A 213,097-nucleotide genomic window follows, 5' to 3' on the forward strand; every position below is an offset into this window, starting at 1 on the left:
TCTATCAACATTAGACAAACACACGCTTTGCTCCCTAAATTACTCTTCTTTACAAACCAAAAGCAACTTTCTTTCTCCCATTTCGTCAAACTAAAGGCAACTTTCCACTCTTGAATTATCAACCAACGGCGACGATAAAAGGCAACAATAAAAGTGAAATCCGATCATAATTTATTCGGATCCAACACTAATCGGCATCACATAGTGGTATGAGTTATTTTCTGAACTTGCTCGAGAGTTTCAGCGAACTGCCAATTGTAGGTGAATCTGGCGATAGACTGCCTGTCGCACGAAGCTTCACGCGACAGGCACCTGTCGCCCAAGGCTTGGTGCGACAGGCACCTGTCGCCCAAGGCTTGGTGCGACAGGCACTCGCACTAAGTTTTGGTGCGACAGGCAGCCTGTCGCCAGGTTCACCCACGACTTGCAATTCACTGAAACTCTCAAGTAAGTTCAGAAAATAACTCATACCACTATGTATTAATGAAAATAAATAAAATAGCTAACCTAAGTTTTGTTGAAGACTGTAGATGGTAGATCGGACGCCGATGAGGGATGAAGCCACCGCCGACGAGGGCTGATGTTACCGCTGATGATGGGAGTTTGTTTGATTTGGGAGAGATGGGTGAAAGAGAGTGTCGGGGGAGAGATGAGAGAGAGCGGTCTTTTGGTCTCAAAGGTTCTTTTATGGCTAATGTTGATAGAAATTTGTTTGGGGGGTTAAGATGGAAAAAGTCAAAATTTTTAATGGTATTGGTGTAAATTTTCCAAAAAAAGAAGAAAATTACATAAAAGTACAATATAATTTGTTCGTTCGTTACAAGGATCTATAATCTACTTGCTGTCATATCGGTTTACTGGGTCTAGTTATGGTGCAACTGTAGTACCATATTACAGTTGTACCCAACCATTTGATCCAATTATGATGACAACTGTGGGCTGAATCCAATGGCTGGATGCATGCATGCAGCTTTACCGGATTTTACTTGCAATTTATTAGTATTACAAAGAATATTTTCACCTAATATGGATTTGAGCTAAGCTATGATACTCTTCGGTCTTCTTTTTTTCTTTTTAATTCAATCTTCCCCATCATAGTAAATTTGTTATACCGACTGATATTGATTGTTAGCATAGATCAAATTGCGGCAAGTAGTTTTATTCTTCAAATATATAATTCAAAAGTTTTTGGATTCATGAACGAGTCTTGAGTCTTTAAAAAAAACATTGCTTCTAATACGTTTATTTATTGTTTATCACATACATACTAATATCATAATAATTGGTTGAAAATATACATGTGGTAAATAGTAAATAAAAAATGAGTAATACCCAATAGCACCCTAAGAATATTTTTACTATAGATACAGAAACGCAACACTTGTTGGTGGTAAATTAAAAGATAGGGTCATGCTATTCTAACTTAAATTAACATTTGATTTTACAAATTACTTAATGACTATCTAGGATGTATTTCTACTGAAAATAATAATAATAATAATAATCGATATGCTCATTGTGATTGGAATATAAAATGTAAACTAAATACCGTTGGCTCTTTTTATTTTGTGTAAAAAATATTGTGCACGTTTGTTTAACGAATATATTTGTTAATATATGTACACATTTTTTTTTTAAATTTTACAAATTACAATAACAAATTAAAAGTTGATGCCCAGAGGAAGGTACATTTTTTTCATGATGGATTAAAAGAATCCGAAGTAAAATAATAATAGAGAGAGTTGGGTTGGGGGGCATGAATCACTCAAATTATATGCAAAGGGCAATGATAACGAAAGGCTATGGCTCAAAATCTATGTCGGCCAAATCACGTTTGATGTTTCGGGTAATCAAATGTAATTAATATTTTGCATATGGGGTTGTCATGATATCTTTCATCACTTCATTAATTATTATAATAAGTAATAACTTGCATATCATATACGCCATCGACAGTACACGAAACCTTAATGTGAGTGTTATACAAGTCATTCCCCCCCCAAAAAAAAAAGGATATATTTTCTTTTTATTCCTTTAACTATTATTTCTTTTAGAAAAGAAATCATATGTGATGTAATCCAACGATAATTAAACTGATCATATCTTAAAATTTCAATATCCCACAGCCTCCCGAACCGAAGTTTACACATATGCATATGCGAAACTAGAATAAGACAACAGTCACCAAATAATTCCGGCATCAATGATCTGCCATCAGGCCGTATGATAATGAAGTAATTAAATAATAAGCAGACACATTCCTCCAAATTTAAACTTGTCTTGCATTTTCGGTACCAAGTAATCAGTTCTGAGAGATAGAATGGCTCTTTTAACTCGGTAACTACTAATCTTTATTTAAAGAAATTTTAGTTCCTCTTTAGTATTAAAGTATTTAGTAGACACTAACGGTTGTAATTTAAAAAATAAATTGATTTAATTTTATACTTGTATAATAATAAATCTATTTAAGATATATATGATAGTTTATATTGATGCTACATTATTTAATGTGTATCGTAACTCTTTATAACAGAATAAAGAGTGAACAAATCGGCGCTGTTGCAGTAAAAATTAATAACCCTGATCAATTAGGGATTCTAAAAATCTGACTAATGTAGTACACACTTGATTGCTAATTTGATACGTGCCCAGAATTCTAAATCTTTACAACATTGTACGAGTTAAAACTCTGATGAGCTCTAGATATAACACAAATTAATTCACTAAAACACACATAAAATTAGAAACATTAAACGCATCAAAACCGAGAGCTACCTAGAAGCATGAGAAGTCCAAGAAGAAGCAGTAAACAAGCTAGTACCCTTCCATCCGAGCATAAGAGTCCCATCTCCTGGAATAAGGCTGTAGCCATGAGCAGGAGGAAACATGTTCAAAATAAGCTGAGCTTGTGCCATTGAGTTGCCACTCATTGGTACCTGCGCAAAGCCATTACACCTTGCAAGCTCGCTTCTCCAATGCTTAAACTTATCTTCCCCACTTCTTGCCGGGCCGCCAATGGCCAATATGTTATTGATCTCCCTGTAAAGAAGGCAATGCTCGACGCGGTGCCGATTAGGATCATCACTAGGAAAATATGCACCCAGTGAATCAAACAAAGTTGAGTAGTAATGAAGAGATCCCACAAAACGGTCTAAGAAAGACCCACCATGTGAAATTTCTTGCTCAACTAATGTGACCACTCTTGGTGACAATTCTTCTAGTAGCCTCAAGGTTTTCCAATCAGGCCCCGTGGCATCATACAATGAATGTTGCAGCCAATGCACGGCCAGTGTCTCTCCACGCCGGAGTTGCAGCATTGAGGCATCAATGTCTCCGAATTTTTTAGCAATTGGGTGGAATTCAAAAGACAATCCAAGGCGTTTCGCGAAATTGAAAAGTTGTTTCCCTGTCTCCAACAAGACCTCCATTGAGGTTCCCATTCCGGTCATTCGAAGATGAGGAGGGCCTTCGTTGCGTGTAGCAAGGATGTGGAAGAGGGCTGGCCATTGGAGGCCTTGCATGATATCAAGGTCTATTATGTGAACCCTATCGCGGCGATGAAAGGCCTCAAGGATGGCTTGGTTTGATGTGAAGTGAGCAAATTTAATGAATGGAGAGACATTGTTGAAGACTTGAAAGGCACAATGGACACTCTTGTGGTTGGTCAAAGGAGAGCAAATGCCTAGCCATGAGTTGAGAACCCTACTAGCCATGGCCTTGGCGAAATAAGCTACGACTCTTTCAGCACAAGAAGGGCCATAAGGTGAAGCCATTTGTGTGAGCTCAAGTAACATTCTATGAGCCTCACCAAGATTATCAACCGAAATAGCGACGGCACACTCCAAAAGAAGGGTTATCAATCTTAATCCTTGCTCATCTAACTTGTTATGACTTTCACAATTAATGTTTGATTGGTTTACTCCAAGCTGCTGCTCGCTGCTCCATGAAAATGATTCTTCCCCATCATAACTTATTCTCATCATTTTTCTTGGCCTTAAGTCACCCAAAACTGATGGAATTATAGAATTGTCTTCGCACGGCCCGATTGTTGTATGATGGTGATCAGGTTGCAAGCCATGGTCAGCGTTATTAGTACTACTGTCTGGCATGTCATCAATAAGTTGCTTGGTGATATGTTCTACCCACTCAGAGAGCTCATTCCTCTCCAAGTTTACAGAACGGTTGTCGATGACAGCCAAGGGCGGGGGCGGCGGCTTTGTGAAGGAATTAGGGCAAGGATTTGGGAACCCAATAGAGGGATAGTCCCACTGTTCATAGTGTTGCATCATATCAAGAGCCCCATGAACAACTTCAAATCCTCCTCTCATCATGAAGAAGCAAGCAGGTTTAAGGTGTTTAATTAGAGAAGCGAGTAAAATTGGTGGTGAGAGGGTGTTAACGAGAGGATTAAGGTCATATTTAAAGATAGCAAATTAATTAAGGTGGCCAAAGAAAAGGTGTCAGCTGAGATAACAGAAAAACTCTTTTTTAAAACCCAAAAGCATGGCCGGCATAGCCTGACATACAGATGAAGTTAAGTTACTAAAAGCCAATCGAACACACGTAAGTTTGCTAGTGATTTTCTCATTATTAACTCAGATATATTTTGCATTTTAGGCATATAAAATTCATGAAAGATTGAAGCTCATAAGCGTCTAAGCATCAAGTATATATTGAAAATATAGAAATAGAAAAGATGGGGAAATAACAACTACCCCATATGAATTATGAAAATGATGTGGCCCCACATGTCTATGATAAAGTTGGCAACTGTTTATGAAATTTGCTACTTTCAAAATATAAAATTAGTGTTTCTTTGAAAAGAACCTGCAACTATCTGTTTAGAATGGATTATTAAGTGATTATTTAATTTTATAATTTTTTATTAAATTTTTATTGTTGTTTAATTTTTAAAATATGATATTTTGTCTCTACGGGTAAAATATTAAATTTTAGGTTTTTAAAAGTAGAAATTAAGAATTTTTTTTTAAATATTAAAATGTCTAAAAAATCAGTTATTTATTTGACAATCTTATTTTATTCTTTTCATAATATAATTTTAAAAACTTATATATTAAAGTAATTTTATATTGTTAATAAAAACTTTCATTGACAATCTAACAACTAAAATTTATTTAATAAAAGTTGTACTTACAAAAGCTCTATTTAAATAAAATTTATTTAAAAAATTGTACAAAATGCAGCCTAATTGAATAATCATCTTGGATCATCTAATGGTTTGATCAATTACTAACACATTGACGTAATCTAGGGTTTTTTTTTGAAATAGTGAGTTCCAGCTGCTTGGTTGCATTGCGCGTATAAGAGTAAGTCAAGATATACAAAAGTTGAGTCATTGGGCAGTCAGTTGTGGATTATTAATCTTTTATCTATTAATTACGTTTAATGAATTAACAATTTTATGTTGTAAATTAGTTGGCTAATTATGACATTTACGCACCGGGTCTGGTAAAGCTGGAAGCCTTATGAAGCCACTTGATGACTTGGTCACCTAGCTAGCTAGCTAGCAACGATGAGATACACAAATTGTCTTTTGGTTATGCAAATTATAACAAGTGGGTTTTGATTATCTGATGCAAGTTGCTGCTTTCGTTGATCGGACGGTGTTCATTCGTTAAGTTGCCTAATTTTTATCATCATCGAAACCGATCGATGATAAGGTTGGTGGAACCTGCAGACTGAAGGGTCAACACATTCAACGTTGACTGCGGGAGTCGTCGAGTCAGTCTTGGCCTGCATGATGGCTATATCCTCTGTTTTAGTAGACAATGAAAGCTTTGCTTGAAAACATTACACTCCAAAACGACGGCGAATTGGAATATTCTTCCGATGATTTAGTTTATTTCACCGATTGTTCTGATGGATCAGTTTCAGAACAGGGATGTGATGTTGGTTTAAAGATTGATTGGATTATTCCATGGAGCCGGTCCAAGACTCTTTAATTAAAGCAAGGATTTTGTATCTGATAATAATAGATATTTGCTTTGGCAGATGATGGTGACACTGCGGAGGCACAAAATGCCGACGGATGGCGCTTTTACAGAGCTTTTGGGCCCATTCTTATGACGGAGGCAAGTCAATCAGTCATGGCCCAATGTTATTTCTTGAATGATCTGTTGTTGGATTATGCTCTAGTATTTTAGCTGTCGAAAAAGATTCCAATTTCCTGCATCAGTCTTGTACTTCATTCCAGTTTGAATTTATAAATAAGATCCTAATTTAATTTATACAAAGCACATATATCAGGAATTTACTATGTTAAGCTTCTTCAATGTGTCTCACCAAAGTCTTCCGTTGTATTTTTTTTTGGTTATATTTCTCGAGTATTTTATTAAATTGCAAGTTTAAAGTAAGTAATGCAACGAAAAAGATAGCAATTTAACAGAGAACACTTTATGTAAGTGACGAAATACTTAAAAAATGCCACAAAAGCTTGGTGCGACAAATCAAGTATTAATGGACCCGAGGCACCATAATCTTGGAGTCGAAATAGATAGAACTTTCTGAATTCTGATAGAGAGAAAAAAAAAGTAGATAACAGCTTCTAATCAAACATATTGTTTTGCTATCGTTAATCAGACAGATGACAATAGTATACAAGGTATGAGCATTGTGTATATTTTTGTACAACTTTTTAACGAAAAAATTCAAATAAATTACATATAAGCGGTGAACGAATTAGCTCCTCTTCCTAATGTCTTTATTGTTATTGTTTTTCCTTTAATGATCTACTCATTTCGACAAGTGAGGGGGCAAAAAATGAAGAAAACAAAAAAAAAAAGCTTACACAATTCTTATCCACAGAGATGCTATTGCTAATTAGTGGCTTCAAAACCCAGCACTTTTCTTAGAGCCCAAGAGCTCGAGACTTCAATCAGATCTTCAATTTTGGCCAATCTAGCAACTTAAAAAATAGGGTTAATTGTGCGGCATCAAGAACAGTGTCCGGACACTGGAATGTCAGAAATCTAGTCGAGACTTGGGAGCCGGAGGGACTTGTCTATATGATATTCAAAAAGAGTTTCTGGCTCAAACGTATTCATTCTGCTCTTGAGAAACTTCTATCTAGTTGGTTAGGTGCAAGACTTGTAAAGCTTCCCTGAGAAGGTTGATCACTGGCGGGCGTATCTGATGACTCTGATGTCTCCGACTCACTCTCTGCACAAAGAAACTCAAGATTAGGAAAAAAAAAAAAAGATCAGCAATAGGTAAATGCCTGTGAGGTATACATGTGGATTGGGGTTGTAGGATGCCTTGTGGTAAAGATGTCAATACCCCATCTCACATCAACCTCAGAGGAGATCAAACTTAATTGGTGTTTGTACTTTGGAACAAAATGTGTAGTAAACTAAAAAATGTCTATGGATAGAACAAGAAATGACCACAATATACAATGAATGCTGCAAAAAGAATATAAATAGCCAAGAGGTAATATTACCAAAAAGTGTCTTCACAGAGGGCCTCTTAGGTTTATTGTTGGTTTTCTTCAACTCAGCTGCAAGGAGAGTGAGAAACAGAATTACTTGCAAAGACACGCTAAAAAAAAGGAAGAAGAAGAAAATGGAGAAAAAGAAGATGAACAGTTCACCATGACAATGGATTAAACTAATAGGATATGAACATATACAAGCTATCTGCAATTCTGTGGGTAAGATTCCTGTTCATCTATATCCTAAATAAAATATATGCAGATGAATGAATATAAAGCTGTCACCAACCTACATAACGTAGAAAAGTATTTATATTCACATATGAGAAAGAGCAATACCCATTCCAGGCACTTGATAATCATTGACAATTTCAAAGTTCTTGTAAGTATAGCCCACAAAATTTATGTCCTTTGAAGAGAGCATCTGCGTAATAGATGAACGGTGAGAAAAAAGTTCAGCAAAGGGATAACTTCTCGTAATCCTTGAATTTATCTTTCATGCATTATTGTCTATTAAAACATTCATATTCCACTAAAATGGCAAAAGCAAGAATTCACACTTTTGCAGGTCAAAGCATTGAAACGAAAGATGCTAATATACAAACAAATTAGTGAAAATTAACAAGCTGAATAATAAACCATGCTTACCTTCCTCCATGGCCCAGTCTTTGATGAGGTCTTAGTCTGGTTGTCAGACTGCATATCCCAAAGAAACACACAGAGTATAATTAGCAACAAACAAGTGGCTCCATAAAACCATGAAGAAATTAGCACAGTTGTACCTCTTCAAACTTCTCAAAATTTTGAGTATCCAATTCATCATTGACTTCAGGGATAAATGCAGCGTCCATTTGGTATATCCTAGCCCAATCAACACCATCAAACCATGGATGAACCTGAAAAATGGAAAGGCAAAGAGGTCATTTTTGGCAATTAGCTTATCCAAAAAATTTAAGGACTTAAATTTGGACACCCCAGACAACACCTTAATTTCATCTGCGCCTTTTGCTCCTAGTCTCTGGTTGACATTACACAAGAGTTTGCTAATGAGATCTTTTGCCTCTATAGATAATTTTGCTTCTTCAGGAAACTTCAAATGTGTTCTCCAGTTTACTATCTGTATAAAACAAAGTACAGAAGAATAAGAGTGTAATTCTGCAAATGAATCTCTCTTCCCCCTCCCCACTTTCTTTTTTTGGGTCAGCTGGTTGGGGACAGCATGAGGCTTTGCAGCTAACTTAACATCTAAAAATGACTATGGCACAAAACAAGTCAACGGTTTGGCTTAACAATAATTTAAGTTACATTGTGCATAAAATTGTTGGAACATCTATGGAGAAAGGAACAGTTCAAAGGACTTGATACTACAGATTGTAGGAAATGTGACTGAGATTAAATTAACTCTTTTTACGTACCTTCCTACATGTTGACATTGGATCATCCGAATAAAAAGGTGGATATCCAACAAGCATTTCATACATAATAGCACCAAGTGACCACCTATGAATTAAATAAATAACCAAAGTCAGGATGATACATATAGCTCCAAGATGGAACGAGCATCTATGAACATTATAATATTTCAATATCCACGACACTAACAGGTGCAAATATATTTAGATGGTGTCATCATACGGAACCAAAAAAGTAAAAGAGCTGATCAATGTGTTAAAATATCAAGAAAAAAAATTGGCGTGATGTGAGCAACCAGCAAAATCAGTTTCCAGTGGAAAGAGGATTTGTTTCAACTGTTATGCAGAAGAAACTAAGATTAATTTACTTCCATGAGTCAGGATATTCCAAATGCTCGTCAAAGAACCTGACATACTCACCAGTCACATTCCATGCCATAACCTTTCTTCAACAAAACCTCTGGAGCAATGTAATCGGGTGTACCAACAGTAGAATAAGCCTGCAAAGTCATGACCAGTCACAGACAAAATAAATCATAAGATGCCTTGGTCATTACAAACTCTGGCAAAAGCTCAACAATCAGTTTTGAAGTACGTGAAAAGATAATGGCTGTCTTTGAAAATAAAAACATGAAGTACATCCTTCAAATTGCCAAACAATGGACAATGTGCCCAGAAGAGACATTTTTTTCCAAATACAATGCTTGCTAGGCATAGTAGAAACAGATGAATAACTTCATATCATATCATTTGTTGGTTAACAACATGAACAGAATATGTTAATCTTTGGTCAACAAAAATCGCGACACAGGACAAAAATATCATAGTTTTGAAGAAGCAACATTGTATTTCCACCGCTCATAATCCCATCAGTGCCAAATGAGTTTCTCCAATCCCAAATCACAAGAAAAGTATGATGATGTGAACCCAAAAGTAACCCGGTAAAAAACCCACTCTGGTCCAACAAACATGATTTTTGGGGAGGATAGAGTAGAAATCATACCCTCCAACTAGTAATTTGGTCCTAAAACTTATATTTAGATTATAACAAAATGAGAGGTAAACATAGCATACGTAATGGCAGAGAACTTACAAGCATTCTTCTATTCTTCTGCCAATGTTGTAGTTGCTCTTGTTGTGTGCGTTTCGGTGCGGCAGGGCGTTCATTATTCTGTGAAGACCCATTGAGGTTGTTCCCAATTGTAAAATCCTGTTCTTGGAGAGTACTGCAATCTAATGGTTTACAGAGTCCAAAATCAGAGAGTCGTAAGTGCCCATATTTATCAAGCAGCAAGTTGTCGGGCTTGATATCTCTGCAACATTTAACATCCAAAAAGCTCAGTCCATCCATTCCAAAACAAGATTATTGATTTTTAAGTACCATGTACAATTAAACCGATATCAACCTCATATTCAAGCACAAACCTATGGATATAATGGTGTTTATGGATAGACTCAATAGCCAAAACTGTCTCTGCAACATAAAATCTGGCTTCATCTTCAGTCAAGGTATCCTTTCTCATAAGTAAAGTCATCATATCTCCACCAGGTAGATATTCCATGATTAGATAAAGAAACTCATCATCTTGAAAGGAACAGTAGAGTTTGACGATGCAATTGCTATCAACCTCAGCAAGAAGATTCCTTTCAGCTCTTACATGCTCAACCTAAAAAAATTAGGAAGTTGATTGACAATCAATACAGTGGAAACAACCTCAGTGAAACAAATTGGCAAGCTATATAAATGCATGCGTACCTGTCCTCTCCGAAGCATCTCAGATTTCTTAAGCTTTTTCATAGCATATACATGACCAGTTGTCTTTTCCCTACAAACTCTAACCTGCAGGATAGAACAAATGCTCAATGCAATACATAGGACAAACAACTTATTCAATAACACAAAGTAACCCGGAGATTATCATGACTAGATGGATATCTGTATACATCCACCAGAGACACGATATAGCAGACATGAAATGACAAATAATTTAGTGCGCAATGGCTGCAATATTTGAAACGTTGAGGTGATGCATTACATATCAAAATGTCCTAGTGCCCTGAGGCAATTAGGATATTTGCTTATGCTGTAACCACTCAAAGGGACTCTGAGAATAATCAAGTCATGCAAGAAGACAGGCCAATTGCTGTCAGGAACAAGTATAAGGCCGTTATAACTTGACAAGATCAATATATGAGCTACAAGCATAAGGCAGCTACAGGCAATGCTACATATGAGCTACAAGCATAAGGAAGCTACAGGCAATGCTAACATTGGTTGTGGTGAAAGTATTATTAAAATCAACAGCTATAAAGGGCACAAATTGCGGAAGCACCCACAGTGTGAAAACTACTGTGATATGTTAAAGATAGCAAAAAGTACACTAAAATCACTTGAAAATAAGATCATAAAATTTAACATGAACAAAAAATACCTCCCCAAATGCCCCCTTTCCAATCATTGTCAGCAATTCAAAATCATCAGCACCCATTTTATGCCTCTGAAGACGCATATATTCAGTTTCCTTCTTCTCCAAGAACTTAAGTAGGTTATTTTGATCTTCCTCAGATACATCAGCATCAGCCAACTTTTTTTCCAGTATATTTCGCCTATTCAAAATAAAAATTTGAAATTTCTCAGCCTAATATTTGAGGAAAAATGAAAAACTCTATGCATGAGAAAATACGGTTCAGCCCAATTGAAGGAAACAAACCCATTTGTCACTGAACAAAGGAAATTAGGAAAACACCGTCCAAACATATCATCTGGCTTTGAAAGCAAAAATGGTAAATTTCCTAGACAAGGACAAAGAGTTCAATGGCCAGAGACGTCTAATGGGGGGAAACAAAGATTCAATAAATAAACAAAAAAGTAAATTCAATAAAAAGCAGTTACCAATAACTCCCAGAACTTGATCAAACTACTTTAGCAAAAACAAACTCTACCAACTTAATCATTCCCAGTCAAAGTCAGCAATATTTTGACAGCAATTGCTAAAATTCTATATAATAGAAGAAACATTATTCCATCATACACAGAATTTCATAAGCAACTCATGTTCTTAAACATGTCATTTCCAAGACGAGAATCGAAACCCATAACACATTCACACAGACGTTCTTAATGATGGATATAGAATGACCAAATACTTAGGGATCATCTAAGGTCCAAACCAAACACTTTAAAATGTACAACCATCTAGAGGTAGCAACAAGAGAAGGTAAAGTCGAGGTCAAAAGTTAGTCAATCAAAGATCCCATCATCGTGATGAGAAGTAACCACCATACACCCACCTCTCCCTTCTCTCCTGAAGATTCTTCATTTGCTCCTTGTAATGATTTTCAATATACTGCTTAGCCGCCGCAACCTTCTGCTTGGTAACATTGGACAAAGCTTCTTCATCGGTTGACTCCTCGTTGCTTCCATTGCCACCAGCCTCCTTCTTCTTCCCCGAACCTCTCATCTTATCTCGCGGTTGCAGCTTCTGCAACCAACTCCTCGCCGAGTCCATATCCTCTCACTTTTAACTACTATAATAGCATCTCAAATTCAGAAACCGCTCAATTGCATACAGTCTGCGAATTAACAAATGCAACAAATTAAACGAATTAAACAAAAAATTCAGCACAAATTTGACCAAATTAGTGATAGATAGCAATACCTCGGCGATTGAAATAAAGCGAAATAAAAATTAGCTGAAAAAAAAAACTGAATATAAATTAAAACACCTAAAAGTCTTAGATAATGCGAAAGAACGTAGGCTGAGAAATCGGGTTACCGCGAAATTTGTGTCGTTGATGATGAGATCCACCAAAAACTGAAACAAATAATTTTTTTTTGTTTTTCAATTTTACTTATATTTTTATTATTTTGATTTCTTTGTTGTCCGCGTGATTCTCTCGTTTGTATCTGTGCATTGTCCCGGTGCAAGCCTTCCATTTTAAATAGGCTTTCCCCTTTGATCCCATTTTCTCTTTTTTCTTTCTTCTTTTTTCTTTTTTGGGGCGGGGGGCGGGTATTATTATTATTATTATTATTATTATAGTTATTAGTTAGTTTACAGTTTTCGAAGCGTTGGATCCCGCGAGAAACTGATCCACGAAGATTCGATGGGGGCGGCAGGCTCGTGTCCATGACCATGATGTGGAGTGTGCTGGGTGCGCAATGTGCCCCCACCGTATCGAATAAATTATTTATTTGTTTAATTCAAATTTTTAATTTTTTTTCCTGATCATAATAATTTATTCGTGCATATTGTACAAAATTAGATCATCATATATAATGTTAGTTAGATTACGGTTAAATTACAAGTCACATTTCGTTTCTAACAAAAATAATTATGTTTCGCCATCATTCCACCTCAAAATGATGGCTTTGCTTAAGATTATTGTCCACGAGCGTAATTTGTTTATATTTTTCCTCATTCTAAAATCTTAAATATAGGATCACTTTTTATTAAATTGCTTTGGATATAGGTTGTCATCTCCTATAAAATTCAATTGACACCAACTTGCTTGTAATTAAAGAGACTCACAAAATTATTAAAAAAAAAGCAAAATATTTTTTTTTAAAAATGACAAAAACCATCCTAAAAAAAATTAAATGTAATATTTGCTCACTTTAGATGAGTTTCTAATAAACTTAAATAGTTATTTTCTGATTTTTCACAAATTTCAACTAAAATGTTATTTTTTTTAATTTAATTGACAATCTATTATATTTAAGTCTAATAGAATCTTTTAAATCAATATGTGATGGCACAAATCTTAATACATGGGTCCATCATAGGATATGCAACACTATTTATAGAACCTTAATTAGTATTACATTTATAATGTATACTCTCACAAAAAATCATAATATGGCAAATACACATCAGCTTAATTGATGTGGCCATGACTTATAATGATTATGATATAGTGGGCTGGTTAATCTCTAAAAACAATAAACACGGATAAGTAGGGCCAACTCTAAAGTATTTTTTATGCAGTTTTTTTACATTCAATCGATTCAATATTCAAAATAAATAAATAAATAATTCATAATTCAATCAATTTTTAAGTTAATTAACAAGATAGTAAGAAAATTCAAAAAAGAAAAAGGTGGTTAAGATGATATTTCTTCGTACATTCTTTATAACTGTTATTTTAAGAAACTATTTTTTTTTAAACTTTGAAAGTGAGCTAATAAATGTAATAATTTTCTTTACAGAAAAAAGCACAAGAAATTTTATAATGTTCTTTTTTAATAGATAAACAATTTAATTTTTTTAAAAATTAATAATGAATTAACAATTAAACAGTCCAATTAATTGTACCTCTTTAACATTGAGGTTATCACATATAAAATTTGTATACGAATTCTTAATTATAGGATAATTATTGATTAAAGATAGGCCTGAAAAATAGACATTTTTATTATAAATAATTTAAAAAACCTATTAATTTAAGTATATAAAAAAAAATACCATTAAAGAATAAAATCTTCCTAGCACATGGGACTCGAACAATCACAAAGGAGACTTCTTTACATGTAGGTAGGCCTTAAGCATTAGCCTAATTTACCTATATTTAAAGCTACTCCTGGAATGAAAATACACGATGCCATGATGCATCCATCATCTCTTCGTCATCTTCCTCTCTCTCGCTTACCAAAAACAGAACCTAACAAAGGCAAGTGAGTTTTTTCTTGCAGCAAGAGCATTATGGGACCATCATTAGTTCCAGTGTTCCACTGAAGTTACATGCATCACTTTCTCTCATCTTCTTTTTCACTAAACAGTGCACTTCTAACTGGTAACTCTTAATCCTAACAGAATGCACATGTTGATAACCAAAAATCATTCTAAATTTCATGCAAAATACACTCTTTAGTAAAGATTTGAGTTGGGTCCACTAATTTGATCTATTTAGTGGGAAGCTAGAGGTCAACAGGATGAAATGGACAACATTCCAAAATCAAAAGCAGCACTCAGCTGAGAAAGTGCTTTGCTGCTTGTGGGGTGGTTGGTTGTGAAAAAGTTGGAGAAGCATAGCTATCAAGATGTGACCGCATTTAGTAGCTGAAGCGAGATTAGAATCAATCTGTCTTGAGCTCATCGGCGAGTTTGCTTCTGGAAGTCATCTCAGTGCCTTAATCCTTGTGTTTTGGTGTTGCTGCCAGAATCTCTTCTACTCCACAAACTTGGTGTTGAATAGTTTAAAAGTTTAGCTAAAGTATAGCGAGCTCCACCAAACTCACAGATAATTTGGCAATTTGCAATAAAATTTTCAAGATCAGATGTCGACCTTGCATAACAGATAAAACATGCCAACCTACAGATACTGGCATCTCAATCATTTTATTTTAAACAATGTAATTCTACGGGGATTTATAGGTAAAGGGTCTATACTTTAGGTTAATTACACTGCTTATGGTCAGAACCAACTCCTCAAAAACCTGCTTTATGCAAAATATTTCGCACCAACCAGCTGGTAGTTGGTGAAATCTTTGTGAGGTGCTTGAGATAACTAGATAGTGAATGTAGGTGACAGAAATGCAAACAGTTGAAGTAGGAAGATAATCACCAAGTGATTCTGAATCACAGAATTTGCAAAATTTTTCAAAACCAAAGTAAAATGGGGAAGCTAATTTAAAAAGAAATAAATTAAATCTTAAAATAACAATTGCTTCGCCAAATGAAAGGAAGTTTTCTCACCAGAGTGTATTAGAACAAAATTAAGAAAGGGAATTCTTGCAGAACAATATCATTATAATATTCATGATAATAAACAAATACATCTCCCATCCAACTGATGACATGGTACTGGAATACAACAAATTTGAGTAAGGCATATAGTCGAGCCTCACCATGGAGCACAACAAGCCCCAATAGCAATCATTTCTGCTTCATCATTTCGACAGGAAGCTACTGCATCAATGGTGACCGATCAGCTATATGAAGCATTTCTTAATTTTCTTGTACATGTTAGTTTGAATCTTCTGTCCTATTTGGAATTGCTGAATTGATGGAGATTAACGGTTGTATGCCATGTGTCTGGATGACATGAAAGGAGAGGAACCAAAGGGAGAGGTCTTTTGCACTTGTTTAGGAGGATCGACTGGCCTTTTCTTCTCAAGCTTGGTTTCAGAACGGAGCCAGGACTCAACAACAGAAAGTAGGTTAGTAGAGTTCCTCAACTCATCAAGTTCTGCTAACTTCTCAGCCCTCCTCAACTCACCATCTTGGATGTATGCCAGATGTGTAGCCCATGTTTCCAATCCGTCAAAAATATGGGTTGCATATACAATTGTAGCTCCTCTCTAAACAAAAACAAAATATATATCATGAACCTACTTTTTATTTTTTTTCTCCTCAAGTATTGATCTTGAGCTTTAGATTTCTGAGGAGAAATGAGATATTTGAGCATTGAAACCACAACAGCATGAAAAAATATAACAACAAAGTCACATGATCACAATGATTCCTCCGTAAATAACATTCTAAGCTGCAAACAACAGCTGTGCTTCCAGCAGCATATTACATATGTAAAATCTCCCCTATTAGAGTCCTTTTTATCAGAAGTGTTACCTGCTCACATTCATCCTTGAAAAAATCAAGTAAATCCATCCTGGCAACAACGTCTAGATCCACTGTAATCTCATCCAGCAAAAGCACCTGCAATTAAATCCAAGATAGTTTATGATTCTTGAGTAAGATGGTGCACTGAAATAGTAAATAGTTCAATAATATGTTAAAATTGAACAACCCAAAATGCCAAATGACTCAGCAATTAAGGCTGCAAAACAGTTGGGGTTGAATGGGCGGTCCAAAGATACAACTGGCAACTTTTCTAGGTTTTTATCTCAAGTAAATTCAGTTCATTGAGAGGTTCCAAAATTGAAGAATACAATAATGCAATTTAGCATCTATGGTCTATGACAGCGCTCACAAAGAATTTGCTTCTTCTGGCATATAGCAAGCTTCATTGTCCCAAATTTGTGCAAAACCTAACAGCATATACATTCTAATGCAATCCCATTGAATTCATACCTTAAAAGGATGAAGAAGACCCATACAGATTTGGACTCGACGCCGCTGTCCATCAGATACCTTATGCATTCGCCACTGCAGGTCAATATCAAGTAGCTCAATCAACCTCTCTCTTCTTACAGGATCAGAGCCTTCAACTACCATTAAAGGAAGAAAAGAATTAGAAACTAAAACATAATCAGAGAAAATCGCCAAAAAAAAAAAAAAATCCCAACCTCCAAATATCATATGCTCAGCAGAGAAGTCTCCCTGGAGTGGAATCTCCCCCTGAATATTCCCAAAATTACGGTTCACTTCAAAATGATTATAAACAAGTAACATTAATAGCATTGCAATATTTCAACTTTGGTGAACAATTAAAGGCAAATTAATAGAACTCACAGCAGAGCCAACAGTTTTACTCCAAGATCCTCCAAGATAAGATAGGTCACCACTACAAACAAGTTGAGTGTCATGAAACGACGATCGGTTCAGCACTTGCACGACGTCTCTTCCTCCCACCATATGCTTTCCCGCCAAAATCTTTAACAGCGTCGTTTTTCCTGCACACAACGACACAAGCAACTAATGTAAGGGGAATTTAGTTGAAACATTTTACATTAACCCCCCCCCCCCCCCAAAAAAAAGAGGATTTTGAAGTGGATTTACCAGATCCATTGGCGCCAACGAGAAGGCAACGAGATCCCGGCGAGATACCGAGGTTGAAATCGTAGAATAGAGGAGGCTTATCGTTCCCCTCGTAAGAAAATTGCATGCCGCATACTTTGACACTGTTCAATTTCTCATTCTCATTCATTCCGTCCGCCATTTTCCTTCCGTGAGCAAACGCAGTACATGGAACAGACGTAGTATTCACGGTTTTATATATACAACACACCAGTAGTATTTTGACACGTGTGTTTTACTTTGGCGAGTCTTGACTTTGCCACGTTGCTTTCTTCTATGTTCCGTGGTTGGTTTCTTGAAAAATAAGAAAAAACGATGTTGGATTCAGTCTTATTAAGTCAGCTACGTGGGCCGTGGGATTATTCTTGGGAAAGAAGCCGAAGCCATTCTCTCGGGCTCCGCCGCGAGGCAGTCTCTTTGATTCGATATCAATAGTGAGGCGATGCTTACCGTAGGATATAAACCGTAAGGCGCCAAGCTCATATTATAAAATACGCCCCGTCGTTGCGAATACGACCGTCGTTCAACGAATAAAGGCTGACTGAAACCTAGCGATGGTGCGAGCGGAACGATCAAATCCGTGAATCCGAGGTTGTTGAATTTTGATGGACAACTTATCTGTTACTGTAAATGCTCCTTCAGTGGATTAATTTGTTATACTTACACTTTATACTTTTTTTTTCTGAAATCGCCAAAACTCAATGCAATTAAGTTATTGTCGCGTTGTTCTGTAACTTCGAGTAACTCCGAAATTGGAGCGTATAATAATCATGCTGATTAGGAAATGAAGAAGGTGAAATAGTCATGAGCAAGATAGGGTTATGGGAAATTGAATTTAGCTGATATGCTAGTGATGTACGTAATAATTATGCTGGTAAAAGTGAATGTAATGTACGTTTTTGTTTTCGCAGGTGGCACTTCTATATGAACTGAGTGAGTGAGTGATTGATTGGTGCCATTTGATGGAGGAAGACGAGGATAGGCTTTTGCTGAGTAGTTTGGGTGTGACGTCTGCCAATCCTGAAGACATTGAACGGGATGTATTAGCTGCGGTATTAGCTTGGATTCTTTATCTTTCCAGATTTTGGTTTTTAGTTTCGGAATGACAGCGCCTTGGTTTGCTGGTTTTCTTCTTTGCTGATTGTTCATGAGATAGCATTGATGATCAGAATCTTGATCATATAGGTTATATAGATTTAGTTTAGTGTGTTGTTGGCATTGCTTACATTTTGTTGCACTGATAAGAAATGCCAAACAACTATGTGCATAATGAATCTTTACAAGTATAGATTGAGATAATTTGATCTTTTTATGACCGAATACTTGGTATTTTTCTTGGTTACTATGAATTTGGTATAATTCTATGATCTTAGAATTTTATAGTATTGGTAGCTTATCAAATATCACAATTTGACTCGTGCACTTGGCAGGCAGAAAATGTTGCTGGAAACAGTAATGAAACAGAAGAGAGCAATGAAGAGAAACCTCATGATAAGTCAGAAAGCATTGATCCATCCTCCACTAGCCAAGAGAAACTTTATAATAAATTAAGGGCTGTAGAATTTGAAATAGGTGCTGTTGCATCTACTGTTGATCATCTGAGGAGGGTTTCAACTAAAGAAGACAATGATATTGATGATGGTGACAGCACGGAACAAGATGGTGGAGAGGATGAGAAAAGTGCTGTTCAGGCTTCTCCTAATGATATGACCCTTCAGCATGCCCTAACAGCTGATCGGCTAAAAAGCCTTAAGAAAACTAAAGCTCAACTTGTGAAAGAACTTTCACATTTTCCGAAAGGAATAACTTCTAAGGGTATTGAGCACGATAAATTTATACAAGATCTGGTAAAGGAAGAACACAGACCCAAGAGAAAGTCTAAAGAAGCTCAGAAACCAGGCAAAGATCGTTCGAAACAACAGAAAACAGTTTCGGTTGATGATGATTTTGATTTTGATTCCGCATTAGATGCAGCATCTGCAGGTTTTGTAGAAACAGTGAGTCAAACATAGTTCTATCATTCTACGTATATGACTTACTCAATATGATCTTGGATTGGATATAAGAGATCAATATTTTGTTTATTTATATTTTAATATTTGTAGTTCATGGTTTTGTAATGTTGCATGTCGATCTGATAACTTTAATTTAAATCTCTTTAAATGTCTTAGAAAAGGGATGAGTTGGTTCGCAAAGGAATTTTAACTCCTTTTCACAAGCTTAAGGGCTTTGAGCGCTGCATACAACAACCAGGTCCGTCTAACAAGCAAAATGTACCGGATGAGCAAGAAGCCAGGAGTAACGATCCTTTTTCTGCCAGTGTTGACAGGGCTCTCCGCATGATGTCAGAGGCTGCACAAGCTCGCCCTTCAACAAAGCTTCTTGATCCTGAATCTTTGCCAAAGCTTGATGGACCTACTCGTCCTTTTCAGAGGCTAAAAACACCTTTCCGAATGCCTCAGTCCGAAGAAAGTGAGGTAGAAAAGAAAAAACGCTCAAAAAGGAAAAAGAAACGTCCTTTGCCTGATAAGAAGTGGAGAAAGCGCATTGCCCGCGAAGACACCCGTCTGGAAGAAAATGGTATATTCCATATTATACTTTTCTTAATTAGTTTCTTGACTTAGTGTGGCCAATCCTGAGTTTTGAAATGGCTTATGGTCATGGAGTATTTTTTTATATATGCAACCGAACATGGTTTTATGTTTCTTATTTTTATATAAAAGTTTGCAACCTTTTTGCTATTATTTTTGTAGAAGATTCAAGGGATAGCTTGGACATGTCCAGTTATGAGGAAGAGAAGCAAGAGGATGATGAAGATTCAGATAATAATGAACCTCCTTTTGTAACTCTTGAAGGCGGGCTCAAAATCCCAGAGTCCATTTTTAACAACCTTTTTGACTATCAAAAGGTGGGAGTCCAGTGGCTGTGGGAATTGCATTGCCAAAGAGCAGGTGGAATTATTGGAGATGAGATGGGTCTCGGTAAGACCATCCAGGTCTTATCTTTTCTTGGAGCATTGCATTTCAGTAATATGTACAAACCAAGCATTGTTGTCTGCCCAGTTACACTCTTGCGACAGTGGAAGAGGGAAGCAGAAAAATGGTATCCAAGCTTTCATGTGGAGTTATTACATGATTCTGCTCAGGATCTGGGATTTAGGAAGAAGCGAGCTAAATCTTCCGATACTGACAATGACGGTGAAGGTTCACATGACAGTGATTATGAGGGAAATCTGTCATCAAGAAACCCCAAAAAATGGGACCTCTTGATAAATCGAGTTTTGAGATCAGAATCTGGTTTGCTTATTACCACTTATGAGCAACTCCGCTTGCTAGGTGAAAAGTTGCTTGACGTTGAATGGGGTTATGCGGTTTTGGATGAAGGACACCGAATTCGAAATCCAAATGCTGAAATTTCTCTGGTTTGCAAACAGCTACAAACAGTTCACCGTATCATAATGACTGGTGCTCCAATTCAGAATAAGCTTTCTGAATTGTGGTCCTTATTTGATTTTGTTTTCCCTGGAAAATTGGGAGTTTTGCCTGTGTTTGAGGCAGAATTTGCTGTTCCAATAACTGTTGGTGGTTATGCTAATGCTTCACCATTACAAGTTTCTACTGCCTACAGGTGTATATTGTTATACTTCTGAATGTTTCTGGAAGGTCTTTCCTTTATATAAATTATCTGTGCCTGTAATCTGTTCAGTCTGATACTTCTGAGCAATAAATTTGATGTTGTGCAGGTGTGCTGTGGTCTTACGTGACTTGATCATGCCTTATCTCCTACGGCGTATGAAAGCAGATGTGAATGCTCAGCTTCCTAAGAAAACTGAGCATGTTCTCTTTTGCAGCCTCACCGAAGAGCAACGAGCCGTGTATAGAGCATTCCTTGCTAGCTCTGAGGTGGAACAGATATTGGATGGAAGTAGAAATTCTCTATATGGAATCGATGTGATGCGTAAAATATGCAACCACCCTGATCTGCTGGAGAGAGAACAGTCGTGTCAGATTCCAGACTATGGGAATCCTGAACGTAGTGAAAAGATGAAAGTTGTAGCCCAAGTGCTGAAAGTTTGGAAGGACCAGGGTCATCGTGTTCTTCTCTTTGCTCAGACTCAACAGATGCTTGATATTCTTGAGAGTTTCTTGATTGCCAGTGGTTATGAGTATAGGCGAATGGATGGTCTTACTCCTGTCAAGCAGAGAATGGCTTTAATAGATGAGTACAATAACTCGAGTGATGTGTTCATATTCATTCTAACAACAAAAGTTGGTGGTTTGGGGACAAACCTGACTGGTGCAAACAGGGTGATCATTTTTGACCCTGATTGGAACCCATCAACTGACGTGCAGGTATGTTAGTAATAAATTCTTCAGTTTATTCACATATCTGTGAAATATGCATTTTTATTTGTAAAATGTAAGCTTCCACACATCATCATGTATCTGTGATTTATTTTGTATTTTGTTAATAATTGCTAGAGCTTCTCCACTTACTCTATCATCTTTCTGCTTAGATGTACCATGTTTGTATCTGTTCGAAAAGTTTTTCAATTGCAATCACTTAGTTTTACTTTAAACCATCACATCTGAGGATTAAGCAAAAACTGTTTCTTAAAAAGGCTAGGGAGCGTGCTTGGCGTATTGGTCAAAAACAGGATGTAACTGTATATAGATTGATTACACGCGGAACTATTGAGGAGAAAGTGTACCACCGACAGATATACAAGCATTTTCTCACAAATAAGATATTGAAGAACCCACAGCAGAGAAGGTTTTTTAAAGCTCGTAATATGAAAGATCTTTTCACTCTCAATGATGATGGGAATGGTGGGTCTACTGAAACTTCTAATATTTTTAGTCAGTTGTCTGAAGATGTGAATGTTGTTGGGGATCAGAAAGATAAGGAGGACAAGCAGAAACATAAGAAAGCTGCTTCAGCAAACGCTGATGATGCTGTAGGTGACAAAGAAAACAACTTAGAGATTGGGTCCTCCCGGAGAAAAGGGAAAGAAAAAGTTGATAATATTGGTGACGAAGTAGATGAAGAAACAAATATTTTAAAGAGCCTCTTTGACGCCAATGGAATACATGTAAGTTTTCCTCTGTTTGCTTACATGATTGCCTTTGGTTGCGTAGGCTGTACACTCTTTTTCTCTGGAGGAGTTAATCTTCTTGCCTCTAACTCATTGATCAAAAGACTTACCCTGCTACTACTATAAATTTCAAACCAACGAACTTTTAATTTGATCCATGAAACCCTTTGTGCTATGAAGTTTTACTGATGACCCCTCTGTCTCATTGTCTTTAGAAAATATAACCAAAAGAGTCGCACATTTAGCTCATGAATATTGATTGAGTTATGAGGGCACTGTTTGTCTGAATTTTCCACTAGTTTTTCTCATATGCCAGTTAGCTGAGAGATGAGTTGACATGATCTGTGGAATGTAGGATATGCAAGTATTTTCATTACTTTCTCTAATTTAATGTCGTGAAAGGTTCCATAAGAAAATTTCAAATAGCACAAGGGGTGTGAACTTCATTTTTCTTCTTCTTCTTCTTCTTCTTCTTTTATAATGCAGGAGGTGCTATTGTATTTTCATATTTGCCATTAGTATTCAATAAGGACTAGACCCAGAAACCTCCATTGGGACTCTACTTAATCTACCTGTTTTCCTTGTTCTGTTTTTGATTTTCATTTACGGTCTTCAGAGTGCTATGAACCATGATGCAATTATGAATGCCCATGATGAAGAGAAGATGAGGTTGGAGGAGCAAGCCTCCCAAGTTGCACAACGGGCAGCAGAAGCATTGCGGCAATCCAGAATGCTTCGCAGTCGTGACGATATATCTGTTCCAACTTGGACTGGGAAATCTGGAACTGCTGGTGCCCCGTCATCTGTTCGGAAGAAATTTGGTTCAACTGTGGGTTCTCAACTGATTAAGCCCTTAGAAGGGTCATCCAGCAATAAAACAGGTGAATTCAATAGCTTTGGAGCTGGGGCATCAGCAGGAAAGGTGCTATCTTCTTCTGAATTACTGGCTAGAATTCGAGGAAACCAAGAGAATGCAGTTGGTGCTGGACTTGAACGTCAATTCGAGGTGGCTTCAAGTTCAGCTAATGTAGCAAGATTTGCAGATACTAGGACTTCACGGTCATCTAAAAATGCATCTGATGTGCAGCCTGAAATATTGATTCGTCAGATCTGTACGTTTATGCAACAAAGAGGTGGAAGCAGCAATTCAGCCTGCATAGTCGAGCATTTTAAAGACAGGGTACCTTCAAAGGATTTGCCTTTGTTTAAAAATTTGTTGAAAGAAATTGCTACGCTCCAGAAGGACCCAAGTGGTTCACGTTGGGTGTTAAAGCCCGAATTTGTACAACAGTGATTATCGCTCAGCTTCTTTTGGTGAAAAATGGTTTCATTCATTTGAGGTGCTCACTGATGTACATAATCTCATTTTGCTTGAACTTGAACCTTGCATGCTGCGGGGTAGGTTGAATTTTGTGTTTTAAGTTCCCTAACAATGTTGGTTCTTTTGTAGGCAAAGATAAAGTTAGCTCATTGTAGTTTCTAGAGTATAAGTTCCCTAACAATGTCGGTTCTTTTGTAGGCAAAGACAGTTGGCTTATTGTAATTTCGAGAGTTATTGATCCAGAAATTTTGTAGAGCATGATAGGAGCTCATTGTTTTGAGAATTGGTTGTGTTTGTATATATTTATTATTCTTTGGGGGCCGCATTGGTAGGCTGCTGCTGCGGTGATTTTTCAGTCCTCCCAAGAGGAAATTGAGATTATTACACAGATTTTCATTCCCTGTTTGCTTTTTCAGATTGATTGCCGACGTGTACATATATGAAGACGAAGCCAATTAGTGCTTATATTATCTTTTCTCCCGTTATAGACTTCGGGGAGAGTCTGCATGTCAATTTGCAAGAGTACGCACAGGCCGTCCGGAGGTAAGACAACAGATACATGCAAGTCGCCCAGGAACAAGACAGAAAAAGAAGAATAATCGATTTCTCTATTATGAAAGGTGGAAAACATAGAGAGTGCCAGTTGGAGAAAACTTTCACACCAATACAACATACTTTTTCCAAAATATGCAAGTATTTGATAATTCTCTTTTATGCTCTTTCTCAATTTTCCTTCACCGTCAATTTTCTTTTTCTTTACTAGAACAAAAACATCAAACAAGCATCTCATACAAACAAAAAAAATAGTCACACAACTAGAAAGCCGCCCATCCTGAAGCAGGCGTCTTACTAGATCCACTCGTGGCTGATGTAGGAAAATTCCTCTGCAGAAACCAACAATCACATTTGCAAAATTATTTATAGCAGAAATAGTAGTGCTTGACATCAAGAGCAGAGAGCATCATCATGTGTCAACAAATAAAATTCAGTATGCTGAACACTTAATTTGAGAATGAGAAAATGGAAAAAGAAAAAACATAAAAAAACAACTATGCATTGATTTTAGTAAGTTATGTTCAGGACAGGACAACAAGATCCAAGAGACAGCCATTCCTAACTGTCTTCAAAGTAACTTCTCACGAAAGTAGAAAATGCCCATGTCAACCAAAAAATGAAGTTCCAAGAGTGTTAAATTTTAATGTCAAATATAGAGACATGAGAGGGCAAGGTGTGTACAAGCTAAACAATTATAACATCGAATCATCATAAAACAACTACAGGTTACATCCAATGTCCAAATAAATAAAGCAATATCGCATATCATCGGTAAGAAAACAAGTCCACAAACTAGCAAAACCATAAATTCAAAGAGATCCTAGAGTGCACCAGCAATAACTAGATATACATCATAAGAAACTGTTGACAATCGGTTACACGCAATGTCTTTTATATGTTTGTATTTTCTTCCCCATTCCAGGCATCTTACTCTATAATAAGTGAACTCCAGAGTATATGATTGGATAGCAATTCCCTTAACGTTTAAATCTTACTTGATTAATAACAAATTAAAATCTAGGACCTGCATTACCATGAATAAACATACAAATTGTAGAAAAAAAGTAAAATAGAAATGCAGTATTTTAAATCAGTAACATACCTCAATTTGGGAAAGGTCTGAAGAAGGATCAGTAGTAGAATGCCTTGTGGTTTCCTTCGGTGCCCTGACACCATTATTATGACTAGCTGAGTTGATCCTAGCAGCAGCAGGATCATTAGGTGGCGGCGGAAGAGGTGCCCTTATTTTTCCCATTCCACTAGGTGGTGGGGCAAGCCCCACCGTTTTAGCCTTTGCCGAAACTGAAACCGCCCCAGACAGCCCTGCAGCTGAAAGCATGCCAGTTCCACTAGTCGGTTTGGGCTTCACATTGATCCGGATCGTTTCTCCTTCCTATTATTGGAAACACAATCAAGTCAATTCCATCCTGAATCAATACATAAATTTTATCTTCGACCCAAATTAATGACCGAAAATTAGATCAATCAAAACTCCAGGCAACGTGATCACAGAACTAAAATTACAAGTCCAAACACCATACCAAGTTGTAAGAGCCCACCACAAAGACACGATTTTTAAACAGCTAAATTAAAACAAGCATACTTCAAAGCCAAATTATCAACAATAAATAATAATAAATGATGACAAGTTTAACAAATTAAAGTATCAAGTATACCTTTAATCTATGATTAACTGCGGGATGTATATCGATATGACCATCGCTCTCACTCATCTCGCCACTCTCCTTCTCGAGTTCTCGTCTCACGTATTTCTCGTGATCCGACAAAGCGACGTTGAAATCAAACGCTTCATTTCTCTCATTAAAGCCTAATCCAATAAACGCGTGTTTTCCTGTACCGTCCTCGATCTTGAGCACGAAATATCGGGACGAGTCGAGGACGGTCTCCACAGAGTTCTCACGCTGGCCGGGTTGAACGAAACAAGCTGCGAAGAGCTCACCGGAGTTGGGATCCTCTAACCGGATCTCGCACCGGTCCTTACAGGATACGACCCGGAGGCGGCCCGTCCAGATCTTGTCGGACTGCAGCCATTCGCCGCATTTGTAGCCGCCAGAGGTTGTACGCGGGGGGATTTTGTAAACGCAGACTTCGCGGACGACAAGGAGCGTGTGCTCGAACGATTCTTCGTCGTCGAACGACATGGTCGTTTTGTTTGGGAAATGAAGAAGAAATGCGAGTGAATTTGAGGTGACTTAACTGAATTGAAGAACAATGACGAGAGAGGTGAAACGAAGGAATCAATTCAGAGGAGTGGCAGAGACGTGCCTTCAAAGACTATTGATGGGTCAACTTTCCAGAGTGTGACTTTTTGTCTGAATTTTTGGGCCTGGGTTCGGGTAATTTTCTTAGCCTAGCCCACAAAGCTCCTAATAATGTCACGTGCGCAGCTTGCGAGAGAAAAACCCCATTTTAGTATAAACCCTAGCTCTCGGGATTCTTCAGTAGAGTCTTCAGCCTTCAGCCGTTGAGAAAAGACGAAAGGTTCTTACTGCACTCTCTCTCTCATTACGATGATATTTATTACACGTTCTTCATGATCTTGAGATTTTTGCTTATGAACAGGCTTAGCGAGCGATTAAGATGTATCTTCAGTTCTACATTAACGATAATGGCGATAAAGTTTACACCACTAAGGTATGTGACACTAACTGCTCCCTTTACCGATACTTGTGGTTTTTGGAGTCACTCCGGTTGGTAGCTTGTAGTTGGTGAGGGGTGATGCTTGTGTTTTGTTTTGATTGGAGATGAATCTATTGAGTTTCCGATCAACTCATCATTTTTCACTAAGTGCTTAAGCTTGTCTGTTGATGTTGGGAATAAGGGGGGTAATCGAGTTTTTTAACGATCTACTATAATTTGGAATCCTGTATTATAGCCTGGTGCCACCAATTTCGATTTTTATGTTCTGTGGTTTTCTTGATATTCTCTTACATTGATGCCGAAGGCTTCGGTTTTTTGAACCTATGTCTAAGACTCCATATGGTATCGAGGTGTTGTGGTTTTGAGCTACAATTGCCATGTGTAGGTGTAGCTATCAAATAAAAGTTGATAAGTGTTCATTGGCTGTGGGTAAGAGTGTTTTTAGATATAACTATTATTGTTTAATAGGATGTCTGTTAGAATTATATTATTACTGAATACTTTTAGTTTACTTTAATGTGTGTGTGTGTGTGTGTGTGTAGAATATAGTGTATAAGTGAATATTTATTTCTGAAATTATAAGTATTATTATGGTACATATTGAGAACATTGTAAAAGTCCAAAAAGGTGTGAAATCACCTAAACAGAAAGATTGTTATTTGGCAAAAAGCAAAAGAGGATAAATGAGAATGGGTATAATTGTCTTCTAAAAAATCCATAGGGGTAGGAATAGGTATCTTATCATCTGCTATGAGAAAAAAAAAACAGTTGGGCTTTGGAATTCTAGCTGGTAAAGAGTTACCAAACACCTTGGCAGTTGGGCTCTGGCGACCCAATTGTTAAAACACGCTTCCAAATTGATTTGAAGGTTTGTTCGGTAATTCTGGTTGGTAGTTGGGTTTTGGCTGACCGACTGTCAAAGTGCTTCGGTAACATTTTGATAGTTGGTTCCAAATTCTCACAGATTTCTTTTCATAGTTGTTGATAGGATGCGTAAAATGTCCTTATTGCTTCTATTATTTTATTAAAAGTTCAATTATATCCTTTTCCTTTTCTAATCTAATCTAAACTTGATTTTTATTAAAAACAAGCCTGAAGTCATTACTTTTTTTGTTCTCATCAATGTGATGGCAACACTGATTACTGTGATGTCATAGTAGTAGCAAGATTCATGTGATTCTTGAAATGTTATTGAACAGGATATATTATTATAATCAAATTAGAGTTAATACAGAGTTGATTCGATTATAATTAATGTACACTGTTTCTTTATGTCATCAAGTTAATATATTACAAACAAGTGTTAGAATATAATTATTCGATTATATTGATTGTATAAAGGAGTGTTACTGCACGTTATTTTATAAACTATTGTATTTATGTAATTTGAATTCATTATTTAGAAATAATTCAAGTTATAATTGTATAAATAACTTTCAATTTGGTTTGACTGAAAAGAGATGTGCAAAACATCAATTATTTTTTAATTTTATTTTTTAATTATATTGGTTTGAAATTTAACTGGTGTAGGAAAAGAGTTAATTGACTAGTTAAATATAACAATAAAAATATTGATTTGATTTGTTATCTTATTCACCAAGCATTTGTCAATTTCTGCTCTATGGTGTTTACCAAACAGCAAACAGCCACAAACTTTCCATGGCAGTTATTAATTTCATTCCACAACATCTGTGGCTTTTGAGGCACAGTAGCACACTACCAAACAGACTTCAAGCTTGTGGGAAGCATCCTGTTTTGATACCATGCTGGGAACTATTTTGCGCAAACTGTGTAGTGTATTAAAAAGCTTTAATTCATGTTTCTGCAAACAGTTCTATCTATTAACCTTTAATTGTATTTTTGAATGCAGAAAGAGTCGCCAACGGGAATGCCTGCTCAATCTGCTCATCCAGGTGCTTTATCTTAAGCTATGCTATCTTTATATTTTAGCTTGGTCACATTAGATAGTGTGTGCATTTTTTTCTTTTTAATCATGCAACATGCATTTTTTTCTTTTTAATTATGCAACATGCATTTTTTTCTTTTTAATTATGCAACATGCATTTGTTTCTTTTTAATCATGCAACATTCTTGTTGTTGTATTGTAAAAACATCCCCAGTATTTTCGCTGCTGAAAACATCTTTCCAGACTCTTGAGAACACATTGCATTAAAATTATAGAGCTTTAAGTAAAACTGAGGATCTTACAAGATAGCCTTATCCTGCAATGAAAAGATTTTTCCTGTTTCAAAAACATCTTTGACACTTTCTTCTTTTGTATGCCTTTTGTTTTGGTTAGGTTATTAGTGCATTTGCAGTAGGGTCTCATGTTTTATGTCAACCATTGCATTCAATGAATTTGGGTATAATATTGGCTTGAACTTATTTTAAACTTCCAGATAGAGTTCATTCTAGTGAAAACATTATCTTCAGTGGGAAAAATCTCATTTTCCTCCGTAAAAATATTTGCGGAAGAGATGTGTGGTATTTGATGTCATAATCTGTTCCTCTTCTTTCATAACTGCAGCTCGCTTTTCTCCTGACGACAAATACTCAAGGCAAAGAGTCCTTCTGAAGAAGCGCTTCGGTCTTCTGCCAACACAGAAACCTCCTCCGAAGTACTGAAATGTTTTAAAGGCTTAGATTATTGGTGTATCATTTCAAGCTTCTTCCAAATTGGAGGTTCCAATCTTCTAATATTTATCATCCTAAGATTGTGTAATGTTACTAATGTAGAACGGACTGCTCTACACCAATGGTTGAAATATGTATGATTAAACTGGTACTCCATTGGGTTACCAGCAATCCTAATGTCTTCTAGGATATAAAGTAAAAAGTTTTCTTCGAAGATGGTAATGTGTTTTGATTGTCTTTTCTCTGTAATCTGATCTGTAGCTTGTTTGTGCTTGAGATTTGTGTCGTCGTAATGTCTCATCCGAGCATTTCTAGAATTGGTTGCTTCACCGTCACATAGCATAAAATTCTTCATTTATTGAATGCATTTTTTTATAAGCATTTAGTACTATGAGGTACTCCATTCACCCCCTGATAAAATTATTTCGGTAATGGGTGTTCGTATTTTATACTAATGATTTTGTGGTAGACAAGTTACAAAAAGTATCATAGTAACGCGATCAGGAAGTCAACTAGAGCCTCGAAATAGCCGTTGCTATTGGCCGACGTGATGACAGGAATTCAGAATTCATTTTTAATCAAATGAAATGAGATGGTGAATTGAGATTTGAGAGAGGCAAGAGAGCGCTTCATACTGACTTATATTTTACGTTTATTTTTAAATTATCATTATGCTCCTTTAGCTTTCTATTATCTACATTTCTTCCGTGAATAGTTTTGGATACTTGCTAACTAGATCCACAAAATTTAAATAAATGTTATCATATCTGCTTGAAAATAATAAAATAGATATCATGTGAAATTATTTTTGACACGTTCTGGTTGTAAAATCAAGGCAAAGTGTCTGAAGTCCATTTAGGTGGATCGATTTAACCTTTATAGAGAGAACAATCCAAAATTTCAAACTAAAGATTAAAAAAAAAAATTCATCATCAATTTCTCAATCTAAAAATTCATTTGCTTGGTTAAAAATCATTTATACATATAGATAATTTTTTTTTAATTCTCAGAAAAGATAATAATTTTTTTAACGAGGATCTAATTATTAAATAAATGCATTTGAAGAAAAATAGAACAATATTTAGTCGTCGATTGGATTCGCCCGTCGTGGCAACCAATGGTGGTTCGGTAATAAAGGCAAAAAGTAGATGGCAAATTGGTCCACACGGCACTCGCTCGTTCAGTTTTATAGCAGTTGAAAGACTTGCACTCCCCACCCACTCTTAAGTCCTCGTTCTCGCAGTCTTGCGACGCTGACCGACGATCCTCATCAACTGTCCAAGTACGATCTCAACCCCGACGTTTCTCAAGTGTTATTCTTCTGGATCTCAATATCAGCACTTCTAACGAGTCTTGACGGTAAATGCTATTACAGGAATGGCCAGGAGTCCATTACGATTTCTGGTGCTTATTTTGGCGATTTCGATCTGCGACGCCGCTGGGATCTTCCATCCGATTTCCGACTCTCACCGATCTGCTGCTCTAGACCTTTTCAAACCCGTGGACGGATCCTTCGCCAGGTTTCATTTCAATTAATAAACCGTATTATATAATTTGTTGTTCGTTTGAGATCATATCTCTGTATAAGTTTAAGATTTTTCGGATTGGTGTATTTGAGGAATGTCAGATTTCTAGTTTCCTTCTGCTTTTCAATTTTAGGTTGATTGTAGAATAGTTGAGTTAAAGTTCGTTCCTGTGATTAAGGGGCATTATGGTCATTTTATTATATGTTTAAGCATTTTTTCTATTTGGAATTTTTGCAAATTAGATAACAATTGTTTTATTGAATTTCATGCCTTCATTTTTAGATAGTTCTGGTATGTGAATTTGAACTTAATGCGAAGCAACTATTTGATGCGGGTCATCTATTGTTTGTGCCAGCTTAGAGGAGGCGTACGAGGCCCTAAGGACCTTTGAGGTACTTGGAATTGAGAAAACGGCTGAATTGAGCAAGGCTACTTGTAAGTCTGTATTGGGAACCCTCGAGTCATCCTCTTCGACTCCAAAGGATTTATTCTATGCCTTGGGAGTTAATGGCATATTGAAATGCAGTAGTAAGGAGGAAACCTTTGAGGTATTTTTCAGCTCGTCTATCACGGTTTGGATATTGCTTTTATGGTTAAACAGAATGTGAAAGTTGGCGAACGTGTTTTTATTCTATTTTAAGGGAATCATTTCAAGTCTCCAAGCTGTGGTTCGCGATGCCAATTCATTGCTTGACTTCTACTATTCAATTGGAAGTTTGAGACTTATCAAGGTAAAATTCATAATTTGATTTAGTTTAGAACTTGATTTTCATTATCATTTTTACTCGTCTATTTTTATTGTTTTATTTTTTTGTGTGCACGTGATGTATTTGGAATTTTCACATTTTTTCTTGGTTCAATGTTTGTAGGTAATTCTTATACTGTTGCAAATGTTAAAGGGACACTCAATGAAAGTTGTGTTTTGAAAATACATTGCCTTTTACTTTTCCCTCCTTTTGATACTCCTTGATTAATACCTTGGTGCAGGATCAAACCTCTAAAACTGATTTACACCTCAGTGATGCTGAAGGGACTTTCCGCTCTATCAAGGTTAGTTGCCACTTACCTGCCATTGTTTTGACACTGGGTCACTATGCTCAAGTCTAATTTTGGACTACCTCAAAATGAGAGCCAACTGATTAGACCTTATAAAGTTGGTGAGAGTTGACAAGGTGGAGGATGGTCAGCGGTGGATCCGACTCAAACTCCCATCTCTTTCTCCCTCAATCTCTGACTACAAGTTTCCAATCCCGCTTACCACACAATATTTTTCTTAATGTTTGGGGTGATGGTATAAACTGTTGGCAGGCTCTTAGCCAGAGTGATGGAAGGTGGCGTTATAGTTCGAACAATCCTGAGTCAAGTACCTTTGCTGCTGGTAATGATTTATAAAGATGTAGCTGACAATAGTCATTCTCTTTTATTGTTGAATGAATTGTGGACATTTAGTTTTGAATAGAATTGTTGTGCTGAAGTTAGGTCTTACCCACATGCTGCTTATCATATTTATCAATTTTTATTCTTAATTATATACAAAAAACGTCAATGCTCATTTCCATGCCATGATCTTTTCAGGAATTGCACTTGAAGCTCTCTCTGGGGTAGTTTCATTAGCATCTTCTGAGATTGATCAATTTATGGTAATTTGGAACTTTTGAAATGATATTGGACTTTTTTTTTATTAGTTCAAAATTTCCTTTGCTGCGACAATGTGTGTTTATGCTTGCCTTTATTTCTTTTCTGGTTTTCCTTTTTCATTAAGCATCTTCCGAGATCAATCAGTCTATGTTAATTGTGAACATGAGTCAATTAGTAATTATTTTGCATTTGCTTATGATCTGCAGATTGGTGCTGTGAAAAATGACATAGTGAAGCTTTTTGACAGTGTTGAGAAATATGGTGAGTGTAGCCTTTGCCTTCAATTTGATTAGAAAGTAAATGATTGTATTTGCTTTTAACTATTGTATACTTTTATATATTTTGAATTTCTAATAGGAGAAGTGTCCTACAAACCTTAGTTCCAAGATCTGTGAGGATCTTGGCACAAAATCAGAGTATCCACTTCCTTCTTTGGTTTTCTTTGATTATTGGAGAGGAACTATTTGTAAAGAGAGAAATGTTTACAAGATAATATGCGCAAAAACTGTTTGTAAAGAGAGCAACTTTAGCAGGATAATAAGGGCAAACATTGTATAAGTTACCAAATGCTGTGTTGGAAATAACTTGTATAGAAATAACTTCAGATGGAAATCTTTGGGAAACAGAGGAGAAATAATTGGGGTGGAGGATTTTGGTTTGGATCAAAGAATTAGCTTTGGAGGAAAGTTGTTTAAAGAATAGAATGTCCTTATCATGTTCCTATAGTATGATGATATGAAATTCCACATTTAGGTCTTTTTCCCCTTCTTTTCTTTCTGTATGCAGACTGTGCTGCCCTTCCCTGCATAGAGTATATGTGTTATTTAGTTTGACTACTAGAAACTGCCTACCAGAAATTTCTCAGCTCTCTTTCCAAAAATCATGATTTTCTTTGGTAGAAAATTTTGAATTCATTGTTGGATATTCCATTCTGTAGAAATCTTTTCTAATTTAATTTTTTATTGTAGATGATGGGACCTTTTACTTTGATGAGAAACTTGTTAATATGCGTGAACAGCAGGGTCCTCTTGCAACTACCTCTTCTGTTGTTAGAGGGCTGACAGCGTTTTCATCTGTGATTACTGAAAGTTTGAATGTAAGTATATGCTTATTGGTGCATGTCTTAGAAATGTTTGTTTTCGTTGGAGGGTGTTCTATTGCTTTCTTTGATGTTTGCAGCTTACAGGGGATAAAATATTGGGCATAGCAAAATTTTTCCTTGGCATTGGGATTCCTGGTGATACAAAAAACTTTTTCGACCAAGTTGACTCATTAGCCTGCTTGGAAAACAATAGGCAAGTTTTCTTGAGTGTTCTTTTTTTTGGAGTCATATTTGTCCAAGATATTTGAACTATGCTGAATGTATACTTTTGCTGGTGCAGAGTTTCCATTCCGCTAATCCTATCACTTCCATCTACAGTGATTTCGTTGACTAAAAAAGACTCCTTAAAGGTGTGATTTTCATCCTGTTGATCCTATCATTACCATTTTCTAGTCTTTTAGTTGCTTATAGTTTCTTGTTCTTTTCCTCAGTCATAAATTTCTTCATTCAGACATTATTTATTGTGAGTTGTGATAGTCTGCATGTTATTTTCAGTTTTGCGTAGCCATTAGATGTTCATAATGTTTTCATGTCTGTCATTTGCATCTTCGTGAGATGGCATAAGTTGCTGTGTCCCTATGTCTTAATGGATGCTTTCTTACAGACTTTTTTCATCTTTTAGTTTTTTATTTTCATTTTTTGGTTTGCTTCTGGTTTTTTGGGGGTTATTCAGTTTATTTTTACGCTTTGCAGGATACTTAAATTAATTTTGGTATTAACATATTGTGATATATGTTATCAGGTTAAGGTCAATACCGTCCTTGGCTCACATGCTCCTCCTCTAACAGTGACACTTGTGCGAGCATTTTCCTCTAGTGCAAGGGACAATTCCATAATTGAGAACCAGGTGCTGAAATGCCCTTGTTTAGGCTTTTTATTGGGTGAATTTCATTTTCATTGCCTATCATTTTCCCTTTTGGACTAGTTGATTCAGATGCCTAACTTCAAATTTTGGTCTTCCATGAATGTGTCATGTAGGAACTCAAATTTGACCCTCAGGATGCAGTTTATTTCTTGGATGATCTGCCAGCAAGTTTTGATGTGGGAGAGTACATTTTTGTTTTTAAGGTATTTATGTTTTGGTAAATTTTTCAGGATCAAAAAGTTACCTAACACTTTTTTCGTGTATAATTTGATGCCAAATATTTGAATTTCTGTAGATGTTGGTTCAAGATTCTGAGCAACAAACTGTTTATGCCACTGGAACTCTAACTCAAGTACCAATTTACGTGACGGGACTTATCAAAATCGAAAATGCTAAAATTGCAGTTCTTGATAGTGATCTTGGGAGTGTGGAAACACAAAAAAAGTATGTTGAAACATATCTCAGATGTTTGGTAATGATTTTGTATGTTGTGTTTATATCATTTACTGACTCATGTTAGACACTTGTAGTCATGACACTTAACTGTGTATATTTGAACATGACACTTCTGGCAGTCTTATTTATATCCTATTTTTCAATGAACTAAACCATGTAATTTGAATCATAATTTAGGCTAGATTTAGCTGGAGAAAGTACTGTGTCAGTATCAGCAAACCACCTGCAGAAGCTGCGTCTGTCATTTCAAATGTCCACCCCTCTTGGCAATGCTTTTAAGCCACATCAGGTATATTGTTGCTTCTATCTGCCTCTAGTAGTATTTCTTTACAATAGTTGGTTGGTTAATTCTGTTGATTTGCAGGCATTTCTCAGGCTGAGACATGAGACAAAGGTTGAGCACACCTTTGTAGTCGGGAGCTCTGGGAAAAAGTTTGAGATAACTCTAGTTAAGTATTTTTTTTTTAAGTAATTTTATCTCCATGTTTTTATAATGTAAATTTCAGTTAGCCATATTGATATTCACTCCTGATTTCAAGCTTTGTGCATTGGCAAAATTTGACAGCTACCCAGTTTTTTTCTTTTTCTAGAAAACTGTTTGTCTTTATGTTGACCACATTTAGTAATTTGTCTTGTAGGATTTTCTAGGACTTGTTGAGAAGTTCTTCTATCTCTCAGGTAGATATGACATTCAGCTAACTGTTGGTGATGCTGTCATGGTAAGCATGATCTTAATGCTTGTACATTCTTCTTTCTACGTAGTATTATCCGAGTAAAATAAGTTTTATCCCTTGACAGGAGAACTCTTTATTACGTGATATTGGCTATGTCGAATTAGATCTACCAGAACCTCCTGAGAATGCATCCCGTCCTCCTCCACAGCCTGTTGATCCTTACACAAGGTATGGGCCAAAAGCAGAGATAACCCACATTTTCAGAGCACCAGAAAAGCGTCCTCCTCAGGAGCTGTCTCTTGCTTTCTTGGTTCTCACTATTTTGCCACTTTTTGGATTCATAATTGGGGTGAGTCATGTGTAACTGTTTGTTTCTGTATTTTTATTGAACCAAAATCTTTCTGAATTCCAATTCTTTTTCTGGCCGTAGCTGATATATGTAACATCCTTTGATATTTTACAGCTATTACGATTAGGGGTGAACCTGAAGAACTTCCCTTCTTCAGCTGTACCTGCCACATTTGCTGTCATTTTCCATTTAGGAATTGCAGCAGTTCTGTTGCTCTATGTGCTTTTCTGGTTGAAGGTTAGTCTTAGTTATGTGCTTCAATGTTGTTAAACCATGGTTCAGATGGCTGCATTTTAGCATGAAATACAAATTTTAAACCATACACTCTATGTGATCCTTGTAACACGTAATGTTGCATGTCGAAAGTACTGTAACTTCTAGCCATATATTATTCTATGTCATGCTCATTTGTAACTATTTGGTGCTTTCTTCTTGCAGTTGGATCTGTTCACAACATTGAAGACACTCTGTTTCTTGGGCGTTTTCCTAATGGTTGTGGGACACAGGACCCTTTCCCACCTGGCGTCAGCATCAGCCAAATTGAAATCTGCCTAAATTTAATGAAAAGCTTTTTGCATAAGAGTGAATTCAGAAGAGAGGAAATTTCTGATTCATGAGAAACAAGACGGTTTGGTTCAATTTTTTTAGGATTCTAGTAAATTATATTAACCCGTTGACAATTTTAGACTTTTAGTGCACACAGCTCAAATGAAATGCCGGAAAGAAAGAGTTATTCAGTCATTTATCTTTCATGTCTGTTACAAAGCTTTCACTCTCAGAAGTGTATGGTGGCAACCAGAAGGTAGGTTGGATTTCTCTTTGTTCTTGGAGCACGCAGAGAATTGAATTGTCATTTCTGGGTTTCTTCTGCTCTGTTGGATCTGCTGTGGAATGAGGTTATGAATCCACCCTGATTCATTGATTTCTGGGCAAACTAATCGTTAGTAATGAAAGATAGAACATGGCAATGACAGTTTTAAAATATAGATTCATACAAGTAGTTATTAAATTGTTGGCACTGCATAAGAAAATTCTTCTTAAAGAGTGGCTGTTGATGTGAATAACATAAATTCTGTTATAGTTGTTTCTGTACATTGAATGAACTCAACGTACAGGGAAATGCATAGTGTTCAACATAATAAAATAAGAAATTGAAAGATTTACCTTAATGACAGAAAATTGAATTGATAAGGTTCAATTTCGTTTGACTCCTCGTGATTATTTATCAAAGAATAATTTTGGTTATTAAATGATTCGAAAATAAAAAATAATTTATGTACGACATTCAGTTGACATTTCATGAATTACAAGTTTAAAACTTATTATTTTGCATAAAGGTTTATCCCTTTTTTAGTTGAGGTGAATTCAACATTGTTCAAATTGATTGCAAAGTTAGTCATTCAGACCTTTCAATTTATAGGTGTGGGCAAATGCCCATTTTCCTCTTTATTTGGATAGAATAGACAAAGCTCCTTACTTATCTTTTGGTATTTCTCGGCTGATCAAAGTGATTCTCCAAAGTTTAATTGAAAAAAGTAACAACAAAAACCTTATTAATTATACAAATGCAAAGACAAAAAAATTGGGTAAAAAAGGGGGGGGGGGGGGGGGGGGAAGAAGCCCAAAGGTAAAAAAATACCAAAGATAAGAAATGGTACGTATTAAACAAGCAAAAGGTTGAAGTAAGTGTTAATTTACTCGAATATTGAGAAGTTTTATATTAGTAATCCAATCGATTATTAGAAAAACCATTATATTAAGAAAATAAAATTAAATATTATAAAAGATATGACAGCCAAAGAGTGGGATCTACATATACATACAACATAGATTAAGATTCTATTATGATTTGAATTTCTCCTACACAGAAAATGGAGGTGGATGACTTATAATTAATAAATAAAATAGTAAAAAAATTAAATTTTATTCATATATTATTAATAAAAAGTACATTAATGAATACCTATAAAAACATGGAAAATTTCAAAAGTAAGGAAGAGGATCTTAATTCAACACAAAAATTGTATAATTGAAGAAATAAAGATATTTTGAAAGTGCATACTAACTCTTGTAAAAAGAGAGAGAATGGCATAATAACATTACCTTTTGTGTATAAACAATTTCATAACAGCATGTATTTGTTTAATCCCAAAAAAAAAAAAGAATGGTGAGGATCATTTGGTCAGAAATAAACAAACAATAAACTAATCAAAGAATGCTAAAATTGCCAAAATTGAAATTTTATAAAATTGACCACAAAAATTTTATATTTTGCACAATTAACTCCTGGAGTTTATTTCTATCAACATTAGCCCAAAAAACTCATCAAGTAACGAAAATACCCCTATCATTCTCACCAAGCTTCCTCTATCTAATTGAATGACCTCTCTTAACCTCTCACCCAAGTCGACCACTCATCATTGGTGGCTTCCCACAATACATCGAAGTCCACCCTCGACGGCCAACATCGCCAAAATCACAGCCAAGATCTGAAATCAATGGTTAGTTCAAAAATCCTAAATTTTATTACATGTTCTATTGTGTGTTCTTGTTTTATATTGTTGTTATTGTGTTGTGTTAGTGATGGTAATGGATGATTGAAGTGTTTGTGATGTTGGTGGTGTTTGGGTGAGGTTGTTGGTGTGGGTGATGGGATGCCCATCTCACGAAATCGACCACAAACACACCCCCAAACCCAACAGATGCCTCTTAACACTTGGTTATACAAAAAATAAAGGATAAACAATCTAACAGACATTTCATCAAACACCTAATGTGCAATAGTTCTACAAAACCAAATTCCTTTCAATTAGCTTATAAAGGTCTTGGGCTCTAATTCAATTTGTTATAATCGTGTCGGATTGGTGTTGGATACGAGTTCGGGTGTATTTGGTCGAAATTCATTTTTCATGTCACCATCGTCGTATGTCGTTGCCATCGCCGTTGTCGATGATGATTCAAGAGAGAAAAGTTGCTTACGATTTGATGAAGAGGGAGAGGAGTTTGGGTTGAAATAAGGAGGGTAATTTGGGACAAAAAACTTATGTTTGGCTACTTATGATAGAAAAAAATTAGAAGGGTTAAATGTGAAAAAAAAAATTAGGTCAGTTTTATAAATTTCCCAAATTTTTGTAACTATTAGCAAGTGTCGCACCCCTAATTTATGGGCATGTGAAATAAGAAACTTTAACTTAATCAAATAGTGGTATAAGATTTTTAAGTTCGGCTGTAATAATTTGCTCACAGGGGCAACAGGTGTACTAATAGAAATAAATAAATCTCAACACTCCAAAAACATTTTGACATAATCCCTTCTAAAATATGGACATTATCAAATATTCCAAAATAATGTAAAAAAAAAAAAAAGGAGTTTTTTTTTTTTTTTTAACATAAACCATCTATAAAGTAAAATTAAGGTTCAAGGGTTTCTTTTCAATAAAAACAGCATAAGACAAAGCCCATATACTCCCCGCAGCCATAAGGAAATCGTGACGTTACTCTTTCAAGAACAAAATAAAAACTCAGCGACAAGTTAGCTAAATTTTAATGATGCCATAATCTCAACAAACATTCTCGTCCAATATTAATATTACCAGCAGCAGCAGGGAAAAACACTCCGCCTACTTTGGATCATCATTCTCAGTGGCCATTGCCCATGATTTCTTCCGGGGGACAGAAATCTGGCAAAGCCCAATCAACGCATTAATTATCAAAAGAAGCAGATAATCATGTAATTTAAAAGGCTAATAAAAAAGGCCCTGCATTAATTATTAAAAAAAGCAATTAAGCCATCAACACATGAACACTACGCATAACAGCTTATAAATACAAATAAATCAGACTCCCGAGCAAGAAAACAACCCTGCTTTATAATTTTTGAATATCAAAATTATTCAATTACGTATAACCACCAACCTTAATCCTGCACCAACAGCTTCTGACGACTTTTCTTCAACTCTACTTCCTGAGTCTCGTTGCAGAAGTCTGCCTTTATCATCTTAGGTCGTGTTTGGTACTGAGATTTAATAGTTATAATTTAATATTATAATACTAAAATGTTTAATAAACATTCGTTGTTATGATTTGAAAATTAAATTAATTTGATTCACTATTTGTATAATGAAAATTTTCAATATCTTTATTATTTTTATCAAAATTATTAATTAAAAACTATATTTGCTATACACTATTAACTTTTATTTCATAATTATAATTTTTTTTAATAGCAGCACTTCAAAACCATACAGAACTTAGTCCTGTCTAAAGGGAAATTTACAAAAAATAATCATAAAAATTTTAGATTTTCCAAACTTAACCCATCAAACTTTTTTCTGTCATAACTAGCCAAATATTAATTCTTTAGACCAAGTAGCTCTTATCACTTTCAACAAATTTACAAATAACGCAACTCTTACAAATTCCAAGCTATACTCAATACTCTTAACACTCTTAACATTCTCAACAAATCTCAACAATATTAGCATAACTGGATATATAAATTTATCAATTGGAGAGTATCTTCAAGGTCGGTGTATGTTCTTATACAATATGAATTTTGAATGTATTAAGTTTATTGAGATATAAAATCATCAATTGATGTGAGTTTTGTTGTAAATGTTGTTATTTTCTATTCATAAAGCAATGTGATTTATTAAAGAACTTAGATTTGAGTTGAAAAAAAAAAAAAAATCATTGAAAAATATAGAAATTTGAGGTAAAAACAGAACCCAAGTTATGTGCAACAGACTAGGCAATAGGCACTTGTCACATATAATTTAGTCTGTCACATAAAATTATAGTATGTGTGATGGTTACTTTCCGGATGTCATAACTTAGGCTACACATGTTCGCTTTGGGCACATGTTATACCGTTTCGAAGCTTGTGATGAGACTAATCAAATCTGTTTTTGTTACGCAATTTGACCCCATGGTCAAACAAAAAATTTGCCTGAATTTAAAACAATTAAAGAACAATTAAACCCATTAAGCTTGAAAAAATATTAAAAAAATAAATATGGGTACACACTGTAGAACATGATAAAGAGAATATGCAGCATATTTTATATACATGTGGTATATATTGTGATTATGTACAATAGGCAATTTTATGTACGACAGACAATTTTAATATTTGACAGATCTTATGGGATTCATAACTTGTTTAAAAAATATATAAACTTATTAATTAATTTATGGATTCTACTGTGAAACCCATTAGACCTGCTAAACAATAGATTTTTAGTAGACGGGAGTGTCATATCCAAATAAGCTTTTCTCCTTAATAAGAAGATCACCTACACTACACAGCCTTGGAATACTTTTATTCAGCCCCAAGATATATTGTTCTAACTTGATCAAATGAAAATATAAATAAAATAATAGCTTAGTCTAATCAAAATTTTCAACGTACCATCGCAGGGGCCGATCCAGCATGTGATCAGTGGGGGCTCAAGTCCCCACTGGCAAAAAAAAAATTGTAAAAATAAAAGAGAAAAATAGTTTTATTTTCTAATTATCCCTCATTAAATTTATTAAAATAGTAACTATAAATTATAAACCCCATAAAATTTAAACTTTAACTTTTAAGAATTATAAAAACTTATATTTTAATTAAAAATAATGATAGCCCTCCACCCAAAATATTTTCTATTCTCAAAAATAAGATTAATTCTTACATTTTCTATAATAATAGTAAAGAGAACGTTTTCAGTAATGAAACTCATGAATAATCATCTTTGGAATTGGATGAGATAAATGATAGTTTGGTTGTTTATATAGGAAATGATAAATTTAATAATATTGATGACAAGTCGATTGCATAATATTTTTAAAATATGAAATTTCGTAGAAAATAATTATAAATGTATTAACAAATATTTTATATATTCAAAATTTTAATTTTTTATATTTTACTATTATCTAATTTAACCCCCAGTAAATTATTCTTCTAGATCCGCCACTGTACCATCGTGCATGGCGGCTATGAGGCCTCTGTTATATGCTATCTTGAGAGTATTAGGTCTGAATCTTTGTGGTCAAAAGACTCCAATAAATAATTCACAACCCTTTGTTGCCAAGATTCCTGAAGCACAAATCTCATACTCTCCGTCTTCTTGCGTACACACATACTAACTTGTGCAACATATGCACGTAATATGACAAATTAATAAAAACAAGAAATCTTTTGATTGATTGCAGTGTCCCCCTTAGCTTTCAAACATACCACAAGTACAGCCAAAATCAGTCGGCAGAACGTTGTTAGACGAGCAGCCCCGAGAAGCCCATAATCTACTTGGAATGCGTCAAAACTCTTTCTTAATTTCTTCATAATTTCGAGAAATTGAGTCTAAAATCTAATTTCATTTATTGTTTTGAAAAATAAAAATCATTAAATTTCATTAGCACTTTTTTAGTTAAATCTGGATTAAATTACAACAGCAATTGGTCTACGCGCTTGTTAATATTTTAATTTTTATGTTGTATTTAAATTGCACGTAAAATTCGTCCCCCCCCCCCCCACCTCAACCCAAAAAAAAAAAAAAAAAAAAAACATAGCACACGTTAGACTGAGCCGAACCGAACCTTCCAACTAACTAACGACTACCGAGTTGTAACTGATTTAACTCAGAGCCGCCCTAAATCCGAGTTGCATGTAACTCGAAGCGAATCAAAATTAGATCTTTTATCAAAATATATTCTGAATTTCAATTCTGCTTCCGGGAAGATGAAAAACGACACCAATTCAGATTCATCAAAACCCAAGAAACGCAGACGAGACGAAGAAATTGAAGCTGAAAGCAGCAGCTCTGATCGTACGCTTTCGCTGGGTACTTTTTCTAAAATTTTCTCTTCATGCAATTAATCGTCTTAAAGTTACAATTTTTTATTGTTCAATTATTGTAAATTGCAGAGGAAAATCTTACCTTTAGTGACACGCTGGTAGCTCTACGCATAATGCGGGCTCAGTTTCCACACATTGACAAGGTTAGCTTTATCAAGTCATCACTGAGCCTCTCAACAACCTCAATTGAACTTGTCAAAGTTTTAAAAGGAAAATTTATTTGTTTATTTGGTTATTTTGTTAGGTCTCAATTCGGCCATTTATTTTACAATCACAACTATACAGTAGCGTAAATGACAGGACACAAGTGGATAGGGAATTGGAGGTACGGTTCCTTGAACACGAACTGCACATAATTCAGTTTCCTTTTGACTTTATATGATTTGGATCCTAAATTGATTTTGTTGGTTCAGTCTTTGAGAAGGGAGAGAGTACTGCGTGTTTTCAAGCTAAATACTGGACAGGACGATCACGCCATTATGTTTTTAGATGACTATCTAAACCAGGTTGGTTGATTTATTCATTGATATAGTTTTTGTTGCTGAATAATACTTTTTTTTTTATTCTTTGCTTTTTTTTTGGTGATGAATATATGATGATGAATTGTCTAGTTTAAAATTTTTAAGGAATTGGGTAAAACTTTGATGAATTTTCATCTGTTTAATATGCTCGTATAGATAGAGTGTGTTGTAAAAAGAATGGAAGAAAAGAAGCAAGTCAATCTGGAAGTTTTTGAGTGGTTTCAAACACATGTTCTCGATTCCAAGCTGGAACCTAGTGTTGGACACGAAGAGCTTGTGAGTGGTTCCGATGTAATTCTGCTGGTGTTGCTTGTTCACTTTTCTGATCTTTTGATAGTTTGTTTAGTATGTTACTAAACCCATAATCATCACTTGGATGCTATATATTGTCATATATAACTTCTTTTCTTTTTCTTTTTTTACTGTGTATTTTAATTCTCTTTTGATGTTATCTTTTCACTTTGATTATTTATATAGCTTTTAGAACGATTCTTACAATTTTTATTCTCTTTTCTGCAGTGTTCACTCTTATCAATTGGGGGGAAAGTGAAGGATGAGCACATCTCCCTTCTAATTAATGCTGGAATTCTTGTAAGCGAGTGAGATTTTGCTTCCAAGTGAGCGAAATTTTGTTCTATTTAAATTCTTATATTATTTTTCCAAATTTATTTGATGGCCTTCCATGTCCTTTGTCCCTCACAATGATGCTTACTTTATAGACTCGCCAACTGATTGACCCAGACATGTATTGGTTTGCAATCCCGAATATTGGGTCGGTACTGAAGGGCCTATCTCAGGTATGTAGAAGTATTTATCTCCTTTTGATATATAGTAAGATTTAGGTGTCTATCATTTATTTTCCTGTGATACTTGTATTTTACATGACAGGGGTATTGACCTGAGTATTAATTTGTTCTTCTCGAATACTGTGGAAAATTATATGTCTTTGGCAATCTGTTCTGATCCTATGAAGTGGGAACTTTTTGAGAATTCAAATAAAAGAACTTCTCATTTTATAACTCTCTTCCTAATATCTAGTTCTGATCAACTTATAATTTTCCCTATATTCAGGGAAGAAAGGAAATTATTTCGTTCCTGAACCGCAGGAAATACAAAGAGATGATGTTGGCCCTTTTGGAGAAGAAGCATCTTCGTTTCTCTCCTCTGGATATGAGATTTCACCTACGTGACCTGATTGGATCTGGTCACCTCAAAACCATCCACACACCTACCGGCTTAGTTGTTCAGATTTCAAAGGATTGAAATGTAGGAAGATGCATGTTCAAATTTGATTCTAGCACTCCTAGCATTGGATATCAATCATGACAAAAGGTAGAATAATTAACTTTTAATGCCTTACGTGAATGATCACTCAATTGAGTAGAATGTTTAACAGGGTTGACTACTGAAATAAAAAAATGATTGGTGACAATTTTGTGCATCAGCTTAAATGAAGGCAAGCAGATGTGAGTTTACTCTTTACCAGGCCATGTATTTGTCATTTATTCATTGTTTCTAAGTTATTTGCCAGACATGCTGTAACTTCTCCATGAGTAATTGAGTCAACTATGAGATCATACAATAAACTCATTTCAGCTACTTTTTCTTGCTGGTTTTCTGATACAGTCAACATTTTTACTCAGCTGTGCTAGTGCCACCAAAACTCTTGGTGGAAAGTATGTTTCCTTATACAGAGTTGCTTTAGGTTAGACATAGTTGAGCCATCACTTGCACTATAACCAGCATTTGTAGTCAGTCTCCATGTCCTTGTCAATATTGCTGCTAAGTTTTGGTGTTTGGTGGCGTGAAGTTGACAACTCTATAATTGGTTGATTATGCAGGCAAAGGAAAAAGAGTATTGTAATAGAAGTATATATTCACTTCTTAGAAAAACATGCTCAGTATACAGGGAATTAAATAAAATAACAGGAACATCCTAAAATTGTAAAACAATATCTATGTTTCACTGTGTTGATTGTGTCATTTTAATAATAGACTCGTGTTATACTATAATAATAGACTTGTGAATTTTCTTAAAAACTGTCTTCTGATTTTGAAGTGATGTGTAAGTTTGCATATGTTGAAACATATTGTTGCATTTTTTATATTTCCTCTGATTGTTTAACTAAATAATTTAATATACTTTATCCTTTATGTCTTGACATTTTATAAATATGCCAATTTGAACCTATTGTTGGTGTGTGGGTACCAGTTAGCTTAACTGGTAAAAGCTTTTGGGTGATACAACAGATCTGTGTTTCTTGCTAGCATCTGTAGGGAGGGGATTTAGTTTCCAACTGTGCTATGCTTTGAAAAAAGAATAAAAATTGTATGGTTGATGTTTTCCTTTGCAAATTTATATATGGATTGCTTTAAAAAAAAGAATATGGATTTTAATTCAACTATAAAAATGATATATGTTGATTTTTAGTAAACATCGCCTCCATTAAATTTGAGTGAGTTTCAACTAATGGTTTTAATTCAGGGAATCAAATATCTATAAAGCTAAGATATAAATTTTAAGATTTTTCTTTTAAAATACAAAAAAAGTAAACTTTCTTTTAAAAAAAAAAAAAGTAAACAATCAGAATCTTAGTAATGCAATACTTCTAAAACTGTTGCTTGCAAATTCATGAACGGGGATGGCTATTCTTTTTTATTTTTCTTAATCTTAAACTCATTTTTGGGGCTTCACTATTTTTTCCATTTACTTAAAACATAAACAACCTCTGTATTCCATATTTTACCACTCTTTTGTTATAATAAAAATATATGTATAATAATTCATAGAGTAAATATTCAAAAAGGTTAGTTAACTTTTAACTCTACCAGACAAGTTATATCCAGTGGTGTATAAAATTATTCTCTGTAAATATTAATTTAATACTTTTTTTTTATATTGATTGATTTCTGTTATTGCAATTATAGTCTCTTATTGAAAAGGAACAAAGGGATGGAAAGCAGATTTGATTAGTGACTGAAAATTCAAGTTTTGTGACCTAAACTCTTAATATAAAACTCTTATCCTATGCCTGAAATTTATATATTAGGAGCTTATTAAATTACGTTTTACGTAATTTACGCCACACACAACAACAGTAACACGTAAGTGGAACCCACATGTTTTGTGTACGTGGCGTAAGTTACGTTAACTTAACACTCGCCCGAATATTATTGTAGTAAACCAAGCGTAACACTGTATCATTGAAAATATAGATTATGAATATAACTCGTCATGTCATCTACATTACGTAGAAAACAAGTGAAAATAACAGTACTGCGATGACACGAGTCATTATACAGAGCAGCAAAAGGATGAAATAGAGTGGTATGATTTGTTGACAAGTGATTGTGTAGAAGATGTGGGAAGATATTCTGATCACGGTACCATATTGATATGATTCTCATATGACCATGCCGTCCCTACATCCATCCATATTCAATGGATGAACGTTTATCTTGTCTGCATAAGCAAAATCGAGGTTGTTCAACCATTGGAAGCACTGAGTTCTCATCATACTGACATTGAATTATGTGATGTGGTGGTCGCTGGTCAGTGCTCAGAGCGAAGATGATGTTTTAGAATCCAAGGTTACCCAATGAGATATTGATTTTGAGTTTGACAGGCTGAGAGATAGGAGCCGGATTCTTGTTGCCAACGTCAGATGATTTGGACAAGGCAAGTGTTCAATTATTATGCTTGAGGGACCATGTTGTCAGGGACTTACTTGAGATTAACTAAAGTAATTAACCCAAGTTAGTTGGATGTTAGTGTGGAAGCTGTGGAATTGTTATGGATTCTTCTTGCGTTTGGCTTGTAATTCAACGGGAAGCCATATCAACTGTGATACATACCAAAATGTTTGCCTGAACCACACATGAAAGGATCGCCGTGAATGCGCCTTGCTGGATTTTCTTAGTTCAATTTGATGAGAAACTACAGGAATCAAAGGGTATGTTGTCAAGATCTGTTAGGATAATGGGCTGTCAAGTGATTGACACAAGTCATAGAGGTTTATTTGTACGTAGTATGCTAATTATTTTACTTTTTGTTTGGACATTTCGTGCATTGCATGCCAAGGTGATGATAAGTACTTAAGTAGTGGTCCAAACTCATGACTAATTAAGCGTAGAACTTGAATTACGGCTTGTTCTGTTACTTATGGATGGATAGAACATAGAAAGAAGCCCAGAAAAATTGCTTGTTTTTGCTTCCAACGTGCACATTTAGATATCTTCTATCATGCATGCCAAGAAATTACTTTTGTTGCTCTTGTTACGAGGCGCCTAAACTCTTTTGGACATCCCTTGTTTGTACATAATCAAATCAATAAAATTAATACTCTTTTATATACAAATGATGATTTTATTGGTTAGTTGTACTAAATGATAGGCAGCTCATGGACACGGTGCAACTGTTGTTGAATATGAGTGTCTGCACACGAGAGTGAATTAAATTCAGAATATCCGAACTTGCATTCTGTCTCACTTTTAAGAGTAAGATGAAGCCCTTAAAAAGAAAAAAAAAAATAAATAGTAAGACGACCAAAACTTTTATCATGCGTGGACAGGGACGTGGCCGAAACATTGTTAATTTCAGTTGGAGCATACTCAATATATAATATAGATCATGAAGGCAGTGTCAACTGACCATATAATACAGACCATGAATGCAGTTTAAATTTTTGCACAGTTCAAATAATAATAGAAAATAAGCCCTTCATATTTAGTGGGCGAGGTTTCTCGTCCTTATCTTAAAATTTTATGTTTTTATAAAAAAAGAAATATGATACAATTTTAAGATATTCAAATAATAATATATGACATTACGACTGTATTATATTACTAATTATCGATAGATTTTTACCGATTAATGTTGTTCCTGTAACGTTTTATGTTTCGAAAACGATATATAAGTTCAAAATATTTAAATAACAATAGATGATATTACACCTATATTATATTATTAATTATTGATAGATTTTTAGTGATTACCGTTGTCCTTGCAAGGTTTTATGTTTTAGAAATGATAGATAATGATTTTATTATCAATACAATAATATTCAACACTTTCATGTTTTTAATTATTACCTTGTTTTTTTAAATTTTATTCTCAATACAATAATGATTTTATTATCAATACAATAAAAAAAAAAGATAACGAAGGAAAAAAAAACTTATTTATTTTTAGTTTTCATGTTTTTTATTATTGCCTTGTTTTGTTAAACTTTTTGTCTTTATTTAGATGTGTGTAATTCATAATTGTAGAATCAAAATAACTAATAAATTTAATTTTTTTATGAAGGTTAAATTTGAAACTCTTTAAAATTGTTTAGGCAATTTTAATAATTTTAATACTTTTAATACTAAGCTAGGTCACTATCATAAATTCAAAGCAATTATAGATTGATTTAAAATTACACTTCGAAAATTTTCAAATCCAGCTGGGGCACTGGGCCTATACTAGCTCCGCTAGTGTGGGCACACGTCTGGATTTTGTGAAACTATATTTAAAAAATGACTAGCTATAAAATAAAAAGCACTACTAAGGGCTCATTTGCGATTGTTTTTTAAAGGCTGAAAAATGATTTGAAAAAGGAAAAAGGATATTCAACCCCCCAATATTTAGGAAAATGGATAAAAAATTCCTCAACGTTTCAAAAAGGACTTATAACCCCCTTTTCGTTAACAAACACCCTTTGTTTTAACAGTAAATTTATTTGTCCCTTTCCATTAACAAACACCGTTTCTAATGATCAAATTTCGTTTTATTAGTAATAATCACATATGAAAGGTTTGATCATTAGAAAGGTATAATTTATAGCAAATAATTTGGGCAAAAATGTAATTGTATCTCAATTTTTAGTTTTAAAAAATTATTAATTGTGATATATCTCAAATTAATATATTAATTTATTTATTATAAGGGTATAATAGTAATTAAAAATTAAAAATAAATTTACTGTTAAAACAAACAGTGTTTGTTAACGGAAATGGGGTTATGAGTCTTTTTTGAAACGTTGAGGGGGTTTTGTCCCTTTTCCTAAACGTTGGGGGGTTGAATGTCCTTTTCCTTTTAAAAAATTAATAATTAATTTTGATATTTAGTAAAATTTTTAAAAATTATATTCAGTGAAATTACCCCATCTTATAGCAGTTTTCAAAAATTGTTATTTTGAAAAGTAAGAAAGGAGCAACTTTTGAAAATATGATTTTAAAAAGGGTAAAACTATTTGAATCCATCCAAATACTCTTAGCACCCGCTTTTTCGAAATCAAATTTATTACCATAACACTCATTTAGTATTTTACCAAAAAGGGCATGATAATATGGTTAAATAAAATATTTTAGTTACTTTCTACACAAATCTTCGACAAGAGCTGAGATGTTCATCCTTCCCTGACACTAATTTTTACAACATTAAATGTAATTTATCATCATAGAGAAGCAAAACCCACTTATCGAAAAGAATTTATCCACAAAACTAGAACTCAAACAAAAAAAAAAAATGCTTCCTAACAATGTTACTCCTTTGGAAACAAAAAGAGAAGAAAATTATTGTGCTTCGAGTATCTCCACCGCCCCCCCCCCCCCCCCCCCCTCCCCCCCCCCCCCCCCCACCAAAAAAAAAATCTTAGCCAACCCCCCAATGAGTAATGATTGCAATTCGAAGCTGTTTCTAATATTTTTATATTTTTGTTCATGGTGTTATAATTGAATAAAAAACAAGAGATATGAGGTGAAACTCTACTTGCAATTCTTATATTCTTTCTAGTTCCATGAATTGGTTTGATCATTGGAGAAAATAAATGTATTTAAGCTTTTACAATGCTTGATTAAATGTCAAATTGTTCTGTTACCAGTGCATCTACAGTCGAGTTCTTGTGAATTCAATTGAGAAAGAGAGGCCAGGAAGCGGGAGAAAGAGAAAGCATGTGCTTTCTTTCCATTTTGTTTTTTATTTATTAAGAAAATGCTATAACAAAAATTAATTTAAACAAGGGTATGTTTGACATCTAAAAGGGTTTGTAAAGTAAAATATTATTTTTTAAATTTCAATGATGAGTGGGTTTAGTAAATGGGTGGAACAATTAGTTTAATTGGTTCAAATAATCTCATCCTTTTGAAAACCAATCTCATACTTAATTCAATTTCATATATATGCTCACATATATTATATAAATTCAAAAATATCCTTTCTCAATTAAAAAAATATATTAAATTTAAATAGATTATTATTATTACCAATTATTTTGAGATAAAAAATTAAATTTACAAAAGAATAATTTATTTTAGTTATCAATTATTTTATGCACATAATAGAAATAATTATATACCCATATTTATAAATGTGTAAATAACTTTTTTGAAATATTATATCTATTTCAGATTTTCAGTCATTCTCATTCTTATAGCAATTTAACAATAAGATTTATCAAACACATATAACTATTTTTAAATCTCACGGTACTTCTAGAAATAAAGTTTACTAAATTTTTAATTGGTTCTTTTCACAGTTGATTATTTTTATAGTACAACTAACAACAATTATTTTTAAAGTTACAATATTACCAAACTAGCCCTAACTAGTTGAAATTCGTATTTGTAAAGTTTGTGTGTCTAGACCTAATAATGCCTAACTATATAAAAGCTTCACTCTGTTGTTTTCCCAGTGAACTATATAGTTCGATGATTTTTGTTCTTCTAATTGCATGGTCAATCTAAAGAATCTTTAATAACATGTAAATAAATATCAGCACCCAATATAGTTGTAAAAAGCATAGCTACAAACTCTTTTAACTATTTTGTACGAACTGAAGTTGCATCACATGAGTGGTTGAATGAAAACATCATTTGGCCCAAATGATTGATTTAATATTTTCATTCAACTAATTATATACTATATACTGCCACATAAGTTTGTACAGGATTATGCAAATACAACATTAGACATTTTGTAAAACACAATCCCGTTGTAAAATGATTAAAACAGTATAACAGTTATCGCTGTCGCTGGATTATAAATTTTGGCAGCTAACATTACTACTAACCAATCAAGTGGATAATATCATCGAGACGTCCGGATTGTGACCTAAACTTTTTTTAATAATGCAAAAGATCGTCAATATACTCCTGAATCCAATTATAGATCTCGAGCACGTCATTAGTTTAGGCATTTCGCATGAAATTAACACGCATCTAAATTAAATATGTGATATTTTTACAAAGATTTGGAGAATAAATATAATATACATATATACATATATACATGCGACTCTAATAGAACCACACGTGATTTGCGGCATGTTTCAATTTTATTACAAAATGAGATAAAATAAAAAATGTTATGAAGAACATTTTGCATCATCGACACTGTTATAATATTCTGTAACAGTTAATTTTTTAAAGTTTTGAATGTATCACAATCAATCGGTTTTAGAGCCACGTATATAAATACATATGTCACTGCTTTCCCGTGTAATCTGTTAATTAATCTCAATCATTATTTATTTAATTGCAAATATTATCATACAAGAAAAGTGTCTTATTTCTTTAATTAATTAATTAATTAATTATTCCAAAGAGTAGTGTCAAAGTGGATCGCGTAGTCTCTCGTGGAAGATATTGCCTTCGTTGTTAGTGACAATTTATAATATATATGCTTTTATTTTTCTTGTATGTTAAGGTGCTCTCTCATAGAAGCATGAACAAATCAGAAGCAGCTTTCGATTTGTTATAACATTTTTTTTTATTTGTTAATTAGGACAAAAGGATTAGCATAACAGATGGAGTTAGGCAGATGATAGTTGGCTAGGTTTCTGACGTTTTGAATGGAAAATACACACACATATATATATATTTAGGTGCCGATGTTCGCACTCTATAATGCATATTTACAAAAACAAAAGCTTTGTATATGTACACACAAAAAGCAAAGAGCATAAGCTCCACAAATGAAACCAAATATATTACCCCAACAATTCCGGTGTAGCCAAGCTGATAAGACCTTGCTCTTTTGCAGCAATTATACATAATTATGATTAAGGTATTGTAACTTTTAAGTTACAGCTGTTGTGGAAAAAAATATTGTAACTATGAAATAAAAGTTAATAATTTGTAGTAAATATAAATTTTAAATAATAATTTTGACAAGATTATTAAAAGATATAATAAATTTTCTATGATACAGGTGAAAAATCATATCAACATAACTTTTAAGTTACGGCAGCCGATGTTTACCAAACATTTTAATGACATAGCTCTACCCAATCTCAATCCCAAAGCCACACTATATCTCATAGGCGTGATTTTGTTGGTTCTTTGCTTGACTACCATAGTATAGTACTTGGCTAAAATATTACAAAAATAATATTATTAATTAAAGTATAAAAACTTTTATTAAAATGGAAATGCTCTATGACAATTTATCCGAAAATGAAATCTGTTGAGTATAATCATTAATTTATCAATATAAAATAGGTGGTATATATGCCACCTAATAGTAGAACAAGAGAGCTAGGGAAAATTTGAAGCATTTTTTTTTCCTCCCTTTTTTCGGTGAGCAAAATTAAACAAATAGCTTAATAATTTGTGATCCACATGTTAATAGTTCTCGTACATAATGTTATAAAGCACAAGCGTGAAGAATAATTTCCCTAATTAAATACGTAGCAAAGGCAATGTGGCGGCCTGGGGATTTGGTTGTACGCAGATTTAATGCTACCAACCTTATGAAGCAGGTGACAGAATCAAAGTTTGGAAGATAATAGTAATATTTGGTTTTGGATTAGGAGCATGTGGGACTTCCAGATACCTCAAATCAATATTCAAAATCAAGCCCTGCAGGTTTGAGAATAATCATCCCCCAATAGATTAATTACTAATTATTAATTTGATCATCAAAAAAATTGTAGGTCCATATATTCTCTAATAGGAATCTCAAGCTTGACATCTTAAAGAAGAGAAAAGACCCATGAATCGTGATTGATTGATACGCTTGTGTGTGTGGTGTATCATCTTCAGCTACATGATTGTCGAAAACATTTGTTATTTGTGTGAGTGTATAATTTATTTATGCACACACATCGAAGCAAAATCTAACACGTGTATTCTTTTTCCTCTTCCAACGTAAAATCCTATGGTATAATTGTCGACCAATAAATCATGGCGCATGTAGCAAGCTAGCTAGGGTGCCTATCTAAATTAAAGTTTGATTTTCTTATGAAATATCTGCAGCTTGAAAATTGAAACGCCCTCGATCGATCGTTTTAGCTTAAAGATCACGGATTCTGACAGCAACCTCGACTCTCCATTATTGGAAGGTTAAAACAGAAACGTGATCACTCTATCTATTACTATTGATTCTGCAACGTACTAGATTAATTAAGTTATATATATCACACCGTCAGTACAAATAATTACGTTAATTATGATTAGTTATAATGTAGCTTTCAACTGCATAAAATCATAATGTGTGGAGAGCAGTCTCATCTCCAATATGTAACTCTGATAATTTCTAAATAAATTTTGTGATCATGTGATCATCATGCGTGAATTGTATTTTTCTTCTTTGAGTGGTTGAATTTCTTGTAAATTTGCAGACACTGTGTTAATTTATTATCTTCTTTTTTCCTTTTTCTCTCTCGACATTTATTTACATACAAAGTGTGGTTTTGGTTTAGGTCACAGTACACGCTTGCGGCGCAAAAAGAAAATGAAAAGCTGGCAGTGTAATGCAAAGTCATCAAACTCATACAGCCCCGACACGCGATCTGGAATTAAAGCCTCTGCCATGTAGGCATGTAGCTGCTGCTTAATTCATGAAATAATAATAATAATAATAATAATAATAATAAGCGAGCCAGCTGTCAACACAAGAACCATGGCAACGTTTTTTGTTCAAATTATATACATGATTATGATTTATGAGTGTACAGGTACGTCAAATCCCCATCCCCCCCCCCCCCCCCCCCCCCAAAACACAAAAAAAAATGAAAAAAAAAAAATTCTCTAGTCTCCCTGTTTTCTTGAAAATAAACAAACGAAGAGAGTCCTCGCCGACGGCGATATAAAGCCATTGCCATTATTGCATGCATGGCGATGGCGGCAGCCGCAGCAGCGACGGCTTGAATTTAACCATGTTTATATTTTACTCTTGATGATACAACTGTGTAATTGCAAATTTTGCAATCACATCTTAAGCGGACACCAAAACGATGCTTATACTTGTAGATAACAATTTCCCACGTTTTCAAGCTATCAATAACCGAATCTTTTGATGTGGGTTACGTTTTCCAAACTGTTATTTACTTTTTAAAATTAATTGTCGTAATTTTGAAAATGACATAAAGTCGTATTATATTATATTGTGGCTGTGTCTGAGTAATGATATAGGCACCGAGTAGTCCCATTGAGGGTGCCATTTTATTCCATATTTCAGCTTCAAATGGACTGTTTGAAATTCCCTTTGATGCTGCAGTCGCCAACGATAATCTGATTAAATTAATTGTAGCCTACGTTAGCTTGCTAGCTTTGTTGACAAAGAGGTGTCTAGTGGTATTCGTATGGCTGGGTAGCTAATTAAAACCTTTGCCATTAGTCATTAGACTTAACTTTATTATTTAAGCTTCACATATCGGTTCCATAATTTATTCAATTGAATTCTACTCTCTTTTGATAAACTCAAATGAACCCACATCGCATAAGATTAGAATATCTTTTTAGCTCTATTCTTGAGATGAGGGGATCTATTTTTATTTCTGGTTATATTCTTATTTGTTTCATCCTTCACTAGGGTTTTAGATTAGGACTTCAATTGGTCATCATATTTCTAAAAACGACCAAAAATATATATCAGTGCCGTTTTCTAAAGGTGAAAAATAGAATTAACAGTAACTATCACAGATGCTCATGTTGGAAATCGCATAGCACATCAAATACTCTAAGCCCCAACCGTTCAGGATGATCATTTGGAAAATAATGGACGATTGAGTGTTTTCCTTGAACTGTAAAAGGATTTATCTTTCAGTATCTAAAACTAAAAGAACATGCCTTAAGGGATATACAATTTAGCCGACGAGCTGCGTTACTTTAATTTTATGAGTCATAATAATTTTATCTCAATACCACAATTTTCAAAAGTGTATAAAGCAATCGATGCACAGAACACTTTTTTTATTTTTCAAAAAAGGTGTTCGTGGAATCGAGCTGAAAAAAAAGCTGGCCAATAAATTTTATATATGGCAAAAGTTGCCCAATATCAATTCTCTAAAAAGTACTTTTTGGAGTAGATTAAAGAACTCTTTTGCCATTCGTCACACAAAGTAGTTTTTTTTTTTTTTCCCCTTGCTACAAATAGAGAAGCAAGTTTTAAAGAAAAACGAAAAAGGTAAGAAGCCCTGGAATCAGGAAGATGATGAAGAAACATTACTATCAATACGGCGTACAAATCTTAGGATAATCATTGAAATATTAATTTTATATGCACTCGTATACATAAATGCTAATCAATTAATTCTATGGGATATCGTATTAACTGTATGTAGGCCATAGAGAAATGATTTTGATAACACCAACACGATTAAGAACAAGTTACCAGATAAAATTAAAGAAAGACACGTGGGTTCAAAAGCATATATTTCAAGTTGAATTGGCAAGATTTTATTGGTAAAACAGTCACAATACAGTAACTTTGACAGGATGTAACCCTTTAGATATACAAAGCTGGCCCCATGAAAGAAATTTGTAGCTCCATCATTAGAAAATCAATGGAACCAGAAACAAGAATTAACATTATTGGCTTTTGGTTTCTAACAAATTAAATCACAATCAATAAATGTCCCATGCATAATGAAAGAGCCCATAACTTATGGGAGTGTATGAAGTGAAAAGTGCAATTTGAATGAAAGGATATTGATGATCATTTGATAATTGAAATCATCTATATGCTCCAAGTAAGTTACTTTCACAGTGGTTAAATTTGATTTTTTTTTTTTGGTTATTTTTGTCTGATATAAATTAAAATTAATAAGATTTTAATGAAAAGATAGACACATACAAGATGGATATTTTAGTCATTTTTAAAAATAAGAATAATATTAACTGGCCAGGACTCAAATCTTAAGGGCTAAAGAAGCTAACATTTACCTGAGAAATTATTAACCATTCAAAATAGGAACATAGAGCCGTCACTCTTTGTATATCATCATCACACACCTAACAAAAATTCCCAGCTTGGAAAAAATCCCTAATCTCAGAACTCAGATTCATTTGTGTTGGCTTTTCCTTGCTTGGGATAGATATAATTAGATCGTGTTTTTTTTTTTGCTTTTTGTTTTTAGAAATTAATTAGAATATATAGTCTTATACGTCATCTAGTCATGACGTGTAACTTTCTCTATGGCATCACATGTCTTCCGGCGCATTCCTCTCCCGTTAATTAAGGATTTCAAATTTTCGATAATTAATTCTTAATTATTAAAGAATAAATAACTCGACCCAGCGCCACGCAATAGTAATTTGACTTTACTGCAAGCTAATATATTAGGTTGCAGCATTTGCCTTGTTAAGTTTATCAAGCTTTTGAAGAAACCTCGACGACTCATCTTGACTTATGAGTTTATCATCCATCGCGACCCCTACCTGTAGCTTTCTCTCTTTCCATTTTTGAAGCAAATAATTCACATGCATGCAATGCAAGTTAGCCCTAACAATTCGTGACATATATCTTTCCAAATATTTTTTGTAAAATTTGTTTTTGAGAGAAAAAAAAAAAGATTAAGAGAGAATGATACTTTTGTTCCTTATGAAAATTGTTTTCACCATTAGGGTCTTGTATAAATTTTAAACAACTCAGTTTTATTGATATTGGTAAGTGCGACTCCTAAACCTAAATTTTACCCAGTATAAATTTGTACATACACTCATGTCAAACAATCAAATTGTATGTTAAAATATCTCTTTTACCTTTCAACCATGCGTTTTAATTTTTTGTTAATAATTTTAGCACCAAGGATGAATTTGTTTATTGAAACTTTATAATGAATCCAGATGGTTAAAAAAAAAATATTTGAGGAACATTAAAATTGTCATTCACCCAAAAATTAAAATTGCTGTTCACTATCCAAAAATATACTCTTCTATTAATATATAATTGATTTGCTATCACACAATTACACTTGAACTAATATTTTTGAGACATGATCACAACAAATCACCTACCATCGGAGGGCTGGATATGTGTATATTACATTTATTTATTTTGTATGGTGACGAAAATGACCTGAATTTGAAGAGACAAATTAGCATCTATTACTAGATATCTTGAACGAAATAAATTAAAGGGCAATTTTGATTGTTTACCGACACAGTAATATAAATTTGCTGGATCTTAAGGTTTTAGGGGTCGCATTCATACAGAAAAATTGAACTCTATTATTAATATTTCATTATAAAGTGTAGCTAGCAAATGGTGACCCCAGTCCAGTCATCATCTTCTCTACAGTATCCTAATTATTTTTGCTGAAAGATGATTCATGCATTATGTATAGTGACAAAAATAATTTTGTCCATATTTTCATTATTATTATTGCCTTTCAAACATTACACACTCAAAAACAAAAATCACCAAATTCATACAGATAAGTTCTCTATGTGCTTGATGGCTGTGATGTAGTTGATCATTTGTGGACCCCTTGATCAAAGACAATATCTTCGGCCCACCTTTTGCATCCATCCAAAGCTTTCTTCTGTGATCATGAATTGAACAGATAGGACTTGTTTTGAATTCATGATTAGCATACTCTATGCTATTTTCCAGCCATGTGGTTTTTGAATTTTTCTTTCTTTCTCTTTTTTTTTTCAGCTGTCCGTGTTTTCCCGGTTGTCTGGACAATATATGATGGTCCTCTGATGGAATAATCAGACCAATTAATTAATTAACCAAACCCACATAAGCAATTAATAAGATATATTGATGATTTATTAATTAATCATATTTATAGATATTCTATTTTATATGTTCTTTCCTAATAATTAGCCAAATAATTAGTGCTCTAAGATACGTATGTATCTCCAAGCTATAGGATTTTTGTTGTTTCTTTTTTCATTTCTTCTTTTTGGCAGGCCGTTTTGGGATCGTTGATAGAAGTGTTCGAAATATTTTCAAAAATATTTTAAATACAGAGCAATTATTTACTCAACAATGAATTGAACTGAACTGAACTGATTGAAACGACAAGATTCAATTGGTTCGGTTCAAATAAACACATCTGTTCAGGATTGGTTCGCGAGATATTCAATCTCAAATGAAAAAAAAAATGAAGAAAATCAAAATGGAGACGAGCGGAACTGGTTCAATTTGATTCGGTTCACTATAATAGTTCAAGTCAAAAACCTGTTTTGCCCACCCCTTTTATTGATTTTAAATAACATGTGAAATAAAAAAGAAAGAATAAGAAAATATTAGTAGTGGGCGGAGAAGAAATGCAATTGGAAAGGAAAATGATCAAGAAACTAGACTAAGACAAATTAAAATGATTGGTTAATATATGATTGCTTGATAAGATGAACAATTTGCTAAAATTTAATTAAAATTTGCAACGCGTATGCCACGTGTTGTCCAAACAGATTACTTTCGTAGTTACCCTTCACGGGATTCATAATCTTTTTGTAATTTCTTCGTAAAATTATACATATGGGATTTAAATAATAGAAATAAAAAGGGTTGTTTTGGAGGGTTTTGTCTAATAAATTGGTTTGGAATTTTGTCCATATATATGGTTGCATCAAAATATTGCAATACCCACAGACACATCCATCATCCATTCTCTTTGCAAACTCTTAATCTTAATAAGAAGATTTCTTGTAACTTTGGTTTTTCTTGAAACTTTCCCTACTATAACTAACTAATTACACAAGCATGGTCTTAGCTAGAATATTATAACAAACTCTAACCCTTTTTATATATAAATACACAAACCCTTTCAAGTCCACATACAAAGAAAAGAAATCATATACTCCTTTCTTTATAATTCCTTACATCATAAACATTCCATTCTCCTAGCTAGCTACCATAATACCCTTAACTAAATTTTGCTTCTCTTCCAACCTTGGACAAGAAAGTTTGCATACTCTCTATTTCTTTTTTTTTTTTATGTTCATTTTTAATTGATTATTAGAAACATATTCTTTTTAAGCATTAATATGGGGCTAAGAGATATTGGAGCTACACTGCCTCCTGGGTTCAGGTTTTATCCTAGTGATGAGGAGTTGGTTTGTCATTACCTCTACAAAAAGATTGCCAATGAAGAAGTTTTGAAGGGAACCTTAGTGGAAATTGACTTGCATACATGCGAGCCATGGCAGCTTCCCGGTATGTTTATCACCATGTTAGTGATCTTTCAGTAGAGTTATCACAAGCTTTTGATTGTGCAATCATTAATTTTAGCCATTTGTTTGATTCGCATGATAAAAGTTAAAACAAGTAGGGTAGTTTGTACTCACTTTTGTTGGTGGGTTTTTGGCATTGAAGACAACACAGATAATAAAACATGATGCAGTTTTGTACGAGGCAAGACAGACATGGTGTTTTTTTTTTTTTCTTCTTCTTCTTTCCCCCCGAAACATAGCAGGTGCAAGAGAAACTACAAAAACATGCATGTTTCCCATTTGTGCGAGAGAGAACAGAGATGATTCGTTTTCGTATTTATTAAGATAGTTAATTGTTGAATTGTTATCTCTTTTAATAGTAATGCAATTTACTTCAGTAAATATAACTTAATTGCTTCAAGAATTTTTAGATCATTTAATTTTTTTTTCCCCTCGTGATATCATTATGTCACCTATTTCAGTCATCTTCTGTACTTGCCTTCTTATTATTTGGATCCTTGGAAGAACCAACCAAAAAAAAAAAAATCATCTTTCATGCTTGTTCTCTCTGCATATCTCTTCTGTCTTCTTTCTTCTCTATTAGCTATTTCAGTCATCTTCTGTACTTGCCCTCTGATCATCGGAAGCCTTGGAAGGACAAACCCAAAAAAAAAAGAAAAAGAAAAAATCATCTTTCATCCTTGTTCTCTCTCTCTTTCTATCTCTATACCTCTTCTGTCTTCTTTCGTCGCTATCAGAGAGAGAGGGAAACAAACATGAAATTTCTTTGCAATTTTTTAATTGTAAACCCATCACATGCAACAAGACTTCAATTTTTCAATTTTTAACCAACATATTACAAGGCCGGCTCTCTCTATCTCTCTCTGTAAAGATTTTTTTTATCCTTTTGTTACTTGCAAAATGATGTTAAACTTCTTAGATAATTTTGATTTAATATTGTAAAATGACTAGCACGATAGGTTGGTTTTCTCTATAAGCATGTAAGTTCTCGGAGTCAAATTAATTAGACATTTTTAAATAAAAAGTTAAGATAAAAAGAGAATCTTGATATTTTTTTTTTAAAAAAATCACTTTTCTAAAAGCGAAAGGGTATACATTAATGGCTATTTTAACTATGAACGGTGATGGATGCTCATATTCTTTGTATTTACCATAACTGCAACTCACTATGACCATGGTAAGATACCAGTAACTCAGAAAACTCATTTTCATGCATAGTAAAAACTGTTGAATAGAGTATTCATAAGCAAGTTTTATCAATTATAATCAGTGAATTTTTTTTTATTTTTTTATTTTTCAACAACATAATAAATCTCTTTATCTCTCTTTTTCATGACCTCACATACAGACACACATACTCACTCACGCAAGCATGCTCGTTCTGAGCCGATAGACGATTCTTACTATTTCTGAGTTCATCACAAAAATAAAAATAAAAATAAAATAAAATATAGCAGCCACCCGTAACTGGTCCCCTATTTCAGTTAATGAACCGCTGAAAACGGAGCAAACATATTTTTTGGTTTTGACCTATGAAGCCATAACGCGTCATAGGAAAATTAAAATTAAGATTAAATTTGTTAACGGGAGGACTGAACGTTTAATATCTCTTGCGGTTCAAGTAACTTGTTGGGTCACTTCTATGTCATTAAAATATTTTTAATTAATTGATTGTTAATTAATAATAATAATAATAATAAGAGTCTTTCTCCAGAAGAATAAAACAGTCAAAACTATTCATATTATAGCGTCGCTTCAACAGTAGCTCTAAATTGAAAGCAGTATCGTTTTCACTACCCATTAGTGCACCTTATTAAACATTTTCAATTTCCTTGAATGTAAATAATTTTGATATGGATATTTGATCTTTCTTGAAAGGGATTTTTTATCTTATTGATTAATATAATTAACTTTACTAATAATAATATTATTATTTACCACATCACAGAGGTGGCAAAGCTCAATGCAAACGAGTGGTACTTCTTCAGCTTCCGTGACCGAAAGTATGCGACGGGGTTTCGGACGAATCGGGCAACAGTATCTGGATACTGGAAGGCAACGGGGAAAGATCGAACGGTGATTGATCCAACGACCAGAGAGCTCGTAGGGATGAGGAAGACGCTTGTGTTTTACAGGAACCGAGCTCCCAATGGGATCAAAACAGGTTGGATCATGCATGAATTTCGCTTGGAGACCCCACACATGCCTCCTAAGGTCCGTTTTCACATTTCCTCTTTCAACTATTGTTATGATTATATTAGAGAAACTCATAAAGAAAGTTAGATAGTGAATATTGTTCACATTGGCATTCAAAAGAAATTGCTAGGAAAATTCCAAACTGGCCCTGGCTCGTATAAATATTGTAACCCTTTATTCTGTGTGTTACCCGGAAGTTGTCGCATATTTGAGGCGTCACATCAGTTGTACAATATTCTGCTATAAGCAACATCCTCCCAAGTAATGATGAAACCGAGATTTTGATTAAGAAGGACCATATAGAGCGGAGAAACAAAAAAAAAACTGTTAACTTGATAGATCAAAATATAAAATTTATTGAAGAAAAATGAAAGAAGTCTCAATTAAGACCCTTACTTTCGATCAAAAGAACCTTTTTTCACCTAGGGTTAAGGTAAATTTAATCTTCAACATAGTTTCGCCTCTATTGCCATTCGTGTATTTAGGCTTAAAAAAATATTCGACGAGTTGGTAGTGACATTTCAATTAATAAAATTATATTTGTTATATTACCTGTGGTAGGTTATAGAAGCTTAGTTATAACCTTAAATGCGTAGCTCATACTAAAAATGAACTCTTAATGAAATTATCTCCTTGACAGCTGCATATTAATGAAATTATTTATATATATAGTATTGGTTTGATTTATTTACGGATATTTTGGTTACAGGAGGACTGGGTATTGTGTAGAGTTTTTCACAAGAGCAAGGGGGAGAACAGTGAGAACCTAAGCCCACAATTTATCTACGAGAGTGCAGCTAATAATAATGCTTCATCTTTTACACCATCAGCTGCATCTCCTCCAACTGCGGACTGTAGAATGATCAATATGCCATTTGGTTATCATCAGCAGCAGCACATCTCTTCATCAGCTCCTGGTTCCTATCGGAATCATAACAACCAAAGTAGTAATTCTATGCTTAACCTTCTTCAGTTCCCGACATCACAAGATCAAAAGAATAACAACAAGAACCAAAGCAACGACATTATTAGCTCCAAAAGTAATTATGATGATTATGGGTTCATATGGGAGATGGAGATGGATTTGCAAGAAAATTGCTGCAGCTTGGAAAATGATGATAATAATGGGGGCGTGGCTTCAAACTTGGAGGATGATATGAGATTTGAATTGGATAACAGCATGGTTTTCCTATGAAAAATATGCATATATAGTATTAGAAATTAAACATAGTTTAAGTTTATACGAAAGTACCCATTTGTTGATTGTGATTTATTATTTGTGCGCTGTTTGGCTTTGAGGGACAAGCTCTTCATGTTTCGTTTGATTGAATATATGTTAGAAGATTGTGTTTGTGTATATACATAAATACTTTGGTTTTTAATGTTCTTTTTTTTTTTTTTGGAGGGGGGGTGGGGATATAAACAAACATTATTATTCGACCAGCATATGTACAAATTAAATATGTACTATTAATGTCACCCTTATTGCTCTTTTATCTCTCTAAAAGTTACATGAGTTTCGTTTCATTAATTAATAAAAAAATAAAATGACTATACAGCCGCCACGACGGAAGCTTTGCTAGGTTTAGCGTGACGAAAAGTTGTATGATTCCATCCTATCTTTATTGTTTTTGCATGCCTCAATTATTAGCGACTCGAGTTTCATTTTTTCAAGTATACATACAACGTGGCTGCTTCTTTGATATAATTAAATTGCTCACGTAGAGTAGTGTTAAATCATAGACGTTACGATAGCGACAGTTTCACTGGCCTTTTGTTTAATTTCATTAAAGCATTCAAAAGTTTGTCAAATAATCAGTGACGTTACCAAATTCTAATTAAACAAAGGTAAGATTCCCCAACGACATTTATGAGCAGCTCTATCTAGCTAGAGATTCCTCGTGACAAATAGGGCAAATAGCGGTCCACAACCTCTTAATAGCTACACCAGATTCACACATGCACAACTTTTATGGATCGATAAAGGTAATAACATACGTTATCTATATAGGAAAGCTTATAGCCGTAATTCTTATTCAAAAATTAGTTTAGAGTTTGAGAATTATTGCATGTGTGCCTTAATATGGTGCAATAATGGAGCCACTTTATGAATGTTAATTAGAAGTTTATACTAACTTTTCATGTGAAAAAGATCCAACAAATGGAGTGATCTACTCGTGATTGAACTAAAAATATAACATTAAGATAACTATATCAAGTTATAAACTAAATTTAAGTATAAGTCATGGGTGGTTACGAGCCTGCAACCATACCAACACTAATGCGAGTCCCATCAAAACTCATAGTATTATTGAAAACATAAAAGATATATTAATATTATTCTAAAATTTCGTTGATTACAAAAATTGATCAACCCGATTTTTATGTTAATTGAAAATAAATCTCCATAATCTTGATTAGTGATAATAGAGATAATGATCACCTGATTAAAAATCCAACAAAGAAAGAAGCACACCCCAAAAACACCCAATTTTTTTTTTCTGTAAAATAATTTTTATTATTTTTTTCTAGCTATGATACTCCAAATTAACCTTTCATTAAAGTTTATTATTGGATTCAGAGTACAACATATAGATATGTCGTCAACCAACTATGGAAGTGTATCCTATAATTTTCAAGAGAACTTCTGATACAATATATATATATATATATATATATATATATATATATATATATATATATATATATATATATATATATATATATATATATATATATATATATATATATATATATATAATTTGTATTAAAGTTTTAGAATCCAGAAGGCATATGCCTCCATGGAAGGCCACAGTGTCACAGCTTTGAGCATGTCGTTTTCGGAGAAATCACTTCATTTATTCTTGTGAGCACAATTTAGCTATTCCATTTCATTATTTATTAGCTTTTTGCGCATTTTTTTTTTTCATATATACTATGTAATAAGGCTATGATTAAGATTCAAATTAATTTTATATTTTTCTAAGCAATCATTCATTTGAAATTGCTTAAGCCTTTCTTTGATGTGAATTCAATTAATGATTGAAATAATTGATCAATTTGTTCTATAGGATATTAAATGAGTGCTTGACTGGGATAAATCATTAAAATATTAATAAATAGACTTCTACGTCAAATGAATGAATGATATGATAATTGACTGAATCACTAAAAAAAATATGGACAATTGACTGAACCTGGTAAGTAATAACTATTTTTTTTTTTTTTTTGGGTTTTTGGGGGGCTGGTTTGGGAATCGACTTCATCAATTCCTTGGTAATCTAAACCAAAGATTGTCAATTATGACGACATCCGCAAGTGCTGAAACATATGATGATACACGATTATAAAGATTGGAAAACAGAGAAAGAGATAAGCATAAATCAATTAAAAATGTTTCTGTTAACAGGTGATAAGTCTCTGGAGAATAGAAGTTTGAATTAATTAAAAACAGAAACCGTGTGGCTAAGAAAACTTTGTAATGGTTCGAGTTGGGGTCCAATCCAAAAGTTTCCGACGATTTTGTTTATTGCTAATTTAAATTGTTGCTCTCAGGACCATTGAAATGGCACTTCAATAAGACATGAAACTTCCATAATCTGCGCTGTGTTGAGCGACTCTTTTTGTTTATTGTTTTTTTAATCAATAATACTATGTTTTATTTAGTTGGATACTTAATTTGTATTTTAATTAATATAATAAATTAAATGTCTTCATTTGATTGGCTAAAATTATAATTAATTAGTAAATTTTATTTTTCTAATTCAAATGGTGAAATTCTATTAGTAACATATTAATTGAAATACAATCTCATAATCTCAATAAGGGTCTGTTTGGAATTATTTTTAGGAAACTTAAAGTGATTTTCAAAAACTAAAAGTTAATTTTAGTTTTTGATAATTTTTTTTAAATCACTTTTGTAAAAATCGTCCCATCTTAGAGCATATTTGAAAAATAAGGAATGTTACATTTTATAATCTAACTTTAAAAATTATTTTTATACTTAATACAATTACATATATATCCTCATATATATTATAAAAATCTAAAACTATCCTTGTTAATTAAGAAATAAATTATTATTATTATTACCAATTATATTGATATAACAAAACAAAAAATAAAATTAATAATATAAAATATTTATTTTAGTTATCAATTATTATATATACACAATAAAAGATATTCTAACTCATGTTTATAAATGTCTAAATAAATTTTATTCAACATTATGTCTAATTCATTTATTTATATTCTTATTGTAATTTAATTGAAAGATTTACCAAATACATACGACTGCTTTTAAAACTCATAGCATTTTTAAAAATAAATATTACTAAACATTTAATTGATTCTCTTTCTAACTAATTATTTTTACAGCACAACTAACAATAATTATTTGAAAAGGTACATTATTACCAAACTAGCCCTAAGCATAACCCCACTTTTTTTTAAAATTGTGATTGATAAATATTGTATAAAAAATATATGCAATTTTTTTAAAATAAAAATAATATGTGATTAAATATTAATTATACAAAATTATAAATACACACATAACATAAATATTGGCCTAATATTTTGGATTTTCTTCTTATTAAAAAAATAAAATACTTTAACCGTATGGTAATGTTTTGTCGCATGAAATCTCCAGGGCTCACATTTCAGTGAATCTTGATGTGATTCTCTTTGGGGCATAAAATAAAATTTATTACGGAAACAATTTATTAATTATTAGTTGAAAAGTCCTTTTCACTTTTATGATTTAGGCGATACCTCATTTCATCTCTACTTTTAAATAATAGTCCAAAACATTCTTTCTTTAATCACCGTTAGTCTAATGTGATTTGTTAATAATTTCTTGAGAGTAAAATAGGATTTTCAATTAAAGTAATACAAACTATTTTAAAATAAAATTTTTACACAATTAAATGACACCAAAAGATATGCAAAATTCATTATTATTCACTATTATAATTTTTTTAATGGTGTCAACTGTCAACGATGATATAGTTTGATATAGCCACTAAATAATTTTAATAAGCAACAAACTATTAATTAACACAATGTCTTTAAATCATTTAAAGAATAGCTAAAAAATACTACTAAATTTTTTATGTACTTGCATTGTACTGAATATTTTCTAAATTTTCAATTCTATTTAAACCATTTCACCAGATTTGAGACTCTGTGTTGAACACACTTCCCATGCCACATGACTAGTACATTAGTCAACACAAAAGTTTCAATATAACATAGCAACATAAAAAAGTAATCTATGATGGGTGGATTATTATTGTATAATCTGCACTGCAATTTATTTCTACATCACAAAAGCTCATCTCCAATTACAGCTGCATCATCCATGCTTGCTGCCATAATAAACACAAGCATAACTCAATATTTATTTATTTATTTGTTTATTTTATAAGTGAATGTTTGTTGTCTAAATCATACTTTTCTATCATTAAATAAAAATTATTTTTAATTAAATTTTTTTTATCCACAATAAATTATTAATAAATAATATTAAATTAATAATAAATTAGGATCAGGCTACTATGTAATTGTGGTATCGTGTCACAGTTGCATCCAGCCGTTAGATGCACTTGAATTAATGAGGTCCACTGGCATTCTGAATGCAACTGTGACACGGTACCATAGTTACATCACAAGTTTCTCCAATAAATTAACAAAAAAATATTTTAAATTATTATTTAAAAAATATACATTAAATAAGTTATTGCATGAAATCCTGAAATCCCATTGGTGAGAAGCACGTTTTCCCGTTCGAAAAATTACGCACGGTGAGGAGTTCCCAATGACAGACAAAAGACTAGATTCTTGCTCGCATGGGCGTACAAGGGTATAATTGTAAATTCGTAAGCCGGTGGAGAGGCTTCGGAAACTGAAAAATAAAAAAAATAAAAACCGCAACTGAACTGAAGGAATTACTATTAGTTCAACAATAACTGCAAATCGCGCGACAAATCACATTCACAGCTCGAGGAGTTGATATCTGGGTTTTGCTTTGATAGCTTCTTATTTGCAAGATTTCCTTTTACAGGCATGCTTCTTTTTCCTATTTTAATTTGAATTTGATTATTTTTGGAATTCAGCTCTGCAACTGTTCAAGTTGATATTAGGATGAATGCATGTTGGTGAAGTTGCAATCTTTGATTTTAGTCTTTTTGTTTCCATAATGATGAAAGATTGCACTGGAGGTTTTTTTCCCCTCTTTTTAATATGTATTTTTTTTTTCTTTTTGGATGATGACAAAGAGATGCTGGAGAATTGGAATGATCTGATTTTACAAGGAATTTTTTTTAGTTGAGTGCACTTCAGTAATTTATTGTAGTGTAATGGTTATTTGCGCAGGCATATTCCATGTGTTGCTTTAAAGTTTTTATATGTGCTCATACCACCTTTGCAACCCAATTGAAGATTCGCACAATGGCATGTTTTCACATATTAAACCCTCAGTGCTGTTCTTATGTAATTTTTCAGCAGTGTGCCAGTTTTAATAATGTCAACTTTGATGGTTCCATTTGTGTAGCTGGATTTTGAAGGCGCAGGTCCAGTCGACACTGCTTCAAATTTGCCTCTGATCTGCACCCCTGTTGGAAAACCTGTTATCGAGTGAAAGAGAAGAGAAACTGAAGAAAATATGGTTAATTGACGATTCTGAACTGATTATTAGCTAAACTTCCATATCAGTCAAAACATTGATGTTGCTAGGTTAACTCATAGTTTGATGAATTCTGTGAATTTTATTTATAGGAGCATTTACCCCTGTTATATTTAGACATGTGTCATCTTCTATATGAGCATTTAGGATTTTGTTGCTTCATGCTCGTCTGTGATCTCCCTAGTTTTTCTCATTTTCTTTTCCTATTTGTTTTTTGTAGATGAGCTCTGCTGTTGGTTGGTCTTAACGGTCGAGGAACTGCTCCTGTTTGACTAACTGTGAGAATCTATACGAATACTAATGGGGACAAAACGCATGAGAGCTAATCTTGGAAATGAAGATTTGGACAAGCTTTCAGCTCCGCCAGGCTTCATGTCTCTTACATCCTTCCTTTTGAAGAAGGTAGAAAATAGTGAAGAATCCTGTAATTCCGTGGCCTTTGCAAGTGCATCTGCACAAGAGCCAGTCTGTGCAAACGCCCCATCCGACATGGTTGATGCTGGGACACTTAAGAGATCTCTTAGGAATAGACCGTGGATACTTTACGAACAGAGTGATAATAATCAAAAGGAATCCAACTTTGAACAACCTGTTGAGGTTATATTTCTTCTTCTTCATTGTTTTGTGTGTGTGTTTGTGTCTGTTTTTTAGTAGCATTCTTTTATTACACAGTTACGTAGTACTTTTTGTTCTCCGCAGGAACTCTCCTCTAGAGCCACCCTTCCAAAAGGGGTTATTCGTGGATGCCCGGATTGTAGTAACTGTCTGAAGGTTGATTTTGTTATTAAACTATATTTCCTGCTTCCATTGCACAATTACCGAGTTTTGAAGTATTTCCATCAGAGTTCTCTGTGATGATTTGATTTTCATGAAACAACTACTGAAAACACGGCACAGGTGACAGCTAGGTGGAGTCCTGAAGGTGCAAAAAATGATGTACTTGAAGAGGCTCCTGTGTTTTACCCAACTGAAGAGGTCTATATTTTCTAACTGTAATAAATGATATTTGTGCATTTCACTGCTGCCTGCTTTCCTGTGCTCTGAATATCTTCTGTTAAATGTCATAGTAATCCTAAATTCTGAGGGAGCTTGAATATTATGTGCAGGAATTTAGTGACACACTTAAGTACATTGCAAGCGTACGTCTCAAATCGGAGGAATATGGAATTTGTCGTATTGTTCCTCCTCCTTCTTGGAAGCCACCATGCCTTGTTAAGGAAAATGATATATGGAAAAGCTCTAAGTTTGTTACCCAGATTCAACAGATTGATGGGCTCCAGAATCAGTATTTCTCGAGCAAAGCAGCTAAAATTTATGACAATGTCAACAGCAACAGCAAAAGGAGAAGAAGCTTGAATACAGGTTTGCAGAATGGGGTTGGTGGTAATGGATGCACCATGAATCTAGATGAAGCTAGATGTACTGAAGGCTTTGAATCTGAACGTGGTCCAGAATTCACTCTTGAAACATTCAAGAAATATGCTGATGATTTCAAGGAACAGTATTTTTGCACGAAAAATATCGATATGACTGTGGATGAGAATCCACTAGTGTTTAAAAAGCAGGGGGAACCGTCTTTAGAGAACATTGAGGGTGAATACAGACGAATTATTGAGAATCCAACTGAGGAAATTGAGGTATGTTCGAACGGATGTGATGAACTCATTGAATTTCTGCACTTTATGTTAAATTGAGCACTTTATTTTATAGGACCAGTGTGCTGTTATAGGTGCTTTATGGTGAAAATTTGGAGACTGGGACTTTTGGCAGTGGATTTCCAACTGTATCTAATCCTTGCGAAGCTTCTGACCATCAAAAATATCTGAAATCAGGCTGGAACTTGAATAATTTACCTATGCTTCCTGGTTCTCTTCTTTCTTCTGAAAGCTGCAAAACTTGCAATTTATTGGTGCCTCGATTACATGTGGGAATGTGCTTTACATCAATTTATTGGGTAAGACTTGATGATTTTTAATTGTCTCAGCCCTACCAAATCCCATGCATGCTAAGAGTTTGTTCTGTAACTGGTGTAGATCTAAAAGTAGTCTTATTGCCTAATGATACCAAATGTTGTTAGCTTGTTTCCTTATTTTGGACACAGCAAATTTTGTCTCTTTTGTTTTTCCTTCTTTTGGTTCTTGCTCTTAATCGTTTGACTTTAACTGATCTTGCAACAGAAAGTTGAAGAGCACTGTTTGTGTTCACTCTATTACATGCATCTGGGTGCACCAAAAATCTGGCATAGCATCCCACAGAGATATGCGGTTAAGTTTGACGCTACTGCTAAGAAGTATCTTCCAACTTTGTCATTCAAACAGTCTAAGTGGCATAATAGATGGGTGAGCACTATTATATTTCTTTGTTGATTCATTCAAGATAAATGCTTTCATTAGTTAAAATGTTGTGGCATTTGAGTGATAGAATCCCAACGATTTCTCCAGCTCCAAACATGTTTGGCATTTGATTAATTTTTGCCTTCATTGAAGAATTTAATCTGAGATGAATATCTAGATATCCATTGCTTATTTGTGCATCCAATGACAGCGCATTATTTCTTATAGTTGCCACTTACATTCTGACATCTTCATGGTGTACTTTAGGTTCAGAGATTGTTTATATAAGCTTCCATATGTACTACCATCTCTTCTGTTTTACTGAACTCTTCGTAGTCAAATAGAAAACTATTACTTCCTTGAAAGAAGTTTCTTGGGATTCTTAGAAAACCGGGGCATAAAATGTCTATCCTTGTAATAAAGAGAAAAAGGTATCATTTTACTGTAAATACGTCCTCTCATTTTTTTATAACCAGTTGTACTTTCCATGAGGAGCAACAAAACAGCAGGAAAATCTCTCCACTGCTGATAGTATTTATTAGGTCGAGAAATGGAAATTTTTCTGGATACTACTCTTTTTTTGGGGCCCTTTTTTAGCATTCTGGATATGAGTTACTAATATTTGAAATTGAAGCAATTCTTTGTGGGACCATTGGTATAAACAATTTGAAAAGTCTAAATTGCCATTGCCATATGCTATCAAATCATAGAACCCTTCAGCCCTTGAAGATGACAATAAATGGAAATCTTTGTTACAGCATAATATAACCCAACCTTTGCTTACTGTGTACTATGAATCATACACATACACACACACATCAGCGAGTTCTGATGAAGTTCTCTTAACTAAGTTATTGTCTAATAATTGCTCAGCTTCGGTGCAAGAACTGCCACTGGTATTCAATAATATGATTGCCTTTAATCAGTCACGGTTTAAAGTTGCCATAGAGAAAACAGAAGAAACATAGGATTTGCCTATTCTTCAACATATGATGAGGAGTGTTATTCTATGTTATGACATCAAACATATTATCACACAGGTCGCAAGCTTGTCCCCGTCCCCATTGAAATCCGAGGGTGTACCTGTTTATCGTTGCACTCAGTCTCCCGGGGAGTTTGTTCTGGTTTTTTCTGGATCATATTATTCAGGATTCGACTGTGGCTTTAATTGTTCTGAGTCGGTAAATTTTGCTCCCATTGAATGGCTGCCTCATGGTCAGAATGCCATCGAACTCTACCGAGAACAGGGGAGAAAGACATCAATTTCCCATGATAAGCTGTTGCTGGGAGCAGCTAGGGAAGTTGTCAAGACACAGTGGGAAATTTCATTGGTGAAGAAGCATACCTCAGATAATTTTATGTGGAGACATGTTTCTGGAAAGGATGGAATCTTGGCAAAAGCACTCAAGGTAGGCCGTAGGCATTTCAATTTTCATTTTGTCAGCTCTTGTTTGTCCCATCTGAATTTGAATCATTTTGCCTTGCAGTATTGAAATGTTTATCAAATTAGTTTTTCAGCTGCAGGGCATGGTTTTTCTTATTTTACTTCTTCTCGTTTTTGAATCTTTGACTGCTCTTGATTTCATTTTCACCAATGTTTTCTTTTTCCTTCTTTCTTTTTTTTCTCTCTTTGTTTTTCTGTAGTCACGAATCAATTCAGAGAGCAACCGAAGGAAATATCTCTGCTCGTCCTCACAGTCACAGAGGATGGACAAAAACTTTGATTATACCAGCAAACGGGAATGCAACATATGTCTCTATGATTTACACCTTTCAGCAGCATTTTGTCCCTGTTCTCCGGATATATATTCATGTCTGAATCATGTAAAGCAGCTGTGTTCTTGTGCTTGGACCGAAAAGATTTTTTTATTCCGCTATGAAATTAGCGAGTTAAATGTTCTTCTTGAAGCTGTGGAAGGAAAATTAAGTGCAGTCTACAGATGGGCTAAAGATGATCTTAAGATGTATTTGCATTCTTATTCTTCCAGAGATGGTCTACGTCCAAACTCTCAAGCAGAAGAATCAAAGCAGACAGAGTATAAACCTCTAGACTCAGCTAAATTCAATGGGGTAGGGAGTGATTCTTTCTCCAGTATCAAGGCAAAGATGAACGCACGCTTGCTGCAGGCAAAATCCTCGAATGGCGGAGTAAAAGCAAAAGATGAAACACGGTCTACAGTTGTTTCAAGTGCAACTGCCCAGAATAGTTCATTTCTAAACAAAGAGATAACGATAGAAGTCTCTTCTGACAGTTTGAGTGTCTCAAGTTCCTCAGAATCTGAGTAAACATCAGATACTTGCATCAAATTCCACCCAAAGGCAAAACCTGTAGCATCCATTACCAGAACCGGAAGAAGTCATTTCATCTGAACTTCAGAAGGTATGTTTAGTGAGCAGAATATAGGGAGGGTAAGTCAGCCTAGTGAGGATGACTGTAGATTGAATTTTGTACTTTTTAAATAGATAAAGAAAATAGCATAACAGCTGCAACGGGAGCTGAATGTGCAAAAAGCAGTCCAAGGGCACATGTTGGGAAGCCTTGGTATTACGGTTGTAAAACTTCAAGTAGACTGTCGATTTTTCGAAAGTTCATGATTTTATTTAAGTTGCAATTACAGCCCACTATTGTTGTATACATTCCCTATGTTATAAGATGTGGTTTGTGCACCTTTTCCCCCTTATCTTTGTTGCCGTTTGTATTTTGTTTCTTTGTTGCTTGAAAAAAAGGATCAATTATTTATCATTCAACTTAAAATGACAAGTGCCGACATTTCACCTCAGGCTTCCGTTGGAGGCCTAGTTGGTGGAATGTCTTTTACTGTGAACAGGGTACGATCACCAACCATCACAAGAAAAGGATCGTTAATATGTGGTTGGTTGTGATTGACAAGTCAGAGGTATCCTCATTACATTAAGTTTTGGTATATTCCAGCTTAAAACCTCTATAAAATAAACAAATAAATAAATGCAACCGACTCGACATAATTCTCATTTTGTCACTAGTAAATTTCCAGGATTCACTCATCCCATTTAACACTACAGTTTGCTTTGAACTTAAAACACCTGATTATCCACTGCAGGAAATCACCAAAAATAATAATAATAATAATAATGACGATGGTTGAAGAACAATCGAATGCCTCCAATGGATGACCTCAAATTTTAACAGGAAGAAAGAACGATGGTACAACTAATATTGAAATTACAGACAAAAAAAAACTGCTACACAGATCACAGGCCAGCTGAAACTAATCCGTGCAAAGTGACTATTCCAATCAGGATATTTTGGCGATTGATCACTGGCAAAAATTGCACAGGAGATGGTGGTGATTCCATCTTCTGCATGGCTTCCACTGCCATTGCATCTGGGCCGATTGTTCTCGGGCTCCTGTTGTGAAAAAGGACAAGTGAGGTAAGCAACTGCCAAGTCATTGTACACATAAGTGACTGAAAGTGTTCATTCCCACCAGCTAAATTCTAATTACTCTCTGCCAAAAGTGATGAGGAACTAATAACCTCAATAATCCCAGCAGCTTGTCCAATTATCCATTGAGTTTTAAGCTGCTAGTGATTTACCAGTAATGGTTACAAATAAGCCATATCTTAACTGTACATAAAAAATTGAGGCACCATACTAGTATGTATCTAAAACCTCCATTTTACCTGTTGCACATTTCGCCGACAGTGAGCTTGAAGATGCCTTCTCCACTGGCCTTGAGAGTACGGCGCAGATCACCATCAGTAAATGTCCCAATCAGGTGATACTCCTCATCAATAACCAGCAAACACCCACATCCTTTACTTGTGAGCTCCACCAGCTGATCCATTATCAAATCTCCCTCCTTGCAAACAGGAAGCTCCTTCTGCGGCTTCATTACATCTTGCACCTGCACCCCAAAAAAGTCACAGTCACACCCATCAAATACCAATTCATCCTTCTGCTTCATTACATACATCACACAATAGTAAATCATCAGTACTGCTGATGATCAAATACCAATTCATTACCAAATAAAACATCAGCACAAAAATCTAAAAAGAGAACCATTAAATAGATCAGAGTAGCGCTTAACCAACAAATTGGTTGAACTAAACTTGTGGTTATAAAATGTACACTTTCATTGAGCCAGTAAATCAAACAGTTAACAAAATCGGCAACAATTACAGAATGAACCCCAAATTTACCTTAAAAATCAAGCTTTTACCGATCCTTCCAGCAGGGTGATTAGCCGCGTACTCATCTCTAGTCAAATTCCTGGCACCCATCATCGCAATCGCCACCGTGTCCCCAAACACCATCTGAATAGCAGTCGACGTGACCGGCGCCAAATCAAACGGGCACAGCTCCCTCTCCACGGGCAAATGCACGTGCATATCACAAACAGCCGCAAGGGCGTTGCCCTCAACGGACGTCACCGACACCAAGTAGGCCCCCTTGGCCTTGGCGCACGGCACCACCTTCAGCAACTCCTCCGTGTTCCCGCTCTTGCTGAACATGACCAAAATGTCGTCGCTCGACAAGATCCCGATGTCGCCATGGAGCGCGTCGAGAGGGTTCAAGAACCCGGACTTGATCCCCAGAGAGATCAGGGTCTGCGAGATCTTGTTGGCGACGAATCCGGACTTCCCGACGCCGGTGAAGAAGATCGTGCCGCGGCATTTGAGGAGTGTCTGCGTGAAGGTTAAGGTATGCGGGAGGGAGAGATGCTGGAAGAAGTAATTGAGGTGGTCTTGTTGTGATTTGAAGAGATCCAGAAGGGTATTTTCGGAAACTTTGTGTGGTAGGAGGTCTAGTGTTGGAGGGAGAGAGCCCATTTGTGAATGTGTTGCCAGTCTAGATCTTTAGACAGCGAGAGAGAAGGCATATAATCAGCAGGCAGGTTCGGTAATTTTGCCGTTATTTCTTTTCGCGGTAAAGTGAGGGGAGGTTCGCGTCTGCTGTGTCGGTGGTGTTTGATTTTTGGGCCCCTCGACGATGTCCCACCGTTGATGTAGTTGTTGCGCTGTGATTGGGTGACGAAGGAATCAAGCGTACAATGAGAAATGCCCCATGTGATCTGCCCTCAAACACATTAAAGTTTGGACGTCCAGAATATTTGAAAAGAAAATTGGTGACTTGATAAGATTATACAAACAACATGAAAATAGAAAAACAGTAAAAAGTGAAGAAATTTACGAAAGTAGTTAACGTTTGGGGGGCTCTAAATAATATGTCTCCATCTTAGAGCAAGTACTGTAAGCAGCTGGATTCAATGCAGTGGTTGCTTCGACGGCTGCAATTGATGGATAACACTTGTGGTTGTTGCTTAGCAGTTGTCTTATAACTTAACTTTCCATTTTCTGTAGAGTGGGTAGTTAACAACTTCAATAACTTAGCAGTTGCCTTTTAAGTAATAAATTATTGATTTATAAATGTTATTTGCAATTCAATGAATATGAATTGCAAATAATCAACTAAAAGTCTAATCAATTGAATATGGACTAATCCTAGATATACATTAAATTTACCAAAAATAATAAATCATTGTATTGCATTTACATATTATATGTATGTTGTTCACTCAAGAAGCACTCAAAGTATCAAAAACACGTTATAATTCTTTATTGCTATTTGAGAATGCTACCCAAAATACTTTTTAATCTCATCTACTTTATTGCTACCCAATTTTAATTATTTATTGTTGATTTTAATTAATTTATAAATTCTTGATTCTATATTGAAATTATTCTTTAATTTATTGTAATTTCTTGCTAGTAAGGTTAATCGACTTTTAAAGAGTAGTGATGCCGTGGCTCGAGATGGTGTGCAAGAGGTGGCTAGGATTTCTCGGATTGTATTTGTTTTATATTATTGTTTTATTATTTAATAAGGGTAATTGTGGAAATAAATGAGATTAGTTTGAAAGTGAGGGCTTGTGAACGAAATTGAATGGGTTTAAAATATCACTGCTCTTTACTTCGTTATCAAGAATTTCTAGTCATCTGTGTTTGGCCAGCCCATCAATTTGTGCTCCTTCAGAAGGTTATGAGATGGTTTGTCATAGGCCCATGTTTTGTTGCAATGACTGTAAAAGACCCATAATGCGGCTCGAGCCTTGTGGCTGTTTTTGCGTTCCAAATTCAAATTTTGATTTGGGCCTTAATAATCACTTGTATCTCCCAATCCTAATCAATCATCAATTCCAGTCAGCCACTGCTTAGAGGAACAAAAGGCAAAGCACTTTTTCATTAACTAGAATAAATCTCATAAACGCCAAGCAGCTTTTCAGTTGTACAAGCTCTAAATACCATGATAAATTTTAATTTATTGCATGCATATCTTGAAAGTTTTACTTTAAATCCCCAAATTCATGACAACAGTTCACATCTTTGCCATAATCCATTGGCGGTTCGGTCAGATATAATCTGAAACCTAGTCTTAAAGATCATAATGTTTTTGAGTTTTGATAAACACGACATATTCAAATTGTCTTCTTTTTGTTAATTAACTATAATTTATGCACTAGCACAAAGCATGTTCCAACTTTCAACAATTGTTTTAGACAAATTATTAAACCAGCATATTATTATATAATCTGTACAGCGTACACTTATTTAACAAAAATTCACCACCCTAACTTGGAAAAGTTTACCAAATCCTAATATCTCTATCTCATTTCGCATTGCTACGGGGATCATAATTACGAAGACAAACATTTTTTCAATGAACACGACTCTATAGCTCGATGACGGCCGAGGTATACGTCCAGCATTTTTTTAATTTCTCCATCCCGGCCAATTCCATTGCATCTAAAACCAATCTATAGTGAATATCGACAAGTAACATCTCACTACCTCTACACATCTATCATTTTGCATTTTAGCTGCACGAGATGAAAGTTAGCTAGATAAAGTTCACTGGTTTGTATATAGTGTAAAATTTATTTGAGCCATCACCGGTCAAGCAGTCATCACTCTTCAATTTCAAGAGTCTGAATAATCTGGCCCTAAAATGCATCAGCAAACGCACACAGCATATGATTGTATGATGAAACTAGGGGGTTTGTGTCGATGTTTGTTGGGTTATACATGTTTTAGGGTTTCCGTGGTGATCACAGTATATATGAAAAATATGGACCAGTTTGTTTTAACTTTTGTTTGGTCAATATACTACTTTAATTCCGATGAATCGTGAAGTTCAAGCTCCATTTCACAGATGAATTCAAATTAACTTCAAACCCTACGTTTAGAAGAAAAGAGAAGCATTGAAGATCCAGCAGCTAGGTCTCGTTGTCATGTTATGATGACAACGTCAACGAAGCTGCTACAAAATTAATCAATCTACTGATGAAAAAGCGTACGATTATGAACTAGCTAGGTAGCTAGCTACGACCAATCACAGGTAAAGAACAGTGCGGGTCTGAAAGTATTGACAGATACAGAGTCCCATCTGCATCACATATCAGTTTACGGATGAAAAAACACATCATATGCAATAACTGATATAAGCTGATACATGAACGATATGACCTAATGTAACATTGAATCTCTCTCATACTGCATATAATTCTGAAACGTGATGTTTTATCAATGCATGCGGGGAGGCCCCGGCTCCCAACTCTCAACTTTACACGTACACATATATGTTTGATCCCAATATCTTGCTTGCCTTGTTGTGAATATCTGTTAATTAATTGATCAACCGTAGAGATATAGCTAGCTATCTAGTAGGAAAATGATATTTAAACAAAGGTAGGGCATAACAATGACAAATTATTATTATTTTTTAATGAAATTGGACGCTTTGTTTAAACAAAAGATGAAGGATTCATAATTTCAAAGCGCCTAGAATTAGGGCATATATACGGCATAGGATAAGTAAAGAATAAATTAATAATACCTAATTATTGTAAGAATTTCTTTTGTATTTTCGTTTTATGTATACTTAGTCAACAAAATCGACCCGTGTGATTTTTTTATGTGTCATGATTCTATTGAGTTCGCCAAAAACCCATAAGCAGATAGAAAATGCAAACGCTTTGCAGAGAAACTCTTTTTTTTTTTTTTTTAATTAATAAGAACAAAAAAAAAATTATCTCAGTTAGGGTTTTGACTTCATTTTATACCTAAAGTTTAAATAGAACGAAATCACTAATATGGTCAAATCCAAATTTTAACAGAACAATTTTCTACTTACTAAAATAAAAATAAAAGGGAAAAGACACTTTAAACTGAGTTCATCAAACAAGTTTTTCAAAAGCATCTTTTGAGATACTAAATGATGAAATTTTACTCATAACCGACGGACCGCACAACAGTAGCTGGGAGGCCCTCTCATAAAAATCTTTGAAACCACGTACTACATGCCTAAATCCGGCACCATTAACCTAATCCAAACCCCTCTCTGGTGATTTCGTACATCTCAAGTTCAGAAGAATTTTCTTTGATTACATTTAACCTTCCAATAAAATAAAGGGTTTCCAACTCCCCATGAATTTAAAGAAATATTTCAATGGGCTTAGGGAGTGCCACTTTACTCTTGGAAGGGAAAAATTGGAAAGCAAAACGTTAAATTTATACTTACGGTCGGACCCATACTGAACCAGTGAATCTCACTGGCTTAAACACTGCAGATAAAAAAAGAAAAAAAGAAAAAATTGACGTGACATGTCATAATCTTTTTAAAATAAAAGAAACTTTTACTTGAAAAAATAAAAAAGAAAAAATTAGGCGTAATTTTTCACTTAACTCAAAGCAGGGAGGTGTCCGTACACACAGTAAAGCCAAATGGAACCGCTAAGATAGACTGGCCTTGGACCCCTTTTTAGTAATTAACTAAATAAAAATAAAATGTGAAGGGTGCGTTATTAGAGGAGAGACGCGACATGGATATCGTACGGTCCACGCTTACCGAGGTCCCATTGATATTCCATTGGATGAATACACGTGGAAGAAGGCATGTGGAGGGCGATGTGATTAACATACTTTTGGTGACAGAAAGCCGACATGAGTGACAGATGTGCACGTGGGACTTGCTCGACTGGTGGGGTCATCCGTCCAATCAAGGGACCCACTACCCATTTTTGTCAAATCGAACGTCCCGTCAGATTGACCGAAGAATGCGGGATTCTCGTACGAGTGCTTTTGAACTGTGTGTATTGCTAATTGCCATTTGCTGATGTGCATGGGAACGAATGAGATGCTTTTACCCTAGCAGTTACAAATTTAATTGCCTCCTCATCACTCAAAGATCACGTGGTAAATAATTTTTTATGCAGGCTAATAGTATAAATAAATCAAATTTACCGAAAGGCGTTTGATTTACTTGGGTGCGGGAGTGGGAGGGGGCGGGGCAAACATTTAAAGCATGCAGCACTCTGAAAATGTTCCAGGGCCACTACTAGATTAGGGTCCCGCGTGGGGATCGCGCAGCTAGTTGTGAGCCTGTTAATTTCTTCAGTGAGATAAAGACCTATTGACTCACAGTCGTCGCAATACAAATCTTGAATGATTGTGTACATGGGGAAGGAAAATTTTGTGCAGGCTGGCTTACAGTTCACTGCCAATCTTGGCTTCGTTGCCTCATTTGTACAGTTGCTACTTCCTATGGCAGAGCTAGCCAGGCACTACTAATTGTCGCTATTTGAAAGGAGACGTTTTAGTTACTATTAAAACTAAATATTCAATTTAAGTTTATTAATTGTTGATCCATTGTTGATTTAAGTAGCTACTTGATTATGAGAAATTTCGGGCACCTTGGGGACTTGACGTTTATGCCTGCTTGTTCCAGTTGCGATTTCATGGAAAGCTTATTGGAAATGAATTAAATCACCGTTGAAAATACTAATTATTCTTGCACATGCATAATATATTATATTTGTTTATATGGCTTTCCCTTATAATCATTTGAATACAGGTATAGTGCATGTCAACTCGTTCACACAATGACACAATATTCTCTTTTTTTTCCCCCTTTTTTTCTCGAAGAATTAGTGCCCATTCGGATTCCATGATGGTTAGTAAGTGGTTCTCGATTGATTTTTGAATTCCAACTACTTGTTAAGCTTATTGTTAAGAAACCCTTTTGCGATCTAATTGAGCTTTTCCTCATATTTACAACAAATCTTGGCATGGTAAAATTTGTCAAGTTTAGAGAGAGAAGTTTTTCCCATTTATAATCTCCAATCGTTTATCGTATAATAAACTTATTTTTATTTTACATGGATTAATAAAGTATTCAACTAATGTGACTACATCCGGATTAGTCGAGGCCCAATGCAATCGCCGGAAATCAAACGGTTTAAACTAAAAAATAAAGGATCCAGCTAGTCTTTCTGAAAAGTAAGAATACAACTATTGTTTGTGTACAATAAATTTTATCAATTGCGAGCACTTCCTCTTCTTTATTTTGTATCACATTGGATTCCTTCAATGTGTAATAGTACTGATCATTAATCACATTTCACATGAACAATATCAATTTTCATAACTGTTCATATAAACAATTAATAAGAGTTAACTTGTCTTCTAGGCACATGTTAATATTTTAACTCAACATTAATGTATATCCACCCAAACTGCCACTTTCCTCACAATATTACAAATTCTAATTTATATATTGACGGCATTAATGATACCAACTATATAAAAATAAACAAAATGCAAAAATTGGTGATTATTGACTAGATCATATCTCATTAGTCATTCAAAAAGATTCTTTAGGTTTCCTTCTTCACTATTAAACAAAAAGCTAGGCCCGTCTAAATGTCTTGTTGGACGACTTTTTGAAGAATAATAATGACAATGATAATTTAGCGCTATGGTTAATTGTTTTCAATCTCATACACTTTTTTAACAAATAGAGCTTCTGACCAATGGGCCTTTGGTCCAGTGGGAGAGCCCTTGCACTTAGAATAATGAGTGCAAGGGTTCGAGCTTCCATAAAAGCATTTATGGGGCTTATTTACAATCCTTCCTCAATTATCACATAATTGAGTGGAGCCAGTCTATTCCTCACGAAATGTGAGTAGAGTGGACAGCCCTCGAATATTTCCTCACGAAATGTGAGTAGAGTGGACAGCCCTCGAATATTTGAGAGGGTTTGAAGAATTTGAGCAGCGCTTCAGAGGAGTACATGCCACGATGAAGGTCCCAATTGTAGAATCTGTGTGTAAATATTAATTGTAATACCTATAGTCCTGTATAAACAGTATTCAAAAAAAAAAAAACAAATAGAGCTTCTGAAACATTAAGTGGATGACAAATAAAATTCTTATAGTCATTGTTCATTTATACCCTGTAAATTCAATTGAAGAAGCATGTGACTACACGTAGCACAATATCAACATCATTATTTAATCTTCGGAAGAACAATTATGTCTTGATATCGAGCATATACACGCTCCCTATGTGTAGAAATATCCGATTGCGGCAAAAAGTGGAGGGTAAATGCTCTAGTATAAATATAAGCATTGGTAATATATTGGGGAATTGGTGCTGAGAAAATGAATTTTAAGATACTCAAGAAAGTTAAGAGAGTTGAATTGTTGTGTGGATCAACATTAATTAAGCCAATCTATAAGTCAAGGATCTTACTTATTTGTCTTTCACATATTGTAGTTAAGACTGAGAGTAAACCTCGCTAATATTTGTGGTTAGCTTTGGTAAAGACTGTGCATGGAGAAACAAATGAAATAACTAATTACTTAGCTATTTCTGAATTTTCTTTTCTATGCAATTTATTTTTACATTTTAACCTCTTGTTAATGGACATTAAATACATTATAATTTTGGTGTAAGAAGTCTCACTCTTTACTACCCAGAAAACATTTTATGGATTCAAATTGGACTCTTCAAGCAACAACATCAGAAATACTAGGGCGTGAATAAAATTTAATGAAAATGTCTCTGATCAGCAAAATGATCTTATCCCTTGTAGAACAAAGTGATCAAGATCATAATAAGAAGAATAATGCCATGACAGAGAGGAAAATTCGATGATTTATAAGAAAAACATTCAAACAGAAGAATGAAGAAATACTAACTATGCAAAATCAAGAGTTGTTGTCCGACTTGGATGATTACTAGATTTCATAGAGCAAACAGCATCCATACATATGAAAAAGTGAAGGGAAGTCTTTCTAACACTTGAATCAATCATGAGAAATAGTAAAATAAAAATCAATGAATATCCAAAGCTGCCAATTTCTGGAGCAAATTAACTTTAAACAAGCTGAATGTTTCAGAAGCTAATTCAACCTTTGCAGTTTCTTAAACTATTGGACACGGAATTTGATAAAATAAGCGATCTTTCCATTCCCTAATCTCAAAGGCTATACACACACACACACACACATATATACATATACATATGCATGTTGGCATCATAACTTAAGTCTTAAGGGCTAACCGCTGCTCTTTTTTCATTTACTCGTTGTCTTATTTACGCTTCAACCAATCATAATATATGATAATATACATACTTATATATGTGGCAAAGCTTCTGAAGCAATACTCCGGACCGTCTCTTAAATTATATATTAATTTATGGAGTATTAATCATGTCCCCTTTCGTAGAAGTAAATCATATACTTATGACTAATATTAAGATAATGATTAGCAGCAAGAATAGATCTCTATGCGACAAAATATCATTTTCATATCCCCACTAGAACGCTAGAAGGTTAAAGAAATTTCTCCATCATTTACCTACGAATTGAAGATTAGTGTTCTTTTTATTTTCTTCTTGGCTAAACGCTCATGTAATGAGCAGTTTTCCTTATACAACAGACAGAAGAGAGATTATATATGCAAAATCAACTTTTTAAGACTAATTTTATCAGAAAATGATGACCCAGCATCAACCAATATCGCCAATCCACTGTCGGCCAAGTTGAAACTTGCCCCCGAATCTCCATGCATACATAGTTTCTTTTAATAGTGACCCAAAATGCACATTCAGCAACAATAATAGCGAAGTTTAGAGACAAAAATTTTGCCTCATATGTATATGTGAATCTAAAAATCTAAAATCCAATTACATTCCATTACTATTTCAAGGTTAAATATGATCAGTTCAGTGCAATAAATTTCATCTAGTCAAATGCATTCTCTTGTGTCTGAAAACCTGAAACTGACATGACAATTGAGGGAAATTACAGATGCAACTTTTACTGATATAGGTTGAAAACTTTTTAATTAAAGCGCACACACACCAAAGTCATATGTATAGAGCGTTAACTGGAAGGGATCTGGCAAGTTACACATAACTGTCTGCCATTTTATTCACTCCCCTTTAGATGAAATGACACCACTAGCTAATCAAACAAATGGATCACTTAATTTACCAAATCAATTTCAGTGCCACTAAGGAATTTCCATTTGCAGAATCACAGTTTTAATATATAGCAACTAATTAAAATATGATAGCAAATGATAATTTTCCTTATTATTCACACAATAAAAGTATACACAAACCAAGCATATGAACTAGTTCTCAGAGAGTAAAAAGACTGAAGTGAAGACAACACACAGAATTGCAGCACCCCATTTACAAATTGATGAAAAATAATAGTAGTGTTGTCAGAGAGGAAGAAAGGTGGATTTGGATGAAGACAGACTAATAAATATATCTGAAGATATTCAGCGATTGGCATACACGAAAATTCAACGACTACATAAAAAACAAGATAAGAGAGCAAATAGATGCTCTGATGATCAGACGACAACATACAACTGCTAGTACAATTACACCTACTACCACTTCTTAAAAGTGTTTTGCTACTAGTGCTAGCAAGTTCATATTCAATTCGAAGGTATCCCAGATTTCTAAATTCTACGAGTACTTGAAATACCACAATTAATACCATACTAGCTCGTTACCATGAACAGAAAGTACTCACTTTCATACAATCGAATCCAGCAATAGTTTTAACTTGCACTCGATGCTGGGGGCAGAAGTGGAATTTGCTGCTGCTGCTGCTGTTGTTGTTGTGGGGGACGCTTGCGCTTCTTCTTCTCGTAGCTTATCCCTCTAGCTTTGGACTGAACATCACGAACCTCGCGGAGATAAAGCCGTACAGCGCGTGCACCGAACGGGTTAGCTTCAGGTTTGCCACCGTTTTCCTCAAAGGCAGCCCGTAGACGACCGATGAGCGCGTCGAGGCTGCCCCAGGCCTGGCGGAGAGGGCAGGGGCAGGGGGCAGGTGGGTTTGGGTGCCCGTAGAAGGGACAAATCGGGGTGTGGACTTTGGTCTTGCCGAACTGGTCAAGGTAACGAAGGAATTCAAGAACATGAGCGCCGCTGCAGCGCGACAGCGAAAGTGGGGGCCTATGATTCTTCAAATACTGGCCGAAGGTGTTCCAGTCCCGGCGCTTCTGGTTCTCATAGCGGCTGCTGCTGGAGGTTGCTGCTCCTGCTGATGATGGAGTTGGAGGAGATGTTGTTGTTGAGGAAGATCCAATTATCATCAGTGCTGCCGCTGTGTTATTATCATTATTTTCAGAGATGGTGCTATTCATATGTGAGACTGAATGAGAATCCATAATGGAGAGCAATTAATATATAATATATATTTTTTAATTTTGTTGTTGATTAATTTATATATGGGTTACCAAAAGTCTAGGGTTTGGTTACGAAGAAGGGAGAGCTGAGAGAAGAAGAAGAAGGAAAAGCCTGTAGGGAGTGGAGTGTTACTGAATCTTTGGGTTCTCTTATATTTCTTTGCTCTCTGCAGTACTACTCTACTCTTGTGTATTTGTATGTGGATGATTACGAGTCCTTTTTTTTTTCCCCCTTTAATTTGGCAGAGGCTACTGTTGATGAAAACAACCATACAAACACAAGAAAAACAAAAACTAAAAGAGAGAGAATATGGCTAGCTAGTGTGTTTGTTGATTGTTATTATTACAAAAATATTTCCATTTTAGAACAGAGATAAGCGATGAAAATGGAGTAACAAATAAGATTTTGAAGTATCGGTGGGATGATTAGATTGATGGGAGAGTGTGAGAGGACTTCAGTATAGCTTATTTATTTATTTTTATTTTTTTGCAAGTTGAGAGGGTGGAGGAAAGGAATAATTTTGTTAAGTTGTATGTGTGTTTCTGCAAATCTGGAGTAATTGTGCGTTTTGTTACTGTTACCAAAAAAGGGTGGAACCAAACAGAGATCTCAGTTTATTATGGGGATTAAATTATTGATAATATACTTAGTATAGCAAGTAAAAATAAAATATAAAAAAAGGAGGGAGATCAGGGACAGGAACTGTGGTGCTAGGGCTTGAAATAAAAAAGGGAAGGTGGTTTCAAGACTCAGTAGGCTGAGATGGAGACAGGAAAAGTTTTCAAAGAGTAAATAAAATTTGAGGGAATAACTTTGATTTTTGTTTCTTAACCTGCAGTATCGATTGACAGTTCATGTATTAAATTAGTATAATGCCCCTGACAAATTTTCTTTCTCACTCCTCTCTTTTAATGAATTCTTGTGAAACAAGAATTCAAATATTTGTTGATAAAAATTAAATTCCCTTTAGCAGTAGGAAAAATATTTTATACAACTTTCTAACTAAGGATCTCCTATTTTATTAAAATGAGATTCAAACTGAAAATACAATATATATATATATATATATATATATATATATATATATATATATTAATGTTTTGTATTTTGTTCTCCAGTGGATGTAGAGTTTGTACTTTTATATTTTTTGCTCACGATAAAACGAGGGATCCTTATTAGAAGAGACTAATATATAATAGATTAATATCTTCCATTAAGAAATCTCTTATTTTATATTTTATTAAAATGAGAACTAGACCTTAAAAAAAATTTCAATGCAACATTTTTTATCTTGTAATAAATTAAAATCTATATCTTAACTTGGTTCTCATTTTTTTCCCAACAAAAAAAAAAAAAAACCTTGGTCCTCATTTTAATAAAGTTATGGCTTCATCATTCGTTGTGAACTATGCATATTAGTGTTAGGTGTCAAGACTCTCTCTAACAGCTCAATTGCGAAAAAAAAAATTTAGATGTTTTGGCTCAATTTTAGTCAAAATTGTCTCCAAACTCCTCATGATCGGGGAGATACTTGGATGTCTCCATTTTAGTCAAAAGACTCTCAATCTCTGTGTAGAAATAATGAAATTAATTTATCGTTTAAACAATAGAAGAGAATAGAGATTACAAAAAATTGCACTAGTTGGTTTTTCGAAAAGAATCAACATTTAATTATATGAAGGCAAATGTACGTAAATATCAAATCAGTGCAGACAATATTGAAAATAAAGACGCAAGCTGAGAGGTATAACCAATTCGATATTTAGTGGTGCTTGAAGACAGAAAATAAAATATATTGTTATAATATTTAATTGAATAAATTTTCATTTAGTTTTTATATTTTAAATTAAATATTCGTTTAATTTTTATATTTTAAAAAAATCTTAAAACACCCATACTGTTAAATATACGACACTCTTGTCCTTATTTTTTATTTTCCGTTACAATAATAAAATCCTTCCTACAATCTTGAGAGCATCAATTAATTGATCCATTAAAATGTTGATTAGCAAATTGACTAAACATTGTTAATTTAAAAGAGTTAGTATTTTTCATACCCTTACAATTAATAATAATTTATAAATAAATTAATATCAATCAACTTAAAGTTACATTAGCACCCTGCTATCTTGTGAATAATTATCTATTAAAAAAATTAAGTTACCAAATTAACCCTAAAATTAAAATAATAACAATAAAAATTTACTTTAATTTCTATTTTAGTTTTAGTAAGATTTTGGTAAATTAACATTTTTTTTCTTTTCATTAATGTTTTCCTACAAGGATATTATTATGAAAGCAAATAATAATAAGGGCGAGAATGTCACATATTTAATAGTACGGGTATCTTGAGTTATTTTTTAAAATATAAGGATTAGATAGCCATTTAATTTAAAATATAAGAACTAAACGAACATTTATCTTATTTAACTTTGTTTTATTTTATCTCTTTGATGTAGATATGTATGAGATCTAGTTGTAAAAATAAAATAAAATAAAATCACATCTTCATATCAGTAACCATGAAACTTCTTTTTCCCCTTTCTCATGAAACGTTTTGCATCTGCCATGTTATCCTTTATTTGAAAGATTTCTTCTAATGATGATAAAATTACGATATGTGGTATCATCTTCTAATGATTATGACCCTTTAGATCATGTCACCATGAAAATTATTCTGCTACTTTTGTCAACAAGTGAAAGAAATGAAAATTTGTTAGGCAAATTATTGGGGTTCGGCTATGGTGCAACTGTGGTACCGTGCCACAGTTACATCTAATCGTTGGATGCACTCGAATAGGTGGAGTCTATTAGCATCCAACGACTGGATGCAACTGTGACACGGTACCACAGTTACACCACAAATTTTCTCAAATTATTGAAGTACTTTGTATGGGTAACGTCAATGTACATTGGATATGTAAGAAGATTTCAACAGAGTCAAAATTAGATGTCGGCCTTATATGTTAAATGTATAAATAGTATTTGGGAATAATATTTCGTGTTCCAACTTTGACAGCGAATTGACTGACACAGATGGTAATTTGTAACAAGTGAGGATCCAGTTACCTCGCAACAATTGCAACATAATTTCATCCAGTAAGTAATTAAAAATTATAAAGTAAATGATAAACTTACTGCTTAGACAGCCAACCAAGCACATGAGCAAGATTTTTAATTAGTTTCTTAGTTTAGTTAGCTCCAAGATTAAGGAAACATTCACGGGGGAAAAAAAGAGATGAAAATGTCGGATAAAAAATAAAAAATGAGAAATAGTCCATTTTTTTAACCTAAAGATAAAATAACCGTAACCACTTGGGCTTAGCCCAAGTGGCTAGAGCCCCTCCCTCACAAATGTGAGGGAAGGGGTTCGAGCCTCTGCAGTCGTATTGTAGGGATTTAATTTAAATATTTTTTCTTGGAGTCACTGAGCTCGAGTGAAGATAGTCTTTCTCCCATGATAGGAGTTTGACATCTCTCGAATATTTGAGAGGGTTAAAAATCTTAGCGGTGTCATATCAGCATTCATATCAATAGGGCTCAGTATAAATATATGATTGTACATATCAATTATATTCTCATGTAATATGAGTTGTAATTTGAACTGTAATTTGAGTAATAATCTCATGTAATAAAATAAAAAAAGATAAAATAACCGTTGAGGCCAAGTGTATAGAATGCAGACTTGGAACCGCAGTTGCTGGACGCCTGAATTTCGAGTTCAAACATGTCAGCTATCATTATCTGATCCTGTACACCAAGGCAGGATATGGTGGAGGAAAAAAAAATTGTAAAGATTAAAGAGAATAATTAAAAAACAAAAAAGATAACAAAGGTGAAAGAGATAATAAATAATAATAAGTAAAAAGGGCTGACAAGACAGATGAAGCAAATGGCTGAGCGAGTGTCATGATGCATTGTAAAAATTAATAATAAAATGAAGCAGCTGAGCGGACCAAGATTGTCGATGATGAATTTCATTCAAAGCCACCTGTAATTCTACTGTAAGACCATTGTATCTTTTTGCGGACGATGATTTAGTGATTATTTGGACATTTTGTAAAATTTTATAATTATTTGTGAATAATATTATTACTCTCTTTTTATGGAAGTTGTGAATAATATTAAGTGAACTGATTCAAAGACTAATATATATATATATATATATATATTTCCGGATCAGTTCACTTAATTAAAGCAAGAAGTTGGATAGTGGCGCCTTATGTCCGAATCTTTTCATTTTAGCAGACCTTAATTAGTCGATGGGATCGTACTTTTCACTAATGAGGGACTATACATATATAAGTTATCTCATAGTGCATGATTTGGTTGTAACTTATATAATTGTTACCAAAAACTTGAACAATCGGTATTTTACCGGTTGTTCATCAAATAAATTTTAAAGTTTGTTTTTAATGCTTAAAAAATAATAAAATGTAAAAAAAAATTAATTTTTAAATCATAAACATAAAAATCAATTAAATGAGAAAAACATTTTAAATTTTAACATAAATAATGTTAAAAATTATAAACATAAACATCCACCTATTAAACATCCAATTTAATAGGTGGATGTTTCAAGTTTATGTTGCGTGTCTCTAATTTTGGTTAGTCTTCTCATTTATTGGTTCATTTATTTGAACTTTTCAATCCACTAGTTTTGTGTTTAATGTTTCTACTAAATTCGTTAAATACTAATATTTTTGAATTACAAGTAAATTTCAATTCTCGTAGGACGAGTTCCTAATTTTGGTTAAACTTTTTCCCTTATTCGTACACAAGTTTCAACTAATAATTTCATTAGTTTTATGTTCATTGTTCTCATTACCTAGGTAAGATTTTAATTATTTGGGTTGAGTACCAAATTACTTTGTAGCATTTAATTTTTGGTTTGATTTGTATCAAATTTGGTTAAACTTTCTGGATTATAGGTTAATATATTTCAACCTTTCAATCTATTAGTTTTGTGTTTATTATTCCTACTAAAATCGTTAAAAATCAATATTTTGGTTTAAAATCCAAGTAATTTTCATTTCTCATTGGATTAGTTCTTGGTTTTGGTTAAACTTTCTCCATTATGAGTTCATGTATTTCAACTAATAATTCCAGTGATTTTGTGTTGAATGTTCCCATTATCTAGGCAAGATTTCAATAATTTTGTTTAGATACCAATTTTACTTTGTAAAATTATGATTATATTTTTTTTGGATTCGTTCCTAATTTTGGTTAATCTTTCACAATTATAGGTTTATATGTTTCAACTTTTCAGTCCACTAGTTTGTTGTTTAGTGTTCCTTCTAAAATCGTTAAATACCAATATTTTTGGTTAAATTCCAAGATATTTCATTTCTCGTTAGACAACTTTCCTGATTTTGGTTAAATTCCACTACTTTTATTATGAGTGTTCCTATTATCTAGTTAAGATTTTAATAATTTGGGTTAAATACTAAATTTACTTATAAAATTTTATTTTTGGTTGGATCAGTCTCTAATTTTGGTTAATCTTTCTCAATTATAGGTTTATATGTTTCAAATTTTCAATTCATGAGTTTTATGTTTAATATTCTTAATAAATTCGTTAAGTACAAATATTTTAGGTTAAATTATAAGTAAATTTCATTTCTCGTTAGATAAGTCCCTACTTTGGGTTAAATTTTCTCCCTTATTGGTACATGAGTTTTAACTAATAATTTCACTTGTTTTGTATTGAATATTCCTATTATTTGTGTGAGATTTTAATAAATTAGGTTAAATACCAAATTTGCATTTTACATTTAATATTTGGTTAGATTTGTCTTGTATTTTGCTTAAACTTTCTCACTTGTAGGTTCAAATATTTCAGTTAACTAATTCACTACTTTTGTGTTTCAAAATGTATATATTAATTTCAATATTATAGATTAAATTCCAATTTGATATTATAAAATTCAAAGTAACCTTTATTTCGAAAAACAAATAGTATTATTAAGGTGAATTTCATTTTACTTCTCTTATTTTAATAACTATCAACTTGTTGCAATATATTAAAAATTCATTATTGTAACCCCTATTCGATTTTCTATAAACTACAATCAACATTGTAAATTACAAAAATTAGGAACTTACTAATCTAATTATGTTGGAACATTTTTTTTCCCTCTTTTTGATCTTCTTGACTTCATGAGATTTATTTAACTCAACTTATTTATACTTGATCTTTTGATCATTATAGACATGCCTATTTTATTATTTCAAATTAATTGTACTCATGTTCTTTCCAAAATAAATTCTTTTATTTCTCATTAGTTCAACCAAAATTTTATTTTTAACAATTGCATATGCAATTTGTACAACTTAAAATTTTATTTTTCAAATGTTTATGATAATTTAAATTATTTATTTATTATATGATTATTCCATGAATGGTGAAAATTAATTTTTATATTGAAATTTTAAGATTGGTAAATTAGTATTTATTTTGAATCCAATTCGGCTGAGTCACAATTTATTTATCTTTAATTAATGCTTGAAGCACAGTAAATGCAATTCAAATTAAACAATATTTTGTAAAAAGAAAAATACATTAGAAAATCAATGCAATCAAGAAAAAATATCTTAAAACATTAATTTTGCTTCCTACATTAAGTATTGAACGGAAATATTTCTCTTATAGGTAAATTCTACATTTTAATTTAATAATAATGTTAACTGTTATTTTAAAACTATTTATTTATTACTCCAATTGCAATTGTTTTTTTATAAGTCATAAAAATTAAATTTATTTAAAAATATACTTATATAGTTGGATACGTAATTTATAACTTAATTGATGTTGCCTTATTTTTAATTGTTATATTTTAGTGATAGCTTATCTTATTGTATACTAATAGTGTAATAAATTTGTAATAATTGATTATACATCATATTTTACATCAATTACTATTATATAATATCTATTTGTAAGTGAGTATTACTCAAATTAATATAGTATACTTTAAAATTTTAATTATCGTGCTTAAATTATATAATCATATATGCAATTAAGTGTAAATTATGAAAAGATCACTTGCCAAGGTTTGCAAAAATGGTCATGTAGATCTTTAGGTTTTCACTAAGAGACATTAAGACCCCTTTTGACTATAATATTTTTTGACTTTATTAATTCAAAAAAGAATCAACTCTAATGTTTTATAATAAGCAAAAATATAACATTAAAACAAATATAACAATAAATACATTTTAAAATAATTTCAATAACTAAAAAATATTTTAGTACTTTACAATCTTATACTACATTAAATTAAATTTTTTAATAAATAGAAATATAATATTTAAATAAATATTTAAAAATTTAGAAGCCATTGGATTGCTTATAGAAGAAATCCAACGGGCAATAAATTTTAAAATAAAAAATAAAAGAGGTTGTATGGCATGCAGCGGCTGTATTATAAGCGGACCCTCTATATACAGTCTTTCTTTAGTAAGGACATCTTTATTTTATTAAAGTAAAAATATCAATAAAATATTAAAAAATACAGATTTTAATATATTAAAGATTTTTTTTATTTGTCTATGAGCATATTGAAATTTGTGTTATTTTTTTTACTTTTATAGCATCCTTATTTTAACAAAGTGAGGATATCATCACTAAAGAATAACTATATATAAAGCGTGTCCGCACAAAAAATAGAGTACTCACATCTAAGGATGATTATATATTAGTCATTCTCTAGTATATGTGTCCTTTTTTTTTTATGCGGACATGTTATTAAATTATGTAGTTTAATAGAGTTATTTTAATTTACTATTAAACTGCATGGTTTAATAGTAAATTCGTATGAAAATATATATAATTTTTTATTACGCGAACACGCTATTAAGTTGTATGGTTTTACAGTTAATTGAACATTGACTTTATTAAACGACATAGTTTAATAATAAATTGAACACTAACTTTATTAAATCATATGGCTTAATAGAGTGTCTGAATAAAAAAAAAAATTATGACACTCGCACTTGCACTAACTTTATAATAGCTTTCCTAATTATTTTGTTATTAAACCATATATTTAATAGCTCTCATTCTAATATGGGATTTAAAATTTATTAAATTCTGAGAGAACTTTAATAATTTTCCCGAATTTTAATAAAGTTCAGGATTCTATATCAAATCAACACTATATATAGAGTCCTTATGAGGTGTGGGTGTCTTTATTTTTTTTATTTTTTTCTCATGCTGACACTTTACTGAGCCATGTGTTCTAATAGAGTTAGTACAGACACACTATTAAGTCATATAACTTTATAATGAATTGAAAACTGACTTTATTAAATCATATGACTTAATAACGTGTTTTTGTATATATATATATAATTCTCCACGAAAGACATCCTCATTTTAATAAAGTGAGGATGTCACTAATAAATAAAAAATATAAATTCTAATACCTTAGTAAATATAAAAAATTAATATATTAAAATATATTGTATATTTTATATTTTAGTGACATTATTATTTATTTAAGTGATAATATCATCTGACCCACTAAAGAAGGTACACGTATAAGGTTTTTCTGGTAAATAGAAAAGCAATGCTATCTCGAGTTGACAATTTCGAAATCCATGCCAAGATAGATGTCTGTCTTTAAAGAATCATCGACATGTACTGTGCAGTACACCGGCCCTTGTCCCTTGTTTCAGAATCGTAGCTTTGCTAGTAACTAGTTGTTCCCCATAAAAAATTAACCAAAAACATAAAAACTTTTCTTTTTTCAAATTTAACAATAATAAGAGAAATTATTATGTTAATCTTCCTCTAATCAATTCTTTAAGAGTAAATTTTAAAGTTTTATTTTTGGATTTGGAATATACGCTTCCTCTAATTCTCAACAGCGTGGCTTAGAAGTTACATACTTACATCTACTGTGAAATAAATTGTAACTATAAAATAAATTAAAAATTATGAGAAAAATAACTATTAAAGTTAATAATTTTGAAAAAAAAAAGAATCTAATGTACGTTCTCATCAACCAACAATGAAGTAAAATTATCTTAACTTTCAAACTGTTAGTAAAATTATTTTTACCATAATAAAACTTTATCAAATAAGTGTTTACCAAATACTTCACCAATATAACTTAAGAAATACAACTATTGAGAAACAATACCAAATAGAATCTTGGGGCTAGCTTTTGTCAAAAAATTAATACTAATGAAATAATCAACTGGGTCCAGCTATGGTACCACAGTGGTACCATACCACAGTTGGATCCAACCATGGTGACAACTGTGGGCTGAATCCAGCTGTGGTATGGTACCATTGTGGTACCATAATTTTGCCCTCATCAACTATACAAAAAACTAAGATGTTTGTTCAAAATGCATTCAGTACTATTGTAATTTCCAAAACTAAAATATGCATTTGGTCAATTTTATTGCTATAAGTATTGTTTCATTGTTTATGATCAAAATTAACATAAGTTTAAATAATTGACTACCCACATGTTTTTCTTTTCTTTTATTTTTTAAACCTGCAAGCATACATGAAGTGGGAAAAAAAATCAATAACAGACAATTGAAATAAAGTAGAATGAAAAAAAAAAAAGATGAACTTGTTGGATGAAATTGTGTAGTACTGGTAAATATTAAATAACATGAAGAATGATTTAACAAAAAGTTTATAATTGTTTTTTTATTTATTAAAATAATGAAGTTATACTAGGAAGTTAAAGTATATCATTAAATATGTAGTGGATTATTTTATAAGCTGTTGTTGGAAAGCTATTCTTTACCTGCTTTAAAAAATTACTGTTTAAAATTGAGAAAATTATGAATACCTATATTGAGAGAATATTGTCAAACATTTTTATTTAAAAAAAAGTTTAGATAAACCACCTTTTGATGCTTTAACAACAATCCAAAAGCAGTCTTAACTGTAGTACATACACTGCTTTGAACGTGACTTTTACCCACTCCTTGTTGGAAACATAACTACAAAAGTGACAAAACTATCAAGCAATTGTGAATTTGTTTATTATTTTCTGTTCTTTTTTTTTTTTAATTTTTAAAGATTAAAACATAACTACGTACATTCCATTTAATTAATATATTTAACGATTAGTCAGTAGTAGAAGTCAAGATCAATTTACAATAATACAGACACAGTAGAATAAATAGGTAGACAAACCAAGAGTGACCGGCGAGAAACAAATGCAGAAACGATATCTTTGATGGCCATCTCCACGAAGCATGCGTGCATACACGCTGCAAACTCGAGCTCCACTAAAATCTCAGGCTCTTTTATTTTAAATCATCTTCCACCATCAAATTTGGTTCATTCCTTACAATTTTTTTTTTTTTAATAATAATACTCGTCATTTTTTGAGTTTGAACCGTACAAACTTCACATCTAGAAGAAAGAAAACACACAAACAACATAAAATAGGAGAAAGCCATGAGCATGACCACCAAAAATGTGAATTTGGGTGGAAAATAAAACCCACTACAAATTTAATGCTATAAGGAAATCTTCCAATATTACACAAAAAAGAAAGGAGCAAGAACCAAAATGTAAAAAGAAAAAGAAAACGAAATAGGATACAGCCACAAGGGAGGAAGCATTTGGGTGGGCTCCCTTGGAAAATTAGACAGTGGTATCTCCATATCATTTATCATGGTTAATGAAAAATGTTTTCATCAAATGTATGAACATCAATTCATCAATTATTTGCAACAGTTTTTTTTTTTTTTTTTTTCCTTTCCCTTTTTCTCTCTTTTCTAGGGATCTAGTAGGGTGGCTGAACCAAATATAGCAAGAACACACCATGTGGCAAGATTATTGTTTGCTGTAATATTATATGTGCGTCATATATGGAAATTAAATCAGGCTGCGATGAAAGTATCCAATATGGACCCTTAACTGTTACCATCAAATGTCGAATTCTCGATACTATCGAATAGCTGGCTATCTTTAGATAAAGTAATTGAGAGGCTGCTGATGAATCCATTCACTAAAAAAAAAAAAAAATTCAGCAGCCTCTCGGTGAAGTTTATGTTACCATGATGTTGCTTTCGTGGGTTCAATAATGTTGATAGGCTCTGTCTCTGTGCCATTTGATATCCGCAGAATTGAAGTCATAGAAATGTTGTTGTGGGCCAAATTAATTAAGTAGCTTAAGAACTAAGGTCACGTAGCTGTACCTTTTGAAGGAATCACCCATTTGTCGAATAATTTGAGGACAAGTTCGACAGAGATCATGAGATTCATATTTACTTGTATTTAAAGCTCAACTGATCGTACGTGAACTAAACTACCCAAAGCATGTAGCTGTACATGTAGTTCCACACTTAAAATCTACCAACTATGATATTATGAATACCGATCAAGATCCTGAAATTGCAACCCTAGACATTAATATAATTTTTTTTTTTGGGTTAAATATTATCTGTGCATGGAATCTGGACTGGGTTAAGTATTATTACACTGTTTAAAAATGAATTAATGAAAGGTGAGGTGAGACCTGAGAGAACCCTAGTTAGAACTAATTAGTTTTATACGCTTTAAAAAAAAAAAAAAAACCAATTAGGGTTTTCAGAAATTTACTAAAGCTTTCTTTAATTTTTTAATTTAGGATTTATAAGGTTTTGTATCAATAGAATTTCACAAGTGAACAATAAAAACAACTGAATTAACTGAAATAAAGAGAGAATTTAAGGCTTTTGATGTAATAACATTATTCTCATAATTTATCTGCCTGTTGTATAGAATTTATCCGCATGTGAAATTAACGAATCAACGATCTTTTCCCTTCTCTTGCTTGCTTTCTTATGTTCCTTTCTAATGGTACTATTTCATTCCTTACACTGTCATGTGATTAAAAAAAATGGATAATAAAAATCAGTTAATTAATAGTGTGAAAAATAAATGCGGTGTAAAAGACATTTAATTTGGTATACATCTTACATCAATGACACATGATGGCCCCTACCACCTCTAAAACATTTTAAAACAATTTCCTTTATGGGAGGAAGGATGTAGGATAGGAGGTCTGGTTCTATAATTAATTGTTTTTTTTTTTTTTTGGGTAGATGTCTTTATTAATTTTTTTCTTTTTTCACTAGGTTCTATCCAACGTCCCAATAATATAAAATGGATTGAGTTCCAATGGTTTTTTCAACTCATGGGCCCTACTACTTACAGTTTCTTTGCTTGCTTAAGAGTTAAGGGTCACTCGTTGATGACGACTGTGAAGAATAAGATGAGAAACAGAAGCCATTCAGGAATCAAGTTGTTGGTGACCACCATCAGCATTATTTTGTGCACAAAAAAGTGAAGTACATTTAAGAGAGTCTGGACCTTCTATAAATTTGTTTACAGCAGGTTTAAGAGAGCCTGGACGGACCTTCTATAATTTTGCTTACTTTGTATGCATAAATAATATCAACATGATTGGTCCAATCCTGCCTGCTTGCTACCTCAAAACAAAGCTACTTTCTACTTTCCTTTTCATGTTTACTACTGCCAAACTGAGAAGAAAAAAAGAAGAGCGGCGCATCAAAAGTAAAGCAAAAAAAAAATCAACATAATTTCCAAAGCCCAACTACATGTCTATAATATATTTACAGCATATCTACAAATGCTAAGGACCAACTCGCCTACAGCACAGATTAAATAAATTGAAAATCAAATAGTGACTGCACACAGTGCTAAGGAAACCTATCTAAAGAAAGAACAATGACAAATGAATGATGAGTACCGCAGCAAACTGATCTAGTAAAAAACTAAAGAATATATGGCAAAAGAAAAAAAGACATGCTCCCAAGGCTAAGGGGATCTATCGAAGGGGAGCGGAGCAAGCAATATCAAGTAAGATACTGAAAAAAAAAAAAATCCAAAGGAAAAATAAAGGATCCAATAAAATTTCTCTTTTCATGATTTCTTCTTCCCTGTTGACCCTTCTCTCTGGTTCCGAAAGTGACTGAGAAGTTGCTGTGCCTGCAAAATATATGCCAAAATATAAATCATTTCTTTCTCAAGCACGTGCACATCCAACAAAATAAGGAGTTGGAAAAAAAATATTTTGATGATTTCCAGAATCATTAAATATCATTGTAAGCACCATGATACTCTCTGAGATAATGCTATGTATTGTGATTAAGTTCTATATAATACGGCTAGGAGAACAAACCATATCAATATACTTAGAAAGATAGAGAAACGGAGCTAAAGTACATACCTTTTCCTTTGCTCTTGGAGTGCCAGACTGTGACAAGCCAACAAGAGGAGGAACAGCTCCTTCTTGCAAAACGAGGGTACAAAACTTGGGACTATGAAGGCATAGCTGCAATAGTATGGAAGCTGCATTTTCCTTTCCTCGCTGAGATCCTGATTCAACTACCTCAACCAGAGATGGGATGCCACCTTCCCGTGCAATGGCCAAACGCCCTTCTCCAACTGTCGATAGGTTTGCAAGAAGAGCAACAGCCTTGTCAACCATCCCAGTGCTTGGATCCATCAAGTCAACAAGATGCTTCACTGCCCCTGCTTGAATTATACGAGCTTTGTTTTCATGAAAGATTGAAAGGTTAAACAAAGCAGTAGCAGCATCTTTTCTACCTCGGAGAGTCCCAGAGCCTAGAAGATCTACCAAGGCCTTGACTGCTCCAGAACGGCCAATCTTTGCCTTGTATTCTTCTAAGACAGATAGGCTGAACAGAGCTGCGGCTGAATTTTCTTTAGCCCCACCATTGCCTGATTTTAATACATGAATAAGTGGTTCTATTGCCCCTGCTTCTGCAATCATGGCCTTATTCTCGTCATTAATTGATAAATTCAGAAGGGCTGTGACAGCATGTTCTTGGGTTAGCTGTGCTTCTGAGTATAACAGCGAAACCAATGGTGGGATAGCACCACAATTGCCTATAATCATGCGATTCTCCATGTTGTGCTTAGCAAGAAGCCGCAACTCTGCTGCAGCGGAAGCTTGGATTTCATTTGATGTGCTGTTAAGGTCTTCAATCAATTTCTTGACATAAGGAGTTGTGGTCACTTCATCAGATCCTGATTCAGAACGTGAAAGAGAGTGCATTATGTTATAGTTGTTTTGTCCACTCCCAACAACTTCTACTTTAGGTTTAGAGCTGTTGAAGTATTTTCCTGATAACCATGGAGAACATCCTGGTTCCTTACTTGAAGGTGAAGCGGCAGGGCACTCAGATATGATTTCTCCTGACAGCTCACTTGATTTTTCATTCTTACTGCATCTCCTTGACAACTCCTTTGATGCTGGAAGCATATATTCGACACTTGAAATAGCACTTGAAGCTGATTCACTTCTGCTGTGTATATATGACTGTTCGGGGGATCGGTGGTTAGACTTTTCAGTTAATCTGGAAGAGACATCGATCTTCAGCTTCTGAAATCCATTTCCAACATCAACAGATGATCTTGACGTGGAATTACTACCACGTAATGAACGAAAACTGTCTGTGCGGATTAAATCTTGAGCAGACACATGATCCAATGGGGATAGGACTGAAACAATATTACTATGTACAGAGTAACTGGGAAGTCTTAGATTGTTTTCCTCACACCAATTCTCTATCATAGCTTTGACAGTGTAATTGGGAATGAGATTTGTGTGAGCCAAAGTTTGTCGGGTCTTTGGGCAAATGTTCAGCCCGTGATCAAGCCATTTTTGGATGAAAACCCTCTCATACGTTTGACCAGAGGCCACAATCACAGGATCTATCATGAGTTCCAAAGATAAAGGGCAGCGGAAGTAGGGAGGGATTGGGACCCCACTTGTTGCCTCAAAACGCTCAATTTTCAGCATACAATCACGAATGTGGGAGATGAGATCCACTATGTAATTCATTTGATCTGAATGTCCTTTATTCTGATTCCTTTCAGCACGTATCCTCTCCATTTCCACAGCCAAACTTTCCTTCAATAGTTCCTGGTTCGATGTCAAACCAAGTGATTCAATAATTTTTACAAGATGATCAGTGCAACGAATGGTATCATCTTGTAGACCTCTCATAGCTTTTGTTATATGCTCCATTATTCTTTCCTGCTTCAAGCAGTGGATTTCCTGCATACAGTGCTGAAACAGGATTACTAGATATTAGTTTTGCTAATCAAGGCCGAGAAGCTAACAAGGAAACACAAAGAGTGATAAGAAATTCAACTCATCAGATTGGAAATCTTTTAGAAGAAAGAGGCAAAATTGTGAAAAAGGAACAATCAATCCAGATAAGATGCTCATCACTTATAAAAAAAGGAGTCAAAGAGACCAAATTTGAACATTCTACACACCTGAACAGCTGACATACTTGAATTGGATGGAGATGATTGTAACAGTCTATATAATATGTGACAGATTTCAATTGAAGAGCTCTGGATTTTCATCATGAGGGGCTCACTGTGCAGAACCTGGACAACAGGAGAAAAATAAAAACATAATAAGAAAAGGGAATGGAAAAATGCACGATAGTCCACTTTTATAAAGCCCATGATACATAAGATATGATGGGAAAAATAAAAGTGAGTCTGGGAGCTACAATAGGCAGGATGCATCGCTGTCGCCAGATTCTGAGTTTTCTTCTCCTAACTATGATTTTTAATATTTGCAACGAGGTTCAAAAAATTTCAGAAATCCATTGATGGTAATTCAGGTAAGGAGAAGAAAGCTTCACCAACTACAAAACTAAATATCCTAAAATTCCATCCAAAAAGTTGGTTTCTAAACATAATTACTATTTCTCTTCAAAAAAATTCTATTGTTTATTCTTTTTGGAACTATTGTACCTGTGACATGCAGATATGGAAAGGAAAAAGATTTAATAAAGATAACTTACGCTAAAAATCTTGCTCATCTTTGGACTCCAGTTCTCCATGAACTCCCGAGCCTCATTAACAACCATATCCAGTTCTTCACATTCTTTGTTAAGGACTTCATCTAAAGGTATTTTGTAATCAACCACTTCATCCAGAAGTGGCTTCAACAGTTTTAATGCACCAGCCATGGTCTTGTAATCTTTTTGAATAGGTTTAAGTTTTATTGTCTGGCAAGAAACAAGATGAATGAATCGGGATATACTGTTGATAAGACATCTTTCAGATGTTTCATCCATCTGACCTGCTTTTGATCAAGCATAACAAAATATTAGTTTCTTGAATAGAACAATTACAAAACAATTTTGTGCTGTCTTGGCAAAATCAGTTAATACTGAAAGTGTCTCTACAAACTCTCTTTCATCGTAACAACAGCATGGTTTCATGATTTTAGAGGAAACAATTTTACTTGTTACATAAACGAAATTCACCCAACAGTTCTTCAGAATAGTAACCACCCATCATACTGACTTCCATTTGGAGCAAGTATAATTCTAAACTCGCAATAATAGCATAAGAGCATATAAACTGAGCTTCCACAGAATTCGATGGTACACTACCAAGTGTCCCTTACTAGGCTTTTGTTTAGAATATTAATCAGCAAGTAGTTCATGGAAAATAGAAACAACCAATAAGCATGTTGTTGCTGAAAATTCAAGATTGATCCCACTGAAAAAGATATGCTGAAGGCAGGGAGCTTGGACAAAAATCAACAGAATTCCACAGCCAGACTTGTGCAAGAGACAAAGAGACTTAGACCAATTACTAACAAAAGACAGCCGTTATGAGTAAATGAAGGTATCCTTTTGCCATCGCTTATTAAAAATATATATAAATAAAGCTACTCCATGGCGCTTTCCATGTTGACTTTCTCCCATTATTTGAGGAACCCATTTGACTAGATTATCAAAGAAAGCAAAAAGCTCTGCTGATTTTCATTTTTGACTCTTGCACGTCTATCACTCAGACTCAAGACACGGCATCTCAATAAGGATTTGGAAAGCGATCATAGTTCCTCACATTCAAAATCTTCAAAATGAAAATAAAATAAAATCTCTGCATCTCAGATTTCTCACTACTTTATTATAGAGTGGAAGAGCCTTCGGTAACCAGAGAGTAATTCTACCAATGGCTTAGCTAATAGAAGTTTCATAGTTTAACTAGTACACAAGTTGAAATTTGAAAACACATTTTCAGGAAACTGAATCCTTGTGAGATCCAAAACTTCATTCCCTCCTCTTTCCCTGAATTACCTCAGGAACCAAACAGAAAGCTTGGTAATTTACTCAACCAAAACAATGTCCACCCAATCTGGAACCAAACAGAAAGTTTGCAAATTTACTCAGTAGAAACAATTTCCACCCAATCTATTAACCAAAAATTCTATAAAAACCAAACCCATGAAGACTAAAACCACAAATGATCAAAAGCCAATTTGCTCCAAAAACAACAAACCTCATTTCTTGATCACACAACAAAACACAAGAGCTCTAAAGTTAGCAAATCCAAATTTAAAAAAAAAAAAAAAAACTTTTACCAATATAATCACCAACCCACAAAGTTTGATTGAAAACATTCACAAAATAGCATATTAAAAAGAAAGATCAGAACTTTACATACACATTTGAAGCTTTATTTCATTAAAACATACCTGTGTCGAAGTGGCCAGAGCTGGTTTCTTAAATCAAAAACATTGGTTTTGTAAATTGGACAAAAATTTGATCTTTAACAATCATTAGTACTTTGCTTTGCCTTACAAAGTTGCATGAGAGAGAGAAAGAGAAACTGACACAAAGGGAGAGCATTTGTTGTTGCAAGAACTGGGAATAAAATTAAAAAGAAAAAAAGGGTAGGGGCCCATTTTGGTTGCAGATTTGTTGGGTTATGTGGGGCATAAATTATTATTAATTAAGGATCATAATGAATAGTTTGCAAGATGATGACTGAGTTGGGAAATTAATTATAGTTTTGTTAATCATAATTAGAAATTGAGAGAGATTAGACAGAGAGAGTGAAAGACAAGCCAAGGCTTTTGATAAGCTTATAATGATTCAATAGAATGATGCCCAAAGATTACAAAAATAAAGAGAATAAGAGTTAGCTGATTTTTAATTATTCTTAATTAAGATGTGTAATAAAAATTTCTAAATGACTAATTGCACCCTTCAATCTAATTATTGTGTTTTTGAAATTTGAAGAGTGAAAAAGAAGATTTGGAAAATTACGGAAACAACCTAAACTTTTGTTACTTTTGTATTAAAAAAAATTACTTTATTTGATAGCAAGCTAACTGTGTCATGGAGCAGCATGGACGCCATTCGATAAGAGGTTGATGCTGTTGGTGGACGAATGGTAAATGTAATGTAATACTTGTGGGTATCATAATTTTTTTATAGTGAAAATTTAATGGTCGTGGAAATAATATAATTTTATTATTTTATATTTTTACAATCGTTGAATTTTTATTAAACGATTATGAAAAAATTACATAACTTACGTAATAATTTAAGGTAACAAACTTTTTTTTTAAAATACTTTTTTTTCAAAAGTGAAGTTAACTTTATAAATTAGTTAAAATTTTGGGTCTTTTGTACAAATTTTTCAAAAAAATTCTTTAAACGAAGTCAACAAAAATAGGCGAAGGGTATAATCCTCAAAACTGAATCTTCGCGCACACAATTTGGTATTTGTAGCTTTCGTATTATGAAATGATAAATTGTGGAATCTTTGCCCTATTTTTTGGTACCAGAAAAAAGATTAAAGAGTCAAAGTTGTTAAAAAATAGAAATAAAAATATTGAGGCCTGGCCTGGCCTGGCACTCGTACATCTGTATCATGATTCCATGAATTGGTTTTACTTTTTTTTCTTACGTAAAAACACTTTCGATTTTTTTTTTTTTTTTTTTTGAGAGTTGTTGATAGGCCAATCTTATCAACCAGGACGGCAGAGACTGCTAAAAGGCTGAAAGGCACTATTAATAACTAAAACTAATTTTAGTGGTCTAATTTTCAGAGGCTTGGACACATCTAACAATGGCTCATTAATAAATTATTATAGCCGTGAACAAGATTCCATGCAAAATTTATTACACTGTATTTTAAGTATATAAGAAGTATATAACATAGCCTCAAACAATCAACATTACCCAATGCTTATAGTATTTTAGGATAGGGCTCTTACAATTTAATGTCATGTCATCATCCTGCTTAATATTATATATATATTAAGTATATAACATAGCCTCAAACAATCAACATTATCGAATGCTTATAGTATTTTAGGATAGGGCTCTTATAATTTAATGTCATGTCATCATCCTGCTTAATATAATATATATATATATATAGGTTTTTGCTACCTTACATGCACGTAAGGTACAGCCTCTCACAAGGTTGGTGGGATCCACGTATGAGTTTTGTGAGAGGCTGTACCTTACGTGCATGTAAGGTAGCAGCTCCCATATATATATATATATTAAGTATATAACATAGCCTCAAACAATCAACATTATCCAATGCTTATAGTCTTTTAGGATAGGGCTCTTACAATTTAATGTCATGTCAAGTGTGGGAAAAATGTAGAAAAACTTTAAAACCATGAGATTTTAAAGAATTAAAATTAATGTTGTGTTTACTTTCTAGAGTGTGAGTGAGAAGTGCGAATTCCTCCAATTCCAGTGTTTAATTCATTAAATTAGGGAGGAATTGAGAATCTCACTTCGTGGGTTCTACTCATTTTTTGTGTGGACAGTGAGAGTGGGACTCCCATTGAATCCACTCCAACCTCTCCATTTTCTACCTTTTTTTAATTTAATTCAATTTAATATTTTATAATTAATAAAATAAATAATATTATATTTATTTGAATAATATTATTATATTTAACTAAATAATAATTTACATTGATTCTAAGTTAAAATTATTTAAAAATAATATTATTATATTAATAGAGAATTAGTAAATATAATATTATTATATTTATTTTAAAAATAATAGTACGATATTTATTTAATATTAATAATTAATAATAATAAATAATATTATATTATTATTTTATATAATAATAAATTTAATATAATTATATTAAATAAAATAAAATAATGTTTCATTTTATATTAAAATTAAAATTAATAAAAAATTGTGATGTTCATAATTAAGAATATTAATAATTATTATAAATTTACAAATATAATAAAATAAATATTTATTCATTAAATATATTTTTTATTAGCTTTGTAATTAAAAATTATAATTCTTTAAATAAAGATAAAATTGTAATTTGAAACTATTTACTCACAATCCAAGACAAAGTAAACACATAAATTGGATTTTGATTTCCATTCCATGCTTCCATTCTAGTGTAAGTAAACAACCTACTCACACTCTCACTACCACTCCACACTCTCAATCCTAAAATTCCCACTCCTCAGAATTCTTACTCCAATCCAAAAAGTAAACGCTACCTAAATGTGCTTAAACCGTACAATTTATACGTTTTTTCAGATTTTTTTGCACTTTAAAATTTTAAATTAAAATATTTTTATACATACATACATACATATAGATTATTTCTTTTAAAAGGAATACATTGTAACTTATAATGGACCTAAAAATATTTTTTTATGATTCTAATTGTTTGACAAAAAACATGATTGAGTGCTGGAACGAACTTAATTTGTGAGAGTTAACTAATTTAACTATAAAAAAAAAAGATTAAAACGACCCGATACAAGAGCTTTGGTGTTCAACTCTTTTACTCAACATTCATTCGGGTTAAGTGAAAATTAATTTTTCATTCATCAAGTAAATTAACACATCATTTTTTTTTTAATTTCTCAACTTCATTCAGTACCAAATGTTTCGCTTGGTACCAAATGTTTAGGAAAAAGGAAAAAAAAAAAAGAATTCCTTTTCAGTTTATAATTTTTATTATAAAATGGATACTAAAGGAGGGAAAACCTGTGGTGGTGCCACAGTTGCATTCAGCCGTTGGATGTCAGTAGACCCCATCAATTCAAGTGCATCTAACGGCTGAACGCAATTGTGGTACGGTACCGCAGTGACACCGTAGCCTGATCCCTAAAGGAAGTCCAAAGAGTGTCAACTCTTGGTCCAGCAGATTGGTTTGACACCGTATTTGATATCGGCAACATATGGAAATAAAAGAAAGAGAGACCACAGGATGTTGCACCAAACACTGACGGTCTGTTTTAGTTTAGTGGTTTGACCCCAAGGTGTGAATTTCAAAACAACATGCTCGCAACTCCCAGCTTTAATGACTTTGTTTATCTGATTCTCGCAACACCTTAAACTATTGATTTTTGATCAATCAGTATCTTTTTAATTGTCTATATTTGCCGTACACGCCATGCTGCCGGTTACGGGGGTAGATTTATGAAGGATTTTCTTGCTTCCCGCCTGTTGTATGTATATGTACCTGTCACCTGAAGAGAAGTTTTTACACCTGAGAATACTTGTCATGGATGATGTTGAATCTTATAATTTTACGTAGGTCCGTTACTGTAATTTTCAAGTCACAGTTATTGTTGAAAGAATTTATAATTATAAAATAAAAATTATAAATATATTTTTTAAATAATAATTTTAATAAAAATATAATAATATTATTTCATACAAATATAAAATTATCTCAACTTAAATTTTAAGTTACAATAAATAATATTCGTTAAATATTTTAATATTATAACCTTTAAATTATAACCACACAATCTCAATATTTAAAAAAAAAAAAAAAGCTGTAGGATTTTTTTTTTTGAAAGCCAGCCTTAGGATTTATTTTAGCTCGAAGAACTCAAAGCACTTCCAGTTGGAACAATAATAAAATGACCGACACCCACTTGATTAATGTTGTTTGGAGAAAAAAAAAAAAAAAAAGCTTCAAGAAATTTTCTCTTGGATCAATGAGATTCTGTGAGACATGCCACGTGCTAGCTTTTCGCCCCCTGGGCATAAAAAATTGGATGGTAGGGTCTTGGATGTTGGAATGGTGGGCACTCTTGTAACTTGTTAATCGTTAAGGGGTGAAAGACTCCAAAAATGAGGAATAAATTTATAGCAAAAGAAGATTAATTAAAGCTTAGACCTCAATTGGTCAATAGCTGAAAACATCTATCTGGATTCTGGATTCTGGATTCTGGATTCTGGAAACTGTTTAATTTCCCTTTCTGCAAATACCATTTACCATTGCCAACCTCATTGTCAAAGAGATACATATTTTCAAAACCCAAATCATCATGAGAACAGAATGGTAGTTCTATCATAGTTACGGGGTGGTCTCCTCATTGAAAATGATTGCCGGCAATCACTTTCCAGGAAAATATTGAATAATCAAGTGCAACATTTGAACTGAAAATATAATACTGAAAATTGGTGCCGATAATTCTTTCTATGCAGGAAAGATTTTGTAATCAAACAACAGTTGAATCGCAAATATGACATAAAACTGAACCTGTGCAGTGGTGAGATTTTATGCACCGCCACTTAACTCCATGACAGCCCCAACAGGCGTTGTTCTTTTTTTTCAGGGACCTGTGAAAATGGTCTGCATGTAAACATTGATAAACTACCAAGTTCCAGCAGAGTTCAGCAAATGCAGTCATACTGATACAATCATGGGCCTTCAGAATCTCATGCAATGGTACCTACTCCCTAACTGGTCAATAATCCACAAACATGCGCTCATTAGACATAAATGGATTTATACCAACTAAAATTACATGTAGGATCCACAAAGCTGAGGATATGGAGCATGATGCTCCAACTACATTGAATAATTTCTCCAGAACAGCCACCTAGCATTTCTAAACTTCAACTACAGTACCCATAAAATACTTGGAAAAAGCTCTGGCCATTACAGTGACCCCCAAAAAAAAAAAAAATTCGTGACATCACAAGGAAACCCCGAGTCCATTTTTTGAGTTATCTTATCAGACAGTATAGAGTCTTATCACCTGATTTATCTTGGTTCTGCAAACAGGACAATCACCTTTCTTGGCCTTAATCTCACTTAAACATGACATGCAACCAGCCATATGACCGCATGGAACGCACGCACCTTCTACAGGAGCTTCCCAGCATATTACACATGAGGAAGAACTGCCATCATCCTTTACATTTGATGCAGAAACTCCATCCTCTAAAACAGGAACATGCAAGTCTGCCACACTGTTTTCAACCGATGGATAGCGGATTGGCCCTTCACCGGATTCCACCTCAGGAATGGGCGGAGCTGATGGAGCTGCAGAAGCTGATGAAGAATTTCTATTGCTTATTTGAGAAAAAGGGGCAGGGTTTGCAAGGGTTTGGACATCTTGACTTTGTTTGAAAATTGGCTCAAAATTGGGCACACCCCACCCATTGTAGTCTTCTTTTCCTGAAATTCTGGTGCTTGTTTGGAGAATAGGGGCAGGGGTATTATGGGTTTGGCCATCTTCTCTTTTTCCACAAACTGGCTCAGAATTGGACGCACCCCACCCATTGTAGTCTTCTTTTGCTTGTTCATCTCCCCACCCTTTGTAGTCTTCTTTTTTTGGTTCATCCATCCACCCACTACAGCTTGCCTCTGTACGTGCAGCAGCTCCCCAACCATTGTGACTCTCAGCATTTGCAGAATTTCCCCAACCATTTGCATTAATTGCTTCAGCACTCTGGTGGTTATTTGCGGAAGGCAAAAACTGAAACTGAGAAAATTAATAGCAGTAGACAAGGAGTTGACACCAAGCAAATAATGCATTTTATTACAACTGTACCACTACTAATCCATCATGAAAACATTTTACTTGAACAAATACAATCCATTTCATTCAAGAGAAATTAAATTAACTAAATTGTCATGTGAATAAACTTACAGGCATTTCCTCAACATTTAATTCTACTCTGTTTCTTCAAAACTCTAGCCAATAGGATATGCTTCATTTTATTAGATAAAAGTACATAAGATGCACTTGAGCTTAGAATAGTAATTTACATAACAGGAAAGGCTCCACTCTAAATACTTGACATAGAATACTGCACAAATAACAAATAAAGCCTATGGTCCCTCTCATAGTGATTAAACCCTCTAAAATCCCGGAATTCTCGGTCATATATCATACCTTTTGATGCAAATTCTAGAAAGGGTTCAATTTTACTTTTGCACTGAATACCCAGGAGGAATGAAAATAAGTCCATTCTACCAGTACCTTTCCACCTTCCTATAAAGCTTATGGAATACCCAGGGAGGGGGAAAAAAAGAATCCTCTTTATACCATCTACAACAACAATCCCGATTATATTTGCGACATGAAATCCAGGCAATAAGTACACATCATCAAGTACAACCATTAGCTGTATGCAATCTAGCATTTTACCTGAGAAGTTCCTCTGCATGCATTATATAACCACTGAAGCTGGTGTTTGTCACCCTCATTGGCAGATGCAAACTTATATCGAATTTCTAGTAAAGAGATACAAGATCAAAGAGAAGATCCAGCAAAGTGAGGGTAAGAGAATTTTTAATATAAGAGGTAAAGACTACTGTCAAAAACAAAAGAAAATGAAGGAGGATATGTGACACCTTATGCAATTTGTTATGACTAAATCATTTGTGCCCAAACTCCTCAGTTGCCTAATCAATTTACAGGATAGGCTCCTGATGGAATTTGTTGCTCACTTTTTTTAATATATTTTTGGTAGAACTTGATCAATTAATATGAACTTACTTGTAGCCTGGTCATATATAGTGAGTGAAGGATCAGGTTGATGAAACTTGGGTTCATCAATTTTGGCCTTCCAAAGGGCAATGACTGCACGAGGCTGGACATCCTGTTCACCAGATTTGGAAGATCAATAAATAATACCAACAGATATTAAAATAATAATAATAATAATAATAATAATAATAATAATAATAATAATAATAATAATAAAGGAATTCAAAGCCTTAAGTTTAAGGCCACAAACTAGATGTAAAGCCAATTTCCACAAGGATCTATTAAACAACATCTACCAGTTCGTATCCAATAACCATGGCTGCTATAAGGGTAAGAAACAAATCCTAGTAAATTGTCAACCAAAGGGTGGATATGAGCAGCGCAGAGCTAGAAAAACTAATTCTTAAAAATCTACCCCAAATTTGATGCCACGTGATGCACTGAAGAACTGTATGAGCAAAGAGAAATATATCAGAGCATCATGCACAGAAGCAGAGTTAACAGCCATCAACAAGATCCAAATACCAGCTTTTGCATATAGCTGTAGTGAGCTGAACTCTACTATGCAGATCAAGACTGAGTCATCAGCCATGCCCCCGCTCATTCTTCTTCTTCTTTTTTTAACTCTTCTTTCTTTTGCTATTGATTGTAGAAAATATAGATTAATTGTGTGGGAGAAAGTCAAAAACAAAAATTTGAATACCTGCAAACTAGGATATATGACAAGCTCAAATCTAAGAGGCTGTGAGGGATTAGCAGTACCGCAAGGTATAACAACAACCCAACTGCAAGTAATAACACTTTAGTTAAATACAGATCAAATAATTCCACCAGCAATATAAATAAGCTTCAAAGCCTATGAACCAGAAATTGGAAGGAGGAGCATGGCTTGTATAAACTGTGTGATCAACATCATTGTTGGTACAGCCATGCAGAAAAGGAGAATTTAAAATACACATAGTTAAAGAAAAGAGAATTGATATCGTACAGACATTTTTCTTGACATCAATTGAGGAGCTAAAGCTTCAAGAAAGCTTGGACCATAAAACTCCCGCAGCCAGCCACAGAAATAGCAAATATGACTCTATAAAAAGACCAAAAAAAAAATATCAACAAAAAGTTTTTGCAGTAAAATAATCTTCTAACAACCACAGATTATTTATGCTATGGCACAAAAGTGAACATTGTCAATCTTACCTCAATTGCACGGACAACATTAATATGCCCCTTAATTCTTGCAACACCAAGTGCAGTGTGACAATCATCATTCCTCACAAGAGCATTGGCTGAAACATTAAATAAATAAACTAAACTCTATCAGTCTTCATTTGTGCAAATAGTAACACATTGACGCATAAAATTCTGCAAACTGCATGGACCAGGACCAATAATCAGACCTCCACAAGAGAGAAGTAACCTAACAGTTGGTTCCAATCCCCTTTTTGCTGCATGATGCAATGGAGTTCCACCACGACCACCTACCAAAGAATTTGAATCACCATTCGGAAACGCATGCTTTGTAAAAACAATACAAATAATTCACAAACTTACCGGGGCGGTAAGCATTGATGTTGGCACCCAATTCAATGAGAGTTTTAGCAACATTTATTAACCCAGAATCCATGCAAGCCACGATTAAGGGGGTCTTTCCTTCCTTGTCCATCCACTACAGCAAAAAAAGGCAAACAGAACCCAGAATTGTAATGCTATTGAAGTTGATGGTGTCCATGAAAATGTTTAGGTGAAGAGTTGCTACGTCACCTCGAGGCTAGCGCCTTGGCTGCGAAGTGCTCTGATGGCGTCCACGTCGCCGGTGATGACCCATTGATAGAGCAACTCATCTTTGGATTGTCGTTGTTGATGTTGGTTCATCGAATTCAGACTTTGCCCCATGACTTTTTAACGTTATCAAGAGCTCTGAAATGATTTGATGAAATATGAGTAAATTTTTTTAGATTAAAATAGATGTCGATTTTTATGAGAAAACTTAGGAACGAAGAGATGGGTTTCGTCAGTTAACTGAAAGAGAGAGTCAGAGAAAGAACTTAGGGAGAGCTTTTGTTAGAGAATTTTGTACTTTGGCAAAAACTCTAGCCTTGTTCAATTGATATGGGCCGTTCCTTTTCTTTTTTTTTTTTTATAATTTTTCATTTGCGTATTGGCTTTATAAAGATCAAATTGAAGGTCATAAAAGCCAAGCCAAAATTTGAAAATTAAAACGAAAAAAGAAATGGGATAAAAAGTAAGAATAAATTTCAGGCATGCTTCTGATATCAAGAATTTTCAATGGAAAACGTAACAAAAACGCATTCAGAAGACTATCTCTGCATAAAGAACAACTACAAGTCCAAAAACAGTGTGGAAAGGACTAAATATTACACAAAACGAAATAAACAAGACAGATGTAAATTATAAGGAAACCAAAAGGAGATTTATCACTACTATCTCAAAATTGGAAGCAGTCTCTTGCTGTGCTTTAGATCACTAATCAGACTGAGCTACCGGCAAGCAACTCGAGTAGTACAGCTTTCTTCATTTTTGAAAACCCTTTCACACCCCGAGACTTGGCAAGTGCCCTTAGTTCAGGGAGCTTCAATGCACTCAAATCTCCGTTTTCAATCTCCTCTTGCTTGTTCTCATCTTCATCATTATCCGAAGATTCACCTTCCTCTGACACACCATACACGCTATCGTCTACAATATTGGGCTCATTCTCCAATACCTCGTCATACAAACTGCCATCTGTGATAACATTGGATTCTACATCTGATGCCTCATCATACACCTCTCCATCTGCAAAACTGGCCTCAGGCTCTGTTTCTAGTTCTGGCTCTGATTCAGACTCACGTTTAGGGTCTGTATGTATCTCCAATGAACTCTTCTTTCCCTTTCCACTTGAATCTAAACGTGAGATAGAATTCTCAGTTTCCTCACTGGAATAAACAGGCTGGTATTTGAATTGAGTGACTGGAGACCTGCGCCTGAAATTTGATGCCGGTCTTGTAAAAGAAGACACATTAGGTTCTCGGGACTCAGTCCGGGCCCTACTACTTGAATCAAAGAAGCTTGTGCTTTTATCTTCAATATGTGAGCCATTTGGTTCATCCTGCTCCAAACTAAAATCGTTGCTGCTGCCACTGCTGCTTTTCCTTTTACCTTGCTCAACTGAGTGTTTCCTCAACAGCTTAAGGAGAGAATCAACAGTTTCACTCTCTTTACGTTGTCCTTGCATGGATTCAGTCTTCTTGTCTTCTCTTGCTGCAGCTCTTTCTCGAAGCTGAACTTGGACCTTGCGGAAAAGTTCAACGATCTCCTTCTCTCTTGGTCCTGGGGTTGATGTTGCTTGGAATTTTGGGGAATTGGAGAGGGAGAGTATAGGCCCATTTCTGGAAGATAACAGTTCAGATTCATCATCAATGCTATCCCTCTCTTCATTTTCCCTGTTCCTGCCTCGGTAACCATTTCTGTTTTGCCTTGAGAAGTCAGGATTTCTCCTATAACTACCAGAGCTAGCTCTACATGCAAATGATGCTCCCTTAGAACTGTATTTCACTGCTCCAATCTTGACCTGGGATAGGATTCTGAAGTCACCACGAGAAGAGCATGAAGACACAGCCACTGCTCTTCCGGAAACACCCATACATGGGAGACATCTGCCTTCAGATGGCCCATAACCTACAAGAAGACAGGACAGGTACAGAAAAGTCAATTAATTAAAATAATAATTTGATAGATAAAAGATTTACTTGAGAACTGAACCCTATTCATGATTGGCAAGACAGACTATATGAAGCACATTTCATATACTTGATAAGCTCACGGTAAAGTTTCCCATTGGAAAATAGTTTTGAACTTTTTATTTCTCTCTTAACACATTTATGGAGATTATCCCCTCAAAAAGGATGAGGACAACTCAGAGAAAACTCTTTTATATCGAGGCTTAAGAATCCTTATAGTCCAATCATGACAATTAACCTGTTACCAAGAAGCATATCAACAATGAAAGGAAAATCCGAAAATGGGAATGGGGCCATTAGAGTGGCACAAAAATAATGGTAGGCTTATTTGGATTGCTAAGACAAAACATAGTGTTTTTTTATTTTAAAAAAAAAAAAAAAAAGAAGAAGGTACAGTCCTGGGATTCTTGCAAGTACTAATACCTACATAACTTCAGATCCTAAAAGCCTTCCTCTATCTCTAGTTTTCTCTCATTAATACAAAAATGACAAACCATGATATGCATATGCTCCACTCTTAGCTTTCTTACCATTCCAATTTATCACAAGTGACAACCATCTATCTACAATATATGCTTAAAGGCAGAACAAATAGTAACTAATGCTACAACTATTAAACATACACAAAATTTCTAGCTGAGCTTAAGGCCTTTTTTTCAAGTATAAACTTGCTCCCATGGAAATGTCGAGTGCAGTTGGTGCTTTTTTCCCCCCCTCACAATCCAACTACACTTTCTTTCTATAGGAACATAGTGCATACTGAATTGTAGTAATCCATAATAAAAAAAAAGAAAAACTGAAGATGTGTTATCCTCTACATGTCTATAGAATAATTTAAGCATAATGCATTGCCAACACTAGACTTCTATGCCACCACAACAACCACCATTTCCAACACTATCCATCACAATTCTCCTATTCACTTAAAGTATTAACGGAAAGAGCGGTCCAAGCAAGAATCATATCTTCCAAGATACATCTCTATGGCAATTTATTAAAGACCTCAGGCAAGAGATAATGCAGCCATATAAAGAATAACATTTCTTAAACTTAATGAAACAACCAGGCCGTTCTGTAGTTGGCTCCCTCCAATCAAACAAATACAAAAACATCAATTCAATAAGGGTTACATTCAGAGTACTTCTAGCATCTTCAAAATTGCTTTGAAAAGGTAGAAACTCTTCTGTCCCAATTATTATAGTTTTGTTTAAAACACACTTTCATAAATGCTTTTTCTAGGAAGTGCTTTATTGCTTGAGAAGTTCCTCCCTTCTCAAAAAAGCACCATCCCGAGTACCCTACTAAAAGCCGTCTTTTATTCAATGAATTAACAAAAACAAAACCATCTGTCGTTTCTTTGCCTTTCAACATTTCTTCTACATATACGACTCTGTAAAGAAATTATTTGAGTGCAAATACTCTAATTAACAGAAAGGAAAAAAACAGTTATAATGGAAACCCTAAAGCTTGTTTTGAGTTGTTAAATATTATATCTCCAGTGAACGAATAAATAACTGAAAATGGAATTTAGATGCGGCCATTTCGGAGGATTCGAAGTACCTGGGGGGCTCTTAGCTGTGAGATGGACTGCTTGCGACATCACTTTCACTTGCTCGAAATTGGACACAAGATTAGAGCAGCTTTTGCATTTTATATGATTTTTCAAATTTGGTTCTTTCAGTTTTGATAGCAACTCCAATTCGAGGTCAGCTTTGCGAATTTATATACCCATTGAGAAGGGACTTTTTGGGTAGTCCACAGCTTGACGAGGGGCAAAAGTGGGTTAATGTTTCCTGTTGATTTGAAGGCGGGTACGTGTCCGCCTGTCCGGCTTTCGTTTGGAATCGGACCCGCTCCTCTTCCCTAGCAGTACTGTACATTTTTTTAAAAACTTTTTTATTAGCTAGCATTACCAGTGCTAAATATTTATTTGGTATGAATTATTTAAGGATAATAAATATTTTTTTAATTTCATAGATTTTTTTCAAAATTTTTATTGTTATTTAATTTTTTAATAGAATTTTTAAAGATTAAATAAGTTACTTTGTTCTTATGAGTAAAATTTAAATTTTGTACTTTAATAGTAAAGGTTAATTTTTTTAAATGTTAAAATGTCTGAAATATATTTTACATATTTCATAATCTTATTTCATTCGTTTCACAATATAACTTTAAAAAATTTACCTATTAAATTTTTTTTATAATTTTTATTAAAAACACCCATTGACAAGCAAATAACTATTTTTAAAAAAAAACTCTACTTGTAAAAGTTTTACTAACAAAAAATTTACTTGAATAAGTTTTATGTGAAAAAAAAAAAACAAATAGAGTCTAATTAGTTATAATATTAGAATGTTACTAAAAGATTCTTCTAATTTAATTCTTCAAGTATTTATTTGTTTATATATATAGCAAATAGAAGAGTGAAAAAATAAATCATCCTCCAAAAGACTTTAGATGAAAAAAAAGTTTATATTATTTTAATCAAAATTTTTCTTCTACCAAAATAATAGTAATTATAACACTTCCTTCTCTTCAAGAATAATAGATAAAAATAATATAATACTAAATTAAAAACTCTAAAAGACTCAAAATAAAATTCTTCCAATCATATAGTGTTTATTTCTATTTAATATTAAAGTGAAAGAAGGACAATCTTATTTAAAAAATCTCATTTAAAAAGTCTTTTAAATTTTTTTTTAATTAATGTGACTCTTCAAGTAAATAATAAAACTTCATTTGTAGAGTTTTTTGGTGATATTCATATATACTTCGACAATTCATCTTTTACAATTAATTAAAAAAATATATTCATTTGATTTCAAACATTTAATTATGTATTTTTAATTATAGTGGTCTAGCTAATGAGGTCTAGAGTTTGAATCTCTTCGTTTTTAAGTGAATTAAGTCTCCTGCATTAAGTAGATTTTCGGGCTATGTTAAGGCAAATCCCAGGAGACCTCTAATGCAAGTATCCATAGAAAATAGAATTGTCATATTATTATTAAAAAATATATATTAGAAACTGAATTTTATATGCCTTATTCTATGAGTTTTCCGAACTCCAGACTTTTGTACCACCTCAAAAAAATTTCTAATCTTACAAACAAACTAGCACGCACAAATAAAATGAAAGTCATCGAGGAATTGGAAAGTTGCATAACACAAAAATCTCACTTGCAATCAAAATTCTTCATGTATGTTCCACGGTCAACTATTTAAAAGCAAAAAAAGATCATAGAGTTTTAGAAGTTCAAAATGCAGAACCAGAACAACATACATGCCAGTGAACCTTTTATTCTTTAATCCCAGCTTCCTTCGAGTCAAATAATCAAAATAGAACATCTATGCCGAAAGAAAACAAGTCATGGCATATCCGAATTTCTTCAAAAGTCAAAACAATCACTCCATCTTCCTTAATTGTTCCCAACTCATACTCAGATACCAGGGAGTCCACAACTCCCGACAGTCTTTTGATTGACGGCTTATTTAGTTTTTTGAAAATAACAAAATGGTAAACCTCTGTAGATTTCATTGTCATCCAGTTGTTCGATAAAAGAAGTAACATCCTCATGATGCTCCTTGGGCATGTTGACCACCATGCCCAGAACATTATGCTTCTCAATCAACTGAGGCAACTCCTGATCGGCCTTTGCTCGGTCGAATTTTGTGAGGGGCTCTACTTCATTGCTGTGTCGTTTGAACAACGAAACACCAATGTATTTGTTACCAACATCCAAACCTAAAATCCCTAGTCCTGCATTTTCTCCCACACATTGCTTCTCTACTCTCCCGCAAAATTTGAATAGATGTGATGGAATGAGACGTACAAGGTGATTATAATCAAGTTTCTGCATCCTGGTAAGCTAGTAAAAATAGCATTCACAAAGTCAATAAAACTAACGCTGCATTAGCTTAAATAATTGAAAAAACAAACAAACAGTAGCAGTCCATTAATGTAAAATCTGCAATAAGGAAACAGCCCCCACTACCAAAATAATGAGCTATAATATCATCATCCCCACTAACTAGACCTTGTAGGCAAATAGATCATAGCCAATTGATAATACCAACAGCACAAAATGCACGAATCATGAATCATTTTGTAAATATCATGTGAAGCACTGTCCACAGTCCTGTTTCTAGCTTAATTCATATTCTGAAGTTGAAATTTTTATTCTACTCTCATTTCAAAATTCCGCTCCTTTCCATAATTAACATGCTGACTCCCAATAGTGATATTACGTGGTACTCTAGCATAAACTTATACTTCAAATGAAATCATTTCTAAAGCAAAACATAAACTAAAGAACAAATATTGAATGTAATTGTCCGACTTTAGCTTCTCTCAAGCTAAAAACGTTGTTTATTACAAAGAACACACCAACCTCCAATTGAAATCTTGAAACATATTTAGTTATTTACGGAGTGAATATGATAAGATCATGTGTATTTCATAAGTCCCATATCAATGCAATTAAAACTAATAATATTATAAAATCAGAGATAAAAGAAGTAGCAGCCAAGAGAATATCGAAAGATCATTTGGGTAAAGCTACCAGCTCTATGTCTTTTATTTCCTGCCCTAACTCAAAACAAAAAAATTATATATACCCAAGAAATTGAAAGAACATGAGAAAACAAAAATAAATAAAATTACATTCTAGTGGAGAGTGTAAACTAACCTTCTAGTGACTAATCGAGGAATTACCGAAAGTACAGAGCAGCCTCTTCTTGCTCCCTCGAGATTTCCACTCTAAATAAGATGATATTTCTTCAGATGTCAATGGGCTGCTCGTAAGAAGAAAAGGTTCCAGTCCATCTTGAGAATGGGCTCCGTCGGCCCAACTCACTTCAAATTAAGCATCTTTAATCGTGTCGTTTTTGAAAAATAGATTTCACTTCTTAATAAATAAGATAGAATTGGATCGAATTATATTTATATTACTAGATTTGATGAGAAAATTAAATAGATTGATATTAATTTATTAATTATATATTTAAAATTATTTAGTTTATAATAATAAGTTAATAAATAAAATACATGTGATAATTAATTGAGTTGGTAAAATCTCAAAAATTGAGAGGTTTAGGGTTTGATGGTGAGAAGATTGAATTGCCACTGGTCTAAAATGAAAAAATAATAATAATATAAATATAGAGGTATGCCATGCTGTTTATAATTTATGAAATAGATCACATACTGTATGCATTTATGAAATGTGTAGAACATGTTATATAGGGCCGGTTTAGTAATGTCATTTTACATAAATCAAAGAAATAATTAATTGTAAAAATAATCAATTAAGTATTTAGTAAATTTTAATTTTAAAAGTGTCATAAGTTTTAAAAGCAATCGTATGTATTTAGTAAATTAACTTATATCACGAGAGTATTTGAGCACTTTTATTAATGCAGTCTTTTCGAGTCAAAACAATACTACGTTAATGATAAAAGGACATTATTTAATACCCAAAAGATAATAATAAAATTGATTAAAAATAAATAAACAAATACTATCAACCCAATCAAATCCAAATATAATACGCTTTAACTAATAGAAATCAAACCTGATCCAACCAGACACAAGACCTTATCACATATCATCATTTCTAACAAAATCGATTCCTTAGAAACACAAAAGGCAAAATCCATGTTTTCTCGGTCATAATTTTAGTCATACAATTAGTAATATAATTTTATTCGTTTGGTTATTTGAGAATTAATTGATTTTGCAATTTCTTTCATTTTAGCGGTTAAAATTATAATTTTAATACTTACACATGGGTAAAATAGTCTTTTCATATAAATTATATTAAATATGCCATTAGTTTTTTAAGGGTCATTTTATGATGCTGTTATTAAAGTTATGGTATCAATATTGTAATTAAACATAAATGATGTAAATAAAACATAAAATTTGTAAATTTAACATAAAACTTATATATTAACATTAACTGTAAAATAATAAATAAATTTTAAAAATTTAACATAAGACTTATAAATGGAAGGTAAAACGAGTAAATTAATATAAAACTAGTAAATTGATATATTATTAGAAAATAAAACATAAACTTGCAAATATAACATAAAACTCGTAAATCAACATTAGGTACAAAATAAAACATAAATTTTAGAAATTAAACATAAGATTTATAAATAGAAGATAAAATAAGTAAACTAATATAAAACTAGTTAATTGATGTATTACTAGTAAACAAAATAAAAACTTGTAAATATAACTTAAAACTAGTAAATCAACATTAACTGTAAAATAAAACATAAATTTTGGAATTAAAATAAAAGACTTGTAAAGAAAATGTAAAACAAGTAAATTGATATAAAACTGGTAAATTGATATATTACCGACAAAAAAAACTTAAAAATATAATATAAAACTAGTAAATCAACATAAAATGCAAAATAAAACATAAATTTTGGAAGTGAAACATTAGAGTTGTAAATGGAAGGTAAAACAAGTAAATTAATATAATACTAGTAAATTAATGTATTAATGATAAACAAAATAAAAACTTGCAAATATAATATAAAACTAGTAGATCAACACTAATAGTAAAATAAAACATAAATTTTTTAAATAGAACATAAGACTTGTAAAAGAAAGGTAAAACAAGTAAATTACTATAAAACAGATAAATTGATATATTACTAGTAAATAAAACGAAAACTTAAAAATATAATATAAAACAAGTAAATCAACATTATGTGCAAAATAAAACATAAATTTTGTAGATTATGCCTAAAACTTATGAATTAATAAGTAAATTAATGCAAGAGTTATTGCAAAATAAAAACTCACGATTGTAAAATAAAAACTCATTATAATGTTTATTACCTTATATATTTATTATTATTTTTTATTTTTATTTAAATTGAATAATGCTTTTTTTATTTAAATTGAATAATGCTTTTTTTATTTAAATTGAATAATGCTAGTTTTATATTTATGTAATATATGTGATGTTTTATTAAGAATGAAATTTATTTTCAAAATCAAATTATGAAAAAAATATTGTTTTAATATCTTTTATAGTTGTTGTAAGATGAGGTTATTTTTCATCTTTCTACACTTCCTCAACAACAATCCTAAATAGTCTCTAAATACAAGTAAAAAGCTTGAAATTACATGAAGTATGCATAAGACTCAAAATTAGATTCATATATGCGTCTAGTAATATAAGTTTTTTTTTTGTACTTGATCCATATCAAGATAAATAGTTGTGCTTAATTAACTTGTATAATAAATAGATACTATTATGAAAAATGGGAGAAAAGTGGACAACTGCCTTAGAATAAATATAAAATTTATGGTTAAACCAATTCAATAAAACTTATTCCACTTTTTTTAGTATATTTTTTTGTTTAATTAATGAGTAATTTTCTTCTTTGTTGAATTAAAGAAAATATTTTTTGTAAACGAATAAAATATTTTTGACTTATAAAACTTTCCTTATGTAAACATAAGAAGTGAAATAAAATAATTGTAAAATGTAAATATGAGAAGTGAAAAAAAAAATTGTAAGAAAACGTTGGCAGTGAATTGGTATATTAGGGTGACAACATCGACTGATATCTGATGATAACGCTTTTGTTATTCATGCGTCATTTTAATAAACAATACATCATTTCTCATAGGCTCACTCAGAGAGACGATGATCCTACAAAAATTGGGAATCCGTAATCACTTCCAATATACATGTTTCCCTGTCCGAATGAACCAGTTATTAAGTATTTAATTTGATAGCCTCTCTCTCTCACACACTCACACACACACACAATATATATATATTTCAGCAACCCACACACACAATATATATATATATATATTTCAGCAATGATGTAATTAATTGACATATCATTTGACCTGAAAATTTATTTTAACAACGCGATCATACATGAAGTTTCACTCATGATTTACGCTTCAAATAAAAGATATTTTTCAAAAAACAAGAAGACCGAGACCCAAAAGTAGCCGTTCTTATAATTATAACATAAAACAATGACCTGCTGCTAGCATGCCCAAAACTTCCTCAAAATGAATTTGGGAAAATGAAAAAATAGTCATTTTCAGATGTTACTCTTCAATATCTGAATGCAGTGGACTCATGCATCATAATAATTGACCATTTTCTTTGGCAGTTAAAACAACAGAATGTTCCAAAAGCAAGTTTAAACTCACAAGGTAGAGGGCTCTTCATTTTCTTCTTTCTGAAGGAAAGTCTTGATTACCCAACAGCCACACCTGGTCAAGAATAATCATAATCTGGTACCTCTTATGAGATGTCCATGCAGATCATCTTTTTATTTTTCACTTTGTACTTGATGCAAGCCAGATATCTCTAAATGGGGGTACAACCAGCAGGAATAGACAATAAAATGAACCAAATGCAGTCAGTCAGTGGTCTGTGAGAGCAAGCTCTATGCTTTGTGGTTTTTCATCATCTCATCAACATCCAGTTCCACCTCCAATACTGGTGAATCCTTTCGCATGCTATCATTACTGGTTGACGAACACAGAATATTCAAAGATCATCAGAATTAAACTATCTTGTTTCAACTGTGGTTTCAGTACAATGGAACTAACCAACTTACCTGTTCTGTACAGGACCATGATCCACAGCTGTTCGAAGGCAATATATGGCTCTGCCAACTATGTTTCTCATGGGAACTGGACCAAATGTTCGACTATCATTGGCTTCCTGTCACTCGACAAATAAAAAAGAATACCAAAGAGCAGAGGATTATGGTCATAATCAAATTATAAAATCACAATTAGCAATAATTACTCAACAAACTATTCATGGAAACAACACAATCGTTCCCCAAGACAACCCCCCGCCCCCCCCCCCCCCCCCAAAAAAAAAAAAAACCAAATGTGATTACATCTTGAAGTAACTTGTACATGTAATATGCATCTATTCCTAATAAGAATTCAAGTTGGACATACAATGTGGCAATTGCAAAGTACAAATTTTTATTTCCTTCCGTCCTTTGCCTTCCATTTCAGGGAGGAGGGCTCTGAACCAGAACATGCAATTTCATGATAACAGATATATGCATGCATGCCTGTATGTCTGTATGTTCTACGTATGCATCTGTGATTATCCATGAAAATTCTACAGGTTAATGAAAAACAAGTTAATTTCACTCCTCTGATTGGCCTTTACACATTAGTCCAAGAATAATGATACTTGCATTGTAGAAAATGATTTATGGAAATTCAAGAATTGCAGAAACATATCTGAATATGATATTAATTTTTCATAATTTTTTATTTTAAAAAAATATTAAGTACCTTAGGCTTCATATTTTCATTGTCAGCCAACACCCAACATTCATCCTTGTCAAGAACAAAAGGCTCATCTTTCTCGTCAGTTGACACCATTTCATACCCTTCAATAGCAGCTAATCTTCTCACGATATAATTATCTGACTTCTCAGGGTCTTTCATGACCACCACATCTCCAACAGAAACACGCCTGTCAATTAAAAAGAACAGGACGATGGAGAACTTCCAAGACTGAGCTATCAAAGTGTTTAAACAACAAATGTATAATTTTGCATGAGAAGAAAGATACAACAGTAGTGAACCAAACAAAAGAATGTCTAAGTGGGATTCAAAGCTCATCTGTCTAGAAGCAATGTAGAACTTGAATTCACATTGATTAAGGAGATCGTGATTAATAAATTATGTTCATCCAAATCAATCAAGTCCACAATAATGCTGCAGTGTAAATAATATTCTCAAAAATATGAAAAATGAAGCAGTCTGAAACACAGCAACAATTTAATAATAGAAAAGGAAAAAGGAAGAGCTGGGATACAAACAAAGAGAGACTACATTCCCTTGTGGACATATATTAATAACATCCAATTTATGTGGTGGTTGCCTTAACCTGACAGACACTCAGATACTCATAGGCCCTACACAACAGGCATTAACAAGCACACTAAGATGCCAACTTAATCCAACTTGATGTTCCAATAGGGAAACATAATATGATAAACAACAGACACGAACCAGACCACTAAAAAAATAGAATACAAATACAAAACGAAGTATTTCCTCACGAGTGTAAAACTTTTCATGTACTTAAATAGCAGGTAAGTGCTTCTCTAAAGCACCTAAATTGCATGACAAGCTATGCTCTAATTACAAGTGAGATAGAAGGAAGAAGAAGAAGAAAAGAGCAAGGATGTATTTCAACAAATAAACAGAAAGGTCAGAAAGGGCTTGATTTCCAAACTCAAGCAATAAGTAAAAAGCAAGACAAGTAAAATATTCATACAGATGAACAATGCAAATAAAGTTAAAAATAATGTAAATTAGTACCAGTTAATCAGGCACAAAATAAAAATTTGGAATTTAATTGTAAACAACTCTATAGCGCTAACTATCTTGCTAGGTGCCTAAAATGACAACATGATATGGTTGAGTATTTTCAGACGAAGTCAACTGAAGAAAACCATATGGCACTTGAGTAAAGTATGGTCTAATACAAATTTCAAAAGTTAATCGCGATAAAAGAAAGATAACAAGTATTACTTTGGATCTGCAGCAGGTAACTTCCGCACAAGAAGGGTTCCCCCTAGCCCTCCCATAACTGGAGCCATCTGATCTCCTTTATTCCCGTATAAGTAAGTTAACTTTCCCTGAAACAAATATTTCCAAACCGAATCACGTAATTCTATATCATTGATTTGACCTCGCGTGTAGCTCTGCTTCAGATGGAAGATTCTGTTAGAACAATCTAATAAAAATAATTCGAAGAGCCACACTCAAGGTAATTAGCAAAAACACAGTGACAATAGAATCTGTTGGAAAATAAAGCAGAGAAAGACTTGACTGGTGAATAATACAATAAACTGCATCACAATTAAAAAAATTTCTATGTAACTTCAATAATTTTTTTTTTTTTTTGTGCAACACTTGAATTGATGTGGATCATGGATTTCAGTTCCAAACAACAACAAGAATCTTCTCATAAAATTCTAAATTCACCCTCCTAATGATAACTGTTGCTCAAATTACTTGAACTTGCTAGTTAGACTAGCAACAAACTCTTGAGTATAAATGAAAGATGAAATCTAATCCATCTGTCTCTGCGCTTGACAATTTCAAAGTTCAATGAATTTTTTGGTTTTCTGTTATGTTTCCAATGAAACTGTAACAGACCGCCAAAATTCCATTGCAATCCATTTCATGAGGAGAACATGCCACATGTATTGAGGCTTTACAAATTGCCATGGAAGGAACTGAACTATACCCTACCGCCAAATTAAACAATGTCACTTGAAAAGTATAACAGCAAAGAGTGTAACTACAAATGCAGTTTCAAATGTCACTAATCAAACTCTAAACTAGTCTAATCCAACGCCAATCTCCCCACCTCCAAAGTAAAAGTACCCAATGTCGCGCATAGCATAAGTGAGAGGAAGTATAAAATTAAACAATTATAAACCCTAAACAGCTAGTGATTACCAATATCAACATTAAATCTAATCCTTGCTCACTAGCAGATCACTTGAAATTCATGGGAATACAATTTTATCTTTTTTTTTAAAAAAAAGAAACTTATAGTATTCACCCATAAATCCCAATAAATAGAAAAGTAAACAAACTCCGGTGAATTATGTATATACAGATATGGAAAATTCAAGAAGATTAAAATAGCGCGTCCAGCGCATAACAATAATAATATAAACTAATTTAAAAAAAAAACCGAGAATGGCAACAACTAAAATAAAAGAAGCAAAACGAAAAGCGGACATGGAAGAGCAATGACCTTCCAACTGATAGAGACGGAGTACTCAAGCTTGTTGGCTATGTATCGAAACCAAGTCGAGAGAGAAACCATTTGCCTATTTTGCCTCTGCTATCCTATTCGTTTCTCGATTTCTCTCTCGTTCGTGTTCTGTATTGTAGCTTCGCATCCACTTTTGTTAAACCCCCGGCCCCGGCCCTAGAACTATTTATTTATTTATTTATTTTTCCCCTCTCTCTTCGTCAATCTTTCACTTTGACTAGTAATATAGTCATAAATTCTTTTATAAATTTATTTTATATAAATTGATATGGCATGATAAAATTAATTAAATTATATATTTTTGGGCTCACATAATCTATTTATATTATTTTATATTTTCATTCCATCAATAAATTGATGTAAAATTAATTTGTATAAGATAAATTTATACAATAATTTATGATTGTATCATCACTCTTTCATGTTTGTTTCAAGGCTTTTTGGGTCGGATAATTCACAATTAGGTCGGTTGGGTTCACGCATGGTGTGGGCCGAATCCACAACACACGCAATGCATGTGAGGAAATTTGAACCGCTTGTTCTCGTTGTACTAATTATCAATCGTATTCTCAATTTTTTTTTTTATATTCTGGCTATAACAATCAGATTATACTCATATTATATAAGATTATTACTGATATTTACAATCATACTATTACTCATATTTACATAAGACATTACTATCTTCACAGTTGTGAGACCAACAGCCCAATCGTATTCTCAATTCTCAAAGTTAAGCAACCGACTCTATCTAAACAAACAGACTTTACAAATTTTCTTTTATTTTGGTTCTTCTCTCTTCTTACTCATTAAAATTAGAATATGTATCTGAATATAAAAGTGCAATAAATTTCTTTATGTCGATTATAATAAGTTATTAAGGTGTGTTTCGTGTCCAATATTACATTGTATAAAAGTATTGTTCTACGTTGAACTTATACGTATCTGTATAGGGTTAGAAAGCAAATAGGCCCTTTTCCATTTTCCACCACCTCACCTTGAAGACCACCGCTTCTTGATTACAGCGATGAATCCATCTTCAGAGCTTCGCCGCACCAAACTTTTGCTGCACGCACCGATCATCGGCATCGCCTTTGCCACATGCATTCGAGGACTGCCTCGTCGTCTGCTACACATGCTTCTCCACCACCGTTGTGCTGATCTTTATTGCCTAAGTATAATCTGCAAAATCAAAGATTATATTTCATTTTCTTCTAAGTTTAACTTTTGTTTTATAATTTTATACATATATGCATGTACTACCATCATAATTGTTAATCCCTTGTAGTTGCAAAGGTTTGTAATTGATATGATTCGACTTTAGGGCAGTTTGTTAATGCTGCAACTTTTTAAAGTAATTATTGTTAATCATTATGTAGAAATTGTGAAGAAAATTAATTAAATATTTAGTAAATTTTATTTTTTAAAGTGCTGTGAGTTTAAAAAATAGTCGTACATGTTTGATAAATTTTATTGTTAAACTACTGTAAAAATATTAATAACTGAATTGAACATAATATTAAATAAAATTTTATATACATATTTATAAACATGTATATAAAATATTTTTAATTGTATATATATAATGATTGATAAATAAAATAAATATTTTATATTAATAATTTATTTTAATATAATTGATAATAATAATAATAATATCTTTAAAATTAGTGATTTTATTTCTAAATTAATAAGGATAATTTTGAATTTTTATAATATATTTGAGGATATGTATAGAATTGTAGTAAGTAGAAAATTAGTTTTCAAAGTCAGATTTTAAAAAGTTACTCATTTCTTATTTTATAAAATCTCTGTAAAATTAGGTGGTTTTGCCAAAAAGTGATTTATAAAAAAATTTATCAAACAACAAAATTTACTTTGGGCTTTTCAAAATTACTTTTAAACCTCCTGAAAACAATCCCAAACGACCCCTCTAGCAAAATTGTCATTACATTCTTCATCAATAAAACCTTGTGCGCTGTTAATTTGTTTTTATTATTCGCTCTTTTTTCCTTCTTTAATTGTTAAATTTGGTTGTTTTACTTTTAATGAATTTATTTTCGTCAATTTTTAGTAGTTAAAAATATAAAATATTGGTTTATTTTCAAAATATATTTTTCCTGTTTTTAACAAATTATACTTTTAAAATCTACTTCCTTTGTATTAAAATCTAAGCATTTTTCTAAGTTATTATAACAGTAAATTGTTCAAAGAAATTATTTTATATAGTTACAAAAAACTAATATAGTATAGTGTAATGTGGTGATGCATCAAACATAAAATAATTAAAAATTAAAATAATGCAATATAATACTAAAGATTGTATAATAGAGTGATGTGACATTAATTCATTGATTGAATGAAAATATAAAATAATAGTAATAAATCATATGAGTCAAGAGATATTTAATTCAACCAATAAATTAATGCAACATCAGTTTGTACAAGAGTTTATGATTATATTATTAATTTTATATAATAGAATATAGTGTTATTATAATATAATACACATATTTTAGATAATACACTTCAACATTTAAGGTCTGATCAATGTCAAGCCTTGAGAGTTGAGATAATAACATTATATTTCTTTTTGGTAAGAGAAAAAGCTCTTACATCACACGCAAGGCCTGCGTCGAGGGATGTGGAGGATGTAGAACTAGGGATGGCAATGGGGAGAGGAGGGGAGGGGACCGATCTCCCCGTACCCATCCCTGATATTTTGCGTATGTCCCCATCCCCTCCCTGTCCCTGTCATAATTACTTGAGAGAATCTCCATCTCCTCCCCGAATAATAACAGGGGATCCCCGAGGGTCCCCGATCCCCGAATAATTAATACATTTTTTTTCGATTTTGAGTTAATCATATTAAAATAAAAAATTTAAATAAAAGTAAAGTTCAAAATATATCTTACATTAATATCTATTACAAAAGTCACATACATTAAATTAGTAAGTAACGCAACATGCAAGGGATATAAACTTCTTTTACAAACTATCATGAACAAATTAATAGTCTAATACAAAATTGTTACAAATAAAATCGAATTTAGATTCAAAATTAACTTTTTCAATGGTGTCGTGGGTACTTTATAAATGTGGACTATTCCCTTTACAACACAATAGTTAAATCGGAGCAAATCAAAAGTAAATATTAGATTAGATATTAAAATTGTGATTCATTGTAGGCAATTACAACATCTAAATATAAATAAATAATAGATTTAAGTTTAAAATATTTAAAGAATATTAAAATTTAAAAAAAATGTTTGGCTATTAGAATCTACTCGGTCTTTTTAATGTCCTAAATAAAAATTTAGGACTTTAATTAGTTAATTAGGCCTAAAAGTTTAATAATATAAATATTTTGATATTTTTTATTTTTACCAATATTTATAATTTTATAATTTAAATTTTATAATTTATTTACTACTAATTTTAAAAAATTAAATGGGGAAATGGGTAGGGGATGTGGATTCCACCTTATCCCCGTCCCCTCCCCGAATACGAAATTGGGTAAAAAAATTTCCCCGTCCCCTCCCCAAATAAAAAATTGGGTATGAAATTATCCTCATACCCTCTCCGAATGGAAAAAATCCCCGAGAGTACCCGTCCCCGTGAGAATTTTTGCCATCCCTATGTAGAACCAAGCGAATGGGAAACAATATAAATATTTATTGTTGAGAAAACGGGCATCAACGTATTCCCATAAACGAAGAAAAATTGGAAAACTTGGCAGATGAATACGAAATCTGATAACTCACTGATTTGATGTCCCTTCGTTACAAATTACCGCGTTTTAGCCGAAAAGTAGTTACTTACGTTATCATTATACGACCGTTAATAGAGTGGGGTGAAAAAGCTCGGGCTAGTTCAAACTTTATCGAATTTGTAGTGTGAGATTACAAGCATACATAAAAAAAATTTAAAATTCACTATAATAAACTTATTTAAGAGTTTATGAAAAAAGTTTGGACCAAATTTAAGTTTTATAATTTATAACTAATAAATATTTTTTTTGTAGTTTATTATGTCGTATTGCTAATATTTATGTATTGATCTTTTATGTATTGAATAATCATTTTTAATTTTAAAAAAATCCGGCTCAAGCTAGTAATTTAGTATCCTACAGGTTAATGCATGCCTTGACTTCGTAGGTGTAACACTAGTTATAATATAATAATCACGTGAAAGTAAATTAATTCAACGGCATTATCAAGCTGTAGCGTGGGACAATATCTAAACTCCAAAACTAGGGGATTAGTTTAAAAAAACTTAATTCAATTTCTCCAAAACCACTTAATAATATTCTCATTGTTAAACTACCAAATATTTTATTATATAAAAATATGACCTATCTTTTTATTTAATTATTTCATAAAGGATCTAAGACACACTTAACAGAAAAATACTAAACTAGATCCACCCACGACAACGACCCTCCAGTAGCTTCGCCTCTGATCATCGTCGTCATCAAAATCAATAAAAGCCATCATGGTCATTAGTGGTTAGTGGGAGCATGAAGAAGGATTAATAAAAATAAAAAATAAAAAATCAATTTCTACTAAATGCAATGCATAATTTTAATTTATATTCGATCGTGCTATTCCTTTTATAATGTTAAAGACAAGATATCATGATTCATCAAAATTATTTATTCAAATCACAAATCACTCGAATTCAGCACAATTCTGGTGTGTAGATAAAATACTCAGCAATTGACCCACTGATAAACCACTGACGCCTTCCTCATTGAGCTCTGCGGGCTGAGAAAATGCTCTCATGTAAGATTTAATTTGTGGACAATAGTTTGTGCAAAAACGTTTGGTGCCTAATATTTTTCTTATTATAATAAATGTTATTGTTTGTATAAACTGATGTAATATAATATAATTGAATTAGTTGAATGTAAAATTTAAAATACAAATGGCGTGACATAGCTAATAAAATTGAATTGGTTTAATGAAAATAATACATGATTCACATGATTTATTGATATTATCTTGTGTTTTTATTGCTGAATCTAATCACGATTTATACAGTTTTGCCCAATTAATTGTCGCTTTAATTGGTATAAATGGGTCGTGACAATTAATTGAGCAATTATCTTGAGAAAATAATGGAAGGTGAAAATCCATTAAAATAAAATCATTTCCATTTCAATTTTTTTAAAAGAATTTCAATGTTCTAATTTCACTAAAATTAGCTTCTTAAAAAGGAGATAAAAAAAATGAATTCGGTAGTCTTCCTAAGTCATATCCAATCATGGCGAATCTGACTGGCTACATTTGTCTACTAGTATTTGGTAGGGCAGGGCTAATTTTTAGGACTGTCATTTTATATCCCATCCAATGCTGTGTTAATTGTCTGGATTAATAAATTAATCCAAATTTTAGTTCAAATATTTTGGTAATATTAGCCTCTCATTGTTTCATGGGTTTAGAGGAGATTAATTTTCATATCTTATTTTAAGCTAAATTTGATTTCAATAATAGAATTTTATTTAATAATCTAAGATTAAACATCAAAATTCTAATTCAATAATTCATATAAAATATTAAATAATATTAAACATAAAAAAAATTCATTTATTCATTTTATAATAATAGTGTATATTATTGATTAAGTTCAACAATTGCTAATATGATTTAGAAATAATTAAACTATTGAAATAACTATTTTTTCTTTAAATTAAATTTAACATAATTTTATCCAACATTATATCAAATAAAAAATAATATCACATATAATTTAGTCTAAGCTAATTTAATTTAATACAATCTAATCTCTAAAATTAATCTAATCCCATTCAACCTTACATTATTTCCATATTTGTGTATTTGTTGACATTAATCGCTCTCTCTCCATCTCTATCCGACATCCGATTATCCAACTAATGAAAATTGATTGTAGTGGGAGTGGGCCCCATCCAAGACCACGAGCCGCTCGCTAAACGTGCCACGCGTATCTCAGACTTGACCGACCGTTCCCCATGTCTCTCACTGTCGCCGGCTTACAAAGAGAAAACGCCACTCCCAAATTGATAAAATAATTCAGTTGAAAAAAAATAAAAACAATATCAAAACAAAATTCCGTCCTTTACCCAAATCCAGAAATTCTAGCTGAGCTGAGGTTTGTCAGATTCCTTATTCTGTTCTTCAGGTAACCAAATTTCATATTTTCCTGTTTGGTTGCCGAGAAAATATAAGAAAAATGGACTATTTCCAAACAGAAAATACCGTAAGATTCTTCTCCATTTTCTCAGCAAACAAACGGAGGATGTTCTTATTGTTTTGTTTTCATGTTTTAATATCTTAAAATTCTTTTTTTTCTTTGGTTAAAATTTTCGGCTTGAACATGCTTGTGCTTATATTGACACTTTTATTTTTTATTTTGGTCAAATTAGGGTTTGTTGTTTCTGCTGATTGATTTTGAGTGTTGAGAACTTTGTGAAGTGATGGATAAGCTGAAACTAACCCAATTGGGGGAGAGAATAAAGACGGGTGGGGCCCAAATGGGTAGAATTGTGAGTGGGAAAGTGAAAGAAATGTTACAAGCCCCAACACCTGAATCGAAAATGGTGGATGAGGCCACGCTGGAAACTTTAGAGGAGCCGAATTGGGGCATGAATATGAGGATTTGTGCATTGATCAACAGTGAGGAGTTTAGTGGGTCGGAGATTGTTAAGGCAATAAAGAAAAAGATTTCGGGTAAGAGTGTTGTGAGTCAAAGGTTGAGTCTTGATTTGTTGGAGGCGTGTGCTATGAATTGCGAGAAGGTTTTCTCTGAGGTGGCGTCTGAGAAGGTGTTGGATGAGATGGTTAGGATGATAGAGAATCCGCAGATGGATCCGGGGAACAGAAGCAGGGCTCTGCAGTTGATTCGGGCTTGGGGAGAGTCTGAGGATCTGGCTTATCTTCCTGTGTATCGCCAGACTTATATGGTGAGTACTCTTTTTATATTTGACTGATGATGGTCTTGTAAATATTATTTACTTCATGTAACGTTATTATTTCTTTCAAGATGCGGGGTTCAATGCTCATGAGTTTTTTCTGATAATTTCTCTAATAATAATCTACTGTTTCACAGATTTGTTATCTAGCTTATCTACCTTTTTGTAATTTCAAATCTTAATTTTGATGATATCTTAATTTCTATTACCGGTGCATGGCTCCTTTTTAGAGTCCACCTCAGAATTGGTGGCAATGCTTCGATTTGAAGCATTCCCTTTTGGTAAATGAGAGAACCCGTTGACAATTTTGTATTATTGTTTTCCCGTAGGTTCATTCATACAAGTTTGTAGTATTGTCACTCCTAACAGCTTTTGTAGTTATTAAATTTGGAGAATTTTGCTGAGAAAAAGTTGTGTTTCTTAAGTTCTTGAGATGGGTCTACAGGATAAAACATTGATATGGAATTTCGTTATTATTTCACCAACAACTTACCTGTTTATCCTATTCATACATTGATATCTTTTGTATTTATCTAGGATTGATGTCAGCATCATTTATTTTTATTCTGTTGTCATTGTGTACATGGTTTTTGTAAATTTTAAGTACACTGGTGGTTCCACTTAACTTCTTTCGTGCTTATGTCATTGCAGAGCTTGAAAGAAAGGAGTGTGCCTCCGCCTGTAGAAGATGGCAATTTGCCTCCCACGCAGTACTCTTTGGAGTCATACATTAATCAAGAGCCATTGTCCCCCTCTGAAAGCTATCCTATTCCTGAGACAGGATTGCATGGTGCAGATCGTACTAGTTTTGCCTATAATTATGGGAGCCTCTCTGTTGATGAAAAGAAAGAATTTCTCGTAGTTACTCGGAATAGCCTTGATCTGCTATCTAGTATTTTGAATACTGAAACAGAGCCTAAACCCATAAAGGTAATCCATTTACTTCTAATGTTCCATTCGCCTTTGTCTGTTTCCTTAGCACTTACCATGGTATTGTACTTCCGGCATCTTAAGAATGTTATCCTCAGTTAGTCAATTTGTGTCCCTTCAAAAACAATGCTTTTGGCTAATACATGCAAGAATTTTGATATTATGTTTATACCTGAGAAGAGATGTTTTTAAATTCTTACTGATATTCTTTTTTCTGTTTGTGTTCAAGGGCATTTTCATTGTTTTTCCTTCTTTTTGTTTAGTAATATCCTTCCCCCAAAATTAAAATCTATGAATCCTACCAATAAAATAATGAATTTAGAAGATGAAAGTTATAATAAGATCTTAGACAGTTGTATTTTCATCTCTACTGCTCCGTCAAGCAAATATTTTCATTTTCCTAGTGGGAAGCATAGTCATATCTGCATCTGAGATGTTGTTGTCTACCTGAGTCTAGTTATATATGACTTCCCCATCTACGTTTCCAAATCTAATTAGTGTAAGTTCCTCTTCGTACTACATGTAACATGGTTGCAGGAGGATCTTACAGTGAGCATGCTGGAGAAATGCAAGGAATCTCAGCCTGTCATTCAGAGGATCATAGAAAGTACCACTGATGATGAAGCTATGCTATTTGAAGCATTGAATCTTCACGATGAGCTGCAACTAGTCATCTCTAGATATGAGGAACTAGAAGCGGCGGTACAATCTGGAGAACCCGCACCTGGAAAATCTGATACCCCTGATGCCAACTTGGCCACTCGTGTTGGAGCTCACAGCGAACCCAAGGCAGCTGATACCAGTGAGGCCGACTTGCCTGCTCATGATGGAACTCACATTGAACCCAAGACACTAAATTCCGGTGAGGCCAACCTTCCTGCTCACATTGGGGTTCACGACGAAACCAAGGCAGCAGATTCCCCAAAAGGAGAGAAGCACTGAATCCAGCAAGCAGTGTTAAGAGAGATGTAGAATGTAAGTGTTTTCAAAATTGGTAGTGTCTTGCAGACCAGTGGCGTAGCTTCTGTCCAGCTGCTGCTGACCTACCTCTTCGACTGATCATTTCATTATCAGATTGTTGTAACTAGTTATTTATTAGAAGTTTTAGGTATTTAAGATTTTTTGTTAAACTACCAGTGCCCTGTCGTTTCAAGGATTATGAGTTTGTTTTGCCGCTGAATCTTATTCGCTCACCATAATGAAACAATGGAGTCACAGTACACAGTGATCTAAACGACATACCCATAATCAGATAACCGCTTGATGAGTCCTGGTACTTCGTCGGTTGGGTTTTGGTTGTGTGATTGAAACGACATACCGGTTGTCGCACCTGCCACTACCGCTACCAAAGTACCAAGACTCGGATACAAAGACTTACCCGAGTCGGGGGTACAATCGCAAAAACTGAAAAAGTCAAAAGTCAGGGACCGAGCGTTGACCATACGCAATTAAAACAATGTTTGCTGAAAAAGGAGCGCCACATCATTTCCTGCACTCAATATACTTCGAAGGAAAATGTCCACCCTCGCTCCATAATTAAACCCTCCCAAATTTCCCTCCCTTTTCAAAATCCCTAGACCACCGGTCAACTCTCCGTAAAAACTCTCCATTTCCCGTCAAAATTTCCCGCTTCTGAACTCCCACAAACCCCTCATTCTCACTCGAATACGCAAAAACCCTAAACGATGCCGTCCCTACTCTCGCCGGGCAAAATCCACCGGTTAGAACTCGAGAACTTCAAGTCCTACAAGGGCCTCCAGATAATCGGGCCTTTCTCGGACTTCACGGCCATAATTGGACCGAACGGGGCGGGCAAATCGAACCTAATGGACGCCATAAGTTTCGTTCTTGGGGTCCGTACGGGCCAGCTCCGTGGGGGCCAGCTGAAGGATCTGATTTACGCCTACGACGATAAAGAAAAGGAGCAGAAGGGAAGGCGAGCTTTCGTGAGGCTGGTGTATCAGTTGGGTAACGAGTCCGAACTCCAGTTTACTAGAACCATTACCAGTTCCGGCGGAAGCGAGTACCGAATTGACGGAAGGGTTGTCAATTGGGACGAGTACAATGCCAAATTGAGGTCTCTTGGGATTCTTGTGAAGGCCAGAAATTTTCTCGTCTTTCAGGTTAATTTAATTATTTTAATTAATGTATTTATGCTTATAAATCTGCGTCTTTTCTGAATTTCCTGGTGTGTTTTGAGGGCTGTATTACTTCTGTGCATTATATAGTTCTCTGGGCACGTGAATTGGTGTTTAATTAGGTGAATTTAGGGGAAATTCTGTTTTTGGTTACTCTATAATTACCCGTTTGATTTCTATTGTTTCTGGGGGTGTACGTTATAATTTAAATTTGAATGCTGCATTTGGCTGATCAGGATTTGAAAACTGATTATTGACTAATGAACTGGACTGATGAAGAAAGGAAGTATGTCTAGTTGTACATTTCTAACTTATTTCCTAAAGCATCAAACTTATGCAAGCATACTGCAGCTACTGCAGTGGTCTGGCATATTAAATTTCATAAGCTGGAGCTTACTTCTGACACATATTTGTTTTTGTTGAATGTAGGGAGATGTGGAGTCCATCGCATCTAAAAATCCCAAGGAGCTTACTGCACTTCTTGAGCAGATTTCTGGTTCTGATGAACTCAAGAGAGAATACGAGGTGCTGGAAGATGAAAAAGGGAAAGCAGAAGAGAAGTCAGCACTTGTTTATCAGAAAAAGAGAACGGTAGTCTTGGAGAGGAAGCAGAAGAAAGAACAAAAGGAAGAAGCAGAGAGGCATCTTCGCTTGCAAGATCAACTGGTAAGGACTATTAAGGTTTATTTGTTGTATCTTATGTTGATATCTGCCTTGCGATGTTTGCATATGTTTTTCCATTAAAGGGGTGGACTTAGGACTTTATATTACTCCAAATTAATCTAAGAAATTTATATTTTGAAGTGAGCATAAAAATTCATTTGCAGAAAGAAGTACATCAAATAAGGGGGGACACGAAGAACCTTACCTCTATAAATACATACTCTAAATAAAAATAATTAAAAAAAATAGTAGAAAACAAAAGGCAATTCAAATATAAAAACACTATGTTCCAATTGTGGTATTTGACATTGCAACCTATAATATCATGTAATTATATAAGGATTAATAAATCAATTAAGAATTACAAGCTAAAATAAATCAATACATGCAATTACAATCAATTAAAAGTTGCTAGTAAAACTTTTACGTTTGAAGTCAAGTACTTAATTACAGGCTTAAATAAATTAAACAATATTTATTCATCTTTTTAAGTTATAAAAATGTTACTAGTAAAATGTTTCAATAAACAAAAAGATACTTGGTTGCTGTTGTTCCTTGGCAGGCGCTTTGACTCTCTTTTATGAACCAGATGCTGTTGATTCGTTATCAAAACAAAATACTCAAATTTAATTTTCTAAATTGTCCTCTTAGTTAATGTAACTAATAAATAAAATCTCAAAATTCACATAAAAATTATGAAAATGTTGATAGTTTTTACTATTTGTTGTTTTTGTAAGTATTTTTAATACTAGTGATGATTTTATATTACATTGACATAGTTAAATATATAATTTAATCATTTTATAGAATAAGTGATTAATTCCAATTGGAATTAATATAATTGTATTCAGAACATATTTGAAAACAAAATAAAAACTCTATTATTATATAAAATTAATGAAAACATAAGTGTAATTGAATTAAGGACATATATGAAAACAAAATAAAAACTTTATTATTATATAAAATTGATGAAAACATAAGGGGTATATATACTACCAGGATTATACCAATGCTTTGGTCGTCTTGTCATCAAATGAGTTCTCATATTTCCTTTATTTTTTTTTCTGCAGAAATCTTTGAAGAAAGAACACTTTCTATGGCAGTTGTTTAACATAGAAAAGGATATTACCAAGGCAAGTAAGGATCTTGAAGCTGAGAAGAGATCCCGTGAAGAAGTCATGCGAGAATTAGAGCATTTTGAAGATCAAAAGAGAGGAAAGAGGAAGGAATTGGCAAAGTACTTGAAAGAGATAGCGCAATGTGAAAAGAAAATTGCTGAGAGAAACAATAGACTTGACAAAAGTGTAAGCTTCTCTGGTTTTGGCATTGTTGTTGATTTTATTTGATTTATATTGCTGATCTGCGCTGGAATTTGTAGATTTTGATTAGTTTTGATAAAGTTTAGATATCTCTTTACACATAGTTTAGAGATGGATGCAATATGTGATGGATTTAGCTCAGTTTTTGGGAAGAGTGGCTTTACAGAGAAAGTGTGAGACTATCGCATGCATCTTTGAACACAAAGATTGATAGCTTTACAGTTAAGCTCAGGTGAACAAATTGTACATCACTACAATGTTCGGTACATCACTGTTTCTCCTATTCTATTTTCCTTGGCTATGGGGAGAGGGTGAGTGGAATATATGTTGGACGTACAGCACCCCTTTTGATTCAAGAGGATATGCTTAAATTATTTCTTTCTCAAATTCATATTTAGTTCATGATTTTATGGTCTGTCAAATAAATTATTGATGGAAATTATTCTTTTTCCTTAGTCGAGAGAAATTAATGGTTTATTTACTTTGTTGTTTTCTTGAGCTCAGCAACCTGAGCTTCTGAAATTAAATGAAGAAATGTCTCGCATTAATTCAAAAATCAAGAGCAGCAAAAAGGAGCTTGAGAGAAAGAGAGAAGAAAGGAGGAAACACGCTAATGATATCAAAGAGCTACAGAAAGGCATACAAGATCTGACAGGGAAGCTGGAAGAGTTGAATGAAAAAAGTCGAGATGGTGCTGGGAGACTTCCCTTGCTTGACACTCAACTAACAGAATATTTTCAAATGTAAGTTCTGTTTAGTTTCAAAGTTTAAAATGTTTACAAATTGAATTAACACCTGAATATCCTTTATTATTTCTCATACTTTCCTAAACTCATGTTTTCGGGCTGGCCTTGGTTTTCTAGTTTAAATTATTTTTGTCCTTTCAAGGTTTCATTTCAGTATATGTCATTCATACTTGCACCTGTCAATCTTATTTGTTTTATTTAAAATCATGCTGTTTGTATATTGGATTTTAGACTAGCCTGAAGTAAAAAATGAACTCCATGATTAAGCCTTTTTACTGTCCCCATTGTGACAAGTCACAAAAGCTGGAAAGCATTAAAATTTTTCATCTCCTGCATCAATGGAGTTTTTATGTTTCAGTAAAGAAGAGGCTGGAATGAAAACCGCAAAGCTAAGAGATGAGAAAGAGGTTCTGGATAGGGAACAACATGCTGATCTTGAAGTGTTAAAGAATCTGGAAGCAAATCTTCAACAGCTTAGTAATAGGGAGCATGAACTGGACGCACAGGAGGATCAAATGCGAAAGAGACAAAAAAATATTTTAGATGCTTCTGGTGGACATAAGGATGAGCTCACAAAGTTGAAAAAGGAACTTCGTTCAATGCAAGATAAACACCGAGATTCCAGGTTATATAAGTGTTAGATTTTTCCATGAATTTAGTTCTTTCTTTGCATTAATATATTCCTTTAGGTTCAGAAAAGTTTGTATTTGTTGGTGCAAGTTGTTATTTTATATGTCCAGATCTCTTGATTTGAGCTTTTTATTTTTTGAGCTGTCTTGATATTTATTTATTTTTTTTCTTAGTATAGAGAATAAGAAAAGTTTGATTTATGTGGCATCTTCTCCTTATATATTGAATATGTTTTGAGAAATGGAAAATAAGGCGTTGTAAAGACATCTATTGGTTTTGGATATGAAGGCAAAACGATGAAAACCTGAAGTCTATTATATGATGAAAGAAAATCAATTACATGAATTGAAGGCTGATATACATGATTTGCTTTTTTCAGGCAAAAATATGAAAACCTGAAGTCTAAAATTGGTGAAATAGAAAATCAATTACGTGAATTGAAGGCTGATAGACATGAAAATGAGAGGGATGCTAAACTGTCTCAAGCTGTGGAGACTCTGAAACGCCTATTTCAAGGTGTTCATGGTCGCATGACAGATCTTTGTAGGCCAACCCAGAAGAAGTACAACCTTGCTGTTACCGTTGCCATGGGAAAATTTATGGATGCAGTGGTGGTTGAGGACGAGAATACTGGAAAGGAATGCATCAAGGTATAATTGATCTTTAAATTATGCTCTGCTTTTGTTGGGTCAGTGATGTCAACTCTGTATTACTTCATTTGGTCAGTTTACATGCATGTGATGCTGACTGGCAAAGATAAATGATAGCTTAAAAAGTTGACTATTTCTGTCTATTGTAACCAAATCCTGGCAAGCTTTTTCTTTGCTTGTCAGGGATGCTACAGATCTTTCTAATTCTTAATTTTATTGGTTTAGATGCTTTTGAGGTTTTAGTTGATGGCCATGTATCTTAGTGATTTAACCAAACTTGAAATGCGGACGTTCTTGAAGTTATAGCATTTGGAGTTTCACAATATTGTCATGTAGTTCAAACCATATCATGGCTGGGCATATTTGTTGACCATCCATATTCTGTTGGTCAAGTTTATGGTTTTTATTATGCAAATACGATGTTGATTAAGGTGATCAATATTTTTTTTTTAAAAATAATCAATATTATGGTTAACATTAATGTTAATTCAAGTATTCGTTACATTGGTTCTGTACTGTATCTGAAAGAGGCTTCCTCCGATGACTTTTATACCTATCCAATCAGTATTCTTATTTTTTTAAAATAATCAATATTATGGTTGACATTACTGTCAATTCAAGTGTTCTTTACATTGGTTCTGTACAGTATTTGAATGAGAAGAGGCCTCCTCCGATGACTTTTATACGTCTGCAATCAGTAATTTTTTTTTAAATAATCAATATTATGGTTGACATTACTGTTAATTCAAGTATTCTTTACATTGGTTCTGTACAGTATTTGAAAGAGCAGAGGCTTCCTCCGATGACTTTTATACCTCTCCAATCAGTTCGAGTTAAGCCTATCATTGAGAAGTTACGTACTTTAGGTGGTACAGCAAAGCTGGTCTTTGATGTAATTCAATATCCTTTGCCTAAGCTTCCATAAGTTTTGTTTCTATTGTGAGGCAGAAACATCCCATGTGCTTGTTTGTTCTTTCTTGTTGAAATTGCTTCTATTTGCTCTGAATTTTTCATTTCAAACCTTAAGAAAAGTTTTGTTTCCCTGAGGAAAACATAAACAAATATTTCCCTGTAACTAATTTAAAGAATAGCATCATTCCAAACAAGTGCCTTTAAGTTTGTGGACTTAACAATTGCACATTTGATCCATCACTGGAAAAGGCAGTTCTCTTTGCTGTTGGAAATACTCTAGTCTGTGATGGCCTGGATGAAGCCAAGGTTCTTAGCTGGAGTGGGGAGAGATTTAGAGGTAAATTTTTACTCTCCTTTTGATTTGTTAATTTTCAGCATCAGCAAATTGATATTATATTAATTCTGGTTACTTGTTTTTGTATCAGTTGTTACTGTTGATGGAATTCTACTCACAAAAGCTGGCACAATGACTGGTGGTACCACTGGTGGAATGGAAGCAAGGTCAAAACAATGGGATGATAAGAAGATTGAAGGTTAGTATATTGAAATTTGTTATTTTCTTTCACTGTAGCTTTGAAAGTTGATATGTAACCATTCTACAGGACTTAAAAGAAAGAAAGAACAGTATGAATCAGAGTTAGAAGAGCTTGGTTCTATTAGGGAGATGCAGCTAAGAGAGTCTGAAACATCTGGGAAAATCAGTGGACTTGAGAAGAAGATTCAATATGCTGAGATCGAGAAGGTATAACTTCTGATTTATGCCCTGCAATACTAGGGAGGGTTCCTGAATTTTTTATGCACACTTGTTTGATTAACTTTTATGTATGATTTTTGGGCAGACACTGCTAATATATCTTTTGTGTTTTTGAGTTAGACGTTATATATAGTATTATCAAAAGAAGATTTTTTTTTTCTTTTGGGAGGGGGGGGAGGGGGGAGGGGAGGTGGGTCCCCCCGCCCAAAACCCAAAAAAAAAAGAGGAAGAGAGAGAGGGAGAGAGAGAGAGAGAGAGAGAGAGAGAGAGAGAGGGAGAGACAGACAGACAGACATGATCTTAGATGTAGGAGAGCGGCAGAAATATTTTGTCTGATCCACATAGATAGGATAAGATTTTGTGGGTTGTTGATTAATTGATCATTAAAGTTTACTAGGATGCACATTTGGTTAATTGGATGACCTGGAGGAATTATTTTGCAGCGGAGCATTGAGGACAAGCTTGCAAACCTGAGGCAGGAAAAGCGTACTATCAAGGAAGAAATTGGTCGTATAAAACCTGACCTTCAAAAGGTGGTTTATGTCTACGAGTTTTCCCTTATCTACTCTATGTAGTAAATATCTTCACCTCATTGACCTAGGTGCTTGTAAAAAATGGTTGCAGTTAAAGGATAAAATTGATAGGAGGACCACAGATATCAACAAGCTGGAAAGGAGGATCAATGAGATTACTGATCGGCTCTACAGAGATTTCAGTGAGTCTGTTGGGGTGGCAAACATCCGCGAGTATGAAGAAAACCAGCTCAAGGCTGCCCAAAATGTTGCTGAAGAAAGGCTTAATTTGAGTAATCAGCTGGCGAAGTTGAAGTATCAGTATGTTTTTCTTCTTCTCCTGATAAATGTTTCCTTCTTTTAATCTATCAAGATGGGTTACAAGGTATATATCTGCCCAGTATTTATGCCTGCTTTACTGGATGTTGTTTTATGTGTTTTGTGGGTACAATTTGCTCAAAATTCTCTTGATGGAAATATATGATTATGAGTCTCTACTTGTGGCTGTTAGTGATTTTGCATATTTGATTAGTCGAATTGAAGTTTCTGAAGCTAGAATGGTTTCTCCAATTGAAAGGGTTTGTTTGAACTGAAAGTTGATGTCTGATTCTGTGACGTGATGCTTATGAATGAAGCAGGCATTTGGGTTACTACATATTTTTTCTTCTGCAGTCTGATTCTCTTTTACCGCAGGAGATAATTCCAAGTTGAACATAACGAACAGGGTCTAGAGTAAAATTTCATTAAAATTTGAGGAGAGATCAAAATGGCAGAACTTCTCCATTGTTCTTTTGTATTTTTTTAATAAACAATTGTCAGAAAGAAGAAAATGGAATTAGATTTTGGCCATGAGTTTTGAACATCTCAAAACTCTTGCATTGGTTGACTTTTAAGAAAATTCTCAAATTTATATACATTTCTGAATACTGGGGCTGCCTGTCGATAATGTTCATCTTTGGTGCTTAAGTACTTGCTTGAGCCTTGGTTATATTGAATTTGACCTTAGGTCTCTCAACAATATGCATGGAGTACTTTCTGTTGGATGTTGACAGTGTTTCATTTTTTTCTCTTTTTATTTCTCTCTCTTCATTTAGCTGGTTGTGTGTATGGTTTGTCAAGTGGCCATCTTATCTTATTCCAACCCCCCTCCCCTCTCCCTCCCTTCTAAATTCCAGATTGGAGTATGAGCAAAAGCGAGATGTGGAATCACGAATTAAAAAGCTGGAATCTTCCCTCAGTACCTTAGAAAATGATTTGAAACAGGTTAAGAAGAAAGAAGGTGACGTCAAGTCAGCAACAGAAACAGCCACGGGGGATATCACTCGTTGGAAGGAAGAAATGCGAGGTACGATAAGGTTCAGTGTATATCTATAAGTATCTTTCTCAAGTCATTTTTAAACATAATAAGTTATTGAATTACTCAGGTTAATTTTTTTTTTGGGTTCATGAGGATTGGGGTTGTGGGGGTGGGGGGGTTGTGTGAAGGAAACCAAGTACTTTTTTTTACTATAATGAAGTACGGAAAAAGAGATGAACCAGAGGTCCACCACCAGATTAACTAAAGATAAATTCTAAAATTATTTTCCTCTGTTCCTACTTCAATAGGATGGAAATCCAATTCAGATGAGTGTGAGAAGGAGATCCAGGAATGGGAAAAGCAAGCTTCTGCTGCTACTACAAGCCTATCGAAATTGAATCGTCAGATTAATTCTAAGGTGTCTAAAATTTTCTCTAATTCTTAATTCTTCATTGAAGATTCTAGAAAAGTTGGTCTGTTGCAATATTAAAACGAATTGCAATTGACACCTCTTTACTTCTTATAGGAGGCACAGATTGAACAGCTGATTTCACGGAAGCAGGAAATTATGGAGAAGTGTGAACTAGAATGCATAGTCCTTCCCACTGTCGAAGACCCAATGGAAACTGATTCTTCATCTCCAGGCCCTGTTTTCGATTTTAGTCAGTTAAATAGGTCTTATTTGCAGGAGAGGAGACCATCTGAGCGCGAGAAGCTTGAGGTTGAATTCAAGCAGAAAATGGATGCCCTTATTTCAGAAATAGAAAAAACAGCTCCGAATTTGAAGGCGTTGGACCAATATGAAGCTCTGTTAGAGAAAGAAAGGGCGGTAACAGAAGAGTTTGAAGCTGCCAGGAAAGAGGAGAAGCAGGCAGCTGATGCTTACAATTCAGTTAAGCAGAAGAGGTACTAATTAATTAACGTATTCTAGCAAATCTTCGAATTGATGATAATCTTTGAAACATATGTTCACAAATTAAGATACCATAATGTATTTGATTGAAATGAGTAGAGCTTATATTGATTATATTTGCCTCTTAAGTTACATAGGTGGGATGCTCTACTTTTCATTTTGTTAATAACTGTAGATGCAGTTGAAATTCAAAGTTCTGCATGCCTATCAAGTTTGCATCATCATCTTTGTGTTTTCAAGCTAATCTTTGTACACTATATTTTCTTTGTGGTGTCCGAAAATGTGTCAATGACTTTATTCTGGTGGATGCAGATATGGTTTGTTTATGGAAGCTTTCAATCATATTTCAAGTAGCATTGATAGAATATACAAACAACTAACAAGGAGTAATACGCACCCACTGGGTGGAACAGCATATTTGAACTTAGAAAATGAAGATGACCCTTTCTTGCATGGGATCAAATACACTGCTATGCCACCAACAAAGCGCTTCCGTGATATGGAGCAACTCTCTGGTGGGGAGAAGACAGTTGCGGCACTCGCATTACTCTTCTCTATTCACAGGTGTGTCCTATAGATTAGATCAATCTTAGCTCTTCTATTTACTCGCAACTCAAGTGATGGATTCTGTTGGGAATGCACATAGCCTGCCTTAACCATCCTTGAGCATTTTCGTTCTTTCGTGTGATGTTTCAGCTACAAGCCTTCGCCTTTTTTCATACTGGATGAAGTTGATGCGGCTTTGGATAATTTAAATGTTGCCAAGGTAGCTGGATTCATCCGCTCAAAATCATGTGAGGGAACCAGGGGAAATCAGGATGCGGATGAAGGCAATGGTTTTCAGAGTATTGTGATATCTCTGAAGGATAGCTTTTATGACAAAGCTGAAGCTTTGGTTGGGGTTTACAGGGACTCAGATAGAAGGTGAATTTTTTCACATAATCTTTAATTGTTTTCCTTTACTGGCAACTTTTTACAATGTCATGGTCCACGATGTCAAGTTAATGAACATGCTACTAACAAATAATGCTCCTTTTTTAACTTTTGGCAGCTGTTCAAGAACCCTGACATTTGACCTGACAAAGTACCGAGAATCTTGAAGATCCACTGTGCGTTAACGATTCTTTTTGTAAATTACCGTACTTTGGGGTCGTTAGATGTAAATAGTGAATAGTTTTTATGACGTGTTGCAGTTTGATGTTGTTTTTTTTATTTCGTAAGGCATGTTTATTACTTGGATTAACAGATTTGTTAACTTTTTCCCTGTCTAGTTATAATACAACTTCCGGTGTCATCCAAGATTCCAAAGAGTTCTTTACCAAAAATCTCCAGGAAGCTTCAACTTTTGAGTTTTGTAATCTATCACTTGCTAATTGATGCGGTGTCTCTATCTTTCTCTCTCTCACAACACATGGACAAAAGTGCTAAATGTATGTGATAACTGATAATCGATCAAATGCAGATTAATGTTGTGTCTCTCATAGTCAGATGTAGACACCATTCACGGCCAGGGCACCTGTATCCCTCTCTGCAACAGAAGCTTTAAAGTTCAAGTGAACAGATGGAGATAACATTCATCAAGCACCCATATATTATCCCGGCCGAAGGTCGAAATACGATGACTCCATCTATCTTAATGGTTGTTGGTTTTATTGGTTTCCCTTTTGAACTGCCTCGAGGTCAAGGCTGATGCAATCAAGCGGATTTCGCAGCTGGATGGTGCTGGATAAACTAGTTCGGTCAAGGTGGCACCATTGGTTTAAAACCGAAATGCGATTTGTCGACGGGTTTTAATTTACAGCTAACTAGGTATGGAAAAATGGTAAATCCGATAACAAGAAATTGTGCTGGGAAATTCTTACATCTATATTTAACGGGAAATATAATTCGTTTCCTTATGAATGCCACTTATTTTTCGTCCCACAACTACCACCAATTTGTAAGCTGGCAGATGTTTGGCAGTTAAAAATACTCGCCCTAAATAAGGCAACTATTGGAGGCAGTTGCTTGGTTCCCATATAAAACGGAAAAGAGAATCCTTTTCTCGCCCTCCTTCCCTACCCCTCTATTTGGCACAGTCTTCTCTCTCCCCGTGGGAATTCCGTTTTCCGGCTAAGTCGTCTATGCAATGGATGAGTTCTGACGGGGAGAAGTACCAAATCAGTTGCAATGTCGAGGGGGTTAATTGACAATGGAAGCAACAAGATCTATGATGAAACTGAAATTGTTCAGAATTTTAAGGAGGGGGAGGCTATTGAGAAAGAAGAGAACCATAGAGTCCATAAAACTTTTACTTCCCAAGAGAATCCTGAACATGTTCAAGAAGATGGGAACAGAGAAGCTGCTGCTATAATTGACATGAAGTTCAAAAAGAAAAAGGCCTTGTTAGAATTTCGTTGCATGGTTGAAGATGCAGTTCTCGGTAATTATCTTTTAGGGAAACCCCCGAGAAGTCATTCTCCGAAAGAAGCTGCATTGGCCAGATCACAACTCAAAAAGATTACTCTGTGGGGTGTGCCTTTGTTGCCAAGCAAAGCACATGAAGGAACTGACATTGTACTCTTGAAATTCTTGAAAGCAAAAGACTACAAGGTTCATGATGCCTTTGAGATGCTTCGGAAGACCCTCAAATGGCGAAGGGATTACTTGGCTGATTTAATCCAGGAAGACGGTTTGGATCCTGATGTTGGAAAACTCGTTTACTCTAACTGCAAAGACAGAGAGGGTCGCCCTTTGTATTACAATGTTTGTGGCGCATTCAAGAACAGGGAATTGCCCGAAAAATTAGTTGATTTGGAGGATCTTTGTGACCAGTTTATTAGGCTTGAAGTGAAGTTCGTGGAAAAGGGTATAAAGGAACTAAACTTTAAACCTGGTGGCGCAAACTCTATAGTTCAGATAATAGATTTGAAGAACTCAAAGCCTCCCGACATTAAGAAATTTCGTGTTGTCAGCAAGAAAACTGTAATGATGCTTCAAGACAACTATCCTGAGCTCATGCACAGAAATGTAAGTTTTTTTTTTCTTTTTTCTTATAAATAGGATGATAATTGGATCAGTTTCAATTACAGAATTTTATATATATGTATTCTTGATTTGCAGATAATCATAAACGTTCCCTTTTGGTACTATGCATTTCATACAGTGGCTTCCAAGTTCCTAAGCCCGAGGTGTAAAAGGAAGTTTGTATTTGCAAGACCAGCAAAAGTTACCAAGACCCTTCTCAAGTGAGAAGTCTAAATCTGGTTGCGTTTCTCAAGTGTTTTCTATGATTTGCTTGTTACCTCTTTTAACCATTTTAACCAAACTTTTGGGTTAAAAAACATTCAGATTCATATCTCCAGAGAATCTTCCAGTTGAATATGGTGGTCTCTACAGAGAAAATGATGATTTTTTCCCTGAGGACAGAACCTCAGAATTGATTGTCCGGAAAAATACAGCTGGTTCCGTCAGAATTCCAGTAGCAGAGGTAATTACATAACTTTCCATTTTGTTTCTTTTAAGCTAAGTGGATTGGATCCTCATACTTCTTGAATCGCTCTTTGGGATTTTACCAGTTGAATCAAATGGTACCCTCCTAACCTGCATAAATACTTCTATTTAAAATATCACAACCTTCCCAATTCTTCTATATTAAAGCTAATCATAACTGGAAACTGAATTCTCTTCGCACCCACTTAACCGGGGATTCGACCTTATCCTCTTGTACCATGCTAAGAGATATTTTATTACTTATTGAACCGACTGGCACCGACTTAACTTATCATTCACCATACTAATTAAATGTTTTTTTTTAATATTGATTACACATCAAATTATTGTATTACACAAATATTTAAAAATAAATATTTATAACTGTTATTACAAACATTACCCTTATATTTACAATCAGATATAATTAGATGTACATAATTAAGACTTACATTGTTACATTATTGTTATATTAAATCAATGAAGTATCTACCCAGACAAATAACATTCTCTGCTCCACTCGCATTTCGTAAAGAAGAAATACTTACAAATAAACTTCATACAATCATGCATAATGCTTAATTGAGAGAGTTTTTGAGTTCATAGAGACTCGAACCACTACCCTCACAATCCTTCTTAATTGTGAGAGTAGAGATTCACTGTTGGACTAAAGGCCCATTACCTACTAATTAAACATATTTAACTTTGGTAATGGGGATTTTGTTTGTGGTGTTTAGACCGGAGTGACAATGATGTGGGATTTAACAGTATTGGGATGGGATGTGTCCTACAAAGAAGAGTTCATACCGGATGATGAAGGCTCATACAGAGTTTTGCTTCAAAGTGAGAAGGAAAAGAAAGGAGGAGAAGGAGAGAGCATGAGGAATTCATTTTATATTAGCGAACCAGGCAAGATTGTCATAACCATTGACAATGTCACTCTCAAGAATAAAAGGGTTTACTACAGGTTTAAGACCAAACCCGCTGTTCCCATGTATATTGTCTCCAAGGAGTAGTAGGTCTATTAATGTCATTATTTATTCTTGTTGCCATCAATTGTCCATATTTTTCTTGACCGATGAAAGTAATGTGTATGGGCATCTGAAGCTGAGCATATGAAAAAAGAAGCCAAACACTACTACATTATTCATAATGTATGTTACTACTACCCATTTATTGATCGATCTTAATTTAGTTACAAGCTCCTTCACCAAATTTTGTTCACATAATTTCAACAAGTGACATTGGATATCTCGGTTCATGCGAGGCATAATCTAACTTGACTAGATATAAATGTAAATCTACATCCCTTCAGTGTGCAGTTCGCGTGGCCTAATGGATAAGGCGCTCGCCTCCGGAGCGGGAGATTGTGGGTTCGAGTCCCACCGTGAACGTTCGCGCTGTATTTATTACACTTTTATCCAAAAAAAAAACAAAAGGGAACTAAACAGACGGCAACAAATCTAACATGCAACCGCCAATTTGTCATAAAATACCAACACCGTAGGTTTGTGCTACCCGGTTCACGTGGGACTCACGTGTATCAAAGTGTCTGTTTGTTAGAATATGATGTGTGTGGTGCTTGCTTTATTTTTCATGAGATCCACTCTCCGGACTGAACTACATATTTAATTGAAAGCGAAATTGAAATTGGAAGTGTATATTATCAAAAAAGAAAAAAAAGAAATTGGAAGTGTATCGAACTATACATTAATTAAAGGTGAGGTTGAAATTGGAAGTTTGTGTATGTATCCACACACACATATGTGTATGTATATATGTATGTATATATGTATACGCGCGCATCAAGTGGGGAAAAACAAAAAGTCACATCATAACTTCCATGAGTGCAGTTATGATGTGTAAGAAACAGAAGTGAAGAATGGCCAACACATGCAGCCTCCTTAAGCACAACCTCTTATGTGTCACTCCACCCTTTCTCCTCTTACATATAAATACCATCCACTACGATTCCCACTAGCCACTTCACTTCAAACCCACAATTATCTGCACGGCCAAGCCTTCACAGCTCTCCGTCTTACTGGTTAGCCTTGTTATTTTCTTTCGCGGCTGCCTAGCTGCTAACCAGCAGCAATGGCAGCAACCAAACGACTGCCAAATCAATAATCTCGAGGCCCTAGAACCTAATAACCGCGTTGAGTGTGAAGCAGGTGTTGTTGAAACCTGGGACCCTGGGCACGAGCAATTCCAATGCGCTGGAGTTGCCGTCGTTAGACACACCATCCGGCAGAAAGGCCTTCTCTTGCCACAATTTTCCAACTCTCCTCAACTCGTCTACATTCTCCAAGGTTAAATCGGACGAGGCTGAGGCCTGAATTGAATTCTGTCGAAGCAAAATACTGTTTCCACCGCTATTAATTATTCCATTAACATTCTCCATATATCAATTCTAACCGATCTGTGATATATCACATTTATGTGTAATTGATTTGTTGCTAATTTGAGCGTACACGTACAGGAGAGGGTCTCACGGGGACCCTTTTCCAGGGTACCCTGAGACTTATCAGTCACCTCAACAAGGAGGATTCGGAGAAAGTGCTGGCAGGTCCCAGCAGGATAGCCACCAGAAGATTCGACGCTTCCGCCAAGGCGATATTTTCGCATTGCCAGCCGGAGCAGCTCACTGGTGCTACAACGAGGGCAGTACGCCGGTCGTTGCTGTTGTTCTTCTTGACGTAGCAAACAATGACAACCAACTGGATAGGAATCCTAGAGTAAGAAAATAATTAACAATTAACTCGCCAAGACTTGTAATTAATAAAGTAATCAGATCTGATGATGAATTTCATTTTTGGATACAGAAATTCCATCTGGCTGGTAACCCACATCAAGAGTTCCAGCAACAGCGGCAACAAGAACGTTTTGGCGGTCACCAGCAATGCAACAACGTATTCTGCGGCTTCGACACGCGGATCCTGGCAGAGGCTTTCAACGTGGACGAGCGTCTTGTGAGGAGGCTCCGGAGCGAGAAGGACTACAGAGGAGCCATTGTTACAGTCAGAGGTCAGCTCCAGGTTGCGAGGCCACCGAGGACACAGAGTCAACGAGAATACGAGGAAGACAGCAGTGAGTACGAGCGATCTCGGGGACGATACGGAGGTGGTAATGGCGTTGAAGAGACTATGTGCACCATGAAGCTCAGAGAAAACATCGGCGATCCTTCTAAGGCTGACATTTACACCCAAGGTGCCGGTCATATTACCACGCTCAACAGCTTCAACCTCCCTGTGCTAAGATGGATCCAGCTCAGCGCTGAAAGGGGCTTGCTCCACAGAGTACGTATACGAGTAACTGAAAGCGCGCCCCCCCCCCCCCCCCCCTCTTTTTTTGGGTAAAATTTTTAGACATTTATTCTTTTAATATGTTTACGCAGAATGCGATGATGGTGCCACACTGGAACTTGAACGCACAAAGCATAATGTACGCGATAAGCGGATCATGCCACGTCCAGGTCGTGGACAGCTACGGACGGTCTGTGTACGACGGGGAGGTGAGGCGAGGATAGATAATGGTGGTGCCACAGAACTTTGCTGTGGTGAAACGGGCGAGGGGGTCGGAATTTGAATGGATTTCTTTTAAGACCAACGATAACGCCATGATAAGCCCTCTCTCAGGCCGCACATCGGTGATGAGGGGAATGCCAGAAGAGATACTGGCTAATGCTTTCCAGATTTCGAGGGAAGACGCAAGTAGGATCAAGCACAACAATCAGCAGACCACTGTCATTCGCAGCAGCCAATCCCAGATGAGAGATGAGGCTTCTGGGCTTCAGCTTAATATAAGAAAATGTCAAGTGATGTTGTTAATGTAATATGTCTGTAAAGCGGATGAAATATGTAGCTTTTCTTTTGTGGGTTAGGGAGTCATGAGGTGGGTACCGAATAATAACAATAAAGAGACTATCTATTATGAGTCCGCTCTGCTCTGAGAGAAGAGAGTTTGTAGTTAAAGTTATTGTTAACTACTGTTTTTATGTGTACTTTGTACGTTTAAAAATGAGTTTCTAAGAAATATATAGTAAATAGTAGTAGTGTTCGCATATAATATATCGATTAAGTAATCTCCTCAATGACTTATTATCTTGATCGCTTGATAGGAGTGTAAAATAGGACACATTTGTTGAGAGGCCAAAATGAGGACATGCATGTTGCTTAAGAATTAAGACCATACACTACAAGAACAACTGCAGTGCGATTGTTCAATTGAATTCTCTGCAATAATACTAAATTAAAAAAAAAATTGTTATTTTCATAAATTTGATGGTCCAATTTCATCGAGCATAGGTAATTTAACAGACTTGATTTTTCTGCACCTTTATTTTAATCTACTTATGGGCTGCTTCGTCAGGAAATCTGAAGAATCTTGAAACGCTATTCATGTATCCTATAATTGTATCTATTCCTTCAATGCTTGGGGCATTTAACCAATCTGACATCTTCGATCTTGGTTATACCCAACTCAATGGCTCAATTCCTCAAGAACTCATGAACTGCTGGGAGTTGCAGTCATTATGATCGGGAAACAACAATATCACAGATCGGCAAACTAGCTTACAGTACTGGGTCAACTTGATTCAAGCCATAACTTTATTAATGGCACGATTCCTTCGCAATTGGGAAAACTTTTAAGCAAGGATATTGTAGAGAGCTACTCCATCTGCGTCCCTCCGTTTCACGGTGCAGTGCCTAACCTACGCGTATCATTCACAGCAAGCAATAAATCCGTATGCCTAATGACTTTGGCATTGCTAGACTTTCATATTCTGGCTAAATTAGCAGTTCTCTTACTGATCTGGGTAAATAACTCAAATACTAATTGGTAATTACTCTTTTTTATTAACTTGTACAGATTAAAGGAAAATTATAATTAAAGGCTTCTACTTTGTTGCAAAACCTGCCTCCGTGACAGAAGAACGAGACGTTTATAGCCTTGAAATCGTGGCATTAAAATTACTACTGAGAAGTGTTGTCGTCATCGTCATCTAATCAGAATATATAGCTAATTGATATATTACATCCGCACGCCTCTCAGTCTCTCGCCTCTTGTTGATCAAACTGTAATTTTTGATAGAATATTAATTACAGAATTATTGATAGAATATTAAAGTAATCTATTTTTGATAGAATATCTCACAGAATTATTGATTGCTGGCAGGGAAGGTTTTATCTGTAATTTTACTGGGGTGCACTTTTCTCTTTCGTATGGATACTTACTTAGCAGTCCCGTTGATATAATGAGCATTAACAATGGACCAGTGTGTGCATCTCCATCTCGTGACCGGGGTGTGGGAAGTGAAGTGAGCAATTAATCCATCGTCCCTTAAACAAATGGATTGGGACTGGGTTTATAATTAGGAGAGCTTTTACTCGTCTTTCAAGTAACCTGGCGCTACCACTTCAAATTCAAAGTGAAACCGGGGGAATGAAGAAGGATTGTATGTAAATCTAGTCACCTGCCTTGCACGTGTTGCAAATATTATGTCACGTGCTCCTCCTTTATTCGTTTTACTAACTTACCCTCAGTTTGAAGTCACGTACTAGCGGCCACAAGAAGGGTTATTTTCCGTCAGCCCCCACATGTTTCGACAAAAGCTGACGTGCACCCTATGTTTCAACAACCATCACCACGCCCCCAAATCAACATATCCAACCGTTATCTTTCACGGTAGTAAGGCAAAATTAAGATTTGAGATTTTTTTTATTTTTTTATTTTTTCAGTCTTTATATTACTCTCTCCGGTAGTGAAGAGAGTTTCTCCTTCCTAACAAGCTTGTGCGTGTTTTCTGTGTTACATTCTTGTAAAAATATAGTTCTATTGAGAGCAGTTGCAGCCCCCTAATAATCCATAATTCTTTCTAAAAACTTGTAGATTATCCCAAGATGGTGGCTGAAGCAAAGTTAGTGGCTGAAGAATTGGGAATTGGGAATTGATTCTCTCTGTGATGAAATCTCATTCAGGGTTGCTACCAAAGAAGACGAGAAAAGAATCCACTTGTCTCTGGATAGTGAAGATGCAATACTTGGTAATAGGGACTGGACTGTAAAGTTAGGAATCAATCTTTTCTATAGCACCAACCTCAGCCGCTCTCCTCTTTACAGTAAGCAGATGCCATACAATTCTATTATATACAATGCTTTTGGCCGTAGTTCTCCTGCTAGTTGGCCCAACAAATATGATAACGGGAGACGTCCTGCCAGATAGAGAAAAGTAGTAGCATGGAAATGGTGTGGGAGAGTTTGGATGTCAAATCAGGTTCATCCTTTTCTAGTGCAAAAGGATCCTAAGGAACAAGAACTAGAAAGGAGCTTTCATGCTTGGCCAACACCAGATGAAAATTTTGAAAGAAAACCAGAAAGTATTTGCCAAACTCCCTCGACCTTGGTGACTAGAAAGTACACTAGGAAGAGGAAAATGGTAGCAGAGAGTGTGTCAAATCTATTGAAGAGAGTAATATAAAGATTGAAAAAATAAAAAAATGAAAAAAAATGTCAAATCTCAATTTTGCCGTACTACCATGAAAGATAACGGTTGGATATGCTGATTTGGGAGCGTGGTGATGATTGTTGAAACATTAAGGTGCACGACAATTTTTGTCGAAACATGTGGGGGCTGACGGAAAATAACCCCCACAAGAATGGCAAACACGTGAAACGCAGTACAAAAATTGTTTTAAAAAGAAGCAAGCAAGCAATTGTCTCGAAAATGGTGCTCGGGTCACGACAGCTCCAGTTGGAAAGGACACCGGTCTCAAAGAAGCCATTTTGAAACTGAAACCGACACCGAATCCAAACCAAATCTCAGTGTTTTTTTTTTTTTTTTAACTCAGATAGATCGCACAGCTCCACATGGAAAGCTAGCAAGAATATGGATGGCACTTACGTACCGAGTCGACTCATCATTCTCCTTCTACTCTCTGTTTGTTTTGCAGCTACATCATCAGCAGCGGCAGCAACGACTCAAATTCGACGGCCTGGATTTCTTTACACCAGAATCAGAGGAAGATGCACCCCACAGTAAGATCCTTTTTTTTGTTTTGTTTAAAATTTAAATTAATGGCAACATATGTTCATAAAATATTTACACAAACATTTTGACTTTTGTAGGTTCTGGAGCAGCAGGAGAGAGGCGTGGCCGAGGATGGTCCCACAGACGTCGACGTTATCCAAGGTATTCGGATCGAGAGTGTACGAACGGTTCAGATCTGATCTGACGCTTTTGGAATCGACGACGAGGAACGACGACGAGAACGCGTTTGCTGGACTGGTGAAGCAGGGGACTGCGGCCTTGCTCAACTCGTATGCAAGAGAGGGGTTTCCTTTCTCGCCTTGGCAAGTCAAGACTTTGTTTATTCAAGCTTTGGTATCGAAAGAAGCAGCTTCCCGTCAAGCCAATAAGTTTTTAATTGCCAATCAGGCTTGTAATTAGAAGGGAAGGGATCCCCCAGCTCATGAAACTGGTTCTCACATTCTGGTTCTTTTTTTTCTGGACACGTGTGTTTTGAATGTCTTAACAATATCGTGGTTACAAGTCTTTCTTCTTTCCTTGCAACACACACAAAGAAACACGATGCCGGTGTTCAATCGAGTGATTAGTGAACCTATGAGAGATGCTTAGAATTAGTTTCTTTCTCTTCTACTTCTATCTCCCATCTATTTATTTTCTTTAGTTATTCATTCATTAGAGTAATCATGTTTGAAAGTCGATTCAACGCAAGTGTTCAGTTTTATTATGATATATGCAGGAAGCACTCAAACAGACTTTTTTGAATCTTATAAAACCCTTTACGGGCTTAAAATTTGTCAAAAACCCTTTTTTTGTACAACCTTAGTGTATTGGGTCCATCTCTCAAGTTTAGCAAATTAAGTAGGATTCTCATTGGCCACCAGCTCACTCAAGGTATGCCAATGCCATCGCTCTTCTCTCTTGACCTGAGACACTAAGCGAGGAGAAGAGTCGGTAGCTGTTAAAAAGAATCAATTCAATCAGCTCCAGAGCTAGGAGTTCTATGTGAAGCTTTTATCCCTAAAATTCTTGTAAGGCTTCATTTGTATGATACGTTTAGGATTTTCATGATGCATTGTGTGATTTTATATAGCGAAGACTTCCTCACTTCATAAAGAAGTTCTACATATAATTAAATTAGAAAATTAATAACTCGAGAGAGAGATAAGTTCATTAAGAGATCATGGACTCTAGTAAAACTACAGGATAATTTAGGCCATTGGATTTGAATCCAATGACTCATTGTTTTTTCTTTTCTTTTTCAAGAATTTACAATGAGAGGGCTATCATGTGTAGATTTTATAAGCCAATGGCTTTTTCCCAGAATATTTAAGTACTGAAATAAACTCATGCTATATATATGTATGTCTTTCTTTCTTGCCAACAAAGCCATGGCGAAGTTATCTAAAAAAAATTGTTTGGTTAATTATAAAAAGAGTGACGATAGAATCACAAATTTTTTTTATAAATTTATCTTGTACAAATTGATGTGGTATTAATCCATTGGTTGCATGAAAAAAATCGGCAAGTGTTCGACTATCGTCAAATTATTGCAAGTGTTCATCCCTCTTTTAACTTGAAAACTCTCATCTTCTCATTATTTCTTTGTCAAAGTTTAAACTTTTAAAATTAAAATAAGGTGCAATGACAAATTTCAGTATATTTCATTTGTATAGAACAAATAATTTGAGAAACAAAACTTATATACTCTTTATTAAGTGTATCTTTAATTTCCTACGAATAATTCTTGTACAATAAAAAAAATTTAATTAGAAAAAAATCCAACCAACCCCAAAAAAAATTTGTTAGCTCCCCACTACAACAAACCACACTAAGGTCCTGTTTGGATTGAAGTGCTATAGTTTTTAAGCTATAACTAATGTGGAAAAAAAAGCTGTAATTATGAAATAAAAATTAATAATATGTAATAATATAAATTTTAAATAATAATTTTGACAAAATTATTAAAGATATAATAATTTTTCTATTATATAAGTGAAAAACAATATTAATATAGCTTCCAAACTACAGTAGTCAGTGTTTACTAGATACTTTTAGTAGTGTAACTTAAAAGTTACAACTGTCCAACCTCAATCCTAAACACCTTAACTACGACAAACCACATTAACCACGATAGACGGTCAAAAGACATGATGGTTACCTAAATGCATGTCGTTGAGAGAATATGTGAACTAGTTAAATCATCAAACAAAATTAAGTTATTCATAACCGAAGAACAATCCAAAATAGATTCGCAGCAAAGAAAATCTCTTATTTTTTCCACCCAAACTATTGTTTACACATGTTACGATAGAATTAGATCCTAACTTGGGCAATATGCATTAGATACTTGCATAAACCTACGAGTTAAGTTAATTATCATTTACAGCACACAGTATTTGGAATTGGATTACAATAAAATACAAAATAAAAGAAATATCATTGGACCAAAACCCTACAATTTGTTGCGCCTTGGTCCTATAAGCGATGTAGCAAAACCCTAGCGTCCCGTATGGTTCCAAATGTACTTATAACCCCCAGTCGGTTTTAGATGATTCCACCTCCGAACTCTTTGCTTGCCGCCGCAAAATATCTGGACAACCCACCATAGGCATAAACTTATCCTTGCACCCAAACAATCCCTAAACCATTCGCAGCTTCAGGCTAGAGGTACGTTGGTCGGCCCCCATTGTTTGTTTCTCAAGAAATCTCCAGAATCTTTCCTTCCTTTTAATCCTTCCTACTGCGGAAGGAAACATAATTAAGAATCTAATTTTCCATAGAAAAATTATAAGCGCCCGCCCCCCCCCCCCCCCATATTTTTCTCGAGAAAATTTTTGTCCCCAAATAATGGCTAGTAGAAAGCTGGTTCGGGACTTGTTTCTGTCTAGACAGCGGCCCCGGTTTCTTCAGTTAACGCCTCTACAGGTTCGCTCGAATCTAAAGCTATGATTTTTTGCTCGTTTATGGTGAAAAGTTTTGATTTTTATTGGTTTTGTTGGGGGTTAAATTTTGGTGGAATAGGGTTCGAGTACGAGACTGCGGTTGGTTTCTGCCAATGGGTATTCGAGTAATCGTCAATTCAGCGTGTTTAAGGAGTTTTCGAAGAAAATTAAAGGCGAAGCTGAAAGGTATTTGAGTCTTTTCGCAATTTATCTCCCAGTATATATGAAGATTTCAAGATTGGTTGGTTGTTGATTTTGGTTTTATGTATCACTGTACTTTTAGCATTTGGTTTGCTGTTGATGAAGCTATGAGAAATGAATGCGAGTTGGAATTTGAAACCTACAATACTTTTTACAAAACTGAAACTATTCCAACTTATAAAGTTTTGAGTTCAGCATGAGTTTTAATGTATCATTGTATGGATATTGTGTTATTTCCTTAGCTGTGTTCTCATTGTGCATACTTTGTTATATGCTTGGTTGCAGTAACCCTGAATTTAAACATTCGGTGAAAGAACTGAAAAAGAAAGCAGAGGAGATTAAAGGGGTGAAAGAAGAACTTAAAGAAAGGTAATTTTGTATATGGTTCCTTATTGTGATCTATTTGTGGCTTTACTAGTTAATAGGCTGAGACATACTTTTGTATGTCAAGGGTGGGCCTGAGATGGTGAAATGGCGAATGCAGAACGAAGCAGACAACTGAGCAGCTTTACAAGCAAGTGGATGGTGTGTGGACGGAGGCTGAATCTACGGTAAAAAAGGTCCGATTAGATACTTTTACAGTTTAAGTGTATAAATATGCTTTCTTCATTTTTCGCTCTCGGATACACAATCTGTGGGAAAGGTCCAGGCTGACCTTGGCATGGAACTGAATTTGGCTAATTCATGAACTTTTGCTATCATGCCCATGGCCACGATCTCAGACTGGGGACTGAACTTATTTATTCTTTTATTTGTTTAAATGTTGAAGGGTAGAACCTAAATTAATTTTTTTTTCCCTCCTTCTCTTCCAGTCGTATTGGAGGTCTTCAATGAGCTATTGCGATAATTTTTAACAAAACTCTTTCTGACTTTGGAAACCAATTTGTATTCTCTACCCTTCGCTTAGTCATTGCGTTTGCATAGTTTTTGGTTTATCGGAGATTTAGATATATTGAATTGAAATTCTGTTCAACAACAAAGGTTTAAGTTATATAAGTATGTGATTTCATGTATCCAATAGTAATAATAGATGTAAAATCAATGTAATATTAGCATCCATTATGGGTACGAGGAATGGATTTGATATCAGTAGTCAGATTGACGAAAAATAGATCTACCAATGAGAAGTGCATTGGGTTGCATAAACTAAGAAAGTTTTAGACTTAGGCAATTTGATCTCGCTACTATTCTCTTCTCTCATACACTACGACATACGCAACCTTGATCAATATTTGATGCTTGCACCCGTAACATTTTCTATGATTGCCCCATTCATATTTCACCCTCTGACTGCAGTCCCACCTTCATGATAGAATAGCTGGTAGAGGAGGTTCTGCCCATTGTAGTTTTTGTCTTGATTTCTCTGTATTTTTCTTGGTTTTAGGATGAGTATGCATGCATTATAAGTTCATTATTGCATAGTCCTTAAGAGCAGTCATATTTCAAGTTTATAGGAGTAGGTACTTTCATGTATTGAGTGTTAGATGCCGCTTTTGCTGAGGGCCTTTGTTTTGTATCAAAAGAAATAGAATTGATGTCAGTCCATATTGTTTATAGGTTTCTGCCAGCATGAAAGAGAAGATTTCAGCTGCTACAGAGGAGGTGTGTACTTTTATTTAGGCTGTCAGCCTGTCAATAATGACTGATATGTATCTTAACCTGATTAATGGGAATTTTTTCTTAACTGTTGTGTGATTTAGGTCAAAGGGACTTTTCGGACGGGATCCACGGACACTTCCGCAAAACATGATGATGATGTCAGAGATGGGTTCAAGGCATCATCTGGGGAAGAAAAGCAGAAGCAGACAGGGTCCAGTGATACTGCAGAAACATTTTATGGGAAATTGAAGTCGAGTATCTCTTCCCCAAAATTTACTTTGGCCTTCCAAAAATTGAAGGAAGCAAAAGTAGTTGACTTAGCAAAAAAGGGATATGATATTGTAAAGGATGAGTTAAGTGGTAGCCCAAGTAAGAGAAAGCATCTGGAATATACTCCTTCCCCTTCATGGACAGGTGAGAAAAGTACGAGAACTGATCTTGTTGTTACACCCTCAAAGAAGTCTATGTGGAGTAAACTCAAGGAAAAGGTTTGTATTTTCTTGGTGCCATATAATATCTCAAGATATTGTATCTATGTCTTGCATTTCATGCCACTTTTGTGAAACTGATTTTATATCTTTTAACCCAGATGCAAGGTTATCCTGTGTTTAAGCGCATAACTGGAATTAGTGAACCTGTTGTGACAAAGGGCCAAGAGGTATGCTCCAATAGGTTATTATTGACTTCATCCTGTTTTATTTCATTTGACGTTGCACATTGTATAAGTATTGATTGGCAGAAGTAGTTTATTAGGTTATTTGCTTTATAATTGAAGGTACGGTAGTGCCTGTTTTGTCTCTCGTGTAGTATTTTTGTTGTATAACGCAAACCTCAGTTGACTTGTTTTCCCAGTATTGTTCAATCAGTACTATTTATGACTGCTGTCCATGTCAATATTCACTGCTCTATTCACATTCACCATTTACTTAAGAATGTATTATGTTTTATCATCAAGCAAATTTCCTTGGGAAGTTCAATGACATTTGAGCTTATTATGCATGGTTATCCCACATCATAAACTTGTGGATGATTATGCCTTGAAGTTTTATTCTCTAGCATATATGTTGTATAGACCTTTCTCTTGGCAAATAGTCCCTCAATTGCCTTCTTCAATTGCTTGATTTTTGTTTCATTGTCTATCATTTAGCATCACTAGTGTTAGACTCCATAATTAGTGCCGGCTGTCTAAATATTATACTGGGGGTAGTTACTTCGACGGTGACACTTAACATTTGTCTGGATTGGGATTTCAGATTGCAGAAGACGTGCGGGAAAGATGGGAAACCAGTGACAACCCCATTGTTCACAAAATTCAGGAGTATGCTTTGCATCCTCAACTTTTTCCTTCAGATTCTGTTCATGATTTATAGAGTTGGTTAGAATTTCAAGGATTTTTTTTTTTTTGGTGGTGTCATGTCTGTTGCAGTATGAACGAGACCATCTTTCAAGAAACAGATGCTGCAGCATCAATCAAGGAAATACGGCGTCGAGATCCGTATGATCATGTCTTTTTTGATTTTTGCTTCTAGGTATTATGTTTGGATTTTATGTTCCAGAGTTTAACAACCTTTTTATTTGTATGAGTTAGATCATTCTCCTTACCAGATTTTGTGTCAGAAGTTCAAGAAGCAATTAGACCAGTCCTTAGTGCCTACATGAAGGCGAGTTTGAGCTTCTTTGAAATTGATGAAATTGTGTGCTCTTATATTGTAGTTTCTTTTTCAACAGCCCTCTTTTTCAAGAAATTCTTTTGAATGGTGGCTGTGCCAGTGACATTAGAGGTGCATTGCTTAACAAAATTTTATATGGCAGGGAGATGTTGAGACTTTAAAGAAGTATTGTAGCCCTGAAGTGATTGAACGGTGTAAAGCAGAGCATACTGCTTATCAGAGCCATGGAATATTTTTTGATAACAGGGTAAACGAATTTGTGAAATTCTATCATTTTCTCTTTGTGTGCTTTTTTTTTTTTTTTTGGTTGTCAAGTAGTGACTGTCATTTCATTAGTATTCATCTTGGTACTTTGGGAGTTTGTAAAAGCTTGCTATTGCACATCCAACCAAGTAACTTGAGCTTTTACAAAGCTCTGTGATAACATTTTTCATGCAGATTCTGCATGTATCTGAGGTGGAAGTAAGAGAGACTAAAATGATGGGATCTTCTCCAATAATCATTGTAGCGGTATACGAATATTTTTCTCCCTTTGGAACTTGATTGATGCATTGACAATTCTTAGTATGAAAAAATGCTGATTCTGCTGCCATCTCCCTGATATTGTAACAGTTCCAAACACAGCAAATCTACTGCGTACGTGATAAACATGGTACGATAACTGAAGGGGGGAAGGTAAATAATACAGCACTTCTATTTCCTGAATGTGGTCATTTACCCCTAAATGAAGCATGTGGGTCCCACTGCTTACTTTGTCAACCTGTTCATGCTTGAGTTCTCTCTTGGCCTGCCTCATAATTTGTTGCAGTTCAGTGGAGTTGTGTGCGTATGCAGTGCTTTGTTTATGTTCTGTAGGAGAGATAAGGAGATTTTAAAGAGAGACTAAAGTTGTTGAGCTTTAATTTTTAACCATGTAAAGTTGCATTCTATCAAATATAGTACTATTGATGTGCCTAAGGCATTGTATTAAAGAACAAATGAACGACCTCCAAAACCCCTTAATTGTCATGCATTGAAAGTTGCTGTGCTTTTCTTCAGTTCGGTATATTGACTCTCTGGTGCTCTGGCAAATTTAAATTTTCAGGATACAATTCAGACCGTATACTATGCCTGGGCTATGCAGCAAGTAGATGCAGAAGAACTTGGAGAAGATGTTCTCTACCCAATATGGAAGTTGAGAGAGATGCAACAACTTGGTGTCCAAGCCCTTATCTAAAACTTCTGAAATATTCCCCATCTTACTGTAGGGAGTTGTAAGATTGATTCTTTTCCCCCAATTTTCTTCTTTCTCTTTTTCCCCACAACTTTTGTCTGAACTTCTCTGGGTTTTTGTCATATCACAGCCAGAGAATATTTCATCTCTAGGGTAACTTATAAATTATTTAAATGAAATAAAGAAAATTTGGAAAAGCATGCAAATTCGTCCTTCTGCTGTTTCTGGACTTAGAAATTAATTTGCGGTCTCTTGAAGAACATTCTTTCACGTGTTTTCTTCAGAAGCGCTAATATGTTTCATATGTTATTTGCTATTCACAATGAAGAAACTGAAGATTTTTTATCTTGTGCATTAAATTGTATTTCTCATGTAAAAACGGTGACTACCAAAATTGAATCGATGATTGAGAAAAGGCATCCATCACCGTCATTTTGATGTTTACCTGTACATTGATGGTATTTATTATGATGGATAATGCTTGGCCTGAAAGGTTAAAATTAAAATACCCTTTTACGCCAGAATTATTCTGCGGTCGAAAAGCCCCCCAAACGGAATCCATAGACGACTAACTAGAAAGAGTCCCAATTCAGTCTAGACTTGAAAGATATTAGAGTAGTGATATTTGATTCTTCAATTCTTTTCATTATTAATCTTTATTGTTCAATTAATCATTTTTTTTAAATATCTTTATTAAAAAAAGTAAGAATATAACTACACAAAATATAAAAATATTATCACATGGGCTTACTTTTGAGTGAAACAGAATTATATCAAAGATAAAAATACGTAGTTAGTAGCCATGTGATGATGTTATCGAGTGAAGCTCGATGGAGCCGAAGCAACTTTCTTGAAGATCAAATTGAGGCCATGATTTTCTTGATAAAATACATGCTAGATTAAAGCATAAATATACAGTATGTAATAAATTAATTGAAGCCCAAATGATTAATTTTAGCTGCCTTCCACCGCCTGAATTGTTTTTTTTTTTTTTAATTATGATTTAATGTTTAAATAAGAATAATTTCAAAAACATGAGGCATTAATTAAAAAGTGAAGGTTGATGAAAGAAATTTTCGGGGTTAAATATTATTATTCTATCAATATCTAGGATCAAATTTTCTTATTAAAACTTTCTAGATAACTTTATTTTCATGGGCCCGGATCTATTTTTAAATATTAGGAATAAAATATCCACTTCTAATAAACAAGATTTATGAATTTATCCACGGGGGATAAGTGTGGCTCTCACTACTGACCGTATATATAATAAGATATTAGTTCATACGTAAGTTTTGTGTCCCCAACAACTTCCGTAATTCATAAGTTAGTAAGGGTGGTTAGGGATCACTTTTGGCTAAAAAGTGATTTAAAAAGTTAAAAATTAATTTTGGCATTTTAGTAATTTTTTTATAAATCACTTTTTTAAAAAATCACTCTATCCAATAATAGATTTTGAAAAACAGGGACTAGGTTTTTAATATTTAAATTTTGAGAATCACTTTTATATTCAATACATTTTCATATGTATCTCATATATATTATAAAAATTTAAAATTGTCCTTATTAATTATAAAATAAAATTATTAACTTTAGAGAGATTATTCTTATTATCAATTATACTGAGATGACAAAATAAAATTATTAACATAAAATATTTATTTTAGTTTTCAATTATTACATATACACAAGTAACCCAACTAAAAATATTTTATATACATATTTATAAATATGTAAATAAATTATATCCAGTCCAATCATTAACATTTCTACAATAATTTAACTGTAAACTTTGCCAAACACATACGACATATTTTAAAATTACAGCACTCGTAAGAATAAATCTTATTAAATATTTAATTGATTATCTGCACTTTGTTTTATAATACATTTAGCAGCAATTATTTTTAGAAGTTAAAAAGGATTACCAAAGCCACCCTACGTCCGTATTCACTCGCTACACAAAAGTCTAGCTCTAGCACCAAACGCGTTGCGTAGGAATTAAGCCAGTCGAAAAATTGGACCAAACAAAGGCGAATACGAATCAAAGAATAAAGAAATAAAACAAAAACTTGACATCGTATGAAGAATATAGATTACCCTTGTTATATAGAACCATTTTATCAGTCTCCTCATGCAATGCAGCGCACTGCAAATCTCTGGCACTCCCACAGATATTAATGTCTTGCTTGAATCTGAGGTTACGGCCGGCCAAGAAGGCATGGAAGAGCTTCACATCCAAATTACAGAGCAGACTGCATAAGCTTCACAGGTCCAAAGATATCAAGAAACCCAAGAGCCGACTTTATTATCTTACAAATACTGCTTCAAAGGCTCCTATAATCATCAACCCATCTCCCTTCCTTGGCCAACACCAACGCAATATCCAACGTAAAAAGATTACTCTTCAACCGTCCAACAAAGCCCTACGTTTTCGTCAGCATCGCCGTTACCTCTTCAAAAAGAAAGCTGGGCCCGTGTATATCGACAAGCTCTTCAAAGAGCCTATAGCTACTGCCCAGGTTGTAGCAAAGAACGCGAGGGTGGTCTTGGATCAGGAAGCTAGAGCGCCAGGGACAAGCAACGTTAATATCAAGGAAGAGAAAGCTAGTGCTACTAGCGCAGCAGATGATATGTGGGAGTCTTTGGCATTGGCGTCGCCACAAATGAATGGGATTGACCAGAGAGCCGAGGAGTTCATTCGGAGTTTCCGAGCTGAAATGGAGCTTCAGGAGATTATGGCGCGTCGTTTGTAGCAGTTGCTTGCCAAATGTTTGAGCATCAACGAGGGTCTGAATTTTGTTTTTTTTTTCTTTTGTTCTCGTCATTCTTCAGTGTAGCAGCTGTACAAGTCCCGAATGATGTAAAAAAAAGGGGGAGCAGTTTCAATGGTCCATCAAGATGGGAAGGAAAAGAATTAATCTGCATGTGTATCTACAATGTTATTTTCCGTTTTTAAGTTGTGTGATTCCTATCATCATTCATAACCCGAAGACTTTTGATCGCGTTATTGTGTACTTCCTACTGACAGTTACCTAACAGGTCCCTGATTATGGCTGTCTTTGTATTTTGGAGATCGGTCAAAACTCAAAAGTTATATTTTCCAATTAATCAAACATAGCCGAACTCTTTTCTTGTTTACTTCGTATGATAATATGCGCTATCAACTTACTTTGCATGTCATCTGATATTATGCTGTTACATCGATCATTCTACCACAAGGTTAGGAATTAGAATTGACTGAAATGTGAATAATCAGACAAAGGCCAAAGCTAATAATAATGTATTAGGAAAGACGAGAGAAAGGAACATCTACAACATATTTGATTTTTATTTTACAAGACCACTTTATAAACTGAAAAAGATCATGAAAATAACAGAAGTATGCTTAAGGGCTGGCTAAAATATAGGTTTGAAAAAAGAGCAAACAACTACATTTTCTTAAAAGGACAAGCGCCCCCGAAGCTTTACTATTCCAACTTCAAGCAAATGACAACCTCGAATCCAAGTCAGAGCCTCTCTCTGTACATTATCACACATATGAACTTAGTGCAGGAAATCCTTCATTGGATCATCATGATGTACTCTCTTCATCCTGTATGCCTCCATGTCCTCAGCCGTTACCTGTAATTCACAAAAATTTGGGTTAGGAAAACCACACCAAAGCCACAAGTGTTAATTCACAAAAATCATGATACTAGTTCGCTCAACGTTGAGGACGAAATGGCCATACCTCATCATTCCATTTAACATTGTATTTACGCTTTCTTTCATCTTTCTCCTCTCGCTTCCTTTGATCCTCCTGTCACCAAGACAAGCATGTTCAGTAACTATCAATAATTAAACTTGAATTGCACTAAAAGTAAGTTGATATAGGCTTTCAAACATTAAATCACGTAGCTTTTTATACACTTTATTTTTGTTGATTTGTTTATTAATAAATGTAAGATACTATAAACAACATTTAATGCATGATAGAGAATTATTTGTTTTTTCCCCTATTTGAATCGATTTTAAGTACCATAAACTTTTTAATTTATCTTTTTCTACTTTTTAACTATAATCAATCCAATCCACTCAACCCGATGATTTAACTATAATCAATACGTTTATTTGGCTGGACTGGGTTGATTTTTTATCAACCCAATCAGTAGTGGGTTGGGTTGGATTTTCACAAACCTATCCAACCCGACCCATGCCCACCCCTAACTAAGACTGATGACGCTCTTCCCTAACAGAACTCTGAACATTTGAATGGCATCAAGGTTATTTCAGGTTCAGATGATAAAAGCAGATCACTGCTAAGCATCAGTCCGTTCCTTTAAAAGATAACTTCAAAGGCCTTGAGCCATATCATAAGTCGTCACAAGTAACATTAGCAAGAAAATCAGGAACACCCAACTCACAGTTCTTCCCCCAAAAAGAACTAATAATTATAAATAAATGAATATACCACACTAAAGAACACAGTCTGTGAGAGAAACAAGACCTAAAGGTTGGAACTCATGCTTACCTTCTTGAGTGCCTCAGCAAGCAGGTCCTCATCCAAAACCAAGTCATCTGGAAGATCAGTTCCCCAAGTAGCAAGCCTTTTTCCCTCCACTGGTGTCTGCGTTTCTGTCATAGGTTCACAACACAATCGCAAGATTAATAACAACCAAATATGATATAACAGGGTAACCTGACATGGAAACTAAAAATGGTCGATGAAATCAAGCAAATTTTTCCTTTTTTAAGTAACTTTAAAAATCTGACAGACCAGTTTTCACTCTTAACCAAACCAAGGATGAGCACATGGAAAGGATGTTAGTATATTAACCTTCAGATGCCTCTTTACGAGCAATATTGGCTTTCATAAGATCGGATGCAGCCTCTGCAGCCTCAATTCCAGCAGCACCTGTGCAGTAGCTGTTCCGTATCACCTGTTTGCAGCACTTATAACCCCACTGATGATCCTTCCACCATGAACCCCAAACACTAGTGTGATTATTAATATATACATCTTCTTCATACTTGCTCCTGGGAAGTGCTGTCTCCTGTCAAAACATGAGGCAAGCCAATGAGATTTCTTTTAGAGAGCATTCAACCTATGTCCACTAAAAAGTGGACAATGCACACTAAATGACAATTAACCAAACAAAATAAAGAATAGCAGTTAAATTGATAGGGGTATTAGGCGATGTCAATTTACCCATCAAATTGTTTACTGAAGCAAACCTATTTTCAACATAACTTTACCTGTCCCTTTATGATCCTACCAGCACGATCATATTCAATTTCTCTTTCACTTTGTCCCAAAAGCAGCTCTCTAGGAAGTTCTTCCTCAGCAGCCGCATTGCCGTACTTCTCCATGATTGTCTCCTTTGTTCGGGACTTCAATTTATCCTTTATGACTATATAATTTTTATAAAGCAACTCAGCTTGGGAAGGAGCAGCTTGCATGTGAATATCTTGTCCCTTGTCAAATGCTTCCCAAGCATGGATGTTGAGCTCCTTGAACTCCAAAGCTTGACCACTATTTCTGTATTGGTTGTCTCCCTGTCAAAGGGACAAAAATATCAGTTGATATATAATATTACTTTTCAAATGAAAACAGTAGTTGAATTGAAGTCCTTCATAAATCTAATGTCGACAACAGCCACTTACTCCATAGAACTTATCATTTGGATCTGCATCTGGAAGGGGATCCTCACGCATGGACCGAGTTTTGGGATCATAGTGAGCAGAATTGACATCAAGATTCAAAAGATATTTTGCAGTGTCCTCCCGAATACGCAAATTCCTGATAGTAAGAATAATTCAGTACGTCAATCACTACAACAGTAAAAGGGCATTCGAAACAATACTGAAATAAGTCCATCAAGAAGTACCACATGGACGCATTTTGAGCATTTCAAAACAAGCAAATAAGCTTCTTTTTTTAATTTCTCCATTTTTAACTAAACTAAAAGAGCAACTCATCAGTGAGGAACACTCGCCTTACAGTTCCAGTGCTCCCACCACCTGTTGTACGCACACGCTTTTCTACCTTGGCAAAATCCATTTGTTTACTCTCATCAACTTTAGCTTCATCTATTCTTAAATCATCATCCTCATCCTCTCCATCACTGTCCCCACCCCCACCACTATCATTATTATTATTCTTCTCCTCCAATTTCTTAAGCTGCTGCTCCTTATTGAATTTCCTTCGAGCATCATCTCGAGCTTCATATCTCTCCACAACACGGGCATAGCTTGATGTATCATAGCCATTCCACCGGTCACGCTTTCCATCATAATCAAGCTCAAAGGTCTCAATTTTTTCATCAGGTGCAATGTTTATATTCGTCCACTTTGCCCCCATTTTTCGAGGTCTTTCCATGCATGACTTTGAATCGTGCGTCATGGCTCCACAACTACAAAAACCACGCATGCACATTATGTCATTATTTAATCAGTTAAAGAATGAGGAAAAAGTTAATTATGTATCCAACGAGTAGCAGGACCCCAAAACTTAAGATAAAACCACAAATAAGCAGGTCAAATTCAAGACATACTTAATGCGTTACTAAAATTTCTACTGATTAAGCTAATATTATGTAGCAGGACCAAAACTTAAGATATAACCACAAATTAGCAGGACAAATTCAAAAAATACTTAATGCATTTAAAAAATTTCTATCGATTAAGCTAATATAATGCTCGGCCTCACTTAACGTCCAAGAAAGTATAATCTTACTTGCCTAAGAAGAAGCTTTGAAGTCTAAATTATGCAAATGATTATCAGTTTTTACTCATCATGGGAGAGTAGGTACACAATGAAAACATGTTTTATCATATAAAGAGGTTGGTTTTGATTTCTTCAAACAAAAAATTATCTGCTCTCTAGGAAACTGGGTAATTGAATGGATAGGAGAGAGATTGTATAACTTACTTTGCACATGCACCCTTGCGGTATTTCTCAGCATGGAATACTTTTGCACCCCTGTCATACCACGATTTAGTGTAATTTGGATCCGACTTCCATTTCCTTTGATGTTTCAAACTCTAAAATGTCATAAAAGAAATCATATAAGTACACAGCCTTTTCGTTACAGTATGTAACAGAGAAGACAATACAAACAAAAAGGAGCATGTAACTTACAGGTTTCTCAGAATTGAGATACCATGGAGCAGATGACATATACTGTGGAATATGAGGATTGATTTCTTTTCCATCCTCGTCAACCTCAGCTGGGGCAAGCCCAGCTTTACGTGCCTCTTCTAATTCAATCTGCTTCCGGTGATCCTCCCTTGATTTAAAAGCAACTGCAAGCCGACGTCAAACATTACTTTAACGAATAAAGAATAAATGAAAACAAGTAGTGCCAAAAGAACATTATAGGTTACACAAACACCACCACCAAGTCAAGCAAATGTTGAAAAGATAGAAATTTAACATGCGCTTGACGTTAATGTAAACAAGTTGATGTCTATTTGATATCTTTCCCCAGTATGTACATATATAACACAAGATATGGATTATTTTATCTGCAAACAAATAAGCAGGAAAATCGATGAAAATGAAAAAAAAATTCAACAAAAATTCGAAAACAGAATCCGTAAATTCCAAGTTGCAAACTTGCTCAAAACGTATTCACGATTTAAACTAAAAGCGCCAAAATTAGAGATGGTGAAGAAAGACGAACCTGATGCTGTTGCCATGCTTGGGCCCGGTTATGATGAACAGGACTTTACAAATTTTCAAATATTTTGAGTGATTCTACGATAAACAAATTCGGAACTGAAGCAAGGAAACCCTAGATATTTAAGGCGAGAGAGCAAGAGGGGGATCGGGGAAAGTCGGATGCCTTATTGCCTTCCTCTTCACAGTTATTATTATAAATCTTTACGAGTCAGTTTATATATGTTTCCGTTATTGTCCTCCACGACCACGAGGCGGTTAAGACTAAAGAGTAATGTTTTTTGTTATTTTAAAATTAAAAAAAGAAGATAAATCTGTATTTTAATCCGCTAAGCGCTAAACGACGGTGTTTCGAGCCACCGTCATTGTACACGTTATCCTGCGTTCCCTTTGCACTTGGGAGTTGGGAGAGCGGTGTAGGACTCTTATTGAAATATGAGGAGATGCTCTTAACACAACGGCAGAGAAAACGGGATTAGAGTGAAACAAAATCAAAAGAAAATTACAAATAAACACGTATAATTTCAACAAATTAAAGCATGATCACGAAAGCAACATATTACATATATACCCTTTTTTATTTTACTTATATTTCATAATTGAAAGAGTATGAAAAAACCAAAATTAACCGAAACAACATTTAGCCTGAACTCATTTCAATATGATTTTTTTTTTCGGAATTACTATATTTAGTCATTTTATAATTATGTAAAACCAGTAATGTAAGTTTACAAAGTTGTTTATAAAATGATTAATTTTAGTTATTGATATTTGATAAATTATTTATTTATTGTTTTGGAAAAGGATGTGTGAATATATTTTACTTTAATTCAAATTCATATTTGTCTATTTATGTAATTTCATAAAATAATGAAAAACTGATAAAATATAGGTTTTTTTTTCCCTTTTTTTTTATATATATATAAGCAGATTGGGGTGTGAAAAGCATTAGTAAGAGTGGGCGACGAGCCTGGGGATCTGTTTTAGGATCCATCGATTGGAGAATTTAAAGTAAAGTGGGCTGCTAAGGAAGCCTAACATCAAATTGGGCTATCCCCTTAGTAAAAGGGAGAGAGAATTCTCAATCATCCCTTCACTCCGTTTGTATTTTTTTTTTTAAATCTTATTCCTAAATAAAATGTATTTTTTTTTTATCTTTTAAAGTTATTTTTCAGATGAGCTTTTTGATCAAGATTTCAAAGTATATTAAAGTTAGGGATAACCTAACATATAAAAAAAAAATTTCAATATACTATATGATAAATATATATATATATATATATATACATAGTCAAGAATTCTTAATTAAAAAAAATTGTCTTCTTGTAGAAAACATTTCTAAATTTATAAACTTTTCCTTTAATACTCTAGTTATTAGGTGACAAGGAGTCATAGAGTTTTCTATTTATATTTATATTTAGAAATCTCCAAACACATTCATCAAGTGACTATTTAAATACATTGTTTGCATCATAAATGATGTGTCCATAATTACATGTCATATGCAGTGTTTGTTTGATTTTAATTATCTAACATTAATGTATTAATCTTATACTCCTATCAACAAATAACACATTAGATACAATCAATGGCAGAGTCACTACAGGAAGTGCGGGGGTAGCTACTCGTGAGTGTCTGAAAAATTTTAGAAAATATATTTTGTCTGTTTCAATTAACATTACAAACCTGTCCTTACTGGATTAATTATTTCATTTTTTTAAGTTCAAATTCTTTTAAAATTATAGCATCTACTTATAATTTCCAGCTCAATTTTAAAACTTAAATTAAGTAGAAATGCCGAATCAAATGGAATTCATTAAATTTATTATTAAAAATAAACAAATAAATATCTAAGCTTTTACAAATTTACCCATATTTAGTGTTAGAAAGTATAATTTACAATATTATAATATTAAAAAGCAAATAAAATTATAAGGCAAGTATGAGAATTTAGCATTAAAAATTAGAAATACATTAGAGGATTTAGAGAATTAGTTTATGAATTTTCAGGTATTAGAATATTTAGATTTAGAAATCAGCCATTATAGAAAACAAAAATAAAATTTGATAGAAAGAATAAAAATTAGCTATAATATAGAACACTTAAGAAAATCAATTTAAAAATATTCTACACACTAGCAATAGTCAACAAAATTTCATAGTAGCCTTATTAATCAACTAAGGACAACACTTAGAAGTCAATATTGAAAAGCTAAAAGAGCTAATACTAGGGTTAAGAAAATTCTTCGAACCTAATAATATTAATACATTAAGAAGAAAATTAAATTATATAAAAGAATTATTAACTGATTTTAATAGCCAGGTTAAAAGATTCCCTAGCAAGAAAGAAATAATAGAATTAATTCAATTATTAGACATAAAAACACTAATCCAATGGAATTAGGAATTAAAAATCTTGTCAAAAGCTTAAAGGTAGAAATAGAAAATAAATTTACATATCAAGATCTACAAATACAATTAGATACAATAAAAATAATAGTTAGTGAATGACTCCAGATAAATTATTAATCGCATCCTTACAAAACTAAAACGTGAAATCCCGCATTTAAATCCAATAGGTTATAACTATAAGGATTTTAGTCAATAAAGTAATTCCATCCAACAAGCATAAGCGAATACTATTATTAATTATTAGTCAAAATTAATAATAAGTTAGACAACCTAGACAACAGACTCAACAAATTAGAAAATAATTTCCAAACTTTTAAAAAGAATAAAGAATCTGTATCAAACTTAGAATTTAGTAACTCGTTAGACAATTTAGATGGAGAACTAGACATATTAACCAATAGAGTAGAAAAGCTAAATTTTAAAAGTTTGGAAATTATTTCCTAATTTGTTGAGTCTGTTGTCTTAGTCGTCTAACTTATTGCTGATTTTGACTAATAATTTAATAATAGTATTGGCTTGTGCTTGCTAGATAGTATTACTTTCTTGACTAAAATCTTTATAATTATAACCTATTGGATTTAAATGCAGTATTTCACATTTTAGTTCTGCTATATTGCGAACTAGACATTAATTAATTTTTATTCGTAAAAGATTTCTTGACTAAAATCTTTTATATAATCTAAATTTTTTCTTAATATATTAATATTACTAGTTTCGAAAATTTTCCTAATCCTAATATTAATACTTTAGCTTTTCAATATTGACTTTTAACCGTTGTTCTAAGTTGATTAATAAGTCTACTATAAAATTTTGTTGACTATTACTAGTATCCTCATCCAAAGATTAATGATTCATAATTTCTAATACTGCTCCCGATGATGATGGCATGTCATTGATTTCTATTAGTTCCTCCCAATATCCTTCACGTTTCTCAGGATTATCGATTTTACATCTTAAACTCGCAGAATGGGCATCATTGTTTCTTTGCATTTTGTATAATAAAATTTCTTTTTCTTTTTCTTTTTCTTTTTCTTTTTTTTTTCTCCAGTGAAATCGATTTTCTGGTTAGGCCACTTGTTGCAACATCATTCCAACAAATGATACTGTCTAGTAGTAATTAAATACAAGTGCCATCACTTCGTATTACGCTTCATTTCAACTAAGAACAGCTACACGTTGACAACCAGATGCCATGTATTTATCAGATTCAACTTCTTTTTCATAATGTCACAGAAAATTTTAGTGGACATGTCGTAGTGTTAGAAAACGGCCCATTAGACTTCACATCACTGAATGATACATATTATTGTACTGAATGCAGGTGTCATCACTTCACACATGCTTTATTTCAACGGACAGCAGCTACAAGTTTACAACCATAGGCCATGTGTTATTTATTTATCATATAAAAGATTGTAAACTCCGGCGCAAAGTTGAGGGGACATATCATAATATCAATAAATGACGTAATTACAAAGGTCATCACTCCTTGCATGCTTCACTTCAACACTATTTTTATCAAAAATTATGAAATAAGTAGTTTAATAAATTTTAACTACAATTCCAAACGAGCCCTTAGATCTAAGCAAAATGAATCGCACGATCTGAATAAAAAAGTAAACGGTTGGGATTTGTCTATCGACTAGCTTAAACCAGTAGTAGTATGCTGGCTCGCGTAGAGTAAACCTATCGGAAAGACCCGATCTCAAAGTTTGGTTAATGAAATTGGCTTACTTATGATACACCCATTCTTGTTGGTATTGGGTTGTTACTATTAAATATTCACCTATTCTGTTAATAATTATTACTAGCGGTGTATGTAATTTTTTATTTTTAGATTATCTTTTCTAATTGTGATTTGGGTATTAGGGTTAGTTTTGATTGTTCATTTTCTTTTCTTTTTTAAGTTGATGTTTTATTGGGTAATTTGAAATTTTGATTATGTGTTTGATTTAAGTTGACCTTTTTTATTGTGATTCTTCACTAGACAGGAGCTGAGATTAAACCCAACTTAACTCACTTTGGAAAGATTCGAGATTTCACGACCCAGTGCCTACATCTTGATTAGAAGTCCTTCATAGGTTGAACAGTTGAGTTAGTCTTCATAAAAGAGTACTCAATTTGTGGACTGTATGTGGTCTTTTGTTGTAAATTGAAAGCTGTAACTTATTTTGTTGATCTAGTGCTCTATTTATTCTATACAAGTATGACCGAAGAGCTATTGATAACTTATTTTTGCCGAGCATGATTTAATAATCTTTGAATTAATACCAAAAAAAAAAAAAAGCAAAAGGAAAAAAAAAAGGGTAGTTTTCTATACTACTGGTTTAAGTTGAATAAATATTTTAGAGCATACGAAATAAATGACATCGTAATATTTTGCCACTACATGATAGTTAACGGATTTCTCTTTAAAAAAAAAAAAACATGATGTAAATAAATTGCAAATAAGAACTGAAATTATTTCTGCTACAACTATAATGACTCTCGAACCAGTGCTACAAATTCCTCCAATCAATATAAATTGATTGAAATAATTTAGCGCTAGACATAGTAGAATAAGTAAGTGCATTCGACATAACACTTATTAATAAAAGTTGATTTGAAGTTAATTTTTGCAGTATGAGAATTATTGTAAATCAAGTATCTAATTATCAATAACAATTAATTGTCATGCCATTGTACTTACAATTACAGTGATAATTACACTCATAATTAAAATAACAATTACAATTGCAACTGTAATTGTAATCGTAACTGTTATCGTTATTGTACAATAGTGATTGCATTTATTGTAATTATAATAACAATTTTAATTATAGTTATGATATTATATATACAACTGCATCTGTAATTATATTGTGATTATAACTACAAATACAATTTTTAATGTAATTGGAATTGTAGTTACAATAGCTGTAATTTTAATTATTTTTGTAATTGTTAGTGCATTTGTAATTGTCACTGTAATTGTTGTTGTAATTAAAATTGTAATTTGTAGATACCATCTAGTTGAGAATTGTAAATTCTCCTATGTGGAAAACAAAAGGTCTGGTGTTTGATTCCACATTACATGGGTAATGAGGGAATTAGTTTACCACTAGGCTAAACAATTAAAAAAAAGGAGTGTCATCTAGTTGGGATGTAAAATCTCTTGTGTTGAAAATAAGAGGCATTTGTTTCAAAATCCACTCACATGGATAAGGAGAGAATTAGATTGCCATTAAGCTAAACAATTAAAAAAATTATAATTAAAGTTACTATTGTTGTAATTAAATTACTATTAAAGAAAGAGAGATTGATGCCGTAAAAGAAAGGAAAGAGAGGGTTTTTGTTTAGAAGAGAATAAGTAGGGTTGTTGGAATAATATCGGTATATTTGCTTAGTTTGAATATTTAGTTAGGATACTCACTTATGTGTCATATGTATAGTATTAATTGATTTTATTATTAATTATTAACATATTATTTTTACAACTTACTCAATGTCTGACACATAAGATGTCATGTCAATGAGTATCTCAATTGAGTGTCAAAAGTAAGCAAGCAAAACATTACTCATTTCGAAATCAAAGTGAGGTTTAAATTACCAACAAAGTGTTGGCTGCACACTGACAATGGAGTCCCCTTAAGTGGCTTGATTGAGTTTGTTCCCCAGTTTGAGTCGTAAGGAAGTCGTCTTTGTTGGGAGAACTTATGTCTCTCGGTTCGAGCGGGGACTTCTAATCTGGGTTATGGTACGGGCTTAAAGGTGTCTTCCACAATTGGGGCATTATCCAGAATACCTCGTGGTTAAGATAAAAATTAAATTAGTTTCTAATCGTAAATTTAATTTTATGGGGGTGTGGCAAGAAAAGGGGTTCCTTAAGAATGTTAAAGGTATGTCAACAGCACTAATCTTTTAACCAGTTTACCCGGTCCCCAAAGGTATCCGTCTAAACAATCTAAACCGTTGACAAAAATAAACAGAGATCCTACGGCTGACATTAGTTTTCTCTAAGTTGGAGATAGTCCAACTTAGCCGAACCCAATTGCCAATTTATAAATGCCTTTTGCCAGACAAATTTGAGTGCGCGGATATCTCTAATCAATGCCAAGTCCTTTCTGAAAGAGATGTGTAAAAATCATGTTTTATGAAAAAGAAGCATGCAAGCTGATTTCGTCGCCAAATTAAAAACGTGCAAACATTTTTTGACGCGCCCCATGTACAGATGGAATGCACCCACGTGAAACTTTTTCAATCACACTTTGGAAACATCAAATCATCGCACCGCCATCCTACTAATCAGACACTGCAATAATAACCACAACTGTTTATGTGTTAATAATTCAATCTCGATCACATTGCAGGGTCACGTCGTCACGATCCAGATTTATTTTTTTTCGTTTTAATTAAGGGATTTAACTATCAATATTCTTAACTTCGATATTAATAAACTACAACTCTCCAAAGATGCCGATCGAAGGAAGGGATGCTATTAAAATAAAGACAACGAGATTATCAAGAGTATGATTAGCTATTTTATTATTATTTTTTGTTTGGAGTGAGAAGGCCGCAGCCATAAACGTGCTATTTTATTAATTGCCCTCTAACTTAGCTATTGGTCTTGGTTTTCCTAATTTAAGTGGCACACATATTCTATTGAACCAAATCATCAACAGAATCCAAAGCTGATTTTTGTGTTTTTAATTTTTTGATTGTAAAGTCAAAAGCTATCAAGTTGTGTAAAAGGTTGAGCGAGAATGAGGTCTTGAGGTGTTCTGCAGAATACAAAAGCGTGATGAAACATGGAATCAAACCACTAAGAATGTGAGAATGTCAAAAGCATTTACCCTTTCTGTTCTTTTCTAAATTATACATTACAGGAAGTAATGGATCCATAATTCGGGATCAGTGGAGACCACAGTGGCGAAAATATAAATTTAAGTAAGCCATATCATAAAATATGTAAAATTGAGGAGGCCAACGGCAGATCATAATACAGGAAAAGGACAAATGGGTCCGGAATCTAAGGAGACCAAATGTAAATTGTAAATTGAATACGGAAAATTTCAATCCTTTCTTATATATTTCATGATTTTTTTTTTCATCATGGGGCCCAGGGCTCAGGCCTGTACGTAACTTCGCCCTTAATTACAAGTTACATTACGGTAGTTGCGTAAAAGAAATTGTAGAGATGTGCCTTGATATAATTATAACCCAACCTGTAAACTTCCAATCATTAAACTGTTAGGAGGATGCTTAAATGATCAACTCCAATAACGAAGGGATGAGATGAAAATACCATCCACACAAGAAAGATTTTTTGGTATGAATTAAAAAAATTTGGTCGAGAAAGAGGCAGATAGCTAATCTGGACTTCTCATCAAAAAGGAAGGATTAATTAAGGAGTTCCAACTAAGAAAGTGAAAATTAGTTAATTTAATCATAAAATTTCTGGTAACATTTCTGAGAAATCTCCAGCTTTGGTGAAAAGATTGAACCAAAAGTCGGTGTTATCACACAAAGTAGAACCTGGTCTAAAATCATCGAGTGATGATTGAAATTCAACTATAGACAGTGGGTCGGCGCTTCCAACCGCTGAAAAACGATCATTGCTGTCCTCAATACTAATGCCCGAGTTCTCAGCCGACAACACTTCCGTCCAAAAATTCTCATCTATTTCAACCAAGCTGTCGTGATTGTTTTCGGACGACGACGGCTCTGTTTTCACGCAAGCGTTATTAGCCGCGGAGGAGGTGACGGACGACATGTCGCTTGAAGTAGTAGTCGAGTCTTGCCGATCGGGAGTACTGGCGCCGCTGCAGATCTCGGATCTCGCCGTAACATGATTAGCGTTACTATGATTATTAATCACGGGCTCTTGTTGTTGCTTTTGCTTGAGACGCTTTTTCAAGTGGGTGTGCCAAACATTTTTAATTTCGTTGTCCGTTCTTCCCGGTAGTCTTGCTGCGATTGCTGACCATCTGAAATAATAAATGTACATGCAATCACGTTAGATTCTCAATTTTTAAATTGCTGGCAAAATCTTGTTGTTTGCTTTCAGAATTAAAAGATTTTATGCACCGTTCAGTGTGCAAATCTTGTCCATATTATATAACTACTATGTACAACGAGACATATATATACAAATCATTCTCACCATGTTGCTGATACGTCAAGGAATCTTCTCAGTTTTTCAGTTTTAAGTTAATACCCCACAAGCTGGGGCCAGAAGGGAAACTTACACGGTAAGGACGAAGAAACTACAATCCCCAGGAGGATTGAATAACAAACGATCTAATGCTAAGGGGCTAAAATGCAAAATTTTCGAAGAAAAGAGACTAATTTGAATGGGGGGTCTTATGTTTCCTGGAGTATTTTTCTCACCTGGGAGCTGGTGACGGCACTAGAATATTGGGTTGATAGGGATAAATTGCAATCTTATATGAGGTCAAAACATGAAAACTATAATATGAGGGGCCCAAATGTAAAATTCATGAAATTAGACTAAAATTTCAGTGAAGTCCCTTATCTTTGCTGAATTTTGTTGAAACCGGAGAGTTCCCGCACTTCCGGGCTCCGGCCGTGTCTATACTAAAAGCAGCCTAACTCTAGTATACGGCTGGCTAGACCAATGTAATTTTCCTCTAAAAGCCTAATATAAAAACTCTTTTTCAGTGATCGAATTGTGAAGCTATATGTCGAATTTGTGCTACATACCTTATTACAGAAAAATTACTATATCTTGATTACAGAATAGAAATTGAAAATCGGAAGCAGTAATTAATTAGCAAGTAAGTTATATACGTACCTATTTCCGAGCATTTCATGTAGGTTGATGATAGTGTCCTCTTCTTCTCTGGTGAAATTTCCCCGTTTAATATCCGGCCGCAAGTAATTTATCCACCGGAGCCGGCAACTCTTTCCACATCTTAATAAACCTGCGGAGAAAGATCGAGCGAAAGTGAATATTTGAAACCAACACCACAGAAAATGAAATAAAATTAGGGTTCTTCAAGATTTTTAAGTGAACCATTACCTGCTTGTTTGGGAAGTGCCCGCCAGTTGCCATGGCCATAAAGTTTAACGTAATTGATTAAAATTTGATCTTCTTCAGGAGTCCATGGACCTTTCTTCAATCCCATCTTCTCGCAGCATGGAGCTCTCACCATTTTTGGACCACCGCAGTATATTTAACTTTGCTATGTATCTTTTTAATTCTCTCTGATCAAATTGTTTGATCTCAAAGCACGAATACAATGTGAGCTCAGCTAGGCCATCAAGGTGTATATATATATATAAAATGAGGTGCACACAAAGTTCAAAGTATTAAAATAATTGGGTAATAAATAATATTATTATTAATAATTAACCTTCAAAGGGAAAAAACATGACTAATTGTTAATTAACCCCATCTTGCTAGGGCCTGAGGGGAAGTGATGTGATTTGTCCATATCCGGTCAATCAACACGTGAGAGTTGATTAAAACACATGAGAGTCTGCCAGCATCATGCAATTTGGATTTAAGTAATTGTGACATCGAAATCATTTATGCACATGCACACACACAATAACATATACACGTATTTATTTATTTATTTATTTGCTTTTTTTTTTCTTTTTGGGAAAATACAGATACGTTTAATTAGTTGAATTTTACTTGGTCAAAGACTGACTACTGAGATTAGTGGACTCTTTGCGGGTTAAGTTAATATCTTCAAAGACGTACTGCTTTGTTTTCCCTTTTTTTTCTCTTCTTCCCTTGAAATGAAAGAAGTTGGATTCTATTAACTTTTGCAAATTATATCAAATGAAATGGCTTTTTTATTTTTTAATCCTTAAAAGAAGCATAAGTTTCAAATCCGAGTATAACAATAATAAGTTCATATCAGTTGGGAAACTGGAACAGTAGATTGTAGATCCATCCTAGCAAACTGAAAAAGATTCATTATTGTATCATCAAGTGATGAGGCCTAAGCTAACGATGTAGGGTGTTTTAAAAGAGCTAAACGGTATCTTTAGTACAGAGCTCGAATTTCTATGGATCGAATTTTATCTATATTTAAAGGGATGGACAAAGTCCAAATCAAATTTTTATATAATATCTTCCTCAGTATTTTGTTGAAAAATATTATAATAATATGATTAACGTTTCTGAAATACAAATTATAGATCAAGTGACTAAAAAAACATGTGAGAACAGTTAAGCATCTGACTGACATAAAATATAAAATTATTACAAAATAATAATCAAATTAAGGAGAAATGTAAGGAAAAAGTCTTAGGTCTATGTGACATCAAAGTGTTAGAGAATAAAAAGAATATGGAGGCAAAGAACAAAGAAAGTTTCTTAAGATTTGAGACGTGTTTGCACACTTTCCTTTAAGGTTTTATTTGCCCTCACCAATCTTGGTTTGCTATAGAGTTTTTCTTGGCAAATTACCCCCAAGATATATCAAATCCTGAATACAATCTCTAGTAAAAAGATTGTATTTCCAGAACATATATGAAACCTGCAAAAATCTGATCATCAATCTTATTGTGGTCTTTCTTTAATGAAGAAGATGTTTATTTTAAAGAATACAACCATTAGAAATGGTACTTCTTCGAAGACACTCTTTTGGTTTGAATTTGCATCGATTGACAATTGAAATTTTCATTCTTGCTAACTGTTTTTCCAATTGACGCCTTTATGGAAATAAACGGTTAGCCGTTTTCTCAATAAATAGTGAGCCGTTTTATTCCAGAATGTCAAATACATTGCTCTTTGTAAATAAACGGTTAGCCGTTTTCTCAATAACGGTGAGCCGTTTTATCCAGAATAGCAAACATGTTCTCTGGACTTAAACGGTTAGTCGTTTGCTCAAGAAACGGCAAACCGTTTTCGTCCAGAATATCAAACCAAAAAACTTGAAAAATGTTACAATCTCTCTTACACAAAGTGTTCTTAAGTCAAGTATGCCTCCTACCATGATGCTTTAGGATTCATACGGTATCTGTCTCCTAACATATAATCATATCAAATAGCTATCGCCACCACCGTGCTACATACAATGAATTTTCATCGTGTTTGAACTTTATGAAAATGCGTATATGACAATGAAAAATTAAGGATTATCCATTCTTTATTCTCTATCTATTTTCACTTCTATTACTATCATTTTCCACTCATATCTAACCTCTGAAAATGAGGAAGATGAATGCATCAATTTATAGGATTATGTGAGAGCCATTTTTGTCCATAAATTTGTAATTTTTCATTGAACACACTTGTAACAGCTAACCCATTCCTTTTAGTCATGTATTATATTCTGGATTTAAGTTCTTATTAAAATCTGAATGTAATTGATTGTTACAATTTCATAATAAATTCTGAATTTAATTAGCAAACAAATAATAAATTCTGAAAGTAATTAGATAAATAATTGTTAATTTAACTAAGTATTACAATTGTTAACTCCTGCTCTCATTCAATGCAGTCAATGAGTGAACTTTGAGCGTCAATTTTTTTTTTTCACACTATCATTATTTTGAGTATATAAATACATTTTCTCCACATTTTCTTGAAGGAGTATTTGAATTACTCATGATCTTTCACTTACACGCAGAAGGTCTCACTCAAAATTATGCATCAAAGTAAAAGTTCAATATGTTGTTTCTCCAACGCATTCAAACTCAAATGACAAACTAAATAAAGTTAATTGAAAACATTCGACGGCCCGCATTTCTACTTGCCAATATAAAGCTAATTGTTTATCCATTTATTTCTTGTAAGGAATTGTATGTTCACAAATAAACATGCACACTCTTGCACACATTAACATTTACATACAGTCGCACTCCGTCATTAGAGGTGGGACGGCTGCATAATTCTTTTGGTGCATTCGGAATTTAGTAGTGTATAATTTGAAGAATGCTAGGGGTCAAAAAAAGAGGCTGTAGTGGACTGTGTCTGTATACATGCGTGCCCTAAGGTAGGCCGAAAGAGAGTCTCTTGGCAAATTGCTGGCTAACATCTAATTTGAAAAAATGATAGGGGATGAAAAGTGCAAATTTCTCACTCACAACACAGTTTGACTTAATGTCAGCTCATAAATGTTAAATAAATGACAAACCAATTGTGACTTGCATATAGCTTCATGTGACCAATTTTAATTGACTTTGATCTCATCTCTTGGCTAGGATATGTACATCAATAAAATATGATATGATTTTGTTGAATATGTATAGATACGTCGAATATACGCTCTTTATGTGAAAGTGGTGTTATGAAAATTAAGTCTACTTAAAGTATGATTAGCTACGTGTTCTAAATTAATGTTCGGTGCTTATGATATTACTGATTCATTAGGTAAAAAGTCGGTTTGTTTTGTCTCGCAAATAGGTCAATTCCTCTGAAAAACAAAAGCCTTTTGGGTAGTCCAATTTCCAATTTAAAGTAAATATATAATTTCAAGTTTGACTAGGTACGCGGTGGACAACATTAATTCTTGTAATATGACATTAAACTTACAGGAAATGATCAAATATTATATGAAGGAAATAGGTTGTAGGAAAGGCTTTTACTCAGTAACATCTTTTCTGAACTTATCTTTGGGAGAAGAAAATATAGGTCCTATTATTTTTCATTTTTATTACTTAGGTTCGGATTGTTTTAGTTACCCATTAGATCCCTGATTTTAAATATGTAAAAACACTTTTTACTTGATTTTTTTTTTTTAAATTATTAGAACTAACGTCATATTGGTCTAGTGAAATGTGTTTATCAACAAAAAAAAAAAAGGAGCATTTTACATGTTAAAATTTTTAAAGTTTTCTAAATTGAGATCTTTATGCTCTTAAAATTTTACGTGACATGTGTATTTATAATAATATATTATTAAGATTTTAAAATATATCATATATTATGGATAATTAAAAAAAAATTAGGGATCCATGCGGTAATATGAAAAGTAGGGACTTAAGTGTCGTTTTTTTTCCCCTCTCTTTTTCAATCTTTTGCAAATGATTCAAACAATAAAAATGAAAATTAACACTTGAATTTTATCATACATTACAACAAAAATGACTTTTCACGGTGGAACTTTTATGGCACATAAAATATCAATGCCGTTAAAAAATAGCAAAGAAGACAGGTATAATTTATATGCCATTGAAAATATTAATTAATGGCAGGCTTTTATTACTTGCCGTTAAATAAGGAGGTAACTCAATATTTAACGGTATAAAAACAATAAATGCTGTTAAATTAATTGTTTATGGCGCAGATGATTTTTTGATTTCTCTTAATTGATTTCTTCATGGTTAGGGATTAGGGGCTGCCACTATGCAGATTTTTATATCCTAATCAATCTCCTCACTCGTCCTATGACTCGTCTTCTCTCTCTGGCTGTGCTCCATTAATTTACTTGTGGTAATTTTGTCTTCCTTCAGTTTTTATAATCACATACCTTGTACTGATTTAATCAACGTGGTTCAAGTATGTGATTTGATTTATTATACTTTCTATTGTTTAATTCTTTTAATGGTTTATTTTATTTTTAGGTTGTTTGTGTCATTGAAGTCTACTTAATTAGAGTTTGGTGTGCTTGTTAATTTCAATCTACTTGGGGTGTGTTTTGTTGAAAGTAAAGGATTCAGTTTTTTTTTTTTTTTTTTTTACCTTTCTTCTTTTTATTTAGATATTCAAGGGAGGTATAAAATTTGGTTCTGTCAATTATATTAGATGAGACCTATGTGGGTATTACTTCAGTTTGAATCTGTTGATCGTTAATCAACTTATTTTATTTAACTTGTTAGTTGGAAATTATTTTTTATTGTTAATCTTACATTAGTTTTCATATTAAAAAATTAATCTTACATTGATTTCACTTTGTTTTGTTTTGTAAGAGCTGGCTCTTGAATTGATGGTGGCTACTTGGTATTTTTTAATCTTTAATTGTTTTGCTTTGCTACTTGGTATATGTTGTCAATTTATATCGAAATTTTTATTCAAGGAGGGAAAAGAACTGTTTTTCTCTTAACTTTTTGTAACATTTCTGTCCAACTTTTATATTTTATGTTCTGTCAACTCTATTGAATTCATTTGTTAGTTGTCTATTTGACAATTTGCTAATTGCTAAAGCGTAAATGCGTAATTTTCAGTTTGATGTAATCATTATTAATTTTTATTTTATGATGTATAAAAGGAATTAAGATTTTTTAGTAAAAAATTAAATAAAATAATTAGTGGCAATTTTCCTCTACCATGAACTAATATTATTACATAATTATCTCAATCATTCAATGGCAAAAAACAAATGTCGTCTTTAATACTTACAGCATATTGCTGTCTAAATGATAATTAACGGCCTATAATTTATGCCGTCATTTACTTTTGCTTTCCACACCTTATGAATCAACAACATATCAATTTATACCATCATAACCTTTTAACGGCACACATATACAAAGCCGTTGAAAGTTCTTTTTGTTGTAGTGATATATATTATGAATTCATTTGTGCTTTCAATAAGAGGAAGAGGATGTTTCAATTAACTGATCTCTTCTTCTTCTATTCTATTTATTTCTTATGTTAGTATTTTTTTTTTCTAAATTGAGTTCTTTAAGCTCTTAAAATTTTATGTGACATGTGTATTTATAATAACGTATTACTAATAAGATTTATGTATTTTTACCGTTTTTATTGAATAGCCACACATAATTGACTGCATTTTGTGCAAAATTTTGGATCGGGAGAGGATTTGGTCTCCTTTCGCATGATGCAATTGATAGAGATGAGATGATTGAGGGCTTTCAGCAACCTATGAATTCAATTAGTCCCAATTTATTATTATTAAAAAAGAGAAACACTGCCAGCATTTCAAAGATTGTTTCAATACCGGTCAGTGTTTCAAAGATGAAAAATCTAACCGTTGCCCCCTTTTTCTATTAGTAAATTCGCCAGCAAAATAATTATTTGAATGTGAGTTTCTAATAAGTTGAATTTTGATTATTTAAGTCTAATTACATATTGTGGAGAATTTTAGAGCAAAATTTGACTTGAATTAATCCTAAGGCAGAGGCAACTGTTTAATGTCTTACTTTATAATTTCTATTATTATTTTAATAGATTTTTGTAATCTGGTCAATTTGGTACCTTTAATTTACTCGTATGAACTGAGCCACGGCCTACTTATTAAGACCTCGCAGCTCCATCCAGCCGTCGTTTGACTCTTTCTGGCTTATGCTAATAATTGTGATTATGCTTTGCTTTTTAAATTTTGAGCTTTTTGCAAAAGTGCTTTGGCCCCATGTACAATCAAAAGCAGTTTTTAATACGTCCTTCAGCAATTAAAAAAAAAAATTCAAAAAATAAAAATAAATTAGTGAATCTACCATCAATTCGTGGCCTTTACCGACACTACACTAGATATGGCTCCCATTGTTCTTTATTAGTTTTTTTTTTCTTTTAACTTAAAAAATCTTTTTGCTTGTCACGAATTTCACTTTATATCATTAAATTTGACGTTTAATTTATGATTTTTTTTTGTATTTTTGTTAAAAGTACGATTAAATTAGGGCGACCAAAACTTTTTGCGCATGATAAAGCGTGGATCTTATGCTAAGATACGTACTTTTCCCTTTAATTAAGAATTAATAAACTTTTGAATCCGAAATATTTTGATGGATATTGCGCATGGTTTGTGCTGAAAATGAAGAGTGACCAAGAAAAGGGAAATGAACAACTGTCAATAATATAGGAGCCAGGAATCATTAATCATGTACGATTAATTGATTAATTATTAATTAATACAAATATGAAGTGGAGATGTTTTTTGGATTTTAATTTATGGAGTGTTTATGTGATGGCTCAAATCAAAATGACGGAGCTAATTAAATGAATGCAAATATCGTGCTTCATTCAAAGTTTAGTTGGTTAAAGATCATTAGATTGTAAGAAAATTCTTAACATTGTTTAATTTTCAAGTAAAGGTCCTCTTTTAACCCCCCCCCCCCCCCTCTTCTTTTTTTTCCCCTATAGTTGCCTCTCTTAATCTTTTAAATTCTAAAAAAAAAGTGCATTTAATTGTATATAAAATAAAATAATGATTTGATTGCCAAAATTAAAATTTAAAACTCAATATTGATTATTCATTAAACTAAAAGAAGTTAGGAGAAAAAATAAAAAAAAAGGAGAAGATATTTGTCACTCAAATTTCGTTAGCACAACCTAAAAAAATAAGCACAGTTTAATTTTCTTTTATTGTAGAGCAACAAATTTACAAGAGAAAGGAATTAATACTTTCTATCATTTTAAAAATCAATTTTTAACTCCTTATTTTTCTTGAGATTCTAATTCATGTAGGAATGACAATAGTGCCCGTAAACCCGTCCAAACCCACCCGCCAAAACATGCCTGCCTCAAGTAATTTTGTACGTTGCGGGCAGGTTTGGTATTATAAATTAAAACCCACATTAGGTTGCGGGTGAATTTGGTATTAGCCAAATATACAAATATCCACCAACTCGCTACTTTTTTTTTAATATCTTTAATTTAATTTTAATTAAAAATATATTAAAATTTAAAAATATATAAAGTAAATAATGCAAAGTGCAAACATGTGTGCAAGTTGCAACGTGCCTAAGTCCTAATATGCTTTAACTTAATGTATAAATTATTATATACTTATTATAATTTTGTATGAACTATTATTCTTTAATGTGAAATTATCATTACACCACTTTTATTTTCTCTTATATTCATCCAACCACTACAAAATTTTAGCATGTTCTCTGCACCACCATTTTTTTTTAAGTTTGTATCAATTAGCCACTTTTACACTAACATCGTTAAATAATTTAAATGAAATGATAATTTTACCCCTAAATAAATTAAAAGACTATTTTATCTTATAAAAGTTTTGAAAAATAAAAAATTATAATTATAAAAATACCCCCAATTTTAATTAAAAAAATCCCAAATAGAGGTGCTCAAATGATTTTTATTAAATTTAGATTTTGAAAATTTTTAATAACTATTTTTATTAGAAATTTTAATTTTGAAATTTTTAATTAAAAATAACTGAATTTATTTATTTAAAAAATATAATTTCACAAAATTTTTAATTAAAAATAACTGAATTTATTTATTAAAAAATAAATCCAAATTTTTAATAATTTAGAGGATTTTTATTATATTAAAAAATTTTGCAATTATTTTTTATAGAAATAATTTTTATTTAAAATAAAAATTTTAATTTTAGGATTTATTTTTATTAAAATTAGGGGTATTTTTATAATTATAATTTTTTTATTTTTCAAAATTTTTATAAGATAAAATAGTCTTTTAATTTATTTAGGGGTAAAATTATCTTTTCGCTTAAATTATTTAATAATGTTAGTGTAAAGTGGCTAATTGATACAAATTTAAAAAAAAAATGGTGTAAAGAACATATTAGAATTTTGTAGTGGTTGGATGAACATAAGGTAATGCAGATATGGTGCAATGATAATTTCCCTTCTTTAATTTAATGCATGGATTGTTTCATTATTATAATTTTTTTTCTTCATATTAGTATTGAAAAAGTATTATTCTTTAGAAAATATTAATTTTATTTATTATTGTAGGAATTATGTTGGATGGGTGCTAATGGTGGTGAACAAAATGAAGATCTTCTCTTAAAGCTTATGTTAAATGATAATATGAAATGATAATTGTTATTTTTAGATACGAGTTTGTGGCTTTTTTTTATGGATTTGTATATTTTATACTTAAATTCAAGAATTTATATTCGATTGATGTTGAAATTTTAATTTTCTATTTATATTGGTTAAATTTAGAATTGAGTATGTTATGTGGAATTTTAGGTTATTATTATAAATTTATATACTGAACATTTGTGATTTTAAATGTGGAAATGTACAAAAAATTTATTGGATATCCTACGGATTTGGTAATTGTCAAAATCCACAATAGGTGGATTTTCTTAAAAAAAAAAAATTAAAACTTGTAGCAACTTGCGGATGTGTTTGATAATTTAAATTTTGTGTGGGTATGAGTTTGTTAATGACAGACCCGTTGCGGGTGGTGCCCATTATTATCCCTAAATTTATGTTGTCAACTAAGAAAAACTACTTTAAAACCACGCTGCATAATCATCGGTATAAATTTAGAGTCTAATGATTTAAATTGTAAGTCTAAAACGTCAAACAAATTTGAAGTCTATTAAAAAGTATATTTTGAATGATAAAGATTAAGAAAATGAACAATATTAATCCAATATTAAACGTCAAAAGTCAAGACATTATCGAATCGTTTCAAACTATTTTAATATCGTCAAATACCTACTTAATTAATCAAACATTTTCAATTGATTTCTTGTCGCTGTATCACATGATTAACTGATCCCACTTTGAATTATATAATGGACATATATGTATCAATATCTTTTTCAAAGTAAACTTTATACAAATTAATTGCTGATAGCATGCCTGATGTCACTTAATAATTTTCCATTTTCACGAGCATCATGTGATCATAAAATTTAGAATAAACATTTAAATTATATGTAAGTGCTACGTATCCCAATTTATTTATCTAAAAAAATTATTTCAAATGATGAAGCGTTCATCAATTGATTAGTAAGGATAATATAATTAATTCACTTTGATCTTGTAAAGAATTATCAACCAATCAATAAATGACATATGTAATTTGAGATAATAAAAAAATTAAGATATCTATTATTACTTAATTTTATTTAGATTTTAAAAAGAAAATGTCATGAGCTAACCATATTTTACAAAATATTCTTAATTGATTATCAGGGTTAGCACATTTTCAACTTTGGCTAGATAAGAGGAGTTGAAAACTAGGATTAATTAATTTTAAAATCAATGTTCATGTGTGGCGTACAAGAATTTGATAGATGAGCTTGTAAGTAACAGAGTATGTCATTTAAAAAAAAAAAGGTAACAGAGTACCTCAATACTAAGTAAGATCTTAGCCATGACATGGAGGCATGTTAGGGTCGGTTGGGAAATATTGTAAATTTTAAAATAATTGTTGTTAACTGAACTGTGAAAATAATCAGATGTGAAGAGAATTAATTAATATTTAGTAAGTTTATTTCTAAAAGTATTGTGAGTTTTAAAATCAGTCGTTTGTTTTTAACAAATTTTATTGTTGAATCACTGTAAGAATGCAAATGACTAACATAGACATTAATAAACATGTATATATAATATTTATTATTGGGTATATATAATAATTAATAAATAAAATAAAACTTTCTTTTGTTAATTTTATTTTTTATTTTGTTATTTCAATATAATTTGTAATAATAATAATCTCTTTAAATTTAATAATTTTATTTCCAAATTGAATAAGGATAATTTTATATTTTTATAATATATGTGAGGATATATATGAAAATATATTAATTATAAAACTGATTTTCAAAATAAGGTATTGAAAAGTTACCCCTTTTTGTTATTTTTCAAAATTTGTTGTAGGATGGGTGATTTTTTTTAAAATTTATCAAATACCAAAATTAACTTCTAATTTTTCAAAATCACTTTTGAAACTCTCAAAAGTAATTTTAAACTGGCCTTTTGTCTTACTTCAAAATTTTCATTGATTTGCTAATGAGTATATTACTGCAATTATATAGCCATACACCTTTTTTTACAAATTATTTTATACAAACAAAGATGACATCACATATGAGTGGTTGAGTGAATACATCATATAGCCCATTGATTTATTTTTATTATTTTATATTATTATCCAACCAATTTCTTAATACCACATCAGTTTGTATAAGAAGTTTTAGATATAACATAATTCCTTACTTAACGTGACAACAAAATCTTATACAAATTATTTTTATTATAATTGGTTGTGGAATAACATGACGGTTTGTCTAAATTCAAAAGTTATTTTTATCACATTTTAAAATGATAACGAATCAATTTCTCGATTACTTTCTAACAAATTAACTTTTTCTTTTTTAAGATTCAGACCCTGTAACTTTAACAGTTGGATAGTTTATATATATATATATAGATAATCTCAATGTCAAATTTTAGTTGTCTTTGTTTTGGAGTAACATTACTGTAGTTATTTGAATTAGATGAGATACATATTTGGATCAAAGTCAATGGTTAAGCCAATGAAGTCCATGGATTAGTGCTTTGATAGTAGTAATGTGAATGATTAAAACAAGCACTTAAACTTACAGAAAGAGAGTAGTACTGCTTTTGAAGTTACAATGTCACTAGGGTTAGGCAAGTCAACATGTATGAGCACATACTCCACATTTCTCTGTCTTTGAATTTCAGTATCATGTAATTTCTAAGTTTTTTATTTTTTATTTTTTTAAATTTTGCCATAAAACGATGGCTGGCCACTGAGCTCTAATCAAAGACGTGACAGCTGACCATTTATAATAGTTTTTGAGCCCATATTTTCTTCGTTTGCATAAGTTTCGTCATTCAAAATCATCAATACGTTGAATGGTGATTTGCTGTATATAAAATCTCTAGTCAAGCGTGCAAGAAATGAAGACGATTCTCTACTACTCGTTTATTTTAACATATAATGAAAAAAAATCGTATAAATTCAATCAAGAGAGGATTAAGTCAGCGATTAAGAGATATTTTGAGTTAGCAATTCATGCAAAAGCAGCGTCATGTCACGAGTGCTCCAAAATGTTGACAAAGTTGCTGCAAAATTCAAAACATCTTGAAATTAAGATGGTTTGATATATAATATATTAGGAAATATTTTAGAAATTAGGTTTATTTTTTAGTTTGTTAGTATATTAAAATATGTGTTTTTTTATCCGTTAGTAGCATCAATCATTTTAATAAAATAAGGATGCCCTCGTTAGAGAATAATTAATATCTATAATACGACCCCTAAAACTTTCTATTTTTTGTTATATACCCTAAATTTTCTTTATTGACATCTCAAATTCTACAATATTGTATGTAATATATCATGAGTTGGGAGTCATGAACGAAAATTTGAGAGGCCAGAGGGGGGGAGAACAAAAGTTTTGAAAGTTGAAAGTTCGGAGCAGGAGACGCGTTGTACCAAATAAACTTCATGGTAATCATTCTCTTCGTTAGGTTTGGTGCAGTAAAATAATAAGAGTATGCTTTACCTATGAGTTTGAGAATTGAGAGGATTCACGCATGGTGGCTTTTTTTGACACTGGCTGCTCAGCTAAAGCTAAACCCCATTTATAGCATCAAGTGGGAGAGTTAAAAGGCAGCTCTGAAAGAGACCAATAGCGCGTACCATTTGACGTTGGGGAAAAGATAAACTGTAAAAGCAAAATAACGTTAGCACCACCAAGTTTATAAGAAATTAAATAAACAATGAGAATTATCATGTTAGAATCGTGGCTGAACTGATTTTTGACAGCAACCTGCAATTGAATGTTTAATTTATTATCGACATGTTCCAAACGTAGGCAAGTCAAAAAAATGCAAAATGAGGCAAATAGATACGTAGCAACTAGCAAGACGAGCCAATCAGTCAGTAGACATATCTATCAATAGTCAATCACTTGCATTTGACTTTTTCCTGGGTTTGAATTAACATTTACCCATCCATATAATACATCAGTCTTTCTTTTCTGTTTTGTTTGTTACGTCTCCAACAACAAAGAAGCACGGCTGTTCGAAAGCACTTTTCATTTTCAATTTTCTTGCAATATGAACTGAATTTTATAGCCTTTCTTTTTCACCTTTCTTTTCTCCCCACTTGCTTCCCGATTTTAGAGCTTCATGCACCGGCAGTTTTTATGAGCTTTATCTTCAACCTCAAGGGAGAAAAATTAAAAATAAAAAAAAGAAACCGACATCATCATTGATTGACTTTGGTGCTACTTTTTTGTTAAACTGGTAAAAATCACTTTAAAGTAATAGAAGAGACAGGAAAATTAAGAGCATTGCAAGGGGTCCCAATATTTGCATCTGAATTAGAGTAGCAAATGATGGCAGACTGCAATCAGGTTAAAAGTTTAATTGATGTAATTGTGTTGTGAAGTGTTCTGCAAACCTATCTACAAGTTAGTATTACATAAAACAATTTTCGAAAAGTCGACTAATGTCATGCTCATCCATATAAAGTGAAACAAACAAAGTAGATGAACAAAAGCTTAATCCTTAACTGTCCCATCTAATGGATAAGAAAGCGCCCAGAACAAATACATAATATATTTTCCACATTTCATTTGCTACTGAAAAGGCATAAACGAAACTAACTCAATACAATTCCTGTGTCTCGGAGGATTAAAAGGGTATAAATGAAACTAACTCACGAGCTAACTAATTAATGTGTTTTTTCACAGACTCTTTTTATCAAATAGGTACATTTTTCGTGTGTAAACAACTTCAATGAGGGCTTTCTTCTGTAAGCACCAACTTCAGGCTCTTGACTATTGATTAACCATAAGACTTTGAATAATCCAGATAGTATCAGTCCTAAACAGCAAATAAAACAATGGAGGACAAAAATCTTTGCATATCCATTGCAGCAACAACCTCCCCTAATTTCTAGAAGGCAAAAGCCATCTATCACATTTTGTTCTACTTAGGTTTCAGCAGAGAATCTCTGTACCTTCAAGATGAAATGTATTATCTGAAACCACAGACACTACCATGCAAAACGGGTTCCCGTTCCATCAAGAAAACGATCAGTATGCCACCCTTTGGCCTGCAGCTCAGACAAAAGTGGAGTGAACACGTCATTCATCTTATCATAGGCATCTTGCAAGACGGTAAGACTTGGATCATGGAAAGACTTCGCCATGCTTGCAGCATAAGCCGCAACTAGCCAACCCCTCAATGCATCTTCACCTGAAGCATTCTGCTCTAATACCATGTCTGTCCATCTACTTCCAAGACACAAAATAAACTTTTCCTCAGCAAATAATTCTTTCAATTCGTGAAATTTTGAAGGCTTGACAACCTTGTGCGGATCTCTTCCCACCTTTACATTGCCAGCATCTTCTATAAGTCGCCCAGGAAAGAGAAGATCTTCTCGATACCTTAAGTCAGCAGGGCTTGATATTCTACCAGTCTGAATTAGGTTCCAACCAAGAAATTAGAGAAATGAAAAACTAAACACCTATGAACATATTGAATCAAAGATACAAACATACCTTTACAAAATCAGCTACGATCATTGCAGTCCTTTGTGGATTTAATGTATTGACAGGAGCAGCTCGCATTTCTTCTATTACGCTATAAACGTGTATGACAGAAAGAAGAGGACCAACGATCATCTGCAAAAAATATCCATAAGTTTATAACTTTCTTTAATTGTTAAGAAGAGTTCTTGTTGCAGGTTTATCGGAAACTTATATGATCAATGATAGGCTTTATATCAGCCTAAAAGAGTTTGATTTCAGAAGCTAATGTTCAATGCTCCATGATTTCTGACAATTAATTACACTTGTCCAGAACTCCTGAATCAAGCATTCGAATGTATACTGTAATGAAGTTTTCATAACAAATTTCAGCCGTGGAGGGCAGATAACTTTATTTCCGTGCTATACTTTAGCTAACGCAAAGTGTTTTAAAGAAGTATCTGACTCAACACAATAATTCACTGAATGGGGCTTCTAACCATCATCTCTCTCACTCAGAGTACACCCGAGAACAAAAACCCTGTAAATAATGATCCTAAGAGAGAAAATAATTTTAAAGACTTTCAGAGAAGGGAAAAACAAGTTGTTATAAAAGAGATTTACCCCAGCCAACTAAAGAAGAGCTTTAAAGCACCAATCTTCAGAAAATCAATAGGACATCACTGGTGCCTTGATATTCATCTGAATGCTACAGTAATGAATGGATAGTATGATACAATAAATCAAGAAACTCAAGCAAATTGCGCTACCTAGACAATGTATTTATCATTATTGCTGCTATTATCAGCTATATCACAATTCATGATTTTTCTTTTTTCTTTTTTTTTTAATTCAAAACAAAATCACACAACTGTGAGAACCAGCTATCATTGAAACAACTGCATGCTTGAAATCAGATGCTTATAAGCAAATTAAATACCTTTCCCTGCATTGATGAACAAACTGTAGATGCTAACTGAATCCCTGCTCCAAGGCCGACAACATTGAACAGAGTTGAAATGGCTTCCCCTTTAGCAAATAGGTCACTAAGATTCCCTTCTTTAGCAAAAGAAGAATAGATAGGTAATCTGGTTGCTCTTGCTGCAACCACTGCTATTCCCTATTACATTGAGAAAATAAAGTAAATTTCAACACAGGCGTAAGGATGTCAGAACTGGATGATGAGAATATCAAAATTAAGTAGTTATGGGCTTGAAAATGAGCACAGAAGCAACAGAATGAAAACAAGTTTCCTTGTAGCTCCCCATCTCATTTTTATTCTGATGGTGCTAAACACAAAAATCAAGCGACAAAGAATCAAAACTTTTGGAGTGAAAAAGAATAGATGCAGGTTTAGAGAAAACCAAAATAATGAGGTAAGTGAGTGTACCTTTGCAAAATTGCCAAGTCCTGCCATTTCAAGAAAAAGTTGTGGACATAAAGGAGAAAGAACTTCCAAGCCAGTGCCCAAGTCATAGAGGGCATCAGCTGCAAGGTGGAGGGCATTTCTAGTTAGACAGCTTATTTGAGTCAGAGCTAACACTAGGCCAATCCACACACATAAAATTAAACATACAAACCCAAAATTCTCCAACGTTTTGGCTCAGAATCCATTCTAGCTCCCAGATTACTGCATATGAGCTTCCCTACATGCTGCATGCCATCCTTTAATATCTGCTCGCCAACAACACCCCAAAAGATTAAACCAAAAAAATATATATATATATCAGCAAAAACGCAATTATCACTGGACACCTTTAGTAAACGAAAAGGGGAAAACTTACCCAGCTGACAACAGTAGCCTGTGCAGGGGTAGGTCGCAAGCCTGCAGCAAATAGCAGAGACTGCAAACACAGTGAGAATATAAAGAAACAGCCCCCATATCACAGTTAGAAAATGAAGATATATATCACAGCAAACAAGGATATTAGGATAATCCATTGTGGGTATCAGACAGAGACCTGAGTCGACAACACAGATAATGCTGCACTAGTAAAGTGTTGCAGCGCTCGAAATTGCGTATATCTAAGATAACCCTCATTAACACTGCAAATTATAGAAAAATAAACACCCACCTTATAAGCGAAACCAATCTCCACATTCCAACAATAATAAATCAATAAGTTACCTGAACGGATATCCGGAGGGGAAGAACTTATTGAGAAATGAATCAACTACTCTATGGTACACTGGTCTTGAGTCGTCAACTACTTTCACCTGCCAAAAAAAAAATCTTTTGAATAAAAAATGGAAACTTGTAAATACAGAATGAGTAGTGAAAATTGAGAAGGGAAACTGACGGAGAGGTGACCGTCGGGTTGAAACTGGTAGTGGCGAGTCACGGAATCGGAGGTCTCGAACCAGTAGATAGGGATTTCTTGTACTGACATGCTTTTGTCTGGTTCTTTCTTCTTCTGCTTCTTAATTTTTTCCTGTAAAGACAAGCAAAAATGAAATTATTTATTTATTTTCAATTATGGATATTTTTTAATTTTTTATTTTGAGCGTGAGAAAATAAACAAGCAAATACCAGTAAGTTCATGGAGCATCGATCGAGGGAGGGAAAAGAGACAAGAAAAACCGACAATGTCCCAGGTGGAGTTTTCGGAATTAATAAGAGGTTTTGATATTTGAACGCTACGATTAGGGGTGGGTAAAAAAATTGTAGTGTTAAAAAAATCGAACCGAACCGATAATTTTTTTTAATTCAGTTTGATTTTTATTTTTTAAAAAAATTGAATATATCGTTTGTAAAAAAAATTAAAATGTCGGTTCGATATTCGGTTCATTTAGCTGAACCGAAAAATTAAAATGTCAATTCAGTATTCAGTTCACTTAGCTAAACCGAAAAATCGAACCGAAAAATCGAATTATTTTTTAATTTTATTCAAATGAAACATGTGTTAATAATTTTATTCAAATTAAACATGTGTTAATAATTTTATTCAAATCAAACATGATTTTATTCAAATCAAACATGTGTTATTTCTCTTTATAACATTATGATTATATTTATATAGATGGAATATTGAAGTTTCGTTATGTATTTTGAAATTTTAATATTTTATATTTTGAGAGTATCTTATTAATAGTTAGTAAGATATTAACGATAAAATGTGTTTTGAATACTTTGTATTTATTGTTAACATTTGTAATAAAATTAGGATAAATTAATTGTTGAAAAAAATTATTACATTCATGAGGTCCAATGGGTTAAAAATTTAAAAATTCAAAATAGGCCTAATAGACCCAGAACCGAAAAAACCAAACCGATCCGAAAAAAACCATTTGAGTTCGGTTCGTATTGAGTTCGGTTCTTTTTATAAAATAACCGATTTAAATCGGTTCTACTTAATTTCAAAACGAACCGTGCCCACCCCTAGCTACGACTGCTTCAAAACGACATCGTTTGCTTACTTTGCCGTTTGAGCTCCACGTATGTACCGAGCTGGCGCCCGGCGGGTCAATCATCGAGTTAGGACTTATTTGACAAAATAACAAAAATTATACGTTTTTCTTTTTTTTTTGGAACTATAATCAGAAATTTTAAGAAACTTTCTAAATTAGCCCAACTATGTTATTGCTGCATGAAAAGTCAGGAGCGGTACTACCAGACACAATGTTTGTGACACTTACGCCCTTGGAAAATAGTTGAATTAAAGCAAGAACGCATTTTGATAGTTGTTTGATTAAAATTTATCAGTTCTATACAAAAACATTTTCCTCACTCAATCTTCAATAATTTAAACAAGATTCACATTTGACAATTTTAATCATAATTATACCAACAACAAAATATCTGGTCGAAACAACAACCTTTTGAGGAGGTTACCACCTCAGGCTTCTTGCTTGCATCATGCGAAAGAGGTTGTGCTTTGCCTGAAGACTTATTAATTTCCGGAATTTGACAGGATTTAGTGACACAAAATTCTGTCTTAGGCTCCGGATCTTGCCAAAGCTTTCATAACAAGGATAACCAGGCAATGTTAATTTCACAATGTCACATCAGGATCATCATCATAGTCAAAATCTTCACTAGAGTGCCTATATCTTTTCGCATCTCTTGAAGCGCCTCTTCCCTTCTTTGGTTTTCCTCTGGAAACAATTCAGATAAAAGCATATATGTTCATCATCACATCATATATCTTTACCAGCATCACCAATCACCATTTAGGTGCATCACAATACTCTCATAGATAATAAAAGAGTGCTACTTACTGCCCATTCCCATAGATACCTCCGCCCTTAGACCGACCTGGACCAAAGTCTGACCTCCCATCTACAGTAAACACAAATGAAGAACAAACAATAACAAAAAAAGTAAAAAATAAGTAGTCCAAAAGTCCGCGTATAATGGGCTCACCTTCTCGACCAATGGCTTGCTCTTCTGCCTGAACCCGCACCACCCCAATACAAATAAGTGAAAAGGTTAGCTACAACTTGGATCAAAAGAGGGAAAAGAGTTCATATCTCATAATGCACAATATATGGAACTCTTCTTTTCTTCTGCCTCTCCAGCAAAGTCAACAACAAGAATTTCTATCATAAACATAGCCATAAATGTGTCCATTCATGAATTGAGTTAGCACCACAATGGTTTGCCAAATAAATTAAGATCTCAACATCCTTTTCTTTTCATTTGGAAATGAAGAAGGTAAAGCAAATGAAAAACACAGTTCTATTCAGACGGACAAAATCCTGATCATTGGTGACACAGAGAAGCAGAAGCAGAAGCAGAAGCAGAACAGAGAGCAGGGAGAGCACTGAAAGTGTCAACATTGTTGAAAATTTAAATTTTGGTACACATACTGCTGGTGAGGTGACTGAAGATAATGAGAAGAGCCGGTCTTCAGGTTGGAATTTCCTCGACCGCTTCAAGCTGCATCCGCAAATTTTAATAGCTCAATGCACATATAAGTTTATAGTGTATCAACAATAAACTTTTGTGTTTCCATATTTCTGAAACATTTAATTTAAGCATCTGCCTAAAGTATGACAAGATTTTACATTCTCTCAGCATCATATGACTTGACTGGAATTTTATAATTTAAAAGTTAACCAAGCTGCAATTTCTCAGATAAGAGCCTTCTAATTATTGTTAATTTTAATGGTCTTGCTAAAAACTTTCTGCCTCTGGAAGACAGTGGACTATTTCTCATTTTTCCATAAGTCTTCTAACATAATTCATCTTTTGATACCATGTAACCAGGTCAAAGAATTCAGATACCAAAGCACAAACAAAAATTTATCAAAATTTGATAGCCTCGTCATGAAATTAGCCAGAATTATGATTTCACATATAGAGTCCAGAGAAATATATTCTTATCAAGTAGAAGAAAAAGAAAAAGAAGTATATAATTGCCACTCCATACAGCGCAGTGTTCTTAGATGAAGATAGGAACCCTTCAAAACCTTTCAATACATTGCCACATTGGCTTGGATCCTGTAAATAACTCGTCTCCATATCATAAACCTGCACTAGAAGAAAACTCATCAGCCTCCAGTGAAGAGGGTTTCGAAAAAATAATAATAATAATTGCATACAAGAAAATTCCAAGAGACAAGAGGAACCCTTCAAAAGATCTGTTAATTTCCACACATCACACCTTGAGCACAAGGGTCTCACATAGCTTATAAATTAAAAATTTGCATTATATTGCAATTAATGTCAGTTGGATAGCTCGATTTCTCTTTCCACGCTGAAAAACAAGTTAAATAGAACTCTCAAAGAAGCATTGTCTGGTATAACAATTTTAGACTTGAAGGATGAGTGCAAGCGCTTCAATTCAGAAGCATTGTCAGAGACCGATCGGAGCAAAAGGTTGGACCGTATAACATATCCAAAACACCCTCTCAGGACCTTCTTCAGCGAGATCATTTCTGGATAAGTTGCCTTTATCAACAGACCTCTCACCTCACTAATGAAATCTAGATGCAGACAAAGTTCAGAAACGAAGACTTCATGTTTCAACCAACACTAACCTTGGCTAGTTTAAGCCTTTAAAATGCACTGCTTCCATTCTTCTTACAACCATGGTTTAGCACGCCGGGGGGGGGGGGGGGGGGTCGACATCAAGGAGAAGATAACAACAATCTTTCACAAAAAAATGTATTGCTTAACAAGCTCCACTTTGGTTTGCTAACAGGAGCCGACACATTCAAACAAGAAACAGAAATATATTAATCTTATAGCTTTTGTAACGCGACCCTATTCAAGTAAATGCACAATCTCAGTACAAAACAGCCACATCTGAATTCAAAACCCGGAAACCCTAACAAGCCTGCGTCGAATGCAATTCTTGGACAACTTAACACAATTAGGTACACAAACACCAACAGACATTGTACAAGAAACTATACTAGAATTTATAAAAGGAGAATCACCTGCTTTTCAATATTATTAAGCTCTTCCTGAAGCTTGGCTTTCTTGCTTAGAAGTGAAGCCATTACAGCAGAAGCGCTCGCCGCTGAGGCTCGCTGCCCTAAATTTTACACATAAGTTAAAAAAAAAAATTGAAATTAAAACTATTTGAGTCATTGAATGGGATCTTGATCCTTCTTTGTTTTCTGAAGGAAATTAAAAAAAAAAGGTTATTTAACCAAGGTACCTTCAGGATCCATCTTTCTTTCGCGGGAAACTTTTAAAGATTAGTGATCTTTAGATTTTGAATCCTAAAACCCTAATCACGCTTAGGACACGATTTGTTGTTTCTGAATTAAACCCCTTTTATACGTTGTCTGCGAGTAACTCCGCGCTATTAATGAGAAGGGTTGACTTTACTACGATTGTTTTAACTGCATAAATGTAACATGCCGAATCATTATGTGCCACGTCATGATACAGCGACAGTCTCCTAGCATTTGGGCTTGGTCCGCCCGCCCATTATAGTAGGCCCATTGTTCAATCTATTGAGCGAGTTTAAAAGGAAATTCCACCTATTGGATTACATAAGAATCACCTAAAAATTCATATTAAACAAATGCTTTTTTTTTTTTCACTTTTACCACCTAGCTCTTAATATATTTTTTTCTATAATTCAAAATTACATTGCTGTCATTAAAATGATTTAAGAAGAAAAAAAAATTATTGAGTTCTTTTATAATTATACTTGTGTTGTCATTGTAATGTGATATGTTTGTCTAAAGGTAGGTAAATTTTTGTACGCTATAAACATAGTAATAAAATATGAACGATTAAAATGTAATGTCAGGTGCGTAATAGAGAATAAAAATAAGGCAATTGGTAAGTTAAAACTAGTGTAAGTTACACTTGATTCAAAAACATGTAAAAAATTGTAATAGGCAATAGAACTTGCATGATTTTTGTATAGGGTGTTAGCAGGCTGCAGGACCCCAGAAATAAAATTGAGAATTAACTATTAAGTGAGAAAAGTTTGTAATATTAGGGACCTATGAGCAGGGGTGGAGAAATAAAATTGGGAATTAACTATTAAGTGAGAAAAGTGTGTAATATTAGGGACCAATAATTCTTTTTTAAAGTTTTAAATAAAAGTAAAAAAAATATTAAATAAACATACAATGTTGGCCCCGGTAGAAATATTTTGCACATACTATTACTAACATAAGATAATTTTATAATAAATAAAAAGTCTTTCAATTTACAAGAAAAGTCCAACAGAGCCCAATAGAGATAGCGTTTTTTTACGATTAATCAATTTGATCATCAACGTCTACTAATTGGTTAGCCAACTGTTGCGGCAAGAACAAATTGTTGCAGCAAAAACTCGTCACAAATCGCACTTCACTTGGAATTTAGGTGAGTTTAACACATTCTCTTAAAATTTATTAAGGATGGAAAGAATTGATGAAGGAGATAGATGTTACGGTAGTCGGTAGTTGTCTTGTCTACAGTCCTGATAGGCAATTGAATGAAATACTGAAATTGTCAATTAGGACGAATGTTGTTGCTGAGTTGCTTGATGATATTCCTGAAATTTAATCATTATCTACCATCTTTTAATTTGTATTTTATGTGATTTTTTTCTATTGAATTAAAATCAAGTTTGTCTAGTTTCTTGGAGTTTAATCAATCTCTCTTGCATTAATTTCTTTCTTTTTGCTTTTTTAGAAACCTATATGCTATGATCAACGACTCAAAGATCTAAGCATAAATGATTATATCGGAATATTTCCCGGCACTGATGCTTGACACTTATTCTATTCTATAACTTAGCTTATTGACATTTGGTTTGGTTCGCAAGTAATGACTAATGAGTTTGACCATGTCATTGCTATTCAGGTCGGAAATCATTTGGACAATCTCTTTACAGAAAGCACTCCATATTTTACTCAATTCCAGTTCAGTATACGGCATGTTCAATTTATTTCTTACTTGATTTTTTTATGGTTCAAATATCTATTTCTTTAGATTGTCAATTATTCGATCCAATACGCTTCTCTTGATTAGTAACTTGTATCTCACATTGATTGAATTCCAAGGATAGGGAGGATATATATGGGAAAATCATCTAAAATTGATCAATATTTCAAAAGGAAGACATTAGAAGAAAGTTCTAATCCACCAGTTTCTGAAAAATTAACCAATTTCACATGTCAATTCTCCAAATTCTGAAAACCAACTTTCAAAATCTCCAAGAATTGAGACAAGTAAAGTTGATACTCAACTTTTGGAGCGTGATCTATGATTGCGCCGCCAAATTTGGGATTATGATGTCAATCAACAAGATGAAATTCGAAGAGCATATATTTTGTCGGATCCATACCAACCAAGACTTCCAGGGTATCCAAAATCTGGATCAGAAAAGCATCCTCGTCAATTTCAATCTCTATGGTTTGATTCTTTTCCTTCTCGGTCAGAGTATTTGCCTACAAAAGATGCAACCTTTTGTCTACCATGTTATCTATTTAATGCACCATTTGCACAACATAAGCATACTACTTTCACTGTTGAAGGATTTAATTCTTGGAAGAAGATTAGAGATGGAAAAAATTGTGCATTCCTTAATCATGTGGGAAAGGTGTTGAGTATTAGAAAATGCATATTTATAAAGGAGAAAACCGTCATTTTACATTTTAAGTCTTACTAACAACCCTTACTTTTATATATTTAACCTTCTTGTGATTTAATTACATGTGTTTTATTTTAATTAAGTATTTTATGTATTTTAGGGGCATTATAGTCATTTCACAATAAAGGAGAGATCAGACGGCAAAACGGACATCACTTTTGAACTCAGGACGGTCGAAAACCTTAGGAGGAGCATAAAAGGAAAAATGGCACTATTCACATGTACGGTACTATTCACGTGTACGGTACTGTATACGTTACTGTTCACGACACTGTTCACATAGACGGATGATGACGTGGCATTGACCGATGATGTGGCATTGACTGATGAGGTGTCACGATCCTGTTGGACTAAAATTCTTATGTACTGTTGATGGTGACGTGGCAGCATATCAGTGGACGAAAAATCTCGCGTACGGTGCATGCATCACACAGGATTATTTTCAACCAAACCGCGTTACTGTTCATCCGGGTCAAACCGCGTTACTGTTCAAAGTCGGGTCAAACCGTGTTACTGTTCATCCACGTGGTCAAACGTGGACTGTTGACTGATGACGTGGCGCAATCCTGAGCGTCCAAACTGTTTTTAATCCGATGGCCATGATTTACTCCATGTATCTATAAAAAGGGGGCCTCCCCCCCCTAATTTGATATCTCTGAATCCATTTTTGGACTCTGTTTTCTGTAATTCCCTCTCCATCTTGTATTTTCTTTGTATTTTAATAAATTCCTATTTTGCCCCTAGTTCAATTATGAGTGGCTAATTTTCTTTCAAGCTTGGGTTGAAGGTGAAGTCTCAACATGTGTCATGGGCTTAATTTGGTAAATTTACTTTTTCTTCCCCTCTAGTTTTTGTGGATGTTTTGACTTCTCGTCGACAAATAATACTAATCTTGTCTAGTACCGCCTTGGTTTCACCGGCCCTCTAGTATAAGGTTATTATTATTTGGCACGATAAGCCCTTAGCACCATATTGATTAGAGCGTGGTGTTGTGCAAATTTTAATGTACTCGCAAGCGCACGAATCTGTTGTAGTGTAGATCAATGGTGACGAGTGTCGATCCCACGAGGAGGTGGATTTTAATTATATATAGAATTAATTTTGTAAATGGGTTGTTGGATTTATGGTGGAAATGATTTGGTATATGCTAAAACTTAAATTAAAATGGCAAGAATAAATTCTAAAATTGGAATTGCAATGGCGAGAATAAATTGAAGATAATTCTATTGAAATGACGTACTTGGGTATCTGGATCCGTATCAACATGCATCATGGGCTAAATAATCCGTATTAATGCCAATTAAATCATGAGGGGGGAATCCACACCTCATGAACCACGCTCTAATCAATATGGTGCTAAGGGCTTATCGTGCCAAATAATAATAACCTTATACTAGAGAGCCGGTGTAACCAAGGCGGTATCTAGACAAGACTATTATTATTTGTCGACGAGAAGTCAAAACATCCACAAAAATTAGAGGGGAAGAGAAAATAAATTTACCAAATTAAGCCCATGACACATGTTGAGACTTCACCTTCAACCCAAGCTTGAAAGAAAATTAGCCACTCATAGTTGAACTAGGGGCAAAATAGGAATTTATTAAAATACGAAGAAAATACAAGATGGAGAGGGAATTACAGAAAATGGATCCCAAAAATGGATTCAGAGATATCCAATTAGGGGGGGGAGGCCCCCTTTTTATAGATACATGGAGTAAATCATGGCCATCGGATTAAAAACAGTTTGGACGCTCAGGATTGCGCCACGTCATCAGTCAACAGTCCACGTTTGACCACGTGGATGAACAGTAACACGGTTTGACCCGACTTTGAACAGTAACGCGGTTTGACCCGGATGAACAGTAACGCGGTTTGGTTGAAAATAATCCTGTGTGATGCATGCACCGTACGCGAGATTTTTCGTCCACTGATATGCTGCCACGTCACCATCAACAGTACATAAGAATTTTAGTCCAACAGGATCGTGACACCTCATCAGTCAATGCCACATCATCGGTCAATGCCACGTCATCATCCGTCTATGTGAACAGTGTCGTGAACAGTAACGTATACAGTACCGTACACGTGAATAGTACCGTACATGTGAATAGTGCCATTTTTCCTTTTATGCTCCTCCTAAGGTTTTCGACCGTCCTGAGTTCAAAAGTGATGTCCGTTTTGCCGTCTGATCTCTCCTTTATTGTGAAATGACTATAATGCCCCTAAAATACATAAAATACTTAATTAAAATAAAACACATGTAATTAAATCACAAGAAGGTTAAATATATAAAAGTAAGGGTTGTTAGTAAGACTTAAAATGTAAAATGACGGTTTTCTCCTTTATAAATATGCATTTTCTAACACTCAACACACCCCCCAACCAGCTTATTGCTAGTCCCTAGCAAATAAAGCGAAAACAAAATTCAAATTCAAAATATTTTTTTTTTTAATAGAAACACTCGTATTTATTCCATCAGATTAATGATAGCAATCAAATAAAAGTATAAGCATTATCTCCAGTCTAAAGCAACATCACACCCACATCAACCATCCACATGAATTAGCCCAGTAGACTTTGTTTTAGCTACTCTCAAGAATGACATGTCAAACCCCAAAATCTCACTGGAAGTGGTGACACTCTCACAAAGAAATTAAAACCCAATAAACATAGTCACTCCAATGAATGGTAATTGAGAGAGAAAATAATAAAGAAATAATATCACATGCTCTCACCAAGATGAAATAAATATGCCCTCAGCTTAGAAATAATACGATCTCAAGTCAAATAAAATGTTAGTCAACCCACTTTATTTATCTTTTTTTTTTTTTTTTTTTATGCATCACTACATCTTTTTAGCCCATATAACTAGCTTCTACTTCAAACTATAGTTCCCTAAAATCAAGAAGGACTTTTATTAGGACGTAACGTAGGCTAGGGATATGGCTAACAAAGAAAGGAAATAAGGAAAACAAAGTGTATGTTTGAGAAAAATGCAGAATTTTTTTTTTTTTTTTTGGAAGTTGCAAGGTGGATTTCACCTATTTTTATTCTTTTGAAACAACAACTTTTGTTTTTGTTTTTGTTTTTGTTTTTTTGTTTTTTTTTTTTTTTTGCTTTTATTTTGGCATAACTTCACTGAACAAAATAATTATTTACATTTTCTCAAACATAAATAGGTGATGGGACTTATAAGATATCGGGTAATACTCCAAATCGGAGTGGGTCAAGATGATAAGTTGACAAAGAAAAGGTTTTTTTTTTTTTTTTTTTTAAAGGCTCAAAAGGGTTAACTATGGATATTAAATAAAAGGGATGGCTTGAAAGGCTCAAACGGATCAAAGATGGCCTCTCCATCGTCTTTTAGGGCTCTAAATAATCTTCCATATCTACTAGTTAGATGGGCCTCCAAATGTAGCAACACACTCTTTTTTCTTTTTTTCTTTTTTTATTTTACAAATTTTTTTTTTTTAAGGGTTAACTCAAAAGTAATTTAGAGATCGTGTATAAAATAATAAACTGCTAAGCTGTATAAAGAGTGGGCAAAAGGGTTATTCTCCAAGAAAAATAATAGGCTCAAAAACTCACTTGGTACTTATTATGACATGTTCATTCCTTCAAGCAACTCATATATGTCTCCAACATCAACATGTAGAGTAGCAAACATAATGTAACATCACTTAAGACCAAAGATAATACAAATACTAAAATTTAAATTAATCATGTCACCCAATGTTAAAACAAATCAAATTTTTTTTTTTTTTTTAAACAACATTCTACCCCCCAACCTATTCTAAACATAAAAAAAAAAAAATATATGCATGCAGAAATGTGAAAATGATGTAGAAAAATTAATTTAGAAAAGTTACAAAAATGATAGAAAAGAAAATGATTTTTTTATTATTTTTTTTAAAGAAGATGCGTTTCTAGAGGAACTACACTCCATATTCAGCCATCTTCGACTCAAAAGTTGGAAAATGCATTTTTATAGAGGATAAATTAAAAAAAAGAAAAATAAACATAAACACATAATAAAGAAAAAAGAAAATGTCTTAATTTTTTTTTAAGTTTTTTTTTTTAATTTTTTTTTAAACGATGAAGATGCGTTTCTAGAGTCACTACACTCCATATTCAGCCATCTTCAACACAAAAAGTTAGCAACAGTTAGTTTCTACAACAAAAAATTAGTAAAAACTTAACCAAAATTTCATAATTGTCGACTATTCCCTCCCCCCAACCAGAACGAAACATTGTCCTCAATGTTTGAAATGAAAGAAGTAGAGTTTAGAAGACATCACCTGGGTGGTGCAACACAGAAGAAAATATTTACAGGCGGAGAGTTAAATCTAATTTGTACTTCTTACTGCTGCTACTGTTACCATCATTATTTGGACGCTCCAACACAAAGGTCCAGGGGTCTGGCTCCGGTCTATAAGCTTGTAATAGATCCAGTAGCTCATTAGCAGTGTGAGCACAAATAAAGAGTTTTTTCACATTAGCGGGAATGAAATAGTTTTTTATTGCATGGTTAAGAAATGCGATAAAGCCATCATAAAAGTTATTGACATTTAGCAAACCGATGGGTTTTTGGTGGATGTGCAGATGGGCCCAAGATGCTAGCGTGATAAGTGCCTCTAGTGTTGCAAGATCTCCTGGAAGGAAAATAAAAGCATCAGCATGATTAAGCATTTCAGTTATTCTTTCTTGCATACCTGAGACGACTAACTCTTCTCCAGTTGATGAGTTAGACGAACTGCCCAATGGTTTTAGGACTCTTGGGATGATGCCTAACACTTGACTTCCTCTGATAAAAGCTGCTTCTGAGACCATTTTTGATAACCCTCGATTACCTCCTCCATACACCAAGTGTAATTTTCTCGCTGCTATGCTTCGACCAAGATCTATGGCTGCCTCAACGAACTCTTTATGTTTGCCATAGGTAAATCCAGAAAGCACACAAATGTTCTTGAATTGTCTATTGGGAGTAGCTGCCATTGTGATACTTCTCGAAAACAATTTGTGAGTGCTTGACAAAAAAGAAATCACATTTAAGAGTCTCGGTGATAGTGGGTCATGGTTGTGTATGAGGTAATATGTTAGTGTCAAATAACGCGTAAAGCACGTGGCTCGCAAGTCAAAAAGAAAACAGTAAAAAGGAAAAAGCAAACAGTAATAAAATTATTAAAGACAATAATGCAAACAATAAGACAATAGTGAAATAAAATAACAATAAAGTAAAAGGATATTTACAGGTAGTTGCGACTGTGGCTCACATCTTCCTCTGGTTTTACGTCCAGAAACGGCTTGAACGCCCTCTATGGGTCGAGGATAGGCTTCCTATCCAGTTTTCTTATAAACTGGCAAACAGGGTCGTTTATAGTCAGATTCCCGAGACTATATCGTGCATGCTCTTTCTGGAATAATGGCCATAACTGGAGAATCGCTCCTTGCACATATCCACTGGGATGCGTTTCAAGAGACAAAAGGATATCATCCAATGACTCCTTATTCAAGCCATCCCTAATGAATTGAATCTTATCTTCCCTGTTATCAGACACCATTCCTAAAGAACATGGGTTTTTATTGCAACTCATTCTGGCACACTTATGACAAGCAACAGAAATTCTTCGAGCTCGTCGTTTTCTTGCATAATTTCCTTTACCACAACCAGGCATGTATGCAATAAATTTTGGAGGTAACTCACCTGCCGATCGTACTTTAGCCTCGATTAACCAACGGATGTCAGCAGGTATGTTATTCCTCATGAGTAATCGCATGCGTTCGGACCGAGCTTTATAGATCGTAAGGAGGGCATTCTGAGGAAGTGAAGGGAATCGCTTGTGAAGCTTCGCTAGAATCTCGTTTCTGTCCATACCTTCGCCTCAGAATATCAGTTATTATGGGAAACTGAAGTAACCGACTTGATTGTCACGGAGTACCGTTATCCGCCACTTCACCGGGGTAACAAACTAAAGCACACAAATAGAAAAACAAATTAAAACACACAAAGAAAATTAAAATCGTCCTCTTATTGAATTTACCTCAAGCTCCAACTGGATGTCGTAAACACTTCTCTCAATGTCACTGAGTTGGCGTTCTAAACCCTCAACATAGGCTACTAACTCTGGTGGTTGTAGAGCCCAAATGCGTTGTGTTTTACAAAATTGAATCTGCCTTTTGAGATGAGTTTTGACACGTTGAAGTGGTTTAAGAATGTTCAGGAGGAACGGTCTAAGTATGAGACTCATGATTAAAAATGATAAGAGAAAACTTAATGGTAAAATAAACACACTTATGCAAAAACAATTTCAATTAGCAAAAGAATAATAATAAAAAGAAAGAAAGAAAAATCAAATCAACGAAAAGAAAAAAAAAATCAATTCAAATTTGGTGGGTCACTCAAATTTATTTTGGTGTCTTCTTCATGTGGTTGGTACTCTAGATATGGCTTTAATCTTTGACCATTAACTTTAAACGTGACACCATTCTTTGGGTCTTTAATTTCAATTGCCCCATGTGGAAAAACAGTATGAACAATAAAGGGACCAGACCAACGAGAGCGTAACTTACCTGGGAATAGGTGCAAGCGAGAATTGAATAAAAGCACTTTCTGACCTGGAGTGAACGATTTTCTCATAATTTGCTTATCATGGAAGACTTTCATTCGTTGCTTGTAAATCTTGGCATTTTCGTACGCGTCATTGCGAATTTCTTCAAGTTCTGCCAGCTGTAATCTTCTTTCTGAGCTGGCTTGCTGCATGTCAAAATTGAATTTCTTGATGGCCCAATATGCACGATGCTCGAGTTCCACAGGTAGGTGGCAAGCTTTTCCATACACTAGCCTGTAGGGTGACATCCCAATCGGGGTCTTGAAAGCCGTTCTATATGCCCATAATGCATCATCAAGTCTTAATGACCAATCTTTCCTGTCTGGCCTCACCGTTTTTTCTAATATGTGCTTTATTTCTCGATTGGATATCTCAACTTGGCCACTGGTTTGCGGATGATACGGAGTTGCCACTTTGTGTGTGATTGAATACTTTGTCAAAAGAGCTTTGAATGCTTTGTTACAAAAGTGGGCACCACCATCACTGATTATCGCTCGTGGGAATCCAAAGCGTGAAACAATGTTGCTTTTCAAAAATGCTATCACCACCTTGTGATCATTGGTCCTACATGGAATTGCTTCTACCCATTTCGATACGTAGTCAACAGCAACCAATATGTATTGATGGCCAAAAGACGGGGGAAAGGGTCCCATGAAGTCGATACCCCATACGTCAAAAATCTCAACCACTAAAATTGGATTTAGTGGCATCATGTTCCTTCGTGTAATGCTCCCCATTCGTTGACACCTATCACATGAAGAACAGAAAGTGTAAGCGTCTCGAAATATAGATGGCCAATAGAAACCACATTGTAAAACTTTAGTCGCTGTTTTCTTAGCGCTGAAATGGCCTCCACAAGCTTGTTCATGGCAGAATGAAAGGATATTCTGAATTTCACTTTCTGGGACACATCGTCTAACAATTTGGTCTGCACAATACTTGAACAAATATGGGTCATCCCAAAAGAAATTCTTTATCTCTGCAAAGAATTTAGCCTTATCTTGCTTGGTCCAATGCTCTGGAAGTTTACCTGTAACAAGATAATTAACTATATCAGCATACCAAGGTAATACTTCCACACTCATTAATTGTTCATCTAGAAATGACTCATTTAATGGTAATTGTTCTATAATTGTGTCAAAATGGAGACGAGAGAGATGGTCCGCCACAACATTTTCTGTCCCTTTTTTATCTTTGAATTCCAAGTCAAATTCCTGCAAAAGTAACACCCAACGAATTAGTCTAGCTTTTGCATCTTTCTTTGTGAGAAGATATTTAAGAGCAGCATGATCTGTGAACACAATTATTTTACAACCAATGAGATAAGATCGAAATTTTTCCAATGCAAACACTACTGCTAGCATTTCTTTTTCAGTAGTTGAATAGTTCAACTGTGCATCATTCAATGTCATACTAGCATAGTAAATAACATGGGGAATTCGATCAACTCTTTGTCCTAATACTGCTCCTACTGCATAATCAGATGCATCACACATGAGCTCAAATGGTAAGCTCCAGTTTGGGGCCTGAATGATGGGTGATGATGTCAACAACCGTTTTAATTTTTCAAACGCCATAAGACATGAATCATTAAAGATAAAAGGTACATCCTTAGCAAGTAAATTGCATAAGGGTCTAGAAGCTTTGCTAAAATCTTTAATGAAACGTCTATAGAACCCAGCATGCCCAAGGAAAGATCTTACTTCTCTGACTGTTTTGGGTGGAGGAAGATTAGAAATGAGATCCACCTTGGCTTTGTCAACCTCAATACCTTTGCTCGAAATGATGTGACCGAGAACAATACCTTGTTTTACCATAAAATGGCATTTCTCCCAATTTAAGACCAAGTTCTTCTCGACACATCTCTGCAGAACTAGTGTTAGATGATGTAAACATTGATCAAATGAGTCACCAAAGACAGAAAAATCATCCATAAAGACTTCAAGAAATCGTTCAACCATATCAGAAAAAATGCTTAGCATGCATCGTTGAAATGTAGCAGGTGCATTACATAATCCAAATGGCATTCTTCTATATGCAAATGTGCCAAAAGGGCAAGTGAAAGTAGTTTTCTCTTGATCTTTTGGTGCTATGGGAATCTGATTATATCCTGAGTAGCCATCTAGAAAGCAATAAAATTCATGTCCTGCTAATCTATCAAGCATTTGATCAATAAATGGTAAAGGGAAATGGTCTTTACGTGTGACAGAATTCAACTTTCTATAATCAATGCATACACGCCATCCTGTAGTCACTCTAGTGGGTATCAATTCATTATCAGCATTCGTAACTACTGTAACTCCTGACTTTTTGGGGACAACTTGTACAGGACTGACCCATGAACTATCAGAAATGGGGTAAATGATACCTGCATCTAATAGCTTAAGGACTTCAGTTCTAACCACTTCTTTCATATTAGGATTTAACCGACGTTGCATTTCCCTAGTAGATTTAGCATTTTCATCAAGGTGAATGTAATGCATGCAGTCTACTGGGTTTATACCTTTAATGTCTGCTATGGTCCATCCTAATGCCCCTTTGTGCTCTTTCAAAACATCCAACAACTTACCTTTTTGTTCGTCATTGAGGGATGCTGAGATGATTACCGGTAGAGTACTTTCTTCTCCCAAAAACGCATATTCCAAAGTGTTGGGCAATGGTTTGAGCTCGAGTTTCGGTGGTGATTCTGATGATGGAATGAGTTGCTTCTCTGATGGTGCTAGTTGCTCAACTCTTGACTTCCATTTATTAGTGTCCATGGATGGTGTTGAGTCAAGTAGGGCGTTGACCTCATCGACTGATCTGTCAATATCAAAATCCAAACCAAAGTGAGTTAAACATGTTTGTAAAGGATCATCACTAAGGTTTGAAAGAAAAGTGTCATCAACTAATGCTTCGATTAAATCCACATCAACAATTCCATCATCTGCACTGTGAGGTTGTTTGGCAATGTTGAAGATATTCAGCTCCATAGTCATGTTGCCGAAGGACAACTGCATATTTCCAGTTCTACATTGAATGTGAGCATCCGCAGTTGCCAAGAAAGGTCGGCCTAGAATAATGGGGATGTGCTTCCTTGAATCCTGTATTGGTTGAGTGTCAATTACAATGAAGTCAACAGGAAAATAAAATTTGTCTACCTGGATAAGCACGTCCTCCACAATACCACGAGGTATTTTCGTGGACCGATCTGCAAGTTGTAACACCACTGGAGTTGGGTGTAATTCTCCCAGTCCAAGTTTCACAAACACAGAGTAAGGCAATAAATTTACACTAGCTCCTAAATCCAACAAAGCATTCTCAATTGTGTGGTTCCCTATACTACATGAGATAGTGGGGGAGCCTGGGTCTTTGCATTTTAAAGGAATTTTATGTTGGAGTATAGAACTAACGTTTTCTGTTAAAAATGCCTTCTTTTGAACATGCATATTTCTCTTTTTAGTACAAAGGTCTTTAAGAAACTTGGCATAAGATGGAACTTGCTTTATAGCATCAAGTAAAGGGATGTTAACACTTACCTGTTTGAAGATTTCGAGAATCTCACCTGTGGATTTTCCCTTCTTGCCTTTCGCTAACCTCTGAGGAAATGGAGCTTTCGGAATGTATTCTCGTGGGTTGGCTT

The 213,097-nt window shown here is 33.8% G+C and overlaps 27 protein-coding genes, 1 long non-coding RNA gene and 1 other non-coding gene across 51 annotated transcripts; 14 read left to right on the top strand and 15 right to left on the bottom strand.

The window, feature by feature from the left end:
- Positions 1 to 2,541: 2,541 nt before the first annotated feature.
- On the bottom strand, positions 2,542 to 4,545 carry LOC102606876 (protein SCARECROW-like). The gene has a single exon (XM_006479444.4). It carries the CDS (start codon positions 4,329 to 4,331, stop codon positions 2,772 to 2,774), a length of 1,560 nt encoding a protein of 519 aa, XP_006479507.3. The 5' UTR covers positions 4,332 to 4,545; the 3' UTR covers positions 2,542 to 2,771.
- Positions 4,546 to 6,537: 1,992 nt separating this feature from the next.
- Positions 6,538 to 12,867, bottom strand: LOC102607156 (uncharacterized). Of its 5 annotated transcripts, none has more exons than XM_015530878.3 (15): positions 12,639 to 12,866; positions 12,522 to 12,555; positions 12,154 to 12,435; positions 11,295 to 11,469; positions 10,619 to 10,702; positions 10,288 to 10,529; positions 9,956 to 10,175; positions 9,283 to 9,362; positions 8,866 to 8,950; positions 8,436 to 8,567; positions 8,233 to 8,346; positions 8,099 to 8,146; positions 7,790 to 7,874; positions 7,460 to 7,516; positions 6,538 to 7,179 (listed from the first exon to the last, which is right to left on the bottom strand). In XM_015530878.3, the coding sequence occupies exons 3-15, from the start codon at positions 12,369 to 12,371 to the stop codon at positions 7,061 to 7,063; spliced, it is 1,659 nt and encodes a 552-aa protein (XP_015386364.2). In that variant the 5' UTR covers positions 12,372 to 12,435; positions 12,522 to 12,555; positions 12,639 to 12,866; the 3' UTR covers positions 6,538 to 7,060. The 5 variants fall into 5 exon arrangements, 4 of the variants coding, with proteins under 4 accessions (XP_015386364.2, XP_024955026.2, XP_015386365.2 ...); XR_003065619.2 differs by lacking the exon at positions 12,522 to 12,555 and adding an exon at positions 7,610 to 7,693 and having other exon boundaries at positions 7,098 to 7,179; positions 12,639 to 12,867; XM_025099258.2 differs by lacking the exon at positions 12,522 to 12,555 and having other exon boundaries at positions 12,154 to 12,390.
- Positions 12,868 to 15,538: 2,671 nt separating this feature from the next.
- Positions 15,539 to 17,847, bottom strand: LOC102608334 (ABC transporter I family member 19). The gene is made up of 6 exons (XM_006479449.4): positions 17,541 to 17,847; positions 17,274 to 17,434; positions 17,108 to 17,159; positions 16,893 to 17,029; positions 16,431 to 16,517; positions 15,539 to 16,162 (listed from the first exon to the last, which is right to left on the bottom strand). The coding sequence occupies exons 1-6, from the start codon at positions 17,698 to 17,700 to the stop codon at positions 15,875 to 15,877; spliced, it is 885 nt and encodes a 294-aa protein (XP_006479512.2). The 5' UTR covers positions 17,701 to 17,847; the 3' UTR covers positions 15,539 to 15,874.
- A 47-nt stretch (positions 17,848 to 17,894) lies between these two features.
- LOC102607652 (protein CHROMATIN REMODELING 8) lies at positions 17,895 to 24,701 on the top strand. 3 transcript variants are annotated; one of them, XR_008053219.1, is made up of 9 exons: positions 17,896 to 18,149; positions 18,470 to 18,610; positions 18,989 to 19,555; positions 19,730 to 20,138; positions 20,312 to 21,185; positions 21,301 to 21,910; positions 22,180 to 22,650; positions 23,270 to 24,051; positions 24,391 to 24,701. XR_008053219.1 is itself a non-coding variant. In XM_015530771.3 (8 exons), exons 2-8 carry the CDS (start codon positions 18,521 to 18,523, stop codon positions 23,945 to 23,947), a joined length of 3,696 nt encoding a protein of 1,231 aa, XP_015386257.2. In that variant the 5' UTR covers positions 17,895 to 18,149; positions 18,470 to 18,520; the 3' UTR covers positions 23,948 to 24,257. The 3 variants fall into 3 exon arrangements, 2 of the variants coding, with proteins under 2 accessions (XP_015386257.2, XP_015386255.2); XM_015530771.3 differs by lacking the exon at positions 24,391 to 24,701 and having other exon boundaries at positions 17,895 to 18,149; positions 20,315 to 21,185; positions 23,270 to 24,257; XM_015530769.3 differs by lacking the exon at positions 24,391 to 24,701 and having other exon boundaries at positions 23,270 to 24,257.
- Positions 24,565 to 26,834, bottom strand: LOC102608625 (uncharacterized protein At1g03900). 2 transcript variants are annotated; one of them, XM_006479450.4, is made up of 3 exons: positions 26,206 to 26,834; positions 25,632 to 25,922; positions 24,565 to 24,858 (listed from the first exon to the last, which is right to left on the bottom strand). In XM_006479450.4, the coding sequence occupies exons 1-3, from the start codon at positions 26,689 to 26,691 to the stop codon at positions 24,790 to 24,792; spliced, it is 846 nt and encodes a 281-aa protein (XP_006479513.2). In that variant the 5' UTR covers positions 26,692 to 26,834; the 3' UTR covers positions 24,565 to 24,789. The 2 variants fall into 2 exon arrangements, with proteins under 2 accessions (XP_006479513.2, XP_015386259.2); XM_015530773.3 differs by lacking the exon at positions 24,565 to 24,858 and adding an exon at positions 25,208 to 25,553.
- Positions 26,835 to 26,882: 48 nt separating this feature from the next.
- On the top strand, positions 26,883 to 30,040 carry LOC102608916 (H/ACA ribonucleoprotein complex subunit 3-like protein). The gene is made up of 4 exons (XM_006479451.4): positions 26,883 to 27,031; positions 27,113 to 27,184; positions 29,061 to 29,103; positions 29,718 to 30,040. The coding sequence occupies exons 2-4, from the start codon at positions 27,131 to 27,133 to the stop codon at positions 29,813 to 29,815; spliced, it is 195 nt and encodes a 64-aa protein (XP_006479514.1). The 5' UTR covers positions 26,883 to 27,031; positions 27,113 to 27,130; the 3' UTR covers positions 29,816 to 30,040.
- Positions 30,041 to 30,941: 901 nt separating this feature from the next.
- On the top strand, positions 30,942 to 37,299 carry LOC102609203 (dolichyl-diphosphooligosaccharide--protein glycosyltransferase subunit 2). Of its 2 annotated transcripts, XM_006479452.4 has the most exons (20): positions 30,942 to 31,106; positions 31,200 to 31,344; positions 31,706 to 31,898; positions 31,992 to 32,081; positions 32,338 to 32,400; positions 32,659 to 32,728; positions 32,926 to 32,990; positions 33,195 to 33,249; positions 33,957 to 34,084; positions 34,168 to 34,283; positions 34,371 to 34,440; positions 34,833 to 34,937; positions 35,069 to 35,158; positions 35,251 to 35,399; positions 35,589 to 35,700; positions 35,776 to 35,859; positions 36,050 to 36,130; positions 36,210 to 36,434; positions 36,549 to 36,671; positions 36,873 to 37,299. In XM_006479452.4, exons 2-20 carry the CDS (start codon positions 31,202 to 31,204, stop codon positions 36,987 to 36,989), a joined length of 2,079 nt encoding a protein of 692 aa, XP_006479515.2. In that variant the 5' UTR covers positions 30,942 to 31,106; positions 31,200 to 31,201; the 3' UTR covers positions 36,990 to 37,299. The 2 variants fall into 2 exon arrangements, with proteins under 2 accessions (XP_006479515.2, XP_006479516.2); XM_006479453.4 differs by having other exon boundaries at positions 31,012 to 31,344.
- A 5,653-nt stretch (positions 37,300 to 42,952) lies between these two features.
- On the top strand, positions 42,953 to 45,407 carry LOC102609667 (uncharacterized). 4 transcript variants are annotated; one of them, XR_003065702.2, is made up of 9 exons: positions 42,953 to 43,261; positions 43,345 to 43,418; positions 43,520 to 43,600; positions 43,689 to 43,781; positions 43,953 to 44,087; positions 44,316 to 44,387; positions 44,516 to 44,593; positions 44,868 to 45,128; positions 45,193 to 45,407. XR_003065702.2 is itself a non-coding variant. In XM_025099487.2 (8 exons), the coding sequence occupies exons 1-8, from the start codon at positions 43,159 to 43,161 to the stop codon at positions 45,057 to 45,059; spliced, it is 828 nt and encodes a 275-aa protein (XP_024955255.2). In that variant the 5' UTR covers positions 42,953 to 43,158; the 3' UTR covers positions 45,060 to 45,407. The 4 variants fall into 4 exon arrangements, 3 of the variants coding, with proteins under 3 accessions (XP_024955255.2, XP_006479518.2, XP_024955256.2); XM_025099487.2 differs by having other exon boundaries at positions 44,868 to 45,407; XM_006479455.3 differs by having other exon boundaries at positions 42,954 to 43,261; positions 43,953 to 44,072; positions 44,868 to 45,407.
- A 14,232-nt stretch (positions 45,408 to 59,639) lies between these two features.
- On the top strand, positions 59,640 to 63,738 carry LOC102610593 (NAC domain-containing protein 21/22). The gene is made up of 3 exons (XM_006479458.4): positions 59,640 to 60,168; positions 62,134 to 62,399; positions 63,091 to 63,738. Exons 1-3 carry the CDS (start codon positions 60,000 to 60,002, stop codon positions 63,574 to 63,576), a joined length of 921 nt encoding a protein of 306 aa, XP_006479521.2. The 5' UTR covers positions 59,640 to 59,999; the 3' UTR covers positions 63,577 to 63,738.
- Positions 63,739 to 68,156: 4,418 nt separating this feature from the next.
- On the top strand, positions 68,157 to 74,083 carry LOC102610903 (putative lysine-specific demethylase JMJ16). Of its 3 annotated transcripts, XM_052436923.1 has the most exons (10): positions 68,157 to 68,448; positions 68,938 to 69,119; positions 69,290 to 69,666; positions 69,769 to 69,840; positions 69,967 to 70,044; positions 70,176 to 70,706; positions 70,799 to 71,023; positions 71,247 to 71,408; positions 72,443 to 72,811; positions 73,047 to 74,083. In XM_052436923.1, exons 3-10 carry the CDS (start codon positions 69,370 to 69,372, stop codon positions 73,686 to 73,688), a joined length of 2,376 nt encoding a protein of 791 aa, XP_052292883.1. In that variant the 5' UTR covers positions 68,157 to 68,448; positions 68,938 to 69,119; positions 69,290 to 69,369; the 3' UTR covers positions 73,689 to 74,083. The 3 variants fall into 3 exon arrangements, with proteins under 3 accessions (XP_052292883.1, XP_024954237.2, XP_015386342.2); XM_025098469.2 differs by lacking the exon at positions 68,938 to 69,119; XM_015530856.3 differs by lacking the exon at positions 68,157 to 68,448 and having other exon boundaries at positions 68,932 to 69,051.
- A 281-nt stretch (positions 74,084 to 74,364) lies between these two features.
- LOC102611984 (probable arabinose 5-phosphate isomerase) lies at positions 74,365 to 76,318 on the bottom strand. The gene is made up of 3 exons (XM_006479464.4): positions 75,588 to 76,318; positions 75,066 to 75,289; positions 74,365 to 74,790 (listed from the first exon to the last, which is right to left on the bottom strand). Exons 1-3 carry the CDS (start codon positions 76,215 to 76,217, stop codon positions 74,634 to 74,636), a joined length of 1,011 nt encoding a protein of 336 aa, XP_006479527.2. The 5' UTR covers positions 76,218 to 76,318; the 3' UTR covers positions 74,365 to 74,633.
- An 8,665-nt stretch (positions 76,319 to 84,983) lies between these two features.
- LOC102612277 (protein LIGHT-DEPENDENT SHORT HYPOCOTYLS 4-like) lies at positions 84,984 to 86,434 on the bottom strand. Its single transcript, XM_006479465.4, has one exon. It carries the CDS (start codon positions 85,923 to 85,925, stop codon positions 85,311 to 85,313), a length of 615 nt encoding a protein of 204 aa, XP_006479528.2. The 5' UTR covers positions 85,926 to 86,434; the 3' UTR covers positions 84,984 to 85,310.
- Positions 86,435 to 98,483: 12,049 nt separating this feature from the next.
- On the bottom strand, positions 98,484 to 103,861 carry LOC102612575 (U-box domain-containing protein 3). 4 transcript variants are annotated; one of them, XM_052437962.1, is made up of 5 exons: positions 103,470 to 103,861; positions 101,782 to 102,062; positions 101,240 to 101,356; positions 99,159 to 101,015; positions 98,484 to 98,917 (listed from the first exon to the last, which is right to left on the bottom strand). In XM_052437962.1, exons 2-5 carry the CDS (start codon positions 102,055 to 102,057, stop codon positions 98,852 to 98,854), a joined length of 2,316 nt encoding a protein of 771 aa, XP_052293922.1. In that variant the 5' UTR covers positions 102,058 to 102,062; positions 103,470 to 103,861; the 3' UTR covers positions 98,484 to 98,851. The 4 variants fall into 4 exon arrangements, with proteins under 4 accessions (XP_052293922.1, XP_024954707.2, XP_006479530.2 ...); XM_025098939.2 differs by having other exon boundaries at positions 99,159 to 101,027; positions 103,609 to 103,860; XM_006479467.4 differs by having other exon boundaries at positions 99,159 to 101,027; positions 101,782 to 102,065; positions 103,470 to 103,860.
- Positions 103,862 to 108,328: 4,467 nt separating this feature from the next.
- On the bottom strand, positions 108,329 to 112,686 carry LOC102613083 (putative E3 ubiquitin-protein ligase XBAT34). 2 transcript variants are annotated; one of them, XM_025098455.2, is made up of 9 exons: positions 112,291 to 112,686; positions 112,081 to 112,195; positions 111,927 to 111,974; positions 111,727 to 111,815; positions 111,522 to 111,613; positions 111,233 to 111,314; positions 110,539 to 110,641; positions 110,188 to 110,273; positions 108,329 to 109,512 (listed from the first exon to the last, which is right to left on the bottom strand). In XM_025098455.2, exons 1-9 carry the CDS (start codon positions 112,420 to 112,422, stop codon positions 108,766 to 108,768), a joined length of 1,494 nt encoding a protein of 497 aa, XP_024954223.2. In that variant the 5' UTR covers positions 112,423 to 112,686; the 3' UTR covers positions 108,329 to 108,765. The 2 variants fall into 2 exon arrangements, with proteins under 2 accessions (XP_024954223.2, XP_052292943.1); XM_052436983.1 differs by having other exon boundaries at positions 111,927 to 112,007.
- A 152-nt stretch (positions 112,687 to 112,838) lies between these two features.
- LOC102613568 (rho-N domain-containing protein 1, chloroplastic) lies at positions 112,839 to 115,990 on the bottom strand. 2 transcript variants are annotated; one of them, XM_006479470.3, is made up of 2 exons: positions 115,827 to 115,990; positions 112,839 to 114,204 (listed from the first exon to the last, which is right to left on the bottom strand). In XM_006479470.3, exons 1-2 carry the CDS (start codon positions 115,864 to 115,866, stop codon positions 113,018 to 113,020), a joined length of 1,227 nt encoding a protein of 408 aa, XP_006479533.2. In that variant the 5' UTR covers positions 115,867 to 115,990; the 3' UTR covers positions 112,839 to 113,017. The 2 variants fall into 2 exon arrangements, with proteins under 2 accessions (XP_006479533.2, XP_006479534.2); XM_006479471.3 differs by lacking the exon at positions 115,827 to 115,990 and adding an exon at positions 114,337 to 114,524.
- A 1,436-nt stretch (positions 115,991 to 117,426) lies between these two features.
- LOC107177213 (uncharacterized) lies at positions 117,427 to 120,190 on the bottom strand. The gene is made up of 2 exons (XR_001508363.3): positions 118,952 to 120,190; positions 117,427 to 118,132 (listed from the first exon to the last, which is right to left on the bottom strand). It is a non-coding gene; the product is annotated as an uncharacterized LOC107177213 (long non-coding RNA).
- Positions 120,191 to 122,244: 2,054 nt separating this feature from the next.
- LOC102614262 (uncharacterized) lies at positions 122,245 to 126,255 on the bottom strand. Of its 2 annotated transcripts, none has more exons than XM_006479473.4 (5): positions 126,074 to 126,255; positions 124,834 to 124,940; positions 123,583 to 123,766; positions 122,880 to 122,986; positions 122,245 to 122,787 (listed from the first exon to the last, which is right to left on the bottom strand). In XM_006479473.4, exons 1-5 carry the CDS (start codon positions 126,143 to 126,145, stop codon positions 122,706 to 122,708), a joined length of 552 nt encoding a protein of 183 aa, XP_006479536.2. In that variant the 5' UTR covers positions 126,146 to 126,255; the 3' UTR covers positions 122,245 to 122,705. The 2 variants fall into 2 exon arrangements, with proteins under 2 accessions (XP_006479536.2, XP_006479535.2); XM_006479472.4 differs by having other exon boundaries at positions 124,834 to 125,006; positions 126,074 to 126,254.
- Positions 126,256 to 132,073: 5,818 nt separating this feature from the next.
- Positions 132,074 to 135,156, top strand: LOC102615038 (TOM1-like protein 2). Of its 3 annotated transcripts, none has more exons than XM_006479477.4 (4): positions 132,074 to 132,226; positions 132,501 to 133,037; positions 133,698 to 133,976; positions 134,514 to 135,156. In XM_006479477.4, the coding sequence occupies exons 2-4, from the start codon at positions 132,552 to 132,554 to the stop codon at positions 134,916 to 134,918; spliced, it is 1,170 nt and encodes a 389-aa protein (XP_006479540.2). In that variant the 5' UTR covers positions 132,074 to 132,226; positions 132,501 to 132,551; the 3' UTR covers positions 134,919 to 135,156. The 3 variants fall into 3 exon arrangements, with proteins under 3 accessions (XP_006479540.2, XP_006479538.2, XP_006479539.2); XM_006479475.4 differs by having other exon boundaries at positions 132,090 to 132,256; XM_006479476.4 differs by having other exon boundaries at positions 132,122 to 132,334.
- Positions 135,157 to 135,308: 152 nt separating this feature from the next.
- LOC102614736 (structural maintenance of chromosomes protein 1) lies at positions 135,309 to 145,814 on the top strand. Its single transcript, XM_006479474.4, has 18 exons — positions 135,309 to 136,099; positions 136,544 to 136,780; positions 137,851 to 138,084; positions 138,604 to 138,842; positions 139,204 to 139,470; positions 139,855 to 140,125; positions 140,901 to 141,025; positions 141,265 to 141,374; positions 141,463 to 141,570; positions 141,640 to 141,779; positions 142,235 to 142,324; positions 142,416 to 142,624; positions 143,479 to 143,648; positions 143,909 to 144,018; positions 144,127 to 144,506; positions 144,826 to 145,077; positions 145,210 to 145,437; positions 145,565 to 145,814. Exons 1-18 carry the CDS (start codon positions 135,662 to 135,664, stop codon positions 145,611 to 145,613), a joined length of 3,657 nt encoding a protein of 1,218 aa, XP_006479537.2. The 5' UTR covers positions 135,309 to 135,661; the 3' UTR covers positions 145,614 to 145,814.
- Positions 145,815 to 145,959: 145 nt separating this feature from the next.
- Positions 145,960 to 149,422, top strand: LOC102614170 (patellin-4-like). Its single transcript, XM_015530729.3, has 4 exons — positions 145,960 to 147,522; positions 147,616 to 147,740; positions 147,844 to 147,982; positions 148,722 to 149,422. The coding sequence occupies exons 1-4, from the start codon at positions 146,683 to 146,685 to the stop codon at positions 148,998 to 149,000; spliced, it is 1,383 nt and encodes a 460-aa protein (XP_015386215.2). The 5' UTR covers positions 145,960 to 146,682; the 3' UTR covers positions 149,001 to 149,422.
- On the top strand, positions 149,063 to 152,032 carry LOC102614455 (11S globulin seed storage protein Ana o 2.0101-like). The gene is given in 6 exon segments (XM_052436092.1): positions 149,063 to 149,068; positions 149,966 to 150,293; positions 150,464 to 150,478; positions 150,481 to 150,719; positions 150,807 to 151,280; positions 151,379 to 152,032. Coding segments are annotated over 6 exon segments (1,500 nt in total). The 3' UTR covers positions 151,817 to 152,032.
- Positions 149,306 to 149,378, top strand: TRNAR-CCG (transfer RNA arginine (anticodon CCG)). Its single transcript has one exon. It is a non-coding gene; the product is annotated as a tRNA-Arg (tRNA).
- Positions 152,033 to 154,692: 2,660 nt separating the features above from the next.
- LOC102615729 (uncharacterized) lies at positions 154,693 to 155,610 on the top strand. Its single transcript, XM_006479478.4, has 2 exons — positions 154,693 to 155,018; positions 155,109 to 155,610. The coding sequence occupies exons 1-2, from the start codon at positions 154,870 to 154,872 to the stop codon at positions 155,428 to 155,430; spliced, it is 471 nt and encodes a 156-aa protein (XP_006479541.2). The 5' UTR covers positions 154,693 to 154,869; the 3' UTR covers positions 155,431 to 155,610.
- A 1,860-nt stretch (positions 155,611 to 157,470) lies between these two features.
- LOC102616022 (mitochondrial import inner membrane translocase subunit TIM44-2) lies at positions 157,471 to 162,841 on the top strand. Its single transcript, XM_052438193.1, has 14 exons — positions 157,471 to 157,935; positions 158,032 to 158,138; positions 158,439 to 158,522; positions 158,638 to 158,713; positions 159,711 to 159,755; positions 159,854 to 160,240; positions 160,342 to 160,410; positions 161,006 to 161,070; positions 161,179 to 161,247; positions 161,341 to 161,417; positions 161,569 to 161,669; positions 161,861 to 161,932; positions 162,035 to 162,097; positions 162,507 to 162,841. The coding sequence occupies exons 1-14, from the start codon at positions 157,858 to 157,860 to the stop codon at positions 162,636 to 162,638; spliced, it is 1,425 nt and encodes a 474-aa protein (XP_052294153.1). The 5' UTR covers positions 157,471 to 157,857; the 3' UTR covers positions 162,639 to 162,841.
- A 1,817-nt stretch (positions 162,842 to 164,658) lies between these two features.
- LOC102616300 (uncharacterized) lies at positions 164,659 to 165,776 on the top strand. The gene has a single exon (XM_006479480.4). The coding sequence runs from the start codon at positions 164,816 to 164,818 to the stop codon at positions 165,389 to 165,391; it is 576 nt and encodes a 191-aa protein (XP_006479543.2). The 5' UTR covers positions 164,659 to 164,815; the 3' UTR covers positions 165,392 to 165,776.
- Positions 165,777 to 165,887: 111 nt separating this feature from the next.
- On the bottom strand, positions 165,888 to 170,490 carry LOC102616591 (pre-mRNA-splicing factor SLU7-A). The gene is made up of 10 exons (XM_006479481.4): positions 170,303 to 170,490; positions 169,759 to 169,922; positions 169,549 to 169,661; positions 168,614 to 169,030; positions 168,282 to 168,417; positions 167,874 to 168,173; positions 167,455 to 167,671; positions 167,149 to 167,252; positions 166,369 to 166,437; positions 165,888 to 166,259 (listed from the first exon to the last, which is right to left on the bottom strand). Exons 1-10 carry the CDS (start codon positions 170,316 to 170,318, stop codon positions 166,182 to 166,184), a joined length of 1,614 nt encoding a protein of 537 aa, XP_006479544.2. The 5' UTR covers positions 170,319 to 170,490; the 3' UTR covers positions 165,888 to 166,181.
- Positions 170,491 to 178,108: 7,618 nt separating this feature from the next.
- LOC102616893 (transcription factor MYB13) lies at positions 178,109 to 179,962 on the bottom strand. The gene is made up of 3 exons (XM_006479482.3): positions 179,732 to 179,962; positions 179,504 to 179,633; positions 178,109 to 178,676 (listed from the first exon to the last, which is right to left on the bottom strand). The coding sequence occupies exons 1-3, from the start codon at positions 179,862 to 179,864 to the stop codon at positions 178,136 to 178,138; spliced, it is 804 nt and encodes a 267-aa protein (XP_006479545.2). The 5' UTR covers positions 179,865 to 179,962; the 3' UTR covers positions 178,109 to 178,135.
- A 12,883-nt stretch (positions 179,963 to 192,845) lies between these two features.
- On the bottom strand, positions 192,846 to 196,454 carry LOC102617493 (protein root UVB sensitive 2, chloroplastic). 2 transcript variants are annotated; one of them, XM_052438557.1, is made up of 11 exons: positions 196,348 to 196,374; positions 196,118 to 196,249; positions 195,946 to 196,034; positions 195,779 to 195,863; positions 195,602 to 195,661; positions 195,398 to 195,491; positions 195,208 to 195,305; positions 194,758 to 194,937; positions 193,851 to 193,973; positions 193,307 to 193,768; positions 192,846 to 193,170 (listed from the first exon to the last, which is right to left on the bottom strand). In XM_052438557.1, exons 1-10 carry the CDS (start codon positions 196,357 to 196,359, stop codon positions 193,343 to 193,345), a joined length of 1,299 nt encoding a protein of 432 aa, XP_052294517.1. In that variant the 5' UTR covers positions 196,360 to 196,374; the 3' UTR covers positions 192,846 to 193,170; positions 193,307 to 193,342. The 2 variants fall into 2 exon arrangements, with proteins under 2 accessions (XP_052294517.1, XP_015386341.2); XM_015530855.3 differs by having other exon boundaries at positions 192,846 to 193,768; positions 196,348 to 196,454.
- A 946-nt stretch (positions 196,455 to 197,400) lies between these two features.
- On the bottom strand, positions 197,401 to 200,572 carry LOC102617199 (uncharacterized). The gene is made up of 7 exons (XM_006479483.4): positions 200,426 to 200,572; positions 200,202 to 200,299; positions 199,190 to 199,290; positions 198,627 to 198,696; positions 198,181 to 198,208; positions 198,036 to 198,096; positions 197,401 to 197,912 (listed from the first exon to the last, which is right to left on the bottom strand). The coding sequence occupies exons 1-7, from the start codon at positions 200,436 to 200,438 to the stop codon at positions 197,810 to 197,812; spliced, it is 474 nt and encodes a 157-aa protein (XP_006479546.1). The 5' UTR covers positions 200,439 to 200,572; the 3' UTR covers positions 197,401 to 197,809.
- Between the last annotated feature and the right edge of the window lie 12,525 nt (positions 200,573 to 213,097).

Source organism: Citrus sinensis, chromosome 3 (genome assembly GCF_022201045.2).
Source record: "Citrus sinensis cultivar Valencia sweet orange chromosome 3, DVS_A1.0, whole genome shotgun sequence".
In the NCBI taxonomy this organism is placed as follows: domain Eukaryota; kingdom Viridiplantae; phylum Streptophyta; class Magnoliopsida; order Sapindales; family Rutaceae; genus Citrus; species Citrus sinensis.

Bases quoted from the DNA above. Each gene is read 5' to 3' on its own strand.
- LOC102606876 (XM_006479444.4), bottom strand. From the start codon at position 4,331: ATGATGAGAGGAGGATTTGAAGTTGTTCATGGGGCTCTTGATATGATG.
- LOC102610593 (XM_006479458.4), top strand. From the start codon at position 60,000: ATGGGGCTAAGAGATATTGGAGCTACACTGCCTCCTGGGTTCAGGTTT. The intron at 60,169-62,133 runs GTATGTTTATCA...ACCACATCACAG, and splicing joins CGAGCCATGGCAGCTTCCCG to AGGTGGCAAAGCTCAATGCA. The intron at 62,400-63,090 runs GTCCGTTTTCAC...TTTTGGTTACAG, and splicing joins CCCCACACATGCCTCCTAAG to GAGGACTGGGTATTGTGTAG.
- LOC102607652 (XM_015530769.3), top strand. From the start codon at position 18,521: ATGGAGGAAGACGAGGATAGGCTTTTGCTGAGTAGTTTGGGTGTGACG. The intron at 21,186-21,300 runs GTGTATATTGTT...GATGTTGTGCAG, and splicing joins CAAGTTTCTACTGCCTACAG to GTGTGCTGTGGTCTTACGTG. The intron at 22,651-23,269 runs GTAAGTTTTCCT...TACGGTCTTCAG, and splicing joins TTGACGCCAATGGAATACAT to AGTGCTATGAACCATGATGC.
- LOC102616300 (XM_006479480.4), top strand. From the start codon at position 164,816: ATGTCTTGCTTGAATCTGAGGTTACGGCCGGCCAAGAAGGCATGGAAG.
- LOC102608334 (XM_006479449.4), bottom strand. From the start codon at position 17,700: ATGGCGGACGGAATGAATGAGAATGAGAAATTGAACAGTGTCAAAGTA. The intron at 17,030-17,107 runs GTTGGGATTTTT...CTTTAATGGTAG, and splicing joins TGAGCATATGATATTTGGAG to TTGAAGGCTCTGATCCTGTA. The intron at 16,163-16,430 runs GTAACACTTCTG...GTTTTTGTTTAG, and splicing joins TCAAGGATGAATGTGAGCAG to AGAGGAGCTACAATTGTATA.
- LOC102609203 (XM_006479452.4), top strand. From the start codon at position 31,202: ATGGCCAGGAGTCCATTACGATTTCTGGTGCTTATTTTGGCGATTTCG. The intron at 32,401-32,658 runs GTTAGTTGCCAC...AACTGTTGGCAG, and splicing joins GGACTTTCCGCTCTATCAAG to GCTCTTAGCCAGAGTGATGG. The intron at 36,131-36,209 runs GTAAGCATGATC...ATCCCTTGACAG, and splicing joins CTGTTGGTGATGCTGTCATG to GAGAACTCTTTATTACGTGA.
- LOC102608916 (XM_006479451.4), top strand. From the start codon at position 27,131: ATGTATCTTCAGTTCTACATTAACGATAATGGCGATAAAGTTTACACC. The intron at 27,185-29,060 runs GTATGTGACACT...TTTTGAATGCAG, and splicing joins ATAAAGTTTACACCACTAAG to AAAGAGTCGCCAACGGGAAT. The intron at 29,104-29,717 runs GTGCTTTATCTT...TCATAACTGCAG, and splicing joins TGCTCAATCTGCTCATCCAG to CTCGCTTTTCTCCTGACGAC.
- LOC102612575 (XM_025098939.2), bottom strand. From the start codon at position 102,057: ATGGATGAAACATCTGAAAGATGTCTTATCAACAGTATATCCCGATTC. The intron at 101,357-101,781 runs GTAAGTTATCTT...CCTGTTGTCCAG, and splicing joins AGATGAGCAAGATTTTTAGC to GTTCTGCACAGTGAGCCCCT. The intron at 101,028-101,239 runs GTGTGTAGAATG...ATCCTGTTTCAG, and splicing joins CAAGTATGTCAGCTGTTCAG to CACTGTATGCAGGAAATCCA.
- LOC102607156 (XM_025099258.2), bottom strand. From the start codon at position 12,371: ATGGACTCGGCGAGGAGTTGGTTGCAGAAGCTGCAACCGCGAGATAAG. The intron at 11,470-12,153 runs GTGGGTGTATGG...TATTTTGAATAG, and splicing joins CTTCAGGAGAGAAGGGAGAG to GCGAAATATACTGGAAAAAA. The intron at 10,530-10,618 runs GTACGCATGCAT...TAATTTTTTTAG, and splicing joins AGATGCTTCGGAGAGGACAG to GTTGAGCATGTAAGAGCTGA.
- LOC102609667 (XM_025099487.2), top strand. From the start codon at position 43,159: ATGAAAAACGACACCAATTCAGATTCATCAAAACCCAAGAAACGCAGA. The intron at 43,601-43,688 runs GTACGGTTCCTT...TTGTTGGTTCAG, and splicing joins AAGTGGATAGGGAATTGGAG to TCTTTGAGAAGGGAGAGAGT. The intron at 44,388-44,515 runs GTAAGCGAGTGA...CTTACTTTATAG, and splicing joins TAATTAATGCTGGAATTCTT to ACTCGCCAACTGATTGACCC.
- LOC102610903 (XM_052436923.1), top strand. From the start codon at position 69,370: ATGGGGACAAAACGCATGAGAGCTAATCTTGGAAATGAAGATTTGGAC. The intron at 69,667-69,768 runs GTTATATTTCTT...TGTTCTCCGCAG, and splicing joins ACTTTGAACAACCTGTTGAG to GAACTCTCCTCTAGAGCCAC. The intron at 70,045-70,175 runs GTCTATATTTTC...TATTATGTGCAG, and splicing joins TGTTTTACCCAACTGAAGAG to GAATTTAGTGACACACTTAA.
- LOC102608625 (XM_006479450.4), bottom strand. From the start codon at position 26,691: ATGTCGTTCGACGACGAAGAATCGTTCGAGCACACGCTCCTTGTCGTC. The intron at 25,923-26,205 runs GTATACTTGATA...TTCCAATAATAG, and splicing joins CAGTTAATCATAGATTAAAG to GAAGGAGAAACGATCCGGAT. The intron at 24,859-25,631 runs GTATGTTACTGA...TGGTTTCTGCAG, and splicing joins CAGACCTTTCCCAAATTGAG to AGGAATTTTCCTACATCAGC.
- LOC102616591 (XM_006479481.4), bottom strand. The intron at 168,174-168,281 runs GTAAGTGGCTGT...TCCCTTTGACAG, and splicing joins CAAATGATAAGTTCTATGGA to GGAGACAACCAATACAGAAA. The intron at 167,672-167,873 runs GTAAAGTTATGT...ATGTTTTGACAG, and splicing joins GTAGGATCATAAAGGGACAG to GAGACAGCACTTCCCAGGAG.
- LOC102613568 (XM_006479470.3), bottom strand. From the start codon at position 115,866: ATGTCGCAAGCAGTCCATCTCACAGCTAAGAGCCCCCCAG. The intron at 114,205-115,826 runs GTACTTCGAATC...GTCTTCTTGTAG, and splicing joins CACAGCTAAGAGCCCCCCAG to GTTATGGGCCATCTGAAGGC.
- LOC102613083 (XM_052436983.1), bottom strand. From the start codon at position 112,422: ATGGGGCAAAGTCTGAATTCGATGAACCAACATCAACAACGACAATCC. The intron at 112,196-112,290 runs GTGACGTAGCAA...TTTTTGCTGTAG, and splicing joins GCCAAGGCGCTAGCCTCGAG to TGGATGGACAAGGAAGGAAA. The intron at 112,008-112,080 runs GTAAGTTTGTGA...ATTCTTTGGTAG, and splicing joins CATCAATGCTTACCGCCCCG to GTGGTCGTGGTGGAACTCCA.
- LOC102612277 (XM_006479465.4), bottom strand. From the start codon at position 85,925: ATGGATTCTCATTCAGTCTCACATATGAATAGCACCATCTCTGAAAAT.
- LOC102611984 (XM_006479464.4), bottom strand. From the start codon at position 76,217: ATGGGCTCTCTCCCTCCAACACTAGACCTCCTACCACACAAAGTTTCC. The intron at 75,290-75,587 runs GTAAATTTGGGG...TTTGGGGTGCAG, and splicing joins GTAAAAGCTTGATTTTTAAG to GTGCAAGATGTAATGAAGCC. The intron at 74,791-75,065 runs GTAAAATGGAGG...TTTTCACAACAG, and splicing joins GTCGGCGAAATGTGCAACAG to GAGCCCGAGAACAATCGGCC.
- LOC102617199 (XM_006479483.4), bottom strand. The intron at 199,291-200,201 runs GTGATTCTCCTT...CTTCTAGTGCAG, and splicing joins TTAATAATATTGAAAAGCAG to GTTTATGATATGGAGACGAG. The intron at 197,913-198,035 runs GTAAGTAGCACT...AATTGTTTCCAG, and splicing joins GGTATCTATGGGAATGGGCA to AGGAAAACCAAAGAAGGGAA.
- LOC102615729 (XM_006479478.4), top strand. From the start codon at position 154,870: ATGGATGGCACTTACGTACCGAGTCGACTCATCATTCTCCTTCTACTC. The intron at 155,019-155,108 runs GTAAGATCCTTT...TGACTTTTGTAG, and splicing joins AGAGGAAGATGCACCCCACA to GTTCTGGAGCAGCAGGAGAG.
- LOC102614262 (XM_006479472.4), bottom strand. From the start codon at position 126,145: ATGGTTTCTCTCTCGACTTGGTTTCGATACATAGCCAACAAGCTTGAG. The intron at 125,007-126,073 runs GTCATTGCTCTT...CATCTGAAGCAG, and splicing joins CCGTCTCTATCAGTTGGAAG to AGCTACACGCGAGGTCAAAT. The intron at 122,788-122,879 runs GTAAGTTGGTTA...TTCGTCAACCAG, and splicing joins CATGGTCCTGTACAGAACAG to TAATGATAGCATGCGAAAGG.
- LOC102614736 (XM_006479474.4), top strand. From the start codon at position 135,662: ATGCCGTCCCTACTCTCGCCGGGCAAAATCCACCGGTTAGAACTCGAG. The intron at 144,019-144,126 runs GTGTCTAAAATT...TACTTCTTATAG, and splicing joins ATCGTCAGATTAATTCTAAG to GAGGCACAGATTGAACAGCT. The intron at 145,078-145,209 runs GTGTGTCCTATA...GTGATGTTTCAG, and splicing joins TTACTCTTCTCTATTCACAG to CTACAAGCCTTCGCCTTTTT.
- LOC102616893 (XM_006479482.3), bottom strand. From the start codon at position 179,864: ATGGTGAGAGCTCCATGCTGCGAGAAGATGGGATTGAAGAAAGGTCCA. The intron at 179,634-179,731 runs GTAATGGTTCAC...CTTTCTCCGCAG, and splicing joins GGCACTTCCCAAACAAGCAG to GTTTATTAAGATGTGGAAAG. The intron at 178,677-179,503 runs GTACGTATATAA...TTATTATTTCAG, and splicing joins CATGAAATGCTCGGAAATAG to ATGGTCAGCAATCGCAGCAA.
- LOC102616022 (XM_052438193.1), top strand. From the start codon at position 157,858: ATGGCTAGTAGAAAGCTGGTTCGGGACTTGTTTCTGTCTAGACAGCGG. The intron at 158,139-158,438 runs GTATTTGAGTCT...GCTTGGTTGCAG, and splicing joins ATTAAAGGCGAAGCTGAAAG to TAACCCTGAATTTAAACATT. The intron at 162,098-162,506 runs GTAAATAATACA...TTAAATTTTCAG, and splicing joins CGATAACTGAAGGGGGGAAG to GATACAATTCAGACCGTATA.
- LOC102617493 (XM_015530855.3), bottom strand. The intron at 196,035-196,117 runs GTCAGTTTCCCT...TTTTTTTGGCAG, and splicing joins AACCCGACGGTCACCTCTCC to GTGAAAGTAGTTGACGACTC. The intron at 194,938-195,207 runs GTACACTCACTT...TCAATGTAATAG, and splicing joins GACTTGGCAATTTTGCAAAG to GGAATAGCAGTGGTTGCAGC.
- LOC102615038 (XM_006479477.4), top strand. From the start codon at position 132,552: ATGGATAAGCTGAAACTAACCCAATTGGGGGAGAGAATAAAGACGGGT. The intron at 133,038-133,697 runs GTGAGTACTCTT...ATGTCATTGCAG, and splicing joins TGTATCGCCAGACTTATATG to AGCTTGAAAGAAAGGAGTGT. The intron at 133,977-134,513 runs GTAATCCATTTA...ACATGGTTGCAG, and splicing joins CAGAGCCTAAACCCATAAAG to GAGGATCTTACAGTGAGCAT.
- LOC102614170 (XM_015530729.3), top strand. From the start codon at position 146,683: ATGTCGAGGGGGTTAATTGACAATGGAAGCAACAAGATCTATGATGAA. The intron at 147,523-147,615 runs GTAAGTTTTTTT...CTTGATTTGCAG, and splicing joins CTGAGCTCATGCACAGAAAT to ATAATCATAAACGTTCCCTT. The intron at 147,983-148,721 runs GTAATTACATAA...TGTGGTGTTTAG, and splicing joins TCAGAATTCCAGTAGCAGAG to ACCGGAGTGACAATGATGTG.